The sequence below is a fragment of the Centruroides vittatus genome, unplaced genomic scaffold, assembly GCF_030686945.1.
Source record: "Centruroides vittatus isolate TY-2023 unplaced genomic scaffold, ASM3068694v2 contig_786, whole genome shotgun sequence".
Classification (NCBI taxonomy): domain Eukaryota; kingdom Metazoa; phylum Arthropoda; class Arachnida; order Scorpiones; family Buthidae; genus Centruroides; species Centruroides vittatus.
The window spans coordinates 628329-916686 of record NW_027122506.1 but is presented as its reverse complement, the minus strand read 5'-3'; the positions used below and the strand labels follow the sequence as shown (position 1 = coordinate 916686).

Here is a 288358-nt window from a genome sequence, read left to right as displayed (position 1 = left end):
TAAGCCATAAGATGTGGTGAATGCTGCTCACGGAGATTCCACTTTTCTAAGATTCCATCAAAGCGACTTCTTAGAACTAATCATGTCATACTGAAACTGGTTTCCTCATCCATAACAGTCTTCTGCGATCTGCTGCAGATCTCTTATTTATAAAGCCAATTTCTTTCAATTTTGGCTATCATCTTGCCAAATCGGTGGGCCATCTAAATGTATCTTGTTAAACTCTTCTTAGTAAAAAATTACTAAAATTTATGAATAAATTATTCTAGATTTCCCTGCGATTATCGAGCATCACTATTGAAATTCACTATAGTATATTCAGAATGATTACCGTATTTTATTATTTTCTTACCTAAGGTTGCTGTAATTATTTTTTACTATAAAAATAAAGAAGACGTAAACATTTCAGCATTTCTCTTTACACCAAACAAGGAAGATGCACTCAGAATCATTAAATTTCTTTGCAATTTTTATAGCGTGATACATTCTGTTTCAAGATAAAAATAATTTAAAACAGAATCCGAATTTCTAGGAAATGGTTTAATCTTTATCAAGATTTTTCTTTTTTTTTCTAGAAATATATTTTAAATTACCAACATTACGCATACAAAGTTAAGTTGGCTTGTATGCATTACAAGCATTGATTACACCGCTAAAACTTTCTAGTGATTTCCAATGTGTTTGCACAAGACTTTGTCAATACTAATTACATCGTCCAAATAGAGTGAACTCATTTACTTCATAGTAAAGAATTTAGAACTATCTCCACGAATTAGTCCACGTGCACGGATTTAAAGAAATGATTTTTCCTGTTTGCCAGAGGAGAACCGAGAAACATATTTTTCTAACCGCTACATAAAGATGAACTTTGACTTTTTGCATAAGAAAACTTCTTCGAAAAGTAAAATTTTATCTGTTTTTTTTTTATGTAAAACACTCCACTTTATTATAAATATTGAGATGTTTTATGCATTGTAACTCTTGCAGCGAGTATTTAGAATATTGTGATGTTTGTATGTTCGGTTTGAAGGTAAATTTACTAATTTTAATACTGTTTGTTAGATTCTACATTAAAAAATTACACAGTTAAACATAAATAAGATTTCTTATAGAAGAAGTAACCACTTAGGGAGGAAGATTGTACAATATTTGAGTCGTAGTCAAATATTTTTAAGTGTTTTTGCAAACAGACGAATTTTAAATCTTTTATCTACCGTTCAGCAATAAGTAAATCTGTATTACTAAGTGATAAGTATATTACTTTTGCTTGAGATCTTCTACATGTTCCCTATGAGAATCCCTTCCAGATTTGTACGAATGTTTAAACGTATCAGCAGACTGTTATACAGAATACTCGTAATTTATTTATAATTCTTTAATAGAAAACTAAAAAATTTACAGTTTTGAACTACTTTTACTCACAAAGAAGCGATTTAAAAAATAATAATAAACTTGGGAAAACAAGAATTTATTACAACTAGATTCTAGAAATAGTGTGGATGTGTATAATGAGGGTGATGTTGACACGAGTGACGACTTAAGCTCTGATGAGGACATCACCTACAGAGATTATCTTGTCATATATAAAATTCTTCTTTGCATTATCCGGTTTTTCGGTCGATGGCACCAATCTCTCTCTCTCCCTCCAGATAGTAGTTCAGAGCACGTAACTAAGAAACGGAAGTTTTATTCGATAATGGACTGCAGTCATGTATCAGAGCATCTGTATCACAAAGATATTAATACTACACTGTACGTGGCCATATTTTTAATCGCTTCTTAAATAAACCATTGCAAATGGGTAGATTTTTAACAATCCTCCACTGTTCTACGGCTATTTAAATGGATAAAACGGAGATTTATTTAAGTAAATTTACACTTAAACTTCTAAATCGTGATACAATTTTATAAAAAGAAAAACGTGGAATTATTTATTGTGACGATATAACCATAAATACGTCTTTTAATTTAAAAAAAATCACGTGATTTCCGTTCCAGACCGAAAGTTTTTATACAGTTAATGCGAGTCTTCGGCTCTGCTGACTCTCTTCTGTACATTATACTTCTCCTGATAGCATTCGTGTCATGCTGATCGTCTATATGACACCATACGCGAGAAAATTTTGAATTGAAATCACGTGACTTCCGGTCTATATTGTACGTTCCAATCCTGCCTTTGACCCCTAAACTTCTGATCTCAATTTGAATCTATTTAACTTACATTTCGACATTAACGAAGGACAGACAGCCAGTACGGATGTATAGATCTGTAATTTGAAAATTTAAGTCAAAAATTGGCATTTTAAATGACGTTCAATTAAATAAATATATATCTTTTTAACATACAGAAGAAATGTGATGTTTTTTTAATGTATAAATCACGCAAAAAAATGTCTTTATCGAAAGCTGTGCGTGTATAACGCGCACTTCGTCAGGCTAGTCGCCATTGTTTCCCTGCAGTTCTAGAAAGTTATAAATTCAATACAGTATAAACAGTACTATTATAAGAGAGTAATTATAAACAGCAGATTGCTGCACAAGAGACGCAATTTCTCAGCAAGATAACTGTTCTCAGATTTGAAACAATAGCTCGTCATTAAAGGCAAATTACAGCAGAGGAAATTTTAAGTGATAAATAGGGTTTCTCTATCTAGCGTGTTTGAACCTTAATGACTTTACCTCTCCATATAAGTTCCCAGTCATTGTTACTTTAAGCATTAATTAAACCTTACACACAGCATAAACAATCAAGTGGCTAGGTAAGTGGTCTTCAGGTATTCAACCACTTTCTCGTTTCTATATATTTTCAATTCAAACCTTTAGCTTTATAGAGGAATTTAATTCTTCTCTCGATAATTTTCTTCTAGTTTTAAGTGTTTTAAACGTCGATAAAAACTATTAAAAAATTTATTATTTATACAGGCTACATTTAAAATGGCTCCATTATTTTTGCTTATATTTGGCAATTTTCTATAAAATATATTATTTTACATTCGTTTAAGTTATACTTAATTTGTGTTATCGGCGTATAACTCACAGGAGATTATGTTATCAATAATACCATCGGGTAAGGAAGCATTAATGCTTAATTTTGGTGGAAATATTTAATATATTTAAAGTAAAATTTCAACTTTAATAAAATTTTTAATATAATATAAAATAAACAAAACAAGAAAAGCTTAATTTAAAATAAGGAAGACGTTATAATGGCTAATTAAAGATAAAAGAACAATTATTAATTGTGACATCGTCACAATGCCGGGCTGCAAATCTTAATTATCTTCTAATTTTAAAAAAAGGCACTTGACAAATGTCTTTTTTATTAAACCGGAAGTTTTTATACAGTTAATCGGGGTCCATTCTCTAAGCTTTCCATATATAGTCTGGATTTTAGTGATGGCTCGCCCCCTGTACATCATACTTCTCCTGATAATAGTCGGGTCATGCTGGTTATCTTTCTAACTCCGTTCTCGAGAAAATTTGGAGTTAAAATCACGTGATTTCCGCTTCAGGTGGATGTTCGTATAACGTTAAATCGGCTAAAATTTCCATATAAGGTTTCGATTTTCATTTATCTAACTACGTTCTCGAGATTAACAAAGAACAGACAGACAATGGAAATTTATAGACCTACAATTTAAAATTACAGCATGAAACTGAAGTTAATTACATTATAAATTTAGAAGAATAAGTAAATGATTCTTTACAGTAACAAAGTGAGAAAAACAGTAATCAGACAAACAGACGGACAATTCTGAATAGAAGTTTTCCGTGTAAATAAGTACTACGACATGTTTATTACATTTATCTTAATAACAATTGATTTTTATTTCGTTAGATATTATGATAATGGAGTAACATGTTATCAAGAGCCTAACATTTTCAGCCCAAATTATGCATATTTTAAAAGAAATGTATAACGTTCTGGATCATATATTTTATAAAATAAGCTTAATATATTATCTTTTATTACAAAAATATCACCTTCAATTAAAGGTAAAGCCTGTAAAGTGAAAGAGAAGTTCATTAACTTTACTCAATTTTCTCAGATTTTTTATTAAATAAATAAATAAAATGACAATAGAAAAACTATTTATATTAACATTTAATAAAGTAAATTAATTGTCAGATCATTATTTAGATTATATTAAAGCTTGAATTCTGAGAAATAATTGAAAATCTTTGTATATGTGATAAGATCTAAATGATGGATAAGTCACCCTTATTCTAAATTGACGAGGAGGAGAGAAGAAATTTATAATAATATTTAAATTTAAAAAAATATTGATTACAACTCTTAAAGTAAAGCGTAAAACTTTAACGAAAATATTTTAATTAATTTTTAAAAGTCAAACGGATAATACACATTATTATCGCATGTTTAAATTTAAGGATCGTGTCAAAACTCATCAGGGAATTCTCCATTTAATTCCGAAATTCTTTTTATCATATATGAAAAGGAAGAGATCGAGAAGAGACTTTTAAAATTCCTTTAAAGTAAGAATCATCGTTCATTCGACCAATCTCAATTGTTACCTTCATACTTTTCGTTACGCTCTTACAAACTTCCTTATGGGCAAACACGTGATCCTTAATGATTTTTCTCTCCCTCATCTATTGTCGAATCGAGTGATTTGTTGGATAATCGATAAAACCCTTCTTCTTCTAATTCTTCTTCCTTTTTTTTAATTATCAAATACGAATGGAAGGAAGATAATCACTCGAAGAGACTTCTCATTATATTCAGGATTCTTCGCTACTAATTAGAACAACTAATGATGACGTTTTGAAGATATTCACTAACAGGCAAACTTATGCTTTGCTTTACCATGTATAAAGGAATAAATGGTTGTTTATAAGATGAAAAGTCGGATGAAAATCTACCTTTTCTTTCCTTCCCCTTCCCCTTTATTTGTTAGTTATACAAAAATATCGACTGCTTCATTATTGTTTAAATTGAGAATTATTTCTTTTCTGATTCGTAATGATGCGGGTTATCTGACAAATTGAGCAATAAGTAATGTTTTCTAGCCTTTTAATGAGTGTAAAGAATGAAAATTTGAAAATCTTGTAGAATTCTTGAATAGGCAAGTAGATTTTATCTTATTATTTATAAAAATTAATGTTTTAAGTGCAGTGTAATTATCGAAATACACGTTAAATTACACAAAAAAAAGTTACTTTTCGTGAGAAAAATTACACAAAATCGAATGGAATACTTTTAAAAAATAGTTTACGTAATACTATAAATCAGCGAATTTTTAATATTTATTTCAATAAAAAATAAATAAACATAATAGTAATAGAAATTAAGAGCTACATAATAATATTTGTTTCATATTTTAACGATAAAATGGTGTTTAACATTAGTTTAAACGAATTAAAGTAAATGTATATCATTAAGACCATCTTTAAGTATAAGCGGTTCGTTGTTCACTATGTAAGATATAACATTTAAAAAATTTGACATTGATTCGTTGGAAATGTGATTACTTAACGATGATTGGTTAAGTAAATAAAAACAAAACATTTCTTTCTCCAATCGTTTACAAGAACCTAATTTTATCCTTAATTACTACTCAAACCGCGCGAATTATGAGAAAATTATGTGTTATATTTTTATATTTCACGTGGACTTGATATTACAATAATTCTCATATTTTAAATTTTTAATTTATAAATAATTATTTATTCATCTAAGCTTAAATGATTGTAACAAATGACTGTTACATATGTATTTAACATACAAAAAAAGTTATTAAATATTTATAGAATATTTTATATAAACATATAAAATTTATAGATTATAAGCTCATATAAATATTTATATAACGAATAAATACTTATTTATTTATTATGTATTTTTATGTAGCGTTATATCTAAGATGTAAACTTGATTTTTTTTTCCATAATATTTTAATTAGATTTTTACTGTAAAATTATTATTGGGCTGCAGTTTTCAAATTACAGACCTATACATTTCCACTATGGGCCGTTCAGCTGTCTGTTTGTCAATCCGTTAATCTCAAGATCGGAGTTAGCTAGATGATAATCTAGACCAGTTATGTAAGCTCAGGAGCAGGAAGCCCTGATTAACTATACTCGATCTCCGGTCGGAACCGGAAGTCACGTGATTTCAATTCAAAATCTTTTAACTTGCTGTATAAATTGATAAAAATGTTATTATTTAAATTAAATCATAATTAAGATTTGCAGCCCGATATTGTTGTAAATGATTTCTTTTATTAATTCATGTTATCTAATTTTTATTTACAAGTTTTTAATTCAATATTCCATTTACGTTATAAATAAATTATTGATGATGCATTAACAATATTTTTTTTTCTTTAATAAACTTAATAAATAGTTTAATATAACATTTAATTGCGTTTTAAATAAATAATGGGTATTTTATACATTTTTATATATTATATTATTTAGTTATATAGAATTAGTGTTGATAAATAAATGATTTTAGATTATACAAAAATTATTACAGCAAACCTCCACTTTGAATCCTCGTTTTTACGACCAGTATAAATTTTTTATTATAACTGCAGAAAATTCCACGTTTAATAAAACATTTTATTTGTTATTTCAATTAGTATTGATTAATTCAATTGTATTTTACAGAACAGGATCGCAATTTTTTGTCAGAATTTATGTAAAAAATTAGGAGTCGATTTGCGACGGCTCGCTTAACGACGTTTTTCCAAAAACCAATTAAATTGAAAAAGTGAATTTTATAAATTAAAATTTCAACTAAAATTTGCAATATTCTGCAATATATCTAAGATATAAATCACTTGATTTTTAATGAAAGCTGATTGGATACAGAAATAAAATATAACTCCTCCTACTCTTATTCTGCCAATACAAATTACGAATTTAGCTATATTTTAAAATCTTTCGTATATACGTCGCAGAGGACTGCCTATATTAAGGAAAACTTCTTTATTAATATTTTTTATTAAAATTTCTCAAATAATTTATATTTACACCTTCATCCGAATCTCTAAGAACTAGTTAACTGAGAACATAGGATTGATTTCTGATGCTTTGCATGCTTGCACAGCAATGCAGTTCTACACCAGTAAATTTCTAACAATCTCTTATCTTCAATATCTTTTGTAACCTTCAGAAAAAAACTTATTTTAAAACAGTGAACTTATTTTGGGCCACACTACATCTTAGGATAAATATGTTTTTTAATGTTTATTTATTCAAGTAAAGTAACGAATAGATGGAATTTGGAGCTTATCTAAGCATTTTAGAAACATATTTACAACAATAAACACACGATAAATCCCTTACAAACACTTTTTCAAGTGTTAACACGTGTTTGTTTGTTTATAATTATTAATTTAACAAATAGAAAACTGTAAACAAAATAAGAATTAATGCCGTTATCATTTTATAATTTCACTAAAAGTGTTTTTCAAGGAAAAACTTTAATTCTGTTAAGATTAAACAATAAAGTACTTTATTACTGTAAAGGATTTAATGACGTATAATTTTTTTATTCTTTATTTCCCTGTGTGATTATAAGAATTGCCTAGATTATTCGGGCGAAACCTGTTATGTTTTCTGCTTTTACAACGCTTGATGATAAAACTCAATAGTGCTATTCAATTCTGTAATCTCGAGTTCAGCAAACTGTGTATGGTCGTGTGTGTGTGTGTCTGTGTGTCTGTGTGTGTGTATCAGTTATCCAGCCGAGATTAACAAAAGAAAAGCATTGAGTTTTTGTAACTACTTAGAGACGATTTCTTTCTTTCCTCACAATTTTCTCATTTTATTTTCATCCTGATAGCAGCAGGCTTAATACCTCTCAACAACATTGCTTTGAAACCGGTACAGTTTCTAAGAATTTGATAGAATCCTTCAAAAGCGGCGAATATAGTAACGTTTAAAAGAGTTTCCTTATCGAAACAAAATATTTTCTTAATAAATAAACGAAAATAACTTATTTACTTTTTAAGTTGTTTCTTAGAAAGTGAAATTGGTATATATGTTACAGTCAAAACCCGTTTTTAGTTAGAACGCATTTTAACTAGTCGAAACTAGTTTATACTGGTACGGGTTTTAACAAAGACATCCAGTATAAACTAGTTTCGACTAGTTAAAATGCGTTCTAACTAAAAACGGGTTTTGACTGTAACATATATATAAAATCACAATGCCGGGCGGCAATTTTTAATCATATTTTTAATTTATTTAGTTTAAAATATATGTTCTCCATCTCAAATTAGTAGTGTCTTACCCCTGCATATAATACTTTTCCTGATAACAACAGAATCGGTTGCATGCGGTTCTGAAGAAAATCTTTAAATTGAAATCACGTCACTTCCGGACCACACTAGGAAGTTTTATCAGTTAGTCAGTGTCTCCTACTTCTAAGTTTTCCACATTTATACTCGTTTGCTTCTATCTAACATTATTCTCTAGATTAAGAAAGGACAGACAGACAGACAGACAGACAGACAGACAGACAGACATGCGAGTGGGAATTTATAAGTTTACAATTTTTTCAAATTGCCGCCAATAAAGCAAAAAGTTAGTATTTTATGTATACTTTCCCGACTGTTATATATAACGTAAAGATCGATCAAAAATGACTTTCTCCTAAGGTTTTTACATTTCTGGATTCGGGGAATCTTGAAACATCGAGAAATTAAACGATTTGGGTATTTTTTCTGTATATATTATTGTGGAGCATGATTTTGTTTACCCACTTTGAAACTTAATAACTCCTGTGTGTTTTGTTGAATGTTTCTGAAATTTTACAGGGAGGTTTGAATATTAGGGCCATTTATACTGTCAAATTTTGATGGTTAAAGGTCGAAAGGATGGAGAAATGGAGGGGTTCATGAGTCGTATTTTGTAGCTCCTCACACAACTGTAACTTTTTGCCGGGAGATAGGAAGCCCTTCGTTAAACTTTTTATTATGTCTGTCTGTTTGTTTGTCTCAAAGAATGTGTGCTAATAAATCGTAAGTTTCCGGATTTTATAAGATATATTCAGAAGTGAGTTAAAAGCGAGTTTAATGCTACTAACATACAGGTGTTTTTGTTACTTTAAGTTCTATGTAACTATATCACACTAGGTTTAACTGTTCGTAAAATAACGTTAAAAAATAACTGACTTTTGCACAACCCTGTATAATATTGTCAGCTAGTGTTGTTTAATTTAATTCTGTGCTATTAAATGTAATTTAAGCAGTTTCCATGCATAAATTTCTTAAAAATATAATTAAACAACTGTTATTTAGATAAATAAATTTTTTTGTAAGTTTCTGAATGTTAAAGTGATTTAAATATCAAAAATTTGAAGAAACAGGAACCATAAATAACTTGCTGAAATCAAGAACTTGGAGGAATCAATGTATTGGAATGCTGTAAATTTCTATTGAACACGAAAGATTGCATTTTGAATGATTTTTTAATAAACTTCGTTAGCAGAAACTGTATTAGTATTCAATTTAACGGTTCACTCTTTATATCAAGATACATTTTATTTTACTTAATGAATTTAAATTCTTAATTAAAATTGCAGAGATTTAAACTATTTATTGTTTAAGTTGTGCAGAAAATTAAAAAATCAAACCTGCTACATTATACAAAGTAAAAAATCATAATGTAGAAAGCATCAAGCACATTTATAATTAAAGATATCCTAGAAAATAATTGAAATGAACCAACTCTAATCCCCTATAATGCAAATTAATCCACCGAAAACAAGTAAATTTTACATGTTACAAACTAATCATACCAACTCTTCAAATCCGGATACCACGAGTTAGTCAAACCGAACATAATTCAAGTTCACATAGCACATAATACTCAACCAAACACGCTCCAATCTTAGATAATATAACAGAAATTAATCATATAGAGAATTCCAAACTTAACATCAAACAAATTGAATTAATTAGATTTACACTCCGTTGCATAGGGGAAAAAAGAAAATATGCACTTCAAATATTAAGATTATTTGCAATTATTTACAAGAAGATTTTTCGTTTCTTGTAGCATCGCAAAAAAAACCTACGATGCCACAAGAAATAAAACGTATTATTAGTCCTATTTTATTATAATATTAACTAGAATGAATTATGGTTGGTACAGCTTTTCCATGTTCACTTATGGGTCCACATCGTCCCTCACTTGTGAGATCCATTTTACCCACGCTGTAGGGCAAAGTGTAAATTTTTAATATAATTCTAGAAAACCTATTACGAAAATAATGCGAAAACATGCACATCTACAAGAATTTAGAATGTTTATCTGGAATGTAAATAAAGGAATGTAAATGCTGCAACTGAGGGTAAAACAATTATAAGCCCATTTACTTAACAAAAATTAATGCTTATAGCTAAAGGCACAATTTCAGTTACGAAAATGGAATTATTAATATATTTCAGTTCAAATAAATCGTATTTATATATTTACCTTTAGACTTTACTATATTATATAATAAGACGATAAACACAAATATAAACAAATAAACACGTAAAGGCAAGCTAATAATTAATTTTAATATATTTATTAGTGTAAATAATGGATAATCATATATAATATAAGCTTATATCATACAATAGAAGCAACATACAATATTAATTCCTTTGTTAATTCATGTATAATTTACACTTATACTCGAGTATAATACAATTGTAATTTAAAAGTTATATCTGTATTTTTAGCACAATTTTTTTGGATCATTTTGCTTTTTTTTATAATTCTTCCGCTTTTAATATTAAATTATTTATAAGCAAATTTATAAAGAATAAATTCTAAATTGGGCCTATACAAATATTATGATATAATGTCATTTTAAAAAGTAAGATCGAATGAATTAATTACGAATGTTAGCTGTCTTCCACGTAATTTAAAAAAAAAAATTTATTCCCATTAGAAAATTCAAAAAAAAAATTGTAAAAAAAAGGAGAATGATGAGGAATTTTACTTATTTTTATATTTCTAATCAATTTTTCCAACTTATATTTATAATTTTATACTATTTTTTACATATTTTTTCTTAAATATTCGAAGAAAACAGATAACTCAATTTTGATTTTGTAAAGATTTATTATATAATTTAATTTTTAAAAAATAATAATGACTTAATTAAATTAAATAATACAGAATAAAACTTTTATGAATATATTTTTACGTGAAAATGATATATTTATATAATTTAATTTGAATATTTTTCAAAAATAAAAAGCAAATTTATTCAATTAGAATTTCATCTTTGCTGTATCTCGGCGAATCGTGTCAATTATCTTAATAAAATTTTTCTTCGAACCTTCAACAACATTCCTAAATGGCATTTATTGACATTTTACAAGCAAATTAAAATTTCTGAAATTTTCAAAGCGATATTTTTCATTCAAGTATCAATAACCGGGTTTAGAAAGATCTGTTAAATTGTAGTAGACCATATTGAAATGTCATAATACCACACAAACATGTTAGAAAGTCTCGCAGAATTAACACTATTTTCAAAAATTTCTGTTTATCACGCTTTTGAAAGGGCGTGATGGACAGACATTTTTCAATGAAATAAATATTTACCGGTATTTTGTTTCTGCTTTTAATACTAATCGGTCTATAAGAATTGTTATGAATCACCAATCTGAAAATGAAAATTGTTTAAAGCCATGTTTGATAGATTCTATGCTAAAGGGATATAAAATAGCATAAAAAGTATATTAAAAATAAAGTTCAGAAGCATTTACTACCCTCCTCTTTTTTATATACTCCATAACAAAACAAATTGTTGTATAAGTATATATCGAAGATAAAATGTTTATATATTAAAAAGAAGAAAAAATTAATTAGGAAAATAAATATCGGTAGTACTTTGCGAAATATTTGAGATAAGAAACATGCGTAATCAATAATAATCACATTGATTGGCTAACGTTATTTTCGTCTTAACGATAATTGGTTGATTTCACGATATCTTTAACGAATGATTCAATCTTGATTTTATTAACAATAAAAAAAATCAATCATCTTTTAGACTGTGAGATCTGTAGCCAATAGGCGTGAGTATTTTATTCTAGGAGTGTTCAATGTAAAAAATTTTTCATAGGACTACCTATATTCATTTTTAAGTAATTTTTTTCGCTTTAACTTATATAAATAATGTCTTAATTTATGTATATCAATAAAATTTGTGAAAATTAAGTTTAAATTGTCTTCTCTCTTTCTTTCGTTTAGAAATTATTAAAAGAAGGTTAAAACTAAGCGAAAGACACAAATAATGTTTTTTTTTTTTTTATTTTAAAATATATATAAATCTATATTTCATGTCAACCAATTTTTGTAGGGATTTAAATAAATCAGTGAAAATGAGGTCAGAAAATTCAGAAGATTACTTCAAAACATAAAAATAGAAAAAAAATATATTTGAAAACAGATTGAAGTGATCAAACATTGAAGAGAAAGAGAATGAAAAGATGTTGAAAGAAAACAAAAGATTAAATGAATAAGTCATGGATGAAGGACATAAAAAGCAGAGAATATCTGGAACCGGACTTTTTAAAAATTGTACTAGACAAGTATTCACGAATTAAATAAATTGTTTGAAATCTGTCAAACATTATTCAAAACTCAATCTATAGACTGTTAAATAAATGATTTAAATATAAGAAATTCAAGAAAATTTGTATGAAATCATTTAAATATCGTCCTTCAGTAGTTCGACAAAGTTTTTCCCGAGTTTAAATCAATAAAAAATTCGGGAAATTGGTCCGAATTTGCTATAACTTCATTTACATCTTGATATTTTGTTTGAAAATCATTCGGATCATGGAATTATTTAAGATATTTCCTTAAATATTCGTGAGTTATAAGTCTAAAAATAGTTGAAACATAACCCGTGATCGTTAAGTAAAATTGTTAAAGCAGTAAATATAATTTTGAACTAAACTATTCAGAGCAAAATTCTGATTAAAATTTATATAAAAATAGCTAAAATATTAGCTAAATTTATGATATTATATAACGAACAAGTTATAAATTACTTTAAAAATTAAAAAAATAGCAAAAAACTCACGTTAGGATTTTAATCAACGAAGCTCTGGCTACAGACGGAGAGAACCATTGAGCTATTGTTTTTTTTTTCAAATAAATAAATAAAAATTGGATTAGAAAATTATTAAAGCTGTATTTTATTGGGTTAAACTGAAAATACTTAATGAAGAAAACCGCAAACAAAGCTAATTGATACATCTTTAAAGTATTATGCTATTTGCTAACGAGATCGCTAATTGCATTCTTGATTCGCACTCAGCAGATGGTGATTAAACAAAATCATTGTTCTTTCTGCCATCTGCAATCTATAGCATTATTAATAATAACTCCATCCTCTTCCCGAAAACTTATTTTTCAGACATAATTTAATTGCTTGCGTGATTTATAATTTAATCTTGAACGGCAATTCTTTACAAATTAATAGCTGTTTGTTCTTTCCAAATGAAGAAGTGTTAATTCTTTGACTTTGTCGATAATTCGATTTAGTTTTTCTAGTATATTTTCTTATTTTTGGGCTACAATTTGAAAAAAAACTGTTGACTTATAAATTCCCACTCTCTGTCTGTCCTTCTTTAATCTCGAGAACGGTGTTAGATAGATGAAATTCGAGACCATATGTAAAAAGATTTGGGGCTGGAGGACCCGATTTCTCTATAAGAACTTCTGGTATAGACACAAGTCACGTAATTTCAATTAAAACTTTTCCCTAAAACGGAGTGAGATAATAACCGGCAATGCTCTGTTGTTATCAGGAAATGTATGATGTATTATTATACAGGGCAAAACTAATTTGAGATCGCGAGCATATATTTTAAATTAAATAAATTAGAAATTGCAGCCCGGCATTGTTATGATGTCACAATTATTTTCGCTTGTTTTATTTGCTTTTTTTCTTTTCCTTTTACTGAAAGTAAACGTGCTATAAGCTACCTAAAATATGGCTTTTTTTCTGTTATATTAGAGAGTAATGCCCTCTTATAGTAACATCTTTAGTTATTATACATTGGCTAGATTCTTTAATGCATTGTTGTCTAACTCGACTACTACTTCAGGAATAACAATATCAACTGCAAAGTTCTTTTCTGAATATTTAACGCTAGGTAAGATTGATGATGCTTTAACAATAATTTATCATCTTAGAAGTTAAATATATTATTATAAACGAATTTTTCTGTTGTAGAACTTTACTTTGTAGCACTTTTAGTCATTTCTAACTGTTTAACTGTTTTTATAATGCTATTATAGGAATTATGATACAATCTTAAATGACGCAGAAACTTTCTATACTCTTTCTAGCGTACAGTAGCATAGATTTAATATATCTAAAGGTTAATTATTATGCAAATTTTATTATTATAATAGCATATTAAATTATGTATTAACGTAGATTCGACTATACTGTTTTAGTTTAACGTTTGGTAGGGATTTTTATGGTCTAGCATTTATGCTACTTAAAAATCTCTACCAAATATAAATTTACTTAATGTTAAAAATAAATTAACACCAAAAATATTATTTAAATTATTAGAATTTCTTCATTAAAATTACCTTCATTCGTTTTAAAATTTCTGTTTTGTGCTACTACATACAGTAATAAAATGACTTCTGATCTTAGTAAAACCATTTTTACTACGTTTTTTACTCAAAAGCAATTTTATTTTACTTAAAAGATCGTTACATTATACGAAAATTTAAGTTATAAGATTCCTATTCAGGATTAAATTTTAAATAAAGTATTAACAGCAATAAAGTTATAGCATGATAAAATAAATCAATATTTCATAGAAATTTCCCCCATTTAAGTACATCACTACATCGCAGAAGTATAGTTTATACCAAGATGTTACTATACTAACAACCCGTTCGTCGAAAAACAACGAGTAAGACACGTAAACTAAACCGAATATAGTCCTATCTTATACGAAACTTCTTTTGAGAGTACCACTACACTAATAACAATACTTGTTTCACCATACCACTTTTACGATAAGGGAATATACTACTTCAGTAACAATCCCAATTTTAACAAATATATATATAAACGTCCTAGAGGAGAGATTTTTTGTCGGTTAAAAGTTCAAGAGTATAGAAAATTTTTTGATGTATCCGTTTCAAGTTTGAAAAGTAGTAAGTGGAAGATGTTTTTATTTTAGTAGGCAAATATACTCGGTGACTAGTATATTCGCCAGGGACATCATCATCTTTCGACAGAATGAAAGTCGTTTTGCTCTCCTTCTACTTGTCAGAGTTCAAAAGTATGGTCGTAGATTTCCCTAAGGAAGAGGGGAAAACGTAAAAAGGGGGTGGAACATTAGAAATTTCGTTTTGTCGACGAGTAGACATAAGAACAATCTTTAAAAAAAAGGAGGGAAAAAACAGTGGTTATTCTCTTGTATGATAGATAGAGGTAACAGAATTGGTTTTGATGTTTTCTGCAAATTTTTGAAAAATAAATTTTCTATTTGCTTGTAAACATCGATAAATTTCTTTATATAAAAGATAAATGCATACGAATATTGCTCTTCTAGTATTACTATTACTATAAAGAAAGACTGCATTGCTAAAAGAAATTTGTATTTTAAATAATCGATAAAAATAGAAAATCAGTTATAAATAACTAAAATTCTCATTTTCGTCTTCTCATTATCATGAAAGAGGTAAAATATCTCACGTAGGCCTACGCTAGTTAATTAATTAAATAAAAATGAAAAAAAAATAATCGTAATTACTTATTGTCACAATGCCGAGCTGCAATTTCTGATCATATTTTAATTTATAAAAATCATTTCATATAGTTAATCTGAGTCTCCAGGCCCTGAGTATTTCATATCTGGTCTAAATCTTAGTGCTGGCTTGCCCCTGTAGATCATACTTCTCCTGATAACAGTCGAAACATGCTGATCATCTATCCGTTCAGAAAATTTTGGATTGAAATCACGTGACTTCCGGTCTATACCGGAAGTTCGTATACAGTTAATCAATGCCTCCGTCCCCTAAGCTTTCTATATCTAGTCTCGATTTTTATCTACCTAACTCCGTTCTGGAGATTACGAAGAGTAAACAGACAGTGAGGTCAGCAATTTGAAAATTGCAGCAAATAATAATAATAATAATAATTTCTATAAATTAATTATTAGAGTGGATAAATCTACATATTTTTAAATTAAAAGTGTAGAATTAATTTAAATGTATCTAACGATAAAGATTTAAAAATTTTTATATAGCTCACCGAAGGAGGAATTACAAGAAACAATAAAGAGAGAAAGGATTTTTTTTTACTTTTGGTATATAAAAAAAAAAAATCCTTTTTTCTATTCCTCGTCTTGAGAAAGTACAATATTTTCCCAGCAAGATCCACAATATTTTTCTCTTGACAACTTTGTAGACGAAGATTGATGGTTGAAGTAAAGCACATATGTTTGTTATCTTGATTGTCATCTGGAAACTGCTTCTACTTTCTTATGTGATGCAACAATTATTTAAAAACGTTTTCCGACTGCATTCCTCCCTCGCTCTTTCACTCAAAATTCTTGTAGCAAATGCTCAGTAGTGAGTTAAATGATCTTTTAGTTTGATAATAGTTCGAAAAAGAATTTTCTTTTTTTCCCCCTCCCCTTCTTCTGGAAACTAAATAAATTACATTTTATGTATCGGCTTCACTAATTTTCCGTCTAGAAAAGAAACTTTAAAAAGTTGCTTAGATGATAGATAAAAAGTTATCTACGCTGTGGAAAATAAAAAATAAAAAAATAAAATGAAAATGAGAAAATTTATCAGAAAAGAAACTTTCAAGTAAAAAAATAAAAAAAAGACATTTTCAATTTAAATTCTGATATATAGTTTCTGGTTATCTAGATTATCTAGATTCGTAGGCTATTCTAGATAATCAGGATAATTCTAGATAATCATAAAATATTTTAGCTAGTCACGTAAATTCTAGATAATCGTAGAATATTCTAGATAATCACGATAATTCTAGATAATCACTATAATTCTAGATAATTATAAAATATTTTAGCTAGTCACGTAAATTCTAGATAATCGGAGAATATTGTAGATAATTGCGTAAAATCCAGATAATCACTATAATTCTAGATAATCTCGTAATTTTAGGTAGATAAAAATATTATAGATAATCACAAATATTCTAGGTAAGCACAGTATATTCTAGTTTATCACGTAAATTCTAGATCAGTGATCTCCAAACTTTTTTGATCGCATACCTCTAAGACGAAAATAATTATAAGTAGTGATATTCTAGATAATAACGATAATTCTAGAAAATCATAAAATATTTTAGCTAGTCACGTAAATTCTACATAATCGGAGAATATTCTAGATAATCACGTAATTCTAGGTAGATGAAAATATTCTAGATAATAACGATAATTCTAGAAAATCATAAAATATTTTAGCTAGTCACGTAAATTCTACATAATCGGAGAATATTCTAGATAATCACGTAATTCTAGGTAGATGAAAATATTCTAGATAATAACGATAATTCTAGATAATCATAAAATATTTTAGCTAGTCACGTAAATTCTACATAATCGGAGAATATTCTAGATAATCACGTAATTCTAGGTAGATGAAAATATTCTAGATAATAACGATAATTCTAGAAAATCATAAAATATTTTAGCTAGTCACGTAAATTCTACATAATCGGAGAATATTCTAGATAATCACGTAATTCTAGGTAGATGAAAATATTCTAGATAATAACGATAATTCTAGATAATCATAAAATATTTTAGCTAGTCACGTGAATTCTAGATGATCACGTAATTCTAGGTGATAAAAATATTCTAGATAATGACAAAAATTCTAGATAAACATAGACAATTCTAGTTTATCACGTAACTTCTAGATAATCACCTAAGCAATATTACATTTGTGAATTTGCAAACTAATTAAATTTATAGATTATCATATATTCTAGATAACAGCACAGCTCCGACTATCTAGATAATTATAGTTTGAAACAATATCTCAAATTCCAAACAATCATTATAAATCAAGGAAAGTATGATTGTCCAGATGATAATAGATTATTGTAATTTCTACATAAACACACTATGTAGATAATAAGATTATTGTTTTATATTATTGGGATGCCTGTTATGAAATTGCAAGCCTCTACGTTCCCACTATCGTGCGTATGTCTGACTGTCCTTCGTTAATCTCGAGAACGAAGTTAGATGAAAATCGAGATCAGATAAGGAACTTCCGATCTGGACCGGAAGTCACGTGATTGCAGCTGAAAATTATTTCCAGAAAGGAATTAGACAACAATGGAGTCACGCCGGTCATCTATCAGGAAAAATATGACGTACAGGATGGCAAGACACCACTAAAATCCAGACCAGATATGGAAAGCTTAGTGGCCAGAGACTCCGATTAACTATAAATGGGCTTCCGGTCTAAACCGGAAGTTACGTAATTTTTTAAAATCAAAAGATGATTAAAAATTTCAGCTTGGCATTGTCTTATAGATGAATTTTCATAATTAAATTCATTTAAGATTTAATTAAAAATATATTTTATAAAATGCCAAAAAATTAAATTTTTTTTTTTATAGTAGAAAAGTTAGAAAGTTTCCTGTGTCCTAAAGAATAAAAAGTCTGTTAATTAAAGTGTTAATCTAGTCTTGTAGACTTATCTAAACTTTAGGAATTTATTTATCTTAAGACGTGTATATTTTTCTTTATCTTAATTGTTTTTTGTTTAATATTTAATTATCTTAACTTTAATTAATGGCATGACACATCATTTCTCTTTTAACATTCTTCAATTAAATATTACGCTTAATTATCTTTGTTATCTTGTAAGATAATTGTAAATAAAAATGTTAAAGTGAGTTAATTGCAAATTTAAAATGTAATTATATTATTTAATGCTAAACTAACTGTAAATTAAAATAATAATAATAATAATACCAAGTTTTTGAATAATTTCTCAACCTTTTATACTTGGCTGGTTTGCTACATTATCAAAGAATAGGGGCACTACCTTTTTGGGGGTCGCGAACCACCAGTTGAGGAGTACTAACAGAAAAATATTGACAAATAGATAAAAAATCTGTAAAAACTTATAAACAGATAAAAGAAACAAGAAAATGTTGACATATCACGACATTGTTGACGAATAAATAAAAATTTTTTTAAAAAAAAAACTTGTAAAAAGATGAAAGGGAATGCGGAAAAAATGAAAAATAAAATATAAAAATAAAGGGGAGGCATTGATAGATATTTTAAGAAGTAACAATTGGAAATGATCTTTTCTTTTCTGACTAATATTCCATGACTAATATTCTATTTTGTATATTATTCTTTAAGGAAAGAAGCAGTTATGTATGCCGAATGTACGATGTTTACTATAAACTATTGTAGAAAAATCTCTTAGGAGAGAGAGAGAAGGAGTAGGGTAAAGAATATTTAAAAAGTTGTGCAGTTTCTGTTGACTCTTAGAATTCGTGACTTGAAATTTTGATGAAAACTCCGAAGAATTATGAGAAATTTTTTCAGCCAAGTGTTTCAACTTGAATATCGATAAATCAATAGATACATTCCGACACATATAGCTTTGAAAAATGGATAGATCTTATGTAAAATACTAGAAAAGAAAAGAAGATAACTTACAAAAATATCCTTTATATAGGTATTTAAATGATAAATTAAATGACAAAATTAAAAAAATAAATAAATAATCTGCTTTGAATAATTAATTAGTTCAGCCAAACACAACAGTTATTGTTAATCGCATTTAAATTTACATCTTAATAATCATTTTAATGGAAACAAACAATAAAGCATTCATAATTAATATATATGAAATATTAATGAATTTGATATAAAATTTATTTTAAAAAATTTTAGAAACTTTAATGAATATATAATTAGTTTTAAAAGCCCCATTTTTATAATAAATAAATTAAACAAGTACTGTACTTCTTTCATTCTATTTTTTTCTCTTTAATTTATTTACTTATAATTTCTTTTTATTATTATAATTGTTTTTTCTTATACATTTTCTTTATTTATTCTATTGTGTTCCTTGTTTTCTCATCATTTTTGTCTGATTTTCTTCTTTAATCTTACTTTTTTTCCTTTCGTACCATTCTCTGTCTTCCTTTGATCATTCCTTTTTTCATTTTAATAATCTAAATATTTTCTCTATACTCTTATATTTTCTTTTCTTTATTTCTACTTAATGTACTTTCTATATATTCTGTTCCTTATTTTCTTTTCTAATTTCACTTTCTACTTTTTCAGTTGTCTTAATCTTTCTTTGTTCTCATTTTCTCTTATTTTGTCCCTAGTTTCACTTAATCCCAGTTTATCTTTCGGTTTTTCTTTTACTTTTCCCACTTTTTTTCCTCCCTTCTGTTAATCTTATTTCGTTCCTTATTTCACCCTTTCTTTCTTTCTTTTTTACTGTTAATTTTCAAAGTCCGGTGTTACTATAATTATTTTGTTTTCCCTTAATATACTTTTGTTTCATTTCCTATATTTCTTACAGGCCTGTTAATTTTATTTTCGTTTTTATTCCTTTATCCCTTTAATTTGTAGTGGCCATTCCTTATTTTATTTTACACAAATTTAATTCCCTATTTTACTGATTTTTCTCTCTCTTTTATTTTTTTTTTATATTCCTTAATTTAATCCATATTTTGTTTAATTTGTTTATTATCTTTTAGCTTATTTCTGTTAATTCGTTTTTTTTAAATCTTTGTTTGGGTGTTACAGTTTCATTTTCTTTAATTTCTTTTATTTGATTTACTTTATATTCTATTAATCTTATTTTATTCTAACTTTAATTTTTTTTGTATTTTTTTATTCAGAATTTTATTTTATATTTTCTTTAATTTTTGATTTTTTTTCTTTATTTTATTTTTTCTAATTTTTTCCTGTATTTTTTAAATCTCCTGTTTAGTATTATTTCTGGTATTTCTTATTTCATTTTTCCCTCGATAATTGTATTTTTTAATTTTTTTATTATTTTTTTCTACTCATTTTATTATTTTTATTTTTCTTCTTAATCTTTTCCTTTCTTATTACTATTTTTTCCAGTTAATCTTATTTTTCTTCCTTATTCCCTATTGCCTAACCGCCTAAAGATATACAAGCCACACGCTTCTATATTAATTTATCTTATCTTTGATAGAAAAAAAAAATCTATATAATTAACTAAGTACTTCAACTACCTTCTTAATCAATAAAACCGACTAAAATACCAATAAATCAAGCACTTAACTCCCAGAAAACACCCCTTACAACACGGCATACACGAGAAAAGGCATAAAATTCTCTAACTACACAGTGTATACTTAAATACAAAAATATTGAGGAAGAATTTTTAAAATGACAAAATTGCTTACTGGAGCAAAATTTAAGAATTTATATTTAAGGCGCCGTTTCTCATAAAATTTAAAACTTTTTAAGTCTTGACATGGAGAATTATCCATCAGACTAATTATCTGACAAAACTTCTCATAATTGGTCATCTTCGTCTTTTAGCTGACAGTATCTTTGTGACGTCATGCGCGTCCTTCCCTGTACAAAAGCGATGTAGTAGAAAATGTCATGTGACAGTTCCAGGTCACATCTAAAATTGTTTCTGTACGCTTGTCTGACTGACGTTGAAGGTGAAGCAATGACTCCACTGTCTATCTCTATCTTTTGATAAATATAACGTTTTTTATATTGCTACAGACAGCAATATTTCTTCGACTGGTTTCAGGCCATCCATTTACTTCGATAATTCGACAGAATCCTATAAAAACAAGAAAAGAATCTTCCTTTTTCTTTTTTTGTTATTAAAGTCTCAGTTTATGTTATTTTTATATAAGACGAAAGGAAAAATATTGTAAATTTTGTTATTATAATAATGAATTTTCTTTAAATTGTACAAAAAAAGTTTGTTTTTTTATTTAAAAATAAAATTTCCTTTCTATATGTATTCCCTTCTTTCCGTAGAATGAAGTCACGCTAAGATTTGCGACATGATTGGATATCTTTAGAATGGCAACCAATCGCGCAAACTTGCGTGACGTCATTTCTGCACCTTGGCGATTTAGTTATACAATAACCAATACCGTAACTTGCGATATGACGTAATTAGAAAAATAACCAATCGCAATTCTTTACATTTTATCGTTTTATTTCAATTTAACCAATCGTCGTTGTTAATGAAGTCATTTCAATAACAACACTGCTACACCAATCAACCTTATATTTCTTCGAGACGTCATGATAATATAACCAATAAACTACTTAAATTTATTTATTTATTTTTTTTAAATTTCGAATAAACCAATCGGCAGACGAATTCTCGATGTCGTCATATTAAAATTGATCGTTTCCGATTAAAAATCGCCAATTAGCAATCTTTTTCATTTGAAAAGCTCCAATCGAAGTTGCATATTTTCAAAACTTTTCTAGAAGAAAGCTAACGTTTTTAGAATATTTCTAAAAGCGATAAAAATTAATTTTATTTATATTTTAAAGCAAAATTTTCATTTATCTTTAACACCAGTTAGATAAATGGAAATCGAGACCAGCTTCTCGAGATTAAGGAAGAACAGACAGACATACGGACGACAGTGGAAATATATATTCTATAGGTCTACAATTTGAAAATTGCATTCCAACAACTTTTAAATGTAAATTAAAAAGAAGATAAATGTAATATTGTAACTGGATAACCGTACGAAATAATTTTCAATTTTAACTTGAATTTACAGTAAAATATACATTAAAATATGTATAAAATAAAGATCTGTAGCAAGAAAATTTCAATTACAGTTAAAAGGCAACAGTTTAATTTTATTTTCAGTAGCCCATTGTCATGTTATTGCTCTCACGAAAATTTATTTACCCTAAGCGCTTTATCAATCATCAATGTGAAAACTGCTGAGCGTTATAAAGTTATGTTGGTAAACAAAACCAGATAAGAATAGTTTCAAATTTATATTATCTACTTTCAAAATTCTCTAGTGAACGGAAGTGCGAAATTCCCCATATGATAATATATGCAATAGGGGTTAAATTTCATTAATTATTTCACAATACACAGATTCGATGTACTCTAAATAATATAGGAAAGTTAATAAATTGCTAAATTAATCCTTTAATTAAATATAATTAAAATTATTTATCATTATAATGCGTGGTCGCGCCTTTGGCGCAGCGAGCTCTACGCGCCGCATCTTAAAATGTGATATGATTAATTACTTTATTTAAAAAAATAAGACAAAAAGAGTAGAAAACATAAAGCAAATTAAATTAAGTAAATGAGTTTTTTTTGTTGATTAAAGTTGATTAAATTGTTTTAATTATAATTAATTTTGAAAAGTGCACGTCGTAGTTAGCGCGCCGTCGCGTCGCTTCGAATGACGCAGTGATTAAAAAAAATAAAGAATTAACAAAAATTTTTGCATAATGTATAAGGGTAATTATGTTATTTTATATTTATAAGTCTCGAAGTATGTTTTATGAATAAAATAACGTAAAAAACGAGGTAAATTTGTATTAATTCTTTTAAATTTCAAACGGTCGCGCCGCGCTGCAAAGTCAAACAGTCTGAAGCGAATCTCTTCCAATCGATACGTAGACACAAGAAAATATACGAAAAATCCGTATTGTAAATTATTAATTTAAACATTTCAAGAAACAAGATAAAAATAAAGCATTTAATATTTGAGTTATCGTTAATATTATAAATAAATAAATAGTTGGATGTGTCTGTTATCTCTTCTGTCAATCTGGTTAAGTTCCCTAAGGAGAATATCTAGTTCTCTGACATAATCTGTCTTACACAAGCCTCTCTAGCTCTTCTAAATGTCATAATACATTTTCAGAATATTAATAGGCCGATAACATAATGAATGATATGCCTATAGACATGGTTGATGACTGAAGCAACTTTACATCTCTTGCATAATAATCAGAAGCAAAGTAAATTAAATAATGTCGAAAACTAAATACTCAGAAACTAGATAATATTAATTAATTCTAGGATTAATTTAACCAATAGGAAATGTTAGTTCAATGATTAATTTCCATGTTAAAGTCGAATTAATTAATTATATTTGAAGGTAATACTAATTGTAGCTTTTGTATTCTAAGAAAACTTTTTTCTTTATCCTATTTTAGGAAGTTAAAGGATAATTTGAAGATAAATTTCCATTTTCTCCCTTTATTATTTTAGCTTTTAACTTTCTTTTTAATTATTTAGATCCGGTGGAGGATTTATCAAGAAGAAAACCAGCAACTGATTGGGGCCCCGCGCTGAGACAGGCCTCGTAAGTGGCGCGTTAACCTATGGATAAAAAAGGCAATTGCCTGAGGCCTACACCAAGAGGGGGTCCAAATCAATCTTTTATAAGAAAATATTCCCATAAAAATTCCCCCGTAGAAAAATGTGTGAAGTGAACACTGTGCATTGGTCCTCCTAAATCAAATTCGCCATGACCCCATGAAGACACCACTGTGGAATAACACTCTTTAATTTTTAAAATTTTCTCATACAGTTATGACAACTAATAATAAACTGTATATTAATAATAAATAAATTTAATTCCTTCTTCAACTGCTGCCTTTCTTCTAATATCCTTTATTTTTTAAAACTGCAAGAAACCCCAAAATTTAAATTTTGTACGACCTCTTGGAAATTAAATCTACCACTGTTTAGCTCATATTTTTTTTTTTTAATGATAAACTTAAGAATCTGGCCTCTATCTTTCTTCTGTGCATAAATAATAAATAAAAAGGTATAAAGATCTTTCTGTTTAAAAATTTGTTTTGCTTCAACAGAATAAAATGAACAGATAAAAATAAATTTAATCTCAGAAATTTTCTTTAAAAAAAACAAAACATAAAATTTCACTTCAATTCATAAAGGATAAGATCAAGAAAACTCATACATTTTCTATGTATGTCCCTATATATCATACTCTACATAGGCCGTACTAAATGTATTTTTCCTTAAATATATATATATGTTAAATATTTAACAATTTAAAAAATAAAAATTATTAGCCCCTATATACATATTTAAATAAGATTTAACCATATAATTTATATTAATTAATTAACAAAATATATAAACTTTATCTTAATTTAAGCTGATAAAACGTTTTAAATAAAAGGAAATTTCGATGTAAATTGGATAGGTTTATTTATTATTATTATTAATTAAAAAATAAATAAATAAATTTTAAAATAATCTTTTATTTTATGTTATTAGGAATAAAAATTCCGATAAAATTTTAGTTAAATTTTCTTTTTTCTTCTAATTTTATTTGATTTTATTAAACTAAAACGTCTTTATTTTTATTTCCTTTTATCATTATAGCTTGATTAAAGATAAATTGGATATTTTCTTTTAGTTTTTAGTAATTAAAATGATATAATTAAGTTATAAAAAACATAAATATGTATAAAATAAAATCTAATTAAGTATTTTATATCCTCAATACATCGTCTTTTATACTTGTAAGCGAGTTAAGAATATAAAATTTATTAAATTAAGCAAAAAATTTGTAACTTTAAACAGATTAAAAGCCATAAAAATCGAATTAATTATAATAAAATCATAATTATAATAAAATCGATCGTTAAATACAGGGGAGCGCAGTTTATTAAGGAAAAAACATTGATACTTATGCATAAATCACAATTAAGGAATACAAAATGATAAAAGAATTAAATAATAATCCCCTCCCCTAACGTAGCTCCGATAAGAAGAAATACTCCCGTTTAGACAGGTTTTTACAGTAATAACAATAGAACTCTTCACCTCAGAGTCTATACTTCACAGATTCAAAACTATCTACTATTGTTCCTCCCTTTGTACACATCTCAGTAAGAATAAAATAAAATGTAAGGAAGAGTTTAGTATGTTTTTTTAGAATTAAGCAAAAAATTACATTATTTTATTAAATTAAAATCAAAATATAATATACAAGTTTACGTTTTACTAGAATAATATAACTTTGGATAAAAATCACGTTAGTTTCTTATACAGAAAAGGTAAAATATTTTTGATCCTACGTTTTTATTCTTACAAGACAAGATTTTTTTACCTGCTTTCTTTTAGTAGTATCTTCGATACTGCGCCTTATATATAAAGAAATATTTATTTGAATTCCGCAACTGAAGAAAAAAGTAATAAGCATGCTTCACATCTTGCGAAGTTAAGGAAGAGCCAGGCTGTCCCTGAGATTGGAAGTGTGCTTCAGCATGCCAATGGTCCTATATACATAGATAGGTGTCAGATTGGGTTCCTTCGACGATTCCTTCCAAGATTTACTATCCCTGCAGATGTGTGGAAATCACTTAGAACCATCAGAAACGTTGCTGATAATACTTTCCTATGGATGCTAAGTGTTTGTGTATGATTCAATTTATTTTTATCTAATTAAAGAAAGTAATTTATTTTTATCTTTATTTTTTAAATGATTAAAGATGTATTTTTTGAAACTTATGTTTGATTAATTTAAATTATAAATTAAAAAAAATATATATTTAATATTTAAGTGTTATCCTTTAAGCAATTTTCATGTTTTCATCATTTAAAAGTGAATATTTTATTAACGTTTTCTTTTTTTTGTTTATTTAAGCTACTATTATTCCGTTTTCAAGTAAATATATGAAATGTTTATAATGTTATATAAATCTTTTCGGATGTTTATATAATGGAACCTCCAGTAATGGCTACCTCTTAACAACAGTTGTTTTTCAAGAAAAATACAAGCAAAATAACCTCTTAACAACGGCCATTTTTAAGTTCCTCTCGGTGTCCGTCGTTTACAGGTTTCACTGTGTTTATAAATTAAAAAATGAGTAATATATTCAACAGATACTTTTGAAAAATTCATGAAAATTAAAGCTATTATATTACATTTTTAATACAAGATTTAATTTTAATAAAATGATTAAAATTTAATTTATTATTTATTTTAAAATAATTGTTAAATTTCGTTATTATTTTACCTTTTTTTTTCTCTACTTTATTTTAAAGGTCCTATTAATCAATTTTCTTAGAAAAATTCAATTTCACTTTTTGTAATTGAATACTTTTTACGTTCTCTTTCACTTTCCACTTTCTTTTACTGGATAGCATTTAATTTCACTTTCACTCATTAAAAATTGTTCGCTTACGCTTTCATTCACTTAACATCGTTCAATTTTTCACATTACTTCTTAAAGGAATTTATTAACATTTACATCATTATTTTCTTTATCCCTGCGTGCGCTACATTTATTTTAACGCTTACATTTTACAAATCAAACAGGCTGGTGTTTTTTTTGTTTTGTTTGTTTTTACTAGAATTGAACAAATTCAACATGAAGGGACGAAAGTATTTAATACGAGGGAGAAAGTTTTCAAAATAGATGGGCATAAGTATTCTAAAAAAGGGCAAAAGTATTCAAAAAGAGAGGATGAAATATTCAAAAGTATTCAAAAAGAGGGGCGAAAGTATTCTAATAAGGGAGCAAAAGTATTTTAAAAAAGAATAAAATATTAAAAAAGTGGTCAAAGTGTTTCGAAAAGGGGTCAAAAGTATTCAAAAAGAGAGGATAAAATATTCAAAAGTATTCAAAAAGAGGGACGAAAGTATTCTAATAAGGGGGCGAAGATATTGAAAAGGAGAGTGCAAAAGTATTCCAAAAAAATAAAATATTCAAAAAAGTGGTCAAAAGTATTCCGAAAAGGGGGCAAAAGTATTCAAAAAAGAGGATAAAATATTCAAAAAGTATTTTGAAATGGGAGCGAAAATTCTTTAAAATGTTTTAAAAGGGGAAGCAAAAGTATTAAAAAAAGAGAGGATAAAATATTCAAAAAGTATTCAAAAAGGGGTGGGCGAAATTATTCCAAAAGGGGGACAAAAGTGTTGATATTTAAAAGGAAAATAAAAATTATTGAAGAGGGAATAACTATTTAAAAAAGGAGGATAAAAAAACTATTCGAAAAAGGAGGGAATAAAACTATTCAAAAAAGGGGGAATATAAAGTATTTTAAAAAAGGAAAAATAAAAAATTTATTCGAAAAATTCGTATAAAATTAAATTTAAAAAAGGGAAAAAATTTATGAACATTTCTAAAACAATAAAACTAAATAAATTTTTTTACAAATTCTTAAAATTTTTTATAATGCTATTAAATTCAATAAATGTTTAAGAAAAAAACAATAAAAGATTTTCCAGTTAGAAATATATACGAAAGAAAAGTAAATACATAAAATGTATTGAATAATTTTACCAAGATAGAAATTAATTTGATTTCCATGTTAAATCCCATTTGAGTTAGTAAATGAGAAAAGGCAATTTTTATTTTATTTGTGGAGATGTACGTACGTTACAATTGATTATTTTAATAATAATAAATTATTAATTCATGATTGCATCTTTCAGGTTTATCAAATAACAATAAATTATATGAAGTTCAACTATATTTATATATATTTTACTTTTGCTTACAAAAGAATTGGCGATAAAACGTTAATGCTTTGTGATAATTTGCTTTATTTAAATATAAATAATTAGTTTTATTCTATATTTGATTATTTTAATTTAATTTTACTCGTTATTCTATCTTCTTAATAATAATTAACTTCACTAGTTACTCAATTAAGTTACTTTATTCTGCGACAAAACTTCTAAATAAATAATTAAATAGTACAGTAAAACTTGTTCAAAACGAAAACCTGTCTAAATGGAAGGAATTCTTTGGAATGCAGCGATTTTTTTTATTTAAAAAAACCTGTTCAAAACGGAACCTGCCTAAACGGAAAGAATTCTTCAGAGAGCAGCAATTTTTTGTGTTAAAAACCTGTTCAAAACGAAACCTGCTTAAACGGGAAGAATTCTTCGGATCATAGAGATTTTCTATGTTAAAAAAAAACCTGTTTAAAACGGTTCCTTAAACCTGCATAAACGGAAAAGAGCGCAGTGATTTTCTGTGTTAAAAAAATCTATTCAGAACGGAAACCTACCAAACCAATATCGCGAGTCCGGCTTACACAGGTTTTACTGTATTAATTCTGAATGGTTCTGTTGAATGAAAAGTTAGTTTTAAGGTTCTTCTACAAGCAAAAATTTTTTGATATTATAAAACATTTACGAGTAGCTGAACTTATCTGGAATGAAGTCTTTATACTGTTTTTAATATTTACTTACGGAAAATAAACGAATTTTTGGTTATAAACAGGATTTAAACAATTTTTTCTGTATAATAACCAAGGAAATGATCTCCGGTTTATGATATCTTATCATTTTATGAGTATGGAAGAGGCATGCCAAAAAAAAGACATACCGTAAACATGCTCCTAATGGGATTTGTAACTTAGTTAAAACGAAATGTTTAGAATGAAATCCTGAATAAAACCGAATTAATTATTATTCAATTTTTTAAAAAAAGTAGAAACAAAAACTGGAGATTTATTTTATTGGAATTAAACCTTCAATTGTAAGAAGAATTAACCAAAAACAAATAAATAAAACAAAAAATTTATTTATCTCATAAGAAAAATCTCTCCAGTAATTCCCATATGATGTGAAACTTGGTAAATATTTTAATTAGATTTCTATTCTAACATACCTTTTTTTAAAAAAAAAACAATTTAAAAAATTGAATAGAAAGGAATATAGTTTAAGTGATTTATGCGAAGTAAAGAACATAAAATCCAACTTTATTTACATTTATAAGAATACTAATTACATTTCTCTTTGTTAAAATAAATAAAAATGATTCTATTCAATGATACATCCATCTAAGTATATGTTTAGCGTTGAAAAAAGTACGGAAAAAAGAAGAGAATTTTATAAAAATATGCGGAAAAATAAGAAAATATACAGAAAATAAGGACAGACTTTTATTAAAAAATATACATGGATAAAGACGTTTGAAAAATAGATCTATAAAAATAAAAACAAAATGAAGAGGGCCAAATGCAAATTTTGTTGAATTTTTAAGGATTATAATTAAAGAAAATGAGCTGTGTCTTAATAAAAAGATGAATTAAAAGAAACTGTGTGTGACGTGATACAGAAAATATCCACCGGTTTAATTAAGCAGTAAAATTATTAATATTTATAACACGTAAAAGAGAAAATGAATTTAAAAAAATTAAAATAATAATAATAATAATAATTAGAGAAAGATGAAGAATTTATCACTAATTACTTATCATGGAATTATGTGGCATAATAGTAAATTTCTTTAATAATAATAATAATAATAAGAGAGAGAGAAACATGATCTTCTGTAAATTAAACTTATGCAAATATTCTTCACATTGTCTTAATAGATATCAAGTTAATTAATTAAGTCGAGTCATAATAATTATTTTTTTAAATAATTGCTATAATATCTTCATTAAATTTCAAATTTAAACAATTTTTAAATCAAAAATTATGGTTAATAAAAATATAATTAGAAAAAGATGAGTAATGTAAATTTCACTAATTTACTGTAATTAAATGTCTTTTTTTAAAGATTATAATTAAGTTTAAGATCGTTAATTATAATTAATTGTAATTAATGAAGGGTAATATTACTTTACGGTTTTACAAATTTGTAATGGTTAAAATGTCATATAAATGATAATTATAATTTATTCAGTTTTCTCTTCGATTAAAACCGTTCATTTAAATTACTTAATTTTGTTTGTATTTTAAAGGTTTATTTATATATTTTTTTAAAAATAAATTTCATTCAATAAAAGCTTATAAAATAAGTTTTATTTTATGTATAATTTAAACACGAAAATCTTATAATAGACCACAATTTAATTAAATGGTTGAAAAAATTAGTGTGTTTATAACTAGAGGTGTGTTCAAAATTACGTCAAACTGACGTCATTATTACACTTTCTCCATAAGAAAACACAAGAAGAACGTCATACTGACGTAGAAATGTACACTATTCTAGCAGAACGAATATACTGTACAGTACCTTAATTTAGGTCATAATTAAATAATGAAAACTCCAGCTAACTATCAATAAAATCTATTGCAATTATTATATTATAATACGCAGAGAACCACTCATAATAAATTATAAGAAAGTCTATTCATATAAAGAATAGAACTACGCTTTGCAGTAAAGGTATTGTAGTACTTTAACATTCCAAAAATAAGAAAAAATCTTGAATTAAATTCAAAATTCTTAACTCATATCGTAGGGCTTAATGCTAAAGAAAGTAGTGGAGTGTATAAATCGAATTTGAAGTGGGGGAGAGTAACTTTATATATGTATATATAAATCAAACCATCAGCAGAAGTTATCAAAACAGAAAGAGTTGGTTTTCTTGTTAAACAACTATTGATAACTTAAATCGAGAAGTTTGAGAAGATAATGGATGATTAGCATATCTTTCATTTCCTTTTCTCAATCAATTAATGAAGAAGCCAAGTTGTAATGTTTTGGTAATGAGAGAAACGAAGAGGAACTACTTGAGGTTAAAATATATTCTGTTGCCTCAAGCGTATAATTATCGGTGAACAATTTCAATTAGTAAAAGCTTTGTTGTCATTTATTTTCTACAAACGTTGATGAATAAAAATTATTATTACCTTTTATCTTCTTTTAAAGAGGTCATTTTCATTTAAAATTCATTATTTGTGTATTGTTTACTTACAGTTATAATCAATTTAATCGTAAAATAAACTTTAATGGCTTAATTTCATTTAATTATGTTATCTTTTTTATAATATAAAACATTAAATAAGTGTAAACTTATTTATAGTTAACCATTATATAATAAGCGAAGATTATAAAATATTTTCTTTTTTTAAACATTTTATAATAATTTAAAATGGAAAAAATCTATTGTTCAATCTTGTAATTATGACGAAAATCGATAAAAATAAATTAAAAATTCTTGGAAGTTTAGGTAGTTCTCTGCGATATAAGTAAGATCTCTTAAACGAAGAGTTTAACGATTATTTGTTAATTTGAATCTTTCTTAACAGTGATTGGTTGAAAAAGTAAAACGTTTATAAATAGGCGTTGCTTTGATTACTTTAATTTCTCGCCTCCAACCAATCACCTTTAAACAATAAAATCTATAACCAATCATCGATAAAAGAAGATTATTTTTAAATTTATATTTAAAAATAAAGAGATTCCTAAACTTTTCGATAAGAGTTAAAACCCATAACAGCCAATTCCTTATAGACCATTGGTAGACTCAAATATTATATTATGTATGATCTTGAACAATGTATTAAAAAATAACTTAGTGTTAACAAAAATTAGCTCAATTCAAGCTCTGAATGAGACTGTTGGGACTTTAACAGAGTTGTAGAGCATACCCACGGGAATGAAAAAGTCAAAGGAACCACACTTCTACATGTGACCCTTCGCGAGATATAGCCCTCCCAAATTACTCTATGTGACATATAATCCTATGCTTTTTCTTCTATGTCCAAACCCTCCCAATGATGTGTGAGATTTTTTTTTTAGGTGTTGTAGGTGAGTGTTTTTTTAAACTGATGATATATAATTAAAATGTTTGTAATGGCACTTAAATTATATTAATTTAGGCCTGTTTATAATGTAATCCTCATAATGCACTGGGTTAAATCAGGTATGCTTTAAATTGTAGATTGTAATTGTTATCAGTTTTTCTGCAAATTTGTTTATACCACAGATATCAATATATTTTTATGTATGGCTGATGAGGGTCTTGTGTACTAGTAATAAAGTTGCATTCTGATAATAGAAGTACCATTTTGTTGTTACCAATAGCAGTGTGACAGGTCTCTGTTATCTCTATTGTAGTATGAGAGATTAGTTTCAACAATTTTCGAAACAAGAAGCTCTTTTATAACGTTATTATATATTTTGACACATTTTATACATTTTTAAAGTAAATTTAGGCACGCATTTGAATAATTTACAACTTACCTAAAGATATATTATATACTTTTTATAATTTAGAGAAGATAACTGAAGATAAAAATATGTTTTCAACGTATAAACAATATCATAAGTAGTATATTTATTTTAAAAAATAAAAAAATATTTTACATATAAATTATTTTAAAGCTAAAAAAAGTGTAAAATAAACATAAGGACAGCATACAAAAAATGTATTTTCCGCGTCGTTCAGAGCTATAATAACTTACAAAAACAAGTTTTAAATCCCATAAATATTATCAAACGAATGTTAAATTTATTATATCATTCAGAAAGGATAATAAAATTTAAAATAATAATATATATATTTCCACATAAAACATCCATGAGTTATCATTGGAGTAGTTGGCTGAATCGAAACTATTGTCAACTATGTTGAAAAATTCAGTAATGTTTTATTAGGTATGATGCCAAAAAAGATGCGAACCAACCACCTGGTTTTGGCAATAACTCTTGACACTTGGCTCAGTTCACGTCTACCATTAAACATTCAGGTGAAAGTATTCTTCCTTACTCTATATTTTTCTTTAGTTGAATGGTTTCTGGTAGCAATGGTGCAGAAAGGAACGCTTATCCATATAATATCTACACAAAAGTATGTACTCTCACGACTAGCCAAGTGAATAATCGATCGAGGACAACAAATATACCTTTTAAAAATAATAGTTAAGTTTTATTTTATTCTCAATAACTGTTGGATTTATGTTCCTCCGCGTGGTTCTTAGTCCAAGATATCTTCTTACATAATAAATTCTGCTAAGGAATTTATATATTTCTCTGCTAAAATTTTCGAAAAAAATAATTATATATAATTATAATATATATATATATATATTGTCAAATTTTAATGTTAATAACCAATATTTGTTAGTGATACATTAATATTCACGTCGATGATTAATGAATTTTCATGTCTTAGCATAAATTATAATTGAGAAGTTTTTACTTAATCAATCCGGTATAGGATATCAGGTGATGAATTTCGATATAAAATTGATGTAAAATTTGAAAAATTAAGATTAATTTAGAGTTATTTCCTTCCGGAATTATAAAATTTCATGTTAAAATCTAAGTAAAGGCCGTAAGTTTTTAAGACGTAACCTGTGTAACTCAATGAGTTAGCTGTTTGAATGAAATTTTTAAGTTGATAAATCGTTTAAAAATGTAAACAAAATTAAAGTGTAAATAAAATTATTAGTTGCAATAATATGTAAGGATTGATTTTAAATTATAATAATCGAAATTTTTATGATATTTTTACAAAGTTTCTTGTAACTTCTAATCTAATACCGATAAAAATTAGAGTGAAGACTTATGCAGAAGACCTTCGAAATTTCAAGTTTCCACCATAAAAATTCCCTAAATATTCTTCTAAAATATGTGGAGAAATCTAAAAATTAGTTAAAAATTATTATTTCCCTCATTTTACTACTAAATTACCTCAATATATATGCCAACTCGACACGATTCCACATAAAAACTTAGTATTATCTTACTCGACTTGATGCAACTTAACTTAATGTTAAATTAGATTAAATTATATTACATAGGATTATACATCTTAACATTTATAATCATATACTAATGCTGCTAAACTTTATACTTAACATAATTACATTTACTTAAACATAATTCTGCATACTAAAATAGAACGAAACTCCATAACTCTATAGAAAATGATGTAAATTCAAAAAATTAACTAAAAATTAATTATTTTAGCTTCCAAATATAATTCTACACAGTATTTTTGTTTTCATGACACAAATAATTAATTTTTATACCCTTTTTTCTAACGCGAAACAACAAATTTTATATGTAGATGACGTGGTTTTTGTATACAAGAATGAACTTTGTTGTATAAAAATTCACTTAAAAATTAATATTCTCGAATATAAATCCATTTTAATTTTTATAAAAAAAATTAATATATTTTAAAATTTTTAAATAAGATATTTAAAAAGTTCAATAATTATTATATATTCAAAAACATTAAAGAAAGAAAAAAAAGAAAATACTTTCTTAGAAATTCATTAATGTCGAATGCAATTATGAAGGGATTTTATTAATACCTACCAAAATCTCTATTGAATATTCATGAAGGAATATTTTATGAGATCATATTTGAATAAATTTCAATAAATTTACGCTTTTTGAATTTTATTTTTTATATAAAAATTTACTTTAAAAAATTAAGATTTATAGAAGCAATGCATGAATTCCCTTATAAATCTCAGTGCGTGATGTATTGTACTTTACATAAAAAAAATTATACTTAAAACTTTAAGTAAATTATTCTTTTTTTATATTAAAAAAACTTTTATAACAAAATAAAAGATTTTTTTATTGATATTAAAGTAAAAAAAGATATAAATTTTTGCGAATTTTTCCAAGCTTGGATGCTAATTTTTTGATCAAGTTAAAAATTCACTTTTAAACGTGAAGAAATTGCTAAAAATTAACATTTTTCTACTTTAATCTTGTAAAATAATGTAAAAAAAAAAAAAAGCTAATTTTCAACAATTTCTTAATGCTTAAATGCTTATTTAATGTTAAATTTGTAACAAGAAACTAAGAAATTTACTTTTAAACACACTAAAACTGTTAAAATTAATATTTTTTAAATCTTAACACCAAAAAAATCTTATAAAATAATGTAAAAAAATTTATTATTAGAATTTATCTAAAAAATACATTTAATTATTTACACAATAATCAATAATAATAATAATAATAATAATAATAATTCTGCTCCATTAAATCATCACCGGAAGCGATTCCATGAGAGATATTTACCTAATTTCCGGTAAAAATTAATCTAAATATCCCCGAAATAGGGATATTTCTTATAAGAATTAATTGAAGCAACAGGGAATTTATCTTTCCTTTAAGATAATTTTTTTTTTAATATTTACATCAATAAAACTAAAAATTTTACAGAAATTAAGACGTTAAATTAATTATTTATTATAATTTTTTAAAATATTTAATATATTCTATATAGAATTATTTATCCTACAGAGACATTTATATATATATAAGTTACTATATATACATCATTTTAATACAAGAGTCATTTATGGCAAGTTGCTAACATGATAGCAAATTCATATCTATTAACTGAAATTGGATAATAAATCATGTCACGTAACATGTGACCTCGTATTGCAATATGGATTTCATTTGCACTTAACATTGGTATACACAAATCGATAATTTTTGTAGTGTGCGTCACAGATGTATTCTTTCTTAACTGAACGAACCAAAAAAAAAAAAGAAAAGAAAAAACAAATTTCTGCTCACGTACAGAAAATATACAGAAATAAATCTGTCAACGATTTTCAATAGGACCTTCTTGACTTATTTGTAAGCCATGGACGTTGACACAAGTTAAACAATTGGTCCTGTTTAAACCTCATACGGATGAAAATGGCGAAGGAAATTACAGTTTTTTTCCCCTTTTTTCCGTCTTGCTATACTTCGAAAAACATATTTAGGATGCTTTTTTTACTTTCTGGATGGAAGGGCTACGTGATAAATTCGATCATCAGATGGATCAAAAAAGTGCTGTCATGACAATCTCCTTCAAAAAAGTTAAATTTTCTGGAATTGGACGCATCTAAATTGGATAAAAATCTAATTTTATGATTTGTAGGGAGTCATAAAAATAAATTAAATTTTTTTTATCTTATATGTATTTTACGTTATTTTATGTGAAATTTTTAAAACCAAACTGAAGAAATTGACTGGCGTGTCGAGCTAGAGTAATGTGGATTAAACTTTATAATTTTGCTTGTAATTAAAATGTTAGACCTTTAAATAAATTAAATAGCATTGGCCCACAATCTGTAGTATAACTTTCGACCCTTAGTGTCCAAGAAAAATGAAAAGATTCTCTATTAGGGTTGGAATCCTAATTCCTCGTGGAAAGAGCGCCAGATAAAATTGTCTAAACGTCTCGATTTGGCTTATTATTAATATAATCTAGCATTAATAAACAACGAGAAACGATTTCTCTACCCATATTGCGCATAAAAAAGCGAAAGCTCAAAATGGGATTCGAACCCTGATCCTTCATAACGTAGTGTCCATGGCGCGATCGATTTAAGAAGTGATCTTATATTTAAAAAAAGCAAGAAAAATACTTAAAAATACTTATAATTTCAATATTAAAACAACATCCAATGCAAATAAATGGAATTTATAAAGTTTCGATTATTAAATTTAATAAAAATATGTAAAATTCTCTTCAATCATGCCACGAATTAATACATTTAGTACATTCGATTGATGGACAAGACAACACAAGACATGGATTCATAATCTACCAAGGGGAATAAACCCTCAGGAGGACGTTTTAGAAGAAAATGGCTCCTGTTTAGGTGCTAAACAGGCAAAGAAAACCGGTAATCTCCACGCAGCCAACCCTTTAGCGAGGCGCGAACCCGCGACCAACTACCAGTGTTCGGCGGTTTTACCCATTCAGCCAATGTGGGCGCTACAGAATGAAAGCGAAAATTGACAAATTTTCACAAATAAAAATTGAAATAAATCACACCAATTAAAAAACATCCAGTTTAAATTATAGAGCATTTGACAGATAGATGTTGTATTCAATATTTACTCGTTTAAACCTTAACTTATATAAAATTAAAGTCGACAAATTTAATAATAAATGGTTGAAAAAGTAAATTTAACAACTTACACACGTATTTATCAACATAAACTTTAAAGAAGAACATAAATAGGTTAAGAGAGCCAAGGACCAACCTTAATCAGATTTTTTGAACCATAAAACGGAAATAAATCCAACTAAAATTTATTTACCTAGGAAACTTTTGACTCTTTTTCTAGCACTTTTTTTTATATTTTTTAAGCACCCAATAATTTCCAGGAAGTGTTATCGATCTTATATACATTTTATTTTTTATTTTATTAAAAAATAAAAAAAATACAATATCCTACTCTTGTGCGGTTAGTAACAGCTGCTTCACTTAAATTAATTTGCTTTTAATTACCGAATTTTATCGAAGCGCTAAAGATAATTTCTTTTTCTCATATTTTTTAAAATGTAATTTTTAATTCTAAGCATTCTTTAACTAAATATAACTTTTATTAACATAATTATAACAGAATTTTTTTGTTTTTAATGATTTTTGCCGCTTCAGTTTTAGTTCGCATTTTTAAACACTAGGGGGAGAAGTGTTCCATTTTAAATTTAAAAATAAATAAATAAAAAAATTAAAGTAATTAATACAAACAAACTTTTTGTGGCTCCATCTGTTAACGACTAAGAGAAATAATTCTCTAACTTTTTTTTTCTTCTTTAAAAATTTCTAATTTTTTTAAATTTAATTAAAATGATTAAAAAATGTAGAAGAGGATTTATAATCTTAACTAACGAGCTATTGTTAAAAGCCTATTCAAATAATTAAAATATAAAATCATTCGCTTCAATTTACGACAAAGGAAATGGAAAAAAATGCATTTTTTATATACATTTTAATCAAATAAAATTGAAAAAAAAAATTAAAATAGTAAAAAAAATATATTAATTTAAATTATTAAATCATATTTTTTTAAAATTTTTAATACAATTTTCTTACCTGAAAAACAAAAGAAAAAAAAATTTAAAGACCAACCCTATCATCTTACAACCTAAAAATGGCCAAGAGAACAGAAGAATCTAGTTCATTCTTTCAATCGCTGACATTTTCTATTTACGAGCACTTTCACCTTATTTTATTTTATTTTATTTTATTTTTTTAAGGTGCAGCAAATCGAACAAGACGTTATAAAATTTAGTGTCCTCACACTAATACCATCCATCAGTTATAAACAGTGTCTAGTCACTAAAAAAAATAATAATAATAAAAAAAATAGAAGAAAAAACTAAAATCGAGGGATGGAAAATCCAGAACTTTCTAGCATAATTGAATCAAACTTCGACAGCTGTGCTGCTTCGATAGAGTAACATCTTTCTAACTTACTACACTTTAAAGATAAGAAGGAGCAAGAGGACTGTAAGAGGAGAGGGATTTTCTTTACTAATTTTTGATATATATATATATATATACACTTTAATTCTTTATTTTTTTTCTTCCTTCTTCCTCCCTTTATATATATATATATATATTATTTTTATTTTTATTACATCTCTTCGCAAATCTCTCTCTTCGGTTGTGATTTTTATGAAGGGTTTTTCTTGCTTGAGGAATATAAAACTTTCTCATTCTCTGTCTGTTAGAAATTTTTATTACAGTAAATATTCGATGGTTGAAGTAGTATATAGTTAAACATTCTACGTCTATCCCTGTTTTTATAGTGAATTTTCTAGCGAAACTTAATAACCGTATTCTTACGTTGTATCTTCTCTTATATATATATATACATACTTACAAATTTCTCCCCTCCTTCTTGTGCTTCTCCTCATCTTCCTTCTTCTCCCCTCCTCCTCCACCTCCTCTTCCTTCTATTTTTTAAGGTGGTATATAATATTTATATATATCTTAAACGTCACACAAGTTTTTTAAAACTGTTTACGGTCTGTTTGATTTTGAGTATTTTAGGTAATTTCCACTGTTTTTATCTTCCTTTCAATCTGATATTTTCTTTTAAAAAATTGTGTATACAATTTTATATATTTCATTTTATTTTTTATTTTATTTTATTTTTTTTGAGTTTATTGGCGTCGTTTAAAATTGGATTTTCGTTGATGTAAATCTTTCTTGTTGCTGTTATATCGATTTTATATTTCCTGTAAAATTATTATCTGATATTTTTCTATTAAAGGGAGAGTGTTTTTATGTAATTTTATTACGTTTCGATGCAATTATGGTACGTTATATTAAAGGCGTTACGCTGTTGAAGGGTGTAAACGTGCATGCGGGGTGTACACCATGTTAAAGCTTTTTATATACTTAATTCTTTAATGATTTAAGATTAAATTTAGTTAATTATTAATTAAATTTTGTTTTTAAAAGTTGAGAAATTCATATATTTGTTTGTTTATTTGATACGTCGACCACATACGTGGGCGATCTGCTGAGGGGAGGACTTTCCCAAGGGAAACTGGCCCCTATTTAGGTGTTAAAAACGTGAATATAATCCGGAAATCTCCACGTGATTAGTCGTTGTTGAGATGCGAACCCACGACCAGTATTTATGCACTAGGTCAATGATGGGCTTCATCTCTTAGTAGTACTCGTAGTTGTGAAAGTTTTCCTTAAATAAATGAGAATTAAACAGAAATTTTAATAATATAAAATCAAGAAAACAAAGGAAAGAAATTAGATTAATATTATTTTATAATACGCACATAAATCATAAAGAGAAAATTTTAAATAATTAATTAACATCACTTTCAGCATCTTGCTCTTGATGCTCCTCGAATGGAGCAAAGACTTCTTTGTTAATTAAAATTATCTTTAAATTAATTCAGTTTGGAACAATTTAAAAATTTTTAAATTTAATCAAACTTAAAACACTTTCATTTCCACAAAATGGCGACGTAAGATTACTTTATTCAGGAGTGGAAATTGTATCAAGAGAATAGGAGAATGTATCCTCATTAATAAAGTGACAACCAATTTCAAGTTTACACATTTTGGAGTTTTAGCAATTCATATCTGAAACACCGTTTTGATTAATGGACATAAAACTACCATTTAGATGATATAAGAGACAGACTTAATGGAAACACAACAATCTACAATGTCTGCTTATTTGTTTACTGCTCTATATAGATGCAAGCGCAGTCAATCCCTTGATGACGGAATTGGTGACGAATGTTTACATTTCCTGCAGGCGTGTTTAACTTGCCTTCTACTCTTTGATATTTCCTGTTGTGTTTACTTAATGGAGCCTCTATATTTCCATTTTAGTGTTAATTTATATTAATTTCTTAAAGTAATATACATACATATATATATATATATTTTTTTATTTTAGAGCTAAGTATGCGTGGGGAAGAAAAAGAAGAAACGTGTTAAGAATACTAGAAAGTGCCATATAAAATGTAGAAAAAAATAATTTTAAAATAAAATAAACGTGTTTAATTTGTTTTAGAAATGTTCTGTATTATAAGAAAAGACGTGGGTTCGTATCCAAATCGAGGATCTGAACCCACGCCTTTTGGCTTACGCTTATTTTTCAAACGTTTAATTTATGTGCTTAATTAATGATAAAAGATGTTGAATGTACTGTACAGTTGGACCAACAGCCGCACAGACAAGTTATTTATCAAAAGAAATTTAATTTTAAAAATTTAGAAAACACTGTATGAAAATATATAAATAATTATGGCTGGGTCCTATCAAAGAGTGCAAACACAACCCCATGGTTGAGATCTTACATTAAGAAGCCTCAAAAACCTTTGCTATATATTATTACCATTTCATTTCTTTCTTTCTTTGTTTTATTAAATTTTGTTATTTTAAAATATAGTATCATGCTTTTAATTTTGTTTTATTATTTTTAATATAGGCCTTACTGGGAGCCTCAAAAAAGGTAACCGGTCGGGCCTCTCTCCGCCTCTAAGAATGCCTAATTCTAACATAAGTCGAAAGAACATGGACTGAAAAACTATATCGAAATTTCGAATAGAAACCTCTCAACAACGAACACTGAAGGAACATAAAAACTGACAGATACGTGTATTTTTGTTTTAAAATGTTCCTGAAAATAATGGGTTTGGTATAATGGAATAAGGCAACTCGACACATGGACGATCTGCAAGGAGAGGACTTTCTAAAAGAAACTGGTGCCAATTTAGGTGAAGAAACCCTAGAAAACTCCATAAAATCAACCATTTAGTGAGGTAAGAACCCACGACCAGTGTTCAATGACTTTTATCCACTCAACCATTGTTGGCCATTGTTGAGAGGTTTCTTTCCGGAAAGACTTTTGTGGGAACTGACTCCTATTCAGATGTTAGACACGTGAGGAAAGAACAGAAAACTTCACGAAGCCAATCCTTTAGTGAGGTAAAAACCCACGACCAGTGTTTAATGACTTTTATCCACTCGACCATTGTTGAGAGGTTTCTTTCCGGAAAGACTTTTGTGGGAACTGACTCCTATTCAGATGTTAGACACGTGAGGAAAGAACCAGGAAACTTTACGAAGCCAACCCTTTAGTGAGGTAAGAACCCACGACCAGTGTCAGTGGCTTTTATCCACTGATGGACTGGCCGTTGTTGAGAGGTTCTACTGTATTTTTATTTATTTTTTGATAATTAAAATACGATTTAAAACGATTAAATGGATTTTATGAACAAAATCTCTTTAATCACAGACGAATAAAAACGATTAATTACCAAAAAGTATTTTAAAAAACAAGGTTAAAAGTTTAAATAAATATCAATATACAAGAAAAAAGAAAAAAATCAATTCTCCATAATCCAAAAAGAACTTAAATGTAATTTTTTTAGAAGATATCCGCAACTCCCTCGAGAATTTAGAACTTTGTGTCCTTTAAAATATATCTTCAATACAAGAGAATTTTCTCGATAGAAACTGATCCGGTTGATCCTAATAAAAGAATTTCCACGAGGAAAAATATATTTAAAGTAATAATAATATTAATAATGTTTATGAAGGTACAAATGCTCAATCGAATTCTAATTGAAGCACGTCTGTTTGTTTATCCGATATTTTTAAATGAATTAGTTGTAGATTTAGTTTGGTTGTTTGTAATGGAAACTGAATATTAATATATTAAACATTGCAATATCATAAATTTACATTCCGTGAATTTTAAATATGTTGATATAATCGGAAGATTTAATAAATTTTCAAAATTGATTTAGCTTTGTGTCCGCTTGAATGAAATCTATTGTCAAGTTGTAAAAAATAAAATAATAATATTCTGTGTATTTAATTAAAATAATTCAAAATAAATGTTCTTTCTAGAAGTAAGACGTCGGTGCTCACCAGTGGCCAAGTGGGTGAAACCATTTTACACTGATCGTGGGTTCGTGCCTCACTAAATAGTTGTCTCGTGGAGTTCTCTTCACGTATCTAACACCTAAGTAGATGCCATTTTCTTATAGAGTACCCCCTCTCTATAGAGCACCCCCTCTCTGGAGCATCCCCTTGGTAATCGTCCACGTGTTGTGTTGCTTATACCGTTAATCTAGTCCAATTCTGGATTCTTATCTCAACTGGGGATCCGAACCCACGTCTTTTTATAATTTCATTTGAGCCTCTCTTTTGGGTTGTTTTCCATTTTTGACTGTATCCGCCCTGTGGGCATTAATGGGTTAGGGCAAGTCTACAATGAGGTAGATAAGTGTGCTGAGAGATGCTACTATGTATTCGGGACAGATCCCTAAAAAATTCCCGGGGTTATTTCCAAATTTTGGGTCTCTAGAGCCTTAATTGACCCTTCCATCCGACCGTCACGTGTTTGTCTATGTTAATTATTCTTTCTCTGTATGTTTATAAATATAAATAAGCTCATTTCTACTCTTTTTTTAAATTTAAATATGTATATGACCAGTGTGCGAGTTGTAAATTCAATTAGAGATGACATCATTATGGGATCTACTGTGTACAAAGTACATTGTTATACTTTCTTTTCGTATTTTATTACTAAACTTGGAAAGTTGAGATGCAAAGTTTTTTTTAAAAAAACGGGCTAAATAGTGATATTAAAAGGGGGTGTTTAAAAAATTCCCACTGCTTTTTAGTAGACCCACCTCCTTCCTTCAAGTTTAGAAACTTGTATGAATTAACAATAGAGTTCCTTTAACATGGCTTCTTGAATCCATGTGTCCTACCGGATATTTTGGGAGTGGAAAGCCAGTTGTCTATTTATATACGTGCAGATTCACGGGACATTTAATCAAAACCTTTTCCATTTCCAAAATGAAATCGTTGGCCAAGAAAATTCTTCTCCGATTACTTCACATACAGTGTTAAAGCAATGGACAAGAGAACCAATGGACTATTGCGAATGTTCAGCAAGTACAGTATCTACAGTAGTTCGCTACTATCTCTGTATTTTTGTTAAAAGTTGCCTCACGCATCTGCTCCTTAGCGAGCATTGGTAAGAGATTGAGTACTTGGTATACATGTTTAAGAGCAATCCCTGACTGCATTAAAGCTGTTTACATGAAAATTCATTCCTCCTGCTTTCATTATCCTTTGCAGAATTTACTGATGCCAAAATAAAATTCTTCTCCTGCTCTTCATTCTTCTTTCTATCCCTGAAAACGTGTTTTGCATATTTAATGTGTGCTTAACACTTGAAGGATGCTTTTCATTCAAATTTATAGTACCATCTCGAATCTCAAAATACTAACTTCAATACATACAGATTCAATTTTAGACTTATAGATAGAAAAATACATAAAATACCCAAGTGAAAATGGGTAAAGGATAAAATAATACCCCTCTAAACTATTGTAAACTTAATAATGATTGAATTCCTAGCCTCACAGTAAGTCTCTTATTATAAAATATAAAAGTTCAACAACACACGGTTAGAATAGTCGATATGTTTAGATAAGACGTGGGTTCTTATCCCAATGAGGAATATGAACCCACGTCTTGCGTAATGCGAATTTCAGTATATATTTTTGATGCCTGTCACTACTTCGAGTGCGTTTACAATCAAACCTCTAAATAGCGGCAAGTAAAAGGGACATAAACGTGACCGTTGTTAGGAGGTGGCCATAATTTGAAGGTTATTTTGTATGAATTTTTGTTCAAAAAGGAAAATAACCGCTCTTTAAAGGTGGTTGTTGTTGGAGGTTCGACTTTTATTATTTATCTTTAAAAGATTATTAATTTATAAGAGTATTAAATTAAATTCTTCGATAAATTAATAAATAATATGAGAAATTCTCATGCTCAATAAATTATTCGTGTAAAATATAAACATTTTTATTATTATTTAAAAATTTTATAATTTATTCAGCATTAATTATTATTAAAATTTGTTAATCTTGTGGAAGAGTAGACTCAATTATTAGCTGTTTCCATTTATAAATATAAGATAAACATCAAATTTTATCAATTACTTATTGAATTCGGTATGTTAAGAAGACTTTAGTTCGTATCCCGATCGAGGATTCGAACCCACGTCCTGTAAAAATAGTTATTTCTGTTGTCTACATTGCTTATTTCTTTTCCTATTTAGGAAGATGCTATCTCGAGACTTGACTCGAAATAGCATCTTCCTAAATAGTTCCACCCTCGTAAAGTGTCAACGAATGCACGTGAACGGATTTTCCTCATAAATTTTAGGGCCGAATTTGAACATAATCTAAACACGCTGCAGTTTAGTACCTGGAGTTACGAGGCCTCACATTTTTACGTGTATTATTATTTAGTTAAGGAGAAGTGCCTATTACATGTTATAGCATAGGACCGCAACGAGTCTAAGTTCAGGCCCGCGTAGATCTCATTGCTGTGTATAATTCTTAGCGTTTTAGGTATTTCAGTTTAGCGATAAACTCGATATAAACCCAATTTCAGAGACAAAAAAAAAAAAAAACGTAGCGCTAAATCGAAGTTTAATTCTATACATTATAGATACAAATATAACTATACGTTTACTTTCACGCATTTTTGTTATAAATACTGTATATATCTGACTTGTATACGAGTCATAAATTTACCTCCAGAACGGCGTTACATAGATGAACTGCATGACTCCATTGTTATCAGGAAAGGTATGATTTACAGGGGCAAGACACTACTAAAATCGAGAGCATATATTTTTAATTGTACAAATTTAAAAATATAATTAAAAATTGCAGCCTGGCATTGTTACGATGTTACAATGCCAAGTTGTTAAATAATTGCTCGTTAACATTACGTATCTGTTCAAAGAAAGAATACATGGGTTAGCCATAAACTGTACGAAAACAGAAGGTTTATTGAAAGGCGTGGGTTAGTACCATATATTGGGATACGAACCCACGTTTATTTATTCAAATAATCTACTTAGATTTCTCATTTCTATATTATAGACTATTTATTCAATATTATGACATTTATTCTGTTGTATTTTATATTAACCTACTCGACTAACAATATCATGAACACAGAAAATTCTTATTCCTTTTCTCATATTTCACATGATAATACACAGGGAACAATCAACCTGTTAACATTAAAATCAAACGAACTCTACCGAATGCAACACGATAGCCATATTTGTCTTGTAAAACTATTTTATCCAACTTGATCAAATAACTTATTCCATTTAATGGAAGTATTCTGTAAAATAAATGAATGCAAATTAGAATCGAATAACAAATATGTTTAACTTGATAATTCACTATTTAAAGCCTTAGGAAACATTGGAAAATCTGATTTTCGACTATTATAAAGCAACGGAGAAGATAATGCCTTTGAATTTACTTTAAATTCAACACCTCGAGTTGTATTTTATGTAAACGATCGATATATATATAGTTTTTCCCACACCAGGAAAAAAAATTACGTGTAAATTACACTACTGGCGACAGACAAACGTACGCACGTAAGTGTTAATAGAGTTATTTATAGAAAAGTACCGTTACGGCCGTTATAATTTTGTATTATTTGTGTAAATAGCACTTTAGAAAGTAGAAAAGAATGCCGCTAATGGAAAATAAAATAAAATAAAATACAGAAAAGAAATAGAAGAAGTCAAAAAGTTTAATTTTCGAACTACAAATGTTCTCGTTGGTTATTGTGTCAATACGGGATTTTGTGGAAGAAATTGTTATCGATCAGAACCTTAAAGTAATAAAGATGTTTCCGTTTTTTTTCTTTTGGAAAATAAAAAAAAGAACTTATAAACATTTATAACTTAAATTTTTTACCGTTTTTTCCTTTTATTGAAGGAGATGCCCATAAACTAAGTAACGCAATAGGTGCGTGTAAGCGTTACAATGCGTTATATGGGGGTATGAGTGTTTACGTTAACGCTACGTAATGTTAAATTGGCAACACTTGGAAACAGATTCGTTATTGTTTCTTAATTGTTGCGTTGAGAAACGTGCCGTTTATGCCACTGGTTTGTATGTCATACATGTAATAATTAAAAATAATGCAGTGTTGTGTATTATTCCTTACTACAATTAAGGAGACGATCGAAGATGTGTTACGTACATCTTCCATAAATTAAACGTTATGTAATTTATGGAAGATGATGAAAGCAGAAACATCTGTAGAAACGTATTGACTTTTATAGGAAACCAACAGTAGAAAACCTACACATAAACACTATTACAAGCCATCAAAGAGTGGAAATTACCTTTTACACTAAGATTCAGCTGTTATTGATTAACTCTTAATAACTTTTTTCTGAAATTAATCAATCAGTTTTACTGTTACTTCAATCTTTTTCTGGTAGAAAATTTTATATCCTACAATCCATCAGGATTAAAGTATCACAGGTAAGGAGTTTGTCTTGTTTCTATTCTGGCAAAACCTTTTATCCTTAGTGTAACCATCTTTAATCCTTTCTGTTCCTATCCTTCACCCAATAATTTGTAGCAGTTACCAACTTACAAGATTACAGAAGGTTACGATACATAAGTACATTACCTATTAAGATATTTAAAAAATGGCAGCAAGTAAAGGAGGAAAGAGAATTCGCGGAACGTATCCTTACAATGCCAAGAATTCAGTTTCCTCCTTTACTTGTCGCCATTTTTTTCAAACATCTTAATAGGTAATGTACTGTACTTATGTGTACATCTTCTGTAATCTTGTAAGTTGGTAACTGCTACAAATTATTGGGTGAGAGATAGGAACAGAAAGGATTAAACATAATCACACTAAAGATAAAACATTTATCCAATAATTTATAGTAATTAGCAATTTACAAGATTACAGAAGAAGGTATACAAAGGTACATTACGTATTAAGATATTTTATTTTAAAAAATGGCGGAAAGTAAAGAAGGGAAGAAAATTCTTGGCATCATAAGGATCCGTGCCAAGAAGAAATGGGTAGTTTGCTTAGTCTGAAAAATTATAAGACACCACGGCACAGTAAATAGTAATAAGTACCTATTTGGGTATCACCAACACAGTTTACTTGACAGCTTTGCGAAATGCGATGGCAAAAGAATTCTGAACATCACTTAACGTCCAGAAAGCTATTTCAGTGCAGCAGATGTGTCTGACATTCAGAGGTAAGATCATTTATCAACAGGACAGTGTCTTTGGTAGACGAGCAGACAATACTTCAATCTGACTGTGCCCGATTTTCTTCTGTAATCACCACTTCTTCATCGTTCCTACATTTCCATTTATATTAATGTGTACTTTGAGAATGCATTAGAATGCTGTTAATCTTTACTTTTGAATTCTACTGTAATTTAAGAAGTAATTTCGCTTGTAAGTGTATTTATGTGTGAGTTGGGAATATGTGTTATTATTACAATTGAGTCCGGTTATCCACGATTTATTATAATAATAGTTATAACTTTTTGTACCTGTCTGATGGCCGAATTTACTTTATTATAATATATAAAAAAGAATTTATATAAGGAATGGATAAGTCATTATTATTATTTTTCCTGTTTTATTTTCTCGTTCCTGTTTTATATCATGTAACAGAGGGAAAGTATGGCGATTGGTCAAAAAGTAACACCACGGATTTTTACATTTTTGAACTTGGGAACCTTGAAACGTGAAAAAATTGAGGGGTTTTTTCTGTATGTATGTGGGTGGGAGGATGCACGAGTTTCTTCATTCACTTTGTAGCTTAATAACTCCTGTACCTTTTGTCGAAAATTACTGAAATTTTGCAGGAGGATTTGAGTATTAGGGGGATTAATGGTATTAAATTTTGGTGGTTAAAGGTCGTTGGTGTGGGGAAATAATGGGCGAGGTCATGTGTCATACCTTGAGTAGGATCGTACTTAATAAAGATTTCACTCGTTATTGGGCTGAAATTTAAAAAAATTATAGACCTATAAATTTCCATTTTCTTTCCTTAACCTCAAGAATAGAGCTAGATAGATAAAAAACGGAACCAGATTTGAAAAGCTTAGGGACAGGAGGTTCCAATTAACTATACGCACACTTCTGATGTAAACCGAAAGTTACGTTATTTTAATTAATATATTTTTTCTTGAAAGCAGTTAATAGATGACTGGCATTACTCTACTGTTAAAGGAAAAGTATGATGTACAGGGGCAAGACACTACTAATTTGAGGTGGAGTGCATATTGTATTTTATAATATAATATTTACGTTTTAAGTCTTTATTGTTTGAATGCAATGTATAAAATTCTAATTTTAAATAATATACTACTGTTTATGATAAAGAATAATCAGGGAATGAGAAGATCAGATAGAACCCGAGCTAATTACAAGTACAGTGCTTCAACAGCCTCACAAAGGACATATCCTTCACTTAGATACCATATGAAGAGAACATAAAAACAGATGCTTTCACCCATTCACCTTTAATTTATATCAGTACTTTTTTACATTATAGGCTTCTCCCTATTTAGGTCACTTTTCCCTCTGGTCCTCCTCAAGGTTTAGATAAGGGGGTACCAGCAGGGTCACTTAACTTGTGACCTAAATATAGAGAAGACCCAGAATTTAATGTTAAAAAATGTACAATTTTAGGACTTCCCATATCTAGGTTACCCTCTCCTGACACCCTCTTAAAGTTTAGATAAAAGACCACACCTAGAAATGCAGAGAACTCAAAATTTAACGTTAAAGAACGTAAAATTTTGGCAATACGTTGGCTAATGACTTTTAACATTGAGATTTTCACCTGTCACGCAAACACTTCCGTGATTTTTCCTTCAAGAATAGATCCTAAGAAAGAAAAGAAAAATCTTACAACTTAATTTTTTACATTACGTTTACTACATAAAAAAATATAAAGTATGGATTTCATTCATTACAAGACTTCGTGACACATAAAAATGAAGCCAACTTTACCACAAAAATTGTTCGTAATTACACATTTTATTTTCTGTTTATATTCATAAAAGTTACCTTTAAAATATTGTAAACTGTAAATAAGTTGATAATAAACTTATAAAGAGAAAATTATATTTATAATAGTTTATATACTGTATTGAATAAATACATATATTTAGTGGTTTCATTCAATAACGTTATCTTTTCAAAAACAACTTTAAACTTTTTATTTTTCTTTCCATCCCCTGAGAATTTCCTTTATTCAATATCCAATGCAAATTATATATATATTTATATGTATATATATATATATATATATATATATATAATATCTTTTACTTTAAAGTTTACGTTAAGAGATGAAAGCCTTATTTTTTTCATTCAAAAAATTTTATTCAGATCTCAAAAGATTAAATTTTGAAAGTTTGTGATCTTTTATAAATATTTTCTTTAGAAATTGAATCAAAGAAATGTATAAACTTTCCCGAAACATGTTATGATATCTTATTGTTTACTTGTAAAATTAAGGGATTTTGTGTTTTTTTAATTCTCTTGTAAAATCAAAAGAATTTCATATTAAAGACAATTTGTTCTCTTATATAATTGTGAAGTCTAAGTTTAAAATAAAAAGATGTTTTAATCTTTTACAATTTATTTTAATTAGTTTTAAAGTTTCAATTTTCTCGTAAAACTGAATAAGAAACATTGTAATTAGAAATTTATTTTCTGCTGTAAAATTAAGTACAAAAAGTTCTGTAAACGTTTAAAATTTTTCTATAAGATTTCGTAAAATTTCTAAATTTTCCTGTAAAATCCTGTAAAATTTCTAAACTTCCCTGTAAAATCCTACAAATTTCTAAATTTCCCTGTAAAATCCTCTAAATTTTAAAATTTCCCTGTAAAATCCTGTAAAATTTCTAAACCTCCCTGTAAAATCCTGTAAAATTTCTAAACTTCCCTGTAAAATCCTCTAAATTTTAAAATTTCCCTGTAAAATTCTGTAACATTTTTAAACCTCCCTGTAAAATCCTGTAAAATTTCTAAACTTCCCTGTAAAATTCTACAAATTTCTAAATTTCCTTGTAAAATCCTGTAAAAAATTTCTAAATTTCCCTGTAAAATCCTGTAAAATTTCTAAATTTCCCTGTAAAATCCTGTAAAATTTTTAAATTTTTCCTGCAAAACAAAAAAAAATTAAACTTAACGGCAATATTTTCTCTTGTAAAATGAAGATAAATACTTTTTATTTTCTGATGTAAAAAGTGTGGAAACAATTTCAAATTTCTTCAAAAAAAAAGTAAATTAACAGTTTTTTTTAATTTTGTGAAAGAAATGCTTTTATGTTATAATAAATTGTAATTCATTGTTTAATGTTTTATGTTAAATTAATTACTATTTTGTATTCCTCTGAAGAAAAAATAATATTTTGATTACATAATAAAGTAAAATTCAAAAATAATTTTCAAATTTCTTGTAAAATTAGTAAAGACTAATGATATTTAATATAAATATCATGAATTAAAGAAGTTTAATAAATTTTATTTTTTGAAACACTAAACTTCTTTAATCCTTTATCTTGAAGAAGAAAAGGTAAAGATAACTTATCCAATTTAAAGATCTTAATCCAGTTTTATTATATGAAAGATAAGTCAATCAACTTATAGATAAAATCAGACAATGTTGAAAGTATTCTTATCTGATATAAGACAATCTAATTCCTGATAATTTCAGGTAAAGTCAGACTCTATTCATCTGAGATAATGCTTCTTCTCCTGAAGATATTTAAAATAAATAAATCAAATTTCCTTGATAGTGTAGAGCCTCTCTCAACGTGGGCCTAAGTCTGAGGCCTGAAAAATCGAAATGTGAGTAGGGCCTGAATATATACATACATACACAAAACTACTTTAAAGATAACTTTATAGGTAAGAAAGGTTTCAATATAACACGTTATATATATATATATATATACAGGGATCCTATATGTATATAAAACCTACAAATTTATAATTTTTTGCCTTACAGGCCTTAAAATTATGGCTAATTTTGCATATTTTATGCATTATTAGTGCATAAATTTTGTATAGATTAATTTTTATGTAGAATATATTATTAGATATGCCCAATTTATGGCTTACAAACATTGTAAGTTTATTCGTTAACATGTTTTAAATTTATAGATCATTAATTATTGCTGAGTTTATGGATTAACGAGTTATAATTTTGATATTTATTATGGCAGATTTATAACTTGTCAAATTTTAAATTTATAGAATATCAATATGTTAAAAGTGGAATATTGAGTTGTCATGTGATTATAAATTATTAAATTGGTTACAAAAAGTCTATGAATTATCATTGTTTATAATTATAAAAAAATAATGATTAAAATTCCTTTATAACTTTTAAATTTTGGCATTGTCTGCTAATTATATCAATCGATCGCGATCTACTGGTTGAGAGTTTAGATTAAAAACTAAATTATTTAATACTTTAAAAATCTTAATCATAATTAAATAATTACCGAATATAATTTTAAATTCTTATCTATTCTTTATTGGCTAAATAATAGTGTAATAGTTTTAACAGTGTAATGTTATTTTATTAATTTTCTAATATAAAATTTCTAATTTATACATAATGTATTCTCCAACCTTACTTAATAGATAGGTTTAGTTGTGTAAGAATAACAAGTAAAGTTATTGTTCTTACTCATTCTTACACAAGAATAACATGAAGAGAAATATGATAAATATATTTTAAAACAATATTTACCAGAAATAATGTTAACAATTAAATATTATCCTTGTCAATTTAATCAGATATTTGATATGATTCGCTTCTAACTTAGTATGTTATAGTAGAGAAGTAATAATTATTTATCCCTTATTCTAGCATTAAGGTATAAAATTACTTTAAATTGTCATCATTTGGTAACATTTCCTGTATTTCAAACTTGATATTTCTCATATAATTGTTTCCTTCAGTATAAGATTACTTTAAATTATCTTGAAGTGTATGTATAACATTACTTCTTCTTTAATTGCAATAATTTACTTTGTAATTCTTTATATTGTTACGTTACTGTTCAGTTGTTATATATAGTCAGACCTCGTTTTAGCGCTACTATTTATTCGATTCTGAAGTCGCTAAATTAAATATAGTATTTCAAACAATACGAATTAGCATATGTACTGTAGTAATGTGGTCTGCAGACAGTTAAGGAGTTTGGAATTACATAGTTTGAAGATCGTAGTGCTATTTAGGAGGGCGCTACATCGAAATTGCGTATATATGTTTTATAACTGGACGTTAAACAATATATAATGCATTTGAAATAAAAGTCATAAAAATCCTCACTGCAAACATACAAAATAATATAAAGTATAAGGTCATATCTCGATGTAGCGCCCTCCTCGATTGCAAACGGCATTGTTAACAAAAATCCACATGAATTTCAGGCTCATTTGAATGTATAATTCTCATTGTTCGAATCCTTTTCAGTTTAGCACCACGCTGGATTTAGCGACAATTTCATAAGTGAACAAACTGCTAAATCGAGAGCTGACTACATTAGAGTTAAAATATAACTGAAATACATTCAATTAGTTTAACACCAACATTTTATATTTATAATAAGAGCCGGATTTATATGCGTTTAAATCACAATATATGAAAATACATACGCACGTTAAAATGCCTGAAATGTGCATTATGCATGTTAAAAACACTAGTAACATACTTAAATTTGTAGGTCTAAAAGCATACGTCAAGCAAATCTATTACGGCACACTTTAAAAGCATAAGACAATTATAGGGGTTTGAGAGTTGTGGCGTCACAAAACACGTATTAAAATATTGTTTTATATAGAAAATGCTCAATCAAGTCATAACGAATAAAAGTACGTGTTTGATAACATTTTATCACTTTCTCAGCTAGATAATCGATCATTATTGAATTTACTTCTACATATACAATTGTTTACAAGATATTTTAAGATAACCAGGTTTAAAAAGTGTAATTTATACGATCAAATTTTAAAAAATTGAATTTTTCAAGCGCATCTGTAATTGGATGGCGGACTGATATCACAGGAACTATATGTGCGCAGTAAGCATTCACTGCGCAGACGGTAAAAACAAAATACAACCTTGAAAAAATAGCATTTGTGACACCTAAATAAGCTATAAAGTTATATAAAGCACTTGTGTAATACAGAAAATAGTCAAATCTGCAAAATATGCAGTAAAAATGAATATAAAACATTAGATCTGCTTCGACTCAAATCGTGTTTCTCTCGAAGTTTCGACATTTAAGAAGAAAAACATACAGATCAGGCCTTTAGTTATAACTTTCAAGTCGTGGTTCTTATTCTGCAATACAAGAATTTGTTGGTTGAGGTTCGTATCCATAATACTACAGTATAGAAAAGTTACCGTTCTGAAGTATGAGATACTGCTCGAATCTTCAAGCTGTACTACTTGAAAATTTAAGTAGTAACTCGTAATACAATACAAGAAACTTGAGTAGTGGCTCTTATTTGCAATATTAATGGGTATAAATGATTCGAACGTCTAACATTATGGTACAGAAAGCTCAAGTAATGATTCCTGAAAAAATACTAACAGGTAATAGCCTAATAGTTTTAAGTGGTTCATATTATAAAACCTGGGATAGTACCTTTAAACAGTAGCTTGTATCAGATATACTACAAGGCTTTAATTTTAATTATTACATTCAAACCTCGATTTAACGCCAGCATTGTTTGTCTCTAAAACTGGAACTTAATTGAAGTACCATATCTCAAATAATAGAAGTTTATATATAGTAATGACGTCTACATACAGCATTGATAGTTTGAAAAATGACAACTGTTTAGGGGTTGCCTTCAGTTAGAGGTTCGAGTGTATTAACTGTTAAACATTTTTTATTAATATTTTATAATGTAATTTATTAACTTTTTCTCTAACATTAATAATAAATGCTGATTAATAATTGTTGAAGATGAATAAGTGATCCCATTGTTCTTTATAGAAGATAAGATTTTCCATAAACAACAATGGTGAGTAATGGAATATGTAAGAAGAGAAAACTTCAAACAAATAAAAATTAAAGTTTAAATGTTTGAATTTTAAGAAATTAATTACATAATGTTTATTAATAATAATGTTATTTCTAATATAAGAACAATGTTAATTATTTTTCAAAACTTTTAAGCTATAATTGCATTCCAACTCTTACAGTTTTTAATATTTTTCTAACTTCTTATAGAAATTCTTATCTCAATTATTAATAAACTTTTCTATATTTTTAATTTTCTTAAACACTTCTTTACATTCTAACTCATTGTAATATTTTTCATTTTCTAAATATCTATAAACTTTTCTTAATTCTTTAAAACTGCTTGAAGAATTTCCATTCATTTACAGTTTTTATAATATTCTCTACATTTTAACTTTCTTGTGACATTCCACTAATTTTTTTTTAATAATTCTTTTTTATTTTCTAACATTTCAATAAATATGTATGTCTTTTACATCCCAACTTTCATTAATTCTTTTAGTTTTACGGTGAAAAATAATGTTAAACAAGAGAAAAATTCTAGACAATTTCCCTTATTTTATAGTTTTATTAGCCTGTTATATTATTAAATTAATGAAGATTTTAAAATATTTCCTTAAAGTAAGACCTCACTAATAGCCAAGTGGATAAAACCATTACACGCTGGTTAGTCGTGGGTTCGCACCCCACCAACGAGAAGTTTTTTTGGATTATCTTCACGAGCCTAACACCCAAACGACAAAATAGAAGCCAATTTTTCTTAGAAAGTCCATCCCTCTTCACGTGCTCAACATCCGAATATCTAAGTAGGACCAGTTTCCCATTGAAAGTCCATCCTTAATACATCACCTTTTACGTGCCTAACACATGAACAGGGATTAAGTTTCTTTCGTCAATACAATCCAAACGTTAAAATAAAGAGAATTTTAACAAATTTCCTTAATATTTAACATAAATACAAAAAGGTAAGAAAACTATAAATAACGAGATATTTAAAATGAAAAAAAAATAATAATAAATTCTTATCCATAATAAAACTTTTTAAAAATAAAGTAGGAAAAAAAAATTTAATTTTTTACATTCCAATTTTCTTTTATTTTCGAGACTCTCTTAAATGTTTTTTTCATTTTTTTCCCCTTCAGACTTTATTATATCTTGCAACCTCTTCCACATCCTTTCTCATATTATGCAGCTAGACCTTTAGAATTTTTTTCCCCTCTTATCCTTCCTCATCTTCTCTATAAGGTGAGTTGCAAACAGGTGAGTTGCAAAAATAACTAAACTTATAAACATAGGGAAAAAATAGCAAACCATAACCTATATACAAACATGCTGAAAAGAAGAAAAAAGGATCTAATTACAGCTTTCATTTTCAGGAGACTTGATGTAGAAATCTTATTTCCTGACATCTCTCCGTTGTACTAATATTCTTGGTTACAAAAAAAATAAAAATGAAGAGCAAGAATAATGATTTCTTTATGCTGTACAAGTAATAACACCAGCAATACCCCTTCTTTCTCTTTATGTCAATATATCAGGTTCAATCTTAAGGGTATTTTTCGGGAGACATACCATTAAACTACCTACGTATCTTGTGAAGTATTTTAATTATTAAAAGAACATATTTGGCATTATATTAGTCAATTGGAAAAGAATATATTTATAATTGTAAAACACGCGAATTTTCCGAAAAAAAGACATAAAAATTCCTTGTAAAAAAGTGGTTTAAAAAATGGCATTTTTGTGTAAGTAATAACCTCATAAATGCAGTAAAATATTCCACATGAAAACTTTAATGCCATGAATTATTAAAGTAAAATATGTAATTATAAATATAGTGCAATAATTATTACAATTTTAAATGTGTAGAAAATACTTTTTGAATTGTACATTGTAAAAAATATGCACGATTGTAATATAAGACAATGCAACACGTGGAAGATCTGGCAGGGGAGTGCCTCCGGGAAGACTTTAATGAGAAAATGACCCCTATTCGACACGTGAAGAAAACCAGGGGGACCAGGCGATTTTTAATTAAGGGGGCCCCATGTACAGTATATTATTTTTCGAGGGAATTTTCGGGAAATGTTTTTTTTTATAAAAGATTGGTTTGGGGTCCCCTATTGGTGGGAGGCCCTTTATGCCTACCTTCTAATTCGGTCCCCTCTAATATCGGTTCTAGTTACGATACAGAAAATATAAATTGAAAGCAAAATACTGAAACCAAAAATTAAAAAAAATATATATATATTACCAATACACCAGAAACAAGCAAAGAATTCATTAAACTTTCACTATTTTATCCACAAAGAAGAAAAAGAGAAGATGGAGAAAAAATAAAAAATAAATAGAAAAAAATGGCACGGAAAACATTTTAAATTTTTAAAATTCATTCATATCCAATCTCATCACGTAAAATCGATTTAATAGCAAAGGAGAAAAAAGTAAAGAAGACAAGCAAAGAACAATACAGTTAACAGGTAAAAGTTATAATAAGCTAAATTGTAACAATAAAATAGTCACAAGAGTGTATTGTAAACGACATCTTATGGGTGAATAGAGGCATTAAACATTTTAAACTGCTTATATACTCAATAATGATCGTAGTAAATGCGATAAGCCTTGTAGTGTCTCACTTTAGTAATGTGCAGTTAGTGAATGTAACACACGGGACTCATTTACTCGACTCTTATACAAAGTACGTCGAAACGATTAAAAACCACATAAAAATAGTTACTAAATATGCAAAGCATAAACAAGTTATCTTAAGTGTTATGCAGATACCTTATTTTTATCGATGCATTTACAATAATGTAATGCAATATCACTTAAACGAAGTGTTATTATTATTGTTATTGCTATAGTAGTTGAGATAAATGTAACCCTTTTCTAACATTTGTAGAAAGATTTAATTGAAGAGAAATGTTATTATTATTTTATGTGATTTTGCATATTTTACTTATATTAAATATTGTTTTAAACTGTACCGTTTTCTGTTCACAATGCAAACAAATTATTGTTAATGGGGAGATTGTAATCGGGGTGTACTGAGCTCTGCGTAGAGAGAACTATTGGGAGAATCTTAACCAAATTTTGTGTGCGTGCTGTCATCTGTATGCGATTTTTATTTTCGGAAAAAAAATTTAGTTTAGAATTCAACCGCTAGGGCAAAGTTCGGCGCTGCTGTGACGTTAATATGCATATTACATACGTTTTCTAATGATTTTCGAACATCAGAGTCGAGTCGCAAAATGTTCCTTTTGCCTGATCGTGTACCTCCATAACGTGCAACATTAAAGAGACACCAGCGCCAAATTTGACCCTAGCGGTTGAATTATGAAGAGAACTACAGAGAACTGAAAACACCTACTTTTTTAATTATGGATCAACTTGTAGAAAGTTTTAATTAAATAAAAATATCAATTTTATTATTTTATTTATATCAATATTATTATTATATTGATAGCACAACTGCACACTTCTCTATCTACAAACGCAAGTAAATGACTTTATTAACATATATATAGGTTTATATATTTATATATTATTGACATAAACTCTATTGCAGAATAATATTATTGTATATTATAATAATATATTATAAAATTATGTAAATACAATACTTTACCCTTCAAACTGATAATTTAAGTATCTACGAATGGTGATGTTATTGATAAGTTTAAAGAAGAATTTTTAAAATGCATTTTTAAAAATTTGCATAAATTATTTAAATAAACAAAAATTTCATATTATGTATTTTATTTTAGTTTATTTTTTCAGGTTTTTTTTTTTTTTTTGTTTTAGTTTTCAGTCACGCAAAAATAGTAGAAATTCTGCAGAGGAACGATAAAATGTTTTGTTTATGCAAGATTTAGAAGATCCAAAAATCAATTCTTCTCTATAACTCGACCGATATTCCTCTTTTATTTTACTATATATTTTTTTTTTATTTCTTTCCTTACTTTCTTCTAATATCCTATAATAAAGAACCAAATCGCATGCAATTTTTCATTCAAAAATCCTTTAAATTATCTGAAAAAAATCTTTAAAAATAAAATAAAAATGAAATATTTGCTTGTAAAACGGATTAAATGTTATAGCGATATCTATATATATTATACAGAGTATATATATATTTCTATTTATCAGCTAAATACAATTGCGTAGTCGTCTCCACCCCTTCTCACGTGTCCAAATTATATCTCGTGTCCTATAAAAACTACAGGCACAGTTTAAAGTACAAAGTCGTAGATCATGTCGAAATTAGTACAAAATACATTTTATCCAATTAAAATACTGAAGGAGAAGAAGCTAGACACCCTCCAAAAATGGAAAGGAAACTGTGAGGCTTCTCTGCAAGGCAGCGCTCAAGCTATGCAGAGAAGCCTCACAGTTTATAAGTTATAATAACTTAACACAGCTTCCTTTGCCAGAAAACTATAGTTTTAGTTGAAGTAATGGAAAAAAGTTATAAAAAATAATAATAACAAAAAAATAAACTGATAGTTTCCGAATGAAATTCTCCATTTATCTGAAAACTGTCTTAGTTATATATATATATATAATACTTTTCAGTAGAAAGTAAATTACTTTATAAATCTTTAAAGTAAAAAGTTGATAGTGAAAGTATTACTTATATTATATATATATATATAGGCCTTATTGTCAAATTAAATTAACAACTAAGGTATAAAAATATCCACTATTCTAAATGTCAGAGTACATGAAAGGGAAGAGATTTATGACGACTTTTACAGAAACACCTTACCTATTTTAAGAAAGAAGAACTTTATATATATATATATATAAGAAAAAAGAACACTCAAAACTCTAAACTTTAGAATTTCGGATCTTGACAACCGTTACTTTCATTTAGTGGGATATGGAAGAAAAGTTTCTTCGACGAAGTCACTTGCATAAAAGAAGAAAACGTTTGCAATGATTGATTTCCTGTCCCACTAGAATACGTTTTGTTAAAGAATTCCTAGTTTTACATATCTTTCATTTTATTTACAAGTCGTCTTTGCAATTAGTTGAGAAAGTTTTTTTTTTCGTTAGAAAATTTTCGAATTTTAAAATGTCACTTGTAAAAATTCTCCTCCCTTCTCTTTCTGCGTGAGTTTGATTGAAATTTCTCTTTGATTGGAAAATGATTGTATATTTAAATCTCTTCAAATTTTCTGAGATAATTTATGTTTCCTGGAAAATTTCTTTTTCTTTCTTTCTTGTTTTAATGCGTGAATTTTTATGTTTTCAGTTGAACTTGATTCTAGTAATTAATTGAATTATTTTTACGATTTTAAGTTTATCTCATTCTGTAGTTTTTCCTGTGAGGTTTTGCTCTTGTTTTCAATAGTTTTATATGAAAACTCCCACTCGTTTACCAATAATTTTGCATGAAAATGTGAGCACTTCTCCCAATAGTTTTGCATTAAAATTTGGTTTTAATTTAGTTTTAATCGCAAATTTAAGCATAAAAGTGCCTATATTAAGCTTTTTTTAATGATTATATTTATTAACACGCACGCACGTTCGCTCAACCTTTTCGTTCTCTTTACAAGTTAGTATAGATTTGAACTATCGCGAACTACTTGTTGGGAGTTGATCTTTAAAGAACGTTCTACACCGAATATACATGTTTTATATGGAAAAAAAGACCTAAATCTTTATAGGAAGGATTTTGTAGAAAAGTAAGAAAAGGAGAGAAAAAGAAGATTTTTGCCATAAATGGAAGATGTGTTGAATAAAATGAAGAGTAGATAAAAAAAAAGTTCAATTATGTAAAAATAGGACAATTTTATTGACAAAAACGAAGATTTATATAAAAAAGATGGAAGAATTTTATAGAAATATGGAAATTTAGTTGCAAAGAAAAGGAAGATGCAGTAAGAAAAGAAGACTATAAAGAGGAAAAGAATAACTTGCATGAAAAAAGTCTGTAGAGAAGCAAAGTTTGTAAGAAAAATCTTCCATACAAAAAAAGTAAGAAGTCCTTAAAGGAAAAAAAAACACGTAAAAGAGAAAAAAATTTCATAAAAAAATTATATTTTCTTTTATTTCCTACATAAGTTAAGTATAGAAAATTATGCAACTAAATTAATAAATTTCCAACAGCCATCAAGCAAATAATAATAATTTATTTATTTATAAAATATACAAAAATCTATATTTTTGAATACTTTTTAAATTTATTTTCAAAACAAAAAAATAAATAATTAATTAAATTAATAAATGACTCTTTTAACTGGAGAAAATTGAATTGAATTTTTTTATTTTTTAAATACATTTTAAAACAGAATTAATATATTAATTTTCTAACAAAAAAAATTTTTTAAATTATATGAAAATTTCATATTGAAGTTGACGATCGATAAATCACTATTTTTTTATTTAAAGAAAGATTTTTTAATGTATAAATTCTCGCTTAACTTCAATATCTAACAATTCTTGTGACGACTGAACTTCCTAAAAATCTACTTTCAAATCTACTTTTTTTCTGTACTTTTATATCCTTTCAACAAGAGAAAAGTAAAAGAAGAAGAAGGGGGAAAAAAAAATATATATATATATATATATTCTATTCATCACTTGATTCATATAGATCAAAAAAAGAAAAGAATGAAAGCATTTTTCAATTCGTTATCAGATAATAAATCAGTTAGAAACCCACCAACTTCTGTTATTAAATTCAGATAACATAGGGGGAATGTCATTGATTTATAAATGGAAGAGGATCTTATTGAAGTAAAATTTATTAAAAAATATTTTCTACAGATAATTATAGTTTAAATGAAATTTTATAAATATTCAAGAATAATAAAAAAAATAATAATAATAATAAATATTCTTTCGTATTTTTTTAAATCTGGACTCTTATTGAATGTTATCTTCGTATGACTAAATTTACTTTTTTTTCTTAAAATATTCACGTTTTTTTTAATTTTATAAAAGCTTTTCTACGCGAATTTTTTGGGCTGCAATTTGAAAACATTGTAGACCTGTAAATTCTCACTGTCTGTTCTTCTTTAATTTTAACGGTGTTAGATAGATGAACGTCGAGAGTAGATATGAAAATCTTAGTGGGTAGGAGGTCTTGGTTAAGTATGCATGATCTTTCTGTATATACCAGAAGTCACATGATTTTGATTCAAACATTTTCCCCTGTCAGAGTTACATAGATGTCCAGCACGACTCTGTTGTTAACAGGAAAAGTATGATGTACAGGGGCAAAGCACTACTAATTCGAAATCGAAAGCATATATTTTAAATTAAATAAATTAAAAATTACAGCCCAGCATTTTACGATAATTTTTAATCGTTTTTATAAATATTTAATATTTTATATGGAAATTCAAGAAAATTTATAAGAAACTACAAAAAATAAACGTAAAAAGAGTAGCTTCCAGAAATATAACAAGCCCTTTTTTAGCTTTCTTTATGTAAAATCTAACAAGTTGTGTAACGTTACTGACAAAATAGTTAAAATTGTGTGTGGCTCCATCTGTTATACAGATTTTTTAAAATAAAATATCGCATTATTAATTAATATAAAATAGAAAAAAGTTTAATTTTGAGTGTAGAAACGAGTTTTATAAAAAAAAAGAGTTATAAAAGCTAATAACGAGTAAAATCTTTAAGTTCGACCCCTCTCGAGATATGACACACGATCCCTTCTATCTCCCGACCCCTCGACCATTAACCACCAAAATTTAACAGCACCAATACCCCTAATATCCAAACTTCCCTGCAAAATTTCAGAAAATTTCGACAAACGGTACAGGACTTATTAAGCTTCAAATTGGTTGAACATAATCGCGCCCCTACAAAGACATATTAACATTCATATATGTAGAAAAAAAACCAAATTTATATAACAACCAGAAAATTAATGTAGTAAATAATACTTTTTATGGTTTAATTTATGTTTCAAGAATATTTTTTGCTGTTATAACTCAAAATTTTTTTAAAACATGCCTGCAACATACTGTATTGTTAACGATAATGAGTATGTTCTGGACATAATGAACCTAATAATATAATGATTTCTTTGCAGTTATGATTTAGAAATGATAATATTAGTAACACTTACTTCTTTTTTCACATTATTATTATTGTTCTCGCCATTATTATAAATTATTATTAGCTAAATTAGCAAGGAAAAGACGTGCCCCTTGACTCTCTCTGGATGAGAGATTCAAAGAATTTAAAAATTAAAAATAAAAATAAAGAAATTTAACAAAATGGAAAAATAATTAAAGGATTAAAAGTTTTAATAAAATAATTATAAAAAAAGTTAAATAATAATAATAGAAAGAGACTTACAAAAGAAATGAAGTTAGAAAATAAAAATGAAAATCTCGTAACAGACAGAGCAAGAAATGTTCAAGTTGAAAAAAAAATTAAATATTAGATGGAAATTATTTTAAAAAAAAATATTTAAAGGGAAAAAAATTAAAATAAATTATCCTTTTTAAATCTTCATTTTCTTAACTTTTATTCGTATTTTATTTCATTTTCTTCGTTCTATTTTTGAATTATTTCTCTCTTTATAATTTTGTGAAAATTTCTTAATTTTTCTTATTTTATTTTACTTTATTTTTCATTTTAGACAAGCTTATAAAGTTTATTTTTTATCATTTATCATATAAAAAATGAGTTATAAACCATAACTGTCAGCAATTTCTTTTTCCTTTAACAATATTAATGTAATATAATATGTTAAATTAAGTCTTAAATTAAGAAAATTCCAATAAAACACTATATTTAAATTAAATTAATTGATAAAAATATTAATACAGTCAAACCTCTGAACGACGGCCACTGACAGGGAACATAGAAATGACCGCCGTTGGGAGATTTGACTTTATATAAAACTTGTTATTAGAAGAAAATTTCTTAAAATAAAACTTTAAAAATTCTATTAAAGTTTTCAAGAACTATTATTCAAAATTTAATCTAATCATTTCGAAATTTATAATTTTCCTCTAAGGTAAGCATAAAACTTAATAAAACTTTCTAAATTAAAATAATATTTAAATGAAGATGTCTAACGACATCAGCTAAAGGCAATTAACTGTCAAGTTAAATACAGGATTATAAATTGTTACTAAAATATTTAACTAAGAAGCTTTATGAATAAAACTTTTTAAAGTATAAACAAAATAAAATTTTAATTTAATAAATTTTTTAAAATTATATTAAAGTAGTTTTAGAAATTTTAATAAATCAACTGTTTAATTAAAGTAGTTCACGAAAAAATATTAAATACATTTTTTATTATTATTATATCAGTAAAACCTGTATAAATTGGATATTTTTCTGGCATGTAAGGTCTTCTCCACAGTTCTTCACCACATTCTTGTGGCTGATGATTCTAAATTAAGTCTTTTTCAAATAAGTTATTTTCATAACCAGTTCTTGTAATCAACAGGTCCTATAAGGTTATTTTTGTAAAAGGAATAAGGTGGTGAAGAACTTTATGATTATTATAGCTGATGATGCTACAAGAACAAGTGAAGTCATCTTGAAAATGGTTCTGTTGTAGCGGGTTTCTCACAAGAACCGGCTACAACAAGAGCATTTTCAAGAGCTACTATGGTAAAGAATTTTAGGATTCTTCACCACATTGAATTTTTCACTGTTCTCTAACACAAAAATCACTTTGTAAAACGATTTCTTATATACTACGCGTCAACTAAACCTCTTATTTTTCATTGATTTCTCCATTGATTAAGGTTTTTTATACTTCCGATAATTCCTCCGCGTCATTTCTGTTTACCATTTTATTATTTAATCTTGCGCGTAATTCCTAAGGAAATTGATGAAGAACGTTAAAACTAAGACGTGATTTAAAAAATTTAATGATGTTTTTAAGAAAAAAATGTAATTTTTCCATTTAAAGATGTTCAAAATAAATTGCTCTAATTGGAACGTTTCTTGTCGCTGATGACGAGAAGTTACATCTTGAAAACGTTTCCACACTTGAAAGCAAGTGGCTCCTTGATGTAAGGTTTGGTGTATATCAATAGGTATTAAGTCATAGGTAAAATTCTTTTTTAAAAAAATGTTTTTAAATAGCACAAATAATTTTTATTAATTTATAAATGTTAAAATTAAGAAAAGTATTAAAGAAGGTGTTCAGAGCTCTATGTAGAAAAACCTATTGAGAAATTCTCAACAAAATTTCTTATAAATTCTACTGTGAGTATGTAGTTTCGATTTTCAAAAATAATTTTTACTAAAAAATTCAGTCGCTAGGGCGAAATTAGCGCTGTTCCTCCGTTAATTATGCGCATTACCTATGTTTTGTAAAGAATTTAAAAAAATCGTAAAACTTTTCCCACAGGTAAACAGTCGTTTCGCTCAATTTGCGTTGATCATAAATTTCACATTAGTTATTGACATCAGCGCCAAAGTTTACTCTAGCGGCTGAATTTTGAAATACGTATCTTCTTCGGAAATCGAAAACTGTATACTCCGGACAGAGTGTACCGCAAATATGATTGAGATTTCTCCAATAGTAATTTAAAATATCTAATTCAATTTTTACATTTTTCCTCTTAAAATAATTCTTTTTAATTTAAATATCCAATGTTATATATAATATAATATTAAAATATTTATTAATAAAAATATAAAAATTTCAAATAACAAAATATATATATTAGTAAATAAATTATTTTAAAAAAAATGTATAAATTAATAATAAAATTATTATTATTAATTAAAATTTGTATAAATTAATAGTTTAAAAAATTTTAAAGAAATAATATAAAGTGAATTAACTTCAGACACGAAAAATAATATTAAAAAAATAAATAAAAATATTTTTATATTCTTTATAAAATTTGTAAACAAATCAATAAAATGTTTCGACTTTTTAAATATAATTTTTGTTTATTTATTTTTTTTTAATTATTAACTTTAAAATGAGTTTTGAAATTTTTTGTTTTTGTATTTGTTAAACTTCTTTAATTTTGAATATTTTTAATTAAAAATCATTTTTTTAAATAAATTAAAAAAACACAAGAAAATTATTTAAACAAAAGTAATTATATCAATTTAGCTATATTTTTTTAAAATATATTTTATTAAGTAATTGTACAAATAATTTTTTTTTTAAATTAAATTTCTTTACAATAGTCATTTTTAGTTATAATTAAAGTAATTTGTATCTATCAATTTAGAATTTAACTTTCTTTTTTTATTTTATGTTAATTATAATAAATTTATCTGAATTGCTAAGTTTTTGTGTGGGATAGATTTTATTAAGAACTGAGAAATTAGGAACTAGAACCAAGAACTGAGAAATTAGGAACTAGAACCAAGAACTGAGAAATTAGGAACTAGAACCAAGAACTGAGAAATTAGGAACTAGAACCAAGAACTGAGAAATTAGGAACTAGAACCAAGAACTGAGAAATTAGGAACTAGAACCAAGAACTGAGAAATTAGGAACTAGAACCAAGAACTGAGAAATTAGGAACTAGAACCAAGAACTGAGAAATTAGGAACTAGAACCAAGAACTGAGAAATTAGGAACTAGAATCAAGAACTGAGAAATTAGGAACTACAATCAAGAACTGAGAAATTAGAAACTACAATCAAGAACTGAGAAATTAGGAACTACAATCAAGAACTGAGAAATTAGGAACTAGAATCAAGAACTGAAAAATTAGGAACTGAGAACTAATTGCTGAGAAACTAAGAAGAATACTAAGAATTTGGAACTAGGACTAAGTACTGAGAAGTAAGAAATTCCCAAGATCTTGTTGCTCTAGACACTTAATAGCCATAGCCCCAGACAGCGCTGAACAATTAAAACAATTTTGACAAATATTATTATTATTAAAGGTTCGACTTGTGTACTGGTGCAATCGAAAAATTCACACTCAACAACCTTTTAAAAAACCAGTAATAGTAATTGAAAACAAACGTAGATAAAAGAATGGCACCCGGGGTATACTCTGTTTCATTATGGGATGGCAGATTCCAAAGAGAGCTTGTTTACATCGGTTCAACGAAACGGTCGCTGGACAAGCGTCTACGCGAGCATAAGTATGATATTGACCGCAACAGAGACACCACTGCCCTCTCCGCGTATGCCTCGACCCCGGGCATAAGTGCTGATCTGCAAAACGCGGAATTGATTAAACTCTCCCACCGATTGGATCATCTGCGATCCCTGGAAACTCTGGAAATATACAAAGCTGGACTGCGCACAACCTGCATCAATTCTAAAAATGCGTGTAACATTTCTCAAGCTTGGAAGTTTTGTTACGAAGGGGATGTTCCCCATAGCTCTATTTAATGTACTGTACAGTACATCCCTATCCCTTCGTTTATATATGGAATGTAATTACACTGTGTTTTGCGCCACACGTATTACGTATGTCAGCAACACGAACGCGCAACGGTTCTATTCGAAAATTTGAATACGTTCTGAAAGAATTTTGAACTTGTAACGAATCTCAATATTTAGAACCTGAGGAAGATCGAGTTAACGGTCGAAAACGTTTGTTTTCAATTACTATTACTGGTTTTTTAAAAGGTTGTTGAGTGTGAATTCTATTATTATTATTATTATTATCATATAAAACAATGGCAGAAGCTTTAAATATATATTACTATCATTTAACATATAAAACAATCATGATTTAAAAGTCACCCTGAAGACAGACAGCACAGTTATTGTGTCAATTAGAATTGCTTATACGCTGTAGACAGATACTTGTAGAGGAGAAGGAGAGCGTGTCAAAATTATCAATATTGACATTATTAAGAATAAGATGAGTTTGAGATCTTGAATTTGTTTTCATAATACAATTAAATTCTGTAACTATAACGCCATAGATATGCAATTTATATTATGTAATTTATTCTTATATCAGTATTATTATAGATTATTAAGGGGTAGAGTTCACACAGGGAGTAGGATGAAGAAAGGAAGAGAGTGAAGAAGTGAGAAAGAGGATAATAAAGAAGTGAGAAGGATATAGTGAGACTGTACACTAAAAGGCAAAATAAATCCTAAATACAGTAAAATCTGTGTAAACCGGAATCGCACCATAACGAATATTTTTTTTCCGGTTTGGCAGCTTTCCGTTTTAAACAGGTTTTTTAAATTCCGAAAATCATTCCGTTCCAAAGAATTTTTTACGCTTCGGGCAAGTTTCCATTTTATTCGGGTTCCGTTCTGAACAGGTTTCACTGCAGTATATACCATTCTTAGCTCCAAAAATTTGTCAGAAAACGAACATTAACGGAAGATCAGCGCCAAATTTCGCTCTAGCGGCTGATTTTGAACTGCTGCTGATTAAAATATTTAATTCATTAAAATAACATATTTTTAATTAGGGTACACAGTTAGGGTACGCTATGAGAATGCACAATAAGAAGGATTTTTGGAAATTTTCCCCCACCGGGGAGAGGGAAAGGATTAATCTTCGCTATCGTTCCTTTTTGCCTTAGCAACGCCGGGGGCCCAAATACCAAGATTATATAAATAAAATTGTTTTTATAATAGCAAAAATTACAAGTCGAAGTGTTTTCTACTAATATTTTTACTTATTTTTTTCTTATATATATGTACATTTTTACTTAACTTCTTCCATCGTTTCCTATCTTTCAGCATAACATTTAAATGCTATCATAACAATATATAATCCGGATAGCACTGTCATATTAGCATTTTTATTAAAACTTTACTTCAATCCTCTATAATATATTTAAAATTTTTGAATTTTTCTCCAGTGGATCGTACAGAAAGGATTTGGCAAGTAAACAAACATACATTCAACTCACACACACGCGCACGCACACACAGACAGACCCCTTCCCTCAAAAAAAAGTGTACAACTTAGAGGACTCCAACACTTTTTCTTTCTCCCACAATGCTTATTGGTAAATCCAAACACAGATTTGTATTTACAATCTCTTTAGATTTATGCTTGGCCACAATTCTTTTGATGGAAAACATAGACGAAACTTTGGTTGTTCAATGGTTGTAGTCAATCCCAAGACACTTCATAAATCCTCCAAGGGTAATATCAACCTAAGATAGAGTAATGTGAGGTGACAACGCTGGCGTGCAAAACTGAATGGAACATCATTCTTCTCCAGATGAAAATCAACAACTGTTAAAGATGATTTGGTCGGCGATTTCAGACATTCCACTAACTCTTTTCTTTTTTTCTAGAAAATGTAAAAGATTCTTTTATGTTTTCTCTACAAAACTTTATACGTGAATAAATATTATTGGGGGTTTTTTTTTCTAGAAAATATAAAACGCTTTATTTGTAAAGTATCTTGAAGTGTGGTGTCGTTTATTACAATATGGTTTAGTTCCCATATCAGTTTCTATCTTTAAAAAAAGAAGGAATTTCTTATATTTTTTGTGTAGAATGTTTGACCTAATCTAATCTTATTCACCTTTAACACATCAAATTTTATCATTTCAGGCTCTAAACTTCGAATTTTGCCGTTAGAGTTTGTCAGAATTGAATTTTACCATCCTTGGCACTGCACAATTCGATTTTATATCGTATTTTCTGCATCAAGGTGAAAAAATATCTTTTCCTGTTTTTGATACAAGCTTCCCTATATTAATTTTAAGTTATTTAAATAATTTATATTTAATTTTCGAACGTACCGTCATTAAAAAATAAAAAATAGAATCGTTACAACGACCGCTAAATATTAGATTTAGATAAGCTCCTGAAGTGTAATTTATATTGACTGTTGATTTACAGCATTACAAACTGGGAGATTTCTTATACATTCAATTATTTATCTACTTTTAACAGTATGAATTAATCTTCAGACTTTTCTCAACTTGAAAAATAATTTATCACAGCAGCGTAACAAGCTTAAACTACTATCACGTAACACCATTTCTAACTCTTTAAACCCATATAAAACTGTCGTTTTTATTCTTTTTTCTTCTAAAAATTTCTTAACAGAATCTTAAGAGGATGAAGAAAAAGTCCATTTTAGATATCCGAAAACGGCTTTTAACCCTCTATTTTCTCACGAAATTGAGAAGATAGTGGGCTAAAATTACAAAACGTCCTACAGGTCTTATACTTTTATAAAGGAATCTAGCTTGATGGATCGTGACAATTCAGTCCATACCGAAAGGATTTATGATCTTGAGAGTTTGGATATTGGCTAGTGTTTTCTCGCTTTACTAATTTTCACAACTAATCGATTAGAAACGCATCGTTAGATCCTTTAACACTTCGCCTAACGTCTATGCAATGGTCCATTACTCTTCTGGTTTTGCTGTCGATGCTTATGGATCTCGATCCAAGGTAAGGCATCCTTCAGTTAATCATGCATGTTCAGTCAAACACGTTACTTCACCCATTGTCTTCTAATTATAGTGTGATTTAGCAAACATAACAACTCAACTGTGCACAATTTCCACCAACAGTAAAAATTTAAAAAATGCCAAAAAATTATTTTCCAAGTATACAGTTTATGTAATAACTTAAGATAACACCAAAAAGTTCCTTTTATTAAAATTGTTCTCTTGGGTTTAATAAGTATTTTTTTTTTTCCTTTAATTTTTCTTTGAAAATATTTATTAAAAATTCTGTTTAAGATATTTGTACGCTTCAATTGATTGAAGATTAATTATGAGTAGATATTTAATATATATTCGTGAGGAAATGGGTGATATTTTTCTTTTAAATTCGTTAAAAGTAATGCGTATCCTATTAATTTTTTTATTAATCTTTAAGTTATATAGTCGTGGTTTCGCTTCTCAACTGGTAGCTCGCGATTCTCTTGGATCCCTAAGATAACCTGCAACTTGTACGTTCTTTTGTGGATTTAAAATAGATTTTAATAACAAAAAAGGGATTAAAAAACACTAATTTCGACCATATAAACTTTGATACATCTTAATAATCTACCTTATTTTAGAGTAAGGAATGTTCAAACTGCGATTAAGAGTTAAAATGGATGTGAAGATCATTAACAAATTTCCTCTAAACTATTTAAGTTCAAGAAGCTCATAAGATCATCATCATTAGAGAAGCAGGAATAGTAGATGTTAACAAAATAGTCTAAAATCATCAATAGAATTTAAAATAATTTAAATTGTTACATTCATTAAAATAACAATTCCAATCATTAAATAAGGAAAATGTTGTAAAGATGGCTACAAAAACCTGTTTAAACATACAAAAAATAAATAAATTCTTCAACTAAAAACTACGTAAGGACCTTAATGTACAAGGAAACTCAATACAGTAAAACCTGTTTAAAACGGAAACTTGCCTAAGCGGGAAAATTCTTTGGAACGAAGCGATTTTCTTATGATTAATAATAATAATAATAATAATAATAATAATAACCTATTTAAGACGGAAAAATATTTAAATAAAATATCTTATTTGAATTTCTTAAATTTGTATACAAATATTTTTAAGATTAACTTATAGAAATTAAATTAAAGAATGACTTTATTTAGAATTACAAACCTCCGATAACGGAGACCTTTTAACAATGGTCACCTTTTAACGACGGCCACTTTTTTCCAATAAAATTGAATACAAAGTAACCTCCAAACAACGGCCACCTCTAAACGACGTCCATTTTTATGCTCCCGTCATTGTCCGTTCTTCAGAGGTTCGACTATGTTTTAAAATAAATTTCTTCAGAAATGTTTATCAAAATGACCGATTTCTTTGCAAGTTCGATGGGTTTTTCTCATCTTTTATCTTAAAAATTTCTTTATATACTGTATATATTAAATTAAAACTAATTATAATCATAATCTTTTATAAAATAAATGAAATAAAAAAAAACTAAATTATACAGTACGTATATCATTGTATTTTTATATTAAGAATCTTCATAATTCTTAAATAAACAGATGCTAAAATGAAATTATAAAAATATTTAAAGGATTTCAACGGGAAATTGTAAAGAAAAAAAAAATTTGTAAACAATTTTAATGGGATTCTCTTTAAATTATTCTAAAAAGGGAAGAGGGAGGGAAGAAGAAAAAGAGGAGAAGAAATATATATATTAAAATCGTGTAAAAGTTTTGAAAAAACTTTCATATATTTTCCAATTTATTTCTTAACAATCTTTTAAAATTACTTTTTACACAATCAATTTATTCCTGCAAAGTTCTGCAAAGATAGAAAAATCATTAATGTCTTTCTATGGACAGAACATGTGTTAATAGAGATGGTATTTTACTTTGTACACACGAAATTTCTGATTGCATAATTTTTGTTTGGAAAAACAAACTTTTCGTTTTCTTTATTCTAAATCTCATCTTATTGATCGACTTTTTCGTTTCGTAAACAAAATTATAAGTAATTTTTCCTTTAATAATAACGTATTTGTTTATTTTTTTTTTCTTTCTATACGTACATAAAAGTATTAAAATTAGTTCCACGTAAATAACTCTTCGGTATATTAAAAACAGAGTATCCGAATCAGTGTGTTCGAATTGGAATGTTTACACGGATAACTCTCCGTTATCCGTGAAGATCGGGTTAAGAATGGAACGGATAATCGAGAATCGATAGAACACTAAAAGGAGCCGGGGTTAAGGCGGTTTTTTAATCGTTATAAATACGTATAAACCTGCAATTCTATCTAGATTTTCCCCTAAATAAATTCGAATTTTCAAGCTAAAGGGTGGCTTAAAAATCAGAAATTAAGTATTAAATAAAAATAATTTTTTTTTTAAATTAAAATAAAATTACGCGTTATTATGTTATATAAATGGAACTTCAATAGAAATATTGTTGTAAATGGTGATAGATTTCTTTATGTTGCTAAATAAATAAAGATAAATTATTAACAATTGAAAAGGTAGATTTTTATTTTAAATTTTTATTAATATTTTTTTCAATAGAAAAGGAAACATATTGTGAGAAAACTCATAAATTTCTTTACAGTTTTAAAATTTATTAATGCACTTTATCTTACAAATAGACATTCCTCGCTATAAAGAGCAAGTATTCTTTTTTTTTTTATTTTAAAAATTTATTATTAAATTTCTATAGAAGTAGACATAAACTATTGTAGAATATCTCAAATATTTCTTTTATATCTGACAAAAAAATAAAATAAAATATCGTCAGAAGCTTAACTCCATTTACTAACTTTTAAAAAGTATTCTTGAACTAATTAGGTGCAGGAGGCCTTTACTTTTATTATAATTAAGGTCTAGTTAATTAAGTAGTCCGAAAGAAAAAAAAATCGAAGGAAGTAGGGCCTTTGCCTTGTTTCGTTCGAAGGTGCTTCAAGTCCTTCAAGTTATAATCCCTATTTTCAAATATGAGGCCTTCAGCCTACAGCTGAAGGCCTCATATTTTTAGACATATCATTATTTGTTTCAGGAGAAGGGCCCCTGTTTTATAGCTTAGGGCCACAATAATCTAAGTAAATGCCGTATTAATGGGAGAATCACTTTATTATTTTTTAGTGTATAAATCTGGTATATAAAGGAGTAAAAGGAAACTTATATAAGTCCTATTTTCTTCCTAATTAGATTTTCATACTAAAAATAAAGGGAGCATTTATATTATCAATGCAAGTTTTACTGAGAAAGATAGAGTCAGGAAGATATATCATTTTTTAATACGAAGAAATTAGGTAGCAAATGAAATAAATTAGAAAGTTAGGATTTATATTATGAATATAAAAAAGTATAATAAATTTGTCAGGTGGGATTACAAAATGTCTGCAAAACTTTCTCATCTTTTTTTTATGTTTAAAAGAAGATTATTTTACACCCTTCTTTCATATAGATGAGACAAGATATTCAAGCTGACAAAACATTCTTTCCAATGATTTAGTGAACACTAATAAAAATGTAGCCTCATACTCTAAATGCAAAATTATCCATTGCAATAGAATCCAATGTGCTCAACCATGAGGAACCAATCACATTATAGGATCTATAAAACTTTGACAGAAGAAGAGAAAGAGTGGATAGAGGCAAACATTACAGTACACACTATTGAGCATAGTTTATTGACCGTTCAAAGTACGTTTAAGTCTGTCATAAAGTACGAACCAGTGAATTCGCTTAGCATTGTCTGGTTAAATTCAAGGATGGCTAACATCTGACTTTTGGAGTGACAGGGTTTTTTTTTCCTTTCCAAGCTTCTTCCTGTCCATTCCTCGTGTGAACGGACGTGTTTTAATGTCTACGCCTTTTAGTGAAGGGCCACTGAACAACACAATCCCTGAAGATATAAATATTCACACAGATTTATATACTTTAAACTGTTATAAAATTTATATAGATTTTTATATATAAAAACTTTTCTGTTTACAGTGTTGTATATTTTAATTTACTTCCTGTGCCCTTCTTACGTGTAAATTTTGTTTATACTGCGATGCTGTGTACAGTTTAACACCCTAGAAAACTGTTAAATTACTTTAAAAAAACGGAGAAAATTTAGATAACAAGTAAATTGATGATAAGTAATTCCATTCATGTGCTGTCTTTCTCTGTTTGTTTTATTACATTTTAACGCTTTCTCCCTTCTTATCGCTCCTGATAATTATCTGTTTAACGCTTATTTCTTGTAAAAAACAAAAGGAAAAAAACAATTTGGATTTTACTTTTGCAACCGGCAAACAATTGAATTGCCATTATCTTGTCATTTAAATTTTATTATTTATTTTAAATGTTTGTGTGTTCTAAATCTTTCAAATAGCACACGCGCCCTTGTAGCTTGTGTAATATTTAAGCTTAATTTTCGTGTTAAAATTTTATTATTTTGAGAGATAATAATGTATATTTTACTAAATTATCTACACTTATTGAGCTGCAATTTCAAAATTTTCTCCAGAATAGAGTAAGCTAGATGACCGGCATAACTCTGTTGTTATCAGGAGAAGTATGATTTACAGGGGTAAGAAACTACTAAAATCGAGAGCATATAATATAAATTAATTTATTAATAAAATAAAAGATAATTAAAAATTACAGCAGAAAAACTTTATCGATTTTTAAATATATATCTATATAGATATTACGTTAAAATTGAATACACACTACATATTTGTTTAGCTTATATAATTATTGTTATACATTGTATAATATGTTCGATTTATAATTATATAAAGTAAACTGTTATTATTATATTGTAAATAATGAATAATATATCTTATTATATATATACACACGCATCATATGGTGTTTATATACATGTATATAAACAATGCATGGTGTATAAAACTATCTAAATATAAATATACTATATACTACTGTATATAATATACTTGTTTGTACAGCTATTTTATATAAATACGTTCAGTTAATAATATAAATCAACATAATATGCACACAGATTAGACGATGTTGAATATATAATAATGATTTAGCAAATGAATACAATAATAAATCAGTTAATTAGAGCATGGGCCAATAGGGATACTTGTTTAAGGGGACAAAGGAGGTTGATTTGTCCGAAATTTTACACAATAAAAACATAAAGTATCAAGTTTTAATCCGTTATCAGTAATAATTTACTAGCCTTTTCGCTTTTCCCGTCTAATTTTTATTTTAATCGTTCTTTGATGAAATTTGGGAGAAAGTTCCTCTTGCTCCACCTATTCCAAAGCTCATAAAATAAAAATACTTTTTAATATTATCTGAGAATTTTCTATAAGTTTTACACTTTCAAAAATGATTTTTTAAATATAAAATTGGTAAAATGATCAATATCGGATACAGAAACTCGTATAAAATCTGTTAAATTCTCAGGAAGAGATTGTCATGGGTGTGTGTGTTTACTTGAATTTGCTTATTCTGAAAATATATAACTATAATTTATCAGTAGATATAATTCACAAATACATTTTTATTAAAATTGGTTGATTAATAATAATAATCATCATCATCATCGTCGTCGTCCTACTGTTTTATTGCTTTTCCACACGCGACATTGTCAAATTTCTCTAATTAAAATGGTTATTTTTAAGATTTTCTTCAAGAAAAATAATTAAAAACCATTTAAGGAAGGATAATTAATTAATTAAAAAGATAATTAATCATTAAAGTGAATTAAAAAAGAATTCTTGCTTCCTCTCTGTTATCTTACATTAAAAAGCATTTAAAAAATGAAAGTAAATAAAAATAATAAACAACTAAATCCTTTTTCTTTAACGATCTTTCCTTTATTTGTACTCATTTGTACAAATTTGCCAGAACGAAGAACAAAGAAAGAGAGGAGGAGGGAGAGAAAAAAAAAATAGTCTTTTATTCGACTTTTTGGCTCTATCCAACTGCAGTCATTTTCTGGAGTTGGTAATGTGTCCAGTTTGAAAATGTCCAGTTTCTATTCCCCACAGGACCCTATCACTGAATGGGAATGGCTATTTTTTGTCTCTTTCGTCAGCCATTGGGCTACAAGGCCTGGCGTTTATAGCTTGCAATGCACGCTTCTCTACAAACACGGGGATTTATGGGTAGTAAGTCAAGAGAAAGCCATACTCTCTTCTTATACTCCTCACAAAGGGTCGATAGCCGGATACAACAATGCTGCTGTATACAGAAATTGGCCACTTCCTAAGTATTACTCTTCGTTTCGCATGGAAATTATCATCCTGTATTTAAATTGGCAATCCCTCCCTCCCTCAGTCGATGGGGATGAACTTTAACTTTAAGTAAATGTAAACAAATTATCGAATGAATAAATTTAGATGATGATACGGTTCGAAAATTACATTTATGATCGATTTCTTAAGTGTAACGAACGAATTTATCTTCATTGAGTATGGATGATGATGGATTTCAAAGAGCGGGTCTTTCAGAACAGCATGAAATATGATTATTGTTTGGACGCGTAGAGAAATTTATATTTTACAATACGTTATATTTACTTATAAATTTATATGCTTATATTTATATAAAATACAAATTTGTATATGTTTCCGATCGAACTTTCTATGAGAAATTTACAATTTAATTGATATATTTATCATATTATGCAAATTTTAATTTGGATTATATGAATCAACTCATTGAATAATTACATTATGTTCTGATTTTAATGATTTATATTACTTAAAGTTCAAATTTATATAAACACATTTTAGAAAAGATTAATGATATTGTAGATAAATGAAGATTGCTTAGTTTAATTCTAATTTCTTTCAATTTAATTTTAATGAAGAGAATTTATATTAAGCCGAGATGTAAATTCAGTTTTAAAGATGGTTAATATGTTTTAGAATTTAATTTAATTAATTAATTAATTAATTCTTAACAAACTACAGTAAATTTTATTGATTCCAGCTTGTAAACAAACATAAATTAAATATTTTAAAAGCAATTTAATATATATAATTTTTAATATTTATAGTCTAAAATATCAACTAGAAAATTTTATAGAAAATTAATAAAAATTTGTAGTTTTAATTTCAATTTTAACTTTTAAATAATTTTTACTTTGTAAAATAAAAAATAAAAAATATATATCTTTTTAAATAAAAGTTATTATTGTATTTAATTAATAATTTTAATTATTTAATTTTATTTTTTTAATTTGTATTATTCGAAAATGATTTGTAATATTATTTTTTAAAATTTACTAATTATTTTCGAATTATATTTGTATTTTTTTTAAAAAGAAAATATATATTTACATAATTAAGTATTTTTCTAAATTAATTAAAATTATATTGGATTTTATTTTAAAAAACACTAAAAGATTTTTTAATTTAAAAATATTCAATTTTGGTTTTTACAAAATTATGAATTAAAATCCAAAGACAATTTTTAATATTTTTAAAATAATAATTTTATATTTCACAAAATTATAAATTATATTAGACTCACACCTCTGAATGACGGCCACTGACGAAAACATAAAAATATCCAGTTGTTTTGTTTGCAATTTAGTCCATAGATATAACTGCAGGAGATTATGCAAATTAGAAGAATAAAAACTCTAATATTTGTTTAAATAATGAACATCTGAACCTTGACTTTTGCCCCCGGAACGATTTTTTGGTGTTTTGTTACTTTTAGACAGTTAGAGACAGGTTCCCGCGTTCTAAGGGGATTTGTCCCCGCAAAAATATGCAAATTAGGTGTCTGGGAAACCTGGTTATTTCCATTGTATTCTGTGATCCACCTTTGACCTTTTATGCGATTTGGACAGTTTTAGATAAAGTTTAGACCCTTGCAGACACGCCTAGGTTGTAAGGGGCTCGATCCCCGCGAGATTATGCAAATTAGGTGTTGTAGAAACCTTTCTTTTCCCCTCGCATTCCGGCTTTCACCTTTGATATTTTTGTCGATTTGGGCAGTTTCTTAATAGAATCTAAACACCCGCAGACACAAAGCAGCTCCTAAGCGCGCCGTTTATAAGTGGCCGTTGTTGGGAGGTGGCCGTTATTAGAAGTTCGACTTTTTTCTATAGACCTATCAATTCCAATGCCATCTGACTCTCCCCCTTAATCGGAGTTAGATACATGAAAGCCGAGACCGTATGGAAATATTAGCGGAAGGAGGCCCCAATTAACTATATACGAACTTCCGGTATGGACCGGAAGTCACGTGGTTTCAATTCAAATATTTTCTCCGGAATGCAGTTTGATAGATGACTGGCATGACTCTATCGTTATCAAAAAAGTATGATTTACAGGGGCAAAATACTACTAATTTGAGATCGAAAGCATATATTTTAAATTAAATAAATTAAAAATATGACTAAACATTGCATCCTGGCATTGTAACGATGTGACAATAAATAACTGCTGTTAATTTTATAAAATATTCACGAATTTAAATTTATATTTCTAAGTTTTAAAAATGCAAATTTCTTATTTCTGAATGCATTTTATAGCACTTAATATTAAATTTATTAAATAAACGTTTATATTAAAAATCTTATTTCTAGTAGTAACAACTTTAAATCATTTAAAGCAGGGAAATAAATAAATAAATAAATAATTTTGGAATAAAAATTTCGAACTTTTCACTTTAAATAATATACAATTTAACATAATTTTTAAGTACATTTTTTAATTTTTTAATTTTTAGAAAGAAAAAACAATAATTTTTATGCTGAATAATTATTTAATACATGAATATAAAATAAATTTATATCAAATTGGTATTAAATATATTAAAGTCATAAATAATATTAAAATTTATATAAAAACTTGTAATAAAAATTTAAATATTTAAAAGATTTAAAGTAGATTTTCATTTATTTGATCAAAAACTTGAATTAAATTTTGATAAAAAGTACAGTTATAATAAAATCATTAAGATAATTCAAAAATTTAATTTAAAACCTTTAAATATTTGAATTATATATTATAATTTTATAAAAATTTTAATAATAATAATAATAATAATAATTTATATATAATAATTATTACCTGAATATATTTAATATTTATTTTACTATTTTATTTTATTATGATACTTTTAGTGTAAAAAAAAATATGAATTAATGGAGAAAAATTAATAAATTTTATTTTAATCATAATTCAATTTAAATTGTGATTTAAAAATTTTAAAGTTTAAATTTCATTATGATAAAAAGAATAAATTATAGTAAAATCAGTAAAAAAATTTGAAATATTTAAAGCATTTGAACTGACTTTTTTTGAATTTTTTTAAAATGTCCACATGATAATATGAACGTACCATACATTAGTTTCAATTATTGAACAGAGTTAAACAACAATTGCAAAAATTCCAATGGACTTGTTTATCCTCAAGAGAGATTTTCTTAATTGATCGGTTCTATGAAGTTCTTTTAGTAGGGAAAAAAATCAAACTGTACAATAGTAATTTATTTTCTTCTCTTATAATTAAATTAAATTTCTTAAAACTCGAATTTTCTAATTAATTTTTACTTTTCCGGCTGTTTTAAAAGAGGTAAAGTTACGGCTGTTTTAAAAGAGGGAAAGTATGTATGGGTGTTAGTGTGTGTATGTGAAGAATGCGATTATATTTACCCTATTTAAAGCTTAATTTCTCCTGTGCTTTTGTTCGTATATTTCTGAAATTAATCAGGAAGGTTTGTTTAATAGGGTGATCGATGCTATTAAATTTTGGCGGTTAAAAGTCAAGGGGATTCGGAGATAATACAGGTTGCGTGTGTCTCCAGTAGGATCAAAATTAATGACGATTTTACTCATTATTAGCATTTACAAATTCTTTATAAAACTCATCCCTACCCCGATAATTAAGATATTTGCATTTTATAACAGTTAAAAATATTTTTTAAAATTGTTTAATAAAATATGATAACAGACAACAATATCAAGCCAACTAGCAATGAGTTGCTGAACTTTCCCGGCAATGTTTAAAGCCGGGAAAGTTCAGCAACTCATTGCTGGTTTATTTCATATATAAATTTGGTTTTATAATTTTATGTACAAAAATTTATTACTTTTGTTAGTTTAAATTGAATTTATGTTGCTAAATGTAGTATAAAGTAGCTAAAATTATACTATTTATTTAGCAATTTTGCATTGTTTTTAAATAGAAAAAAAAAGCATATAAATTTTGAGTGAATTTATTATTTTAAGATAAAAAGAAGTATTTAAAATCTGTAAAATGAATGTTTAAAAATTTTTTAAATTAGTTCAAAAAATAAAGTGAAAAAGTGTAAGATTTTACTTTTACTTTTTTCACTTTATTTTTGTCAATTATTTTTAAAAATTTATTTTTATTTATAAATTAAAAAGTTAAATGAAAAAAATAAAAAGAATTTTGGATATTTTTATGATGGAATTAAGTGCTAAAGTTGTTGTAAGTGTAAGATGTTAAAAAAACTAAAAATAAATATATACATAAAATTTCTAAAATTTAAAAAGTCTTTGGAAAAATATATAAGTATTTAAAAATTTTAATATATTTAACTTTTTTTTTAAAAAAAAGAAAGAAAGAAAAGTACATTTTAACAAGTTTTAAAGCTAAAAATCTTCATTAGGAAACTTTTTTCGTTTGGGTCGACGTCTACACTCCATTAAATAGAAATCAGCTTGTATACTAAAAATGCAAGATTTATTATAAGAAATATTAAAGAAAAACATATTTTTCAATTTTTAAAAAATTTCTTTTTTTTTAAGGAATTAATAGAAAAAAAAACAGAAAATAATTTAATTCTTTATCCTATTTTGTAAAGTATTAGTTGTCAAATCTTGTCAGCTGTTCTTAACAAGCAGGAGGATACGTATATATACAGTTAATCTGGTATATGAAACAAATCTTTCTATTTTAGTTAACAAGATGATTTTATCTATAAAGTCAACAAATATGGAGAAAATATATACCAAACTACAAAAGTTTCGTCAAAGTCTGTGTTGAAGAGAATTAGAAGATATCAAATATTCTGTTGTATTTAAGAGTGGTGTTAGAAGTGGGGTTTCAATTTTCAAAACTCTTGTGTCAACAATACTTTGTGTTTTGACAAAAGGAAGGAGAATTTTTCGAATAGAAAAATTACATTTTTGATTTAGAAATTAATAAAATTCTTTTGTCTTTTATAATCTTTAAAGATTTCTATGTAATTTCTATATGTGTGTGAGACTACATAGGAAGTTTGATATGGTGAAAGATTTGTTTGTTATTCAAATAAGTTGGTAAAACGTATTTGCATATCTGGAATTATTAAATTAAAGATAAGAGGTTATTTTAAAGATTTGATGTGTGAGAAGTTTTAAAACAAACTTTTGATATTTATGTTGTCAGATGTTGATGAAAATGAATGAGTACTTAATTAAAATTTTCCTTTGGTGATTTGGAGAGATTGTTTGGTTTATAATTCTATAGTTTTAGTTGTTTGAGATAATTCTTTTGAAATCTATTGATTTGTATTAATACTTTATAAAAATTCTAAAGTGTAAAATTCGATATTAAGTAAGTGTTTAACTGTTAAAACAAGCGATAAATGAGTTAATGTTTGGTAAATGGAGCAGAATGATGTACAGTTAAAGCTTAATTTGAACGACTTAGAGATGATTTAAAATTTAAAAAGTAATGAAAATATTATAATTTTCTTCTAAAAATTATTTTATAAAAAGCAATTACAGTAGAGCGTCAATAAGTGGAACGTCGGTAAGTGGAATAACCGGAAAGTGGAACGATTTTTAGTCGGACTGTGTCGTGCTGAATCGAATGGTTTTGATACTAAATTTACTTCTAAAGTATAATTTTCGTGTTTTTTATATTCTTTAATATATTTATTTTGTTTGTACAAAATGAAGAAATAATTTTTAACGATACGATAGCCTCAATGATTATTATAAAAATTTTCGTTAGGCTTAAAATCGACAAAAATTCAACACGAAGCGACACGCAACGGAGAAAAATTCAACAGGAAGCGATACGCAACGGAGAAAAATTTGAACATCGGACAGGTTAATGTATTTTTTCGTACAAAGTCGGAAACTGGAACAAATCATTAACTGGAAGGACCCCAGTACCCAATTGGTTCCACTTATCGACGCTCTACTGTAAATGATTTATCTAAATTTACTACTATAAAAGTAGAGTCTACTCAAGAATTTAGGCTGAACAAATACAAACTGTAAGGGGGTGAGAAAAAAGAGAAGAAAAGAAGGTCCACCAAAGGGGTTACCAAACTTTTTCGCAGTGGGCCAGATAACTGAAAGAATGACAAGCATAGGCTGCATAACCATTTTGTTCAATATAATATACTGAATACACAAAAAATAAAGACAACCAATACATTTATTTACCAATACACAAAAACGATTGCTGCAGTACGTTTGTAATCGCTTCTTTTGGAAACTTCGTTGCAGGTACTTACAGAAAAAGCACTCTGATATCCAAAGTTGCAAAAAGTTGCCAAATTTTTTATTTCGCTGATTTTCTTAAACATTATATTACTGTCAGATGCAAAATTTCAGATTGGACCAATTTTAGCATTTTTACTTACACTTATTTTAATTTTTTCTACGTAGTAAGTTTATCTACAATCTATGAAATTTCCACATAAATAATTAAATTTTAGCTCGTTTCTGGCACAATGCAGCGGCGGCCCGGATGAACCGACCTCGAGGGCCATAATTTGATGACCCCTGTACTACAGTACTAAGTAGATAGGGTAATTTTTTGGTTTTTATCCTTATATGAAAACATGAAAGATGTCACCAAGGAGGTGTTTGTGAGAAACTGACCCCCATTTAGGTGTTATTAACATGAATAAAACCTGAAAAACTCTACGTGCCTGCCCGTCAGCCAGGAGCGAACCCACGATAACTAACTACCAGTGTTCAGTGGTTGTATTGTATACTGTATATTGTATACAATACAACAATAAAACAAATATACAGGATAAGAAGCTTTTATATTTGAAATATTTTTTACGTATACAGTACAATTACTTTCACAGGAAATATAATAGTTTTAGAAAAGGATTTTTCTAAATTGCCTTTTTTGTTACAGTATATTTTTTAAATGTGCAAACTTTAATCTTTCTTAAAATTATTATATTTCTTGAAGAAATCCTAATTAAAAATGATGTAAAGTACTCGAAGAACTTTCTTTACATCTTATTAATAAAATATATATTTCATAATTAAAAATACGCATAAAATTTATAGTCACGTATCACGTTATAAAATGTTAAATTAATTTTAAAATGTAGAAGTTATAAATGTTTAAAATATTGAAACACCTTAAACGCACCATAAATTAAGCTAAAGGTTAAATGGAGATATTAACCTCAACTTTAAAACTCTAGAAAAATTCTCAGGAAAAATTTCTCATCAATTTTATTAAACTTTTAAAGCAACTAAATAATTATAGATTATTCTAAATACATAATTAATGTTATTAAATTGAAAGCAATTAGATAAATATCATCTTAAAAATGATACGTGAAGGCAGTCTGAAAATAATACAATGAAAATAATGGGATAAAATGACCTTAAAAGGTCAATTAATGTTCAGCCAGGATGGTTTAGGAGATCAATTAATGGGGGTAAAAATGATCTTAAAGGATTAATTAAGGGGTAAAGACCAATAAATGGGATATATTCATCCATTACAACTGCAATTAACGATATAAGAAACTTAAATAATTAAATTATTTTACCTTTATTATAAAGGTAATCGATATAAATTTATACTATTTTTTTAGGTAAGAAGGATCCTATTAAAGGATCAGCAAGAATGTTTAGTCGAGGACCTCGAATTGTGTCTTATGTATTAAAAAAAAATATTCCTACCGTATTTAAGAAATATGGAACAATATTTTTAACGCTAATTTATTATATTGGAAACCTTCATATGATTTTTGACGCCTTCCAGACTATATATCCAGAACCTTTCTCTTTGACATCCAGGGTCTTTCAATCGTACTTGCAATAAGAGAGGCCGAGTGATGAGGGTTGAGGCCCGAAATTTCCGGAACAGACCATCCCAAAACATTTCTAGGGCTTTCTACCTGGATTCGAACCCGGATCTTCAGAAAGGTAGATATCAGCCTAGACATTTATCTTTTCTTGCGACTCCCCCAGCAAAAGGCTCCTTTTGAGACCTGGATAAAAACACAGAAAATAAGTAAACAGATGAATACACAAGCCGATAACGATAATTAATTCAGTTATAAACTCATAAAAATCTTTAAAATTCTAAGATATTTTATCGTAAATTAATTTTATAGGATCTCGAAGTAGAGTTATTTAAAAGAAAATCTTATCAGAAAGTACGAAAGTTATGATGAAAACGGTTTTAAACTGTCATAAGGTTTCTTATCCGAGAGGCTCAAAAATTGAAACTTTCTTTTCAATACCGCAGCATTACAGTACTAATACAGATATATAGTTACATAACGACAACTGCAGTCGTAAAATTTGCTCAAAAATATCTCCACTTGGCACTCGCCATCTCTGGATTAATGCCTCTAAGCTATTCAATGATACCAATAAAAGTCACATATCCCGACAATAAATTCACTGCAATCACATTCTTTCTGTTGCAACTATGTTTGCTGATGATTCTATTATGAGAGACCAAGACTTTGACGTACTTATGTCAGCTTACATCAAAAAATAAAATAAAAAGGAATTTTTGTATACTTGTAGTTTATTTTTAAGAATATTACAGTAAAAAATAAGTTGTTTAAGCTCCTTTGCAGAAGTGTAAGAATATAACAGAAAATGGCATCTAAAAAGTCACCTTAACGTGAGAAAACTTAACATTTTCTATGGGCAAACGATAAAAAATTATTGTGAATCATCACAATTTTTATTTACTTAATTCAAAATATATGCTCTCGATTTCAAATTAGTAGTTTCCTTTTCCTGATAACAACAGCGTCACGCCAGTCATCTCCATTCTGGGGAAGTACAGTAATTAAATTGAAATCACGTGACTTCCGTTATAGCCCGGAAGTTCGCATATAGTTAATCGGAGTTTGTTGTCACTAAGCTTTCTACACCTAGTCTCCAATTTTATCTATCTAATACAGTTCTCGAGATTAAGGAAGAACAGACAGACAATTCAGCCCAATATGCTTCGAATAACGGAATTTGAATGAGGAATATACAATAAAATTATAAAACTGTACATAAATAAGTAGGTTTAGTTGACGTTATTGCAGAAATATTTGCATAATTCTAGTATATATGATTACGTATCGTTATCGTTATTATATATCTCAGAAGAATTAAAGTATTGTTATAATTACGGATATACGTCTGAGTTACGTTGATAGAATTCGAATATATATATATAGAATTATATACGCATATTACTGAAAATATAATAAATTAATATATATATATATTATAGGATATACCTAAGTCTGGAACTATAGAGATTACGTTGATCTTGATTATTTTTTACAGGTGAAGCATGGTGCTGAGTAAGGAGGAATTAAATCGTTACTAGGAGGTTGGGTATCCACAGTCAGCATGAAGTTAATAGGCTGCACACGGCGTTCTGGATCAATAGGTATGCACTGTACATAAAGTTCTTATACACGTATAAAATATAAATATGTATACTTAATACTAATATCAACGAGCAAAAATTATTGTGATGCCGGGCTGCAATTTTTAATCATATTCTTAATTTATTTAATATATGCTATCGATCTCAAATTAGCTATGTCTTTCCCCATACATCATACTATATCTATAGCCTTAACTTACAGGCGTGTGAGTGTAACTGTTCCATTCTCTAAATTATAGCTCTACAATAGTAATTTATACATAATCATAACATATATACGCTTCTCACACATCTAAACACTAAAAATTATCAATAAGAGTCATTCATTTAAGAAAAACCAGCTAACATAACCGACTTATCGAACACAGCAAACAAATTTCGAAAGATAAATAAATTGGACTATTGTTTAGTATATGAATGTCAAAAGTTCCTTCTTACAAAATTTTAAGCCCGCTTTTATAATATTGAATTATTTAAAATAAAGAAGTTGCTATCATGTGAATAAAACATCTTCTAAAGGAGTAAGTTGAGAAAGTAAAAATTTAACTTTAGAATATTCCCTCTTGTAAAAAAAAAAAAAAAAAAAAAAATATTCAAATAAAAATGTTCGTCTCTTTGTTTTACCGCCTACTTTCAACATGAGGGATTACTTTTATAAATAATATAATAATAAAATTTATAAATCTATTTAAAAACTACGAAGTTTTCTCTATTCTGGAGTATGCAAAAGAGAGAAAAATGCTCTCTTGTGGTTGAACCATGAGAGATATCTTAACCAAAATTTGCACTGTATAAGAACTTAACTTCTATAACTTACATATAAAATTTTATAAGAATTGGTATATCCAATTTTGAGTTATAAATAATTCTTTCGAGTAGACAAAGCCAATCGCTTCCACACGCTTCGTGATAAATAACTTAAACACGAGTAGGTTACCATCTATGAAAATTGATAAGATTAATCTATAAATTCTTACAGATTTTCGTGAAAATCAATTAGTAAATAACGATTTATATCGTTTAGATACGTATCAAGTTTACTTCTCTACAAGCCATTGATGAATTACGCCTCAAGAAGGTGATTAGGCCTCATATATCATCCGAGAAAAGCCTCATAATGGCGATCAAACAATGATCTGTATCGAGTTTAATGCTTTTATTAGTCAATGGATCTTAATAAACGTGTTTAATTGAGCACTTGACATTAAAAAATATATATATAGCAAAACCTCTGTAAGCCGGATAGAACAGTACAGAATGTCGTCCCCCTTAGACAGGTTTTAATGTATGTATTAGTTATACAGAGCTTAATTTACTTTAAAATTTTATTAAAAATTAAAAATCATTTTCTTTTATTATTTCGAGATAAAATTTAATTGTTTTTTATTGAATTATTTAAGAAAATTTATAATTAAAAAAAAAATTAATTTATCGAGAAAATAATCTGAATTGATAAATAAATAATTTACTAATTAATTAATAATTTTTTAGTTAAAAATCGAATATATTCTAACTTTAAAACTTGATTTATATTCGCTTAGCATTTTTAATTCTTTAGAATATTAATGATTCATAATTTCCATTGACGTCATAAAAATCTGTTTTCTCCATTAAAACCCGTGTCCGATCACTTATTATCATTTATCTTCTTTCGTGTTACTTATTAAGATGTTAGTAACAGTTTAAAATGAATATTTAAAAACATTTTTATAATATATTTTTATAGTTAACATGGCCAAGGAGGAGCTCAAATAACCTTTTTCTTAAAATCCAATTCCATTTTTTATGGGTTTTGTGTCTTGTTATTTGATTTACTACTTAAAGAATATGTGTAGGCCTCCCGGATGTATCGGGCCCTACATCAAGACGCCCTGTTCTAATGGAAAGAAGTCCCTTTTAAGTGCCCACAGAGTCCAGTATGAAGAAATAATAATACACAGGTCGATATTATATTATTTAATTGCAAATAATTATAGAAAATTGGGCCTAAATTACTGCTTTGTTGGTTCTCTAAATGTAGAAGGGCTCCAAGATATAAAGACATAAAAAATTTGTTTTTAATTTACTTCGCTAACGTAATTTTATAACATACAGGAAGGACCTCTCATTTATGATTGGTCTGGAACCTATTTTATGTTTCTATGGGTGAGTTAATTTAGAAATGTCGACCCCCGTCTCCCATTTGTAATAGTACCGCCCAATAGTGTAACCAGGAGATCTAGGGACCCATTCCCTTATCTGTGTAAATAAATAAATAAATGAATAATGTGACAAATGCCCCTATACACTTATACTGTATATACAAAGTTCACACTTCATCCATAGCTCTAGTGGCTAGCCAGGAGCGAATTCGCACCTTCTATTTCAGGCCACCTAATATCAGTTTCAATTAAGAGCCACTCTATAATGCGCCAGGTTCTATGTAGCGAACACTCACAAAGGATTGAATGGGTATAAAATGTGTATGGGGTTTCTGCTCTCTTGATGCCCCCATAATAAATAAAACAATAATAGCCACAATAATAACAAAAAAATTCAACGTGCAATACAAATAAGACACTGTACAACAGTCAATAATTCAACAAAGAAATTCGATCCCACCAAAACAAGATATTAATTTCCTTCTATAAATTTCTCTCTTATATAAGAATATACTTTCTTTTTAACTTTGATCAACTCACTATATTTAATTACACGTAAACGATCAACTTACAAAACTTTCCTGTCAGATTAACTACCGAAAAAAACTTCACAAACACACACATAAATCTAATTACAGCATTTAAAAAAAAATCAACTCTACAAACATTTATTTTATTAAAAAGTTTCTATAATCATATATTAATACATATTAAAAATTTAAAAAAAAATAAATTTAAGAAGAAAACTATTCGGGTTTTCAAGAGAAATATTTGTTTTGAAACTTTTTTAAATATTATTTAATTTTTAAAAATTGTTTTAGGAGGAATTATCACATAAAATCGATCGATATGAAGTTTACTTCGTGTATTAATCCGAAAATTTAAATACCTTTTTAAATAAATATAAAAATATTCTTTATCTATTATTTATACTTCACATATCTGTATATATACAGGGTATATATATATAATTTTTTTACTGTATTTTTAATATTTACTTCTTACCACTACTTACATCTCACGTTTCGGTTCGATCAAATTCAATTTCAACTTCAGTTCGCATCAAATTACTTGCAGTACGAAAGAGGAAAGGAAAAGAAGAGGAGGAGGAGAAGGAAGAGGAGGAGGAGGGGGAAAAAGGGAAGAAAAAATTGAACACAGTTCCTGATTTAGCGCCTAAAGTGTAAGCCACAGCTGTTGCTATCTTCACTTTACTTGCTATAGGATTAAAGAACGGGCAAAACTAGGATTTAGTTGGTTAAAGGGAAAGACTTAAGCAGCAAATACGTCCATCACCTAAGAGTTTGACCCCGTAAGAAGTACTTTTCTACTTTGGAGTTAGTTAGTAGTTAATCCGGAATTGTCCCAGATCTGTGGTTTGGGAGTCACACCTCGGGGGTTAATTTTGCGGTTTAGTTAAAAGCGAGTGCCACTTCTTTTACCTCCTTTTAACGCAAAAATTACTCGTTATATTCATTACTTTTTGTCTTTAAATAAGTGAATGCCAAAGTAATTAAACATGCAAATAGATTCTCTTACTTATGTTTAAACTTTAATGAAATTGGATTTATGTAAACTGACTGAAAGAAGCATTTTCAATCTCTTGAGGGATGTTTCGTTTTGTAAATCACTAAATTATACTTTCCGGATTCACCAACCGTATCGAAATTTTAATTTATTTATTTATATATTTTCTTTACTTCTCCCTCTTTTCTTCAACAACTCTACAAGACTTTGTACATTTTTTTTTTCTATCATATTTTATGAATTTGGACTGGTGTGTAAATGCCAATTAATAATCTTTATTTATTTATTTTTTTTTAAAGTTAAATTTTGTAAAAGTTTACAGTTTATGAATAAGTTATCGTTGTAAACTTCAGGGATTTCCCGCAAAGTCTACGAATTTTTGAAATTTGCAAAGCAAAACTCTTACTTTCAAATTTCAAAATTCTGTGAAACTTGGCATATTTGCAAACTCAATTTTATTTATTTACATTGAACCGTCGAAAATCCAGACTAATTGGGGATGGACCCTCCATTCGGATTTTCGAGTATACGCGTAAATTAGCATTTTGATTGCTGTAAAATCCAGATACACTGTAGTAATTTTAGTTTAGATGTTCTAAATTCAAGACGGTATTTCACAATGAAGGAATATTTACACAAAGATTCAAAAAATACACTAAAAATTAACGAAAGTTACCCTTTAAAATATCCCTTTCAACAGTAACTTCATGGTCGTACGGATCTTGACGTTCGGATATTCCATGCTTCACACTATATTTGATTTTTTTATAGCTGTCTATACTGTTATTTATTTATTTTTCTATATAAAAATCCTCATTCACTAAGGACCCATCTGTGGCCGAGTGGTTAAACCATTGAATACTGTAGTTAGTGCGGATTCGCGCCTCACCAACAGGCTGGCCACGTGGAGTTTTCCGGGTTTTCTTCACGTGTCTAATGCCTACGTAGGGGCCGGTTTTCTATAAAACATCCTCTCGGGAGGCATTTTCCCTTGGCATATAGCCCGCGTATTGCGTTACCGTATCCCATCAAACCAATTTTCTATTAAAAAATCATGTCTTTTACTTCAATTTCTTCACCTTTATTCAAGTGTTACTGTTATTTCTTTCGTAATTCCTCTTTAAGAATTTATTCATTTCTTCTAATATTTTATATCATCTGCATATTTATATATTTTCAAACTTAAATATGTATTATTTTTTAAATTTTACAAAATTGCAAATTTTATTCTCCACTTTCTTATATTTTTTATATAAATATATTCATATTTTTCACCAAGGCAATTTTCTTTAAATATTCATCGTAAACGTCGCACTTCATTAAACTCTTGTTTCCATCCTGTTACATTTTTTTCCATTCTTAAGTCTAATTCTCCGTTTATATACTAAAAGGACCTTTTAATCATATTTACTGAATAGATGAGCGGTTAAAGTGGAAGCCTACGGCTCTGGAGACCCGGGAAACACCTCAGGAATTTTTCGTGGAGCCTTGTTCGACTGGCCAAACCCGTAATGGGCTTGCTAAAATGATTATCTTAGTGACCACAGAGCGGAAAGAGTTAAAAATCTTATTATTGGTTTGGCCAGGCCCACGATGTGGTATGAGATCATTCCCCGATAAATTCGTCTTTAAATGTTTTATATATTTAATAAAAATAAAATATGTATCGTTATCATCTTTATAATTTCCATTATCTAAATCCCCCTTATAAATTTTTTATATTGTTTTTAATTCTATCCATTCCAAATTAGAATTAATCCTAATATATTAAATAATCTTATATCACTCTCAATTTAAAAAAAAAAAAATTCTATTCAGGTTCCAAAGGTTCCAAACTCCACTTTGATGGAATTTACAACACGTGGAATGCTTGTAAGGTGTGGAAAAAAATCATCACAAATACACACGCATTTTAAACTTATAACATACAACCTTACAAAAATGCTTTTAAATCTTCCGGCACAAACAAAAGTTTGAATAAAAATGACCAGCCTATCCCCATTTAACCTTTATCCTGGAATACCATACAAAAATAGCACACGTATGATACACAAGGCTTCAAACTGTACAAAAGAAGAGCTGCCACTAACGTGCATTATGTCAAATCTTTCTCTTTTGTATAGGATGTTGTCCTATAAAATAAAAAAATAAAATAAAAAGTTTTTTGTAAATACTGACGTATCTAACAGGAAGGTAAGAATATGTCGTGTATTGCTATTACTTTGAAGATGTCTGTCACTCAACAAGCTACATTTCCTCCTGTTCTTTTCTTCTCAAATAACTTATTATATATTCAAAGGATCCTCATAAGTAAACAAGATTCTTCTCTACCCTTTTTCTTCTAACCTCTTTTATATCGGGTTTTTGTGATTTTTGGTATGTAATGGAAGGGAGTAAGTCGTAAAAATACTCATAATGTTTTCCTATCGTCATTCAATTTATATGAAGAAGGGAAATGGTGATGAAGATATATTTATTTCTTCTGTATCCAATGATGTCGTTACCGCATCGGTCTTCTTTCTTCTTTTTTTTCGGATAATGATTATTTTTGACATCTAAAGAGATGAAAAAATGTATGAAAGAATATAAATTTTCTTTAATATCCAATCTTGTTTTGAAGCATTGCAGGAAAAAACTAATGTGAGAATTTTTAAAAGTATAATTAAATGATAAAATTGATTAATGGTCATAACTGATGAATGGTAATATTGACTTTAAAATATTATTATATATTTTTATTTTATTTTTAATTTAATAATCAATGATAGATTTTAATCTATTTTCTTAGATATGAGAGAGAATAAAATATAACTGAAAGCCTAAAACCGTTAAATAATCACGATAATGTTCTTCGTTTAAATTTCCTTTTAAAATTTTCCTTAGATGTTGAAGTTTTTAGGTGGCGCTACAAGCGACTAAAGCGTCCGTAGCGCCACCTAAAAATAACAATTACAGCGCCATCTACAAAAGTATTGTTTTTTGCAAGCAATAGTTTACTCAAAAAGAATTTTTCTTAGATTCTTTATGAGTAAACTATATAAAAAATTTTCTATTTTCTTATCTTTTCATATTTATATGTTATAAAACACACACACACATATATATAGATAGCTAGATATGCAACCTCTCATATATAAATACCTTTCTCTCCAATCACAACATGGATTCGGCCAGATTTACAATGGAGCAGTGGGTGGTAAAAGGATCAACACAGCCCGACATTTCCGGGTCAAATGTTATATTGTGAATGCGACCCAGACTTGAACCCGGATTCCTATAGAGGCGGTCTGATGTATTTAGCATCTGTTAACAAATAATACGCAATCTACTATATGAAATCCGTGATAGGCAGGTCGCTATTATTAATTATTTTTCCTACTTAATTTTAGAAGTGATAATAATACAAAAATACATTCGTATGAAAACATATCCGTTGCCAGCATTCTTCGAAGGTTACGAAAGTTATAAACAATAAACAACAATAGCAATTAATACATTGTTTCTTTTAAATTTTCTATTGTCATAACTAGAGAATTTATACCAATTTTTATCACTTATATTATTAAGAGTTTACAAACTCCTTATTGTCAGCTCCTTGTTATCAGTTAAAAAATGCGCCAATGGATTATATTTATTACTAAACAAATACTTTCTATTATAATTCTCTACAATCTTCGAGTTTATATAACAAAAACGTTTAAGTAAATAACCCTCAGTAAACAGAAGGGTGGGGAAAAAAAATTAAGGGACGTGTTACGTCGTGCAAATATAATTATTGGTGTTACGTTACGACGAAGGCTACATGCATAAAGAATAAATAAAGAATTATCGAATTCTTATATAATGTATAATGAAATTTGAAACAGATGTTACAAGCGATGATGATGGAGACAATGCAGTGCAAGACTTCCACCAGATTGTACCCCAGTCTAGTAGATTGTGTTCCACTATAATCGTGTCACGAATTAAAGACATGTTTAGCGATCGTTGTTAACTCATATTATCCGAATAGGAAAATTGGATTAATAGAAGAATCACAAACTACAGAGATGATGGCGCTTACGCGATTACGTTGATTACTGGAGCACTCTGAATTAGAAATGAGATTATCACAGGAGACTCGAAAGTTGTTGAAATTTTATAAAAATTTCAGGAATTGAATGAAATTAAATACATTAAAGTAGAGATACATTACGAAGTGTATCGTATAAATTCTATAGATTAAGAGTTAATAGTAACAGAGTAGTAAGAAAAATAAATTGATGCATTCAAAGAGGATAAACAGCAGCGTTGGATGAAGGATGTAAGTTATTACAGGAACAGATGGAGAACTATTTCAAAAAGAAAAAACTCCTAATATTTATAGATAAGTTTTCCATCTTTACACGTTATTCAATTACATAAATAAATAAATTTCATTTCATTTAATACAATTTATATTTTATTTAATGTAACTAGTACAGTATATAGAAGGGAGGCATTTGAATTCCTAAATTAGTTGAATTTCACATGTTAAAAAATACAGGCCATTGCATACATAACTAGCAGTGCCATTTGGCACAGGTATCCAATTTACCAGGATCTCGGAAAGAGTGGTTAAGAAGTTAAGAAGTATTCATCATTCTATTTGCATTTGGGAGAATTTTATTATTTCACTATAACAAAGGCCTACTGTTCTGGGATATCCATAATCGAATCCGAGTTTGCAAAGAACACCAGAAAATTTTCATGGGCGACGTGTCTTGAATGTATCGGGTCCCTTCCCTCACCACCCCGATTCATTGTGAGCCTGGCCAAACCTGTAATGGGCCTGGAAAAAAGGCCTTCTTAGCGCCTGCGGGCGATAAGAAACGAATCACTAAAATAAAAGTTAAAAATTTTTAAATAATAAATTATTTAAGTACAATTAAATAAATAAGTTTTTAGTTGTTGTAATATATTTATTTAAATAAATCAGGCATTGTATCGTAGTGCTTGAGGCACTTTATTGCTTGTTTTATTTTAATAAAATCAAAAATAAAAATTTTTTTATTAAATAAGTAATATATTAAAAGATATTATTTACTTATTTATTATTTTTAAAAATTTGAATTATAAGAATAATAAACTTTTAATTATTTTTTAAAACACATTTTCGTTAACGATTTATTTAAATTTTAATAAACTGTTATTATAAAAAACGATGGAAATACTAAAATTGAATATAAATTTTATAAAATATTTATTAAAATTTTAAAATTAATATTTATTTTAATGCCAAGAACATAAAAACACCCGCAACATTAATTCAATTTCACAGAAGCTTATATATATTAATGAGTCTCGTGTATACTTTTATAAACATTTTTTTTAATTCGTTATTTTGATAAATAAGCAATGGTAAACGTGGTATTAATATGGATAATATATATATACAGTTCTTGAGAAATCCGCATTCATTTTGGCACAGTGGCCATCGAAGCGTAATTGAATAAAATTAGGTTAGAACATACTGCAATGGATTCAACTGATCGCTTCTTTCTTCTTTATCAAGAGTTATTCCCCTTCCGTGGAAAATACTCTAGAGGATAATGGATGGTTGAGTGGACCGTATCTTCTATAAAGATGGTGAACTGAGAGCCACTATTGGGATGTTTTTCTGACTGAAATGGCAGCTATTCTCATTTTCTGTTCCTCTTCCTGCGACTTCAAAATAAAGACTATCATTCCAAACACTATTCTACACACGTTTCTGACAGACATGTTTCTCATTCGGTGTTTGTAACAAGAAATTTCCGATTGGGAACCTCTTCTATTTTAGATGGTGATATATAACGCTCGGACTGGTTTTTAAGTAAGGTCCCCCCTTATCAAAAAAAAAAAAAAAAACAGAGAGAAATATAAAAGAAGAGAGAGAAAAGAAAAAAAGAAGCAAATAACTTTAAAACTGAGGTTATAAAAAAAGCATTACCGCAGATGCCATCAAGTTTTCCACTTTTATACACCGAGGGGAGGGGGAAGTGTATTGTTAAGGAGTGTTAAGTTTTTGGTGATGCCACAATTAGTTCTCCTTCCGCGCGCTAGATGGCGGCACTTCGTACGGCGTTTAATAGAGTTAAAATCGGTAAAATGTTTTATGGCAATAATTGAATTTTTATTTATTATTTATTTAAAAAAAAAATTTAAGGGGAAATCTATTGTAAGTTTAAATTTAATTTTATAAACTTTATCGAAAATTTGTGCTTTAAATAGGGAGATTTTTCATGAAAATTGAAGTGGGGAGAACGAGCAGGGATCTATCTCCATTTCAAGAATTTTTTTTTTTTTTTTTAATTTTATTTAATTCAAGTAATTGTTTTTATAAATGTAGAAAATTATTTTTCGAATTTATAAAAATTATCATTATTTTAAAATTTTAAGAAACATCAAATCCTCTGAACTAGCAATAATCGATTATCCGTAGTGATTTTCAATTATTCGTTTCGTTGTTCTTTCTTCATTATCCACAACTTTTGTTTTCAATTTACCACATTTACTTGTTCACCTACAGTATTATTTCAATTATTCGTAATTTCTAAATGTGGGGGGAGAGAGAGAAAAGCGAGAGGAGAGAGGAAGATAGCGAGAAAGAGAAAGAGGAGAGAGAGGGGGAGAGAGAGAAGAAGAGCGAGAGGAGAGAGATAGAGAAGAACGAGAGAAAAGCGAGAGAAAAGCGAGAGGAGAGAGGAAGATAGCGAGAAAGAGAAAGAGGAGAGAGAGGGGGAGAGAGAGAAGAAGAGCGAGAGGAGAGAGATAGAGAAGAACGAGAGAAAAGCGAGAGAAAAGCGAGAGGAGAAAAGGAGGAAGAACGAGAGGAAAGGCGAGAGAGAAGAGCAAGAGGAAAGAGAGAGAGAGAAGAGAAAGAGGAAAGAAAGAGAGAAGAGCTAAAGAGTTAGAAGAGCGAGAAGAAAGAGAGAAAAAAGCAAGAGGAGAAAATGAGGAAGAACGAGAGGAAAGGCGAGAGAGAAGAGCAAGAGGAGAGAGAGAGATGAGCGAAAGAGTTAGCAGAGCGAGAGGAAAGAGAGAGAAAAGCGAGAGAGAAGAGGGAGAGCAAACTTAGCATAAGAAAGCACGCTTAATTGATAAATAAAGTAATTAAATACAAATAACAACAGCTACAACAACTAAATACTGTACAACAGCAAATAAAACAAGTGAAATCAAGGAATTACATCTTCCTCCTATTTTTTCTTTTTTTTTTTAATTTAAAAATAGGAAAAGAAGAAAGTCAATAAAATTTCAAATCGAATTACGCATCTATCGAATCTTTAGAAACAAAAATACACCATAAATTTAATTTCGAATTCTTTAAAGATCCTTCAACCGTTATTAATTCATAACCTTATAAAGTAATTATATTCAATCATTAAAATTTATATATTCGGACAAACAAAAGAGGAAAGGTATCATTAAAAGTACAGTCTATAAGGGGAATCTAAATATAGGAAAGATATTAAAATATCAGAAGAAAGATATTATCAGTAGAGAAATATCAGATTAGAATAGCCGTATTATATTTAAATTACGTAAACGGACGTTGCACTGTCATTATTTAACTTGAATGGTTTCTACAACGAGGTAATTTTGTTTATGTACAAGGGACAAAAACAAAACTTTTCCCTTCACACTGCTACATATAAATCACATTGAAAACAGTTTAGGAGCATGTTACAAACAGTAGAAAAATTCAAGCTAAAGGTAAAACCATTCTACTAAAGCACATTTACTTGCTTAACTCACTCTTAATGTCGCATTAATAAAACATATTTAAAGGCCTATACTACCTTTAACGCAATGTTAATAATTACTGACGATGATAATTTTTATAAAGTAATTTTATTTAATATAATTACATTTCTGTTGAATTTTTCTCGTACGAAATAATTGCTTATTATCACATCTACGTAGATAATTTAATAATTAACAATTTGAATACGATTTAAGGCGTCGTAAATTGTTTTAAAGATGAGCTTCTCAACCTTTTACGCAGACGGCTCATTTCTAGTAAAAATATACAGCGCGTGGGGGACGCGATCTACCGGTTGAGTTAAATAGAATTTTATACTCGGTAAATTTACGATTAAATTGGAGAAATCCGAGACGTATAAACAAAATTTTTTAAATAATCATATTTATTTGTATATAAATATAATATAATTCGTAGGCGATATAAATTATCTTGACATACGTTTCAACAATAAAATAAATATACATATATAAATATAACCTATAACATTTAAGTTATTCTGTTGTAGGTTTTGTGAAGAATGAAATGTACCATAAATCAAAATAATTTGTTTGTATTGCAGACATGAAACGTATTAAAAAAATAATAAGATTGATATATATTTCAGATGCATAAAGTAAACAATTTTGATAAGTGTGAGGAGGGATAAAAGCATTTGGTCTATTATGAAAGATATATTGTGAGTTTTTCTTTAGAAAAATCATCCCTTTTATAACTGACCACGCCTATGAAAAATGATTTTTATGTTACGTATGAATATTCATCTTATGTACAGTACACACACATATATATATATATAAATAAATTCATCCTTTAACTGATAATATTATAAATAAATATAAAGGTGATAAAGTATTTTAAAAATTAACTAAAATAAATGGCATTTTTACACATAATCAGGTACAAAATCATATGTACTGTACAATTACAAATACAGAAAAACGTTTTGTTAATTTCAGCATTAATTTAATATTTAATTGAAATTTTATAAAGGGAATTATTTCTCTTTTATTAATTTAAAATAATAATAATAATAATAAAGACTTTTTGGTTATTTAACTTTATTTATTTTCGTTTTTCTTATCTTTCTTTCTTACCAAATCCAAAAATTTGATGTGTATTTTTAAAAATGTCGAGTGGAAAAATGCTTTAAATCGATTCCGGAATATATTTCAATCCATTCTAAGGCTTTTGTGAGAATATAGTGTAAGTCTGATTCTAAAATTGCATCTCAGCTGAAAGGTGTTGCTACTGATGCACCATTCAACTTTTCGAGTCCTAGTCAATACAATGTAACTCTATATAAAAGTGTCATTCAATCTTCTTCTTTTATTTATTTATTTATTTTTTACATATATATATATATATTTTTTTGAAGGATAACTTTCTAAAATTCTTTTCTGTAAAGTCACATCATTAACGTAAAATACAATAAATTTTATTAAGATTTTTTGTTGTTAATGTTACCTTAGGTGCCAAGATGGCGACTCGTCTCTGATTCCAGCAAGGAAACAGTGGGACGCAAATAATTTGGTTGCTAATAATTATGGTAATTTATTAGAATAGGTTAGGTTAGGTTAGGTTAGAACGTGCGTCCCACTGTTTCCTTGATGGAATCAGAGACGAGCCGCCATCTTGGCACCTAGGGTAACATTAACCTTTTTTTTTTTTTAAAGAATTTTCTTCATATTACCAATGTAAGAGTGTGTTGTTTACTACACAGATAACACGCAAAAAGTATTGTATACGTGTGTTATAACATATTTATTAAGGGAAAACAATATTCTTACATGTTTTACATCATATTTTTATAAGAAAAATTCAAAAGCTCGCCATCTTTAAAGCGGGTGATCAATTGACTTCACTGGATTTATTTTTTATTTTTTTCGTCATCAAACTCTGAACGTAACACATTGGTATTCTCATTAGTTACAATCAGAAAGAAAAATTAGCTCTTGTTTTAGATTTTTTCCACTGTTTTAATCAATATGGCTTCATATTTTTTGCCGTTTCACTATTATCTATTAGTCTAGTGATTATCAATAAGTAACTTGTTAGTCAGTTCTATCGATATATCACTGACTGGATGATGTATGATGTGTGTAGATGACGTTTACAAATAAACGATGAACTTTTCTATGGTAAAACAAGATTGAGTAAGCTAGAAGTTAGTGGCCTGACAATATTTCTTAAGTAATGATGGCGGAAAGTCAAGAAATGAGATTTTTATATGCAATAAAAGTAATCGTAAAAAATACTAATATAATTAAAAGAATATCATTAAATTAATAACTGCCGCAAAGAATTAAGTATTAAAATGCTAAAAGACTTTTAAAATCTTTTATTTTTCCCCTACCTTCTTGTAAAATAAAAAAAAAAAAATACTGTAGTCATGTGACAAGCGTTTCAAATATTCAAATTTGAATTTATATTATGACGTGAGAAGTGACGTCTTTCAACAAACGTGATTTAAATGTAAATTTATTGTCCGATGTTAAAATTACTGAAGAGAATAAAATATTAATAAGTTAAAATTCCTATAATATTATCTCTATTCTTTATTATTATTATTATTATTATTTTAAAATAAAATTTTACACCGAACCGATGACGTGAACGAAATATAAATATTTGAATTTAAATTTTTATCGGTTGTGACGAGATTATAATTTAAAAACTGTTTATTAGTAATATATATATATTATTTTTGTTACTATTATTTACTAAAATATAAAAATGTTCTAATTATTTCGTTGAAATATTTTATTAACTAAATTAAATACGTCATAATGACGTCTTTTAAAAAATATAATATCGTCTGGCTCACATCTATAATCTGCATACCAGAATTATAATTAAAACTTTAAAATTTGAAATACGTTATTAGAGTTTTATTCATTTATAATTTAAAATTATTTTAAATTAACAGATAATAATTTATAACGAACAAAGCGATAACTCTTAAACAGAAAGAAAATTTATATCTGCAAACAAATGACGTCACTTCGAAAATTTAAATATGAAATACGTAACGATAATTAAAACATCTGATAAATTACTATAAACAATTTAAATTACTTTAATAATTTATACTAAATATTAATTGAAATTTTAAAGTGATATAAATGCAATTTTGAAATGTCGTCTGCAATTTAAAATCATTATTAAATCTTTAATTATTGTTTTTCGCATATAATTAGTATATAATTTTATTTTATTTATTTTTTTTTAATAATTAGAATTTAATTGTTAACAATATAAACCGAAAAAATACGAAAATATTTTAATTCTATATTATTAATAATTTGCATTATTTATGTTTATACAACATTATTATTAATTAAAATAAATAATAAATAATTATTAATTAATAAATTAGTATATAAATAATAAAAATAGTTAAATTATTTCAAATTAAAAAACAAAATTAGTTATGACGTCTTCAAAATACCGTCACGTAATCGAACGTCACATATTTAAAATACGTCATAAGTCATAGATATCGTTAAATACGTCGCCCATTAATTGTTTTATTATAACGTATTATATTAATTTACCGATATAATTTTTAAAAAACTATCGTATGAATATTGAAAAACATTAATTTAAGTTATTTTTTTCGTTTCTGTCTACTAGAAAAAGAAAATTTATTATTTTACATAAGAAAAGTTGTAATATTTACAACATCCTTTATTTCCCAATACGATTATAAGTTATAAGAAAGAATAAAACACAAAAGAAAGAGGGAAAAAATCTGCAAATAAAAGATGCAATATCACTCTTTTCCGTCCTGGTGACATTTTAGTTTCATCTTAGTATCGGCGACGCTCCCTAGGGGGTGTCTGGCAGTTTAATGCTTCTCCGCCATTTTAGAAGTCGTTTAGATGTCAGAAATTGTTATGATTTATGAGGAAAATATTGATATAAAAGTTAGGGCGAAAAAAAAGTATGTGGAGACTTACATATTACACGTAGATAAGTCTAATTGTCGTTTTTGCATAGAAGATTTTCTTGCAAACTCCACTCCACTGGCGTTAATTACATCCAGAAGATAAAAGTTTGCTTTTACTCGTGTTATTGCTCAGTTGTTATTACTACATAAAAAAATAATAAAATAAAAAATAAAGAATTCATTCAGATACTAGAAAATTTTTCGTTATAAAAAAAATAATAATAATACCTGTACCTATCGGAAAATTAGTTATTTTACACCCTCTGTGGATAGACATATACACACATTTGTGTGTGTATGTGTTTTTTTTTAATTTTTTATCTTTTGGGATTTGCTGTAATTATTTCTTTCTGGTAGTAATTTGTTCAATTTATATATTCATCAGTAACACAGAAAAACAGCACAATTTTCTGGAGAAAATACTTATTTATTTATTTATTTATTTTTTGTAGGGTTATAAACACAGGAAGTGAAATAAATCATTAAATAACTAATCTTTTATAATTATCCTATCCAACGCTGACTGGAGGCTTTGCGGGCCTCTGAAAAAAGTTAAAAATGGAAATATATTGGGCCCACTTATATCAAATTTTCTTGGAAATTTGAAAGTGAGCGCGTGGTCTAGGCCTGAGGCCCGAAAAAATGACGTATGAACACCGAAAATCCGGCCCCGATACTATCATAATGCATATTATTTGTTTTATTAATGTAAATAATAAAGTGAATTTTAAAAGCTTCCTAATAGTTATGAATACTCAATAAGTCCAAAGCAATTATAAATGTACACAACTGAACACAATAAGTTATTATCGAATAGCGATCCTGAACAAGCCGCTTCTTTTTTAATTAAGTTAATTAATATTAATCAACTACAAGCATTTTAATTCCTTTTATTAAAATTTTAACTTTATTTAGTTTAAATTAGCATTTTAATTTTCAGAAAACTGTTTAAAAAATTCAAAATACTTACCATCCAATCAGATAAAAGCGTTTTATGTCATTTGAATTTTATTGGTTGGAACGTTGTCCAAATTTCAAATGAACCAATTTATATATTATTTAATCTAATTTAACATTTTTAAACTGTAAAGCATATAATTAAAGTATTATCATTATTAAACAAATTTAATTACATAAATGGTCGTAATAATTACACAATAAATATTTTAATATATTATTATTTATTATCGTTATCAAATATTTAGTACATATTACGCTGTTTTAATATCAAATTATTAATTATAATGTCGGTAAATTCATTTATAATAATGTCTCGTTACATGCCAAATTTTAAAAATAAATCTTTTATAAATCGCCCACGGGGTGGTGTTACGACAAAGTAATCGAGTCGCCATCTGGCGAACAAAATTCAAACTAGAATTATTTACTATTTTATTTTAATTATTTAAAATGTGGGGGGGAATGTTTAAAATGCCAAATAAAATATACTTAAATAAATAAAATATTTAAATTTGTAAGAGTAAATGTAGAAAATAATAAAAATCACAATATAGAAAGTTTTCACCTTAGGGTCTTAATGTGCTGATGGATTTATCAGTTAGATGTCATAAGTCTTGAAGACAAAAGGTTCCTTCTTCTGCTATAAATATATATATATAAAGAAAACATAAAAAGTTGACAGAAGAAAGCATCAAATTGCTTCTATGTTAGTCAAACTGTCAAAGAGGAACATCTTATAATGAATTGGATGCAGGCAATAAGTACACATTTTCTGTATAACTTATACAGAAATCAATAAAAACAAAGCATTATTTTCTATAAAACACATTAAAATATTTAAATTTTTGAATAAAAAGTGTTAAAGTTATGCATTTATTCTTATTTCTTGAGGGGAGATTCTTTTTTTTTCCCTCCTTCATTTTTTCACTTTGTCATAGAGAATTTTCATGTTTATAAGAATCTTGTTTAAGTTTAAGAATTAAAATTTCAGAAGAAATGATGTGTTGTAGATGGTAAACATCAGAAAGATCAATATAAAAGTCCTCCAAGTTAGAATTTCTGAATAATGAAATTCTGATACAGATCTGTAAAGCTGAGGAATTTTTGTCTTTAGATAATAAACAAGATTTCTACTATTATTTGACTTTTATTTTTATTTTAGATGGTAAAAAATACAAGTTTTATGAAGAAAAAAATTAAAAAAAGGCATTTTTTCTCAAGTACATAAAAGATGTGTCTGTACTATTTTCCTTGTGTCAAACACTAAAATAATTATAAATCAATACTCTATCTTTAGGAGTGGACAACATACTTTTTTTATATATAATTAAGAATATTTTATCTACAAAATTTATATTTTAAGTATTAACAAAAACATTTTTATAAATAAGCTACTTCCATGTGTTTTTAAACAATAGAGTTGTATTTATATATATATATATGTATATATAATTTAATGCTTTATAAACAAAGAAAATATCTCAGTTTTAATTAGAAGAGTCTTTTTTTCAAATTTTCTTCTATTAAAAATAACAAACATAAAAAGCTGAAGATAATAGAATTGTATCTTAAGTTTTAAAAAACTACGATCTTGTTATTTTTATAAAGAAGAGAGGAAGAAGAATTGGAGAAGATAACAAAAAAGTATATAATAATAATAATAATAAACTAGAAAAATTCTTGTATTTAAAACTATAAAAGCTCTTCATTTTTTAAATTTTTTTTCGTATATAAAATATTATTTATATAACGAAAATAATTACAGTATATATACAGGGTGGTTCGAAAATGTGGGGACAAACTTTAGGAATGGATTCCTGGCAACAAAAGGAATAAAAATGGTTCTATTAACATGCACCTAGAAGTACACCAGGACTGAAATGAGTCCAATTGTGTTCCCGTTTGCCAATATTGGAAGACAGAAGTGTAGACGTGGGAATTGGTGGGCTTCTACTCCATTTAATTTTGCTTGTGAGGAATCTGAAAAATACTTCACAATGTGCAATCTTTGAGAAAACATGTGGAATGCTGTTCAGATACAGGCTAGAACATGTGTGTCAATCCGTAATGCATGTGCCCACTTTCATTGAAGACCATGGAAGACACTTCGAACATCTACTGTCATTCTGTTTGAAGTACAGTACATACGCCATACCATTGTGCAACATTACATCTTGTGTTTGCAGTTCATAATAGTGACATCTATCTTGGTATTAAACCTATTAACCTATATTAATAGAACCATTTTTGTTCTTTGTCTCGCTTGGAATCCATTTCCGAAATTTGTCCCCATAGTTTAGAACCACCCTGAATAACCTGTATAAAGATAAATTAAATTGTTTAAATAATCAAAGATGAAGAAAATATATTAATAAATTGAATAACCACTTTATATATATATATTTTTTTATTATTATTCTCCAAACAATGTCTATACAATATGAACACATGAAGCCCACCAGAAGTTCATACATGTTTATACACAAAACACAAGTACAGATTGTGTACATGATATTATTTTATTAACTGTTTATTTCTGTATATTCTAAATATATTTTTTTATATAATTGACAATTAACTATGTTAATAATAAACATAAATTTAAAAATATAACCAGTTTAAGGGTGCTTGATAATGTATCACTCATCCTACAGCAGTTAATCACTTCAAAATGAATCCTCAAATGATTCAAATTAAAATATTTATTTAATTATTTTATACAAAAATCTAAGCACAGTTAATTTTCTTAGCAATTACTTTATAAAATAATTTATTATCACAATTTAATATCTATATATATATATATGTGTGTGTGTATATATATATATATAATTTTCTTTATTATAAAATTAACATTAAGCGCTACAGCTTAATATCTTAACAGAAACTTTAATAAAATTATTTTGAGCAATGTTGTTATTATTTTAAAAAATTTAATTTGGCAATAATATAATTTAATTCTTATTTTTATTATTAAAAAATAATATATTTTTCCCTCCCTCTCTTTTAATTATTTTTTGCATATTCACAATCCATCAAACTTTACTCGATGATGGGTGCTCTTGTATGTTTCATGGACAGATCAGATATCATAAAAGACGTCACAGCTTGTTTTTTAAATATACAAATGATAATTTGAACATAGTTTTTTTCCCCCATCTAAAGAATAAATACGCAACGATTTAAATCAATTTTATTCAAATAAAGTAGAGTTCTGTGATCCCAGTTCGATGATTCCACTAACGTTCCACGGCCATGTTGTAGACACGTGAGCAAAATCTGTGACGTTCAGAGAAGATAAAGTTGAAGTCAGCTGCGTTATGGACGGCGTTGTCGAGGAGCATGGATTCTTCAATGGAGGCCCCAGAATATAATCGATTAAATAGGCAACGCCAGAACCTGTTGTAAGTCCTAATGTGTAAGACAGTGTCATTATGTTTCCTAAAGGAAATAGGAAAAAAACACATGAAATTCATTTTTAAAAATCTTCATATAATAGGAGTGACGTAGAAAACATAGCGTAGAATGTTGCAAACATTTTTCTAATAAGCACATTATGAAAAAAGGTTTTATTGAATTTCATGTTTTGTTTATATGTTTGTATGTCAGGAATTCGAAAGTTCTAATGGCTACAAATGTTTAAGAGCAGCCAAAATGTTTCCATAAAAACCAAACAAGCTTTTAAAATGATAACAATAAAATAAATGAAGATCTATCTCAAAACACTTCAATGTTTATTGATTTTCGATATCGAGACAGAAGGCCTGAATGAAAAAAAAATTGTAATTTACTTTATATTTAGAATCGCCGTTAAAATTTATTTTTAAAAAACGCAGAAACTATCATTTATTGTATTTGTTTTGATAGAAGAGTCGAATAGAAAAACAAGTAAATCGATATAATGCATCGATTGTTCGTATCCAAAATTCATGTCCTTGAATTTATATTTCGGTCTTCAATCAGTCCACAGTACTGAATTTTCTATTTTTAAATGTTATATTCAGATTTTTGTACATTCTGAATATAAAACATTATGCAAACTTTCATAGAAAACTGCTCATTATTAAAAAATTATGTATGTGAAATATACTCGTTCGTGGCACAATTTCTACCTTCCAGAGTATATTCTTAAAAAGACAAAAATATACTCTGGAAGGTAGAAAATATTACACATACTATGTATAAGTTACGTGTGTGAATAGGAAATTCAATCCTGGATCTCGAGAGACATTCATTCCTCTTGGCATATCTCGCACGAGTGTTATACAAACAAACTACAGCTGCCATTTTCTAATTTTTGGAAAAAAAACAAAATTAAATTATTTATCGATATGTATAATATTTTTAATGGCATTATAGTAATATTAAGTGGTTCTATTCAGCGCCGTAACTAGCCTTTTATGCGCCCGGTGCGAGCATCTGTAACTACGCCCCAAAATTATGACCCAAAACTTGGTCCAGGTCATTTCTGCGCCCCCTCCAGGGTCTACGTTGGCACCACCCTAGTTACGGCACTGGTTCTGTTGTGTTATAGCAATACTATGTAACCTCCAACCATAGCTACAACTATTTAGAAATGGTCATATCAAGTAGTTTACATTTGTGTTTTGTGTTTCTCCTCTTTACCTCACAAATGATTAATATATTACAAAACTACGTTTGTATTTAGATAGAAGAATTATAATCTCTTACCTGTTAATTCTTTTTGTTCGTCAGGCACCATCGAAGGCGCAACAATCATAGGTACAGAACCGAAAACTCCATTAGAAAGACCTAAAAAGAGTGACAGAACCATGGCCCATTCTTCGTTTTTCAATAAAGGATCACCTCTCGGAGCCGCACACATGGCTAAGAGTGGAACAAGAACAATTCTGACGGATGAAAATAATACCAATTTGGCTTTTGTCCAATCGTATGGTATGGAAGCTAAAATCTTTTTTTAAAAAAAAGTAAACAATTAGTTCCAGAATATACTTATTTAGAAACATATTCAATAACCAAATTTTAAAAAAATTAAAGCAATCAAGTTTACGCTTCATAACTTTACAAAAAGGTATCTAGAAAGTACAGTTCCTCTATCAGTGATTGATAGAGGAACTGTACTTGACTATTATACATTATAAAATAATGCCACTAAGTGTTTTCAATTCTGGTGTATGCACGCCAATTAAAAAGCAGAACACTTTCTTTTAATACACACCATTTTAAAGATATAAGCAGATGTCATGCTGTATGACACGCCTTTCATAATGGCTGCCATTTTGCTTGAAAATGGACTAAAATAAGCTGTAAGTAAATTGATTTTAAAGCTTTGAATTCTCTATCTAAAAATGGATAAAAATCTGTAAAATATTGATATCTTAGTCTACAAATTTCACCGATTTGAGTATGGAAGATTGCGCGCTTGGTGATAAGTGTGATTAAAGAATAGGTAAAGAAATACGAGAAATCTTACAGTTTATGACACGAAAAATAATATTCCAATGTCTCAGAAACCAAAGAACGGATGAATATTGAAAAACAGAAGGAGAAGCGGTGGACTGATTCAATAGTGTCAACTGAAATAAATCCATAAAAGAAAATAAATAAAAAAATATAGATAAAAATAGATGAAAGGTGACATGTCAAAAGTCGAATGGAGTCGGAAAAATGCTCCCGAAATCAAAAAAGTATGAAGAAGTGAAACATTAAAGTCGTTGAACGGTTCATCTAATATTCTTTTTATTTTGTATGTTGACTAGAAATCTACTTGCTTCATGTTATTTGTGAGGAATTTAATATAAAAATATATAATACATTACGTAGAAATACTTCAACGTGTTACTACTTGTCGAGATAAAGGAAAAAATGAGGGAAAATAAGAAATAAATAGTAAAGTTATTTATTTTCCCACATAAATTGTAAAATAAATATAAAATTTCAGAGAAAAAGTAAAATTTACATAAGTACATTTTGTTCTTTCTTTACATATTTAATTATTTTTAATTTAATTAAATAGTATATCACGTTGTTTTCTACCTGTTTTTGAAGCTGGTACCCCACTGGCTCACTTTGCAATGTGACACACCCGATACCCAATCGTTTATTTCAAATTTAAACAAATTATTGGGTATTGGAGATCATTGAAACATCCCTAGAAGCTGGAAATCCGCAAAGTGCTGTGAAGACTAGGTTAAAGCTTCCTTTCTGAATATTTTTGTGTAGTTTATACATGTCTCACTCTAGTCAATATGCCACTCACAATAGGAAGATGCAAGGCGATTCATGCGCAATAAGAGCGTACTCTTAACCTTACAGTATATATGCACACTAAGAATAGAATAATATGTTTAAATTTCTTCTGTAATATCTTAAACCTTTTATTAGAATGAAGGTATTTTAAAGGCGTTATCAGTCCTATAGGGAAAGGAGCCAAAAAAAGAAAATTGATATAACTCTAAGCAATGTTTTCATCTGTTCAAATAACCCAATCAAATATTTTAAATGTCAGAAACTTCCTGGAAACTAATTTAAAATATGTCAAAAGTGTCCTCCTTTTTATGACATTTGATATATGAAGACAGTAATAAAAATTATGTTCTTGATGACGTTTATTTTTATAACATATACACTTCTTTAACTGCAGCTGTGGTTCGAAAATTAAAAAAATAACATTTTAGTAAGCCCATTATAGGTTATTAGGCCCACAATGGGGCGACTGGGTGGTGAGAAACGAAGCCAAATGTATCCAGGACGGACTAACCCACCCAAAAAATTCGGGGTATCATCAAGATTCGATCCCGGTCCTCCAGAGCAGTAGGCTGCCACATTAATCACTCGATCATCCAGTCTTCATAATAATGGAACGTTATTAAATATTATTATTAATATAGAATACATTTACTATCAAAAATACAGAATGGTCAAGGTGACAGTCTACTGCTCTGGGGGACGCATCCGGACGGGTTGAAAAATACCCAGGAATTTTTCGTAGGTGATCCGTCCGAATATGTCCGGCCCTGTCACTCAACAGGCAGACGCCTTATTGTGGGCCTGGCCGAACCCATAATGGACTTGCTAAAAGAGGCCCTCTTAGTGCCCACAGGCAGAAAGAGTTAAGCCATTCTTCTAGCCTATCGCAAAATTCGCGAATTGTATTCACGTAATACTAATGTGGGATGCCAAGGATTTCATTGAGGATACTCTCTTTCAGAATTTACGTGTTAACATCTCCCCGTAGATATACACTGCGGTCCAAGCAAAATTCATCATCATGAAACAAGCTTCCATTGTTTCAATGTCTATAGTCCATCAGGGTGTTACTTGGCCAGTAATGTAAATTTGGTGGGGTCATGTCGAGTGACCTTAGCGCCCATTCCATAACTGCTTCAGGTAGTCGGTATATCGATATCTTTCAGATGAAATGAATGATGTGAATTTTGTATGCATTATAATGCGATATTTTACGTAATGTAGTTTAAGAATTTCAAGTTCGAAAATTGTACTTCGCTAGGATTTTTTTGGACTCTTGTTGAACCCTTTACGAATCCTATCCATGATTTCATTTGAAATCCTAGGATTGTCAGGGCTGAAGTATTTAAGAACTAATCCTGTTTTACCGGAAATTTTCAAACAATTCAGCAATGTTTTTCTTGTAAGTGGTTCTTGTCGGTACATCTTCCGAAATTTTCCATGAACTTTATTTCATTTCAAGTGACCGTTTATATTCAGTAGGCCCTATGGCACTATTTTGGTGTACGGTACATCTGTAGACGTATGCATTACTCATGCTAGTTAACGATGATGCCAAAAGATAAAAATTTAATACTTTAGGAATACTTTAAGTTGCATTTCATGTAATAAAATTAAGTAATGAAAAAGTTACAGGCAATTAGAATCGTTTTCGTCTTTCGAGTTTGCCCTGTACTCATATAGTGAGGTTATGTATGAGTTTTATGTATTGCTACGGCCCATATATTTTGATTTGTTATGGAAGCTCCATTAAGGGTCCAAGACAACTGTTCTTCTCCATAGAGGGCAGGAAGCTATGTATATGTATACATACAATTAAGTAATATCTATGTACAGATATCATTTCGAATGAAAACTGTTGAATTAATTAACGTTATCGGGAACACGAAGATGCGTGTATAGTCTTGATAATTGCTTAAGCATAATCAATAATTTATTACATTTTGCTAACCGTGTTTGCATGCAAGCCAACAATATTTCATTTTATAGCTTATCAGAATTGATTAATCTATCAAACTTACTTGTTACATCAAAAATTTCCGTGTTAATATTACTTACTGAATTTTCTAGTATCCAGTCCCTTTAACATTATAATAAATCTCGTATCGATTTGGGTGATATAAACACTGCATCACATTTCTTTATACTAATATCAGGTCATAAATATACGATACAGATCAATCGATTCGATATATAAAATTTTTCTTAAATCCAAGAAAACTTTTATATAAATCTTAAAACCTGTCTTCCAGGGACATAAAAAAATTCGAAACAGTGATAATTGCTTAAGTAAATGAGTAGATATTCATTACAGGTTTGAACAATACAAAGAAAATCTGATAAATTTGAAATTAAGAATAGATTGCATGCAACACGCAAAAATTGCATGAGTTCTATTATTATAATCTTAATATCCTTACTGACAATTAAGTGTTCGATTAGGGTTACCAAGTATTTGGGGATAAAATCCGGGACAAAATGAGTTCTTCCCGAAAGACACTGGGACACTTCAATTCCAGGTCACGCAGTAGATGTGCATTTTTACTCTACTAGTGACAAGTATATTTAAAATGTGGTAAAACAAAAAGATACTTCATTGTAGGAACAATTTTTAGAATAGTCCTCCTGTCGCTAAATGGTCACGGAAAAAATAAAGGACAATCCCCGAAAATCGGGAAATCTGGCAACTCTGTTTGATTTATGTTAATATCTGAAATAAATGGATTTTAACTGTAGATTTACTTATTAAAATATAAAGAAACGTTCATCCAAGGAAGCCTCGGAAAACTGAAATTAAAAAATTAACAATAATAATAAGCAAAGAAATTATTACAAGAATCCTTCATGTATGCAAGAAGGAATTTTTTCTTGTAATGTTTATAATGTATAATTTATTGTACAGTATTTTCCTTCTAACAAAATTAATATAAAAATTTTTCGTGGTCATCCTAAACTAATCTATATATATATAGTTTTTACTTCTGTAACTACTTACATCTCTCATTTTTCATGTTACTATTATTAAATATGCAATCGCTCAAGATGGTCTCTACAGTTGAAATTATGGACAATTATAAACTATACCCGTGAAATTATGTTGATGATCGTCCAACATTTTTAAATTTTTTAAAAAATTTGCATATTAAGCTAGTTTTTACAACGTAATTTACTTTAATGCTTAGAATTCAATATGGCGTCCAAGAATCGTAATGGCGTCGCTTAATTCCCCCCCCGGTGTAAATTACTTATGTATAATTTTTATAAATAAAAATAATTTATGAGAAAAATAATTGCTTTAATTTCATTCGTTCATTTTATTTTTATATTTCAGTGTTAATCACTTAAGATCCAAAAAAAATTTTATAATATAAAAAACAAGAAATAGACGCTGAAAATTAAATGATGATAATGTAATTATTAAAGTGTTTTTCTTTTTTGTTGTTTTTTTAAATTAAAAGTCGATCGTTTTCGAAGTTTTCACAAATTTCAAAATGGCGTAATAACATAGCGTTACTATGGCAACACTGGCGTGTATTAACAATTTATTAAAAAAGTAATTGCTTTTAATAAAAAATTTAATCAGTTTACTATTTATTAATATTTTTCTAATGAAATTAATAAATAATTTAATAATTTAAACAAAAAACTCACCTTTCCTATACAGTCGAAAAAATTAAATATAGCCATTAGTATAACGGGCATCCATGATCGAAGGCGGCAACTGACAATTTCGCTTTCGATACCGGGAAATAAACATAATGTGACAAAGTATGCTAATGCTATACAGAGCATATAAGGCCAGATACATTTGGCAACTTGCCATCGTACAATTACTCCTCCTGTTTAGAAAAAAAAAATTTTTTTACTTAAGACTTACATCAATAAATTTTCTACTAAAAGATTCGCAAAAAATTAATTATACTTTTATGGATTAATTGTTACGTAACAGTTAATTAGTTTTTGAAATTTCAAACGCTACGTTCTGATTGGCTAATTGATTCAAATTCATTCTTTCTTCTGGAAAGAATGTATCTGAAACGCTTTTAATTAAAAATGTACAAAGTTTTAATTAAAAAAAAAGAATAAATTAAATGATTTTTATACTCTTAATTCCGCTCCACATCTGTATATTTTTTGTATAATTAATTCCTCTCATTCTAACGACTACGTCTTGCACTCGATAAGTTTTACTGTTCGCTGCGAACGAATTGAAAACTGATTCTGTAGACATTCTCCACAAATCTGCTTCTTCATTTACATCTTGATCGAGTTTTTCTGTCGATTCAAATGCAGAATCAGCTGGAGGAGAAGATGGCGGGGTTCTCAGAGACAGAACCCCGTATTTACCGCTTTTTGATTCTACTGGATCTAGCATATCAACCTTTAAAAGATGTTTAAAAAACAAAGAAAAATTTACTTTATATACAAGTAAATTCAATAAATATAAAGCAATATTTTTTTTAAATCGTAAAATAAATACTAAATCAAATACAGAAATTAGTTGGGCTACATTTGGGCTATTGAAAATCAGTAGCCCAAATGTTATAGAGTAAATTAAATATTAACTGTATAATTTTGTATTAATAATTAGAAATTAAATTAAAAATTAAAATTATTATTGTTATTAAAATTTAAATTAAGTAATTTGGAATAATATGGGAAAAAATCTTAAATTTAAATAAAAATTCTGGATTTCTAATTATTAACACAAGACGGCGACCCAGTCGTCACTTTAAAATTATATACTTAATTAAATTAGTAGCCCAAACGTAGCCTAACAAATCGCTTCGTTTCGCGTCGCGTTGCATCACGCAAAAGTATTTTTATCAACAGAAAATTATTGTAAAGAATATTTATTATTAAATTACTTAATTAATCTTTATTAATATGAAAAATTGCTTTACTCGATAATATAAAAATATTTCTTGCATAAAAATCAATATTTAATGACGCTGCAACAGTTAGCGACGCGCTTCTTTCTAATATGATAAATTGATAACTTACAATGTACTGAATAATTCACACATAAATAAGGAAAAATAATAATACTATAATTAATCATATTTTAATAAAAATTATTATTAATTCAACAAGCTAAATATATATTTTTTTTAAATTATAAAACAATAAATAATTAATGAATCGCATCGTAAGCGCTCGGCGAAACGATATTTTATTTTATTACTTTTTAAATCGATATTTTATAATTAAAATTAATAGAATGGCTTATTAAATGCCAATTAAATAATGCATTCTTTTAATGTGAGCTTATAAATATTTTTATAAAGGCGAAATATTAAAAAGAAAAGACCTGACGCGTCGCCTAGCGCGACTTGTCGCGACGCGCCAAGGTGAAAATTTCGTATATATACTTACGAGCCCGACATCTTCAGTTGGTTCTAGTGATATACGCTTGCTGAGATCGTCGGATAAGCTGGGATTCGAACATAAACTGATATAAAACCTTACAAATTTTGTTTTCTGGAGGACAAAGTGGATAATAAAACACAATATAACAATCCCTATAGATATGCAGAAGAACAAAACTGTGTTGACCTTCTCATCGTCAAGAAGCGCTTTGGTTAATATTCTATTGGTTGATATCAATAAACCCGCGGCACCTAGAAAAAATCAATAAGAAAGGTATCGATATTACTTACTAAATCCGCATCCCTCAACCGGTAGCTCGCGTCTCCCCGAATAATGAATAAAGTATGATCGCTCGAAGGAGGTTGGAAAACAACTCACTTTCTCCTGTCATTACAGATTGCGTATAACGTGATGGCAGCATGCTGGTGTAACCATAAAAACTCGATTGCTGTACTATAAAAAGAAAAGCCATATTATGTATATCAATGTCATTTTACCTCATAAACAGAGCTGGCCTTCTACTTTTGGGTTAGTTCCAAATATTGAGATGGATCCAGTCGAATTTTATGAGGATTTATGTGCCACAGTTCACATTTTTCAACCGTCATTTTGTAAAGAAAAATTGTGCAGTGAAAAGAGTTAACGTATGAAATATTAGAACGGTTTTAATTTTCCTGGAAAAGGCCTCAGACAGTGGCGAAGCTGCTATAGATGCAGACACTGGGCAATTACATAGGGGCCCGAGTCGACTGGAGGCCCATTTTGTCAAGGGGCGACAAAAGGCTAGGGAATAAGAAGGGGGAAAGGGTTGGAAAACAAAGTATACAATGGAAAGGATAATATCGATATTAAGAAGGGCCCCGGAAAGACCAGAAGTTCACGGGAAGGCCTTTATTGTCGCGTCTTACATGGTGGACCAAAGTTTAACCTGCTGGCCTCAGACTCTTTCTCTGGAGTGCGTGTCCCCGAGACCCTGGTAAAGCCACCCCACAATTTGCTAGAGCACCCCTTTAGTAGGGGTGATCGAGCAAATTAGAATGCCCACATGCTTATAATTTAGACTATGCTTCTAATTAAATTAATATAATTTAATTGATTAGTTTAAATGTAATTTCTGTAATTTAAAAAGCTGTAAATTAAATCCTTCGCCTACCTTATGAACTAGTTTTCTTATAATTTTCAAACAGGCCCCTCTAAAGAAGGGCCCGAGTTAATCATAAATGTGAATACCCCATATTAGAAAGTGATGTAAAAATCTAATTGTGTACATTTAAATATCACAGCATTAATTTTGTATTATGTATTTTTACATAAGACTAAATTTTGGAAAGCTAATTATGCCTAGGGCCCTGACCAAGTGACTTTTCTAGCCTAGTTCAGTTTCTAATCTTTCAAAAGTATATTTTTGAAAGATTAATGTCAACCCATTGATAAATTAGGGCTTAGAACTTGATGACAGGTTAGAGTTTTAATTTTGTCGAGGTGAGTCTATACATTACAGTATTCGGAAGGGCCCTAAAGAGGAAGGCCTTTATTAACACGTCATTAAAACAATTTCAAAAATCAATGCAACGCGCAGAATCTATAGAAGGCCAGCTTGATATAAACAAGACGATTAAACAAACAGACTTACCTGTACAACCGAAAGCAACTACAGCAACACCGAGTAAATTAATATAATATCCAGTATCCAAAGTAAATATTTCGAACCAGATTTCGAATACAGCTATAAATAGTAGAGTAACAAAAGAGAGAATGTATCCAAAAGTGATTCTGACTTGCAAAGTCAAAGTCTCCACAAACAAATTGTTAATAATCACAGCAGCAAAAGCTACCAGGATATATACGAGACTCATATCAAAAACAATGGTGGTGCCAGGGTATCTGGCTTGAAAATAATCCACGGCAATTATAAAACTGTTATAGGGCAAGAGGAATCCCACACCTGCAAGAAGCAATGCAAAATATATGCAATGACACCTGTCTTCGGGTGGATGAGAATGTTCGTACGATAAACCTCTTGTAATTCTATCGGCTCTGGAACCCTGTCCGAGTTGTATATAACCCCTGCTTAAATTTTCATCCATGTTTTTTTTTAAACTCCTTTCGGCGTACGGGAGATGAGGGGGATTAATTATCTAATTATCTCGGATAACGTGATATTTGACATAACAGTTTCGATTCTATTGTTAATAAATACCTGGCGACAGATTCTTGGACATGTTAACCAATCGAAGAAACGTTTAGGAACTGGATAAATATCGGTTTTTAGCTGGAAAATTTGTTTTGGACGAGACCAGTCGGACATTACTGGAGACATGGATCGATATTGCTCACGTGATAATGCGTCACATCTGTTTTTCCTCTTCTCTCCTAGTGTGATACTTCGTGCTGCGACTTGCGGCATTGAAAAATTGTTTTAATGATTTTTTAAACGAAATAACTTCGATCCAACTCATTTTATTACCAAAAAAAATATTGGGTTAATGTTACCTATGGTTCCAAAATGGCGGCTCGTCTCCGATTCCAGCAAATAGAAGAAAGGAAACAGTGGGGACGCACGTTCTATCCTAACCTAACCTAATCTAATAATTCTGTTAGTAATAATTATGGTAATTTATTAGAATAGGTTAGGTTAGAACGTGCGTCCCCACTGTTTCCTTTCTTCTATTTGCTGGAATCAGAGACGAGCCGCCATTTTGGAACCATAGGTAACATTAACCAAATATTGTTTTAATTAATTTAAATGCTTATTTGATAGATTTATAATTCATTTTTTTTAATTACTGGTTCCAAGTCATATAAACATGCTTAATTACTCTTAATTTTTGTTAAGAGTGTGTATGTATATATATATATATATATTATATATACTCTTAACCTATATAAATTTTATATATATATAAAATTTATACAGGTTTTTACAGCATTTAAAAAGTATTTCAGATGTATTTTAAACAAAAATATGAATTTTTTATTAGAACAATTACTACTACAAGACAACAGTAAATTACTAATTTACATCAAAATAAATTACTTTACATAATTCCATCCTTAAAAAATACTGTGTAAAATACTTTACAGACTTGATTTAATCTTTTTTCGACAGTGGCACTGGCGAACTTGGCAAATTTTCTTCTTGCAGCACCCCTATTTCTGTATCAAATGTAGTTATTGCACCTTTGTGTGTATTACTAGAAGTGTTACAGTGCTGTTAGGCACTATTTTGCAGCACCCCTGAATTGTCATTGCAGCATACTAATGTGCCACACTGTCCCAATTGAAAACATCATATTTAAATCTTCTAATAAAAAAATTTGTTACATTTATACAGAAATTTAAGCATTTTAGTTGTAAACATTAATTGCACGGTGCATACTTAATGCTGTTACACTTTAAAACATTGCACAATTCTGCATATCGGTGATAAAATCTGTGTTCGTGTGATCATACCGACGACACGCCTGTCCGGGTAACAGATTTAAAATGTACTTTCGGCCGTTTATAATTTCAAACAAATTCTACGCTCTATTGTAATTTGTATAATAATATCTACAGATTTAAAGTTGTCGGCATGTATATTGAAAAGTATATAGCACATGCATAATATATATGTATTATGGTCAATTTTTGGAGTAGAAAACTGCCTACAACAAGTAAAATAATCTCGTATTACTTTACTTGTGAAGCTGTTAATAAAGAACAATGCCAATGGGGTGAGGTGCACTTTGAGATTTAAACAATACAGAGAGATTTTTCAAATGCTATATTAAACTTTCATAAATAATAACAAACTTTGATCATAAGCTAATTTAACTTATTTGTGCAATAATTGTTAAAAGAAAGATATGTAATAATTGAAAATTTCCTTTATTAGGAGTTATTTGAGTCCAAGAGATACTCCAGAGTGTCTTGGTCCAATTTTCCATCCGGCTCTTGACGGTTTATGGAGACCGGAAGATCCCGAACCCATTCCGCATTACGGTTTAAATAACCTGTAAGGGAAGAACGTGTAATTACAGATATCCAATTTTTTCGACAACTTTAAAATTTTCTATTAAATTTCGCCTACCTTAAATGAATAGAAAGCGCTAGAAACTAAAGAGAAATAAATAAAGAATGAATGGCAGGTAGAGAAAGCAGACATTTACACTAAAATCAACATCCTAAAAGTATAAGAATACGTTTTTAAGGGGACAGGAATTAAAACAATGCATAAGCTATATGTACAAATTACATAATGCTTACTTTGAAATAATTCTTCAATATGAGATTCAGACGGACAGTAATGGAAAACGATAGGATTTGCACCTTTTATAGTATCAATAACATGTTGCTGTAATTAAAAAAAGTTTATTATATTAAAGTAAAAATATATTTAAAGTTGATATGACTAGGGAGTATCATACAATTCAAAAACTGCAATTGAGTAATAGCGTGATTTTCCTTAAGCCAATTTAAATTGCTTTTCTCGGAGTGAATACTTTCCCCCTCTTGTTAATTTTAATGGTTTGCATAAGCCTTAAAGCTAATTCTGAACCTAAATAGGAGGCTGGATATGGCCTATTAACACTTCATATCTGGCCTGTGCCCTTGATTTCGTTTCTAAATATCAATATTTCTAATATTTTGAAGGGATTAAAACAAAAATTCAAACATCTACCTATTTACATAAGTTAAAGGCCTGGCAACAAAAGGGCCATTGTTAGAGACATTTTTTAATTACAGTATATTTCTGTATGCCAAATAATGTTGAATACAGCCTGATATACATCTATTTGATTGGCTCTTTGCAGTGTTTGAGACCTCTGATCTAGACAGTATCAAGCTAGTTTGTCACCACCTAGTTTCTCTTCCCACTGCAGGTCTGGCTAAACCTGTAATGTGGAAGAAAACAGGCCTTTCCTAAGAGTAAATCTGAATCATTTCGAATAAACTAGACCCGCTTTTCACAGTTTATCAGAATTATTTGCTCCAAGAAAAGCAATTTGAGTTGGATTTATGTTTGAGATGCTTCCTTAAGAAGTAAAAATTTTTTAAAAATCATATAAAAAAATACAATATGTAGCAAATGTATTATAGACTTATCATGCTTACTGAGGACATCAAAATCACACTTCCATCATTAGAATGCAACTTTATTTCTAATGTGCATTTCAGTCCTTAAGACCCTCTTCAGCCATACATGAACTAATTAAGTATGTAATAATTAACTATGTCTTTAGAAAAATACTGTAAATGTTTTTAATGAATAAGTATTATGCTAATGTGAGATAAGCAGGGGGCCAGGGGTTAATCCACTTCTGACCACTTAATCTGCACGGGATGGTAAAACCCAATCTCTGCGTCGGTGGATGGCTTAAGAGGGCAAAAAGTAAGTGGGGAGTGCGTCGGTACGTGAACGGGCGTCTTTCCAGAAAAAGAGAAAGACAGATTGACGGGTTAACAAGCATTTATGTTAAAACATTTATTTGATTAGCTAAGGTTAACATACAAGACCATTACAAGTCTACTCGATTAAATGCAAGTTAAATGCAAATTATACAAAGGGAAGATTTTAGCTACGTCTAATCCCGTTTCTGGGAAGAGAGAGTTCACAGAGTGCTAACAAACAATACCTCTATGCGAGAATGGACGGTATACCCCAAAGTATGGCGGATGCCAACAGTATGGAAGAGTCTGCAACCGTTGAAATGTCTTCTCCGATGGGATCCCAAGTCCTTTGCATGGAGATCGACTGGCACAAGTACAGAAATAACTTCCACGTGCAGACACGCCCTGAGCTTCTGGTAGCTTGCGCTTTTATAGCATTAGTGTGGGAAAGCAATCTGCTGTTGACAATGACTTCCAATTCTTGACAACTAAGTGTCAACTTTCCTACCTAACTGTTGACAGTTGGAGGAGACCTCTGCTCCAATACTCCGTGAGGAGTTTTTCTAAGGAGATGTTTACAACGATTTTGAACAACGAAAAAAAAAGGAAAGCTTCCTTTCATTTAAAAAATTTCCTCTCTAAAATCCGCAGTCTCACACTAACATATAGATCTAATGCAGGTATCCATTTATTTGTGTATGGCTGAAGAGGGTCTTATGACCAAAATGCATACCAGAAATAATGTTGCATTCTAATGATACAAGTGTCATTTTGATGTCCTCGGTAACAGTGTGATATGTCTCTGATATCTCCACTACACAATGTATGAGATACTTTTAAATAAAATTGAGACAAGAAGCTTTAATACATTATAAAAAACACAATACAGGGTGTCCACAATGAACCTGACATTTGTTTCGACTGCCATATCTGAGTGCAAGACAGTAATCAGATGTCGCTCATTCCATTAGGCAGAGAAATTGTGGAAGTTATATAGGTCATTTTGAAAACCCACCAAAGTGACCGTAGGTGGCGTGGCAGTAGTCAAACGCAAAATGGCTTCTCCGCAAGAGCGGACGCAAGTTGTGTGGTGGTACGCTGAAACAAATTCCGTGATTCGAGTGCAACGGATCTTTCGTCGCGTGTTTGGCGAGGAGTCACCCTCGAGGAACACTCTCAAGTTATGGAAACAACACGTCTTGACGAAGGGAACAGTGTTAAAATCACACGGCAGTGGCAATCCGAGAATGCTCGATGAAAGCGTGGAAACAGAGAAACGTACAACAAAAGAAGTTCGTGTAGAGGTTCACTGATTTTTTAAATAAAACTTCTTGAGTTTTCATCATAAACTGTGCATTACTTTACATCCTTCCTAAGCGGTAGATTTTTTACAACAGTTTCAAACGTGTCAGGTTGGTGGTGGACACCCTGTATATTTAGACACGTATATGTAAATTAATACATTTCACTTACTTTCAAATTAACAAAAACAGTAATTATATTCATTTTACTGAAGTTTTCAATCATATTCTTCATTGCCTAAAAATAAATTAATATTTATTATGTAATTTTTTAAACTAATTTTATCAAGATGGGAAGATAATGTATCTTTTCAACATATAAAATTATAAATGCAACATAGTTATGATCTTTGAATGTTAAAAAGTAACATCTATATCATTGTTCGGTTCATTTTGTCTTTGTAGAAACTTTAACTTTCAAATTTTATTTTACAAAAAAGGAAAAAATTATAAATAATTTATGTAAAAAGTTCATTCAGGATTTTATGAAAAATAAATTATTCTTACAATAAAGAAAAATTAAATAGTATGATGTATCAGAGCTGTGAATTATACAAGGTACAGTACATCTGAAAACTTTGGTGAATGGTCCCATAGTTAAATAACCATGCCGGTTAGAATGTTGTGCTCACGCAGACGTAGTGAGATACTTGCCAACTAATGCCCTCAGCATAAAAATCACGACAGTTAAACAGAAGTGCGTGCAGCAAACAATGCAACGCAGTCAGTGTGAGAAGGAGTGTCACTGCGAAATGGAGCAATGCGTGAACATTACAGCACTTCCTCGCTACATACCAGGTGACAGTTCTTCAACACTTTCCACATTCTCCAGATCTGGAACCTGCAGATTTCTTCTTGTTCCCCGCCTGAAGGAGTGTGACATTGCGCAGATCCAACGAGTGACAACGGTGCTTCGTGCAATACCGAAAGAAGTGTTTGCTCACAGCTTCCAGCAGCTGTACAACCGATGTCAAATGTGTGTTGTTGCTAATTATGATTACTTTGAATGCCAGTCAAAGTATTTTGTTTGTATCTCTTGTTTCCTTTATTTTATGAGACCATTCATTGAACTTTTCAGACACACCTTGTATTTTACAAGTAGCAATACTTGTAAAATTCAAAAAAAAAATACACAAAAAAATTAGTAACAGTTAATCAGTGGCGTAGCGAACATAACTGGCACCCGGGGCACAACACTTTATTGGCACTCCCTCCAGAAACACATATAGTTTGTCTTAGAGACCATTTGGGCACCCCTCTGGGAATGGCGCCCGGTGCATGATACACCCTCTTGCTACACCACTGCAGTTAATATGAATTTAATAAGATGTTAAAACACCACTTACAACAGCCATTGTGTAATCGCAACTTATGATATATTCACCATTGATCACTACGAAATAGTTTTGAAAATCTTTATTATCTAAATAAGAAAAGATAAAACAGTGATTTAAATACGTTAAAACAAAGGTAGAAAACAAACATTTTACTCCATTAAAGTAACTAACCCGGGAGTTTCTGTGTAATTTTGCTGGTAAGATAATCAGTAGCAGGAAATAATACTGTTCTATCAGGTTGGACAAATAAATAGTTTTGTCCCTGCGAGGTCTGAAATTATTTCTTAATTATATTTTTGCTAAAGACTCGTTTAGTGTATCGCAGAGAATTTCTTACCAGTTTATCTTTAAATGTTATTTTTGGTCTGGCTTGTTGAAATAGGATTATCATCAATGCAAAAGACATACCAATAATAATTCCATACTGAAATATTTTATAATTATAATGCATACATAAACATTAGCATACAAATTAAGACGACGTACTCACTTCCAACCCGATTACAAACGAACAAATAAAAGTAGCAAGAAAAGGTAACAGATCGAGTTCTGTAATATTGCATTTTATTATTACTATTATTATAAATAATATATCCGTAAATTTTTACGATGTTTGGATAAGCTCACTGTTTGTCTTCCACATAACTGGAATGTCTTTGTAATGAACCATATTAAGAACGGCAACAATTATGATGGCACTTAAAGATGGCTTGGGAATGTAACGAAAGTACGGAGACAAGACACACAATGCAAGAATTACTGTAGTTCCTGTAATAAAAGAATATACTTATTAATTAAAACCGCTACCTCCGTCTCGTGTAACGTGCGTACGATAAACTCGTACCCGTAAATACTCCGCCAAACTGAGTTTTCACACCGCTGCTATAATTTATTGCAGTCCTGTAAACAAATTATTTATTATTAGTCTTTAACCTTACAATGTTATAGTTTAATAACATTATGCATAATGATTTATTCTGTTATTCAGTAGAGATAAAATTATAACTATACAATTAAAAATACAGCTAAACATTTTATATTTTGGATAATTAGATATTTTCAAATATCCTGAATGTTGAATTCACTTGACTTTTCATTCCAACTGTATAGTAGAGTGAAGAGTAAGGCTTGGAGATGATAATACTAGGTTCTCAGATGTTCAGTAAGCCAGCTGAAGTCAGAGAGAAAGAAAGAGAGAGAGAGAGAGAGATTATATACTACTTCTTTGGGAAAGACATTCAGGTATGGGTGAGGTCTTAGATCAGATAAAGGGTGCAGAGGGAGCCAATTTACAATCTAGAGATTCTTAAAAAGCCATGCAATCCCCAAAGGTCATCCTAGAACATTAATGCATTTAGCTCACCACACATTACATGCTGTAATGTGCTAAATGCTGGGCATTCTGTATAAATTGTAGTGGTGTATCTGCAATGAACCTGCATATGAACATCAAACTCTGCTTAGTCAAGCTTGAGGAAACAAAAGTTAGCTTTCACTCTGACCATCTAACGAATATACAGTGCCGCCTTGTACTTTGAATTTAATTTATTCCAGGAAGCCATTCAAAGTCCAAATCAGTTTTTCACATTAGAAATAATGGAGTGAATTAATCTATTACCAGACCTTAATTATTGTTTTGTTAAGTATTGTTTAAGTTTTTTTTAAATGACTATTCCGTTTTGGTAGAACAGCAAACGCACATAATTTAAGGTAAAAATAGCGCAATTAAATACCCAAATAAATAATAAATAAAACACATAAATATTGTATAATAAAATGAAAATTGCATTAACTGGTCACACATTGTCAACTTCATCATCTTAAAATGGTCGCCAGATCTGCCACAAGTGTACAGCTTTCGTGCTTTGCAATAAGTTCCTTTTTTCGCCTCAATTGTCGATATTATAATCTTCCTCTTAGACTGTTGCCTCCACACACTTCTCAGATACCATAGTAAATAAATAAAGGTAACAGCGAATTGAACAGGCAGTTTTTGCATGCTAAGTAAGGATGGCTGTCACAAAGCTGTCCTTACTTAACATAGATGTGTAATTTATAACATTTCAGAAATTTAACACATTATTGCTAATGTGAGATTGTATTATTTGTTTAGAACCTTATTTTAAACATTTTTCTTCACATTTTGTTTGAATAAAATCAAGTTGTAATGTCCTGGGATAAAAGGTATATCAGACATATGCTTTATGAGTGTCAGAGAGGGTATAATGCCTTACATACAAACAGTAAAAAAAACTGTAACGTGTATGATGAATATGCTCCAAAACTTTAAACATGTCAAATGTGGATTATAAAGTTTTGTTTGGAAAATTTTGAACTAAAGCATAGAAAGCATGAGGTGCTCAAAAGTTGTCGACAAAGAAAAACTGTAAGAAGAAATTAAATCAATAAATAACACACGGTACAGTGTACGTAATCAAACACATCAAACATAAAGCGTAAAAAAAAACTGAAAACATACGAGTATAATGTGAGAGTGAGAGCTACACAAATTGTATTTATGCTGCAAGTGCATTTTCCCACTGTACACACATTGACAATTTATAGCCCTTGTTTGAACTCAGATGCAAATGTTTTAAGAATTTAGCATTCAAACTCAAAATCTTTCAAAGTACAAGGTACCACTGTACATTTTAACTTTGTTTTAAAATGCAATTACTATGAAACACTCTTACTCTCGGTATTCTTACTCTATGATACCTCTTAATGTCACCAAGAGATATCAGAATTGCAAATCCAACTAATATTTAAAATATAATTTCAATAACATCATACTTATTTGCACAATATGGCAATTGATAAATCTTGCGTGTTTTCATACGAATACAACCCGCATGAAAGATTTCATGTGGCGCAACTAAAACATATTAGGAGGAGGATGCAAACCTACATTCTCTCTTGTAACAGTGTGGATCATTCTATATACTTACGTATCAGTGTATTTGTTACACGCAATTCTTTCCCCCGTATTTGAATTTTCCTTCATTGTATGTCTATTTGTAAATTGTCTCGCAAAGAATAAAAAGCAATGTGAATAATGAAATTTATTGTTCTTATGTAATAAATAATGCAATAAAGTATTATGTTTCTTTACCTTGAAAAACTTCCAGTAGCAGGAAATGAAGAAACAAATGAACCCATTATGTTACCAATTCCTAAAATAAATAAATAATTAAAAACTCAAATGATTTTTAGATTAGTGTATTAATATAAAATGCATTTTAATAGATCTAATTGTAAAATTTTAAACAAAATATGTTGATAACACACTATAATAGGAACAATTAATGATGGTTTCTGGAAGATGCCATAAATTGTCGAAACTTTTAGTCCTTTACAAATGCATTTAGACCGGATGGTCAATAAGACCACAGGATTAAAGCTTACCATATTTGCCAAGTGCCGAGCAAACATTTGGCCAATGCCGAGCAGTGTGGATTATTTACTCTTGACTAATATTTGGAATTTGCCATTTCCTACTCCTTGTCACTATATTATGCCAAATCAAAGTAGACAAATAGGCAATTATATGGTAATCAGCAAATACAGAATGCATGGAGCCTGCTTAATACAGTTTAATAAGTATTTACACTATCAGAATTGACTCAGAGCAGGACTTGAATCTGCAATTCCATGCAGAGCAATGCTTCCGCACGGTAAGAAAATTAATTAATTAATTAATTAAAATCACAAAAAAGTATCCAGACATAATCTGTTGGTTGTTTGGCTTTACAAATTTGTTGGGTTTTGCGAGGTTTGTTTATGTATAAACTATATTATTACTTGTATCTAATTTATTAAAAGTTTTGCAATGAAAAGTCTACGTAAAATGTGTAATACGACTATTTTCCATATTATAACTTTTAGAATACAAAATTTGAATATATTTCTAGACTAATACATAATAGCATAACTAGTGCCAATATTAGGGGGACCCAAATTAAAATGCACAAACTTACATTCATTCCAGTAATCATTATGGATGTAGCTGCTAACACTGTGGAAGAAGATTAAACTCAGATATTGTATACATGTTATATACATGATTACAATACCTGAGCAGTGTATACGTCACAATACTACTAACTCATATACAAGTATCTCCTGCTTTATGAAAGTTGGCTTTATGCAACTTTGCTTTTACAAAAGACTTACATTAGTATCTGTTTTCTCTAAGTTTTGTGGATTATATGCAGTGGTTTCCAATAAAAATGAAGACATGTTGATATAAAATAGTTTATTTCATTTTCCTCATCATCTAGTCCTTGGTCTCTACATATAAATGTAGAGTAAGTGCTACTGACAGAGAAGAAACTCAAAGTATCTTTGCAAAAGGTCTGGAAAGATAATATAAAGTTGGCAATTACAACCTTGAGATTCAATAAACTAACAGTCTCAATGAGAAATGGAACTATAATGAAATTAAATTCATGGAGTTTTTAAAATTGTTCACTTTAAAGCAGTAAATGATTTTAAAAACTTTGAACCAACAATAATAAACACAGCAATATTGGTTTCGGCTAAGGAGGCTTGGAGGAGGGTGGAAGTTGATAAAGATGACGTTGAAGAGATTTTGGAATTCCGTGATTAAGAACCGACAGAAAGAGCCAATTCAATTGCAAGAGGAACGAATATGAATTGTAACCAACAGTAGTAGCGAACAACCTAAAGTTAGTCAACCAGGAATTGAACTGAATGTGAAGCAATTGTGTGAGATTATCACTAAAATTGGCAGTGTACAATGATTGCAGAAAAGTACGGCTTTAATTTTGAATGTGTGTAGGTTTAGGGCAAGTTTGCAGGATGTTTAAAAAAAAACCATATGATAGAAAAAATACATGAAGCTAAGCAGTCAAGCATACTGTCATATTTCAATACTACATCAGCCATAGCAGATGACAAACTTCAACTTTTGATAGAGAAGCAAGCAGACAAAGCATAGACGTTAGTCCTGATGGATTCATAGATGATCCACTTCCTTTCTTTCCTACAACTCGGTGCTCTGCATCTCCCACAAATCAGCCTAACACTACCACCACTACTTCTCAGACTTTCCAATGCACTTGTGGTCTTCCTAATTCTGATGGTAAATAAAACTACACTATACTGTACATACACCTACATTATATCTACCTTATACAGACTGCATATTATATTTCTGCTTTTACTGTGTATTAGTGCTATTTATTATATTCTGGGTCTGTAAAATGCTAAAAAAATTTTCATTAATGGTAATTGTTTCTTTGCTTTACGCCATTTTGACTTATGAAAAGTTTCGTGGTTACTTGTATTGTTTATAAAAATTAATGAATTAATTTTAATCCTATATTTTATATAAAATTTCCTATTTTAATACAAATATTAAACTATCTCTTGTTGAATAAATAAATAACTTTTAAAATATGAATCACTTACCCAAAGCTATCATTTCTTGTGATGCATCAAGTTTTTTCCCTTTAGCTAAAGAGGAAACAAATATCAATGTATTTCTGAAGCAATTTAATAATATATATTATAAAACAAATGCATTTCAAGAAATTTTGTAAAAGATATTTTATATTGCAGTGCCTAGCTTAGGTCTTCTCTCTTGTTTTGTGTCTTATTTTGTATACTTACACACTGTCCATTTCTTGTTATTTGTTTCATTGGATGTATACTTTTTATTGAATTTATTACTTTTATTTATTATTTACCAATTTATTACCAGCCAAAAATTTATGTGGTCTTATTCAGTGCAGTGTCATCTATTAGGAAAAGTTATTTTTTGTTAGAGTTTCAAGGTACTCTAAAGGGTTCAAGCTTCCATTTCTTTTGCAACATTATTCTGAGCTTTTACTTTTGTGCTTGTGTCCTCAAATATTGACGATATAAATCTCAAAATTGTGGAATTGCAAACTAAAAAACAGACAACGTCAGACAAGCTAAGCAAAGATTCTGAGCCTTTAAATCAAATACAAGTTTTGATTTAAAGGCTCGGAATCAATTTCCTTCTCAAGAGATACACCTTAGTGTCTTCCTCACTGATGAGCCTCCACGATATAGTAATCCGGACTAGGTGATCCCAGTGACACTAACCATTTCAAAACCCACTGGAGGTTACGTGTGGCTCACCAGTAAGGAGGCCACTAAGGCGTACCTCTTGAGAAGAAAATTGGTTATGTCGATCAATTCAATTACATCTACATATAATGTCGGCGTCGTGTCGAATGAATGATTCCAGGACAGACGACGGAGTCTGATGGTCATTGTCAAGAATTTATTTTACAGAACTATATACAAGAGTTACAATTACATTGACCGTGGAAACAGTGGTCGGAGCGGGCGGTGAGGTAAGTGACCGGATAGAAGCACGTCCGCCTAAAAAAAAATGGAGTTAACCACGGTCTGACGTCACGTAGGTCGGAGACGATGGTCAAATGCCGAAATCTAATCTTCCATATAACATTTATTTGAGTTTATTCCTTATTCTACTTTGAAAATGTAATATCGTCATCTTCCTCCACAATCCTTTCACTTTTAAAAATTTGCATATTTGTGTTAAACTAATATAAAATAGTATGACATTTGATTGCTATTAACTCTGATTAACACTTTATATTAAATTTGTAATATTCACTAAGAGTATGTATACTTTTAACGTGATTATTAACAAAAGACACTCCCACAATTCACTCGTTAGTATTCACTGGATAGCAAAGCTTTGAACTCTCATATGAAATTTTGTACAAAATTAGTTGTATTTCCTTATAACCAAGTACAGTAGACCCCCCTGTAACATGGTAGATACGTTCCATGTTATATGAATCCGTGTTGTACGAGTCACATAAATACACGAGCCAATCACAGCCCAGCACGTGTGCAGTTTAGGGGCTATGGCTGTTTGAAAGGTTTTCTTCCAATTCTAGACTAATTTGACTCAACATTTCCAAAACACGTATAATTTTTTGGGAATAATCCATATAAACTATGCTATAAACAAAAAATTGTAGGATTACTTACCGACTGTGCACCGTTTGATGACGCCATTGCTTAAGCTTGCTTTCATGGCGGAGTGGCTCATCGAACGGTGGGTGCGTGTTTCCTGATAAGTTATTTTTTGCAGAAAAATTCGCTGAACTTTGGAGACATCATTAATATAAATATAATTTTTGTGGCCGTTAAATAATAAATTTTTTTTAGTAGGTCCGCTGCTCGTTTAAACTCAACGGTTTGTACAATATCCACTATTGGTCCAGATTCGACCAATCCTGTCGCGACACGAGTCGGCGATGATGTTTTACGGTGTTATACAAGTCTCTTTTAGCATGTTATACAAACATGATCGCAATTTTTTCGCCGTGTTATGCGAATCCATGTTATACGAACCCACGTTATAGGGGGGTCTACTGTAATGACAAAAAGCAAAAAACCAAACAATAATATTTGGTTGTTTGGTTATTTTGTTTTTGTCATTACTTCCAGTTTATAGTATTTCAAAAACACTCCATCTATTCATTAACAGATGACATTGTTAAGTAAGCAGTCTCACATAAATGACTTGTTTCAGTTAAAACATAGTTGAGATATAAGATACTCTGTACGCGCATTTTCTATAATAAAACTAAAATTTACCAAAAGCCTTCGCAATAGCAATTGCTTCCAAGATGCTAATCACGGGAATCATAATTACACCAATTCTCAAATCCTGAAAGTTTTTTAAAATGAACAAAAATCAAACATTTAAATTAAAGAAATATAAAAAGACTTTTTTAACAAAAAAATAAAATCTTGTCAGTTTATATTTGTAAAATTTTTGAATATATGTTAAATATACATTTGTTAACTTAAATTTAGAAGGAGTTAATAGCGAGGTCGAGGCCGAAGTTTTAAATGTGTAAACGTGTATGTCGGACGTTCGGCGCCACTTTCCCGTAAGCCTAGAAGTTTGACAATGGTGTTTGGAATGTCGAGCGTGATTCCACCGACTTTCCAAACGCCATTGTCAAACTTCTAGGCTTACGGGAAAGCGGCGCCGAACATCCGACGTACACGTTTTCGCATTTAAAACTTCGGCCTCAACATCGCTACTATCAAAAGTTAACCGATAACTCTACCGAAAGAGTAGAGTTTCTAAAAAAATTATTCAGTGAATAATTTTGCGATAAAACGAAAACCCAACACAAATGACAAACCTGAACTATTCTAATAAAATCTTTGTGCTCAGTTTTATTAGTCGAATTATCGTAGACATCGACAGAAAACGGCGGTGGTTCAAACGGTGGCAAACCAGCTTTGATAACCTGAGTAAGCGTAAATGGAGATATGTTATAAATTAAAAGGATGGATGCTAAACCGCCGCAGATAAGAACAATCAAAGCATTTTTTCCTGCAATAAAAAAATATATTTATTAGAATAATTATTATGCTGCATAATAATTTTAATCTTATTGCAATTAAACTGTTGTTTGCAAATAGAGCATCTCGCAAACCGTACGAAAATATATTCCCCGAAAAATTTACGACAGTAAATAACGTAAAGATTCACCCAATCGGAAATGTTTTTGGAGATTTTAAACATATATGCAATGTACCAATCGAAAACTACTATGGGCAGAATTAGAGTGAATGTAATTTGTTGACGAAGCTCGCCTGTAGATGCATTGAGATGTTGACTTGGCTAAAGACATTTTGTTTCTTGAGACGAACTATATATTATTTTAATTAAACAAAAAATTTAGATAGAAATATTAAATTACTTATATAATCCGAGCTAATTAAAATATAAATGTTACTTCGTGTTTTTTTACTCTTTCTACCCTGTGGGAACAACTTTTTCCATGGTCATCATGAGTTCAGCCACATGGGCCCACAAGAGTTGGCTGATGAGGAATAGTGCCCAATATTTCAGCGAGACTACCCTCAAAATATTTCTGGGGTTGTTCAACCAAATTGATTCTACGTCCACTAGAGTAACAAATTTAAAAAATAAAATTCTATTTAAAATATTGTAAAAAGCACAAAAATAGTTAATGCTTTAACGTTTTGTTCTCCCGTTTACTTTAGTAATTTATATATATTTTAAAAAATTAAGCACTTTTATGGCCATTTTTTTCAGGTTTGGGGTGACAGATGATGAGTTTCCATATACACCAACCCATTGCATTTATACACACAGAAACAAATGTAGAATTTAATCATGTTGAGTTTATCCAGTGGAATGGTGATAGTAATTGGATTGGGAGTGAAATGAGCGAGTCGGTCTGGACCACTCCCTAAAACATTTAAGACTTAGAGTGCATTCTTTTATTCCTCTGCGTAACTCCACATGAGCGACATCCGTTTAAAAATTCCTAACGCGTTCCTAAATTCGAAACGCGTTACTAAATTCTGGTGGGAGTGCGCGCGGTCAAACGGCCAACGTGCTTTCCATCATAAACTACTGCTACGATGGAAAGCAAAATGGCGTCCTCCAGATGGCTCAGATAGTTTCGTTTCCAGGTCCATTATGTGGTTTTATGAATGAAAATTTAGAAGTCGCGAAAGCACAAGTTAGTGCACGCGATGATGTAAGTGTCTTTTCAAATTTTTTTCAAATGATAGCTGGCATTCTAATTTTTTTCGTGGCTATTTTGAATGCTCTTTCAACAAATAATCTATTTTATGGTTAAATTTTACAATTGGAACCCTTCTTTTGACTTTAAAAGCTCATGTTTTAGAATTATAGATTCCTCCATCACCATACTATCGATAGTGTGGGCGCCGCCATCTTTCTTTCTTTCACTGTCGTTCCTAAATGCCTACAAACAGCAGCGCACTCCCGTAGTAGCGGCGATACGGAATGACCGCTATTAAAGAACGCACCCTTACACAATAACGCCTTCTATCTTAATTAGAAGTGAACGAAATTTGAGTTAAAAGATTTGAGAATACAGTAAAGTCGTTTATCCGTATCAATTGGGGACTGGGGTTGTTCGGATAACCGATTATGTACGAAAAAGTATATTAACCTGTCCGACGTTGAAATTTTTCTCCGTTGCGTGTCGCTTCGTGTTGAATTTTCATCGATTTTAAGCCTAACGAAAATTTTTATAATAATAATCGAGGCTATTGTATCGTTAAAAATCATTTCTTCATTTTGTACAAACAAAATAAATATATTGAAAAATATAAAAACAAAAATTATACTTTAGAAGTAAATCTAGTATCAAAAAAGTTCAATTCGGCACAACACAGTCCGACTGGAAAGCATTCGGATAACCGACGTTTCGGATAACTGGTGTACGGATAAACGACTCTCTACTGTATTATACAAAGAAAGTTAAATAAAAGCATTTAAAAAAAATCAAATCTCACAATTCTTTTTACTTTTTTTATTAAAAGCACTAACAATACAAGGAAGCTATATTAATTAATATATTATAGAAGCCTAAAATGATTTAAGAAAGGTAAAACAGGATTACTTTTAATAGAGAAATAAGATTATATTACAATTCGTGTGTATGAGAGAATGAGTGAACGTATGTACAGAGAAATTGACATTTGGTGAGAAATTCTTAATAATATTTCTCAATTGAATTTTCACGTAGGAACAAATCATTTCTAAATAAAATCGGTTAATATTGCAATAATTACCTGTCGTAATCATCCACCAAACTGTAGATAGAACTTTTTTCAATTTCGGAGTAATTGTCGAATTTTCTCTAAATTTTAATTCTCTAAAATACTATTAAAATTATATTGGAAATTAGGAACATAATTAAAATTATAATTTATAAAGAATAAGCTTACCCTAAGCAATAACAGAATTATTACGCACGAAATTCCCATAATAGTATCCCAATAACTGAAAAATTTCAATACTTAAATTTATATAATCTTAAATTTATGACGTATTACGTGAGGATATATTGCACTTACTTCGCTGTATGTATCTTTGAAAAGATTTCGTAAATTGAGGTAAAAAATTCTTGAGATTTCACTTTTACTCCTAGAAGACCCTACAATATGAATTTTATTGTTATTCAAATGAACTAAATGCAATATTTAGGGGCTTTTAATGGTCGACAATTGCTTTTAACAGTCATAAAATTAAGTTATAACCTTAAATAATTCAGCTGTTCACTAGATTCATTTGTATATAATATGAATTAAAATTTATATATATTTTTAATAATTATTAATATATTGGTAAATACCAGTTTTGAAAATTGATGAGTAATACCATTATTGAAACATCAATACTGGTTTTTATAAATTTTCCTGAGTTATTCTTAAAGATAATTTTCTTTTTGCCATTTTCTATTGTTATCTTCATCAACCTATTGACACTTACAGGACAAAACAATAGAAGAGTTAGAAAGATACAGGGGGGAAAAAGTCACGGCAGTGACTCTGCACCAAGTGAAAAAGTCACTGACTGAAGTATATACAGGAATTGAGTTGTCTGCCCTCAAACACCTGTAGTAAATCTGAATATCTCATTTCAAAAAAGGACTTGTTTTCTTAGGCAATGTACAAAATTTCAGGATTTTCTATATGGGGTTGCTGAAATATAAGCAATCGAAAAGTGCAAAAATTGCCAAAAACACTGTATTTTGTTCTTTTCTTCATCCAATAATTGGAACACAACTAGAAAAAAAAATTACAAAGTCTTGAAATCTCAAATTTTAAACCTAATCCTCTCATTATCAGTGAGATGCTAGCAAAGTTTCCAGGTTAATAGGTCAAAATTCATGGGGGGAGTTTCTTACAGAGCTATTTTACTTTTATGGCTTAATTTCACGCTTATAAGGATAAATATGAACGGAGACAAATAACTTTCATTCAAAATGCTATCCAGAATAACAAAAGATCAAATTTATGCAAATTAAAACTTTTTGTAACGATTTTACCGATGACATATCGAAAGCATTTGGTTGGTGGCCGTCACGTCGCCGAGTGCCAACCGAACTGTATGATATGTCATCGTAATAACACAATCATTAACCGAAAAACAGTTCGTATCCAACAAACACATCCGAAATGTAAAAATATTGTAGGCTGATTTCATGTATATTTTTGTGAAGATATGTCTGAAGAGGAGGCAGCGAATAATATGGTGTGAGGGAAGAGTCAAGAAAAGATGTAAAAAAACTGATTATTAATTCTAAAAAATATTTAAAACTCTCGTTGATACTTACAGCTAACTGAGTGGAAGCTATTGTAATAGCAGCTGCAGACGTGAATCCACTTATAACAGATGCAGATATAAAGTTCACAAGAAATCCTAATAAAGAGAAATAAAGTTAACAGATAACGTTTAAAAAATTTAATTTTATTGAAAGAAAAAAAATTAGCAAAGACAATAAATAACTTATCCAATGTTGGATGGATGAAGTGGTAAATCATGGACAAAAATTCAAATTAAAATCACACGTGTAATTAAATAGGCCTGATAAATTAACTAAATTGATAAATTAATGTCAAATTTTTTAAACTAAGAGCACTTTAAGAATGTGTCACCATCATAGGATAGTGCATACAATTATACAAAACAATATTTTAATACTTAACATGGTAACTTCTAAACTGCATACTGATAAATATCCTGAAGCATAGGGTAAGTAAAGGGGCAGATTATATTAAGATTTGACTTTCATTCCAGTATTTTTCTGAGAGGTACACATTGTCATGAGTTATCTACATACAATTACGGCAACCAAAGTGACTTTGTTGAAATGATTTTGAAAATTCATATCAAACTCTTATGATTACAAAAAACTGTATTAATTACAGTAGACCCCCCCTGTAACACAGTAGATACATTCCGTGTTATATGAATCTGTGTTGTACAAGTCACTTAAATACATGAGCCAATCACAGCCCAGCACGTGTCCAGTTTAGGGTCTACGGCTGTTTGAAAGGTTTTCTTCCATAAAATTAACCGATTCTGAACTAATTTGACTAAACATTTCCAAATCAAGTATAATTTTTTGGGAATAATCCATATAAACTATACTAGAAACAAAAAATTGTAGGATTACTTACCGAGTGTGCACCGTTCGACGACGCCATTGTTTAAGCTTGTTTTCGTCGTGGAGTGGCTCGTCGAACGGCGGGTGCATGTTTCCTGATCGGCGAATTTTTCGCATAAAAATAACTTAACTTTGGAGACATTAATGAAAATATAATTTTTACAGCTGTTGAATAATAAATGTTTTTTAGTATGTCCAGTGCTCGTTTAAACTCAACTGTTTGTACAATATCCGCTATTGGTCCAGATTAGACCAATCCAGTCGTGACACAAGTCGGCGATGACGTTTTACAGTGTTATATGAGTCTCCTTTAGCGTGTTATACGAACACAATTGCAATTTTTTCGCCGTGTTATATGAATCCATGTTATATGCATCCGTGTTATAGGGGAGGGTCTACTGTATCTATATATATAATCGAGACGAGTTGATGATGATGATGATGATGATGATGATGATGATGATGATGATGATGATTAAGTAGCAAATATAATACACCAAGAGCTTGCACAGAAACACAAATTAGTAGACATCCACGAACCATACTACAAATACATTCCACAGACAGTATTGGAAAACAACACGCACAAAATGTACTACAACAGAGCCATAATCACAGATAAAACAATTTACCACAACAGACCAGACATCACACTCATTGACAAACACAATAAAATCACATACATTATAGACATATCCATTCCAAACACTCACAATATACAAAACGCATGAACTGAAAAAATTAGAAAGTACACAGAACTCGCCCAAGAAATAAGGCATCTGTGGAGGATGGATAGGGTGCTTATTGTACCTGTTGTTCTCTCCTCTACAGTTGTCATACCACACACACTACACAAAAGCCTGGGCACATTACAATTGAATAGAAACACATACATCACACTACAGAAGGCCACTATATTGAATACATGTCATATTACAAACTACTTCAAAAAACCTTTACTCTGCAGTAAAATTAATTCTTTAATCTAACGTTTTCGGTTAGCTTTACTAACCCTCTTCAGGATTGCCAAAAAAATCGTTATTTCGAAAATTACGTTCGAAAAACTCTTTACAATTTAGAATGTTTTTAAACTTTCCGACTGCGCAATCTCAGATCATTCTTTCACAGCTGCATACCGGCCGCTCTCCAAGCTGAAGGGATTCGATATGATTCTTTAAAATTAATGCTTTGTTCTTTTTCATTATACTTGTTAATGAAACATGCCTCCGTATATTTAAGTTGCCTTATATTTGCCACTTTCTGTACAATTTTCGCATTGTCCCAGTTGATAGACACCTCGTCCAGATCCGCTATCGCATAGTTGGCTAACGCCGTAACTGGTTGCCTGCATCTTACATTTCTTTTATGCTCCTCTAACCTTACTGTCAGCGATCTCTTCGTGGCCCCTATATAATACAGCTCCGTACTCCTCCTTTTATCCTGCACTGGTATTCTGTAAACCCCTGGAATTTTCATTCTGTCCATGGGCGCTTTGTCGTTCCGTAGCAACTGAAATATAGTAGGGTTCCTCCTGTATGCTACTTTTTTATTCTTCTCTATTCCTATTCTTCTATATATGTTGCTTAATTGAGCTCTATACTCCATTATGGTAAATTCTCCCTTTTCTTTACTCTCGTTATTACCTTTCTCTATTTCCTGCACCAACCGTTTTATTTTGCTACTCTTTACTCCTACATTTTCTGCTATTTTCTTGATGTATTCTACCTCCCTTCTTGTGTCTTGCATCCTGCTACAATGCGTGTACGCTCTTCTAAGCAGTGCTCTGAAGGCTGCCAACTTGTAGTTCGTCGGGTCATGGGAAGCCCATGGTATCATCTCTGGAATGTACGATGGTTTACGATACACTTTAGTAGTTATTTTTCCTTCTTCCTCCACTTCTACATCTATGTCCAGGAAATGTATTTTTCTATGGCTCTGCTGTTCTATTTCTAGTTCTAGCCCGAAGATATTGTTATTCATATCTCGACTGAATTTTTCCACGTCTGGCTTCTCATTCCATATAATACATACATCATCTACATATCATCATTTGATCAGTAGAGGTAATACAGAAGTTAAAGCAATTGAAATTAAACGAAAAAAGCTACATGACAGTATTCGATTTTAAGGCAATGTACCCATGTAAAGTTGGAGCCGTGTTTTGGGCACTTGAGAGATTTTTTGTTAGAAAAAGTAGAAAGTGCAGCAAAAGTAAGAAGGCAAGTACTAGAATTGGCGCACTTAGCCACTTTTTCGTCGTTCTTCGAGTTTGAAGATACTACATACAAGCAACATAGGGACGTGCCAATGGGTAGCCCCGTGTCAGGGTTATTATGCAAATTAGTAGTAAGATCTCTGGAAAGTAGCAAATTGCATAAATATAAAGGAAAAATAGTGCTGTATGCAAGATATGTAGATGATGTATGTATTATATGGAACGAGAAGCCAGACGTGGAAAAATTCAGTCGAGATATGAATAACAATATCTTCGGGCTAGAACTAGAAATAGAACAGCAGAGCCATAGAAAAATACATTTCCTGGACATAGATGTAAAAGTGGAGGAAGAAGGAAAAATAACTACTAAAGTGTATCGTAAACCATCGTACATTCCAGAGATGATACCATGGGCTTCCCATGACCCGACGAACTACAAGTTGGCAGCCTTCAGAGCACTGCTTAGAAGAGCGTACACGCATTGTAGCAGGATGCAAGACACAAGAAGGGAGGTAGAATACATCAAGAAAATAGCAGAAAATGTAGGAGTAAAGAGTAGCAAAATAAAACGGTTGGTGCAGGAAATAGAGAAAGGTAATAACGAGAGTAAAGAAAAGGGAGAATTTACCATAATGGAGTATAGAGCTCAATTAAGCAACATATATAGAAGAATAGAAATAGAGAAGAATAAAAAAGTAGCATACAGGAGGAACCCTACTATATTTCAGTTGCTACGGAACGACACAGCGCCCATAGACAGAATGAAAATTCCAGGAGTTTACAGAATACCAGTGCAGGATAAAAGGAGGAGTACGGAACTGTATTATATAGGGGCCACGAAGAGATCGCTGGCAGTAAGGTTAGAGGAGCATAAAAGAAATGTAAGATGCAGGCAACCAGTTACGGCGTTAGCCAACTATGCGATAGCGGATCCGGACGAGGTGTCTATCAACTGGGACAATGCGAAAATTGTACAGAAAGTGGCAAATATAAGGCAACTTAAATATACGGAGGCATGGTGTATTAACAAGTATAATGAAAAAGAACAAAGCATTAATTTTAAAGAATCATATCGAATCCCTTCAGCTTGGAGAGCGGCCGGTATGCATCTGTGAAAGAATGATCTGAGATTGCGCAGCCGGAAAGTTTAAAAACATTCTAAATTGTAAAGAGTTTTTCGAACGTAATTTTCGAAATAACGATTTTTTTGGCAATCTGAAGAGGGTTAGTAAAGCTAACTGAAAACGTTAGATTAAAGAATTAATTTTACTGCATAGTAAAGGTTGTTTGAAGTAGTTTGTTTGTAGTAATGCAGTGTACAGTACATAGTAACATGTCATATTGTGAGAAAATTCCTGAATACAGACACACACACTGATACACTTCTTTAATTTCTGTTTTGGTTACTATTCCTTGACTTTGGTCCGGCATAGTACACAGCCACCGGTGTCAACTGAGTATATCTCACTTAACCCAACATAATAATAATCAGTGCAGAGCCCAAACGGTTAGGAGTTGAAAGTTGAAATTTGGTACACAGTTAGGGTACGTCACGAGGATGCACACTAAGAAGGGATTTTTCGAAATTCCTCCCCACGAGGAAAAGGGACTGGATTAATTCTTAAGACTTCCATCAACAATGGAAGTGTTAAGTAACAATCGAAGTGTTAAGAGAAAGCGACGTGCAAGACGCAGATGCAGTTTTTTTTCGTTTTTGCGGGAAATCAAACATATTTTTAGACCCATCTAAAAATTCTCTACTTAGTCCGGAAACAGAGGGACCCAATTCTTGCATTCTGTGGAAACAAGTAAGGTTGACTATAACATAATAATCTTAATCTTCACTATCGTTACTTTTGCCCGAGCAACACTGGGCCTACATGCTAGTATATTGAATATTCCAGTTACAGTAGAGAGTTGTTTATCCAAACCCCAGTTATCCAAATCATCAGTTATCCGAACGCTTTCCAGTCGGACTGTGTCGTGCTGAATTGAACTTTTTTGATACTAAATTTACTTCTAAACTATAATTTTTATGTTTTTATATTTTTCAATATATTTATTTTGTTTGTACAAAATAAAGAAATAATTTTTAACGTTACAATAGCCTCGATTATTATTATAAAAATTTTCGTTAAGCTTAAAAATCGACGAAAATTCAACACGAAGTGACACGTAACTGAGAAAAATTTCAACGTCGGACAGGTTAATATATTTTTTTGTACATAATCAGTTTTCCGAAAAATCACTTATCTGAACAACCCCATTCTCCAATTGATTCGAATAAACGACTCTCTACTGTATTGATTATTTTTATGATCATCATATAGTAAAAATAACTGAAGCTGTACTGTACATGCCAAGCAAATTCTTCAGTTATATTATTAGGCATTCATATTTAGGAAATGCATGCCATAAGTTTGCCGTGTATTTATAATTTTTTTGTATGAACAACACTCCCTGAAACAAGGAATTTATACAAGAACTTGTTACATTTTCCTTGTTAGGCAATTATAATTATATGATTGACATTAATATTTTTGTAACTGAATAAAGAAAAGCTCGTTGTCATATTTTAGTCAAAGATGAATACTACAAACATTTATAATTTTATCATTTCAAATAATAAAAAAAATTCCCTAAAATTAATTTCTTTTGTTTCCCTTACAATTCAGTGCATTGATAACACATTACATTTCAGATAAAACTGAAAACAATTTGTCAGCAATTACTTGTTGAAGCAGGAATATGGTGAAGAAACAGGTTCTTGCATCACTAAATGCCACCATTGCTTCTTTGAAGTGGTACTGCCAATCAAACACAGTAATGCAAGTAAAGAAGTGATACTGGTCAAAACAATGATTTCAGAGAAGGAAGAAATGATGTGGGTAGTCGCCTGGAAGCAAGACAAAGTCGTACCTCTTTTTGTCAGCAACAGGTTGGTGAAACCTGCCCACTTGTCAGAGGATGGAGGGTTTACGTTCTGTGATCCCATGGGATCAGAATTCTTTTTGTCAGGTCAAGTGGAGGAGGAGAGGGGGTCGTCGGTAAGGCTCAGGTGATAAACGAGTAAATGCCACCATTTAACAATGAAACAAAAATTTATTAAATAACAAACAGACGATTACAATATCTAACATCGAGAATCTATCGACTTTGTTCTCTAGCTTTCTAATACATGTAGGGGTGCCGAAAGAGCGTGTACATTAACTGTTATCATACCTCTTTGATGATTCCATGGACATTTGATTTCGTCCCTGCTTAATTATTCGCACAAAGTTATAAAAATCATGACTGAGACACACACATCGCTCTTAGTGAAATGGTGCTCGGAGATACGGCCTTTTGGTAGATTCCCCCGAAAGTTCCTGGATGTCGTTGGGCTGGTGGTTGATGAGTGACTCCCCTGAAGAGGGGGAAGAAATGGGCTTTTATAGATTTGTCCTGGGAATCTACCTCATGTGACTAATTGTTATTGGAGATAAAGGTTATTGTAGCAAGTGTGGTGGTTAAAGGTGTCCCCGAGACCAAAATAAAGTGATGAAATCGGACGTTAATTGTAAACTTTAAGTCTTGCAGTACGAGAATGAGGACCCCGATGGGTGAATTCTTCCTCATCCAGCAGGAATTAGCTAAATGATGATATATTATTACTTCAGTTTTTATATAAAGATTTTTATTTACGTCTTAAGAATAGTGCTTCATAGTTGTTTTAATAGAGCAGAAGAGATAACTGTAGCTGTGAGATAGTTCTATAGTTAATGGTATTTTATCTCAGTTACAGCTGAGAATACTTTAAAGAGAAAGTCACATGAAGATTGCAATACCTTTCATCTCTGCTGCGAGTGATTTCAGGTGAGAAAATTTTAGTCAGATTCAAAGTGTTGTAATGCTTTGTAATGTAAAATAACAAAAATACTTGCCATCTGTTAAAGTGCTAAAATATCAATGCATTAATCTAAAATTTAAACTACAAAAATTATCATTATTTATACTCAAAACTATTCTATCAAACATTCACTATACGTATAAATAAATACATACCAAGATGTAAAATTCCCATAAGAAGCTGCAAACAACCAGAAAGAAAAGTCATTATCAAAACATATGGAATTCCTCCAGCACCAACATATTCTGCAGTCATTAATGACATAATTGCAGTTGGTCCAATTGTCAAGTCTTTACAGCTTCCAAATATTGTATACATAAAACATCCCATAAATGCTGTATAAAGACCATACTAAAAAAATAAAAAAAATGCTTAGTTTTGCTTGTAGCAATATATTTAAAAGATAAAATATTAATTTTTTTTAAGTACTACTACATCATCATTTATCATCAAATATGCATAAATATTAAAAGAATATTTTATATATAAAATAGGCTTTCTGACAAAAGGCTTAATTTTGAGGGTAGGGATGGGTTTTATAAAAAATTGTAAATGCTAATAACCAGTAAAATCGTCGTTAAATCCGACCCTATTCGAGACAGGACACACGACCCCCCTTTATCTCCCCACCCCGTCAACCTTTAACCTCCAGAACTTAATAGTATCAATCTCTCTAATACACAAACTACCCTGCAAAATTTCAGAAATTTTCATCTAAAAGCACAGGAGTTAGATAAAACAGAAAGGTAACGAGGACATTGCAACGTCCTTTTGTCCAATGCAATTTGTTGTAGATATTTGTTAATTATAAAAACATTAAGTAGACGATAAGTAGGATTTTAAAAACTCAATGTTGGAATTATTACCAATTATTGTCACCCTAATCGAGTCCTTATATTTCATTTGCTGTCCAACTCAGATTGATAGTAATCTCTTATCCCAGTGAGTGATAAATATGAAGCTATTATTTTAGAATAAGAAAGTAAAATATCGGATCGTCCTATGCCGATAATATTTCGGAGACGATAAAGTAAAATTAAGAACAACTAAAACTGTACTCAAAAGAAAAACGTTATTGATAAGACGAGGATAATACTGTTTAACGGAAGACGGTTAACCACCTTATATAAATATGCAAGATATCTTAAATACACAAACTGTTGAATAAATACGAACTAAGGTTACAAAATGTGTTAATAAAATAAATACAGTTATATACAAATTCGTGTATTCATGTTATTTAGGAATTAAAAATATACCTGAGGAGGCAGATGAGCAATTTGAGCGAGTGCTAATCCTTGAGGAATCACTGTTAAAGCAACTGTCAAACCGGCTACCGCATCGCCTTTCAAATATGCTAAAGAATAATTTGGTAACCAACCAATTATTGGTATTCTTTTTTTGAGAGTTTTCATAGAGCAGCAATCTCTACAAAATGATTTAACCATTTTTCTGAAATGATGACTATAGCTGTTTTCATCTTGTAAAGGAACTTCTTCATTACAATCTATAGAAAAAAACTTAAATATTAAAATATATTTTAAAAAATAATATTCAGAATAAGGGCCACCTGTTAATTACATATATAGTTTAAGAGAGAAGGGGGTTTGTCAGTGGCGTAGTGAACATAACTGGTGCCTGGGGCACGACACTTTATTGGCACCCCCTTCCCCCTCCAGAAACGCATATAGTTTGTCTTGGAGACCATTTGGGCACCCCTCTGCGAGTAGAGCCCTGTGCATGATAGACCCCCTTGCACCTCCCTCGCTACGCCACTGGGGTTTGTAAGTAAAAAGGGGATGGGAAAGAAATCGAGACATTTTTAGACATTTTTATTGGCATTAATAGTAAATGAGTTTTTTTCTTATAAACATTCTTACTAGACATGTAAATAAATTGAAGAACTTTCTTAAATCTGATAAATATTTTTTCACTTCTTCAATATTGGGGGTCCATGAACTATTGTACACCATAATTAAAAGGAAGAGAATTTGCTAAAAATACAACACTGTATATAACAAGGGAGGGAGAGAGGGAGGGAGTGGCTCAAAAACTGCATAAGTAATTAATGGATGTTTCTAAATGTGAAGTCTAAACTAATGAAATCTTATCTGTACTCAAAACCTGTACGATTAACTTATGATTTGTTTTTCTTTTGCTTATAAATATCTCTTATAACACTGTAATAAAAATAGTGCTATATTTTTTGCTGATCTGAATAAGATATGTCAAGATACGCTGCTGATAATGTCAAATAGTGGAAACAACGTTAGTCAATAAAACAAAAATTTCTACTGATTAATATTAAAAGGCCATGTCAAAGCAATTTATAATTAATAATAATTACAGTATTTCCACAATTAAACCATGTTTTTAAAAATAATTTTAAAAACAAAATCCCGTAGAGTTGGTTTGAAAAATTGGGTATTTGAGGCTGGGATTTATTTTGTAATAGGAGATTTGTGGGTAAAAATTAAAATATATATCTTAATTATGTTAATTTACAGGTTATAATTACTGTTTTCATAGTTAATTTAATTTGGCATTTTCCAATTCAATTGTTATACTGTCATTTGTGTCTATTTCATTATTGTTGTTGGAATCAGAATCTTGAACACCATCTTATAGTTCAAAATCATCATCTTAGCTGGATTGCCAGGTAATTTAGATGTCAATCTCTTGCTCTAGGAGTCCAGATCAAATTCAGAAAGGTTGGAAAAACCCAGGTTTGTCTTATACATCAAGTTCTGTTTCTCACTTTTTGGCTAAATCTGAAATGGGCTCTTTTTTATTCTATCCATCCTGTGAACTATTGCTTACAGAATGGATAGAATAAAAAAAGAAATCTGGTCAATCCGAACTGCATTATACTATACAGTCCTTCACACATTTTCCAGTGTTTGCTTTCCAATCCTGGAGATAAATTCAGGAAATACAATAATTCAGTGTTGTTTTGCAGTATCATATTCAAAAACAGCTATTATATTAGTATTATTATTTCAATTATAATTTAAACTATTTTCTTGTACACAAATAACAAATGTTCAAAGCACCGGTTAAGACTAATGGTAATTGATAACTATTGTTAATTATTAGACCACTTGTCTCAACATTTGGCCTAATAATGTGCCAAATTGATTGATAATGGCTGATAACAGTTTAAAAAAAAAACCATTACTATCTTTACCTAAATAGCATAAAAACAAACTCTTCAATAAACAAGATTTATAGGTATTTTAATTTTACTATTATCAGAATTACTGTCCCCCAAAACCTGACAAGTGATAACGATGTATATGCTTGATTATTCTATACGTAGTAGATTCATATTGTTTTATATTATAAACAGACTATTATATTTCAATACAAAATAGGTAAATTAAACTGACATTTTAAATAATTAACAAGGAGCTAAACAACTACATATAATAGTTTACATATCATATGTAAAAACACTAAGAAATTTCTCTGTAATCATAAAAAAAATACAGCTTATACTTCAAAATATGGGTTTGGCCAGGCCCACAATGGGGCAGCCGGACGGTAAGGGACGGGGCCCAACGTATCCGGACAAACCACCCCCCCCAAAATTCTCGGATTTATAGACCCGTCCAGATTCGAACCCAGGTCCCCCAGAGCGGTAGGCTGCCACCTGAAACGCTCATCCGTCTAGACTTTTTTTTAAACTGTTTACAATGAATGGGTAAATTTCATGATGATAAAGCAGATATGAGATATGACACATCCCATGATAGAAACTTATACATACATTTCTAATACCAAGCAATATATAAAATGAGGTATGTGTTTTCTGTATAAATCAGGAAATATGTAGCATGTAATTGGCATTATATGCAAATAAAAATATAAATATTGAAAGGTATGCACTCACCAACATAATTGTCATCCATAGTGTTACCTGGATGTTAACTTTACTTAAAATACAATTCAAATGATTAAAAAGTAATATTTATCATTGAGTTAGATAATGAAAGTAAAAAATAGATTATATATAATGGAGACTTCTATCTAATCAGGATAAATAGAAGAAAATAAGAGGCCTCTGACATACATAGTTAAGTTGGTGTTAAATATTTGAGGGATTCCAAAGTGCAAAATAAATATTTGTTTATTTGATTTGTATCTACCATAATAATTAACAGATGACTTCTAAGATTTACAGATAAAACACAGCTAATTCATGAAGAATCCTTATCAGAAATGGATTATTTTTACTCCCTATTTCACGTGGTCAACTTAAGCTTGAATTTTTGAAATCGATTACGTAATTTACGTCACTGATAGATTAACTAATTAAAAACCAGAATTTCTATAAGAACACGTTTTATAAATTTACAAAAAATACTTTACTTTTATATAATAAAATAATAAGACTGAAAAATTATATATTTTAAAGCTCAGAAATTGATTATAACTTATAAATATTTGATATTTAAATCAAATATTCTCTTTCACGTGCGAATTGACAATTTGGTCACACTGTGGCGCTTCTCGTTAATTTCTCAGAAACGACGAAATAAATTTTTTTTTTTTTTCGAAATTCAATACGTTAATTACATTATAAGTCATTAAATTATATGTTTATTATTACTACAAGTTTTTTTATGTTGTTATATCTTGTACTAATAAATATATTTTTCTGAGCGTGCATCTTTTCAAAGACGTTTACAGTGGAGTACCTTCATCCCGTTCAATAATAATACCAATTATATACTTAATTTACGGTTTTATAATTGAAATTTTCAATAATAAAGCCCACAATAGGAAAATAGGTGTTAAGAACAACAGGTCGTCGTGTTGCTCTCGTTGTTTTGATAAGGAAGGCACAATGGAGCGCGTATACGTTATACACTTTTCCATTCATTGGGTATTATAAATATACAACGGCTGTCCATATTATAAAGAAATTAAGACGAATTTCTAAATCGAAATGAGTTGTAATTACTTTAAATCCACGTTTAAATCTTTCGAAGCGAGAAATAATGGCGGCGCTTACTGTTTTCTGGAACGCGATATTTGATTGGATGACCTATGAGGCCATCCATTAATTACGTTTATATTATATTTATGGGATGGCGAAAAGTACTGTACTGTACATTGGGATAGGGAGGCGTGTCGTGTCATTGTTTACGTGGACTTTATGATGATGGTGGCTAGCGAATTTATTCTTATAAGCCTTCATATTTGTATTGTAACTAAACTATCATAAAATATTTGCAGAACTTTTTAGTCATTTCTTCACTGTCACAGAATACGTGAACTATTGTACTGTACTTTGTACGTGTAATTAAAGGAGGTTTGCCAAAAGGGTTAATGTTACCTTAGGTAGCCAAGATGGCGGCTCGTATCTGATTCCAGCAAGGAAACAGTGGGGCGCACGTTCTAACCTAACCTAACCTATTCTAATAGTTTGGTTGCTAATAATTATGGTAATTTATTAGAATAGGTTAGGTTAGGTTAGAACGTGCGCCCCACTGTTTCCTTGCTGGAATCAGATACGAGCCGCCATCTTGGCTACCTAAGGTAACATTTAACCGCCAAAAGTATATCACTACACAACATGAACACTGTATACATAATTAATGACCAGTTGCTTTATAATTCCCGCTTTTAAGATCGGTATAAAATTCATAAGTAGTTACAAATTTCGTAAGTATACTAATTAAATTATATTCTACAAAGAATTAAAATAATATTTTATAAAACATTAATTTTACAATATAAATTTACTTCACAAAGGAAAGAATGGGCGATAACATTTTACAATACGTTATATAATTATACAGGGTAAAGTTTTATTCATTACTGACGAACCGCATTAAAATTAAGAAATAAAAACAATATTAATTAATTATTCACGAAAATAAATTATAAAGAAAAGATAATAATTTCGAATGCTGAATTGCATATTTCTCGATTAATCAACAAAGAATTTAAATAAATAATATATGAAATCAAATTCATTATACCTGTATTTCATAAAAATATATTGCATATAAATCGGGTACATGTGTATAAATATTTATAATAATATATTAGCAACAATCGGGGGATCTCAAGAGGGAACACGAGGATTAAGCATAAATATTATACTAAAATTACTTTACAAAAAATTATATATATATATATATATATAAAAATACATATTTATATTTCTTTGTGTTGCGTAAGGCCATTAGAAAAGCGAAGTCAGTAACTAAATTATTAATATAAAAATATTATATTATTTAAATCAATTTAACAATTCAGAAGACAGAAGTAGAACTTATTCTATTATTAAGTCCTTTATTTATTTTTAGAAACAAAATTTAATACACTTTTACAAATAAAATAAAAAAAAAAAACCTTCAGCAACGAGTTGCGTAACTTTCCCGGTAACAATGATCGAAAAAGCGCGTGGCGCCATCTGTTCAGATATTTTATTAATAAATTATTATAAAACGATAAGGGTTTAGGCGAGTTTTATACAAAATTATAAATGCTAATAACCAATAAAAATCTTCGTTAGGTCCGACACCACTCGAGATATGACACGTGACTCCTATATCTCACCAATACCTCGACCTTTAACCATCAAAATTTAACAGAATCAATACCCATAATACCCGAACTTCCTTGCAAAATTTCAGAAATTTTCGACAAAAGGCACAGGAGTTATTTAGCTTTAAAGTGAGCGAACGAAATCGTGCCTCCACGTGCACACACCCATATTAGGGTTTTTCCCCATACATTTATATATATATATAGGGAGAAAAACCCTAATGTTTTGCATTTCTCGACGTTTTAAGATCCCCCCAAGGTCCAAAAATGTGAAAATCTTAGGAAAGGTCATTTTTTTTACATTTGTATTTATTCTTTATATAAATAAATTAATAAATAATACTTATAAGCGGTGTAATTGTTAAGTAACGTTCTCCTCGACTGAACGTTGAAATTTTAATGTAAATAAACGTAGAAAATTAAATAAATAACTTAAAATAACATACGTACGCTCATTCTCTCCCTTATTTTCTCCTCTCATTTCTATATTCACATTCGCTGATTTCTTCATCCTCACTTCAAACACTTTATCAACAATTCAACAACACTTCTCCACTTATTACCTATTACATTTATTACCTATTCATAACTGTTGCTGCCATCTACTGGGTTTATCATCGGTGTTATTTGTTAACTTCTTAATTATATTTATTAATCTTCATTATCATTAATTAATTAATCGAATGAGTTTAAAATAAAGTAGCTGTAGTATCTATCCAATGTCATAAAATTTAAATATAGATTAACTACTTATAATATTTAAAAAAATAATACAGTATACTAATATAATGTGTTATTAGTTTATAAAGTGAATTTAAAAAACTGTAAAAATTCAAAATAATTAAATATGTTATTAATTTTCTTCTTAAATTAATTCTTTATTTAGCTTCTTGTTTGGATTTGTATCAAGTTATTATTTTAGCAACCCAATAGTACAGTTTGTTTTTTTCTTTTTCCTGTTGTGATAAGTTTGGAAAAAAAAAAAACAGCACTATTGGGTTGCTGAAATAGTAATTTGATTCTTAAATTAAATTTATAATAATTTATCATCTTCTCATATAGTCTAGTAGTTGTTATACAGTGGTTATTAAGGGTAACTATGTCTCTCCTCCCCTCTTTTTCTTTTTTTCTTTCCTCCTCTTTCTCCTCTCTCTCTCTCTTCTTACTCCCTCCTTCTCTCTCTTCCTCTCTCTCTCCCTCTTTCTCCTGTTTCTCTCCCCTTCCTTTCTCTTTCTCTCTCCTTCTCCCCCTCGTTCTCTCTTTCTCCTCTTTTTCTCTTCCTCCCTCATCTCTCCCTCCCTCCCTCATCTTTCCCTCATCTCTCCTTCCCTCATCTCTCCCTCCCTCATCTCTCTCTCCCTCTTCTCTTCCCCACTTTCTTCTCTTTCCCTCCCTCTTCTCTTCCCCTCCCTCTTCTCTCTATAATAGTAATTACTTTTAATTTTTTAGTGATTATGTAATATCATATACGTAAAATTGCTATTTTTACGTGTAATTCTGTTAATTTACAGTTTCTACTGTTATAAAACACGATAAGCAATCAGTGTTTGAGACAGATGAGATGATCCTCAGATGCAAACGTGGGCCTGACGTGCCTTCGAAATCAATGGTCCTGCTGGCTTCATCACTATCTGTTCTTCCTAGTTATAATTTCTTATATTTTTTCTTTCGGTTATACACTAAATTCAGACAGACAAACAGGACGTATCAGTATTACATATACATTATTGACACGGAATGTTTCATTTAAACATATAACGAGTCGACGTGAAAATATTGTGTCGAAGCGTGTCTGTGAATAATTAATCTGTTCGTTTTTTGTTAAAAAAATATTTATTTTATATTCATTTTCAATAAATAAAACAATGCTTATGAAGCTAAAAATTATTTAAATGAATTAGTCCCGTATGTTAAAGAACCACTTCCCAGCTTTACCTAGTTACTGTACTCCATCAATTGGAGTTTATCACGTTTTGGAGACCGCGATCTATTGGTTGGGTAAATTAAATAAACACAAAATATACTTGTATGAAGTAATTATGTATACAGGAAGATTGTTTGCTGTAGTGGCACTGTGACAGTACTACGAACAATTACGTGAAAACAATAGATTACTGTCATTATCAAAGCTTTAATTATTTTATTTTTATGTATAATCTTGCATTTATATGACAAACACACCTGCCCATGACATATGCTTGCTACGTCACGTAGCTACTGTTAATCCTAGTACAGAAAAACAATTAAACTTTATATTTTTTAACTGAACACTGGTATTGGATCGCGGGTGAAACGAGCCGGCAGCTCGGATTTTTCCAGGTTTTATTCACTTGTTTTAAAGTCTAAATAAGGGTCAGTTCACAAAGAAAATCCTACACCGTGTGTTGCGTTACTTTATTCAGGTGGTTTCGAAAATTTGAAAGGTCGCGACCTTTTATAAAACATATATTTCGGCGTATCCCTATTTTTAGCTTAATAGCGTAATAACTTCTGTGCTCTTTATCGATAATTGCTGAAATTTTACAGGGAGGGTTGGGCCCCCTAGTACTATTACCCCCTACAGTACTATTACTTTTAATTTGTCTTAGTGCTAATTAATTAATAATATATATATATAACCGTTCAGACAAAAGTTGGCTTAGTGTGTAAGCCACGTTTACACAGGCGAATTGATGGATCGTAGTGAAAGAAATATCGATTTTGTACACGTTAACTTATTAACGTGGCTGGTATTAGAAGTAATTTAAAGACGGGTGGTGCTGTGCCACCATAGCTCAGTGGTTAGAGCACTGGTCTTGTAAATCAGGGGTCGTGAGTTCGAGTCTCATTGGTGGCTTCTTCCATTTTTAATTTAATTTTTCCACTTAAAATTACAGAAAAATATTTCAATGGTTACTTAATATCGCATCCGTGTTAAATAAATACTTTTATTTTTATTCCACTGTGTTATTTTAATTCCAAAATTGAAGGAAGTTAATAATAACGAACAATGGATAAATGGTTGTTTTTTTTAACGATTTCATTGTATTTAGTTTAAATACAATAAAATTGTCTTGTAAATACGTTTAAGTGCAGATAGATTGATTTATTTTATCATGGATAATTTATGGATAATGGCAATGATTAATTTTCTGTGATATAAAACTTTATAAAGGGGGGTTGATATATTGAAAATCATTAATATTCCGTACCTTTTGAAAAATATTGATTTATAATTACTTTATCTTCTTCCAAAGAAGATATTTAACATACAGATTAATAACTTTGGGTCAGACAGATAAAGATCTTGGCCTCAGAACTACAAAATCCCCGCTGAGAAAGGACATAAATCACAGATGAAATTAGTGACACTTCAATCCTTGTTAGGTTTGTCAAAGAGGTGAACACCCAAGGTTGGAGAAATCATCATAAATTTTCTTTACAGTAAATGGTGTATTATACGTTACAAAATTGAATTCTTTTAAAAATAATATACAAAATTTGTTTTTTTTCTTTAAAAAAAATAGTGACATTTAATGGCTTGATCAAAATTATAAACCTCTACAATTGAACCTCAAATAACGACCACAGCTAAACAGCGGCCATTTTTTTCAGGATTTCTTTTCTTTTTGGTATTGCATTTTTAAATATAATAATATAAATGGCTTCATTCCTCCGCAAACCGTTTATTCGTGGGTGGAACAGCAAATTTCAGACTAAACCCTAAACACCTGAGTGAACAAATCTGTGATAAAGAAAAACCACCCAAGGAGATACACACCAGGATTTGACAAGTACAAATTTACAAACCTTGATTGCCTCATTGTCAGTATATATCGACAGTACACACATACTCGTATATAGATAGATCTGTATACAGTGTTTGTGTGTATATATATATAGAAGATTCTTTGGTGTAATAACTGTAGTAGATTCAAAAAATGGCAACTGCTTACAAGCCATTTCGCCCGTGGGATGATCACAGAACTAAGCTACAATCTCGTACAAATTTAAAAGAATCTTATCGTTGGCTAAAAAGTATTCCCGTTAACTTTAAAGTGAAACGTTATGTCTGTTATTTCTGTAATAAAAGCTTCTACAACAAAGGGCAATTGAAAGGGCACTTCAGGATTCATACAGGTATGTAAATACTTTCAATTTAGATTTATATATGTGTGTATGTGTGTGTGTAAGAAAGGTGAATTAAGGACCGGGCCAACCATAAATAAATGTTTCCAAGCATTGTTTTTAATAAAAGACTAAATTTTGGTGCCTCCTCCGTGTTTGGAACCGGGTCTGAGCCTGATATTATTAGGCCTATATTATTTACCACAATTAGAATTGAGGATACTTCATAGGAATAAAAATTTATTGCAGAAAAGAGGCTACCCAAATTAATTACAATTAGTAACATTAACTTGTCTATTTTGCAATGAATTAGGTTCATTTCTAACTGTTCATTAAACAAAATTTATATACTGTAAATATACACAAGGCCGGACAAAACCTAAACAAGAAGCAGCATAGAGTTTTGCGTTATGAGTGTATAGCTTAGAGCCTGACATTTATACGTGTATCATTATTTGGTGGAGGGAAAGGGCCTCTTATATGTTATAGCTTATATAATATCTAATATATCTGTCATACAGTATGTACTGTACTGATACGTGAAGATAACTGTTAAAGGATTATACCCGATGAGTTATGCCTATCTTTCCTCGAAACTTTTGCTTGTCTGATTAAGGAAAAGGATTAAGCATGATAGTTTTCCGTTGTGTTTTAAGTTTTATCTGAGTCTACTTTAGTCATTTTTGGTGTTCCAGGCCTAGTCATGCTTCCTCATTCTCGTAGTTTTTCCGATTCTCTTCACTTGAGTGATACCTAAATAAAGGCTAATTTCTCGTAGAAAGTCCTCCCGGAAGATACCCTTGACATCTCTGTGTATGTGTGTTGGCATCTATTTCATTTAATATCTCAGGATGGGGGTAATGATGTAGAAACGAAATTTGGCATGGTAGCTCGTGCATAAGGAACATTAATGCTATTAAATTTTGGTAATTAAAACTCGTAGTGTGTCATATCTCGATAGGGGTTTAGACATAATGATGTTATTAGCATTTACAATTTTTTATGAAACTCATTAATACCCTCAAAACTAAGTGTTTTGCCATTTTATAATAATTAAAAATATAAATAGATTTTTATAACAAAATTTCATAACAGATGGCGCTACACGAGATTTTATTTATTATAATTAAAAATATACTGTAAAAGTTATTTTTTAACAGCGGGGAAAGTTACGCAACTCGTTGCTGGATTTTGAAATAGTAACTTAAATGTCAGCAATTTTTACGTTTCACTTGATGTCGTATAATAATTTTGTGTCACGGATGAAGCTTATTTTAATAATAAAAATATTTTTTCATTATTTAACATTACAATAATAAAAATTTTATTCACATACTCATTACAATTTCAATTCAATATAGTTTATTAGTAATTGTTATAAATATTACTAAATTATTCTATAAGTAATTATACAAAATCATCTTATTTACATATAATAAAAATAATAATTATTTTTTCTACCTTCTTTATATTACTAAAACGCAATTCAATCAATAAAAATGAAAGAAAAATGGCTGAAGAAGAGTAATAAATACAAGTAGAACATATACATGTACAGTACATCTGTGTATTATTATTCTGATATAAATCAATTTGCAAATTAAATTTTTCTAAGTATAATATTATATAATATAAATATTGTCATACTATAAGCATAATTTGCATAAAATCCGTTCCATTCTTCTGATGCCAAGGGCTAGTAAGTTAAACCTCTCTTCGAACATGAATTAACATAGAAGCATCACATGTTTTCGTGTTTCTTCAAGCTACACTCTAATACAAATCGACAAATTTTGTAATAGTTACGATAGAAAGTTTCGATGACATTGCATTTATAAAATCTATTATGCAAAAACGAAACGAAGCATTGCATCGACGTCACTTTAAACACTTAAAAAGTATTTTATTTTTAACGACAAGCAGTACGCTAAAAAAAACCCCCGTTAATCAACTTGTTTATTTTCAGGCGAGAGACCGTACAGATGTGACCATAAAGATTGTAATAAATCATTTACAAGAAGAGAAGAGCTCATACGTCATAAAAGGACACACACGGGACTTCGGCCTTATCCTTGTAACATTTGCAATAAGAAATTCGGACGAAAGGATCACCTGAAGAAACATACAAAGATTCACTATAAGAAAGGAAATTACGAGACATGCAGAGATGGCAGTTGCTGTTCCTATTAAATCTAATGCAATCTAATAGAATACTAAGTTTCTATGGAGGAACCAAGATGGAGGTCTCTATAGATACATGATGGATTCCGCCATCTTGGATCCAAGATGGCGGAATCCATCGTGGTTTCTTCATCTTGGATCCTTAGGAAAGGCAATTGAAAATTAACTATTTGTTTAGATTCGTGGAATGAATAATTCAACTCTAATTTGTATTTTTATATAATATACTCTACGCAAATTATTAATTAAAACACTTATGTGATAGGAATTACTAACCTGTTTTTGTTCTTAGAGGCTATAATTTGTTTTTAAATCAAATATATATTATAAAATTAAAATATAAAATAAAATACATTTAAAAATATAAAATAACATTTATAAAATTCGTAAATTTAACGCTTATAACTTGAAACAATAATTAAAAATACTGTATTATATTAATAAAGTGCTATTCATCATTAGAGTTTTATTAATATTATTTGTTTTGAATATTACAGAGGAATATTCAAATATATATTTTAAAATTTTAATAAATGAAAATGGACATTTTCTAAACTCTAAATGTTTTGTATTAAATTAATTTTTTTAAATAATTGTTTTAAAAAATAGTATGTTTTCATACCGTAAGATGGCAGCACGTCGAATAAAATGGCTTCACTTCCGCAAAATATACTCCTAACTTTTGTAACCTAAATATTTTTTTTTAATGTAAAATATTTTTTAAAAAGTCAATCCAATTTTTATATTAAGTAAAATTTAAATTTTTGGATTTTCTATATATGTAGATAGGAAGGTATTTTGTACAGTATCTATGTACGAAAATCTTTCTATATATTACACATTTACAGTATATAACTCGCACGTATACATGGATAATTATCCGTAAATTGGCAAACTGCGGAAATTACACCACCAGAGCCTGATATTGTTTGCATCCGCCATAGCTTAATGTTATACAGATGATACTTGTAACCGTTTTTTACTCTACTGGTTGGGAAAATTCGCTACTCCGGCACCTCCTGCCTTGATTCAAGCTTGCCGGATTAGTGAAGTTCAACTTCACTAATCCGGTTCAAAGGCCAATTGGGGATACGGGGCTTAATAAATCCCTGCTGTATCTTCATTTGAATACCTGTACCCGTAATACAATCGTCGTGTACATATTAATTTCTTTGGGTATTTCTGGATTCGCCACTGATGCAATTACATTAATACTGAAAAGTTTTCTAAAGAATTAACAGCTAACTTAATCAAATTTAGAGAATATATATTGTACTAAACAAAATAAATTTAAAAACTCGAGTGTAGTATACAGAATGTCGTGTACACGTGCAAGTAAAGTTCATTATATTGGAGAAATTGGAAGAATATATGATGCGTATCTACGGATATTTACAAAACATACAGCGATTAAAAATTAATTAATTTCAATAGTGGAATGTTAATAGATGACGTATGGAACGACGTTATATATAAGAATAAAAGTACAATGTTACGTGACCGCCATTGATATAGGAGAGACTCAAAAAATTGGTGTAAACTCTGTCCCAGATTGTACCTTTGTAAGCTATTTTAAGAAAGAAACGATACGTTTTTAAGAAATAATAAACGTGAAAAATTGTTAATAAATGCCAAAGGTCAACAATGGATAACTTTATGCTTGTTGCTTGCCTGCAATCTATATAATACAACAGGCATCCGAGCCCTTTGCTCGGCGGGGGGTTCCCCGGGACAAGTTGGGCGTATCCGGCGCCCTGCGCTGAACCCGCAGTTGGTCGATTACATCCGGATTAAGATACGGATTCCGGTTCCACCCTGCAGACCCCTTTTGTAGCTGGGCCTCTTTCAGGGCCCTCTTTGAGATTTTCACTTTATCGGCGGCCCTGGGGCCCATTGTCCCGTTGGAAGAACCCCTTCGACTCACAAATAAACCAAAAATAGAAATAATATAAACATGAACGATGCACAGGACTGTGTTGTAGTCCCTGACACGTGTGTCGTTTCATTGGATGAAATTTCGTTATGTGGAATATTTTGATTTTAAAGTTAATTATTAATGTAACATGGCAGAATCCAGTGACAATTTTAGGGTTCTTTGCTTTGGTTTTGATGGGGGATACGGCAACGCATGGGCGATCTGCTAAAGTGGGTGCTTTCCGGGGAATTTTCTATGGGAAATTAGCCCCTATGTAGGTATTGACATGAAGAAAACTAGGAAAATTCGTGTGGCCAGCCAGTTGATCCGGCGAGAACTCGCGACCAACTACAGTGTTCGGCGGTTTTATCTATCTTTTGCCTAAGATCTTACATTTTTAGGAGCCTTAGATAACTAATTATTGTAGCCCCCACTAAGAGAAGAGCTTACCTCTTTTATACCCCCTGTGGGTGTTGTTAAATGGAGCCAGACATATTTATATGTCTGGCTTCGTTATATATTTATTTTATATTATATATATTTATACACAAACTACCCCATGAAAGTTTCCGGGGTTCGTCGGCAGCCAGGATTCACATAATAAGAAGTATAAATGTTATAAATGTAATTAAAAATTATAGTTTTAAATAAAATATTACAAAAATAAAATGAAAATTAAGTAAATAATTTAATAAAGAGGAAGATTGTATACCGGTAATTTATGTATTTTTCATTCATTTTCAAGACTCTTCTGCAACATCACCAGTAGAAAATATAAATAAAATATGAAAATTCAGTCAAAAAGTGACGATTTTTAAAAAATAAAGTACATTAAACATCATTATTTATAAGTAGCCAAGGGTGGTTGTATGAAAGAGTGTTTGCTTTCCACTAAGAAGTCACAAATTCTGTTCCCATTTGGGGTTAGCCTCACCGCTCTCAGAGGCAATTTGTCTTAACAAATAAGACACAGATTGTTTTACAAGGTGTCCGAATGAATCATCGACTTAAAAAACGCATTAATATAAAGAAATGAATACACGAAAAAAGGCAAGATCAGGAAAAATAAACAGTAGAGGTGCTAAAAATGCAAAAAGTTTATTCGAATAGTCGCTTACCTGATCGGTTTTAAGTTGAAAATGTGAACTTTTATACGTTTGCATTATGTAAACTACACATCACGGGATCTGTACAATTTCTAGGACTTATCTAGTATTAAATTACCAGTACTGGATAGTAATTAGTATATATTTATGCTATCTAAGGCTCTTAAAAATGTAAGATCTTAAGCAAAAGGTGGATAAAACCGCCGAACACTAGTTGGTCGCGGGTTCTTGCCTGACCACGTGGATTTTCTAAGTTTCCTTCACATCAATACCTACATAGGGGCTAGTTTCCCATAGAAAATTCCCCCGGGAAGCACTCACCTTAGCAGATCGCCCATATCCCATCAAAACCGAGGAAAAAACCCTAAAATAGTCACTGGATTCTGCCACGTTACATTAATAATTAACTTTAAAATGAAAACATTCCACATAAAAACGAAATTTTATTTAATTTATATAGAGAAACCCATTAGAATTTGTAAGAAAAAAAAATTATTTTACCTTTTAATGTTGTTTTCTTAGGGAAAAAAATAGTAGTAAAAATAGGTTATAATAATTAGTTGAAAGTGTTATAAATTTATTCAATAAAGATTTATTTTACTTTTTTCTTGACGTTTCTAGTCTTGGGAAGGATGCAATTCAATCCGATCTTTGTTCTGATTTCCTTACTGTAACAACAAAACGAAATTCTACACTTGACAACACATCTCTAGAGGTTTGGTAAGACGAGGAACTACAAATGTCAACAAATCCTCTTTTATCTGCTAGTGACGGGGGGAGGGTGAAGATGAAGGAAAAAGTTGATTTCTTTCCATTTCAATATTTTTAATAGATGTAAAAAAATTTTTTTAAAAATCGAAAATAGCTAATCTGTAACGTTAAATTATTTACTATAATTTATAAACTGTCTGGTGTCTGCACGGAGTTTTGCAGAGTTACTTACGATGAGTGACTCCTAATCCTATATCTAGATTCATTCACAGTTGGGGCCTTTGTACTGGTCTCATTTCATCTCCATACAAAAGCTTATTGATACAAAGGCCCCATTGTGGACGAATATAGTTACAAAGGCTCCATCTGCGGTAGAATGTATAGAAACAAAAGCCCCCATGTGTGGATGAATCTGTAAATGAAGTGTTTTTCTCTACATATAAACGAAATTTCGAGCTCTTTTTTATATTTGAGGGGCAATCTGCATCCTCCTGTAATTGGTCCTTCGTAAGAGTTTCTACTCAAAATATCTTAAACGTTATGAGACTCAAAATGGCGTACATATCAATTTCTCTTGTCATAAATACAACGTAAACAACTAGGCCTACATCTTTAGGGCCCGGGCTAGGTTTAGACTCGCGGCCATAAGCTATAACAAGTCTAGGCCCTTTATTTTGATACAACTAAGAATGAGGGGCCCTAAGTTACAGCATGTTTAGGTTATTTAAGAGCCCCGCCATGTTTTTTTTTTAAATTGATTACTATTATAAGGGCCACTTTTATATTATGGCTTAGGGCCGTAGCAAGTTTATGTAAGGCCTTGATCGTAAATAATAAAAATATTAAATGAATTAATTAGTTGTTTTCCTCTCAAATGATAAAGTGTCATTGATTACGTCAAGATGTTTTCTGTTTTATCACAATTAAACAAAACTACAAACGATTTAATTTAAATTAAATGTAATTAAGCCGATTAATATAGAATTATTTATAATTAAGTTAAATTTTATGTCCTTTTAATTAATTTCAGAAAAACATTAATATTTAAATAAAGTGTTTATTGAATTTCACTTTAATCTTTATTTTGATGAATTTATTAAAAGGATTTATTCATTTTATTTTTCAGAGTTAATCCACTCGTTAATTAAATTACTAATTAATAATATAAGAAGCAAATTTATTAATTTTCCTATTAAATAATAAATTTATCATTTTAATTATATTTTCTCTCCTTATTAAATTGTGTTTGCTCTGCGCGACGCGACGCGACACGACGCGTATCCTTCCCAATTGCTGTTTATTGTGAAACAGAAAGACAGTTTATACCCTTTATTGTTTTAAAATAAAGAATAAAAATCTAAAAAGTAAATTATAAAACATTGCTTAAGATATTGGTATCGTTTTAAAGCAATGGATATGGTGTTACGGTCGCTTTCGCCTAGTCGCGAGTGTCGGCGCGACGCGTTAAAATTCAGTTATATCTTAAAAAAAAAAATTTAAGCAATTTCCGAATATTTCTTTCAAATTAATATATTTTATATCGAAAAGTATTGAAATATTTTAAAGAAATTTTACAAATCGGCTTCACTTTGCTATAGATGTATCGTAAGCGAGAGGGCTACGCGAAGCCGCGTCGCGTCGCGCAGCCTTTTCGTTTAAACTCCTTTCTTCCATTATTTTGTTTCAAAATTCTTACGACATTTTAAAATTATATTCTATATAATATATTATTTGTGTTTTTTAAAATAAACGCTTGAAAAAAAATTTATTTAATTAATTATACATGATTTATCTTTATTAACAGAAAGAGGAAGAGAAGATTCTCATGAGAATCTTCATTCTCTTCTCCCCCCTCTCTGGTCAATGATTAGTCGAAAATATAGTGTCTTATCCTTCTCTAAAAGCCACCAAAATGTATGAATAAAATCAATAAAGCAAATAAAACAAAATTTTCACCACGTATATCATGTTTTTTATATATATAAAAAAAAAAACCATAAATTTTGGGGCCTTCCGCTATGTCCCGGTATCTATATCCTGATCCAAATATAAAGGGAGGCCCCAAAATTTAAGTTCTTTTATGCAAGATGTAGATATTTTGAATACAGTTAATAAATCAATTTAAACGTTCCGTTAGTTAAATATTTTTTCCAGAATTTCGTCACTTCACTGCGAAAATTCTATGTCTAGTGTGAAGAATTTACAATATTTTACAAGAATTTACGCTTTTACAATTAGGTATCCACACGTTTTCTTCGGGTATATTTATTTCTACAGTGAGAAGTATCGATTACGACAGTAAATAGCGCGTAAAAGAGGGAATGTATAACAAAATAACATGTTTATCTTTTCCTTAAATGATCCTTTCGTACACAATTAAGAACCATTACTCACAACCATTACCATTTAATCATTTTAATGAATTAAATAAAGAAAACTTAAATCCACTCATTTACTTATCTGTTCAAACAAGGTTTTCGGATATAAATTTTCCAGATAAGATCAAAAGTAATCAAGAATCTTACTTCAAAAGACAGCATTTCTTTAATGAAAACACCTCTCTCCCCCCTCTGTCCACGGTCCGATACACTCTACAGAATTTGATTTTAAAAATATATACTGTATTTTTATTTTTTAAATTTAATTTAATTTAATTTTTTATATATATATAACCAATACACGTGAAGTATGTTTGATCTCTTATTAGCGTAAAATTCTCGAGGGAGGTTGATAGAAACGAGATAAATTTATTCAACCGATGGGAATTGCATTCAAGCTTACATATTGACATAGGATAGACGACCAAGTTCCTATTGGTAGATGATGTGAAAAGATTTGCTATGCTTTGTATCAATAATAGCACACCATTTGAGTTTAAAGCGCGATTTGTATGATACAATGTTTTTTAAAAAATGGATATTTAATATTTTTATAAACTTTAAACTGTTTACTCGATTTATTAAAGTGAAAATTCTGTTTTAAATTAATTCATTCTTTTAATAATAAGAGATTTGTAATTGAATGTTATGCTTTTATATCATCACCCTTCTTGCTTAATGTACCCGCCGAGTCTTCTTCGCTCGACGAATTGCAAGAGAATATCATTTGATTATACATTTAATTTTATACGGATTTAATTCAAATATATATTAACTACAAGCCCAAATTCCTCGTGTAGTTCAGTAGAGTTATCAATATTTTATCTACCCTAAAACGGTTATAAGAATAACAATAGATAATAGCGTAGAACGTCGTGTAAACTGAAAAGTATGTCATTAAAACTTCGCTAATATGCCAAAATCTTTATTGTTATATCGATGAATTTATTAAAAAAACAGTAAATAAAACATTATTTAATCTCGCTTCCTTATTTTAAGTGATGCTTACGACACAATTCTCTTCCTATTAACATATTTTAAGCTACCTTACGTCCAGGCTAAATAAGTTACAGCCTCGAGCCATCAAAAGCCTCTCTCCATCTTCAATAAGATGAATTAATATGTATAATTCATTATTATTTGATAGAGAATGGGCCTCTTATACGTCGTAGCTTAAAGCTACCATATGTTTAAATCCAGTGCTTCTTAGGAAACGGATGCCTAACTTAACTCTGTATAGATTAAAAATCGTAAGGAAAAATTATCATGTTAATATTTTTATTTGATAGTGATCAAGTAGTGTTTTTTTATGTGTACTATACGTTCAACCATTCTTTATGGCTTGAGAAGTGCGATGAGACCTAGGCTAGTCATAAATGTGAGACCGCACCCTTCACTAAAAAGCCACAAAATACACAAATAAAATCAATAAAAAATAATATAAACATATTTTGCATCACTTTCATTTATACTATTTTTTATATAAAACCTAAACTTTGGGGGTCCTTTTGTGTCGTAGGCCCGAGAAAATAATCCTCTTCTGAATGAAATTCACAAACGTTTTAATGGTATACATTACACATCATTCAAGTCGATTTATTTAACAGATATCTGCCGCCTCCACCTTTAATGCGAAAGGTAATTAAGCAATTTTCAAGTAATTTATTAGTATATTTTTATTTTTTATCCTAAGAGGGCCTTCTTAAGCATACCTATTATAGATTTTTCAGGCGGCGATGGGACGGGGGCCCCGACATATCCAGGACTGAGCGCCCATGATAAAATCCGACTCTCCAGAGCGGTAGGCTAACGCCTTAATTCCTCCAAATATAATAACATTTTGTCAATCATTCTTCAGCAACATAATACAACTTTAAAATCTAGTATTTTAAATAAACATTTATTTATAAACTGATTATAATCGATATCTATCGAATGTATTATAAATGTATAATAGACGGAATCATTACAGAGTTTATATATTAATATATGAATTTTAAAACAGTATATAAATAAAAGAATTCAAAAATTAATTTTAATATATTCGAATAAATAAAGTTTTAATGAACCGTTAAATCAAAATTTAAAATTCAATTATTTTCAGTACTGCCAACTCTCTCCGAATATAATATAAATAATTTTATATAATATTCAATACTAAATGTTTGTTAAATTTAATGAATATTAACAAAAATTTAATTCTAAAATAAATAAATAAATAAGTAATATCGAATTTAATTTAAAATTTTAAAAATACAGTATTTAAAATTTAAAATATTTCCAAAAATAGCGCCATCTACTGAATAAATTACATTTACAAAAAAAAAAAAAAATAATAATAATGATATAAATATAATATTCGAATACGAATTCAAAGAGAAATTTAAAAATAATATTTAAGCGGCATATTTAAAAATTAATCTAACGTAATCTATCTAAGAAAATGCCGCCTATTCTTAAAAGCTAAAACGTCGTTATCTCGTACGAACCATGAGATTTCTTTAAACAAATATTTGTATTAACGATCGAGTGTTAAATAAATAATATAAAAAGGAAAACATAATATTAAATTATTACAAAAATATTTAGTTAAGGATTTAAAACGAAATTTTACATTATATTTTTACTATTTATTCTTCTCTTCTTCGCATATTAAGTACCTAATTCTTATAACGTTTTCACTCGAAGCACTTAGAAATTCAAACAGAAAAATAAAAAAAACTAAAGATAATTATACATAATCTGAAGATTTTTAAATTCCTGTAGCAAATTACCGATCCCATGACAAATTTTTATTACTTATTTTTTTTTTTTGAATTTAACAGAAGGAAAGTGCAGAAGAAGCGGGGAAGAAAGAGAAGGATAAAAAATAAAATAAAATAAAATAAAGACGAAGAGACTATTAGAAAGCGGCATCAGCATTAGCGAGATTTGTAAATAAGATTTAAATAGAAGGAAGAAAATTATATGTTGGAGTAAAAACAAGATGCTTTAAAGATTTATTTTTCTCTTGTCGACTTTTATCTCTGTTTTCGGTAGAAGAATCCTCTCTTGTAATGTTTGCTTCGGTAAAAGAAGTAACCAAAGACGATAACAAACCACTGATTACCTGTCAAGTCTCAACGATTTTGGAATGCTCCTGTTTAGAAGTGGAATTACTGTCAGATATCACAAGTACTTAGATCAACAGTGAGCTAGACTCTGTTGGTTTTGTCGTAAGCTCTACCGTATAAGACATACTTACTGATTAGATAAATATTGTTTAAGTTGAAAAATGTACTCTCTTTATATCTATTTCATATTATTCGGGAATATATTCTAATGTTAATACCTTTCTCCTCCTTTTTTTTAAAAAAAAAAAATATTTTTCCTAAATGGCTTTCTGCTTTGGACTTCGAGTCGCCGTTATCGTATGAAACTGGTCTTGCTGATTTGACATTGATAAATTATAATAATGTCATCGAGTTTTGTCACGAAATAATTCTTCGAATAAATGAAATTACGGGCCAATAACTAAATAACGTTAAGCGTATTATTGTTTAGGGTTTTAATTATATTTTTTATTTATTATTTTTCTACTTCGCGCGCCGTGACGTATAGTCCCTTCAAAGGCACTTTTACACCTTAAAAAAAAAATGATTTTAAATGCTTAAATTTAATTTATAAAATTAAATTTAAGCATTGTTTTGCTTTGTTTAATTAAGATTTAAAAATTTAATTAGCAATTTAATAAATTATTCAATGTATTTATTAGAAAATAAAATAAATATTTTATTATTTTTTAAAATTAAAATATAACATTATCAATTTTTAAATTGATAATCTTATTGTATAATCTAACACATATCTTTGATTGAAGCGATGCGATTGTCGCAAATCATAAAAGTCAATTCATATAATGAATTTGATTTAATATAAATTTAATTAATGCTTCCGTCGAATAAATATAATTAAGTTTAATTTAAAAGGTATACATTATATATATAAAATTTTAATTATAAAAAAAAATAAGCAAAAATTCGAACCTCAACAGTACAGTTTGTATCTTTAACAGAAGCCACAGGGGATTGAATAAGTAGAAATTTTAATACATTTATTAAAAAATAAATGTTTTTTTTTTATTTACTTAAACCTCAACTAATCAATAATAATATTTATATACGAGAGAGAGAGAGAGAGAGAAAAAAAAACAACAAAAAAACACAGGTTTAAATATTTAAGTGCAGCAACCCACTCAAATTTTTTCGATACTCGTATGCGTTATCGATGGAAAAAATCTCTTAAAGCTGAATTGAAAGGATATATTGATATAGGAGCATTAAATTTTTGATAATCTTCCCTTCCGACGTTTTATCGTAGAATGGCGCGAGCGAAAGCGCATCCCTTATTTAAATCACGTGATTAAGAAATGCTAAAAATCTCTAGATTCGCCTCAAATCAAACCATTAAATAACCGCTTAATGTCAAAGCCATCACGCCTATCGGCGATACGTCACCTAATCCTGTCATGTTACGCCCTGACAGGATATTTATCAAGAGAATATATCGTAAAAATCTTCCATAACCTGTCCTATGAGAGGTCGTTTACCAATTGGAACAATTCTTTAGCATGCTGAGATTCTTTTTTTTTCGCTTCTCTCTCTCTCTCTCCCTGTTCCTTTTTTCCTACCAGCGATATGAAGACGTGATGTTCGAGATGACGTTTATTTACAGGATACGCCATTGGTTGCTTCTTAGCGAATCCTGGGATACTACACGAATGATTGTAGGAGTTTTTAGTCGACAAATAGTTCATAAATCTATCAAGTGTGAGACAGGTAAGATTTATATGTCTAGGTTTTTAAAAACCTAAAAGAGATATTGTCGCTGCCATTAACTAATTGTCACCTTTACGACTAACTTTGTCGACTTACATAGTTTTATATTATCTAAAATCTTTAAAAATTTATCAATTATTTATTTAATTTTTGACCTATTTGATTCGTATCAATGTTTAGAAATGCTACGACAGTTTTATTGTGTTACAAAACTAGTGTTTTCTCCTATTCTTCTGACCGAACCCACCTGTTCAAACTTAACCCGGATTATCTCTTAAGTATCGGTTAATCTTATACTCTTAAACTTATAAAAGATGTAAAGCTATAAAAGTATAATATAAATATAGCAGAAGCTCTAATATATATATATTTATACATAAATATATATTACAATGTTCTGTATAAACTGTAAATCTTGGTTAGTATGACACGTTATGTGTTAAGCTCCGTAAAGCCAAAAAAGTACTTTAGAACGATCCCATTTTACGATTAGGACCATTACAGTGCTTTGTAGTAGCGATTATGGAACGTTATTTTTATATCTTCAATATCTTAGTATTAGAATTTCGGTAGTATCCTGTATAATGTAAAAAATTATGATCTAAATAATGTTGTTTGATCAAGTAAACGAAATTACATTTGTCACAGTAATACACAAGAGTTGATGTTATGGCTATAAATATAAATAATTATAAGAAAATTGTACTTATTATTATAGTAGTAATGCTTAAGAATGCCTTCTATAACTATAATAAACTATTACAGCTATAGCAAAATTATAATTGTGATAATAATGCGTAAGAGTTGCTCCTACATCTAAATTATATTGTCATACTAGCAACTTCCATGCTTTGCTACTGCACGATATACTTTATAAGTAGTATACTGTACAGTACAGTAAGAACACTATACAGTAACACTTCTTCAGTATACAATAAGAATAGTATATAGTAACACTACAGAACACTAGTACAGTAAGTATACAATAAGAATAGTATATACTCAGTGAGAACACTACACAGTAAGTATACAATAAGAATAGTATATACCAGGGGTGGCCAACTTTTGTGCACATAAGATCTACTTTTTATCGTAAAAATGTGTCGCGATCGACTTGTTGTCATAGGCATAGTCTAAGTGAGGAGGGGAAAGTGTGAAATACATACTATGTTTATACACTGTTTCAGTACGAAGTGCACTCATTGCTTATGAGTCGAGTCATAACTGCAGGCATACAGTTGCGTTCGGTTACAAATATAATACATTAAGTCAAGACATCGCTAGCGATCGACCAAAATTGGCATGGCGATCGACCGGTCGATCGCGATCGACTTGTTGGCCACCACTGGTATATACTATATACTATTCTTATTGTATACTTACTGTATAGTGTTCTTACTGTACTAGTGTTCTGTAGTGTTACTATATAGTATATAGTAACACTACAGAACACTTGTACAGTAAGAACACTATAAACAGTAAAACTTCTGTTATTTATGCATAAATCAGTTCCCAACGCCTTTTTATTATATAAGAAATTAATTTAGAAATTAAATATTTATAACAATTATAAAGTTTGGAGAATGTACTCTTATTTTAAAAAGTAGCATTCTATTCATTGTATACAAGGAGATTCCGGAAAGAAATTTAAATGGATCTTAATTAAAAATTAGAATAGTTCATTACTTTAAAAATAATTAAAAATGAAAAAGTTTTAAGTCACCCTTTCACTTATTTAATGTCCACCAAGCAACAACAACAAATCCGTATAATCTCTTTAATTAGGACTTGATAGTTAATTTTTAATAAATTAAAAGCGAATTACAGGAAGAAAGATTCTTTAAACATCGAATGTTGGATAAGCAAAAAGACAGGGGGAAAAAAACCACCCGCTTCATTAATTTGTAATTCATAGAATTTAATTATTCAACAAAAAGAATTTATGCTTACAGTTTGAATAATTAATAAGTTAGTTTTAAAGAACGGAATTAAGTCTGATCAGTTAATTGAGTAGAATTGTGTTAATAAGATTAATTGAGTATTTCCTACTTGATAATGATTATAGTAGTCAGTGGCATTCGAAGTAAATGCTATTGTATTATAATGGAATGTTAAATGCTGCTCTATACCTTTATAAATCTATTAAATTTGCAAGTTTTACCCTGCCAAAAATGATAATAATTGAATGTAAACAAGTTATGACTTTATATTTAAACGTTATTGCTTTATAGATTAAATCCCTCAGCAATATAAAAGCGATAACACTAAGCTTAATTCGCTTTAATTATGAGTTACACAAGTACAAAATTTCAGAAATTTAATTGAAAAAGCGAATTAAAATTCTATTTCCACGATATTTTGTTAATTAATACTATTTTATTTATATATTTTTATGACTTTCAGAGAAAGGAAGGCTCTGGGGCCTTATATCTCACTTCTCTCAGATGCTGCTCACAATAGAAATTAATATTGATCAGGAAGGATTGTTTAACGATTCAATATAGAAGAACCAAATGGATACTTTCTTATATAAATAGAGGAGAATGGAACAAATCTAGGTTATTGCCGACATTTTCCTAATGAAAATTCTTTTTGGTAATAGTTAATAATGCTTTTATACGACCCATTCTCCTCGTATTTATAGAAATTGGAGTTGATCCGAGGCGCTTAGTAACGATATTTTACGAGCTTATTCTCAAGTAATTTACGTCAGATGGAGCGCATAAACATCTTTACATTTATGCAAATTTGTAAGAAAAATCTGTCGAAACGCTTTATAAGTTATTTGCTTTTATATGGGCCTATATAAATGTATAGCTAGAGGATAGACGTGAGAACACTCAGAACATGTTTACAGGCAAGTCATCAGTTTAAAAATGTATAAGTTGGATCGTGCGATGAAAATATATCAATTTTGTTTTGTTTGACTTTCTTTTCCTGTTTGATTCTTACAGATTTATGAGGCGATCAACAAGAAAAATATACAATAGTAATAACAATAATAATATTTCGTGTAGAAAACAAGCCAGTATAATTAATTCTTTAGTTATTTTTTCTTAATTAAAAGCTAAATTACATTATTTATTTAAAGTAACAAACCAGTTTCATCGTACGTTACAATTCAAGACGCTGAAATGACGTTTTTTAAATTTCGCTGACGTCATTAACGGTTGCTTAATTTTTAAATGAAATATTATAAAATAGTATTATTAATTTAATACTAATACTAATACTAATACTACTAATAATAATAATTAAAAATATATTTTAATCATTTTTAAATTAATATTTTTCGAATTTAATACTTTTAATTAAATTTCAAACGATAATTTATTTATTACGTCAGATAATGAGGTATGATTACGTAACGAACTGATTTTAAACTTTTAAAACTTCGTTTTCTACTTAATTGAAATTTAATAAATTTACAATTAAGATATTTAATTCAATAGTAATTAAAACTGTATTAAACGTCTATTAAAACTTCTTTAAAACGTCCGGCTGTCGTGACGTAACGGATTTTTAATTAAAAATTTTAAACGGCAGAAGGTAATTTATTATAAAATGAATTATGGACTGGTCGAAAGCTTTTTCCTATTGATATATATTGTCTTTGCTTGATTCTAGAGTTGAAAGGTCGTAAACTTTATAGTAACTTGGGTGTTTTGACAGGTGGAAAATGCGAAAGTTCGGTTACAAAATTTGACACGTTGTTTGTAAATTCTCATCGCTAGGTGGCGACAATGTTTGATGGGGGCTAGTGATTTATTTCGATACGATAAACACGCTTGAAGACGAAAGAAGCGAAAGATTTTGCGTGTTTTTTTTTTTTTTAGGTTTAATTTTAATATAATTTCACTCTTTAGATTCATATTCCTTTAATTATTGATGAGGCTTCGTTAATTAATTTTTCAAACTTTTATCATCGCTTTTATTTACGCAACACGCTAAAGGGGGAACGGATTTCTATAGAAAATTGCCCCCTATTTAGGTGTTATATACGTGAAAAAAAAACAAAACTCAACATAGTCGTGGGTTCGAACGTTCACTAATAAGCTGAAATTAGAAAATGAGTTTAAAGCAGGAAAAACGACCTTTACGATAACTTTCTCTAATTTTAAGCGATTTATTTTATATTTTTCTGTTTTTCCCTGATATAATTTGGGAGTTTTAAGATAAAATTTCATTAGTAAATTGAAAATTATTTAGAAATGTCTTATAAAAAGAGAAAATTTAAGAGGAATAAGTTATTTTTAATCGATTTTAAAATAGCTTAATACTTAACAAACGATATAATTTATGTATATTTTGAATATTTTAAGTTAAAACGATCGATTAAAACTTTATCAGTAAATGTTAAAATAATTTATCGTTGCCGATGAAGAGTTTGCGTTTGTTTCTAAAGACAAACACTTTAAATTGAATTTAAATAAATAAACGTATCATTAAACGTTTTCGAACGACTTTCGTCAATCTCAAACGATACATTTTTAACTGTAAATTTCAATTTTATACAAAATACAGCAAAGAATTTCTAGCAGATGTGTGTATACTGAAATAGCCCAACGTTTCTTGTATAAAAATACAAAAGGAATGATTATTCTAGGCGTCAAAAGAGTTTTCCAGGGCCCCCTTTACTTTAAGGAGCTCATCTTTTCACGTGTGACATCCTTAAGTAAAGTATACTGGGAAAGTGGACCGGAGTGCTATTGACTAAATTCACTCTGACAGGTGAAAGCATAATTCACCTGTCTACAGGAAACAATTAGAGGACCCGAGATGCGCCCCCGCATTCACGAAAACTTCTATTCAGACGTGTCCAAGCTATGCCCCGGGCTGGTAAACCTTTTGTTTGTTTTTGGTCAAACTGCATTCTGCCCTTTTGTATTGAAAAATAACCAAATAATGACCTTCACCGGCCATATATCACGTGCAAGGACTACCGATTCTACCTATAGATATACTGTAGTGTACGTTAAAAATTGTCAAAGGGAAATAATATATAAGAGAAAAACTTTTAGTTTCAGAATTTAGCCGCTAGGTGGTATCACATAGTGTTGCATTGATGAAGTAGAGAAGACGCTCCGAAGAAAGTTTTCAATTATTTTCCATTTTAAAGAAGAAATTTGATGGTAAGCTCGCATTATTAAAATCGTTTCAATTATATTTCTTATTTAAAGTTAATCGCAGCATTATATTTTTATATTTCCGCGTATATACAAAAGTTCTATTATTTCTAACTGCACGAGCTGTAAGAGTCACGTGACGTAATTTTTTAAATTTAAATTTTTGAATTATACACGTGTTACATTAATGATGTTTTAATTAATACTAAACGTTGTATAATCTAATATAACGTGTTTACCAATTTGTTTTCCTGTTATTAAATGTACATAATTTTCATAATTCAATAGCACGTGACTATACAGGCAAAATAAATAAACATACTGAATAATATATATATAATATACCATAATTCCGTTATAATATACCGTTATAATACACCAAGAATAATTATATTTATTTGCTAATTAATAAGAATTTATTGAATTAGATTCTACAATTAAACTTATATATGCAGGAAACACGATGATGAATTTATATTATGCAGTATATTAATTATGTGTTTTAATAATTTAAAAACACGTTAAAATTATTTTATAATTTCCTATAAATATATAACTTAATTAATATAATTTAAATGACAAACTTAATAAATAACATCAATTTTAATTAATTAAACTGATTTGTTTCCTTTCAGATAACAAAAATATGAAAGAATTTTTTGTTTGGTTGATAACGGCGTATTTGTTTAACGATATAACAATAGCTGGTAGTAAGTAGGTTATAAATTTATATTTTAATTATAAGATGAAATAATTAATTTATATATTATAGACGTAACGATTTGCTCGATGCAAAATTAAATATTGTCTTTGAACATTGCTGTTTTGAAGGTTAAACACATAAATGCTTTTGTCTGTAGGAGCGTGAGTCAGCGTAACTTTAGAATATTATGGAATTTAGCAAGTCAGGCCACGTTGATACACCCCAAAAAAAGTTTGTAGAATATGAAATACAAGAAAACATTTTTGTTTTTTTCTTCTTTTTCTAAAAATCTACCTACATTATTTTCTGCTTTACATTTTTTTTCAATCAGTACACCACTTTAAATTTTCACACCTTTAACTCTGTGTTCATCGCATCACACGTAAATATCAATTAGTTATCATGAAAAGATTATTTTTTATAATATAATACAATATTTATGTAAATTTAAAGTGTAAAATGGTTAATGTTACCTTAGGTAGCCAAGATGGCGGCTCGTCTCTGATTCCAGCAAGGAAACAGTGGGACGCACGTTCTAACCTAACCTATTCTAATAAATTACCATAATTATTAGCAACCAAATTATTAGAATAGGTTAGAACGTGCGTCCCACTGTTTCCTTGCTGGAATCAGATACGAACCGCCATCTTGGCTACCTAAGAACATTAACCTGTAAAATAGATCAATCACTTCAATCTACAGACTCCATGTTTACTTTTTTGAATGTTCTATTTAAAACATTCAGTATTAGGTCCATATACTGTATGTGACTTTATTATATCCGTGTGTACGTTGTTTTCGCGGTTTTGAAACACACCCTTCTCAATTTATAATAGTATACCTCGCGTATAAGTGCCTGTTCTTATGCGTGCCGGCTTGTTGTGGCTTATAAGAGCATTGCACTGCTGTGCCCAGTATAAATTAAATGTAAATGTACTAATACAGTAACTATTCAGCGACCCATGCCCATGTATAAGAGTAAGCTCGAAAATATAGTACGTTTGACATAATGCCCATTAAATTACACAAGAAGCATTTCAATAGTAAATAGCGTCGCATAAAAACAATTTTATTTCAACGTTAAACGATTAAAATAATTCCAGATCCTCCCCGAATTCGCCTAAAAAGTATACTGATATACGGCGTCAAAGGAAAAGAAGTGCAGTTAAGGTGCCCCGTTGATGCTGATGGAGTTGATTATTTTTACGAGTGGCAGAAGGATAAAGAAACATACGATGCTATCGAGCGGGATTCAAATTATAAAGTAACTCGAAAAGGTGTGTTGAAAATTAAACAAGCGGAGAAACAAGATGGCGGCGAATGGACGTGTAGAGTTACGAACGGATTTGGTAGCGTAGAAGCCATTGTTTATTTAGAAATTATCGGTAAGTTTAAGGTTCTAAATTGGTATTATTCGTAAGTTCATTATGAATAATCAGATTAAATTCTTATATATCAAGAGGAAAAAGAATTACCTATGTTTTCGCAAAATAGCCAGATAGAAAATGACTATCCTGAAGTCCATCATAAGAAATATCACTTTGGAAGTAAGTATATCAATATTATTACTAGGTTAATGTTACCCTTGGTGCCAAGATGGCGGCTCGTCTCTGATTCCAGCAAGAAAACAGTGGGACGCACGTTCTAACCTAACCTAACCTATTCTAATAAATTACCATAATTATTAGAATAGGTTAGAACGTGCGTCCCACTGTTTCCTTGCTGGAATCAGAGACGAGCCGCCATCTTGGCACCAAGGGTAACATTAACTTATTATTATTATTATTATTATTATAGAAAAAATAAAGTTTGTATTAATTTGCAAATAATTACAATAATAGTAAATTGCATTCGATTTTAAAAAGTATTATATGAATATTTTTAAAACATGAACGCATTAACTCGAGTATGTGATGAATGACAATGCAAACACATTAAACTAGAATGAAATTATAAGGGTTATTTTCAGTTTTAAACTGATGCCAAAATAAAATTAATTTTTCGAAAATATTCAAAAAACATTTACGTCGTTAATCAGCATAAAACTGTGTTAGTTAATTATAATAACAGTTATTTAAACTGATATCGACGAATCCCCGGAGCAATCTACTAAAATATGACCCCCACTTAAAAAAGTTAGAAAATAAATAACCGACATTAAATTCGAGAGACACCGTTTCATTCATATTTAAGCATTGATATCAAATGCAAATTTGCTACAGTATCGAAGACCGCGGCTTGATTAACTTGCCAAGGATATAATATATTTTCTTCCCCTTTTACATATTTAATAAAATATTCGGAGTTACATTTTTTTTCCCTTTCTTTTTCCTTTTTCATAACGCCTAATTTTATTTAAACGACATATTGATTTAGTCGGCGAGAACAAATCCGATTTCAAGAAAAAAAACTCGATATGTCTAGACTCTATATTGACAACAGAAATAATATTCATAAAGTTTATCACATAAACACTGGAGTGAAAGGAGAGCTTAATAAGTAATTGCAAGTTATTTAATAAATGCTTTCTAGATAAAATAATGGCAGCGTAAGGGATTCTTTATCGAGTTTTATAAGGAATATCACGAAAAATTATCATAATATCTCTCCGTATTGTGACAATGCATTTTAACGAATAAAATTTAAGAAACTGTAACCTTTATATATATATATTGCATTACAATTTAAAATACTTCCTATTGATTTGCCAGCAAATAAAAATTGTCTAACGACCAAAAAAACACTTTTAAAATATTTAGAGTTTCAGAACATTATAAAAAATTTAAAGCCATACTATAGAAAATGAATTGTTTGAAAAGCTACCTTACATAGTACACATCAGTGAAAAGCCTATTGAATTTTCCATACTGGATTGCATTAAAGAATTAATTTGATGTCATAGAACGGCGTGCAATTAAAAAGGTGTATAAAATTTTATTATTTTAAAATATATTGCTGTTTTTTTATTATTATTATAAAGCATGTGCCAATCGGACTTTACCATCGCGTATCAGTAACTGTTACGGGTATTTAAAGCGCAAAATCTGGCAGCGCTGATAAAAAATCAAAATGGCGGTGAAGCGGTGTGTCATTATTTAAAACTGAAACTGTCTGGAGCGCGCGTGTTATCTAAGGTAACAATTTTGGCTAATTTTAAAATATTTAACACTGTTGGAATGGTTCAAAATCAGTGTTGTAAAAATATTTACAGTTGTCTGTAACAGTTACTGATGTACTGTGATAAATAAAACAGTTATTAACGTTTCAAAAGGTAAACATCCTTCTGGCACTCCCGGTATTTAAATATTATGTACGATGATGATGACAGGTAAGAATTGTCAAAGAAATTAAATATAATTCGAATTAACGAACAAATTACACATTTAAATAATAATAATGAGTATTCGTACGACTCGAGTATGATTAAACATTTTCTGTAGCAGAATTGTAGTGTTTTAATTAAATTAATGTCCTATAAATATAATAAAATATTTTAAACTTGTCTCTTTGTAAGATCCATTTTGCGCTCTTTAATTGTTATCTAAACAAATCTTTTGTACTTTCTATGTAGATTTTTTTTTAGTAGTACTACACTTGTGTAATTCTACACGCATATTCTGCTCTAGTATATTGTTGACAAAATGCTTATTTCATAATAAATCGTATTAGCTTGATTTTAATAGTTTGTCTCTTCAAAATACATACTGTTCTGAGTTATACATGAGAATTTAGTCGCTGAGGCGAAATTTGGCGCTGCTGTCCTCGTACGTTTTGTAACGAATTTCGCAGCTAAACACGGCTTATAAATAAGAATAACTTATGTCAGTATCTTTTAACGTATACATGTTATACTGGCGGCCATATTTTATCGTAGTAACAAGTGACGTAATATCGCGACTCCAGGAGGTCGACACTAAGAGTTATATGTAAAAAGTATAAATGCATGCATTTGGATATTGTTACTCCTTATATCTATAGAGACGTGATATACAACTATACTCAGAATTATATAGGCGTATTTAAATTTATGTCTACATGCTGTAAATACGTTCGCAATCATATAAAAATTATATAAACTGATTAAATGAAGCGGTTTTTACATGCAAATTTTTCGATTTCTCTCCGATTTTGGTAGCGATTGTTACTTTTTACATGCAAAATATACTGTTTTCATGCAGAAAACAGTACAGTATATTAACCCCATACTTATTATTATTGTATAAATTATAAAATTCTGAAGGTATATACATCATTCAAAATAAAATGACTACTAGAACACATCCAAGTGTTTCTATTTATTTATTTTTTAAAAATAATACGAGTTAAAAACTAAACATATTTGCTATCTTACTTTCCAATCACAATTAATACTGGCAGTGTTTTAAGTTTGAGGCTCTCTCTTTCCTGTCTACGATTATGTAAATTTATTACATATGTTATATTCTCTTATATAATATGTATATAGTGTAATACTACACCCACACATACACACAATTATAATTACTTTTATGTAAATGTTTTTAAATTGAAACTACTAATAAACGAGTGTGTGTGTGTGTGTACTGTGTTCTTTAGCATAATGAGATTCTGTAACAGATCATTAATTAGGAGTTAATATTCCAGATCTTTCATATGAGATCTTTATCCCCGCACCTACAAACTCGTGTAATTTAATTAAAAAAGTATTAAAATTATAAACAAAATTTCTTAATTATAATGCATTAAAATATTTAAACAACAGTAAAAATTAAAAGTTATAAGGATAGATAACAAAGTATAAATTTAATTTAATTTAAAAGATAAATAATAATAATAATTATTATTATTTCTATTATTGTTGTTGGTTTATTGAAATTCGAGATGTAAATATTTTTAAAGTATACTAAATAAATAATTTCCATTTTTAAATATTTAATTTTATTATTATTATTTATCATATATATAAATTAAGGCTTTATAAAAAGTGGAAGTAAAGAAGAAATTGATAAAAAAAATCATCACATTAATCATGGCACGTCGACTTACTTTATCTTAATATAGATTAATGATTTTTTCAACCAAATAAAATTTAGAAAATGGCGAAAGAAGCTTCGGCTTCTAGCAATATTTTAATATTTCTGAACCCAGAACTGAGTGATTATTATTTGACTTATCTTATTTAATGGTAGAGTATGGTAAATTCTAAGAAATTTTCTAAAAAACTGATTATATTAACTTTTATAGTGTTAATTCTATAAAATTATCAAGTTGAAGATGCTTATTTACAGTGTGATCATAATTAAGTAGTAGTAGTTGTAGAAAAAACTGGGCAAATTTCGATTTTCGGATAAAAATTTTTACTTCGAAATTTAGTCGCTAGGGCGAATTTGGCGCTGCGGTTCTACTGATGCGCTTATTACATTTTTTAAATATGTACTACTACTTAACTCTCGAATTATTTTATTTCAATTACAGACGTGTAATGTGGAATTGAGGATCGAATCAAAGATGTCCTCCATCTCCGTGCTGTAAAAACCTGAACTGTACAGTACAGCACACTCGACGGTTGAACCCAAGCAATCTGCGTACAGTCGTAATGTGTGAAACTTTTATACAGGCAGATTGGGAACATGCGGGGGTGGTAATGTCATGCCTACACGGCATTATTTATACGTATAAAATTGCCTCGATAAACGAGGCTCCTTGGGTAGCTCCATAAGAAAAAGTCACGGGTTCAGACCTGATGTTAAAAACGATCCACTATTGGCGAAGTGCGAACCCACGACAAAATTACCAGTATTGTTTGCACCAGCAGCACCTAAGTTTAACTTTATTGAGGGCCCCAGACTGGCATCTCGTGCCTGTTTAAGTAGGCCCTAATTAAAAATCACTCATTGACATATTTTTTTTTTACATCGTTTAGGTAAACCAAGGTGGTTGGGTTTATACAAATTCAATTCTACTGACAAACCGGCAGGCAGTACGGCCATTTTGAAATGTAAAGCGGCAGCAAAACCGGAACCTAGCATCACGTGGTATAAAAATGGTAAAATTTTAGAGCACGAGCCTAGAATAAAAATACACGGATATAAACTTGTAATAGAAAGTCTAAGAGAAACGGATAGTGGCGTTTATACTTGTATTGTTTTCAATCTTCACGGATCCATTCAGAGAAATTTTACGTTAGACGTCATAGGTATGCATTTTTTTTTTTTTACATTTTTTAATGTATGTACATATATTTTTTACATATTTATTTACGTATGCAGGTATAGTCAACGAAGAGCCCGTAATAACAGGAAATCATCTAGTCAACACAACGGTATTTTTTAACGAAACGGCAACTTTTCGGTGCAACGTAAAGAGCAAAGTCCGTCCAATAATAAAGGTAATTACGTCTTTGCACCTAAAAAATAATCGAGTGTACTTAAATTCTAAGCGTAACGTTTACGTAACAGTGGCTGAAACAAGTAACACCTAACGGTAACAAAAACGGGCAGCCAACTTTTAAAGTGAACAACGAATCGTACATAGTCCTGAAGTCCTCGGAACACGTTAAACAGGAGAACGACTCCTACTTAAACAAATTAATTATAAGGAATGTCAACATGAAGCATGCCGGAAAGTATGTCTGCTGGGCAGCCAACATTCAGGGATATAACTTTAAAAGTGCCTCTCTGTCTGTCATAGGTGAGTAGGTGTTTTTTTTTATTGTTATTTGATTGGAGATGTAACGTCACGGGAATTAACTATTGTTTCTTTTGTTAGAACCACCTAGTCAAATGGAGCCCAAAAGTGAAAGGTTAACCAGCGATATAGTTATTGTTATTATTGTTGTTGCTATAGTAGTTACGGTGTTTAACGTAGTTCTTTTTGCTCTCTACGGAATATCCCGTTGCAGAACAAATCGCAATTCATCTTACAAGCGTTAACATTGTTTTAAAGTCATTTTATTCTCGCTCATCCATTTGTAATTATGGCATTTTTTTAAAAAATTATTATTGGAATTCTGTTTTAGAGTGAAAGCAAAGTTTGCCATTCTGTCAGATTTTTTATTATTATTTATTGATGTTTTGTCATGGAGAAAAAAAAATGTTTTTATATTAAAAATATTTCTTATATATATATATAAAACTTCTGATGATTTCTAATAGCATTAACAAATCTAAAATTATCAGAAGACATATTTTTATTATCAAATACAATTATCTGAAGTACAAAGTTTGTTATTTTCAAAACTCTCCTGTTTTTTTTTTGTTTTTCCAAGCTTATTTTTGAATTTTCACATAAATATAAAAGCACTTAAACTTTTTCCTTTTTTAATTTAAATGTACATTAAGCAACAGCAACAATTTTTTTTTATATGTACAAATAAACATGATAAAAAATATTTACAGCACCTTCGTTTGTTAACCTCTTCATAAAATAGAATGCTGCGGATATTAGAAGATATGGTCGAAAGGACACGCACGTATATGTATAATGTGTATATATATATATCTATTAAAAATATATCACTTCTTTTAAACGTTGGCCACCGCGCCGAAGCCAGTCCGATGGGTCGAATATGTACAATGCAAGAGTGATTTGGATTTTAGTTATTGCTTTACAAGTTTAACAAGCTTTGATGTAGAAAGAATTTGTAAAAAATGTTTTTGTTTTTGTTTTTTTTGTACAAAAAGTTTGAGTTTGCATACTTATTTTATAAGTTAAGTATTAAGGGGGAGAAAACGAGAAAAAATATGACACATTGATATGTAACGAAGATGAGATTCCAGACGCGTTACGAGTTGCAGTCTAAACAACTTTGAGTTATCGTCCAACTTACTTTACCTTTTAAAACTTGTTCTTGTAATTTCTGAAAAGAAAAGAGAGTTAAATGAGTATATGTTTGTATATGATATTATTATACTAATAGCTGGCGTTATAAACATTCGTGGATAAACTACGCTTCTTCAAAATCACTTTAGAGATTAACTCGTGTTTTCTAAACCGTAAAATTTAGTTAAAAGCACTCGCTACGTTAATGAAGTCGGAGACGTGCACTTAAATTACGATGCAAATGCAATAAAATATAAAAATACATCTACTAAACGTGCATTATATTTTTTAATTAATAAATCAAATATTTAAGTTCATCAACTAATGTAATGGCAGGCCACAATATTGATTTTATTATAATGGTCTTATATATATATATTACCATCTAAAATTATAATTGTTGTATTGAATAACAGGACAAGTTTTTTAATGAATAATTAAAATATTTGAAAGTGAAAAATTAAATTACTAAAATTAAGTCTTTTCATAATTCTATATAATAGATTTGATTCCATGGAATATATTTTTTTTTATAGTAGCATTTGCATAAAGCATTAATTATTAATAGGAGAAGAATCATAAAAATTGTGTCTTATATTTTTTATACCAAATTTTTACATTAAATCAAGGATTTAATTTAGAAACCTGAATAAATCTGATTTTACAATGCTCAAGTTCAAACTATAATTCAAACTGTAAAAAACAATTGTATAAAATTCTAAAATATTATATTAAATGGAGAAAATAAAACTACGAATGTAAATAATTATATTTAAAACGAACGCAATAATTTAATATTTACCGACTCCGACTTTCTGCCCGCAAGCATTCGAATGGCCTTTTATTCAGGCTGGGGGCCCCAACTGAAAAACTATGGGGTCCCGCAGAGTTGTAAGCCTGACACCTTATGATCTCACCCAACTAATTGGTCATTCATTTAAGTTTGGAAAACTACCAGTAAAATTTTATGGATTACATAAAAAAATTATTTTCTTAAATGTTTAAAATTCTAAAAGCATCTGAAATGTTTTAGAGAATGAATTTTGAATTAAGTTGTTAAGTACAGAGAAACTAAGAAATAAAATCAAGTTTACAAAGTTATAAATATGAAATTATATTTACTTTTATAAAAATAAAATTATTGTTCACAGTACAAGCGTGATATAGTAAAATTTTGCCTTCTATTTTCAGTTGTATTCGTCAAAAGCCTGTATGAATAATTTTTCGCGCTACTTTCGGGTCAAAATTATGTTATTATTTTACATACTGAAATAATATAAAATTTGCATTTAGATACCGCAAATAAATTGTTTTTAGAAAAAACTAGCAGCTTATTAGAAATTTATGTGTTTATTCTGGTGTTTGTTTATCAAATACTTCGTTCCTACTTAAGGGAATTGACGTCGGAATATCGAAACTAGAAAGAATAAAAGTTTAACAATTTATAAACGACGATTTTCTAAATCGAACAAACTTGCTATAAAAACTAACCCTTTTTGTAAAGATGAAATAAACAAGTCTGCTTAAAATTTTACAAACAAAAATGGGAGAAAGTTTTTTAAGAAGGGCCAAAGAAAAAGATTAATAAACATATATTTAGGAAAATATTTTATTTTATTTTAATAACAGTTTTTATCTTCTACACTGTCGTGTATATGCAAACAATCAGTAGAAGAAATTGAAATTAAATACTTTAGATATTTAAAAAAATGAATAAATAATCAGAATATAAATATTAAAACAATAATTTTGTAAATTTAATTCACTAAAGAGCTTGAATGAAGAAAGCAATTGCAATCTGAGCAAAGAGCAATGAAGCCAACAATTAGCATTTTCAAAGTACCTTGCCTCTGAAAACAAACTATACAACATGTCTATCATTATTTATTAGCATACAATGTCAAAGGCAACCTTTATTTTGTGGACTGAAAGATTTACGAAGTATTAACTTGCACTTTATAATAATCATATTGGAAATAAATAGTAATGAATAAGTAGAATTGTCTAAACATGAAATGTATCTAAATTTCCTCATAATATCACTAAATTTAGTGATTTGAAAAGCATATACCAGGGGTGGCCAACGAGTCGATCACTTGCGATGTCTTTACATTATGTGTTACACTTGTAACCGAACACAACGCCTGAATGTAACATGCAAATGCATGCAGTTATGACTCGACTCATAGAAAAACACAGCCATTTAGCTTGAATATTTGGTACTGTCATACAGTATCTTCTTTTCTTTAGTACAGATATTAACATTATTATTATTTCTCCCATTATTATTAAGGTAATAAAATAAATTCCAAATCTGTCTTTATCTGTAGGTAATTTGAATTAATAAATATCGTTAACTCATGTTGTTTTAATTCCTCTGGATGTGAGTTTTTTGGCCCGTTAAACAATTGTTGTTTTTTATGTAGGTATCTGTACAGGGTGTTTCAGTATGAGGTACACTCCCGCGTTGATAGATTAATAAAGAATAAGTCTAAAAATCTTATATCATTCCTCCATGATAAATTTTCCTGGTCCACAAAAAAATTGCAAAAGAAATCTTAAAATCAAATTATCAGCCATACTGTGCATTTTTATAACAACTTTTTCATATTTAGGAATGCATAATACCACAGTTTATACACTGCAATTGATAAAAAAATTAAATTATATTTTAAGTTACTAAAAATCTATCTGAAAGATTTTTTAGGTACCGCCTGTACGGAATGAACTTGTACCTGCAAATATCAAAAGTTGGGTCTGAAAATTTATTTTTTTATGAGCCTTATATCTCGAAAACTTCATAAGCGATTTAAAACATAAAAAAATAGTTTTGAATATATTTTGCTTATCAACCCATAGCTTGCAGGAGTGCACCTCGCACTGAAACAGTGTATAAACATAGTATGTGGTTCACACCTCCCCCTCTCCACTTAGACTATGACTATGACGACAAGTCGATCGCAACACACTTTTAAGATAAAAAGTAGATCTTATGTACACAAAAGTTGGTACCCCTGCTGTATACTATGGTGTGAGTAAATAATATTAGAAATACTTGCGCTGTTAATTTAATTTAGTCACTGCAAGTCCAGACGATTGAAATTCAGAATAGAATTGCTTATACTCTGAATCCCAATAAAATAATTAATATATCTATGTAGTTAATTCATCTAATATAGCCAGCTTATAATGAAAACACTCCACACTTTTAAAGATAAGAAATTAGTGTAGAATAATCCTTCCTACAGTCATGTGTAGGTGTGAGAGCTAAGCCCTAACAAAACAATTAGAAAGTAAAAACTACAGTTAAAAATAAAGTTCTAAGTAAAAAAATAGTCCAAAACAAGACAAAGATATGGATCGGAAACCATCTTGTAATTCTCTATAAAAATGACAATATAATTCAAACAAAGAAAATTAAGGCCTTGAAACCTGCACAGAGCCCAGGAGATATCTTCCAATATTAACTGAAACTTCTAAGAAAAGACTACGACACAAGACCCAAACTTAAATGGAAAGTCTCGATCGAGAGGAACAATAGACAAATCCATGGAGATGGTAGTATGGATTTGTTCATGGTATCAACTCCACGGATTTGAAGAGAGAGCTAAATCTTAATGCAGAAGAATGAAGAGTATTTGTCAAAGCAGTCATGAACCTTTATGGCCCTGGCAATAATAATAATAATAAATTAGAATGATTTTTTAATATATAAAATTATAAATATATCCTTAATAAGTATAAATAAGAAATAAAATGAATATTTTTATCACTTTCAGTTAGATGTGAAAGCTTTTATTTATTCAATTAAATAAATGCATAAAATTTAATGAATGCATGACAATTTAATAACGACTATATCTTCATATACAGTAAACCCTGTCCAACACCGAACCTGCCTAAAATGGAATAAAATGTTCGGTACCATATGATTATGGTTTACATAGGTTTTACTACATAATTTACAAACTTTCTTACACCATATACATCCATTCTATTTGAAACAAGGTTGGTCAAGCCGATCTGATAGCACACTCCACAAAAGTGAATCAAATATTAATTTTGTTTAAAATAAATTTTATAAATTCTTGGAATCAAGTAGTTATTCAGTAGAATTTTCACTGAATATACTGTAAGGGATGTTGTTTATAGATTCCAGAGGAGCCAAGTAGTTTTTATTATAGCTTAGTGATTGTAAAGGAAAATGTTCAGTTCCTTTTTGCGCACATGCGTGGAAATACATAATGAATAGATTGAACAGATCATAATGGAATGTGCACATGCAACCCTCCTCGGGCAGAGGAACCCAAGCCACGGGTAGTGGCACCTTCTCCCCTTCAAAGGGGACCCCGGCCTCAGGTAGTCGCAAACCCTCCTCAGGCAGAGGTGGGGTGGCATCAAATGATCTCCTGGCAAAACTAATAAATATATTTGCTGTCAATTGCTGTCTTGAATATATAATGCTGTTTAATATATATGTAAACATATATATTAAGCAGTGAATAACTTTAATTAAATAGAAAATAATATTTATCATCAGAGGTTGTATTTGTCTTTGTTTTTATAACATTCTAGTTTTAGTTTCAGTTACAGCAGTGGCTACATATAAGGTATATTTTTGTGTGCCAATCAGTTTTTGTTTAGCCAAAAAATTTCTGTTATATCATTTTTATGTTCTCTCATTTTCTAACTTTACGTTAACAGAAACAACTTGCCAAATCGTTTGACATTTTTCTGAAAGAAAGTAATAGTAAATGGTATTATTGACAATCTAACAAATAAACAATGTTTTTTGTGAAACATTATAAAACAAAAGTGATGACATAATGCATATATAACAATATATAATTGAACAACCACCACTTCATTAGCTACATGAAAACACGCATCTATTGTAAAATTCTGACTTAACTAATTGATATATATATATATTTTTTGCAATGTGAATATTTTAAAGTGTTTTTGAAATCAACATTAATAGGACAGTCATTTTTTATATACATTCAAAATAAAAACAAACTGTTAAGATCTGAAACAATTTTACCCTTTATAATTTTTATATTTTTATACAGTTCCTGAGCATGTCTACCTTCTATAGATGAATTTACTTTATATATTACTAGCAGAGATACCCAGCTTTGCTCGACAAAATTATATATTAAGTAAAGATAATATACTCAAATTCTCTGCATACACATTTTTATGTATATGCAGAGAAAGAATATATACTTATAATGAAATAATAATAATATATCTGGCCAAAAAACAATTTTACATCAAAAGAAAATATAGAGATTTGCTGATAATATGACACAGGTGAAAATGGTAATAGTAAATGTTTAATATTGCATAAATTTTCCTAAAAGAACAGGCTTTCACTTTTGCCCATTAATTTCTGCAACATTAGCCTGTTGTATTTGAATTTTGCAGTTGACTTCACTCCAACTGGTCTCTGGATGAAACTTTCTACTTGGTGAAGACCTGATAGCAATCAGATATGAACTAACTTACTCTTGCAAACATTATTATAATTCTATCAAAGCTTATAAAACCAAATTTTTGGAAATGGAAAGTAATCTATATCCTTCCTAATACTATCCTGTAAAAAGTTTCATAAAAATTGGTCCAGCTGTTCTCAAATGATACCTGGACAGACACACGAATTCAATAAAAATTTTATATATATAGAATGATTTTCATGATGTGCAAAAATCAATTTAAATTTATTAATTGAGACAGAGCATTAGCAAAGTTATAGTTCCTACATTAACAATTCTATGATATTCAAAAAACAATTACGTAGAATTTTATATTAATCTATATAAAGTCAACATTGGTTCAATGAATACTTTTCTACTGTTAATTGATTGCTTGTAACAAACATATTAAATTAAAATTGGAATAATAGAATAATTATCTAGTAAATTTGGTCTTTTATCAAATTTCAATAAAAATTCAAATCATTGTCTTAGAAGTATAAGCATAACAAATCAAAACTTACTTTATTGTATATCTGTGCCATCAACCTATTTGTTTTATACTGTTGATCTCTCTTCTTCTTTTCTTTCTTTTCCACAACTTCTGGTAATTTCCTGTATACCCTAACATAATATACATGATATTTAAAATTCTCGTAATAAGTTTAAAAGTTTCAATCAATTCAATCATCCTTGTAAGGAAGCTCTCGAAATATAAATACAATTCAATATGCTTTTCTCAGAAAGAAAATTCAAGCAGTTTCAAATTAATACTAACATCATCCTACACTGAAATAAACAAACAAGTATTTTCTTTTTTTGTTACTATTAACTGTATGAATATGATCCATACATAACACCAGATAAAGTTATCACAGGCCTTGTCTTTCATATTTAAAAGTTTTCATGTATGAATGTATTTCATGAACAAAATTCTCTCCTTGGCATACATCTTAGGTCTTTATGGCAGATTCATAATATTATAAATCCTCTCCAATTCCTCTTAATACTTGGAAATAAAGATTTTTTAGCAAGTTTATCTGCTATTATATATGAATTACTTCTGTATGGTTAACATTAATAATAAAATAATGTTTTAATGATGATAGTAAATTAAAGTTCTTTTACTTTAAAAAAAGCAATTTGAATGGAATTTAAATTACATGTCAAAGAATAGTGATCTGCTTGCGTAAATATTAAAAATTCATATTTTAACTTACACAAACATTACTGTGTACAAATAAATTTTATAACACAAGCACTATAATTTATGTAACCTTATTGATTAATGTTTAATTAAGTGTATTTATATTTTGTATCTTCTCCATGAACTATATACATAATATTAAGTTATTCCATTATGGGTATATTATACTAACCACTGCATTTAGGTGTATGACAGATCACAATTAAACCCACTATAGAAGTAGGAGAGTCTGACCTGCAATGGTGTTGTGAATATGATTGCAAGAGGAGAGAACAATACTCCAACCCATTATCCATAATAATTATAAAGATCTGCATTGGGCTTGAACCTAGCTCTCCCATGGCAATATGCCAATGTCTCCAATACCTTACAGCTTTGTAATCTAGCAAAAATACTTTGTGTATGTTAATTATAAAATAGCCTTTGGAATATATATACAGTCAACCCTTGTTAGTATGCTCCTTCGTTAGGGTACCACCCTCATTTACTGCTATATATTTATGAAGAACAAATCTTCCCTATGGAATATATATATTAAAACGTTATTATGCCAACTCACTTAATGCCAGTAAAAATTTTTAGAATCCCTTTCCTCTAAATAGTTTTGTAATGAATTATTCTGGTGGAATGTTGCATGTGTTTCACCCACAGCATATACCAATGAGTCTTGCTTTGAAATCCAGTGCTCTTTTATAGTGTTCTACCCTACTGTATTGTTAACTTGCTGTAATCTGCTGTTGTGAGTGTTCTCAATATCAGTAAATGAGCAGTCATTTCAATTAAAGAAAAATATGAAATTTGTTTGTACAAAGAGAAATTTCCAAATGCTAGCAAGAAAAAAGAATAGCAGACAGAACACTTTCTTTTTGTGGAAGAAAACAATCAATTGCAGATGTATTGGACTCAACTTGGAAGAAAAACAAAGTGGCTGCAAGAGCCTTCCTCTAAGGCATTGTGTCTTAAATCTGTTAAACATGAAAATTTGAAGATGCCCTAGTAATGTGGATTAGCCAAGTTAATACCAAGCATGGAATTGTAAACAGAAGCTGTAATTATAGAAAAAGCAAAAGAATTTGATAGACAGACAAGAATTAGACTTCCAATATAGCAAGGTTGGTTGGCATGATTCAAACAGCCATGAAATTTCACAGCATATCAAGCAAGGTAAAACAGCTGAAGTGGATGACCAAGTTGTATCAGATGCTTGTGAAACATTGACATGATTGCAAAATGTTTACAATATGGATGAAAGTGGATTGTATTACCGCATGCAGCTAGACAAGGCAATTTCATGTAACACCTGAAACAATCTGAATTTGCTGGAGCCACCTACACATGGTTAATTCCATCAGTTTGTAGTCCATCACAGCAAAATCATGTAGTAGAAGAGCTGACAGATGTTTTGAACCAGTTTCAAGCAACAGTATCATTGGTAAATCCCTTAATTTACCAATGATACTGTTGCTTGAAACTGGTTCAAAACATCTGTCGGCTCTTCAGAGGAATGTTTAAACCTTGATGACAATTCACCAACTTTTGAAGAAATGAACATAGAAGAGATCCTGTGAACTGCAAATCACACTAAAATTTCCGATTCAGATGATGAAATTCAAAAAGTGCAACATCCACCTTCTAGTAAGAGCCTTCCTAGAAGCATACTCATTGATTCTGATGTAATATCCCATGTTTATGCCATAAATGATATTACTGATGAAATCAGTGAGCATAAAAAAAGCAACCATTTCTAACAGATTTCTTTGACTCAAAACAAATATGTTTTGTATTTACTTGTAGTGTGTGTATATTTTACTCATTTACTTCAACTCTTATTTCTGCTGTACAGGTGTATTTACATGTTATACCAGGGGTCCCCAACCTTTTTGTACCTAAGAGCACATTCTAGAATACCGGCTAAACGACGGGCACCATTTATTTTTTCAAGGTGAATTTATACTTGGACATAGTTAACAGCGCTGGATTAAGCCTCTAGCGGGCCCTAGACAAAATTTAAATTGGGGCCCCATTTAAATAAGTTGCTTCTAAACAAATCTTATATAATGTGACATTAGCATGGCTGACACCCGGTGCGAATATCATGGTGTCACCCAGGAATATTTCTAGATGGTGCGAGAGATATCGTGGCGGAGATTACTTCTGACACACGGATGGCCGTTGACCTTTTTTTTTTTTTTTTAGTTAACGACTGCTGAAATTTCTAGGTCACTCCAAGTTACGGGCCCTACACGATTTCCCTACTTTGATTTTATGGTATTCAGAACAAACCGATTTACTTCATTTCAGGTATGGGAAATTGAATTGGTGCAGATTTGGCGGAGGAAAAAAAGAGATCGGTCGCATTTTGCTTTGTGCTTTCATCTGTGTTGGACGCCATTTCTACTTTTGAATGGTTAATCATTCAAAGTGAAAAAACTTTTACATAGCATTTTATCGAAAACCGAAATATTTTTATTTTTATCGTGGTCGCATAGTGGCGGGCACACGTAAAACGATTGGCGGGCGTAGGGTTGGGGACCACTGTGTTATACTGAATTTTCTCTTCTTTAGCAGTACATATTTTTCTAATTTCAAAATAGTGCCACCCTTGTATAGTGCCAAAAATGAGGGAAGAACAGACAGTTGCATACTAACAAAGGTTAACTGTATATAATTTTTTCCCCATTCAAATTATAACCTTATACAATTATAATACACATAATGATTGTATTAGGTTATAATTTGAATTTAATAAGTTTAATTAAAAAAAAAAAAAAAAACTCAATAAAATCTGATATATAAGAAAGTTTGAAGTTATTTTCAGAAATTAAATTTTGGAACATTTTTATATTAATCTAAAGCTTATTTTATGATAAAAGAAACATGATACAAACATAGGTTGAAACAAAAATTGATACACACTTTTCTGTTTGTTCTCTCATTTCTTCATGAGTGAAAGGTTTAATTTTCTCCTCTTCGATTTCTATAAAAATAAATGTAAAATGAACAAAATTTACATAATATTATGTCAATTTTATAACATATCAATACATTACTCAGCAAGAAATAAACTGTGCTTACTAAGTTTATGTTCTGTTTTGTGATTATTTAATTCAGATGTCAGTTTTGCTTTTTCTAGATTAAGTGCAGTTTGTTTCTGTCTAATGTCAGCAAGTTTAGCTATTTTGATTAATCTGGACTGAGAATGCCTGATTACATGTCCGCAATTCGAGTGAAATGCTTCCTAAAAATAATAAATCTTATTAGCGAAAACTGTGGTTAAATATTTACTTAATTATAAAATTAATAAAGTCATACTTGAAGGCTGACCCCAGGAAAATTTCTTCCCAGCGATAGTAATTGTTTTTTTCTTTCGGCACTCGAAAGAGGCACAAACCACGCTATATTTCGCTGTACGTATTTCGGGGCTGTTTGACTAGATCCTTTCCTTTTTCTAACGTAAGCCTTTTCTTTATACCTGTATGATTTTTTATCCTGCTTTCTGTTTCTATTAGCAGTGGTATCTAAAGTTATAAAGCATCTGTCGGAAAGTCCTGAAGTGACTACATTCTTTCCAATAGGTTTTACATCTATCGTTTGAATACCGATACTTGTCATTCTCTCCTTTAAAAGTTCCTTTGAAGACTGAGGAGTAGGAAAATTTTGACTGAAATCCTGTTTTGTCTGATGATCTTGCTCTAATATTTGACTAGTATTTACAGATGTATTTACAAGTTTTTTTGTAAAGACTTTTCTAGTTTTAGTCTTTGGAACAGTCAAATCTTTGTTATTACTTGAACTCAAAACAGAATCTGTAGTAATGCTATAACTAGAATCGTGAACGGAATAACCATTTCTCAAATTAATACCATTTCTTTTTGTTATTTTATCTAACTTTTCTAGACTAGTTCCATTTGTTGTTGATGTATGAGATGATGTCGATAAATGCTTTAAAGATTCTGATAGAAACACCTCTTCAAATTTTTCTAACCTCTGCACTTCTCGTTGGAGACGTCGGATATAACTCCGTTTCTGTTTATTTACAAGATGCCTTAATTTTTCAAGCTCTCTCTTTGCCAGTTGGGATGGTTTGAGTCTAGATATGCCAAAATCTGCACTGGTAATTCGAGTAACCAAATTTGTGTCATTTATTTCAGAGGATTCGGTTTTAGATATTTCCTCATTTGATTTCTTTTGGCTACTCAATGAAGAATTCTCTAATGAGAAATTCACATTGGTAGATGAAGACTGATCTTGAGTTGAAGAAGTTTGTCCTTGAATTGACGACGATGATGTTTCTTGCCCGACTCCTTGAATTCTGTGATTTTCGTGATTCAGTATATTAGCAGGATCTTCAGTTCTCCAAAACTGTTTTTCTCGAACACTCGTCACACACTGAGAACTGTTACTTGTGTCCGATGTATCATGATTTAAATTAAAAGCTGGCTGTTTGTTGCTGTCTGCACGATAACTAACATCTGAATCTTTTTTTACTTTTTCAACACTTTCTCTTTCTAAAAGATTAGGTTTTTCATGCTTTGCTGTCCTATCAGAAATGCAGACTTTACCATATTTCTCTAAATATTTTCTAGATCCATATATTCCTGGAGAGAGAACTTCAACATTTAAACGAGATCCATAAGCATGTGGAGGGAAATGGGGTGGTTCTGCATCATCAGATCCTAAAAATTGAAATATAAAATCATTCATTATAAAAAACAAAACCAATATTATTTGAATTTTTTCTTTAAAATAACTTATATGGCTTTATGAATACTGTTTTACAACTCTCTGGTATACTGTAAGCAATGTCATATTTAGTTACTATTTGCCGAAACTCTATTGGGCTAGTTTAAGGCTAATTACTAAATGAATTACGTACCAATTTGGCTCTAGAGGTAAGCGTTAGGCGCCATCTTGTATTAACATTAATAAGGCTTACCTCTAGAGCCAAATTGGTACGTAATTCATTTAGTAATTAGCCTTAAACTAGCTTGATAGAGTTTTGGCATTTGGTTGGTGTCTAGTCTTATAATATATTGGGTTTGGCGATGTTGTTTATGGTTACTATTTATTATATTGTTGACTAGCTCATTATAGTATTACGTAATCCAAGCTGCACTTCCAGGAACATAACCTGAATTTATGACACAACCTATGGGATATACTACAGCTCACTTATTGATAGTTTTCTAAGAACCAATTAGGTCATAATGCATAATCTATTATACTGTAGTATAATTATTATAAGTTAACTATACAAAATATGTTCTCAAAACAGTAGGAAATAGATAATTGTTTATCGGATATCCATAAACTATACAAAAATGAAATTTATCCTATTTAAAACATAATTATCTTTCAATGTAAAAAGGCAAGACAGAAATTAGTGTAATTTGGTTCTAGTGTGATGAAATGTAGAATTAATATTGTCATTTGGATATTTGTCTCACAAAATGTACTTTTCTGAATAATGATCTGAATCTGAATATTAATGAATAAGAAGCTCAAAGACAATTTTTATTAGAATCAGGATATGTTAAAGCCATATTATTAGCATAAAAATTTAAAGATAAAATTCTTGATAAGAATACAGTACAGAATTTTTTTTAAAACCTAAAATTTGTGGCTTTTTTTAGTAACTTATGACACTAGGAACTCCTATTAATATAATCTTTATTAATGGAAAAAGGAAAATCAAGAGAATGTCTCATTTTTAAAAATGCATTTTGGGTCTTAATGACCCTTCTTTGGTCCTTATGTTTTTGTACAGATCTTAGTAAAAGAAATATTTATAAATTACATCATACATACATGTTTACAGATATTATGAAATGTTCTCTTCATTTTCCCTTTTCCATTAATGAAGCCTATATCAGTAAGAGTTCCTTGTGTAATAAGTTACTGAAAAAAAAGCCAAAAACTATGTTTTTTTTAAAAAAAAAATCCATAGAAATCAGTAATGGAACAATCAATTACAGTATAGAATGATTGAGTGTTTATATTTTCATTACATTCATCTAAAAAATTTGTCAGTTTTAGTATTGTAATACAATACAAACATTCATATTATAAAATCTTTTCCACCATGTGGACACTGAGACTTTTTCCCAGGCTCATCGTAGGTTTGACCCGGCTCACAATGGGCAGCCAGCAGGCAAGGGACAGATCACTCCATAAAAAAATTCCTGGCATTTTTGACTGTCTGAGTCAATTCTGAGTTCTTTGGAGCAGCAGGCTGTGCCTTAACTACCTTGGCCATTTGGCTATGTAGTCATTTTGTTTTCAAATATTCAAGTATAGAACAGGTTCAAAATATATTTCATTAATGATGCTTCAGTTTTATTGTATTTAAAAACAATACATTTAGATTTTTTTTAATTTAACAAATTGTAAATTTTCTATTGTTTCCTAACTTAAAAAAATAACACTAAAAACAATGTCTTATAACTGTTTTGTGAGTATTAAGAATATCTTTCTTTATGCTTGTTGTAATTTCAGCTTTGTCTGCAATAGACACATTAGCTGTGTCTTGAAAATACAAAGTCTAAAATATTTGAGTCAAATAAGCCATTAAAATTTGAGGATTCAAGCAGAATCAAATCATTGCCTTCGCAGTGGTAGTGTGATACACCTTTACTATCATGCAGCTGTCCCACTGCTAGCAACAGCAGTCAGCACTACTTATAAAATAATAAGTGAAAAGCTGTATAGTAATTTCAGAGTTAAAGCAGTGCACTTATTTACTAGCCTAGCCTTATTTATAAATTACAAAAATTTATATATAAATCTACGCAGTCTTGTGAAAACTATTCGGACTAGTCACATAATAAAGTTTATAATTTGTTTTAACATGTAAATATGTATTTGAATAAATCAAACAATTTTTTAAATAAATAATTAACATACCTGTATGAGTACTTTCCATTGTCGTTTCACTATGAATGGATGGCATTGTATGATGATGAACTTCTAAAGTTTTGTTCATATCATCATTAGGAATGGCATATTTTTGTACTATATTACTGGAAATATTTCTTTTTGACAAGATATTCTTAATTTCTACCATTAAAGATTTTGTTTTTGGTCTAGCCTGATGTTCGTCAAGTGATAATAATTCTGATGTTCTTCTTAAACCAAAATTATTTACCGACTTTTCTTCTGAAGTTAAGGCAGAAATGGTTCCGAAATGCTCGGAATTTGATGTCGACGGAGTAGACAATTCATTTATATGTGAATTACTATTTTCTGTCACCACCTTCCAATAACTGGAATATTCTGTTGAACTGAAAATAAATTGTTATATTAATTTTTAAAATGTAAATTTTTAAAAAAGTATCAATACGATATTTACCTTGCTGGTTGTGCAGAAGTGTCGCCACTCGTAACTCTTGTAGGTTTTGTAGAAGTGGAACTTGCCGCTCTTTTATAACTCTCATATTTAACAAGTTTGCATTGCATATGTTCATTTTCTTTTAAATCTTCATTAGATTTTTCTTTCTTATAATTTGTGTGTGTATTTATAGGCATAACTATAGATTTTGTTGCTGGTGTTACCTTTGTAAATATACTTTTCTTTTGAATGATGTTATCGTTGAGTTCGTGTATTTTTGTCGAATCAACATGATTAAGATGTGTCCTTTTATCTAATTTCGGAAAACTATTAGGCACTGACGACTGATATTCAGTAGCAGAAGGTAATTTTGTACCAATAATTAATATAGAATTTGCATCAGATGCATTTTTAAGATTTGAAGAGTTATTTCCAGAAACTGTCACTGCTTGATGAGGAATTATAATTTTATCTGCATTAGCTTTAGACAGAGGTGGAAGGTGAAGGGGAATTGTGTATGTCTTCGATGATTTAATGCTCTTATTTTCACACATCTCACTGTCAGAATGACTTGTGTTGCCTTTGTTTTTAGATTTTATATCTTCGGACTGTGTAAAGGTATCTTGATTAGATCTTCTTCCTTCTATAATACTCTTCCCTATATCAGGTATGTATTGAGATGATGCTTCTTTATATTCAGTTTTTCCATACAGAGCATCATTAGAAAGATTATAATGCTGAGTTGGAATGTGTTTCAAATTTTTTATGTGAATTTCCTCTGTATTTACATCTCCATTTTTTAGTAAATACAATTTTTCACTTATGTCACTCTTATTTAATAACTGAGATTTATTACTTATAATTTGTTTTTGATTAGTAGCAATAGAATCTATAAAATTTCCATTTAAAGAACTAGGGATTGTTATTGGTCTTTTAGATAATAATTCACTTGATAACATGGTATAATTAATGCTGCCTACATCAATAGATCCATTTCTTACAGTTTGATGTGTGGCATGTTGTGTGAGATATGATACAGCAGTTTGAGTGGCAGCATCACGAATATCTTGAGGCAGTTCTGATCCAGTTACCGGATACCATCTAATTCTTGGTCCATCTGCTACTAAGCTTCCATTTAGATCACCTTCTTCATAATTTTCATCGAGTAATAAGATGTTTTCATCTCGGGAAGCACTGGAGATCTGATCTTTTGATGTTTTGTTTTGATACCTTTCTTCGAGATACATGCGAAGGGAAGACATGTCTGTTATATTAGGTGGCAGGATGGTTTCTGGAAGTAACATCGGTAAGGATGATGACATTTCTTTTGTGTTAGTGCATAAATCAGATAAACTTTTGCTTAAGTTGGTATTTGGAGAAAATTCTCTATTATCTGAAAATTTTATACCTCTAAGCAGTAACGAACCTGGTAATTCATGTCCAAAATGCCCGTTTGTTTTCAATAACACCTGAGGTAATTCAGATTTATTTTGTTCATTCAAATCTTCACTATCTTCAGTACTGCTGTATTCGGCTTCTGGTGATAATATATCTGTAACTGGTTGATTTTCATATTCTTTCGCATTAGCATGATTAGAATTTTCAATATAGTCCACACTCGAACATTGACTTCTTTGTAAACAGAAAGTGACTGATGATATATCTAACGTGGAAGAATCCGATTTAGATTTTAAAAGAGATTTGTCTAAATGCATTAAACCAGAATAAGATGGTACAATTGGTTCACTTAAAGGAGACGAGAGTGATGATCTTCTGTCTGTATCGTCTCCAATTCCGACTTTATTTACCAGTTTTACCGTACTACTTGACGATAAACTATCTGGAGATGACTGACTTCCTACACTTCTTGCTGACAATTGCGCCTGAACTTCTGCATCCCTTGTAATATCTCCCAAATCTGTCTGAATGGCAGCTGAATGACTCAACCTATCAGACATCAATCTCTTTTTACTAATTTGCTCTTTTTGCAAATGATTCATGCATACCTCTTCGTCATTTGATTGAAGAGATACATTTTTCTTTGATTCTAACATATCTGAATTTAATGGGATAGGTTTCGTACTATCTGAATTTATTTTTACGTCTCTCTTGTAGAAATATTTCTTGTATGTATCTTTTATAAAAGTTGATTGCGAAGAAGTTGTTACAGTTTTTAAATTATCTTTGAATGTTGGTATTCCTTCAGGTTCACTCCTATATGTATTTACAAGTTCGTTCTTTTCAGCATTTATTACCGCATTATAACCAATATCTGCACCATTATCCCATTCTAATTTTCTGTTCGATGATATGCTAGAAATTGATGTTGGCGATATTATTCTGTTATCACTCTGATATCCGGATCTTTCGGAATCTAAGTCATTCGAATCTGTAGACTGGTGACGGTTTTTATATTCAAGACTATTGATAGTTGATAGTTGTTCTGACTGTGCAGATGATAGAAAATAATGATTTTTTAAAGGTAAATATTTGTCGTCGTCTCTTGTATTAGTGTGTGAAAAATTTTTTTGATATGTCACTTCTTGAAAACATTCTAATGATGATGGCTCTGAAATGGCTGGACTGGTTACAACATTGTCTTTATAATCACCAGGAGCATTTTCTTCATTCTCGATAGAATTTCCATTTTTAGGCACAACATTGGCATTTAATTTGATATAATTCGAAACATTATGTACATTTTGCAGCTGATTATAAGATTTATTACAATTGTGTAAAAGTTTCTCTCTTTGATTCTTTGCTACAACTGAATTATTCGTACTATTATCTCTTCTAATAGGTTTTGTCTGTTTATGGAGAGATTCATCATCACTCAAAGGACTTGTATTGGACGAACTGCTTGTGCTGTCACTATTCGACGAGTAATGCTGCTTATTAATTGTATCTCTTGATAACACATTATTGGAGCAGATATCTGATGACTGCCCCACCAAAGGTGGACGTATTAATCTAAAATCAGTGTTGGCTGTATCAGAATCGCTAAAGACATTTGCAGATGTTGCAGGTGATACTGTTTCATCCACAACACTACCAGATTGATCCTGATCATTTTTTTTAGTTCTATCTGCAAAATTATTTGATGTATTAACCATTAAAGCTGCCTTATTATACACGGTATTCTCAGTATTTTCACTACCCATAGGTTCTCTCCTTTGCTGAGTGACTTTCCAATAAAACTGTGGCGCTTTATTAGCTGACTTAGACAGATCAGATATTGGAGATGAACGATTGAAATTTTTATTAACAAAACTCTCTTCATTTCGGTTTAAAGAAACTTTACTCAAATTTTCCAAAAGTAATTCTTGATCATATTGAGTATTTTCAAAACATTCATTTAAATTTTGATCCGTTTCAGATAAAACATCATCTTGCTCTAACAAAACATAATACTGGCAGTCTTCATTTGGTACATCATCTTTTGCTGTAACTAAAAAATATTTTTCAGGAAGACCACTTTCAACAGTCGTCTGTCCATTATCTGGATTGATTTCGGTATCTAAATCTGAAAGTGGATATTGAGAAGGTGGCGATATTTCAGTACAAGTTCTATTTATCGATTCGTAAGCAGTCGAAGAGAGAATATCTTTTTCTTGGTTTGTATTTTCAAAAGAATTAATGCGACCTTCCGAATATTCAATACTTTCAGAATCTAGATGCAGATTGTATCTTCCACCAGTTGTGGGTTCGGAGCTTCTTTCACATTGCAAATTATCTTGCTTATTGGCTTCTGTATTTTGAGTTGGAAACTATAATAATATAATTAAATAAACCTTTAAGTTCATAAATTTTTTATATAAATAACCATTTAATTCTTTTATATTAAGTTATATGAAGTATTATCACTAGTTACAATAACTGATCAATGACATTTTCTATAAAAAAATTCATTTCTAATTCATGTACAATTGTGTACATAATTGATTATATCTTAAAATTACTAATAAACTAACAAATTAACTAATAATCTATACATATAAAAATAAAATAATAATTATAATAAAGAATTAAATTATTATTGTAATTTTTTAAACTCAAATATACCTAGAGAATTAATTCCGCATTGAGCATGCAACCACACGCACAGAGATTTCTGTAATACCATCTGCTCCCATCCCTTTCCAGGAATGGGCACCGATTCCGAAAACAATATACGTGCAGGTTGGCAGATTTTATTATCTGATGGATCAATAAATCTCTTAGAGTTAAGAGTTCACTGGTAAGCTTGTCACTCATTTTACAGAATACTTTTTACTTAAAGAATATATTGAATATTTTAAACAAATAATAAGTGTGTGTTTAACCTCACAATACAATATAGTTTTTATTTTGATTTTTATTCTGTAGCACGATTTATTATTGTTTTTTAGAACACGTATTCAAAATTATTATTAGTTAGAATAATAAATCCCATTTTTATATGAATATTTATATTATATTAAACAATTATATTGATTAAAATATGCATTTTGCATGTTCTACGTGATTGCAGTTTTTCTTGTGTATTATCAGATATTGCATGTTCCTTGTCGCGGTCTTAACCATATCTCGTCTATCAACCGTGGCACGAACAACATTGCGAAACACATCTCTGCTATATTTTCTTTGTTCTTCTAAAGAATCTTTATTCATAAGTCTTTCAATGTTCGTGGAGTACGAACGAAATTCAATTTCGTTCGGTAAACATTATTATATTTGTGGATTAATGACAAACAGAACAGTCAGAAGCGAAACTTAAATTATAAAGCCATTAATATAATATAGAATTTCAAACTAATCTATTCATAAAGTATTAATAAATATTTAACCCATATAATTTTAATACATCAATGCAGATAAATTCCGCTGACACATCACCACTCAAAAAGCATATCAATCATGTATTAAACTTGGCCTTTGCATTTTCTAACATTGATGTAATACCAAGAATTTTCTGGATATTTTTAGTTAATATAATACATAATTTTCTATAATTAGTAATATATATTATTTTAAAATAGTTCAAAGTGAGATACTAAACATTCATATAGAAATAATTCAAATGTTAGACACACACCTTTCCGCAACTGAAGTGTTTAATGAATTAATTTCCTAACCTAAATCAATTTTTGAAAGTCATTTTTCTAATTTTATATACATGTAAGTAATAAACACTATTTGGAAAGTTTTTATATCAGAATTTATGACTATACATTAAAAAAGTCATTTAACACTCACAAGTTACAGTAAGTTTAATGACTTCATCGAGCACTTCTACTCATAAAATTGAAAAAAAGAATACCAATGCCAAAATTTTAAAAGAATAATAAAAAAAAAAAACTATATTATCGCCCACCCGAGTGCAGCATTATGTACCTTTTCGGGAAGCAAACTATGCTAAAAGAAAGCATCGATTAAAATCGATTATATGTCCGCCATCTGGTATGCGCACAAAAACAAAATTAAGATAAATTTAAACTGACGTAACCTTGAAAGAACGACTCGAGCTTACATTATAAATCAAAACCATATCACGACTCCTTTAAGCCACGGTGAACTTTAGAGCGTTGCTAACTAAAATGATTTCTAAGCTGAGGTATTTTTATAGAATATTTAAAATTTGACATTTAAAAGAGTATAATGCATTTATTATTATGAATAAAAAAAAAACTATAAAATTAACTTTTTGTTAGTCTGTAACTAATGAAAGAAAGAAGTTCATGAATAATTTATAGACGAGGAAAGTTTTATCAGATTATCTGCTAATAGCCGAATACAGAAAATGATACATGAACAATCAATTGGAAAAAAAAAAGTTATATACATATTTAAGGAAAGTTTGACAGTGAAAAAAGAATATTATGCATTTTTTTTTAACATCATTTAATTATTTTAAAACTTAAGTTCATTAATTGTCAATTAACTAAATATAAATTAAAATATGTCCACTCGCAGTTCTAGTTTTAAGTGCACTCGATTTGTTAATTAAATTACAAATTCCGAATTTATCTGCATACATTTTAGAATTTATAATTATTGCAAATTATCATGTTTCTTAAATGAATTAATTAACATTTTATAGCTTTTAAGTTAACTTCAATAATATAATAATACGTTAAAAAATTCTTAATATCTTACCCCATTTTCATTGCCCGTCTCTTTCTCTTCCTTACGTTCCATGCTTTTTCATTTCAAATACTTTTTTCCCTAAATTAAGAAATAATAATGATCATCTCCATTTTATGACATACATTATTATTATTCTTGCACACACAAATCATAAGTAATGTAAATAAATGAGAGATTTCAAACTGAAGAACGAAAAATTGATAATATTCTTTTTCGAAATTTTGATAAGTTTAGTTTCCTTGGACTAAAATCACCCGACCCGAAAATTGATTAATACACGTTAATAGTAGATTTTGTAAAATGACTTAAAGTTTTCTTTCTAAAAGCTAACGGGCTGAGAAATCTACCAGAAAAATCAATATCTGTCAGTCAATTCAAAATAGTTTTGTCAGAAATTTCCGATTATTTGCGTGATTGATGAGCCGATGAGAATAGTAGACTTAGTTATGGAAATCAATAGAGTTTCAAATACATATTTCCTTATATCCTACCAGAAACGATAACAATTTATTTTGGAAGAAGTCCAGTAAATATACGAGAGAATTTTCACAAATTATAAAAATAATTCTATTCAAAGTTTATCTTTCTATATAATTAAATAAATAAGTCGGTATTAATGAATAATTTCAATTACAATCTATTTTTTATATAATTTTCTTTCCTTGTTAAATGTACAGGAATAAAATTTTGAAATGTCATTTTACACTATAAGTGTACATAAATGTAATTTAAATAAACTTTAATATATTTATAATAAATTGATAGTTAAGTATCACTGTTGCAGAAGCCGACGTAATGACATTAACTAGAAAATAAACTTAAATGAGCATAAAAGAAATATTGTAATGCAAAAAACTTGGCACTGTAATCGTGAAATAAAATTATTTTTATTAATGAGTTATTTAAACTATACTAATATACCTATAAAGAGTTTGATGGCCAGATGGCTGAGGCAGTCAGATCAAACTCATTTTTTAGGGGTTGGTCTACCCTGAATATGTAGGTCCATCTCTGATCACTCGTACGCTCCCACTGTGTACCAGATAAATCTCATTTAAAAAGCTACTCTTTTGCACAGTAAGGCGAAAGTAAAAAAGAAAAACCATAAAAGAATACTAAAATTTTATCCGAAAATCCAATTAAACATGCTCGTAGAGTAAAAACTAAATATATCTGAATGATACATCCATCCATAGAGTGAACGAAGGCATTAATGATTAAAAGAAGTTTCTGAATTCTTTTTCGCTCCTAAATCTTTACTGCATAAATCATGGATGGATAGAGTTCTGTACGTTCTAAGAAATACGGTATTGTTCCACAATGATTCATCTTTGCCTTTAGCTTACGAACATTTCTATTACATAACTGTGATAAATTAAATATAGTGTGAAAATAAATCACTAATTATAATATTCTGTAACATTCAAATACAAATTTCAAAAATCTTTCTTAATTAATACAATAATATATCCAGAATTAAATCTAGGTTGGACTACAGATTATTTGCATAATCGGAGTTTTATTCATCATTCGTACTCAATTTGCATCAGACTAGACTTAGGTAAACAACAGAATTGAGACCAAATAACTTTCTTATATTAAGAGATTTGGGGGAAAAAAAATCCATAATAATCCATCCTACTTTAAAAAAAGCCAATCTTATAATACTACTAAATCAAAAGATACAGAAATCTCAAAAGAAAAATTTATGAAATTTTCAAATATTTAAAAATAAAAAAAGTCCTTTGTGGCACTTAAAACCCCAAACCACTTAATTATACTCTATATTCGATTAGACAAGCCAAATTTATATATAACAAAGCCAACAATGCTTATTATTTTTAACAGTTTAATTCGACATTTGTTAAATTCTTTAACAAAAGTTAGATTCAGGCTTCCGACAGCCAACATTTTTCGTAACTTGAAGTGAAATCCACTCTTAAAATAATATTAAAATGCCACTCTAAGCAGAAAAGCTTAAAGCGAATACAAAGCACCAATTATTCCGTAACACACGACAATGTCTCGTCAACGAAACTTTCTTTTAAACGTAATAAGACAATCGAATTTGGTGGCGGATTAAGACCTTCCGAAACGGCCCGGCAACCTCTCTACGTGATTTTATGACAGTGTAAACCAATGACGTCCGATTAATTATTCATAAATTACGATAAAACAATTTTATTGCGGTGGGGGTATATTCTTTTCTAATCTCTTCTACATTCCTCGAAGACCCGGGACGGTCTGCGAGACCCCGACACCGTCAGCGGTCACCGAACCTATAAGCGAAAGTCGGATTTAAATCTCTGAACGGACCGCTGGGGCGTCGAATCTGAGTTTCGACGGTGCCGAACTCTCCAGGACTCTGAACCGAAGAGTAAACGGAATTAGCCACTCGTCGGCTGTGTAAAACGACGAAGCACCCATCTATAAACAGAAAAACAATTAAAAAAAAACTTAATTTATAAAGCATAAAAAAACATTACCCAAACATTAGTTAAGTGCAAATGCAATAACCATAGAGAAAAAAAGGTAATTTCGGTAGCCCATTATCGGTACTTAACCAATTTATTTAACTGCAGACTTGCAAATGCTGAAATTATCGACCGTGTTCCATGTTTATATACCAAAGAATTATAATGTACTCGATTGAAGGTCACTGCTCCCTTCCAAGCGTCGTACTTGTCTCGAAATGATTAAATATCGCAATTACCGTTAAATAAATCAATAACAGTTCCACGTCCAAAACTCCCGACTGGTCAACTAACCTAACGGTTTTTTCGTTAGGCCTTTGAAGACTTTATCGCAATTACACGGCTCTTTAAACCGTTCTAAAACGTAAATTAGTCTCACCTTTAACGAAAACAACTAAAATTTGACGAAGACATCACTTCTGATTGTTTTCCCGAGAGGAAAAAAAGAAAACAACCGTTCGGCGAGTGCTAAATCGCCATCGCCGTTCTTCGCTTCTATTTTTCCAAAACAACCGACGCGCGCCGCCTGCCGGGCGAAGTTGGCAACTTGAAAAAAAATAAAATATATATATATATATATATATATATATAAGTAAATTGTTACGGACGAAATCGTCTGGCACCGTCGCGCGCCGCCTCTCGGTAGGAATTATACGAGATCGACACAAATTTTTGTAAATATTTATCGTCATCGATCTATTTATGAGTGAGAAGTTCGTGCCGCGTGCGCCCGAACTCGATAGATATTAATATAGTAAATAATTTGTAAAAATTTACATAAAAAAAAATTTTTTGTGGAATCCAGGTTTGCATTTTGTGGAATCGGATGCATTTTTAAACCGTTAAAAATCTGTTATCGATTAAATCATTGGTAATCGAACGATTCGGTTTTGAAATGAACCAATCGGCATCCTCATTCCTATTTATTCAAATTTTGAAATTATTTCCCGATCGCGTTTTACGAAAGTATAAAAACGTTTTAATTATTAAAATTTAATTACAAAAATGTGTTTTTATGTCTATACGTTTTAATACGCGTAAAAAAAAATCACGCTAATATGAACTTTTCTCAACTTTCGCGTGATATTTTTGTGATAAAACGTGCAAATAAATGAATACCAGTAAAAAAGGAAAGGGAAAAAAATATTTTCCAACTTTATTATTCACTACATACAAATCATTCAATAAACCTAAGCACGTCCTATTGAATACATGTGTAGGAAAGCAGAATATATTTTTTTGTTTTAACAATTCCATTGCAGAGTTTGATGGTCCAGAAGACTCGAAGGTGTAACTCTACTATGCGCGAGCTACCAAGTACCCCTGAAAACAACTGATCTGTTTATATGTATATGTATATATATATATATATATAATTATATAAATGGTAAATTCACAATCTGTAATAATATAAGTGTGTTTGTGTGTATACAGGGGTGCCTGAAACCTACCAACCAAGTTTAATGCTTTATTACAACAGAATGAGGGCTACAAACCTGCTTCTGAGACTCATAATACATTCATTGTTTCCCTCTTAACCCTCGGAAACAGAAGAAAGGTGGCGTTTGCGTTGCGGTGCATTCTGCAGATTTGCAAATTCGAGATACTTTGTGAATATCTTAAAGATGGCATACGCCAAACCGTCGCAAAGACTTAGGACGAGCTTAATTTGTCTACCGTATTAGTGCTTTGCAGCTCGTCTTTCAAAATATTTATTACTCCGGAGACGTTCTTTGAAGCCCGACGTCGAAGTTCGGGATGGGATTAAGGAAGATCGAGATGGAGTCAAGGGCAGTCGTAGTTTTAAATGACATTCGAGCGAGACTTCTACGCCTCGTTGTTCGGTTGTAATGAACCGTTAAACTTGGTACGTTCATCTCGGGTCACCCTGTATGTGTGTATGTTTGCATGTATATATTTATATATATTACAATAACAAAAATTTTATGAAACAATCTTTCCAGTGGGCTTTAGAAAAGAACCACTTTTTCAACAGAGATTTAAAAAATTGAGATCAAGTTATTATTAAAAAGTATATATATATTTTTTTTATTTCTCTGGTTGAAATAGTGGATGACATAAAATGAAATTCATTTATATAATTAGCCCATTTTTCATGTTAAAGTACTGTATTATAAATTACAAGATTTAAAAAAAACTTTTTTTTTTTTAATATGCTGTTCACAAAAGTTTATGTATATGTAAATGTATATGTAAATATACATCAATCTGGTTTTTTTTCCTCAAAATTCTGAAAAAGATAAAAGTGGCCGGTAAAAATCTTGGTACTGTACCATCGTTTTTTTTGTTTACCTAAGGAACTTGCTGAAAACAACAGAAATCGTTATGTATCTATATAAATAAATTAGAGATGGGACTTTCGGGAGAAAGAAAAACCGATCAGCTTGCCTCATGCTGACAGACGGGTCATTTTCGATCGAGTACAATATATACAGAGACAGTTTAATATAAGTTAAGAGCATGCCTAACATTTAGTCATGGAGTTGGAGCACTTCGTATTTTCGCTTGCTGACTCGAGAAGTTATGCCGATAAGAGACGACTTTGTAACTTTTTATGTGACGAGAGTACATTTTCTTTTAAAAGACAACTTTTACGGACACAAATATACTATATTTATACAAGTAATGCAAAGTTTAAACTACACTTTGATGTTAGGGATGTTATGTGGTACCCTAACCTGCATTTCGTGCACGTCATTACTTGTTTTTACTTTATATCTACCTTTACATATCTTAATACCAAAACAATTTATCTTCATCACAAATAAAGCTAATTGCCAACGATATTCTTCATCCTCGTTTTTATTTAGTATTCTTCTTTAATGTAAGTAGTATGTGAGACATTCTGCAGTTTACTTCTCTCATTAGGAAATCCAATATCTGCTGATGTTGTTGATTGTGATTAACGGCCAGCTGAAATGTTTTAAATTGAATAAGAATTCGTGAGTTAAAGGAATAAAAAACGTTTTTAAGAGCTTTACCACATGTAGCGGCTGTTTGAGAAGTCGTTCCCCCGGCAGCGGCCGAAGACGCCGCCTTTTGTTTCAGCATCGTCCAATCGAACGTATAGTCGTACTGATGATTCAGAGTGCGGAATAGAATTCTGAACAGCTGGCGCAAGTACATGTAGTCTGGTGCTTCCTCAAATCGTAAACCTCGACAGTAGTTAAGATACATGGCAAATTCAGCAGGGAAGCCCTGTAGAGAAAATTCGTAATGTTACAAACAGCAATTTAAATATTAAACTAGTGTTTTTATTCATTAGAGTAATGAAAAACACTAATTAAAAAAAGCAACATAAAAATAAGAAAGAAAAAAAAAACTTCCATTCAAGGTTGTTTTCATATTTACAAATGAGATTATTATTATTATTATTATTTTAAAATAATTTAACAACTTTGTGATCAAAGTGAACAACATAAGTAGAAGATATAATAACACAACCTTGAATTTAAGCTTAAAAAAATGCAAAGCAATAAAATATACATTAAAGTAACTATATGTGACCTTTTAAAGTAAGATAATGACCTTATTATACATAATTTAACAAAATAAAATTTTGCAATATATAAATGCATTTTGAATTTCTTTTTTACTACTCTAAAATATAAAAAAATTTGGTACAAGCTTCGTAAATTACCCAGTTATAGGAACAAAAATGGATCGATTGTTTGAATTTGTACTCATTTTAAAAAACTCTCTCCGAGTTTTCGTTTTCTCTGAATGAAAAAAGGCAGCAAAAACTTACCACTCGCAAACATAATAAATTCAAAGTGGCTCAATATTTCCACATTTCTCGGCATTTAAAAAAATTCCAAGTCTTGTAAGAGATTCTTTTGTTTTAATATATGTGAATGAAGAGTCAAACGTCAGAAAAATTCCCATTAATGATCCCAGTTTCTAATTTTTTGGAAATGCCCTCCATCAAAAATAAGCACACTTTTCAGATCGAGTCGTTCAAGAAAATTCTTCGTAAACAACACCAAATGACTACTATATTTCATCAAGAGATGTCATGTAAGAAAACTATATAAATTCCCTGTTTAAATAGAAGTCTGCTAAAAAAAACTAATTTATGTAAAGATCTTTTAAGTTATACAGAAATCTGATCGCAACAATAGCAATGACTCACCTTGCAGAGAACTTCGACAGGAGTGGACATTTTTTTCTCGCTAATTTTTTCGTATTTTTGTTTTTTTGTTGCCGCTTTGAGTCCTTGCCAGGGAAGACTTCCACGATTAAAATACATGAGAACGTATCCGAGCGATTCCATGTCGTCTCGTCGACTATAAAGAAAAAGGACAAACTAGTTTAAGGAAAAACACTTAAAACATTTCACAATTAACCAATAAATCGGAGAGTCAATTAAATACAATTTGTATTAGCATTGCTTAAGGGATAAAAAATATAAAAGTATACCTTTGTTCTATGCCGAGATGAGCATTAATGCTGGCGTATCTAGCAGTGCCCGTTAAATTTTTATCTTCACGATATGGAATGTGTTGTCTTGTGCGACTATCTCTGTATTTTTTAGCTAAGCCAAAATCAATCAGAAATAACTGAAATGAAAAATTTAAATATTAATTTAATCGACAATTTCTGTATTAATGACTTGTTCAAATAATTGAACAGCTTATATTAACGAAAGAAACAAATTTTTAATGCTGTTTACTTTTAAACATGAGTGTAAGTGGCAATGGGGACGCAGAAAAGTATTAGCGTGAGAAACATCACCCCTTGCGGTAACGTCCTTGATAAATTCAAATTCCACTCGGCTAATTCTTTGTCAAATGAAAGTGTATGACCATTTATGACTAGGCAATAAGATATAATACATAAAAGAAACCTGTCTGATCACACAAATAAGAAATAAGTCCGTTCTTAAATTTCAAATACATTTTATAAAAATTAGCCAGGACAAATTTGAGAAAAATTTTTGAGTAGGTAATACATACAAATGTGTCTTTTAACTTAGTCCTTTCATATGCACGTGAGGAAAATAACAATTCTACGGGAAGAGTTGACCTTTTATTTGAGGCTACTCGTCCACCTCCATACGTAAAAAGGTTAAACATAATTATGAAATCAACAGAAATAGAATAATTATGAAATGTAATGAGTCATTTATATAATTTCAAGTGTATAAAAGAAGAAAAAAAATGTGATAAACAGTGATGTCAGAAGATGTAGAGTAACTGAGAAGGTCCCAGTCCAGGGCATTTGATTGCTATTCACAGTTCTGAAAACATTTTTCACTTGGTTCTGATATAGATTGGCTTGTTAGGAGAATCCTAGAGTGACATTATACTGAAAGCTGTAACTAAAAGTGACAAAGGAACAGGAATGTAATGGTAAATCTATCTTTGTGATCGCAGAGAACACAAAACAATGGTACAGCCAAGTTTGTGACAAAAACTCTGTTTTAGAGATACTAAAGTAACAGATAAGAAGACCTTTCTGTGCATGTAATAATGGATGACAAAATACTCCCAACTACCATATTTTAAGGCATAAAAGATGCATCCCCATTTCTGCACAGAGTATTTAGGAAAAATATCTAAGCCAAATTTGGAACTGTGTCTTTGGTAGTTAGCCCCAAATTTGTTTTACTGTATTCTGCTTTATTTTTTTTAGTCTTTTGTCCCTGTGGGTACTAAGAAAGTCATTTTTAGCAAGCCCATTATAAGTTCAGCCAGACCCAAAATGGGGCAGCTGGTAAGGAACTGGGCCAGACATATTTCGGATGGGCCATCTCTAAAAAATTCCTGGGGGTTTTCGACCAGTCCAGATTTGATTCCAGGACCCCAGAGCAGTAGACTACCGCCTTAACTGTTCAGTCACCTGGCCTTCTGTAGTATAGGTTAAAAAAACTATAATTAGAAAATGCACACTTTTATTTATCAGGGAAAAGAGGAGTTTAAATGAGATCATTTATAATTAAAATATTCTACATTAATAGAAGAAAAAGCTGCAATATATGGCAAAATCTTTTACAATTAAATACCCGGTAACCATGAATACCAGTGCATGCAATTTGGAGAATCCATAAGCCTAAGAGAAATTGCAACTTCGCATATAAGAAGCAGAGTGATTTTTGAGCCTTTATTTTGGACAAAAGTTGCATCATATATGCAATAAAGTACAACAGCTTCAATGAAATGACACAATAAAAAGAATAATACAGGTATACCTCGAGTTACGTCGTTCTCGATTATACGTCGTTTGTCATAAAAATATATGGAAAAATAAAAATCGAGTTTGTCATTTTATTTGACTTTACATCCGTCTTCCACAAATATCGAAGTCGTAATATCACTAGAAAAGCGTTAAAAGCACATAAAATCATATTAAAATATGTACATTTACAGTAAATGTTAATATAATCATCATAAATCCTAGAGAACGAAACATGAAAACATCTGTGTTTCTGTGTTGTTGTCTTATTTAGTGATCTTTACTGGCGTTTTACGTTGTAACTACACAAGTAAATTCGACTTACGTCGCCTCTCCTAGAACCAATTACCGAAGTAAGGCGAGGTATACCTGTACAGTAATTCGTTTTGATAGATCATATCTTTCTAAGACTATTATGATCTAGAAATGAAAAATTAAATCTTTATTATAATTCATCAACCTGAAATATAATGCTAAAAGAACTTAATCACCACCCTTGATATATTTTAAAACAAGATCAGCATTTTCTTAAATAAACAAAATACTACGTAAAATTTTTATTTCACTATTTACAATTTTATGTCATCATATAAATATATCACATTTAATAATTCTATCCATCTTTATTTTATACATTAATTGAATTTCCAAAATTTCAAAAAACTGTTACTAGATAGCCAGATGGACAAGACGATCAAGATATCAGCCTACTGCCCTGGGAATCCAGGATCAAATCTGGGAAGCCGTCCCAGGAATTTCTCATAGACAGTAAGTCATTGATATGTTAGGGCCCACCCATCATCACTCAGTTGTCCTCCATTGTGGGCCATACCAAACCCAAAATGGGTATGGAAAAACACCCTTTTAATGTCCACAGGATGAAGAGAGGAAAAAAAAATTTTTTTTGTTAGCTCAATTTCTCAATTCTGGAACTTCCTATGTGATTAACTAGTACAAAATCAAAACTACAGGTACTCCTCACTTTACAACCTATCTGCTTAACGACCACTCACACTTACAACCAGTCGAGTTTCGATCTGCAATTCGGGGCATCCCCTTTCTCAGATTGAGTGTCAGTCAGTGGCAGATGGTGACATGTGCACTAAGCATACTATAATAGTCTTATAGTACTATAATAGACTAATAGCGTACTATAATAGTCTTTTTATGAATAAATTTGAAGTTTGTTGCATAATTTTTATAATTTTACAACGATCCTATATTCCCGATGCAAGCTCCTCGCTTATCAACCAATTTGCTTAACGACGTAGTCATCGGAACGGAACTCGGTCGTAAAGTAAGGAGTATCTGTATAAAAAAAAAAGTAGAAATCTAAAAAATTATTGTAAGATGTAAATTAAATAATTCAGTGTTAACATGTCTACGACAATGATAAAACAAATAAAAATAGAAAAGACGCGCTCAACGAGGTTTGAGTCCAGATTGGATCCGTAAGAACTTTATGTGAATGATCTGGTACCAATGTGTCGAGCCCTGCTCAAATGGCTGTCCTATTACGGGAATAACTTCTGATGGTATTTTAAAAATGCAAAAGATCCAATTAAGATAAAGAACCTCATGAAAGACAAACCCAGCCAACTTCTCAAAAACTTATACATAAGATCCAAACACTAATCGTTGCCGATCAGAACAGATCAGTTAGACAGACTTACTTTGTTAACACTTTCACTGCTGTCGTTGAAAAAAGATTCATGATTTGTCTTTTTTTACAAGGTATGTTATACACAGATCGAGAATAAGAATTTTTTCATTTTGAGCAATATTTATGGGATTACGTGTGACGACGCAAAAGTGAATCACCAACACCTACACAAAGTGACGAAAAATCACTATAATTAAATATGTCCCAAGAAAGTATGAAATCAAGCAATAAAATATAATCTCTAAAATGTTTCTTACACTTCCAGGTAGTAATAAGTAATATAAAAAGACAGCGAACATGCAATTTACCATAAACTTCCAGCATCTAAATGATGCAGTGAATCAGCAGAAGTGTCAATCATATCTTGTATTACATAAAATGTTACAAATAATAAAAATTTTACAAGCATTATTATAATCATTTCTATTATTATTGAATTTTTTAATTTAAATAATTTTTTAAGATAATTTTTAATTACCGTATTTTACGGACTATAAGACGCTACAGACTATAAGACGCACCTGAATTTTAGAGGCAATTTTTCGAAGAAAAAAGTGCGTCTTACAGTCCATAAAATACGGTAATCATCAGTTATAATTTCATTAGTGTGCAGAAATGTAATTCCTACTTGACATCTAATTGACACTAATTAAGATGAAACATATTAAGAACGCAGCCGAGAGTTAATCAATTAGCCCCATAATTTAAACAACAGAAATAAAAATTAAATAATTAATTAGTTAAGTATAATGATAAGCAAAATATTTTATTGCTATTTTCAAGCACAAGGATTATGGTATGAGATTAATTTAATTAATCCTAATTCCTATATATTCTAGAAAAACCATATAATTAATTTTTATTTCTCTTTTGGCTCTGTAAACACTAAGAAAGCTTTTCAATTATGCTCATTGCAGATTTGGCAAGGCCCACAACAAAGGTGGCTGGGTGGTAAGGGGTCCAATATAGTCGAGACAGACCATTCCCTAAAAATTTCCGAGGGTTTTTGATCCGTGGTCCACCGGTGCGATAGGCCAATGTCTTAACTGTCTTGGCTATCCGGCTGTCTAAATAAATAATTTCTGAGCATTCTAACAAATTAGAAATTGTTGAAACAAATCTGACACCAAATTTATTTTATAATTTACTAATTTGCTTTGTTTTCATCACTTATTTAATGTAAAATTTAAAATCGAACAAAACATTTGGCTTAATTTTCTTTTCAAAATTTTAATGTCTGCGTTGAGATTTCAGACTGCGCAAGTGACTTACATCGAGAAAATCAAATAAAAAACAATCACTTATCATTTACTCGTATCGGATTATTCGGAAATTCTTGCGCATTAGACACAGTATCCTAGTGTTCAAAGCACAATTAATGCTACGTAATTAAAAGTCGCATTTTTACATTTTCGTGTCAGATGAAACAAACTTATTTATACAAATTATAAAGTAGCAGTACAAAAATTTCAAATTACTCGAGTTTAAAATGTACTTAAATCAATCGTAAAACTACTCTCCAATTTTTCAAATATAGTTTTATTGGAGAGAATCATACCATACGGTGTGACAAAGTAATATGTTAATTATGATAAAAGGTTTAGAATCAAGTTAAATAATCTATTTGATAAACTTGAAAAATTCACAAACCAAAAATTTAATAAAGAACAAAAGACTATTCTTAGAATCAGGACATTTGCTTTTAAAATTTCTTTGACATAGTTAAACTATATTTTGAAATAACAGCGCCTTTCTACACTGAAATATAATAGACACGAGTCTGATTATAAAACGTAACATTACGAACATTCAATTACGTTAAACATTCGCAGATAAAACAGAATGAAGTTATCGTGTAAGACTATCAGAAATACAACTCACTAAGTTTATAATGTGTTAGATTTTCTAACAAAAAACCATTTGAATATACAGCAGACTCCCACTTTCGTGACTAGTAAAAAATGTTTTCTATTATAACTGTATGAAATTTTGTATTTAAGTGTTGTATCTTTGTTGGTCATCTCTACATAATATTATACAGTTAGAACTACATTTCCACCAGTGGCGTGCCGTCATTGGAAGCGATGGAAGCGCCGATTCCACCTTCCAATGACCTTCCCTTGTATTTTATAAAATATAAATTTTCATATTTTAACGTACTTTGAATTAATTAAAATAAATATTTTATTATAACTGCATTATGTATCTTTTACAAATTTCTATACTACATGTGAAAAAAAAACAATAAGATTGCTATTGTATATTCGAATAATTCGGTGGCGGAAGGAATGTCGAAACCGGGTCAGTTTCTAATCAGCCAGATTATATAGGCATTAGCACATGCAGTTTACAGAGCACCAACCTCACCCAGTTTAGCTGGTAGAAGCGACACACGCGTACGGAGTCCAACTTTATAACCCGGACCGGTTCTGAGCTGTTAGCCGCCTGCCTGTCAACTTCCAAGCAGCCAGATTATAGGCATTGGCTCATGCGCTTTACAGAGCACCAACGTCACGGTTTAGCTGGTAGAAGCGACACACGCGTAAAGAGTATGCGACTTTATATCCCAGAGCGATTGTGGGCTGTTAGCCGCCTGCTAGATATTCGGCCACCCTCGTTCGATTATGTGAATCACGAGCAGACTAGATCAACGGCGGGCAACCCGCGGGCCAGCTACGGCTGGCGAAAAGTTTCTATCCGGCCCGCGAGATCTTTAATAGATTATTAAATTGGAAAAATAACTATTAATTAGTTATTTTTCCAATTCTTTGTAATTTTCAAAAACGATAAAAAAAGTAAATGTAGTAATTAACTTTTTATTTATTTATTTCATATTTGCAGACTAAAAAAATTACGAGTCACAAGAAGGCGTCAATTAACTACTACGGCGCGGAAAAAAAACGTAAAATTTATTCTGGCCCATGTTATAAAAAGGGTTGCCCACCCTAGACTAGATTTATAACAACCCAACCGATAGGAGTTTACTGGCACGTTTTTATGATAGTTCTGTATAGTTGACAGGAGTTTAAAAAAACTCCATTAAAATATTTGATATATTTATTCTGCATTTATTCCGCTCTCCCATCTTATATTACTTACGGATTTCAATGTTAAACCGGTGATATTATGATTTAGTATGTCCCATCTGTAAGGGGATGCAGAAAAAACATGTACAATTCTAGTACAGTGTTAAAAATTAACTATTACTTTGGCAGCATCATTTACAACCAAATTTAATGAATGAGACGTACAGTACATACAATGGTACAAAAAAAAGTGCTAGAATTCATTTTCCTTAAATTTACGTTTTATATATCCGTTGTCATAAAAATTTGTCTTTCCACTGTTTTCCCAAGACTACAGATATTCAGGTACAAAGTAACTGGTTTCGACTTATTTCTACTTAAGAAGTGATTAAATAATTAAGAGATTAGGGAATGGGGACATAAATAAAATCCTGTTGAAAGAGCCAGAATTTTACTTCAACAAAAGCTTAACAGAACCAATCACTCGCTCAGTACAGTGGGAAACTAATTTCCGTGTACACCTGGTATTAAAACGAATTAGTTAGAAAACGAATGACTATTAAGTTTAACATAGTTAGATTTTTACAGCTACGGTGAGAAACGTTTAAAATTTACAACAGCCCTGTGGCGTCCTTTGAGATATACTAGTGATGCGACAAAAGAGGCACTTGACATTGACCGGTATCGGCACCCTCGGGATTTGGCACGCACACACTCACTACACACCTACCTGGACCGTCACTAGTTCCATCCATTAGCTACTCGTATCAAGATATTTGACTAAGTGGATTGTTTTAAAATTTAAAAAGTAAAGAATATTTTATGTTATTTTTATGTACATTTCTTTACAAAGCTATATTTTAATTATAATTTTCTTTAAAAGTATATTAATACAATCAAACAATACATTGTACCAGGTATGTATATCCATCGCACATTTTATTTCACCGAGTAAGTTTTTATAATTTATTTTTAATTTTAGCCCTTATATCGTGGCTAGCGATTCAGAATGTAATTGTGATATTAAAAATACATTTAGAGAAGTCTACAGTGGTTACTCGCTTATCGAACAAATGAATACGAATGGACCCTAGACCAGTGATTCTTAACAGGGGGCCTCGGCCCCTGGGGGTCCATAAGAAGTTTGCCGGGGGCCGCCAAATTATGCAAAATTTCCTTCAGAATATAATAAAAAGAAAATTGATGTATAATCCGAATATCGTATTGAAAAGTGAAATAAGAAAGATAAAGTTTTCCTATTTAGTTTATATTTATTTATTTTGTATTTCTTCCTACATACAACTTTGTTAGTACAGAAGAAATAAATGTAAATATGCTACTTACACCGCAGTATTTACTTCTTTTATTCCAAAGCAATTTTAAGAAACTATTAATGCTTGGAATTTTAAAAATAATTAGGAAAAATAGTAGGCTTTGAAAATTTAAATATTTTTGCAAAAGTTATGCAAAATCCTTACGACAAGTGGGCGTTTTAGTTTTAGTTTAGTTTTAGCATCGACATTGGATCGATTTATCGACATGTTTCTTATTTTATTTTCTGTTAAAAATTAATGAGTTTTCATGTTTAATTGTGAAGTTTGAATGTTATTTAAATAGATAATGAAATAATAAAGTTATGATTTACATTTATTATATAAAAAATAAAGCAATAATAAAAAAATCAATTTATTATAGATAAATTATCAAATTATCAAATATAATTATTATTAAAAAATGGGGGTCACAAAAAAATTATGAAATATTTGGTGGGCGGCGAGTATAAAAAGGTTAAGAACCACTGCCCTAGACCGATCACTGACGCGCAATTAACTGATTGCCCCTGGAAGTCGGCTTCTTACAGAAACACAGCTTCCCTGTCATCAAATGTCACGGCGACGCCACTGATTTCCACAAATGTAATCTTAACTGAGTTTAAGGGAAAGCAAATTGGTTTGCACTATGACATTTTTCCAGAAATGAATTACAGTAGAGAGTCGTTTATCCAAATCAACTGGGGACTGGGGTTGTTCGGATAACCGATTATGTACGAAAAAGTATATTAACCTGTCCGACGTTGAAATTTTTCTCTGTTGTGTGTCGTTTCGTGTTGAATTTTCGTCGATTTTCAGCCTAACGAAAATTTTTATAATAATAATCGAGGCTATTGTACCGGTTAAAAATTATTTCTTTATTTTGTACAAATAAAATAAATATATTGAAAAATATAAAAACATAAAAATTATACTTTAGAAGTAAATCTAGAACCAAAAAAGTTCAATTCGGCATGACACAGTCCGACTGGAAAGCGTTCGGATAAACGACTCTCTACTGTAATTCACAAAGTTTTGTAAGTGGAGAACCTTCTTGTAGTTAATAAATTTTTGTTTACAACTTTTCAAATGCATTAGAAGCATCATTTGTAGATAATTTTGTGTTACATGACATGTCTACAGGTACTTGGAAATGTTTATATGTTTTGTACACGATGACCTGGTAAACCGTAGTCAAATAAGCAAAATTAACAAACTTTGATGCTTTTAGAAGTAATTAAATGTCAATGTTTTATTATTTACAACTAGCAAAGTCATTTATTTTATATTATCTATTACTAAAGACGGTTATGTGGATCTCTACAGAAAATGTATTAGTACGTATTCTGATATCGAATATATTTTAACAGACTTGGAGTATGCTTGAACAAATCGTCAAGATAATTTTTATCAAACATTTGTAAAGATTTATACAAAAATAAATTAAACTTCTGACATAAATTGAAAACCATTACTCAAACTTTATATATTTTAACAAAGATCAATTGTTATTGATTGGATTCTTGTGTACTCATGACTCATCTAAATTTGTTTATATTGTAAAGTGATAAACAACTTATCAGTCTTCACAGTATGACTAAAAAAAAATAATGATGTGTATTAATCTGTTAGTTTATAGTCTAGTAAAATTTTCATTCTTCTATAAGTTCGAAATACGAATTTAATTATTTAAATTTGTATTTTGAATGCATAAAAAACAAATACTTTTGACTCTTTATTGTTTGTAGATGATAATTGAGTTTAATTGTAAAGAAGTTTTATTTGGTTTTTGACATTTTAAATACGTAATAAAAGTGCGTTTAAAGTAGCGGTAATAATAGTAATTATGCTTACCTTGTTACAGTGACGACCGATTCCCATGAGAAAATTATCTGGCTTAATATCTCTATGAATGAAATTTTTTGTATGGACATATTCTATGCGACCGATCATCTACGAGCAGAAAGAAAAAATAAGAAAAATTGCACGTTTAAAAGCTCGGACGGGATTAATTACACTAAAATGCCTTTAAAAAACGTACGACTTACTTGATCGGCTAGCATTAAGACGGTTTTCATAGTAAAACGTCTGGAACAAAAGTTAAATAAATCTTCTAAACTAGGTCCTAGAAGATCCATAACAAGTACATTATATTCCCTTTCTTGTCCATACCATCTGTTTGAATAAAAAATAAGAAATTATATTAGTTAAATTATAATAAAAACAAACTAACATAAAAGTCTATAAAAATCTTTATACAATTCTCATCATCAATAAACAGGCTATTTCAGACAGAATATAAATAAAACTACTATAAACAGGAAAGTTTTATGCAGTTTACATTCATAAACCAAGTAATGATAGCATGACCTTCTACCGAAACAGGTTCACTGATCTTGTCGGAGATCTCCAAAAATACGATAAGTAATCATCTTTCTTAAAATATATGTAAATTGTGTGGAACGTGAGCAATGGACATTCGAGATGCCATTACTAGAATGCTTCTAATGTCTTTTCTTATGGGTAAACCATTACAAAAGTTTCGAAATTTTAAACCGCGAACAAATACGAGTTACGACGATGGAAATTCTGTTTCTTTAACAGTAGCAAAGACTATGAAAAAAATACATTAAATTCTTTAAATAAATTAAGCAGTCCACAAAGCCCTCGAGACGTACGACAATGTAACAGAATTTTACAATCAAAAACATCTTTGTATCGTTCTCATATTAGAGAATAATTATTTAAAAGCATTCGACTGAAGAGTAATTGAATTGATACCGAGCCTTTGTATATATTATACAGAATATTTTTAGCATCAATTATGTTATATAATTAACAGAAGCAAAAAAGTCAGTTAGGAAATGAGATCCTGCCTATGAATAAAATATGGCTGCTGTTAAACTGGTCCAATTTCTAGTTTGTAAAACACACACAGTAGAACATCAATAAATTAACATTAATTATGAAAAAAAAGAAGCACAATTAAGAGGTGAAAAAACACATTAAAATATACATCTGCCTGTTTTGCCGGTCAAACTTATGAAAATTTATTTGTTTGTTTCCACGAATAATTGTATAAATATATATATTTTATACTAAATATCATCTCGTATTTTACCGAATAAAACTTATAAATATAATTTTTCGGAGTTTGCCGACCTGTTTGACTCGAGAACCAGTCGAGAGACGACGAAGCACATTTTGATTATTGTTTATCAACAAAGACCGCTTGTATTTTAGACATTATTATCGAATTTTAATTTATTATCAGCTCTAACTAACTGAAAAATTAGTAATAAAACTTTATAATTTCATTAATGAAAAACTGACAACCTTGAGAAAGTGTTACTATTTATTTTTGGCAGGTTACACTAACCTGTTTGAAACAATTATGCTTTCTCAAGGCTAAATTTGATGATATTTATAATTTAATATATAATTTCTGCAAAATAAATTAATAGTTTACTCTTGAAACTAGAATTTTTGGCCGTTTAGAAGCCACCTTTGGGTATAAAATTCGTTAAAGATGGCATTTAAAATGGAAATTAAGTTAGTTTAATCAACTTCCTCCGTTGGAACGTATAGCTTTGAACATTTATTAAATAGATTCAGTGTAAAATAAATGTAATTTACAAAAACTAAAAGAAATTTACTACTAAAACCAATAAGTAAAATGTACTAAGATGCGATGCGATTACCTTTATCTTTTCGCTTCTCTTCCAAGTCATTGCCCGTCGCAATTGCTTTGTGTTTGTGTCTTAAACTGTAAAGATACGAACATCTCGACTGCATCATTTTTTAAATAGGTATTCAGAAGAAACAGTAACGAGTGCGAGCGAGCAATCTTTGTTCTGATTTTATGCATCTCCACCCAAAGAAAGAATGAAATGTTATCTTCTTTACAGTTATCTCAAGAAAAGAATTACCAGTTATAACTATTCTTTTGTCAAGAAAAGAGAAAAGTAGACATTTAAATACAGAATTGGGTTGATTTTTTGATATAGACGATCCAGTAATAAGCTAATTAACTGGTAAAACAATCTGTGAAACAACCGAAGCTTGATTTCTCTGAATTTTTTCTCCCCCGTAAAAGTGTACGAGAACTGGTAACAGGTCACCAGTTTCAATTCTACGATCGTCGATCGCCAGTGGCTATTTGTTGATTATAGCCATTACGTTCCGAGAACCGTACTGGCAATTAAGACGTTTCTACGAGATCTGTAAGGATTTTAAATGCTGTATACTCAGAATCTACGAGATGGGTGGGGATTGTTCGGCAAAGGGATGCCGAACTGACGGATTGTCAAAAGTGTATAAAGTTGCAACAGAAACAGCTCTTAAGCTAGGAAACAGTCGCTTTTGGCATTCAATTTATCTGAAGGTAATGCAAACGAAACGGGTTAAATCCAGCAAACTCAACAAGCATTCATTCATTCAGAAAATTGGGACAAAAACACTACACAAACTCACTTAAATCTGTCTTTATTTATAGAATTAAGTAAACCAAATATGTTGATTTATGGACAAAACACACTAAAAAAAAGCAAAGAAAAAAAAAATAATAAAAACCATTTAAACAGCTTGGCTCAAGTGAATGCCTTCAATGAAAAAGAAGTTTTTATAAAAGAAACAAATGAATCTCTACATAATCTCTTAGCGTATGACATATTCAAGCTGTAAAAGATCAACAAACGTAGTTAGAAGGTAATATTTAATCCAGTCTGCTTATCTTTATCTACAGACAAAACGCATTTAACGAGAAGATCGTGACTTTAAGAAGCGGAAATGATTAGTATCGAAATTAGAAGAGCTGTTTAGAGCGGTTATTATCTAGAAAACATTTAAAAACGAGGGCACAGGGAAAGTGCGCTGTCCCGAAAAACGACTCAAGTATAAATAATATCCCCCCCCTTACTGCATCACTGAATTAAAAGCTGTATACAATCCCCCATTTCGGTTTTTTTTTCTTCCCTTCTCTACTTCCACTTTAATTCTGATATTCAATAATGCGTTAAATAAAGAAAAAAACAAAAGGAAGAACTTATATATAACCTAGATTTTTAAGTTGTGGAAGGAATAAAACAATAGGGTATATAAAATTTCCCTTTAAAAAACCCCTGGATGAGGGTTGAATGGGATGTTTTCTGTAGCAATTTCTACCATATTTTATGTTAAAATTAGCTATTTTCGATAGGATATGGGAGGAATTTCATGCCGGTTTGCTTAGGAAGATTCCGAGAAAATTTCCCTTCAACAGGATATATAAAAAAACGTACGTGATGTTGTCTAAGTACGGAGCTTATCAGTGAAACTTTCGGAACTGGCAATGGATGCGTGAAGTAAGTCATGGCTTGATGAACATTAAAACTTATTTATTTTATTCTTTTTTGTATAGTTACAGCAAAGAGAAAGGGGGAGGAAAAAGAAGACTAGAATGAAGTTCAACGTCTTTAATTACGAAATTCAATGCAAAACGTAAGCAACGATCAATTTATCAGACATTGTTATTATGCAGTTGTGCGAGTTGTTTGTATAAAAAACAGAGGGGTAAACCTTCGTGACGTGTTCGTGACGTGACTAAATCGCACGAGAAGGTTAACTATTTCAAAATCTATAAACACATCGAAGAGAAAATTAAGAGGAAAGGTTGGTTTCAGGGGTTTATGCTTGGATGTACAACTGGTTCACGAGAAAGGAGTACGTTTTCCAAGTTAAAAATACTACATTTTAGCACGATTTTCGTATTAAAAACTAAGTTTAAGCCGTCTCGAATTAAAATTCGAGCTCCGAAGCTTCGAATGAACTAAAACATCTTCCAATTTTAAGGCTTTTATCTCGATTACACGACGAAATATTGCTTCGAATTATACAGCACGCATCACAACTATCAAATCTCTAAAGCTGTATTAAAGTTCCCTATCAGTAAGGACCCCTTTTTTAATGTTTGTCCGTATCGCTTTCGTCGTAAGTGCAGGGACAAAATAATTAAATAATAATGGTAAGTCACGGCTGGGCAAACACGTCATTTTGCCGACATTAAGTGCATGTATAATAATGCAAAGCGAAAGATAATGTACGTTCGACACGCAAATTCGAATTTCCGACAAGTTACGAGTGTTGAATTTCAGCGGTTGATGACATTTGTCGACTGTAAAAATTATTAATCTCACTTTCTGACCTTAAACTAGAACGTTATCCATCCTTAAAGAGGAGGAGAGATCCTCTTATTTTTCCCGAGGTGAATCATTAGTAAATAATGAGGACGTACGACGAGAAAAAAAAAAAAAAAAAAAAAAATACAGCCGTTCCTCGGCTTCTGAGACGTTGCGGGCGAAGAAATCCTTTAAAAAGTCAAGAAAAAATTAATTATCTTAATGGCATTTTATAAAATCCAGTGTTATTTATGTTTGTTTTGTGTGACGAGCGAGCGCTTCGACGTATGCAAAACACTCTCTTGTCACTTTTCTAACTGTGAATAGGCGCGTAAACGGAGAAATAAGATCAATTTAATGAAGAGTAAAGGCCGAAATGAAAGTATTAAAGCTAATTAACAAGACGAAATGGGTGATACGTTCCGTTCTTCACGCAATCGATACAAGTTAAAAAAGAAAAAAAAAGAGGGGTAGTGTTTGCTACTGTTTACAACACAGGGCGAACCCACACACATCTGTGACCCGTACGTGCCATTTCCGAACAGTTTAGATTAACAAATACATCAATCTAACCGATCCACCCGACACGATCGATGTTCCGCAGCGATACACCTTATAAACACAGTTCTTTTTGTGTGTAATTAAAGAAGGAAAAAAAAAATTAATACAATTTCGGTCTTACTTTCGATCAAAAGGAGAAGAAAAAAATCGTTACGAGACACACAGACAAATACACCGTGGGGTTTTTCGTGACTCAATTTCTGTCTCACTTTAATAAGATCCCCCAAAACAGCGTGCGGATCTAGCAAAATAATCCATTGTTTTCGATACCTGTTAAACCAGATTTGGACTGTTTAGGAAGCAGAATTTAACTCAATTAAAGTTAGAAACAAGAGAAAATGATATTTTCGGAGGGGATGGAGAAACAGAGCATAGGTTGAAGTGCACAAAACAACTAAATCGTGTCTATAAAGCGCTTGGAGGTCACCGTACACAATGCGTTGCGTAAAGGACACCAAGTAAAGGAGATAATACAGGTTTCAGTTGACCTGTCTTTATTGCGATGCACGTATAAACATGTTCAATCTGACGAAAAAGTAGTATTGAAGTGGCTTTAAAAAAATAAATAAAGAGAGAAGAAAAAAAGTGATCGGCACCGTTTCCACCCCTCGGACGTAACAACTGTTTAGTTATTGTTGTCGGGCAGTGGACGGATATAATGATCTGTTTTCGAGAATCATGAACTCCTGCAACGTTCCAGCACCACTTACTATAATTAGAAGAGGTGGTAAACAAGGTAGAAAAACTGTTCATAAATTAGTCATACGCATTCACCGCGGGATGACACGGAACTGACCTTAAAACCCTCCCAACAAAGACAAGACAAGCGCAACGAGGAATGGACCCTGAGAAATTCTCTCTCAGGGGTCCTTTTCGGGGAGAAACAGGGTGTGACATGCAGCAAGAGGTCAGAGGTTGTTTTGGACATGATTCCATTGTTCGTGCATTCTACTTAAAGATATCTCAACAGCCTCTTTAATGATAAAACTACTTATATAGGTCTACGAGGGAGAATAGAGAAAATGAGATGGAGGGGGGGAACACCTCGCTCTTGTTTTTTTTTCTTTCTTTCTTTCTTCTTCTTTCATTCTTTTATTTTTATTAAGTGGTCATCAAACTTTTATCTGGAAGGATAAACGAGAGGAGGTTGATAAAAATCTAAATTGCTTGGTAAATCTGCTGTACCAAAGAAAGAAATCGCCTATTTTCAAAGGCAAAGTTCGGTGTCAACAAAATGTGATTGAACGCAATAGCGCTGGCAGTGATCCGAGACTGCAACACACACACACACACACACAATCGATCAGTAGTTAAAGATTTTAGGAGGCCAAGGGCAAAAATTGAGCTCACCCTCCTCTAACTACAAACCTACATCGGGGAGGGTATGCAGAACACAACAACTACGTTCGGAAATGGTTAATAACAATAAAAAAAAATATATAGTGTCATTAACGGGGGTCATTCTAGTTTTTATCCACTAACAACCGACCTAGATTTACAAATCTAGTTGAAACCCGTGTAAATACTTTATTCCTACACCAGAACATTAGGTGAAATTTTAAAATATATTAAGAAAAATGTAGTAAAACAACCCACTTTTTAATGGATTATTTTACTGTCCACTCGCAAGACGGATTAAGATACAGGCGATGAACCTTGATACGTTTTGACCTTTGACTTTAACAAGTAGTTTTTCTCCCACCAAATGACAAGCGGTGCTTTGGGGACGAGTATGTGTGTCAAGGGTGGAGACAGGAGACCAGATTAACGCCTCCTTTAAATTTGTGTCACATCTCTCTCTCTCTTCTCTGTATTTTTTTCCCCTAAGTTACAAATTAAAAGAAGAAAAAATCTGGCAGAGAAATGAAACATTTAAAAATAAAAGCGGCAGAGTTTAACGAGTGGCACAGCTGTTTTTGATCAAATGTTTTAAGTTTCCAGCTTAAACAGATGGAGGAAACAGTTTTCTAATTTCTATAATTCTACTATGACGTAAGACAAGGGAAGGATAATATTTTAAGAGGAGAGTTACCCGCTCCCGAATTCTTAGAAGAAATTGGAGTGTCTAAAATAGAAGACATCAAAATCTAGATCTCGAGTAAAATAGGGGAGGACCTCGACCAAATTCGAGCCCTGTGTAGCCCTTGACCGAATTAACCTTAACTGAAATTAATCGTTTTAATTTAAACAATATTATCTGTGAGTATTATTACTAGTGGAAAGAATTACTGGAAGTGGCAATTTTTCTACTCTTTTTTTTTTATTTTCGTCTGTGTGGTTCTCGCCCACAAAATTGATATTTCTAATACTGTTCATTAGCCGTACAGACACAACAGGGGATTTTCCCACGCACAGACAAAAGGTGGGAGTGAGAGAAAGTTGCCCAGACTGGACTTGCCCTGGAGGTGGAATATCTTAACGTCTTCCCACACAAATGTTGATGTTGGATGGACATATATTCTGGTTTAAACAGGAAAAGTTGAATAACCTATAGAGAAAAAAAAGTGTAAAAATCTGAAGGAATTCTTTTTCTAGTCTTAAAATCGAAGTTTTGACCTTGCTGATAGCTATCCTTTGGTTAACAACACAGTTTTTCCTTAAAGGTAGGGAAGTGCCAGTTTATGACACATAAACCAAAATGCAGAGAACAAGGATGGGAAGAGACTTATCGTTCTTTTATATACATCAAAGGTGCCTCGAGTTTATTGCCTCGCTCTTTCCAGAATAATGCCTCAGTGGTTATCTTGGCGGATCGAGATGAGCCGCTTTTATCACTTAAGGTTTTAATGTGATTTATTAAAAGATCTGGAAGAGCTTAGTTTTTCTAAACTAGAGATAAGTCTGTTAATTTGAATCACCTCTATACTCTCTAAGTAAGTAATGGTTATCCTATAGGAGAAAAAACAAATGCAATTTTGAATGGATAAGTGAAATGTTAAATTACAATGACACACTTATGCAGGATCTGCAATTTACCAGCTATTTTGGCAAGAATTGTGGCAACTCGTCGGTTAAAAACTTATCATCCCCGATACGAATGTGAAGTCGAGTTGTACTAAATGTACCGTACAGAGGAAACCATCGAGCGGCTTGCGGCATTTTTTATATACAGTGAAAGTTCTCGTAAGTTAAAAAGAATATTAACGTGAAGTAAATTAATAATAAATTTATGGTTTAAAAAAAACTTGGAGCGAGATAAAAACTTGTACGGCTTAAAAAAGGGCAACGAATTCTCATGTGATAATCACCGAAGCATTTCTTTATATCAATTTTAATTAAAAAGGAAATTTGTTTTATGAATTTTTTAAACTTACATCCATAAAAAACAGATGTGAGGTGACAATTTAAAAAGAATATTTTATATTTATAAACTGATAAATACTCCTTGTCTACAAAAATATTAAAATTCAATATAAGAGTTACTTAAAATTAAGATAATTTTGAAAAGTAAACAACCTTTCAATTATAAAAAGAATTAAACTTCAAAATACGTCTATAATTAAGTATACATTTCTATATATATCTTAGAAATTTATATAATAGAAGGAAAAAAAGAAAACTGTAGCCAAATTGGATTAGGCCACGTTCTTTATATTCGTTAAAATAAATAAACTGAAATAAGCAGCTTGCTAGTCGTCATTGGCAGTTAATTTCCCATTGATTCTCATAAATCACCTGGAGCACTTTAAAGAAAACCGTTACAAAAATACTTTTACAAGATACTTAACAAGTAATTTATACCTCAAACAAACTTTAATAGCAAATATTCTTTTCCCCAACTGTCCTATGTAAAAATTGATTTAAAAACTTGCTGTGTTAGAAGAAAAAACAATTCATTAGCTAGATTTTATAGCCTAATATTTAAATAAACGAACTAAACAATCAGTCAACAAGCTAGCTTCGGTGTTTATTTATAGCTGCATCCACAAAAAAAAACAGAACTTGAAGCAACCGCATTCTTGTATTTATCACATTTATTTACTTCCTATCTTCCTAAAAGCTTGAGTAGTAATTTATAAATACATTTCCATTAAATTTTCCTCTATAACAAATATATAATCTCCCTTAAGTGGCGAGCATATACACTTTTAGCCCCAATGTTAAGTCTATAGACATAGTAGTAGATTCCTTTGGAATAAGAGCTTAAACTCTCCAACCCGTGTTAAGAACCTGTAGGGACGGGTGGACCTCAGACCACTTGAAAAAGCTATTAATCTTCTTTCTACGGTCCAAAACAGTAGAAACAACAATTATTCAACCTAATTACGGTAAAAGGTTACGAAAAAATAATTTATCTTCGAGAGAAATGATCTTTTAAACTTGTATGGCAAAAAGAAATAAAATTTTATATATTTTTATTGAAGTTTTGCAAGTATTTTGGTCTTTTCTCTTCAATGCCAATGAAAGGAGCAACGATAAATGAACAAATTTAATGTTTAAAATTTGTTTGATTGTTCGTCAAGTAATTGATAATCTCCTACATTTATAATTGCCCAGAAGGTGGGAGAATATTTGATGTGTAACTAGAAACTATAAACAGGTTTTTTTAATTTTACGAGTTTTGTAAAATAAAAAACATAAGATAAAATTATCGGTCATAAGCATATAACAGATTTTTGACATTATATTCTTTTACTTAGACATTAGCAAAGCCCTAGGCAATGATCTGTGCAAGCCGAAGTTGAACTTGTCCTACTGATGTTACATTTCGAGTTAAAAAAACTTGTTTTCTTCTGTTGTTTGTTTCATTAAATAATACTCGAACCACAGGTATATTTTTTTTTGTTGTTTTAAATTAAAAAAACACATCCAAATTTTTAAATTTAAGATAGAATTTTTACACCGGTCTAGAAAAATTGAGCAGTTATATACAATAACGTATCAATAAATTCTAAATTATTCATTGTTTTGACAATACTTGTAAAATTATAGTGAAAATATCTCAACGTTGAATTATTCGGTGAACTAAATTGCTTTATTTATTATATGATACTCAGTACTGTGAAATAAGTTCCTATAATATAATGCTGATTTTGCAGAAATGATTAATGTTATATACAGTGGACCTTCGTTATAGCGCTGCTCACTATACTGCGCACTCAGTTATAGCGCGAGCGGTGTTTGCGACGCGACAAGCTCAAACACGGTTATACACGTCCGTGCGGCGTTAGTGAGTAGTGCATTTTATTGTTACTGCGTATTGAGTAATTGTGTATCTATTGAGTTACTGCATGTATTTTGAATAGTGTTTAATTATTGTATGCATGATGAGTAAAAGAAAAGCTTGACATTATTGCTAAAGAGGTGAACCGCGTTACACCGCGCCGCTCGGTGTAACGCGGTTGTTGTTTTCCACCCGACATGTGCGTTATATTGGGGGCCCACTGTATTTAGAACAATTTCTAATTTTCACACAATATAAATTTCATCTGATGCATTCACAGCACATTTATATGTAGAAGTGAATGTAAAATTTACATTTTAAACAAAAATAAACATAAGAAAATACAAAGAACATTGTTGTTTTGAGAAATAAAATTTATAATACATTCAGCATCTAGGCATTATGGATCACGAGGACCTTACGCTAAATAAATCTTTGTTGCTCGTCCCATCAAACAAACATTTAAATGCAGTGTTTAATAAATTAAATATAAATAATGATTATTTTACTTTAAAAGTATTCTTAGTCATAGTTAGTATAAACTTTTTTTTTCTCAATTACAATTTAAATAGATAAAAATTCAGTTTGAGAACACAGATACGTGGTTTATTGGCTGTGATATAATAATGTATTGTAGCACATAACACCTTTGTATACTAGAAATGATATAATCCACATGGATAATCATAACGTCAACAACAGTACACACTTTAACACATTAAAAAGTCTTATTTATTTGACATTAATGTTTTCAAATTCAAATGATCTGATTGTAAACTGATACAAAATATTCTGTTGTATATAGAATATGTAAAAATTCTGTTCAAATTTGCAAGCTAAAAGTATCCGAAGAAGCTTCTTGGTTCATAAGACTTCTTAATATGTTGGTTAATGCTAATGCTATCGTCGAAGAGTCGCTTTTTGAAATTCATTTTGAATATTTTATTTTTTCATATTCAAAATATTGAAGCGTAATCTGAAATTTAATATTTGAACGAGATCATTCATATATTCTTTGATCAACTCTGTTTACGAGACCATTTGTATTCAGTTGAACTGACGGAATACTCATTTACTAACTCAGGAACTCGTTCACGTATTTTCATTTTTACGTTTGAATTTATCTATATTTTAACAATAACCGTGTCACTATAAATGAATCATTGTGAAATACTAAAGAAATCGTAAAAAACTTTTGTTACCGATATAAAAGTTTCATCGCGTAACAATTTTAAAAACTTTCTTAAAGAATTTCTAAAGTCTCTTTGTTCAGTTGATCCTTATCATTGCTGCAGCAAAGAGGATAAAATAATGCGCTACTGTCTGTGCTTCTTAAAAATATACTAGTATGACCTTTCTCCAAATGTAAAAAGCTGGAGATCTGATGGAATTTATGATGTCTGCATTCAGTTTGTATAGCTTAGACGATATTACCGAAAGGAAAACGTCGACAAATTAACACCTAACGATAAATTTAAAAACCGCACTTACCTTATATAAGGTATTCCTACTCCACCTAGTAAAAATTTATACAATTTACTTTCATACAGAAGTTGAGGATGCCTTGCTCTTGTTGATTCTAACTTAACGGCGACTTCCTAAAATAAAAAGTGCATTGGATTATAAAAACAACGAAATAATTTTATTTGATTTATAAAAATAAAATTCGAGCCATACACATAATTTACCTTCTCTTCGGTACAAAGAATTTATTCTATTGTAGAAAATATACGACTACGACTTCTGAGTTACTATCGGTAAATTTTGAGAGAAAAATTTCGACCAGAGATCGAAACAATGATTTCGTATGGTCAATAACCGAGGAAAATTTTTAATCAAGTATACGTAAAACTGGATTATCACTGTAAAGAACGACGGCTCAGAGTTGTAGCCGAGACAATCGACAGTTCGAGAGGGTCAAAATTCTACTAGGTTGATTGTGCCAGAAGAATAAAATAAGAAACAAATATATCTGTTTGGCAAGCTTCGAGCTTTCAAATTCTTATTAAAACAAAGAGAAAACTTTTTACTCCATCCGGATTAAAACTGGGACAATCCGAATAGGAAGATATCGGCAAAAAACTCATTTAAAAATTAACCTAAATAAATTATCATCATTCCCAGAACAAGATTTAATCAACTTAAAAGTTTCTTTTTCTTTTTTTTATTAAAGTGCTTCTACACGAAACATATTTTCAAAGAGAATTTACTATGAGATCTTTTTTATTCTTAATGTTTATTGCTCAAGTGAGGATAGAAGTATGCTAAATATAGACAGGAATTCACAACTCATATTTAGACAACTGATTTAAAGCCAGGTGGCCAACTCCAAAAGCCGTAAACAGAATGGAGCAAACGTGTTTTAATACGTAACGTTTCTTATTTATATAAAAGAAGAACGTTATTAATCTTCGATTATCATTAGAGTAATCAGATTTAGAAAAAAAAACAAAAAAATACATTTAAATATAAAAACTTCTAGTCTATATTTAGTTACATCGACCGAAACTGTTTCAATTATAATTAAAAAAAAAAAAAAAAAACAAATCCGAATTGTAATTTTCGTCTCGTCTAATTAATAATAAATATGACATGTATAGGTTATAAAAGGGAATGAACTTTTCTTTTATATTCTATTGGAACGAATCTCTTTAGAAGACAAATTAGGTTTCTTTGATTATTATCGAGATAAACTTTATTATAATTCCCGGCGTCGGTCTCATTCGAATTTTATCAATCCATTTACAACTTTTTCCCCCAATGTCAAACTGTAAAAACTAGAATTCGTTTGAATGCAATTAATTAAACTATGACAATTAAGTTGCTGAAATTGCAATAATTTACTTTGATTTATTTGTGTTTATATATTTATAAATCAAAGTTAATTATTATAAATTTAAAACAAGTTGTCTCTTTGATTCATTTAAAGAGATATGATAAGAATGACGCAACGTTTATAAAAAAGAACGTATCGAAAGAGCAATGATAACTTCATCATAAAGTTATACAGTTTAATCTACTGTATGTAAAACATAATGGATAATTTAGTTATACAGAATTGAAATGTGCTATGGCTGTGATTAAAAAATTAAATTATACATATGCGATTTTGTATTATTTTAGCTTTTAAGTAAAAAAAAAAAAAAAAAAAAAAACAGATGCCAATTTAAATCAGCACCATTAACATTGTGAGTATTGACTTTATAATACGCTGATGTAGAAAACAACTTTCTAGTAATGACGTCAAAAGCTAGAGAGAGCTTATCATTAAATCAGAAACAAATATTTGCTAAGGCACGAATCATCTTAAACAAGCTATTTTGAAGGAAATTGTCATAGAATTAACTTTGTCAAACATTATAATAAACCTATTTAACTTCTGATCTCTAGTATTATACCGAGAAACTTGAAATTTTAACATTGTTAACAGATATCTTACACTGGCCGAATGGCCAAAGAGATAAAGGTATTGGCCAGCCGTTCTGGAAGACCCGAGATTCAGTCTGGGTAGAGAACCCCAGGAAATTTTAATGGTCAGTCTGTCCTATGTATCTTAAGCCCTGTCCCCTCACCACGCTATTTTGAGGCCAGCAAAAAAAAACCCTCTTAGTGCCCATTGTACAAAGAAGGGAAAAGCTCTCTTATTTACTTTTGCATTTTGCCCTATTTATAATAGAAATACGGAAATAATAATTCACTGTATAAAGCAATTATTAACAGAACGTAATATAATTAACATACTTCATTCAAAAAATGAGCAAATTTAATAAGAAAATACAGCAATTACAATTAAGAATGACGACCCGTGAACCGATTAAGCAATTTTAAAAAATAAAAATCCATTTAACTTATGAATAATTTATATATTTACGTCTTCGAATAGCAACTATCGAGTTATCTTTCATTTACATCCCATTTAGCAGATAGTTATTAAAGTTTAAAGTTTACCAAAAGATGATAGATTTTTTTTTTATGAAAATAAGTTTTAAACACCACTCATAATATGTAGCCGGGGAAAAACCATCGAAATATCTATGTTTCGAAATTTCCGATAAGATTACGATCAAGATTACCTGCATATAAACAGCAATGCTATCTTATCTTACAGTCATTAAATATTTTGGTTATTGACAAAGTTCAAATAGATTTCAATATTTCGGAGGTGAATGTAATACTTATCCTTTGATATTTTAAAGTTTATAAGGTCAGAATAAAAAATATCGTATAGACATAAAGCGAACGAGTCTTCAAACATTTTTTTAATATAAAAAATGGTATTTAGATAGCTTTTAATTAAAATATATCACTTGATAGAGATGATCTACTCGAATCTTTAAATTACAAGAAAATTAAGATTTACCCGAGTGAATTATTTTAAATAATTAAAAATTCACTCCGATAAAGTATAATTTTCTTATAACCCATTTCTCGAAACACCATTTCGAGCGCGGGAAACAGTGAATGAACACACTTAATTTATTCAAAGTTTCAATAACACACATCATTATTAGATACATTTCATTAATTAGATACTAATATACTTTTATTTCCTTCAAGAAATACTTGATATGAATATATAAATGAAAAGAATAAGTTTGGGGATATCACATCAGCAAAATATTATTGTATATTGTCTATTATGAGTTCTCTTCATGACTTCCTCCTGCAATTTCATCATTGTTTGTTCAGTATTAACATCTACTCTAACCGAATAAAAATGATGCAATTTGGTCAATTTTCCTCCTACAAATACAAACAACAATAATACAATTTTTTTTAAAACTTATTTTTATAGATCCATAAATACAATACATACATATATATATATACTTATATTTTTATAAACGTCAATGCCATTTTCTTGGGTCAAGTTCGAAATTCTTGTATTTTTATTAAATTTAGTAAGAGACGGCACCTAACGCCTACCTCTACTTCCAAATTACTTTGTATTTAATAATTATCGATAGCAGTAATATAGACCAGTCTGGTAGTTGTTTGGCTTTAACTGCGCACTTAATAAATAACTATAAATATGTTTTCAGGTTTTATATACATTGGTAAATAAAAAAAAGAAGGTCGTAATTTGCTTTAAAGCAATATTCATTTTACGGCTTTATTACAGCGTTATAGCGTTAATATTAATTATTTTATAACAAGTATCTATGAAAGAAAGCGATATAAAATAATTTTGGTTAATGTTACCTATGGTAGCGAACGTGGCGGCTCGTCTCTGAAACAGTGGGGACGCACGTTCTAACCTGACCTATTCTAATAATTTGGTTGGCAATAATTATGGTAATGTAATTAGAATAGGTTAGGTTAGGTTAGAACGTGCGTCCCCACTGTTCCAGAGACGAGCCGCCATGTTCGCTACCATAGGTAACATTAACCATAATTTTTTTTAAAGTGCTTATTGCAAAAATATTTTCTGAAAAATATCTGTAACTAAAAATATTTTAGAAATTAAATGATCAATTTTTGTTATCTTTACTTTTCAAATACAGTAATTTGATTTCGTTATTTCTTGGCATCGCATTGATCCTACAAGACCGCTTGGCATCTGTATTTATAGTAGTATCTATTGTTTGTAATTCTCTCCATACCAAGCACTGTTACATAGTTTAATTGCGAAGACATTTGGTTAATGCTTTATATTTCTAATTTATTTAATTATTTTTCGGAAAAAGCCATTATCCAGTATCCATTAAGAAAATACAGCAAACAAGTATTAATGTTATAAGTATCTTTAAAGAATTGTCACAGTTTAAAATCATCAAAGTGTAATTTAAGTTGATGCTAAGAAAAAAAAAATTTTTTATATATCCTAATTACAACAATAGCGAGGCTGAGGCCGATGTTTCAAACGCAAAAACGTGTACGTCGGACGTTCGGCGCCGCTTTCCCGTAAGCCTAGAAGTTTGACAATGGCGTTTGGAATGTCAAGCACGATTCTGAACACCATTGTCGAACTTCTAGGCTTACGGAAAAGCGGCGTCGAACGTCCGATGTACACGTTTTTGCGTTTAAAACTCCGGCCTCAACCTCGCTATTATGTTGATTTTTGTTTATTCTTTTGCAGGTAAAGTATGATATTGAGTAAGGAGGAACAATTTCGCAGGAACATCAAGATAACTTGAAATTGATCTTCCTCACTTCCGCACCAAGCTTTGTCTGCATACAAATAAAGATCAACATTGTTCATTGATGGTTTTAGACTTACGAGACATACTAATTATTATTATATACAGTCTTGTATAAATCAGATAATGCAAAATGATTTAACTTTTATTGTAGACAGGACTATTTTTCATCTGGAACACACTGATACATCATACCATAAGATAGCATTAAAAAGTATCAGTAAGCATGGTAGTTGGTCAGTAAAAATAAGTTTTTATGTTCATTTGCAATATATGCATACAGGCAGAAATGTTTTTAGAAAAAGAGCACAGATTATACACATTCAATAAGAAAAATAATTAAAATCATATACACAGTAAAAGAATTGATTATCTAAAAGAAAACAATAGCTAATAAATGCATACACTGAAGAATAATATTACATAAAAATTATTAAAAACTAATGACAAGAGCATTGTTTTAACTAAATATCAAAATTTTGTTTAAAAAAAAAAAAAAAAAAAAACACAACAGAGCTCATTTATAACAACTTCAGATACGTTACAATGATAAGATGGATTTAATGAGACATTATATTCTGTCCCAATCTGCGTGTAAAAGAGAACATGCTGTAACATAATACATGGATAAACATCATTAACACTTGATTATTACAATAAACTTTTCCTTGAATAGTATTAGAGAGCAATACCTTTATAGATCAAAATTTAATATTTTGGTCCTTAACACTGCAATTTTATAGCTCGCACTAAAAAATTTAAATTTAAATACGAAGAATTTCGAATGAATTTGTAAAAAAGAAAAATAATAATCATTTACTTGTATGAAAATTTACTTGAAGTCAAGCAATTTCTCTTTTGGCAAATAAAAGCGTAATCCGAAAGACGTCTACTATCATTTATAACCCCACACACTTTTAGAACAGAGTAATTAAAAAGTTCAAGGGCTAAGACTAGATCAAATTATATAGGTTGATGTCTTCTTGGATTGTTGCCATTGATTTTGCAAGTCTTTGAAGAAATCGTGTTTTATTGTTTCAATTCATAAAACACCTTGAAACAATACATTTCGTATGATTTAAGAGTTTAAATAAGCGGATATTACTTCATTCGAAATAAAATTTTATGTTCCTTTGTAGATAACCTTACAGAATAATAATAATAATAAACAAACAAACATTATAAATATTTAATTCTGAATTTACTTTTATCTATGCATTTTATATAACGCATAAACTAAATATATAATTAAAATTAATTTTATTATTTAGAAAATTACGTTCTGAAGTATAATATAAAATTTCTTTACGTAAGACCAGTTTCGAACAATAAAAGATTTAAGGTCATTGCTCTAAATAACGATAAATCAATAAATTTAAAGATCAGTTTGATAATCTTGCTATTAATTTGTTGAAAAAGTAACTTATAATCATTTTAACAACCCACAAAACTGTTCGGTATTATATATTGCTTTAAGACCCAATTTATTTCGTTAAAGTAAACCAAAATATAAAAATTCATATAAGTTTTCTTTGTTTAGCTGCTTACAAAGTTTACTATAACTTAAAGAACATAACTAAAAAAAAAAACTATACATTAATTTACACTTACTCTAAGTAAATTAATAACTTTAATCCTAAAGAAAACATAAATTCCATCATTTATGTCCCTATTGGATTCTTATAATGATGTACAGTACGATACGAAACAACAAATAATGCTAGATGGAAAAATACTACAGTAATTATGAAAGCTTATTACTTTAATGTACTACTTAAATATTCATCAGTGATTCATATAATGCAGAACGAGTTATTTAACTCGTTTGTATGCCAACTCGTCTCGTATAAAGAAAATTAAAAGATAAATAGATAAATACGTAGTAATTAAGAATGCAAATTATCACATTTTTTTCCCTATAAAACACGAAAATTTAGATAGAAATTTAATAAGCGCCGAAATCAATAATCTATCGGACGAAATTTTTATAACGCCGCCATCTGCTTTCATTTCTTAAAAAACAATAGACCTAATAAAAGAAAACTATTTTCAATTAGGGAATTGGCCTTTCCATAACAAATAAATTCAGAAAATAAGTCGGATTGTGAAATTTCAATCTATAAAAAAAATGTAGAGATTCTTAATTTTAAATCTTTAGATCGTACTAATTCAATTATTATTATTATTATTATAAAACATTAATTATAGGAAAGATATATGTTTTTGTCTTCATAAGAGACAGATTACTGCTTAACATAATTAACATGAACTATAGTCGTATAGCTAACAAGGCAATAGATGTCCTAACAAGAGTTGAGAGACTGACTACTTAAGAATAATCTGTTTTTTTTCTTCTTGAAAGCTTGTTCTTAAGTCTTGAATCTCTCAAGTTTTTTTTTTTTTTTTTTGAATAAAGTAGTTGTGAGGCCCACCTAATTCCCTTCCTGATAGGTAGCCAGTCTTTCCAGAGGTTAAAGGTAGTTGGAGCGTGGCACTCGACACATCCTTCCAGAACTAGTGTTTGATTACCAGGGTCACATTACATATCCTTGTCCCATAAGGAACACGTTCTACACTAAAACTGAATCACACTACTTCTACAGTAAACAATCAATGAGACATTAATCAGAAACTGAATGATATATCACTTTCTGAAAAATGCCATTTTGCAATTTAAATTACATACAATTCTGGTACGTTATTTTATTTATTTCCTTATTAATATTTTACCAGGAAATGCGGAATACGAAAAACACCGAAAACTTTCATTTTTACGTCTAAATTAATTACTAACTTGGATAATAAATTAGTGTATAATAAGCAATTTTTGAGGAAAATTTGCTAGACAGTCTACAGAGTTTATTAAATCATAAAATTATCAAAGTTCGCTTGTTGCTCGCTAGAAACAAGACTAAATTTATAATTATATTAAATGTTGAATGTAAAGCCAAAGTACATTTAACAGAACTTGGAATCTTCATAAAAATATTTACATAGGGGCATTCAGTTCATTATCTAAATATAAACAATAAACTTTCATTTCCATTTAGGCTTAACATACTGTTATGAGTCATATGACAGGATTATCTATAAAATGATAAAATATATATATATACTATATATTTAATTTAATTTAAAATATATATATATATATATATATATAATAAGGCTATTTTCTGTATAGTAAAATATTGATTTAAACTATTTAGTTTACAGCAAACTACATTCATCCTAAACCTAATTACTACTACACAATTAAAACAATAGAAAATCAGTCTGGCAAATTCCGAAAAGAACTTTCAATGACACTGTATACAAAAAAAATATAAGAAACGTATCAAATACGTGGAAGCCGTAAATACAAATACTAGTAAACTTTTTGTAGAAATACGACACTTCAAATCTAAGTGTAAATTGATATACAGAAATATTTTATATAAATATTTTTATCATTGCTCAAACAAAGTAGATAATAATTGATATTATGTATTTAATTACTCTAACATAACAATTTATATTGTACTAAACTCTGAAAGGTATCATATAACAGAATATCATATTGTATTCAATTCCAATAAAAGAAAAGGGTTTAATATATTATAAATGTACCAATAATCCAGATTTTTTCTCTTTCATAATTTTGTCACAAGATTTACAACAAATATATTTAAAGCGTAGTAACGCAAACTGGAAATTGTTTATTTTAACGGTTGGCTTATGTATTTATATCTCGTGCCTTTTTAGTAGATTTAAAACTCAAAAAATCATTAGAATTTCAAATAAATTCAATAAATAACGAAGAGACAAATAAAACTTTACGACCATTACGTCTTTTTATATCGGTGGCACATTATAGCTTTACGGGGCCCAGGCACATTTGAATTTGGGGCCCGCACCGTGTTTTCTTCGTGGGAATTCTCTTATAAAATATTGATTTGGGGCCCTGTCATCGGGGGCCAGTCAATTGCCATAGGATAACACAGTGGTGTTTTATATATAATTTTATAATTTAGTAAGGAGAAAAACAAAAGGAGGATGAATGAACACATCATACACACTAACTTCTTATGCTTAACAATAAATGAGAATGAAGCTATGTTCAAATCCAGTACACTTGAGCATTAAACACAATATAATATTAAAAAGATAAATGAAAATATTATTATTATATTATAAACAATGATAGAAAATGTAAATATTTGATAGTATATAGAAAAACTGTGTACAGGTTAAACATTAAAGAGAATTTTAACGTGTAAATCGAGGCAGGAAGACGTATTATGGTGAAACAAAGGTCTGAAGGAGCCATCAGCTGCTTACCTCGCCATTGGCTGTGTTGATACCAAGGTAGATATCCCCGAACGATCCGCTACCTATTTTCCTAACTAAACGATATTTTCCACCGACAATAAATTCTGATCTCGACGAATTATTCGCCGTTGCCATTATTGCTTCACTGCATCCAGTTTTGCTCTAACGATACAGATTCTTTCTCACAACAAATACCTCTCCCGTACTCCAACACACACACAACGGTTCAACACTTAAGGTTGCCGACCTAGCCTAGCAAGAACATTGTGACGTCAGGAAACAGGAATATAAATAAGTGCGACATCTACCAGAGAATAAATTAATAAAACGATTTATTTAATTCAAGTTAAAAAAAAAGAAAACTAAAGTATTATTTTTTACATTTGTTTCAGTTTTGGTTTTTAATATTACGTTGTATTAATAATTTTATTTAATGTTAATAGATAAGTTTTATTGTTCGGTAGATAAGAATTAATAGTCGGCGCTTATTCTCACCGCATTTTGTGGTGGCGCTAGTGAAATGTAAACAATATGGCTACTTATTGAGGATGACACGTGTGGATATAACAATGGGTCGATATTGCTCTTTGACCGGGTGCAAATATAAACAGGGAGATTATTATAATGAACGGAAAATACTGTTTTACAAGTTTCGGTAGAGAGCAAATTAACAAAAGTAGATTCCGAAGTTCCCCCCTCTTTCCGATCTTTGGGCACTTAGAGGACCTTTTATAGCAAGCACATTATGGGTTCGGCCAGGCCCGCAATGGGGCAACCGGGTGGTGACGGACGGGGACTGATATATCCGATCACACCAAGTATTGTACTTAATAGCAAACCATGCCTTTAGATTAATAAGAGACCACAAATAAAAATTGATAAACCATTTATCTAAGCATTCAAATGTAGGTTATCTAGGGGAGAAAATGTGTAATTCAATTCCCTATTGTAGTTTCAGTAAATGTGTTAAATTTCTTTCCTGTCATTACCTGTGCGTGTAGCAATGATTTGTATTATGTAACCTTTGTATTATTTTTTCTTATATAAATAAACGGCCATGATGTGGCGCCTCTATGGAGCCCGCCACTGTTCGGTTTGGTATAACTTTGCAACGGACCAACGTAGTCGTGTACGATTTTTTAAACTTATTTGTAAGGTATCCTGCTCACTATCTGCGAACACATAACTTGCAACAGTGATAAATTTAACAGGTTATGGGCCCAGACACAGGTATTTACTGAGTGAATAGTGAGACAGAGTTTTATTTTACGTAACGGGTTTATTTAGCGTACGTGTACAAGAACAAAGACAAGATGGCCGACAGTGTGAAAACGGTTATCACGAAGTTGAACAGGAGTAATTATCCGGCTTGGAGGTTTAAAATGGAGCTGCTACTTATTGACAGTGACTTATGGGATGTTGTATGCAATCCACCACCTGAGCCACAGACGAATGAATGGAAACTAAAAGATGGAAAAGCAAGAAGTAAAATCGGACTCATGGTAGAAGATTCGCAATTACAGCTCATCAAAAAGGCAAAAACTTCAAAGGAAATGTGGGAATCGTTAGAAAAACATCATCGAAGATCAACACTTACACAAAAAGTAAGTCTGTATAAGAAATTATTTCACTTAAAGTATGAAGAGGGGCAGGATATGGAAAGACATTTAAATAGTATAGAGGATTTAGTAGATGAGTTAACCGCTTCGGGAGAACAAATGAGTGACAGACTCATGGGAATTCTTATGTTGGGAAGTTTGCCTGATAGTTATAATACATTAACGACTGCTCTTGAGGCAAGAGCAGATACGGACCTCACTCTTGGATTCGTAAAGATTAAGATCATGGAAGAGTATGAGAAGCAATCAAGAGGATCGATTGGACATACCATGAATACGGATGAAGCCACGGCTTTGAAAACAATGGTCCGTAAACAGAAAACCGGATGTTACTATTGTGGGGGTCCCCATTTGAAAAGAGATTGTCCTGAATTGGGCAGAGGAAAGAAAAAGAAAGAATACAAAGTAAAATTAACTGAAGTCCAGGAAGAGTATGATCCGTTGGACAATGATGAAACATACGAATGCCACTCTGCATGTGTGAGCGCACAAAATATGCCATTAAGTATGAAACAATGTCTTGCTGTGAAGACTACAAGGGATTGGTATGTTGATTCAGCAGCAACAGCTGACATGACAAACAACAGGAACTTCTTCAGAAAGTTGAACAACAACAACCGTGAAATTGTTCGTGTGGCTGATGGAAGAGAAGTGCCTGCAAGCGGAGTTGGACATGGTGAACTAATTTGTAATGAAGATAGTTCAAATGGCAAGTTAAAATTAGATAATGTGTTATATGTACCACAATTAAATGGGAATTTATTGTCGGTCTTAAAAATGATGCAAAGAGGTTATGATGTGTATTTCGACAGCAAAACAATGCAGTGCTACATAAAACGAGATGGCAAGACACATGCAAAGGCTGAGCTTCGGGGATCACTATTTGTGTTGAGCCAACACAATGCTTTACAAGTATTATCCATGCCCAAGAAACAGTGCGTACATCTGTGGCACTTGAGGTGTGGCCACCGTGATCCATCTGTAATGCGTTATATGGCTGCCGAAAGTGTCGAGGGTATGAAAATTAATGAGTGCGGGTGCACTGTGGGATGCGAAAGTTGCATGAAAAATAAAACGCCGCGGAAACCATTTCCAAAAGAATCGATGAATAGAAGTAGTACAAAGCTTGAGCTCTTGCACAGTGACTTGTGTGGACCCATGCAAGTGAGAACCCCTGGTGGAAATAGATATTACATAACGATTATAGATGATTATACTGGTTATACCAAAGTTTATCTGTTGAAGCACAAGACCGAGGCTAATGTAAAAATAAAGGAATATGTAAATTATGTTGAAACACAAATGGGATGCAAGGTGAAAAAGTTCCGATCTGATAGAGGAACTGAGTACATGAATGAAGACCTGCGTAAATTTTTCAAAGAACATGGTATTAAAATTCAGACCACAGCACCAGATTGCCCTCAACAGAATGGCAAGGCAGAACGGAAAAATCGCTCTCTTTGTGAGATGGTAAGAACAATGCTGCATGATGCAGAATTAGGAAAATGCTACTGGGGTGAGGCATTAATGACGGCAAATCATATCCAGAACAGATTACCATCAAAAAAGGATCCAATCACACCATATGAGAAATGGCAAGGTAAGAAGCCAAATATTGAGTACTTCCGCCGTTTTGGATGTATTGCTTACACAAGAGTTCCTTTTGGAGTAAGAAAGAAACTGGATGTAAAGGCAACTGAAACAAGATTTGTGGGATATGAAAGTGGCAGCAAAGCTTATCGATTGCTGGATATCGTAACCAAGAAAATTAAGATAAGTCGTGACGTTGTCTTCATAGAAGGAGATCCACATGACAACATGGGCTCGACCAACAATTCATCCCTCCCACATTACCACAGTGAAGATGACAGCAAAAGCGAAGTGGAAGTTAACCTAAATGAAAAAGCCATCTTTAACAAGCAATCTGAGGACAATCTGCCACTCCGTCGCTCTACGAGAAACAACAAAGGTCGTCACCCAGACAGATTGATTGAAGCAATGCCAAGTACGGTTGTTTCTGAACCGAAAACCTACGATGAAGCCGTCAACGGAAAAGATGCGAATGAGTGGATAAAGGCAATGGATGCGGAAATTTGTGCACTCGAGAAAAATGGAACATGGTTGTTGGCCAATCCACCACCAGAAGCAAATGTTGTTGGAAGCAAATGGATATATAAAATTAAACGTGATCCACATGGTAAACCGACAAGATACAAAGCCCGTCTGGTGGCACAAGGCTTCAGTCAAAAATACGGGGAAGATTATGACCAGGTATTTGCTCCAGTGGCAAAGCCAACAACCCTTAGGATCTTGCTCACTTTAGCAGCTAAACGTAAAATGCATGTGAATCACTATGACATTGAGACAGCTTTCTTGAATGGCGACCTACACCATACAGTATACATGCAGCAACCTAAAGGCTATGACACAGAGGAACCGAGCAAAGTTTGCAAGCTTGTGAAAAACCTTTATGGATTGAAACAGGGAGCTACTGAGTGGAACAGAAAATTGCATGAAGTACTGACTGAATGCGGTTTTGCGCAGAGCATAAATGACCCCTGTCTGTACACCGGAAAAAGATGCTATGCAACAATGTACATCATTGTACATGTTGATGATGTAATTGCAGCATCAACCTCCAAAGAAGCGTTAGATTGGCTTGAAGTGGAAACTAACAAATATTTCCACATGAAAAACCTCGGAAATATCGATCATTACCTCGGAATCAAATTTGATCGAGATGGTGATGGAATATTCCATCTAAATCAAAAACATTTTATAACTGACAAACTAGTAGAATTTGGACTCCAAGATGCAAAAACCAGCAAGATTCCCCTTGATCCTGGATATTTCAAAATTAAAGAGAGGGGACCAAGGATGGAAAGTAACAAACTGTACCTCAAGGGTATAGGTAGTTTACTGTACCTTGCAACTAACACACGCCCAGATATATTGGCAGCAGTTTCCATCCTCGCCCAGTGTACTAAGGAACCAAGAGCAGCTGACTGGAATGAGGTGAAGAGGGTGTTTCGATATCTGAAGGGAACAGCTGATTGGAAACTGAAATTGGGTGAGAAGAGCAACACTAGAACCACACTAGAATGTTTCGTCGACTCAGACTGGGCAGGTGATAACACAGATCGAAAGTCGCATACAGGGTATGTCTTTAAATATCAAGACAGTCCTGTATCCTGGTACAGTAAAAAGCAAAGTAATGTGACACTGTCCTCGACTGAAGCTGAGTATGTTGCACTTTGTGAAGCCGCTCAGGAGGCTACTTGGCTGAAGCGAGTGTTTCTGGACCTTGGGGAAGCCGTCGATAAGAAAGTAACTATGTACGAGGATAACCAAAGTTGTATGAAAGTGGCAGAGAATGATCGTGTGAGTCAACGTACGAAGCATATTGATGTCAAATATCATTTTGTAAGAAATGAAGTGAAGAATGGGAATGTATGTATTATGTACTGCCCTACCAAGGAAATGGTAGCAGACATTTTAACAAAACCAGTGTGTACTGGAAAACACGTTAAATGTGCTAGACAACTTGGACTCGATGACTGTAAGCAAAATGGGACAAATCATTGAGAGGGAGTGTTAAATTTCTTTCCTGTCATTACCTGTGCGTGTAGCAATGATTTGTATTATGTAACCTTTGTATTATTTTTTCTTATATAAATAAACGGCCATGATGTGGCGCCTCTATGGAGCCCGCCACTGTTCGGTTTGGTATAACTTTGCAACGGACCAACGTAGTCGTGTACGATTTTTTAAACTTATTTGTAAGGTATCTTGCTCACTATCTGCGAACACATAACTTGCAACAGTGATAAATTTAACAAAATGAAAGACTGACAAACAGATTACTAGATTGGCTGCCCGATAAGATTCACATGCATCAGGCAGCAATCGATTATTCGTTACTTAAGATAAATAAAAATTATTATGAATATTATTTATCAAACAGCAATATGCAAATTCGTGGTGAGAAGCTTAGTGCTAATAGTGCTTCCTGTCGGTGAATATTTATTTCAGATTTCGATAGACGCCATTTGACTGGTAATAAATAATTAAGTGTTTGATCAACTTTGCACTTGCCGTCACAAGAGGATATCCTCGGACCTGTAGGCCACGGGAGACACGATCCTTGAGCTGGCCAGGATTAGGCAGACAATAGTAGGAATTTATAGGCGTACAAACTTTTCAAATTGCAGCCCAATTCTATATTTCTGTACTTTTAATATATTTGTCTCCTCTGTTTTCAACGCTTAAAACGTGTATACATATATCAATGTATGTAATATACTGTATATTATTTAGTTCAACGATGTACATATAATCGAACCCCGTTTATACTTTTTTCGAGGAAATGAAGAAAATATCGTGTAAGTTAGAAAACGGTACAAATAAAACAGCTCCTCAAGTAGGGAGAAACACTAATTAATATTGTATAATATACGTAAACGAAAAAGTGAAACAGCAAAATGAAATCACGTTGTTTCACAAATTTGATCAACCGATCGGCAAACTTTCTCTTTGTTATACGTAACCAACCGGAAAGTAAAAATAATTCTCTAGAGTGTCGAAAAATATGAGTTGTCTAAGCGATTGCCCCACTCGAATCCTATTAACGTAACAAAATGTAGAGTTTAATCATGATTTGTGTGCACGTAAATACACTGTAACGACATGTTTGGTGAGGGTGAAATCATTTCACTATTCTCCACAACAATTTCAAAAATATAACCAAAATAACCGTGTTTATTGGTCATATTTTTGACACTGAGATACCTCAGAACGTATAGATTATAATGTCATTTTAAATCAAATTAATTACTTCGTTCTTTATCTTTATTGCGTATTGAGGAAAATGTAAAATTAATTTTACTAAATTTATTTTGGTTTTCTTTTCAATCTTCTTCAGGGATCAAACATTCATCAAGCTTAAAAAATGTGTATACTTCAATTGTTTATATATTAATTCAGATGTTCAGTCTTTATAATGTAATCGATTAATAAATAATTTGTCTCTTTGTCGTATACATTTGTGAAGATTTTAATTTCTATGTTTTAAAATTACAGTAGAGAGTCGGAAATCGGAATCAATTAGGGACTGGGGTTGTTCCGATTACCGATTATGTACGAAAAAATACATTAACCTGTCCGATGTTCAAATTTTTCTCCATTGCGTGTCGCTTCGTGTTGAATTTTCGTCGATTTTAAGCCTAACGAAAATTTTTATAATAATAATCGAGGCTATCGTATCGTTAAAAATTATTTCTTTATTTTGTACAAACAAAATAAATATATTGAAAAATATAAAAACATGAAAATTATATTTTAGAAGTAAATCTAGTATCAAAAACGTTCGATTCAGCATGACACAGTCCGACTGAAAATCGTTCCGATTACCGGCCATTCCGATTACCGGCGTTCCGATTAACGACTCTCTACTGTAGTTTAAAAATTTTAATTTTTATTCAAAATACAATACCAACCAACGGGCAGATCATTGAAATTATAATATCACAAACGGTTTTGGTCTATTTATAAAAGTTTGCACTCGTCTTAAACACAAAATAAATATTAATTACAGGTGAACATAAAAAAACAAAATAATAACTTCCTCGTGAAGAAGGTGGCCATAACCTTACTAATATAGTTAATCCGCATTACAAACAAATCATGGGAAATGGTTTCCGATTCAGTTTTTACTAATGTTAAGAAATCCCGAAAAGCGCACGTGACCAACCCGTTGACTCACGACCAAATAACCGCGTTTCGTTGTTTTATTCACTCGCAACTGTTGAATACGTGTTTAAAAGAAATACATTTTAAAAATATTTCTGATTCCTTCTGCCGGGTGAAGTAAGTGACAGAAAATAAATTCCCTTTCAAGCCACGGAACCATCGTCAAAGTCTCAGCCTCCTCCGTGCGTTTTTTGTTCGTCCAGAAACCCCGTAATGTCCAGGCAGCATCCACATTACGGAAAAAACCGGAATCGCGCCATTTCCATGAGACAAATGTTAATATTGAATTCGAAACTTTATCTAAAATTATTATTACACATTGGAATGATGCTTTATACGAGCATCCTACTACCGAAATTTGTACCTGAAATAAAAGTAAAATCGTAAGTAATCGATCAACAAAACGCTAATTATAGACAGACACTTTCCTTTTGGACTACTTACCTGAAAACGAAAATATTTCACATTAATAACAACTCTTGCAATCTTTTAGTTATGAAGGCATCGCTTATCTCAAAGTTTAAATATTTAAAGCAGGAAACACGTAAAAGGAAACTATCCTAGCAAACGTTAAACTTGAATGTGGATTTTTCAAAATAAAACAACTCTAACAAATAGAATTTATTGTTGTTTCATACTATTTTTTGAAGCATTGTTTCAGTTCAATTGTGTTTCTAATTACTTTTTTTTTTTAATAATAAAATTACTTAAATGTAACATTGACGTGAATAAATTAAAATGAATATAATATAAAATATTGAATCATAATTTTATTTTTCGAAACATTACATTGTTTCTGTGTAAGCTATAAAAAAGAATTTAAAAATTATAAAGATTTTCTTTTAAAGCATGTATAAATCTGTATATTGTTCGTGTAATCGACAGGTAGAAAAGATTGGCGCGATAAAGCCTCAATTTACAAATAAGACACTCGTGTCTCGAACGTACAGTACCTGTAAAAGAATAATGTGATTCAATATATAGAAAATTTATGAGTAATACAATAATATATGAAAAATTTAAAAAGTACTCTGAGATTCGCAAGTATGGCGAAATACTTATTTTTCTGATTCGGGACACGAGAGAGCTCGCGTACAACTTAAATGTTTTTCGCTAAATGCACAAATTTTAACTTTAAACGGTCATACTTTTAAACGGACGACCACTTCTCAAGTTTTTGATCCATGTTTCTAAATATATAAAGAATCTGAAGCCGGGTTAATCGGGGTCGATGCTACACGGGATCGCTGGTGCGACGGTAATCACAGGAGTAAAAATGTCTATAATTTCCGAAACGGTAGTAGGCGTTCCGAGTACTTAACTTTTTTTAACTTAACTTAAATGGAGCAGTCCATCCTTCCTGACAGTTCGTCAGGAGGTTGGTACTCCAACTTTATTCACGACCTTGCTTCTCATCTTGCTTTGCAAGGGTTTAAATACATACATGCGGACGTAGCCGCTATATTATTATCCCGACATTGTTATCTAATTTATAATTTATTTGTATCCGGGTAATGTTGATGAGTTCGAAAGTTCACTCATGTTAGAATGTTTGTTAAGTTTTTGAGTAGTGACAGTTTGTCTTTTCCTTGTCTAAGCTCCTATGAACTCCCCTAACATATTGTGCACAATACTCACTTCGGTATTAAGAGGATCCTTATGTCTTATTGTGTTGTTCAATGGTATTAGTGTGTATTTCTTCTTCCTCCCCGTTGTGTTTTATCGCTGTTTTCCTGTCCTCCGTTTCGTTGTATTCCATCCTTTCTCATCGTACTATTCTGTCGTTCCCATTGACATATTCTGTCGCACGTTCTCGATACTTACTTTGGTGAGGATAGGGGTTTCCCGTCTTTATCGTTGTGTGCTATCATAGTATTCTGTGATTATTCCTCCTAGTTGTTGTGTTATATCTTTCTGCTGACATTGTATTCTATCATGGAGTTTTATTGGTATTTTCCCTTCGTTGTTAATCTTGTAAATGTGTTTGCAGTTAGTATTTCATATGAAACCATTTCTTGTTTCAGCGCGTTTTCTCAGAACGCACTGGTTGAGTTCTTACATGTATTCCATTATATATTAGTTGTCGGTTATTATGGTTATAGAAACAATAATAATATTAATTGCTTTATAATACAGTGGAGGGTGTATCACTATAATCTATGGTCGGCTACGAAAGTTTATTTCACAAACTATTCCAATAGTTGATAGGAATATGTTAGATAAGGCACCTATATGGTGCAGGTGGTTTTGATGATTTAATTTACTTAAGTGAGCAGTGCAGAGTATATCACTATAGTCTAAAGTCTGCTATGAAATATATTAGCACCGTCTCATACTGTTGATGTTGAAGAGGTGAACAATTTGGCATTTATGTCGTTCAAATGATTTAGTTATGTACATTTGCGGAAAGTATCCTAGGCAATTTGAATTAGTGTAGAAATCACCTATGTGTTACGGTAGAGAGGTGAAAGTCCCATTGCAGATTTTATGTATTTCACCGAACTTTTGGACCTATTTCATATATAGAGTTCAGCAATCCCAAGGAAAGCACTGAGAATTAACTTATAAAGAGGATGGAGGTGAAATGGAATGTCCTAAACTCAGCATTGAATGTAAACACTAAAGACCTGTTACCAATTTGTACTACCCTAACTGCTACAACAGAAACATTCACAGACTGTATTCATCCCTTAGGAAGAGCTAGTTTTTATCGAGATAATTTCGATTATAGAGGTTTCCCAGCATAAATTAGCTAACTGTTATTTACTTATGTGAATATATTTTTTTTCTATATTTTTTTTCTATATTCTATTTTTATAGCTTATTTTAATAAATTCATTAAAATGATAGTAGATATGCTCATTATTGATCAAGATTCGTTTTCGTACTGGCCATTGATATCCTTCTTTATTGCATATCAGCATTAAATTATGTCTTGGTAATTCATATCTGATACAGTCCATTAGTATGTGTGTTGGGGTTTCCTCAGTTCCGCAGTTTTCGCAAAGACCGTCACTCCCATGATTAAATCTTCTGTGGTAGTCTGCAAAATCTCCGTGTCCTGTCAGAAATCTTGTATTTTTATGGTGTATAATAAAGTAACTATTCGTAACTCTTTGGTTTATATCCGGTAGATATTCAAATAGTTCTCTGCCTGTTCTTGACTCTTCCCATCTTCTTTGCCAAATGATTAAATATTTATTTTTTATTTCTCTTTTTATATATTGCTCTGACAGCTTACTGTATATTTCCTTTAGTGTTAAATCACTGGCCTCGTTTGCCAAGTTATCCGCCTTCTCGTTGCCAATGTTTCCCATATGGGCTTTAACCCAACTAAGTTGTATCTTATTTATTCCAATTATGATGTTTTGTCTAATACTGTTTATAAGTTCATGCGTATTGTTTGGATCATTAAGTGCCTTTAGTATTGATTCACTATCCGTGCATACTAGTATTTGTAGATTCTTCTTGTTTGTATTGATCCACTTTATTGCCTGGTGGATTGCAACCAACTCTGCTTGGTAATTATTACATCTGTTATCTAGTTTAAATTTTTTGTGATACTGCTCACGTGTTCTTGTAAAATAGATGAAGGCGGCACCCACTCCCGTTGAACTTCTTGAACCGTCCGTATATACTCTGTGAGGGTGTGATTCATTGTATTGTGTGATTTTGATATGTTTCCATTCGAATCTTTTCAGATGTTGATGCACTTTTAGTTTCTGTTCTATTATGTCTCCGTTTCTGAGGATATCATGGGAATTTATATTCTGTTTAATTATATTTCTGGTGTCTCTTCTTTTATTCACTTCCAGATCCAACGGTAGCAGTCCGGCCATTACACATAAAGCGTCGTTAGATGTAGTGCTATATGCACCTGTAATTCTTAGTAAAATTTTTCTTTGGAGACTAATTATTTTTCTTTTTGTGTGTATTAGATTTACTCTTTTCCCCCATACTTGTGCACCATACGTGACAATTGGTATGATGACACCTTTATAAATTTGTATTAATGCTTTCCCACTCCTGCCCCATTCTCTTTTCGCTACCTTGGCAATCTCTTGGAATAAGTTACCTACTTTATTCTTTATTTGTTCTATCTGTGGTGTCCAGAGGAGTTTATTATCTATTGTTATTCCAAGATATTTTATTTGAGTTGTGCATCTGATTACCTTTCCATTCATTTTTATGGTTGGTTGTCTACGTTCAATTTGACATTTTGTAAAGGCAATGGCGTTTGTTTTGTCCGGGTTGAATTTTAATTTGTTCCTTTTCCCCCAATTAACTATTTTTTCTAAGGTCCTATTGCATTTCTCCTCTACTCTTAATCTGCTACCTGCCGAACAAACTACCATTATATCGTCTGCGAAGGCTGTAATTTTGTTATCTTTTAGAGAATTATCATTTAAGAGATCGTTTAATATTATAGACCAGAATAGCGGGCCCGAACACGAACCCTGCGGGCATCCCATAGTCATGTTTTTTCTATTATAATATTTGAGTATTCTATGAAGGCCTTCCTGTTTGTTAAGTAGTCACATATGAGTGCGTAGAGATTACGTGGGCAATTTAGTTCTTCTAGTTTTGTATGGAGGAGAGGCCACCACGCATTATCAAATGCGCCCTCTATATCTAAGCTTAAAGCTATGACCCATTTGTATTTTTGTTTGTCTGTTTCAATTTCGTCTATAACTTTTGATATGGCGTCTTCGGCTGAACAGCCTTCTCGAAACCCGTATTGATTTTTATTTATCCATTTCATTGAACCTAGCCATGCTGTAAGACGATAGACTATCATTTTGTCTAGAATTTTTCCCATTACCGGTAGAAGGGAAATTGGTCGATAACTTCTCGGAACCCGTTTGTCTTTGTTTTTCTGTTTATATATTGGTATGATTTTTGCTTGTTTCCATTCTGATGGAAATATTGCGTATTGTAGGCATTTATTATATAGAGTGTGTAATAACGATGGAATCTTATTATTTATGATATTCACCATTTCTATTGTTATTAAATTACTATGGCAATAGGAGCGTTCCGTTCTATACGCGTTCCGAGTACTATGGCAATAGGAGCAGACAGGTTGAACGAAGGACCAATCATCAAAGACAATATTCAGAGAGTCTACGTAGGGGGTACGGCTCCAGCGGCTTTGGATTTCGTGATTATCGTCAGTTCGGCCGTGGTCGAGGTCGTACAAATCGAATCGCAGTTTCAAGTAAATATTCGTCTTCTGCTGTTGGTTACCGAAGAAATAACTACGATCCTCAATATAAAAACGACTACGGTGGAAATTACAGAACCACATACGACTAATAGGGTAATTGAGAACTGTTCATAACACATCAACGATGGAGGCGGCAGTGAACTATTTTGGTGTAATTTACGATGCTTCCTGTTTAACAGTGTGTTTGTGACAATAACAGTAACTTCTATTTCGAAGCGTACTGATAGAATTTGTGAGCATGATTTCTGTAGAAGGAAAATAGTGATGAGTTATGTATTGCTTATATGAACATTATGTTTTCGCGAGAAGCTCCACTCTATTGTTCTCTTATTCTTTGGAAGTTTAGTTTAGATCCGTGTGTGTGTTACCATCCTAACACTTATCTTGCGGCGGGGGTGTAGTGATATCGGACCTCCTGTTCCTCCCTCAACTGCGGTTTTGTCGGTCCATGTGTAATCCATTTGCATGTAGTCGTAAAGGATAATAAGAAATGTAGAAAAAGGGCCATAAAAAAGGAGGACGTAAAAGCGGGAAAAAAACAATAATAGTGGGTAGGAGGATGGTAGAGAAAGGACGCTGGTGAAGTGATGAAGTCCGAAAGTGGGATTAGGGATTAGTTTTTTGTGTTACGATATTTGGTTGTTCGGGTTTCTGTGTAGCGAACCGGCGGGACGGAATCCGTAATTCAGATCGGATTCTATACAATACCTAACAACGGTCGATTACGTATCGATTTTTTGACCTATGTTTGGAATCGCATTTTTCAGAACAGTGTTAACAAGAAGACATGTTTTATTATAAAACCGGCAAAGCGCTATTAAAAGTTGGGAGGACGAGAAATAAAATATCGGTTCTACCGGAATTTTGACGAAAACCGATCGACATCGTTTGGCACATGTTGGTACATTAAGACAACGACAACGTGCGTTGCGCAAACACAGATGATAGAATAGAGTTCTGTGATTGTAAAAACAGTTAAAGTTTCGTAAGATTTTTCGTAAGATTCACTGAGCTTCAGTCTTACACCTGTGTAAAATTTATGTTGTCGTTGCTTGTGCCTGCTGTGTACCTGCTTGTGCTAAAGGAAGTTTATCGATTTATTTGACAAATCTGACAACACTATACTGCTCTTGCTTCGTGTACTGCTGAAAGTTGTCGTCATTTTATCGGTCCGGTGTCTTATGTTTTCGAAAATCAACACTATTGCCAGTCGTATTTACTGTTGCGTCTGACATGGAAGCTTACTCTGTGAAGACTGCTACTCTATTGTTCATTGTCCCACTTTTAAAAGTGGCCTTAGACCATATGGGATGCGTGAAGCTTGATGGGTTCGATAGCTCCCAGATGATGCGGCGGGCCGACTTATCATATGTTCCGAGAGATGCTAGGGGAGATATTTGCCATTTGGGTAGCTCTGGCAGAGACAGGGTTTAAGTGTTTTTTCAAAGCGAGTGTTTCATGCAAGATTACACGTAGGTAGATTGTACGTTAATTTTTGGTATTTTCGGGTTGTTGATGGTGATGCGTGGAGTTTTCTGCAGAGGTATCTTTTAGAGAATATTTTATATTTGCATTTGTCGAAGTCAATTGATAATTCAGGAAAAGATGTGGTGAAACAGCTGATTACACGTCACTGGAAGATAGTCGCAACTTTGGTCACTAATTAGTTCGATCTCATCGACCGCTTAACCTTGTATTAAATAGTCACTACTTGTGTTTAATGATGCAATAAGTTATTGTATAAGGCTATCCAATTACCCGGCCACACTATGAAACACTGAGGACAGCCCTTCGAAACAGAAGGTTAGTGTTTTAGTCATTACAATAAACCTGCATCTCATGTATGACGCTGATCATCAGGTTGAAAAGGCTACGCGGACATTCATAGTTTCGTAGCTGCTGTAAAATTTCCGGTCATCAGAGATTGTCTGTACTCAGTACTGATCAGAAATAAATGTTCTCGTGTTCATTTTTTCCTTCTCGGCATGATCAAGTACCGTGGATATAGTATACTGTACTTGCTAGGGTAAACCCATGTTGATTAGGGCTAAGGAACTTGTTCTTATAGAGAAGTGCTCCAAGATCATGCGAATTAGAAACGCGCCAAATATTTTACAAATGACAGGCAGAAGACAAATGGGACGGAATTCGTTAGGATCAGCAGGGCAATTATTAGACGTTTTTGGTATGAATTTTACCGAGGTCGAGTCTAAATGCTAAATTTACGTATTTGGATAGAAAATTGTTGATCTATCCTGTGACCGCTTATTGCCCGAACCGGAGACATCAACTGCATTTAATCCGGGTTCAGATCTTTATATATTTAGAAACATGGATCAAAAACTTGAGAAATAATCGTCCGTTTAAAAGTATGACCGTTTAAAGTTAAAATTTGTGCATTTAGCGAGAAACATTTAAGTTGTACGCGAGCTCTCTCTCGTGTCCCGAACCAGAAAAATAAGTATTTCGCCATACTTGCGAATCTCAGAGTACTTTTTAAAATTCTCCTATATTATTGTATAACTCTTAAATTTTCCTTACATTGAATCACATTATCCTTTAAAAGGTACGACTGTGACACGAGTGTCTTAATTGTAAATTGAGGTTTTATCGCGCCAATTTTTTCTACCTGTCGATTACACGAACAATATACAGACTTATACATGCTTTAAAAGAAAATCTTTATAATTTTTAAATTTTTTTTTATAGCTTACACAGAAACAATGTAATGTTTCGAAAAATAAAATTATAATTCAATATTTTATATTATATTCATTTTAATTTATTCACGTCAATGTTACATTTAAGTAATTTTATTATAGAAAAAGAGTAATTAGTAAAACAATTGAACTGAAACAATGCTTCAAAAAATAGTATGAAATAACAATAAATTCTATTTGTTAGAGTTGTTTTATTGTGAAAATTCCACATTCAAGTTTGACGTTTTCTAAGATATTTTCTTTTTACGTGTTTCCTGCTTTAAATATTTAAACTTTGAGATAACGATGCCTTCATAACTAAAAGATAAGTGTAAATCCAATTTTCGATGATTGCAAGAGTTGTCATTAATGTGAAATATTTTCGTTTTCAGGTTAGAAGTAGTCCAAAAAAAAGTGTCTGTCTATAATTAGCGAATTGTTGATCGATTACTTACGATTTTACTTTTATTTCAGGTACAAATTTCGGTAGTAGGTTGCTCGTTTGAAGCACCATTCCAATGTGTAATAATAATTTTAGACAAAGTTTCGAATTCAATATTAACATTTGTCTCATGGAAATGACCCGATTCCGGTTTTTCCCGTAATGTGGATGCTGCCTGGACATTACGGGGTTTCTGGACGAACAAAAAACGCACGGAGGAGGCTGAGACTTTGACGATGGTTCCGTGGCTTGAAAGGGAATTTATTTTCTGTCACTTACTTCACCCAGCAGAAGGAATCAGAAATATTTTTAAAATGTATTTTTTTTAAACACGTATTCAACACCGCACAATTTTACAATGTCAACTCAGGATATTATTTCTTCAAAAATTAGTTTAAAACTATTTACGAAAATTTTTACATTTTCAATCTTTTAATCCTTTACACTACTCCAGAAGTAACAGTCACCATGGTTTTACAAAAGGCAAAAATAGGTAAAAATTCACAAAGTAAAAGTAAGTGCGATTATGCAAATTAATGTGAAAAACTCGTATCTACCACCAGAGGGCTTGAAGCAGTTAAATTGGAAAAGGATACTATGGTGAGAAGAATTCTTTGTAATTTTAGTAAAAGGTGTCAGAACCTCTAAGAAAAGGCTGACACTGGATCGTTTTTACTTTGTGAATTTTTACCTATTTTTGCCTTTTGTAAAACCATGGTGACTGTTACTTCTGGAGTAGTGTAAAGGATTAAAAGATTGAAAATGTAAAAATTTTCGTAAATAGTTTTAAACTAATTTTTGACGTATTCAACAGTTGCAATGAATAAAAGAACGAAACGCAGTTATTTGGTCGTGGGTCAACGGGTTGGCCACGTGCGTTTTTCGGGATTTCTTAACATCAGTAAAAACTGAATAGGAAACCATTTCCTATAATTTGTTTGTAATGCGGATTAACTATATTAGTAAGGTTGTGGCCACCTTCAGACGAAAACCGTTTGTAATATTATAATTTCAATGATCTGTCCGTTGGTTGGTATTGTATTTTGAATAAAAATTAAAATTTTTAAACATATTTTAAAATAAAGAAATTAAAATCTTCACAAATCTATAAGACAAAGAGACAAATTATTTATTAATCGATTACATTATAAAGACTGAACATCTGGATTAATATATAAACAATTGAAATATACACATTTTTTAAGCTTGATGAATATTTGAGCCCTCAAGAAAATTGAAAAGAAAACCAAAATTAATTTAGTAAAATTAATTTTAAATTTTACTCAATATGCAATTAAGATAAAGAACGAAGTAATTAGTTTAATTTAAAATGACATTATAATTTACGCGTTCTCAGTGTCGAAAATATGACCAATAAACACGGTTATTCTGGCTATACTTTTGAAATTGTTGGGGAGAGTAGTGAAATGATTTCATTCTCACTAAACACATCGTGAGAGTGTGCACACAAATCGCGATTAAACTGTACATTTTGTTACGTTAACAGGATCCGAGTGGGGCAATCGCTTAGACAACTCATATTTTTCGACACTCTAGAGAATTATTTTTACTTTCCGGTTGGTTACGTATAACAAAGAGAAAGTTTGCCGATCGGTTGATCAAATTGGTGAAACCACGTAATTTCATTTTGCTGTTTCACTTTTCCGTGTACGTGTATTATACAATATTAATTAGTGTTTCTCCCTACTTGAGGAGCAGTTTTATTTGTACCGTTGTATTTTCACTTACACGATATTTTCTTCATTTCCTCGAAAAAAGTATAAACGGGGTTCGATTAGATATGTACATCGTTGAACTAAACAATATACAGTATATTACATACATGTATACACGTTTTAAGCGTTGAAAACAGAGGAGACAAATATATTAAATGTACAGAAATATAGAATTGGGCTGCAATTTGAAAAGTTTGTACGCCCCTATAAATCTCTACTATCGTCTGCCTGATCCTGGCCAGCTCAAGGATCGTGTCTCCCGTGGCCTACAGGTACGAGGATAGCCTCTTGTGGCGGTAAGTGCAAAGTTGATCAGGTGCTCAACAAGAATCGTGTGTTCTGTGCCTAACAGGTGCACGGATGGCTTCTTTCCTTCCGGCTCCGCTTTAATTCTTTACTTCATCAGAACATTAATACACTATAAATAAATAACGACTAACCCGTTACAAAGCTATACATCCACAAGAGCCGAATTATCGGGCTAGAGTTGGCTATAATAAATAAATAATTAATAAGACAATTTGGCACTAGAGCTTGGCGTTAGGCGCCATCTCTTACTAAACTTAATAATTATAATTAAATTAAATAAATAATTTTAATAATTTGGAACTGGAGGAAAAGAAATCGGCCCGAAGCGGGACTCGAACCCGCAACTTCTGCTATCCGTGCAGACACGTTACCAGTTACGCTACCCGGACCTTCAGTAAGTGATGGCGCCTAACGCCAAGCTCTAGTGCCAAATTGTCTTATTAATTATTTATTTATTATAGCCAACTCTAGCCCGATAATTCGGCTCTTGTGGATTAATACACTAATTATTGTTTTACTGTTTTAGCTTTATTGTATCGCCAAAGACCTTTCATGATCTTCTACTAGCCTACTATGTTCTTTTGTGTTGGTTGCTGCACAAATCTGCGCTGTGCCCTCATTCTGGCCTACGTTCTACGGGCGATTTCATCTGTTTTATCTGAGCTCAGGAGCTCCTATATACTTACTGTGAGTAAGTTGCTGCATAAGATCTGTTCAGTGTTTGTCACCTGGTCCTCTGTTTACACGCGGATTCTGTTTAGGCTGTTTTACGGTCATTATAATTGTCAAAAACATTGACTCATTTACTGAGATGTTTTCTAGTTAATGTATATTTTCGCGTTTTTGTTTTCTTGTGTTTTTATTTTTATTTTTTATTTCATTATCATTCACATTGTCGGTTCTATTGCTCAGAATGTAACACCACTGTATTCCACGTCTTTCTACCCCGGCTGTGCCTAGCGGTGTCGGGAGAAATAAAGTTTATTTTGTCTGTCCGCTTTAATTCTTTCGCGACGTCCTAGTATTTTGTTCTAGATGCGAACCTGTTTAATGATTTATCCTCTCGGCCACTGTTGGGTTCTATAAAATTTATAAGTATTGAAGTTCGGTACGCTGATCGTGCGATTTTTGAGACAGACCAATCACAGTATACTCATGCTAAATGTCGAAATATGATTCACAGTTTCATATTCGTCATGACGACCTTCTGAAATAATCTAATATACATAATTAAAATGGCAGCTTTCAGAAAGAAACGAAACACATTTAACACGTTAATTTTATATCACAAAAATTATTAATTTTGATTATTGATTAAGTCACATTTCGCATACAAGTTTACCAGGGAACGTTTGTGCAGAAATATGTGACTATTCCTCACAATTAAATACGATAACTGTATATTGAGCATCAATTTATAAACGTCGCCAAATTACGATAATATATTTTAGTTCGCAACTTGAAACAATTTGTTCGACAGTTTTTCTTAAACACCTTATTTCATAAATATTTTTTATTTATATGTTTTTAAATATAAAATCTGTGCTATACTCATTAACTGTTAATCATATTTTAAGAGCGAATACACAAATTTTTCAGAGTAATTTCGTGTAACGGAAAAACGAACAAACAACGAATAGACGAGCATCATTTAACGATTTTAGTATTTTCGGAAAGGCCAACATTAAAACGTTTTTCAAAATTAATTCACACGTTTGGGAAATCTTTCGATGATTTTATTTATATAATCTCTTGATACAATTTTAAAAAGTCCAGGAGGAAATATATTTAAAACATTATAAATTGAAGTAAATATACAAATAAAAATTTCGTGTCTGCCCACATTTTTCCCAATCACAAGAACACAGTTTACATGAAAAGAGTCGACCATTCCTTTTGTGGTTCTTCTCCGCTCACGAATACGTAAATTGATTAATCGATTATTCGAATCTCTTTTGCTACGATCTTTCCACTCGTTCGGACATTAATTTTAACAAATTTTTTTTATTGTTTTGAAGTGTTTTTGAGTTAACACTATAACAATGAACTACAGTAGAGCGTCGATAAGTGGAACGTCGGTAAGTGGAATGGCCGGAAAGTGGAACGATTTTCAGTCGGACTGTGTCGTGCTGAATCGAATGTTTTTGATACTAAATTTACTTCTAAAGTATAATTTTCATGTTTTTTATATTCTTTAATATATTTATTTTGTTTGTACAAAATGCAGAAATAATTTTTAACGATACGATAGCCTCAATTATTATTATAAAAATTTTCGTTAGGTTTAAAATCGACGAAAATTCAACACGAAGCGACACGCAACGGAGAAAAACTCAACAGGAAGCGATACGCAACGGAGAAAAATTTGAACATCGGACAGGTTAATGTATTTTTTCGTACAAAGTCGGAAACTGGAACAAATCATTAACTGGAAGGACCCCAGTCCCCAATTGGTTCCACTTTTCAACGCTCTACTGTACTATAAAGTCTTTGTAATCCGTCACTCGCGATCCTATCCAGTAATCCTACATGGACGGTCCGATTTATGCCGGATTACAGAGACTCTGCTGTATTTTATTTTGTCATGTTTGATAAAAACCATGGGACATACCTATATTATATATTAATATGACAACACCAAAAAAGTAACTGTTTCGCAATTCTTGCAAATATGACAGTACTTTTCAGATTTTCCGGATAATTCTATAACATTTAAATTTCCTTTAGATTAAATCACATTAAGATTGTTCTTTCGAGACACCATAGTTTTTCCTTTGTAACTTGGCGCCGGCCTAGACCAAATTTTTTTACACGTGAATCTTTTCTGCCTGTCTATTATGTAGTGTATAAGCACGTGCATTCTGAAACGCAAAAACAATGTAATATTTTGAAAAATAAATTCATATCTTAAGATTTTCAATTACATTTATTTTAATTTATTTATGTTTGTGTTACATTTAAGTAATTTTAGTTTCAAAACCGCGTAATTAGAAAAACAATCGAATTGAAACAATGCCTCTGAAATGATTACGAAGTAACAATCAATTACGTTTGTTAAAATGTGTTTATTGTGAAAAGTTCGTTTTTAGATTTAATGTCCACCACGAACTTTTCCTGTGTCTTGCTTTAACTATTTAAAGTTTCAGATACGCGATGCTTTCACAACTAAAAGATAACTGTAAATCCAATTTTTGATAATTGGAAGAGTTATTATTAATGTGAAATCTTCTTATTTTCAGGTATCAAGTTGTGCAAAAGGGAATGATCTGTATCAACGTTTTTACTGTTATTTAAGATACGGACTTTCATGTAGTTACTCGCTCCTCTGATGCATCATCTAATTGTGTAATAATAGTTTTAAACAAAGTTTCGAATCCATTATCGACATTTGTGTTATGGAAATGGCGCGATTCAAGTTTTCTCGTAATGTGGATGCTGCCTAGACATTACGGGGTTTTGGACAAACAAAAAACCCACGGAGAAGAGTGAGACATTGACGATGGTTCCGTGGTTGAAATGGAATTTATTTTGTGTGACTAACTTCACCTGGCAGGAGGAATCAGAGATATTTCTAAAATATTATTTATTCACATCTATTTTTTGAGCCCAGCAATTGTGAAGTAAATAAAACAACTAAACGCTGTGGGTTCGCTTTGGGTCAACGGGCTGGCCACATGAGTTTTCCGGGTTTTTCTAACGTTAGTAAAGCCTAAATAGGGGACCATTTTTCAGAATTTGTTTGTAATGCAGATTAGTTATATTAGTACGGCCACGGCCACCTTCTTTACGAAGAAGTTGTTACTATTATTTAGATATTATTTTCTCGTGTAATTTATATTTATTTATTTATTTTTTATAACGAGTACAAATCCTTATGAATAGATCGAAAACGGTTGGGTTATTATAAATTTAATGATCTATCGGTTGGTTGGTATTGTGTTTTGCTATTGTATATTGGGTATTGTAAATTGCTTAAACTAATTTTAAAATAAAAAGATTAAAATCATCAGAAATATAAGACAGATCATTTATTCATCGATTACATTATCAAAAAAGAAAAAAAAAAAACAGAACTTTTCATTAACATCCTCATTAACATCTGCAATTAAAGATTAAAGTATACATATTTTCCACATGTTAATCTCGATGAATTATTGATCCCTAAAGACAATTGAAAAAACACTTAATTCAGTAAAATTAATTAATTTCACAATTTACTCAACGTATAGTAAAGATAAAGAATAAAGTGTTTATAATGACTTAAGATTACATTGTAATCTACAATATGCCGGTGTAAAAAATATGACCAAAACACGCTGTTATTTTGGTTATATATCTGACATTGGGGTGAGTGATGGTGAAATGACCACACCCTCATCATACACATCGCTTCAGTGTATTTACGGACACACAAATCACAATTGAACTCTACATTTCGTTATGTATACAGGTTTTGTTTTTTAATTGTCTGCCCTGGATGACTAAGAGAGCCTTTTATAGCAAGCACATTATGGGTTTGGCCAGGTTTACAATGTGGGTAGTGACGGGTAGTGAGGGACGAGAGTCAACATATCCGGACGGACATTTTTTACATAATGTTGTTAGATTCTAATAATTTACAGTCTTTATTTACTTTATTTATTTAATTTTAATTATACAGTGAAATGTTTAATTGTAAAACGAGAAATATCCAGTTATACTCGGGATTGGAATATGTATTTACAGTAAGTTTTAAAATTGTATTTTATTGCTAAGAAATTTTAAGTTATAGGCTACAGTAACTTATTTGTTTTGTTATTGTTACTTGTTAGTGTTTAGTAATAATACTGCTGATGAGGGGCATGCTAGCCCGAAACACGTATAATATGTGTACAGAGATTATTACTACAGGCGATATAATAAACAAATTTTGTTATTTCCTGAACTAACTCTCATTACTGTGCCAATCTTTAAACACCAGTATAAAGTCCTATTAATAAGTAAAGTCCAAGTAGACAATTAACAATAATTTTAGAATTTAAGGACAGTAAGGCTTTTACAATGAAAATAAGTGGTTTAAACTACAAGTTCCAAACTTTTGATTTCACGACAGGTATTTCTGTTTTTGCTTGTGGAGATAAATTCGGTTTTACTATAATTTACACTATTCAATATCTATATAAACACGCTGCTACTATTGGAAATCAAAGTGGAAAACAAGGGAATGAATACAATGATTCGAGTGAATCGAGTAAAAAATTACTTCATAATACATAAATATTTATTCACAACTCCGATTTGGAACGAAAGACACGTTATTTCAATTTAACCCCCCCCTCCCTGAAAGGTGTTAAATAGATGATTGGCACGACTCTATTGTTAGAGGGAAAGTGTGATGTACAGGGAAAAGCTACTACTAATTTCAGGTGGAGAGCATGTATTTTAAAGTAAATAATTATAAATATGATTAAAAATTGCAACCGGCATTGTGACGTCACAATAAATAGCTCTTTATCTTTTAACTCTTCTACAGGAATCTTATATTCATTGAAGCTGTAAAATGAAAGATCTGAATACTTTAAACTTTTAATTATTTATGTTAATCAAGATGTTAATTTTTGAAAATGTAATCAATTAGGAAAAAATAAAACAAATTATTTATTATATTTTCGAGTTTTTCAATTTGTTTACATTAATTTTAATAATTTAATTATTTACAAGAAGATTAAAAAAGAGTATCCTAACACAATAATGAATAGCAGGAAATTTTTAATATTTTATATGAAAATTTTAATTATGAAATGAAAAAGTTATAGGAATTTTTATGTTTCAAAGACCAAACTTTTAAATGTTTTAAAGACTGACTGATAGTTTGAACCCGTTTAAATATCATATGCCACGTTCGATTTAATGATTTTGGTTTTCAGTTGGTTAGTTAAAGACATTCTACGAGGCTGATTAGCCAACGGGTGAGAGCCTACCTTTTTGGAAAACTTTCTCTGGGAAACCGGCCCTTACCGGGTTTCTTACACACGTGTAAGAAACCCGGAAAACTATACTCTGGTATTTCGTCCGACTCGCATGACATGTGGTTCAGTGGAAGTGGAAAACACCACTAAACAGATTCGCATGTGTTTAGTGGTGTTTTCCACTGTTGGAAGTTTCTAAAATTTAATAGAATCATCACAGTTTGGTAATTACAAAATACATAATTTTGTAATTAATTAATAATAAATACATAATTTTCCATTATTTTTAAAATCCGCACGAGTTTCTGCTTTTCCATTTTACACAGATCGTGCTGTTTGTCAAAAACATCAATCACAGTCACATCATGTTTAATACCAAAATGTAATTTATAGTTTCATAATCTCATGACGACTTTCTGAACAATTTTATATCCATAATTAATGCCTTAGTTTTCAGTAATAAATAAAACACATTTAAAGAATTTATTGCAATAAGAAAACATACACAGAAATCTTCATATAAATAAACATTTAAAATCAAAAATATTTGCATATTTTTAACAGGATGTTCAGATGTGGCGTGGAAAGATTTGTATGAATTAAATTTACACTTATATTTCGGACCCCTACATTTCATATTTGTACGTCGAAAGAAAGAATGCACCCAAAATTTCCTTCAGCAATTTCTTGTGTAATTATATAATATAATATACATAAACTAAAAATATGCTTTACGGCACAAACGTATAATTTTGACGAGTTTGAAATTTAAATATAGGAAACGTGATGAAAATTCGGTAGCCTGCCCGTTGTTTCGGCACCAACCCACAACCAAATAATAGATTTAAGTTGTTTTATTCACTTGACCGAAAAGAAATGTGTAAAAAGAATGAGAAATTTAAAAAATTTTCTCTCATTCCTTCTGCCGGGTCAATTTAGTGACACAAAATAAATTTCATTTCAACCACGGAACCATCGTCAAGGTCTCACTCTTCTCCGTGGGTTTTTTGTTTGTCCAAAAACCCCGTAATGTCCAGGCAGCATCCACATTACGGGAAAACTTGAATCGCGCCATTTCCATAACACAAATGTCGATAATGGATTCGAAACTTTGTCTAAAACTATTATTAGACAATTAGATGATGCCTCAGAGGAGCGAGTGACTACATGAAAGTCCGTATCTTAAATAACAATAAAAACGTTGATACAGATCATTCCCTTTTGCACAACTTGATACCTGAAAATGAGAAATTTCACATTAATAATAACTCTTCCAATTATCAAAAATTGGATTTACAGTTATCTTTTAGTTGTGAAAGCATCGCGTATCTGAAACTTTAAATAGTTAAAGCAAGACACAGGAAAAGTTCGTGGTGGACATTAAATCTAAAAACGAATTTTTCACAATAAACACATTTTAACAAACGTAATTGATTGTTACTTCGTAATCATTTCTGAGGCATTGTTTCAATTCGATTGTTTTTCTAATTACGTGGTTTTGAAACTAAAATTACTTAAATGTAACACAAACATAAATAAATTAAAATAAATGTAATTGAAAATCTTAAGATATGAATTTATTTTTCAAAATATTACATTGTTTTTGCGTTTCAGAATGCACGTGCTTATACACTACATAATAGACAGGCAGAAAAGATTCACGTGTAAAAAAATTTGGTCCAGGCCGGCTCAAGTTACAAAAGAAAAACTATGGTGTCTGGAAAGAGCAATCTTAATGTAATTTAATCTAAAGGAAATTTAAATGTTATAGAATTATCCGGAAAATCTGAAAAGTACTGTCATATTTGCAAGAATTGCGAAACAGTTACTTTTTTGGTGTTGTCATATTAATATATAATACAGGTATGTCCCTTGGTTTTTATGAAACATGACAAAATAAAATACAGCAGAGTCTCTGTAATCCGGCATAAATCGGACCGTCCGTGTAGGATTACTGGATAGGATCACGAGTGACGGATTACAAAGACTTTATAGTAGTTCATTGTTATAGTGTTAACTCAAAAACACTTCAAAACAATAAATAAAATTTGTTAAAATTAATGTCCGAACGAGTGGAAAGATCGTAGCAAAAGAGATTCGAATAATCGATTAATCAATTTACGTATTCGTGAGCGGAGAAGAACCACAAAAGGAATGGTCGACTCTTTTCATGTGAACTGTGTTCTTGTGATTGGGAAAAATGTGGGCAGACATGAAATTTTTATTTGTATATTGTCTTCAATTTATAATGTTTTAAATATATTTCCTCCTGGACTTTTTAAAATTGTATCAAGAAATTATTTAAATAAAATCATCGAAAGATTTCCCAAACGTGTGAATTAATTTTGAAAAACGTTTTAATGTTGGCCTTTCTGAAAATACTAAAACCGTTAGATGATGCTGGTCTATTCGTTTATTCGTTGTTTGTTCGTTTTTCCGTTACACGAAATTAGTCTGTAATTTTGTGTATTCGCTCTTAAAATATGATTAACAGTTAATGAGTATAGCACAGATTTTATATTTAAAAACAAAAATAAAAAACATTTATGAAATAAGGTGTTTAAGACAAACTGTCGAACAAATTGTTTCAAGTTGCGAACTAAAATATATTATCGTAATTTGGCGACGTTTATAAATTGATGCTCAATATACAGTTATCGTATTTAATTGTGAGGAATAGTCACATATTTCTGCACAAACGTTCGCTGGTAAACTTGTATGCGAAATGTGACTTAATCAATAATCAAAATTAATAATTTTTGTGATGTAAAATTAACGTGTTAAATGTGTTTCGTTTCTTTCCGAAAGCTGCCATTTTAATTATGTATATTAGATTATTTCAGAAAGTCGTCATGACGAATATGAAACTGAATCATATTTCGACATTAAGCATGAGTTGAGTGTGATTGGTCTGTCTCAAAAATCGCACGATCAGCGTACCGAACTTCAATACTTATAAATTTTATAGAACCCAACAGTGGCCGAGAGGATAAATCATTAAACAGGTTCGCATCTAGAACAAAATACTAGGAATTCGCGAGAGAATTAAAGCGGAGCCGTAAGGAAAGAAGTCTTCCGTGCACCTGTTAGGCACAGAACACACGATTCTTGTTGAGCACCTGATCAACTTTGCACTTACCGCCACAAGAAGCTATCCTCGTACCTGTAGGCCACGGGAGACACGATCCTTGAGCTGGCCAGGATCAGGCAGACGATAGTAGAGATTTATCGGGGCGTACAAACTTTTCAAATTGCAGCCCAATTCTATATTTCTGTACATTTAATATATTTGTCTCCTCTGTTTTCAACGCTTAAAACGTGTACAGTCAAACCTGTTTTTATGCGGTCTTTTTTGTGCGATTTTTTATTTGTGCGTTTTTTTATGCGATTTTTTTTGTGCGGTATAGTCGGCGACTAGTCTCGTGCGATTTTTCATGTCTCTCGTTGACTTATTATAGCTAAATAAACTTATTATAGTAATTATTATTGCATGAATATGCGAAAAATGAAATAATTTATTTTTTAAGTCAACAAAACACCACCTGGACAAAAATATGTAAAACAGACGATAGACGAGACGATGTAGTCAAGTGCTGACATCTGTTGTCAATAAATTCTATTTCGTACGGTTTTGAGTTATTTTCTATGTGAGACTTTTTTATGCGGTCTCTGTTGACCGCATAAAAAAATATTTTTTTAATCGTGTTGCGAAAACTATTTTTTTACAGCCACTCGTGAAGTTTCGTGCGATTTTTTTATGCGTTTTTTTATGCGGTCCCTATCCACCGCATAAAAACAGGTTTGACTGTATACATATATCATTGTATGTAATATACTGTATATTATTTAGTTCAACGATGTACTACATATTTCGCATAAAATTAATAATTAGGTATATTGTTGCTTACACTTACCTGTTTTTTTTTTCAATGTCCCTTTAGCCTCTTTAAATATCTATAAACACAATATTTTTTACATAAAAATTTCTAGTATGCATTTCTCATTTACCGAATTACCGGTAAATTTTAAAAATTTACCGATAAGTTTACCGAACTTTTTTTGTCAATTTATCGGTTAACCGGGAAATTGGTAAACCGGTATACAATTCCTATTCTGTTATCACAAACAATAGCTAAATAGCTATTTGGTAAAATTATATATATATATATATATATATACATTACATATGAATTGTGCTTCACTTTGGTCTTCCTTTTATGCAATACAACTTACTGAAAAAATTACACATTACACTAAAAATTATATTCTTTATTTTCATTAATTTTTTCTTTGATATTCTTCCATCAATTAATTGTTTATTAATACGATATGACTACTCATAAATAAAGTTATAATTGTTTTAAATTTGAAAAATGAAACTTGCACTATTCGAAAAAATCGCAATTTCCGACTGGGGTCCTCTTAAACCGTAAGTACCCAAAAAACCAATGTTTGAAAATAATTAATGAAGAAATTGATTATTTCAGTAAACAGAATGATTGTAAAAACTGTCCACTTCTTAAAGGAAGAAGGAATGTTCTTGGTCTAATAATTGATTTAAAAAATATAGAACAAATAGCAAAGCAATATGTTTAGAGTCGTTATTAAATTATTTTTTAACGAAAAAATTCAGCCAAGATCACATTAATTTTTTCTGCAATCAGAGATAGAGGTCGTAACAACAATAATTTCACAGCTTTGCAGTTTAGATCAGCATATAGGAAGTGTTTGTTTGCCAGTGTTTCTCCGTCTCCAAAGGTGAATAGTGAATTGAACTGTATAGATATCCTTCCATTTAGCATTTCTAATCAAAAATATATAGGAAGCAAGATTTACATAATAATAAAGATACAATAAATCATCTGCAAAATATTTTAAAATTTGATCATTCTTATATTCCACAATATGAACCACTAACGTATTATTCTGAACAAGTAATAGAATATATCGTGAAATCATATTGTAAAGCTGCTAAATGTTTTTCCTACGTGAAGTTTCTGTTTGGAAATAAAAGAAATTTAACAAAGGATAGCTTAATATTTATAAAAGATTAAGGTGGTTTGTTCTATATATTCCCTCAGATGATGTCATTAAATTGTGTTTTATTGCTAAAAAAAGTTCTCAGAAGAACCTTTCCTGAAAGAATAAAACCAGGAAAAAATTGGATTATGAAGTTGCAATATGATAAAATGGATTTAATTCAACTACTACCATCTTTTGTAAGAGTGAGTATCTTTTCACTGCAACTGAGTTTAGTAAAGATTCTCATTACTTACTTCTTGTAAAAGCATTATTGTAACAATTTTTTATGGTTTGTATTAACTATACGTTTCAAATAAAAAGTATTAATGTTAGAGGTGCACAGGTAAGACAAATGTTTACAAAAATGATTATATTAAAAAGACAGTGATACACATAAGTGTTTTTTAAATATGACATACAGTATGTGTAATATACAGTATTTTTCATTCCACTGTAAAACTTCTGTACGTAATGTAATGCCGATATGTGTATATTAACCGCTTTAACACTATATGTTGTTCTATATCGTTATTTCTGGGGATCTTTCGTACAGCATTTTCAATTTCGGCACAATTGATTTTGAAGGTTCATATTATAACCACAACACAGCAATCGTAAATAATCATGTGGTATCTCAACATTTCTTAGATTAACTATTAATTTATCCACTCCTACATTTGAAGGATAATCAAATTTTTGGTTAATCTAATACTTTTCTTTTAACTATATTGGTCTATAACATTTTTAACATTACTGTTACTTCCATTAAGTCACTTCATTTGTTTGAGTTTTTTTTACGTAATAATAATAATTTTTATCTTTTTTTTAGTGTTTATTTTATAATTGACTTTTTTATTCTCCTTATATCTCCAAGCCGGATAATTATTTTTATAGATGCTGACAAACAATACGTGATTGGTATTTGTTCTTTACGGAAAAAGCATTAGAAGTAGTCAATCTGCTTATCTGCCATTTTAAATCCTCTATCCCCATTTTTCGATTCATAAAAATATTGTGGGATCGGTTATAAACTTCTTAATATTATAAAATCTAAAAATAAAATATTTTCAGACTATTAATTTATTAAATGTAGATAATGTAATTCGATAATGTAAAACATTATGCAGTGAATCGATCGATTGACATCAATGAATATTCAAACGAGTGATAAGAGAATATGTTGCCTGGAAACATGACATAATAAAAGAAATTGTAAAAGCAATATAATTTTAAAGGATTATACTTTACAACTTTTCTTAAATAAAATTAACAAGTTGCATAAAATTAATATCAATATCCTGTCGGACCATAATTCAAAGATAATTTTAAATGGATATTCAATGTTATCTAACTTAGTATTAATTTATGCACTTTTTTTTAAAGAATATAAACCCAAAAAACAATTTTTACGAAAGCATTAAAATTTAGATTTTAAGTTTTCGTTCGTGACTCAAATTTTCTGTATATTAATAAATATATTCAGTTTTCTGAAGGAAGAGATAAAACTTTTACTGTCTCATAATTTAAACGATTAGACGACGTACAGTACGTGCCTTGCTGTTTGCATAAAAATTTTTCATTGCATGACGCATTATTACAGAAGCAACGTCTTCCATTTTCATATGCAATTAGTTGCAATCCTATCCGACTTAGTACAAGGCTTGTTTATTACATGCTTAATGTGATCAATATTTGTCCATTAGTTAGAATTATGATGACAGACAATAAGTTAGCCGTATAAGGAATATGTATAATTTCTGATTTATTACACAAACCTTTTAAGAATATACAGTAGTAAAGATATTTAAGTAACCTGGTTATGAAAGATTGCCTACTTCTACATAACGTACTACGTCAATACGTTAGAAATATATGCGTATGCAGCGAAGTAAAACAGCAAACTGCTGAACACAAAGAGCGACTTAAGCTGCGTAAAGTGTTAAATAGAAGTGTCATTATAAAATCTGCATCTTAAATTGTTTTCGTTTTTAATTTCAAATCATGGATTCTTCTTCACAAACATCAATTCAAATTTCAAAAGAAACGTCATCAATTCATCCCCTTTGCTATTTGCATCCATTGCTTATAGTCGGATCTCTATTTGGTATGAACCCAATACAGCATTGCAGTTGCTGCAGTTGTAAAAGTCAATACATTATACAACGTAACAAAAAAAGGTATTCTCTGTACCAATTATACGAAATAGGAATAGAAATCTTTTTATGGTTTTACCGCGTTTAGAGTGTTCATAAATATCTTCAACGACAGAATCTTATGTGGAGGATGGACTTCAGTTTTTTATTCCAATTACGTATTCAAATTATTGATGTGTTTCTTCTGCAGTTACGTTAGCATTCAGTATTCTGCTGTTAAAAATTCGCAATTCTGTTGGGTGAGCAACAGAAATGAATTCTACGGTGAAGTGAAAATATGGAAAAGATTGGATAAGTTCGTGCTTTGTGTTTTCATTATTTTTATCGTAGTTCTGTTATCTATATGCATTTGTTCTGATATTTTGTTGTATCCTGGTATACTTAACCAGACAAATTCGCATATCACAGCTACCTTATGTGTAATTTACTTTAGAGTTCATTTCCTGTATAGTGTGGCTCAAATACTATTTGTTATATCTATTGTTACATTTGTATTGTATATTGTATATCACAGATTAATTAATATCGGAAACGAGATGAAAGAAATCGACAAACAAATGCCTAATCTGAAACGAATAATAAATGCTTTAATTGAAAAACACACGGAAATATGGGAAATGTTTCAGCAGATTAATCAATTGTGGGAATTTTTCACGCCTTATATTTATATTTTCTTCACTCATTTTACTTGTTTCTTGATATATGTAGTATTATTCATGAACCTTCGGATTCTTTTAATGCTAGTGTTTATGATTTTATCAATTATGTTGATAGCGGGATGTCTGATTTCAGCGTATTTTCTGTCAAAAGTCTCATCAAAAGTAAGTGACAAAAAGCTGTTTAAGTACATTTTATTAATAGTTTAACATTTGTTCATATGAGATATTCTAAACATGAATATTTCATGGGAACATATAAAAATATCCTATAGAAGAAAGTTTTAAATTTTTCGTTAAATCCAAATTATAAATGGGTATGATAGCTAATAATATATGCCATTAATCGCGTGTTTGTGTATCTGTAATATGTAACGGATTGTGTGAAATGGCCACTAGGGGTGTTTCAAGCTATTATTTAATCAGTATATTATTATTAAATGAGTTTTTTCTGCGTTTTTGACTGTGTTTTAGTAGGGTATGCCATGAAAATACACATTAACAAGGAATTTTTAAGAATTCTCTCCACCGGGGAGTGGGTTAAGGATTACCCTGGAGAACTCGGCTTTTACTGTACTACTTTAGATGCGGATTTTTGCGTTTTTGACTGTGTTTTAGTAGGGTACGCCATGAGAAATTCAGTATATTATTATTTTTATTTGTAATAGGAATTTATTATTGATATGAATTTATTGTTTATACCACGGAATGACACCACTGCTGTTAGAACCCCACTACGTAGCATCCCGGGCTACTAGTTTTAGCCTATATGAAATACCAGAAATTACGTATTGTCATTTGTTTTAATATACACGATATGATATAGAGATAGATAAGAGAATTCCGTTGTTTAAGTGTAATAATATCAAATGATCTGAGAGGGGAAACACGTTTGTCTTAGTTAAACCGAATGTGTTCTAAAGAAAATTTTGACATAGAAAATTTGTTCGATTGAAATTTATTTCAAAAGCTATATTTCAAGTTAAAAAGTAACTTAAATTATTAACGCGGTACTCGAGCATAAATAATTGAAAATACTCGGTCGTATGATTTTGTTAGAAAATTCAATGAGATATTAAATAATTAATGTATTTATATAAAAATATTATTTGATCATTTATTATTTGAATAAGAATTATTTACAAGTTACTTCTTTCAGTTATACAGTGACTTTAATACAATCGGAAGGATTTCTTCTGCCGAACTTCAGCTTCAGTTCAAGCTAAAAGTTTGCTGTTTATTATTTTCTTAAAGCATTTTCATGTATTTTGCATTAATTTTTTACAAAATATTAATTAATTGATTAAATTTCTTTTTTATTTCAGATATTGGATTTTATGAAACGCTTTGGAAAGATGCCACTCGGAATTTCTGTCGCCGGATACTTTTTCGTAAAAAAGACATTTTTCATCAAGGTATGGTAAATTTTACCACTAAAATGATAAAGTAATGAAGCTTTTTAACTGAAATTAATAGATATGCTCTTCACAATTAATTATTTTACATTTAATTACAGGTAGTCAAACTTTTATATTCCATATTCTCTTCGTTACTGCAATTAAGAGGTGCTACCAAAGCCAGAAATTGCGCTGCTGATTTAAAAATTGCCACCACTGTAATGAATGCTACATTAAATTACGGAAAAAACTTTACTTTATATGAATTTAATCAAACTACCATTTAACTTTCTGTAAAACTGGTTACAACATTCTGAATTTCACATGCTTATTATATATTTTGCATAAATTTTAATTATTTATCTTACTAATATTTTACTAATCAAGAAAATAGTAAGTCTTTGTGAACACGTAGTAGTTTAAAATGGGAAAAACTAATAATAATAGTAATAATACGTATACTGTCATTGATAAAAATAAAATTTTCAGTTAATTAAATAATTTATCCAATTATCACCATTTAGGAATGTTTCGTTTACATATATTTAAGAATCAGATCAATTTTTAAAGATGTTTTAATTGAATATAATATAATTTATAATAATTTAATATTTGTATGACCAATATGGCGCTCATCAATGGCCAATTGTATAAAAACTAATGTGGCATATCGAATTTTACTATTGGTAAAATGTGAAGTGCGAGAAATACTTTTTTTATATCTAGATACCTGAAATTTCAGCTTAATTTCTTCGAACTTATAAAACGATGGTGTTAAAAATCGTGTTTGTAACATTAAATATATTTTAATTAATATAAAGTTTGCCGAATATAAAAATTCTTAATTAATGTTTTAATAATGAATTGATTAATTTACATATTACAGTGAAAAAAATGGTTACATTCATTATTACATTGACTGAATTTAGTAACACAGTATCAGAAACAATACACACATTGCACAAAACTTGAAATGTTTTCATCATAGAGCAAAAGTAAAGAACATGTCATCTCTATTGTATTGGAGGACGGCTTATAATTACTTGCTTTGAATAGCTTAAACTATTACCTTCAAAGCAATCCTCTTAGTCGATGACCAGCGCTGGTACAGCTTTACTGTAAGCCACCTTTACAACTACATGTTTCCTGTCACCTCATTTGATAACTGAGGTCGTTTCCATATCTTCGAGTCATCATGTCGTTCATATTTTGCATTTTTTCACATCACTAATTAATGAATCATTTGTTACTAAGTAGAGGAAGCATTATTTAACACGAATATTCTTAGTACTTTTATGTACAAATTGCTTTTTGTAATTGTTTTTTTTTTTTGTGGATTTTTAAAATGTAATCGCTTACCTCGGTTTAATGTAATTTTATTTTTCATGCGATTGTTTGACTACAAACTTGCAACTTTTTAAATACCGTAACGTGACTTTCGGTTTGCATCGGAAGTTTGTACATAGTTGGGGTCTCCTGCTACCCCTATATTTCCATATCTAGTCTCGTCTTTCATCTATCTAACTCCGTTCTGGAGTTAAGGAAAAGAGAGGCAAAATTTTTTTAATTGCAGCCAAATAAGCGTCTTGTTTTCTTGTCCTATTATGATTACGTAGCTTAACAGTAAAGTAGAGGGTGTCCATGAAAGGTTGAGAAATTCTTGAAGGAGTCGATTGTCGAAAAAGTTTGCAGACGACTGAAACCCTAAAATTTTCAAAGAAGTTTTTCAGCCACAGTCGTGATTTTTACCAGGTAAAACCCATACATGACTCAGTGAGTTGGCCTGCACCGTTGAACGAACAGAACTAGTTTTGTTAATGTCAGGCGTTCATTTTGCCTTTCATTTCTATTTTCTACGTGAACGTCTATTTTCTATTTTTGGTGAAAAATGGTTGAAAAGCAGTCTTGAACCAAAGAAAATATTAGTGCAATCAATTCCCAAGTGATTACATCTATGATAAGTGTAACAGGCATGCACACTAAATACTACTACTACTACTACTACTACTACTACTACTACTACTACTACTACAGGTAAAGATAGTTGGCTGTTTCTATGGGACTTAGCCAGTGTGTTAAAAGAAAGAAGGGGGAAGGTAGGGTACGGGTAGGGGGAAGGAGTGGAGTGAAGGTGGTGGAATGGGTATGGAAAGAGAGGAAGGAAAGGAGTAGTTTGGGATCCCAAATCTGACAAGTATCGTAATTAGTTACAAATAACAGCTGTACAAGGTATTAAATACAGTGTGCCTTTTCGGCAAGATGAGTACAATCGATGATTCAAAACATTACGCGCCAGTGGTATATAACTACAGACTGACAATGACACTACACAATTTGCAGCAACCCTTAAGCATTAATACAGCGACATACATTGGCCTGTTTACGGTAGGTATTCCCGATGAAACCAGTCCTCCAATACCGACACATTTCTCACTATCAACTATGGGAAGCAGATCACAAACCATGTCTTGGCTTTCCCTGGAAGTCATACTAAATACTAGTAACATTTTTTGAAGGTTTCTGTTCTAGCAGTTTCCTATGATGTATATGCATGAAATTATGGTGTTTATATTAGATTCTCTTCTGTTTCTGTTTATTTCCATAAGTATTAACATAGTTACTAATTTCGCTTTTGATTTTATTACCTAATTTTTGAATTGTTACTGCCGTCTATTCTTTTAAATATAATCTAAAATTAAGAGAATATGTATTTACTAAACAAAACAAATGAAAAAAGTCCGGGGTAAAGTACAAAATGTCGTGTACACATACAGACTAAGTTCATTATATTGCAGAAACTGGAAAAACATTGGAAAAAAGATAAAAGGAACACGAGACATTATTCAAAAATATTCGATCACCTTGGTTTATACATTGTAGTAAAAATAATTGTACAATTCATAAAGATAATGTTAATATTTTATTTCTACAACGTCATGTATATCTACGGAAATGTACAGAACGTATAACAATAAAAAATAATTATTTGTTAATTAATTTAAGTAGTGGAATGTTAATAGATGACGTATAAAACTATATCAAATATAAGAATAAAAGTACAATGTTACGCGACCGTCATTCATGTCCGAGAGGCCGAAAATATTGGTTTAAATTCTGTCGCAGATTGAATCTTTGTAAGTTATTTTGATATTTCACATCTTTGTTAAATAATTATTAACTACTACAAAACAATTTTATTGTTTATACCCTGAAGAGGGATCGGGGAAAACTGCAAACTGCAGGGCTGCAATTTTAAATTTATTTATTTTAAATTATATGTTATCTGTCCGAAATTAGCAGTGGTTTCTCCCTCTACATCAAACTTTTCCTTTAACAATAGAGTCGTGCAGGTCATCTATCTTACTATAAGAGTCCGTCACTGCCCTGTGGGCACTAAGACGGACTCTTATAGCAAGCCCATTATGGGTTCGGCCAGGCCCACAATGGGGCGGCCGGGTGGTGAGGGACGGGGACCGACCATCCCCGAAAAATTCCTGGTGATTTTTCGACCTGTCCGGATTCGATCCCGGGTCCAAGGTCATCTATCTAACAACTTTCAAGAAGAATTTTTCGAATTGAAATAGCATGACTTCCGGTTTGCATCGGAAGCTCTTATATAGTTAATCAGGGCCCAGCAGCGCCGCTAGCTGTTTGAGCGCTCGTGTGCAATACCGATTATGCCACCCTTGTTTAACTACGACTACCCACGCTGAGCTTGCCAACAATACTATTTTGCCGCCCCCTGGACCCGCGCCCGCGTGCGATGCACGCCTTGCACGCCTGTTTACGGCGGGCCTGTCAGGGCCTGCTACCACTAAGGTTTCTGTATCTGTTCTTGCCTGTCATCTATCTTACTCCGTTCTCTCTCTCTCCGATGTTAGCTAGATATGGATTACATAGTGCGATCGTAAAGTCCTTCAACAGTGGGCCACCCTTAAGTGGTTAAGCTGATTTGCCGACGTTTGATTTACATACATTAGTACACCCGATGACATCAAAGTCCCCGTTCATTTTTTCGCCGCTGTACTGTTATCTCTTTACGCTGGCATGAAGCAACCGCAATCTACACATCGTTTTTCTTTCTTTCTTTCTTGGTTAACGTGGAGAGTGCAGATACACATCGTTTTCTGGCGTAAAAGTGCTGAATTATGGAGATTAGCGACTAGTTATGCCACCAGGCCGGTTTTTAAATTCATGGTCCGGATTAATTATTAATTTGTTTAGTTTTCGTAGAAATTATGAAATTATGATCAAACAAAATAAATTTATGAAATTATTTGGAAGTATTTTATTTTAACGATTAACGACTTTAACTTCACACCTCCCACCCAAACTCATCCCCATCTTATCCCTAGGATAAACTCGTATTCACTAACACGAGTTAGAATTATAGTTAGGGTTAACTCTCGAGTTGTTGGTAACTTGGTATTCAACTTCTCGATTCAAACACTAACTTGTAACTCTAACTCTAGAGATTTTGTTAGCGTTTGAAACGTGATTTGGAGTTGGTGAATACGAAGGTAATAGCGACAGAAAATGTACTTTTAAAATTCTAACTTGCAAATATTTCTGACAAATATTAGGTTTGTTCCACACAAATCCCTAACTAGTTTAACTGGTCCCTAACTGGCATGAGCATTGTTCAGTTCCTGGCTGTAAAATGACATTGCACATGCCTCGTACGGTTTCAAATTCAAACCAGTCAGGGAATTGTGTTGGAAAAAAACCTATTGTCCGGGTCAGAAATTTTATAAAGGTGGCAAAACTCCCTTCCTGCAATTTGGCAGCAAGATGACCAAGCAGTCAAGGTAGCAGCCTGCGAGACCCGGAATCGGATCCCAACGAGTCGAAAAATCCTAAGGAGTTTTTCGGGGGGTCGTCCTTTCAGATGTGTCGGGCCCCGTTTTTCAGCACCCAGCCGTCCCATTGTAGGGCTGGTCGAACCCGTAATGGGCTTGCTAAGTGAGTGCCCTCTTAGTGCCCACAGGGCAGAAAGAGCGAAGAAAACATTTTCCCCTAGTCATTTTTTTGACAAAGTAGCGTGTCTTTATAATTCCACGTTGATAAAACAAAGCTTGTGTGAAATCCCATTTATTCTTCTTGTAATAGTCCACATGACTTGGATTTCACAGATGTGGATTGGCTACAAAACAAAGATTTTATTATAATCAGTCAGTTTACGTTCCGAACTTGGAAAAACATGCCCACTAGTTATGCCTAACTATCCGAAAATATTTATATATAACGATTATATAGTTTTGTTTTCAATACTGAATGTATTAATCATGTAATTTACTTACATCGATAAAATTCTATTTCTGTGTCGACACTTGACAACATGTTCATGAGGCATTTATTTTACCCGCTCTCTCTTGCTATCATGACTGCCCTGTCTGTTGAATTCTGTCAACAGCGTGCAAAGGAATACCCGCGTGGGCTTGACGAAATCGGCGGGGCCTTTGACGTCATCGGTTGTGCTAGCGCACGTTTGCTAGCGTTTAGCTCTCGCAAAGCGCTAGCTTGCGGATGCTCCTGAACCATGAGGTTTATGCTGATTTCTTTATAGGTACTGTACAGTACATAACGGTTCTGAATACAGCCACTTTCTCATTTGTGGAATTTGGAGAAAGTTTTTTCCGTGTCACAAAACTATTGTAGGAAATCGTGTCGATCAACTTTTAACTTTACCTTTGTAGAATATTGGAAAAATCTTTTATGCATCAATATCATTTAAGTAGAGATATACATCATTACCACGCATGGTCTCGCCTGAAGAATAAAGAGTTTCGAATGAATATAGAATTTCAAGTCAAACGGAAATCGGGATTTTATGGAATCGTCGATAAAAGAGAATTAAAAAATATTCTCATCCATTGACACACAGACACGCCAACTAAATGCTACATTTGCGTTTGCCTCTGTCTTGACCGTATGAGCTGTGAGATCATCACAATGATATCATTTATCCGATTCCTTAAATTCTTTTTCGGATTTGCGAGGACCCGATGTACCGGTATATTTCGGACGGAACCACTATAAAATTACTTTTCTGTATTCTTTTTCCTCATTACTTTTCCATAGTGATTTTTCTTGTGTGAGAGCGGTCTTAAGGAGAAACGAATTGAAATTATTTTAATCGTAAACACCAGAAATCAGCGAGTAGGTGAATTAATGCGATTTATGCATACTTTATCGTTTGCGTATCTTTCTTACTTATACCGATTCTGCAATTTTCACGTGGTTACGACCACTCCTTTGTAGTGCTGAGATTTTTTTTTTTTTTTTAAAGTGCATGACAGTGCCAGAAAAGTAAAATTTTGTGGGTACCGCTTCGCGGTACCAACTTTATATTTCACTGTCGTCCTCGCATCTAGACGTTTTCGTTTGGATAATTAATATTCGAGTTTAACGATTACGTATTTAGAACAACTTAATTCATTGGAATTATAAATGACGGTTACTAAAAAAGAACTAAAATCGATTTAAATATTCGAACGAAAACATTCTAAAATTCTGCTCTGATAATTCGAACGTTTAACTGGAAAATCTTGGATAGAAAAATGCATTGGCTTAACTTATTACTAAAAATAGGACTAATAATCTGTATTATATTTTTAAATTGTGTCTTAAATGAAGATTCCTACTGGATACGTGGGATCTCTTGGATAAATATACAAAATATTTCATATGATACGGATATTCTTTACTTCTTTTTTATGCTGAGATTAGGATATGTGAAATTTCGACTTTATAAAATACCTTCTGTTTTTTCTGCTGCAACGAAAGTTTACTTGTGCACAGGAGACAAAATATACAAATATCATCTGAAAAATCTACGACGATTATTCTTTGTTGAAGGAAACACAATCTTTGGATACTCCTACAATAATATACTTACCGCACGATTAGAATTAGGCAAACATATTTATTATGTTGAACCAATTGGTGATTATCGTTTCATGAATTTCAAAGATACGAATATTATTTATGACGTAAAAAACGTTAAATATAAATTTGAACGAAATAATATAAATCTCATTTGTGATGACGAACTAACGAATGAAACTGAATCGGTGGAAACAGACTGCGATTATGCAAAGTCCAGCAAAAATAAATTCAATATTCACAATAGGAAAAGGTAAGGATTTGCATTTTTTTTTAATATTTATTAAGGTTTAACACGCGTGTGTAAAATTTATTATAGGCCCTATATTTTATTCTGTAGGAATCGAAAAAGTTGCTCGTTAGAACTGTTGGCAGACTACACGTACTTTCGAACAATGAATTTCGACATTGAGAAAACAGTAGGACAAATGATGTTCTATGCTATGCATGTAGATTATATTTTTAAAAATTTAGATTTAGACGAAGATGGAATTCCTGATAGAATAAGGTTTAATGTGGAGAAGGTTACGATTTTTCGAGACGAAACAAGTCCCGAATCTCCTTTTCGGAAAAATTTTAACTACAATTATACAACGTTTTTAGATCATTTAGCTCAATATTCTCATCCCTATTGCATGCTGATCTGTTTTTGTCATAGAGATTTCGGGTCTAAATCGACGTATTCAGTTGGAAAAGCAAAAAAGCGAGGGGGAGTATGTTCCCATCAAACACTTAACGATGTTAAGATAATGAATAATGTAGCGTTCGTTACGGATATAGAAAACGGACTGCAATTACCAATACTTGAAGTAGCCGCAAATGTACTGCATCAATTGGGACATGCATTTGGTTGTTTACACGATCCCGAAAATTGTAAACGAAATGATTCTAGCGGATATTACATCATGCATCCTAACATTCGTCTTTGGGCTTCCGGTACTTTTAATTTTTCTTTGTACTGCAAGAAGAAAATCAGACAATTCATAGAAAGAAAAGGTAAGGACGATTGAACAATGTCTGGTTTAATATGTCATATTTCGAAAGTATTAATTTTAACCAGAATAATCCATAATGATACGATACGTGCCAACTTGCTACAATGAAGGATCGCCATTTTCTATGTCTTAATTTAAGTGTTTTCAGACAATTTCAGTTCCTTGCACATAGATTCGGCTTACTACAGCATTTTCGTAAAACTACATGCGACCTTAACTTATTCGACTCCCAAAGCACTCATCTTGTCATATTTTGTTAGCATTTGCCGGTTATGTTGCTCTGCATTTATTGCGAACTTTATATGATGTATATGGCAACCGTTAATGTTAGTAAATTACAAAGTAATTTACTAATATTAACGGTTAATACTAGAATTTTCATTGTAATTTCTGTAACTTTGTATTTATTTTTTAGAAATAGATTTCTGTCTGAAGTCACTCCAAAGATCTGTGTGTGGAAATGGAATTGTCGAGGATGGCGAATCGTGCGATTGTGATTATTCCACCAGTAAATGTAATATACAGAAAACTTGCTGCACAGATAAAAACTCTCCGTTACCATGCACGATACAAAGAATAAAAGATTGCTCACCTATTACAGACGAGTGTTGCAATTCAAATTGCAAACTGAATACACGCAATAATATAAAATGTATAAGCAACATACTATGTCATAACAATACTGACGTATGTGCTACTAATTCGTCATTTTGTCCAATGAAACGAGAGCCAGACCAATCACCGTGTATAGGTACATCGAAAACTTGTCGTTCTGGGAAATGCATCAGCAACGTTTGTAAAGACAATGGGTTAAAAAGTTGCAGTTGTTTGCCTCTGAAATGGGAATGCCATATTTGTTGCGAAAGCAAACCTAAAATCTGTCAAAGCGCCGAATCACTCGGTCACGTTCCATCGAATCATCAAGTCTATATAAAAGTAGAAGGATCATATTGCGATAAAAATTTTGGAATATGCATGAGGTAAGTGACTTTCATTACTTACATAATATTTTACAATATAAGTTTATTAATACGTAAATATTTTCTAGTGACGGGAGCTGCTTATCAAAGAAAAGTTACAGTGTCTGGTATTATATGTCCCCGTTGCCTTTCGTTATTTTAATTATTGTAGGTTTAACATATCTTCCCGGAAGATCTAAACCAAATTACAACGAAGATATTCTAACGACAATACGAAAGAAAAAGGTGATGAAATCACAACAGAAAGCTGAAGAAGAGAAACAATCGCCAATTAGAAAGATCAAAGAGGGAGTTTATTCGTTAAGGATAAAATCCAAGAAGGATGTAAAATTACCAACACAAGAAGAACAAGAAGCTCAATTATCTACACAAAATGAACAAGAAGCTCAATTACCTATTCAAGTCAAGAAAGAAATTCAATTGCCTATTCGATTAAAAGAAAAGAAAAAGCAGATCCCAACGAGGACCACCAAGAAACAAATGCAAAGTGAACTATCTCCAGTCCAAACACAAGTCGAGCAAAGAGATCAGTCGACTAGTCCAGCAAATCCAGTCAAAAAAGTAAAAGTATTCGTCAAGAAAAAGTTAAAATCGAAGACATTAAAAGATGAAAATTGAAATATCATCACTTGCAACCAATCTTATTTTAGCCTTGCCATAAATTTCAATTCCAACGACTAGAAATAAATTTCACTTGTCTTGGAAATTTCTCGTGCTTTTCTACTTACAAAATAAATATAAATTGTTGTGTAAACATATGTAATAAATTCTAAATTATTTAAAAGCTAATTTCTTCAACAGATATTCAACTTAAAATGTTTCTATAAAATACATAAAATCGATTGCGTAAACTTACATTTCAGATAAGTATAGTAGTAGTGAAGATCTCCAATGATACTCCTGTAGACTACCGCGTCAGTGAAGATCTTTACGATAATCCGTCTTGAGTTGGTTTCTACGACTCGAGAATGTTCTTATGTTGGTTCGTAGAAAAGTACTGTACATCTCCACACTCAAATTATACACTATTTACAATTTATTTACAATAGGTAAAATATACAAGTTTGAAAATACAATATTTACTAGATAACAACAGGTGTTGTCTCACGTGTTAGCTTAACCTTCGGGAACTATTATACTCTGGAGAAAACTCCGGTCCGTTTGTGGAGTTGGCTCAACTATACGGCCGGTCCAGTCTCCGCACGTACCCGTTCCTGAGATCGTTATCAGAGGAGAACACTCTCTCTACGTTCAGCGGGCTGCCCAAGTGCCTGAAACTACCGTATTTTCAGTCTCTTGCCCTTCTTCCTCTTTCTCTCGCCACTCTTACTATTTAAAGAGTTTTTGGACGACAACTTCCGACCGATCAGGATTCTTCCTTCCATCGGAAGCTTTCCAAAAGTCGGCCCTTTCCCTACGAAATAGCTTACCGTAACGTCCGTCACTTGTTTACATTTTTTTTCTAGTAAGCTAACATGTGACAAACACATTGCCCGCCCACAGACAAGTCCAGTAAACAAAGACGATACTCCCTTTGTTTCCCCGACTGTTTACAAATACAACACCAGGTGGGACCAATTTACAAGGTCGTGTCACTCTTGTCCTTACTCTGTTAAAAGCGATCCTTTACAGTAGTATTGTCTGTTAACACTCGTATAATGCGAATTCTCTATAAGGCGCTTCTCGATACTCTCCGGTCACTGTGATTAATCCGTATGTTGAAGGAGACATATAGCGATGAATATTTGATTCAGTTAAGAAAAATAACTTTAATCTTTTTTAGACAACTAACCACTTCTGCTGACCATGCAATCTAGCAAAACATTTTTGACGTCTTTCCAAATTAAGTAATAAATCATTTTATTAAAGGATTAAATATTATTTTAAAGAAAAACGAATGAAAGTATTAATGATTAGCGTTATTTCATTAAATTGCATAATATAAACTGATCGCAAATATTAGAGCGTAATTTTTACTTTATTCTTCTATATAAAACGAAAGACTACAAACTATTTTGAAGATATACCACAATAGGTGACATCAGTTGTGTGCTATCAGGCATAAAAGACACAAGTAGAGGTGAAGTGACAGAGTTCAACGATAAGCAATTAAGCGGTACGCGTTAAAATAAAAACTTTATTGTTTTCTTTATAATACAGATCAACTTTCTGAACTCAATGCATTAAAAATGAAACTTCTAGAAGAGAAGAAAAGATACGAGAGGGAAGATTATATAATAATTAAACAGACAGTCTTTTTGGCACTCTCAAATAAAAATAAAGGCAAAGATCAACTTAAGCATAAGAAAAAGAAGCAATTCTCTGTCATGAGTTATATCTGCGGCAAACAAGGGCACAAATCCTCTGAATTGGTGAAACAAAACGAAAAAAACACAACACAACAGTAGATACATTTGAGTCTTGTGAATATTTATCTCAAACGCTAAGAAAGGGGGAATAGTGTTTGGGTAGTGGGGCAACAGCACAAATGTGGATATGAGAAGCAATTCATAGAAATAATAAAAATTATTTCACAAAAGATGCAATTGGCCAATAATAAAACAACTCAAGCTGCTGAAAGGGTCTAGATTCTGTTAAAAACTTTCATTAGAAAACTTAGAAAGATTTTGGCAAAAGGCATAAAAAGGAATAGGCTTTTTGTATTAAGACAACCTATAGAAAATTCTGCTTTAACTACTATAGCCTAGAAGAGTCATTCTTAAGATATTAATCCAAAAGTGAAAAATATCCAGATATAGGATAAGAGGCTTGGACATCTAAACCAGTGTTCCGCAACCGGTGTGCCACGGCACACTGGTGGGCCTTTACTAAGTAAAAGGTGTGACGTGAACTTTTACATATTCTATCAATTTCAAGTTTTATTTATATATTTTTATCACAGTTGTTGTGTTTCTTATGCTTGTATTTGTATTGAATAAACAAATATAAGTGTTATTTCATAAGTGCCGCGGCACTTATGAAATAACACTTATATTTGTTTATTCTTTATTACAAGCCACGCGTTTTTATATATTTTTAGAAATTAAATGTAAAATAAATTTGCTCATATATGTTGATGTCTGTTTAATAATAATAATAACAGGTTATGGCATTACGTAATTCTATTAATAGTATCATGTCATACGTTTTTCAGGGGAATAACATTTTGGTGTGTCGTGTTGAGACATGTCGAGTCATGAGTGTGCCGCAAGAGAGAAAGTTGCGAAACACTGATCTAAACTACAGTGATCTAAAACATTGCAAACAAAAGAAATAATCCATGGCTTGCAATTTGATAACTTTCTTCAAGAATCTCGCGTATCTGGAAAACACAACACGCGAAATATGCATAAAACTGTAGTGACAAATGGCCTTTATAGATGAATAGAATTTTAATATGTAAATTTATCGAAATGTCCGTTTTCAATGAAATTTCCTCCACTACTAATTAAGAAGTATTTCTCATACTTCACATTTTACCAATAGTAAAATTCCAGATGCCACAACATTGGTTTTTATCCAATCAGCCACTGATGAGCGCCATATTTATCACACAAATATTAAATTATAATAAATTCAATTTTAATTCAGTGAAAACATATTTAAAATTGATCTGATTCTTAAATATATGTAAACGAAACATTCCTAAATGGTGATAATTGGATAAATTATTTAATTAACTGAAAATTTTATTTTTATCAATGACAGTATACGTATTATTACTATTATTATTAGTTTTTCCCATTTTAAACTACTACGTGTTCACAAAGACTTACTATTTTCTTGATTAGTAAAATATTAGTAAGATAAATAATTAAAATTTATGCAAAATATATAATAAGCATGTGAAATTCAGAATGTTGTAACCAGTTTTACAGAAAGTTAAATGGTAGTTTGATTAAATTCATATAAAGTAAAGTTTTTTCCGTAATTTAATGTAGCATTCATTACAGTGGTGGCAATTTTTAAATCAGCAGCGCAATTTCTGGCTTTGGTAGCACCTCTTAATTGCAGTAACGAAGAGAATATGGAATATAAAAGTTTGACTACCTGTAATTAAATGTAAAATAATTAATTGTGAAGAGCATATCTATTAATTTCAGTTAAAAAGCTTCATCACTTTATCATTTTAGTGGTAAAATTTACCATACCTTGATGAAAAATGTCTTTTTTACGAAAAAGTATCCGGCGACAGAAATTCCGAGTGGCATCTTTCCAAAGCGTTTCATAAAATCCAATATCTGAAATAAAAAAGAAATTTAATCAATTAATTAATATTTTGTAAAAAATTAATGCAAAATACATGAAAATGCTTTAAGAAAATAATAAACAGCAAACTTTTAGCTTGAACCGAAGCTGAAGTTCGGCAGAAGAAATCCTTTCGATTGTATTAAAGTCACTGTATAACTGAAAGAAGTAACTTGTAAATAATTCTTATTCAAATAATAAATGATCAAATTATATTTTTATATAAATACATTAATTATTTAATATCTCATTGAATTTTCTAACAAAATAATACGACCGAGTATTTTCAATTATTTATGCTCGAGTACCGCGTAAATAATTTAAATTACTTTATAACTTGAAATATAACTTTTGAAATAAATTTCAATCGAACAAATTTTCTATGTCAAAATTTTGTTTACAACACATTCGGTTTAACTAAGACAAACGTGTTTCCCCTCTCAGATCATTTGATATTATTACACTTAAACAACGGAATTCTCTTATCTATCTCTATATCACATTGTGTATATTAAAATAAATAACAATACTTAATTTCTGGTATTTCATATAGGCTAAAACTAGTATCCCAGGATGCTACGTAGTGGGGTTCTAGCAGCAGTGGTGTCATTCCGTGGTATAAATAATAAATTCATATCAATAATAAATTCCTATTACAAGTAAAAATAATAATATACTGAATTTCTCATGATGTACCCTACTAAAATGCAGTCAAAAATTCAGAAAAAAACACATCTAATAATAATAAACTGAATTTATTGTAAATTTAAATAATAGATAGGGATGCTCCTAGTGTTCGTTCCAGACATTTCGTTACATATTACAGATATACAAACACGCGATCAATGGCTTATATTATTAGATATCATATTCAATTATAATTTGGCTTTAATGAAAAATTTGAAACTTTCTTCTATAGGATATTTCTATATGTTCCCATGAAATATTCATGTTTAGAATATCTCATATGAACAAATGTTAAACTATTAATAAAATGTACTTAAACAGCTTTTTGTCACTTACTTTTGATGAGACTTTTGACAGAAAATACGCTGAAATCAGACATCCCGCTATCAACATAATTGATAAAATCATAAACACTAGCATTAAAAGAATCCGAAGGTTCATGAATAATACTACATATATCAAGAAACAAGTAAAATGAGTAAAGAAAATATAAATATAAGGCGTGAAAAATTCCCACAATTGATTAATCTGCTGAAACATTTCCCATATTTCCGTGTGTTTTTCAATTAATGCATTTATCATTCGTTTCAGATTACACATTTGTTTGTCGATTTCTTTCATCTCGTTTCCGATATTAATTAATCTGTGATATACAATATACAATACAGATGTAACAATAGATATAACAAATAGTATTTGAGCCACACTATACAGGAAATGAACTCTGAAGTAAATTACACATAAGACAGCAGTGGTATGCGAATTTGTCTGGTTAAGTATACTAGGATACAACAAAATATCGGAACAAATGCATATAGATAACAGAATTACGATAAAAATAATGAAAACACAAAGCACGAACTTATCCAATCTTTTCCATATTTTCACTTCACCGTAGAATTCATTTCTGTTGCTCACCCAACAGAATTGCGAATTTTTAACAGCAGAATACTGAATGCTAACGTAACTGCAGAAGAAACACATCAATAATTTGAATACGTAATTGGAATAAAAAACTGAAGTCCATCCTCCACATAAGATTCTGTCGTTGAAGATATTTATGAACACTCTAAACGCGGTAAACCATAAAAAGATTTCTATTCCCATTTGGTATAATTGGTACAGAGAATACCTTTTTTTGTTACGTTGTATAATGTATTGACTTTTACAATCGCAGCAACTGCAATGCTGTATTGGGTTCATACCAAATAGAGATCCGACTATAAGCAATGAATGCAAATAGCAAAGGGGATGAATTGATGACGTTTCTTTTGAAATTTGAATTGATGTTTGTGAAGAAGAATCCATGATTTGAAATTATAAACGAAAACAATTTAAGATGCAGATTTTATAATGACACTTCTATTTAACACTATATGCAGCTTAAGTCGCTTTTTGTGTTCGGCAGTTTGCTGTTTTATTTCGCTGCATACACATATATTTCTAACGTGTTGACGTAGTACGTTATGCAATCTTTCATAACCAGGGTACTTAAATATCTTTAATATACTCTTAAAAGGATTGTGTGATGAATCAGAAATTACACATATTCATTATACGGCTAACTTATTATGTCTGTCAACATAATTATAACTAATGGACAAATATTGATCGCATAAAGAATGTAATGGACAAGACTGATATTAAGTAGCATGGGATTGCAACTAATTAGATATGAAAATGCTTCTGTAGACGTTGCTTCTGTAATAACGCATCATGCAAAGAAAAATTTTTATGCAAACAGCAAGGCATGTACGTCGTCTAATCGTTTAAATTATGAGACAGTAAAAGTTTTATCTGTTCCCTCAGAAAATTGAATATATTTATTAATATACAGAAAATTTGAGTCACGAACGACAACTTAGAATTTCAATTTTAATGCTTTCGAAAAGTTTAAGCCACTTCGATCCATTTTAAATTATTTTTGACTTACGATGATCTAAGAGGATATTGGTATTAATTTTATGCAACTTGTCAATTTTATTTAATAAGTGGAAGAAATCCAAAAGGTATGAAAATTTCATTCACCCTAATTTTACGTCTATATATCAAATAATCAATAAATACCCTGTATTAATCGCTTGTATTTTATAATCGATGATACTTTCAATAATTTATGGTAGGTTATAAAAGCAAACAAATGAATTAAATATTGAAAAAGAAATTATTCAAATTGTATACATTCAATTTACACTTAAACAGGACATTCACTAACGTGTAAAGCCAAGTGAACCGGACGAGAAAATATCCATAAGAGAATAAATTGTATATTGTACATGGAAGACTCCTTTCTTTTCTATTGGAGTTTTACTAGTAATAATTATTAAGTTTATATGATAATGGAATGAATGTTTTTCTATTTGTATTGATACTTTTGTTCAATTCTATAATTGAACGTTGAAAATATATTTACTGCGGCTCTAAATGCATTTACAGATTAAAAAGTAGTGAATTGATTCGGGTTAACACCTCACTAATAACGGCTGATCACGTTCAATTTGGTGGGTTTTCATCGTGTGTGTAACACCTCAATACAAGCCAGTTTCTCACGAAAAGCTCTCCCTACAGGAATGGCTTAGTACATACCAAAGTTTTCGTTACCCTATCCATACATTTCCACATTTAGTCCGTATACATAAGGATTATTTTTCCATAGAACTCGTATATCGTTAGTAATAACGCCGATATCGTTTAGCACTACAGACGAGTTATATTAGTGAATTTATTACACACTTTTCAAGAAGTTAGTTTCTTTATACTTTAGTTATTTCTGTATTGTTGAATAATAAATGAAACATTGTATTTTTTAATCATCTAAATTATTTACTTTTATATTTATACTAGCAGATAGGCCCGGCGTTGCTCGGGCAAAAGTAATGATAGCGAAGATTAAGATTATTACGTTATAGTCACAGAAGAAAAAGAGTAATTTAATTGATTGATTTTTGTGAAACCGTGTTGTATTATTCTTCGAAGTATCAAACACAAATCCGTGTTAATAACAACCACTTGGCTTTTTTCCACCTTTATTTAGTTGATACGGTACACGTTTCGGGCCTTATGCCCCTCATCAGTCAACTAAAAAATATAAAATAATGTATACAGCGTTTACGTTTATAAAAACGTCGTTTACGAAATACCATGTATTTGCAAAGACCCACATACCTACATCGGAGAAACAAAACGGAAACTAAAAATAAGAATAAAAGAACATATAGCTGATATGAAGCACCAAAGGATGCAATCCGTTTTCCACGACCACTGCTTAATAAATAATTGTAATATTGATAAGGATAACACCAAAGTTTTGTATAAAGAAAAAGACATATATAATAGAAAGTTTAAAGAAAGTTTTGCTATAATTAAATCAAAAAATTGTATAAACAAAAATACAAGTATAAATATTAATAAAAACTGGTTAAATATATTATAAATTTTAATATTAGTTAAAAATACAATAAATCTCAATATCTTACCAAAAATACCGCTAGGAGGCTCACTTCGTTTCAACCCATGTAATTATGCAAATTTTAAATGTCGCAAAACCTAAACAACGTTCAACAGGGGAAAGTTCAGACTAAAACTTATACCCAAAGTTGGTCTACAAATTTGTCTTTTAAAAAAATTTTTCTGGATTCTGTCTCAACATAAACGAGCCAAAAGTGCTCGAACGACCTTTGAAAATGTACTGTGTATTAACCATCTACTAAGAAGTACAAGAGAACAACAAAGTAAGAACTTGTCCCAGTTTTATTCACAGTTAATGTAAATTTATTGTTATACTAAATAGTTGTACTTTTTAACTCAAAACAGATGTAAAAGAATTTTATAACTTTTATCCTCGAGTTTGTAATGTCCAAACTTACCGTGTACAAGTGCCATACTGGGGGAAGAACTGGTATGTTATATACGTTTAAATATTTATATAACTTGTCGGTAAAAACGCTGTTATATACGTTTAAATATTTATATATCTTGTCGGTAAAAACGCTGTATACATTATTTTATATTTTTTAGTTGACTGATGAGGGGCATAAGGCCCGAAACGTGTACCGTATCAACTAAATAAAGGTGGAAAAAAGCCAAGTGGTTGTTATTAACACGGATTTGTGTTTGATACTTCGAAGAGTAATTTAATCAACAAACTAAATATTTCTAATGAAAGGTCGAATTTGAAAATCGAATATTGTAATATTGTTCGATTTTCACGACGTGTTCTGATTATATCGTTCGATTTTCATCGAATGTTCTAAAGAAGAAAAGTCGAGAAAAACCGAATTAATCTGTTTAAATTTGAAAATCAAATATGTTCTAACATATTACTTTTTTTTTTTTCCTCCAGCGTCCGTAAATCTTGCACGTCGCCTTCTCTTGTTCTCCATTGTTACTTAACACTTCTATTGATACTTAACATTTCCATTGTTGATGGAAGTGTTAAGCCTTAATTCTGTCCCTCTCCCCGTGGAGAGAAATTTCGAAAAATCCCTTCTTAGTGTGCGTTTTTATGACGTACCGTAACTATATACCAAATTTCAACTTTCTGCTCTTAACCGTTTGGGCTCTTAACATTTCCATTGTTACGTAACACTTTCATTGTTAACACTTCCATTGTTGACACTTCCATTATTACTTCATACTTCCATTGTTGCTTCACACTTCCATTGTTACTTAACACTTCCATTGTTGATGGAAGTGTTAAGACTTAATCCTGTTTCTCTCCCCGTGGGGAGGAATTTCGAAAAATCCCTTCTTAGTGTGCGTTTTCGTGACGTACAGGTACCCTAACTGTGTACCAAATTTCAACTTTCAACTCCTAACCGTTTGGGCTCTGCGCTGATTATTATTATTATATTATTATCAACTCGTCTCGCATTATATATATAGATAGATTAATTTGATGCCACAAAAACCGATAATTGCTGATTACTGATCTTTTTTTTATTTTTTCAGTTAATTCGAAACAATTAACTTGAATCTTTATAGATTGTTACTTGCCAATCCGACACTTCGCACGACAGCGCGCAAGAAGTTTTCGTGTTATCGCTTGTCGATGTACTTATAAAACAGAGACTAATATACTGTACTTTATGCGTATACTGTCGGTCGCTAGTCATTTATTGCAAGTCCGCAGAACATTAACAATCGTGATTAATATGATATTCAAATATGTGTTTTTACTGTACAGAACGTACAATACATTCATGTAAAATTCAGTAATCCGAAACCGCCGGTCCGATATATGTAGGATTAAAAACTTGTAAAAGCTCGGTGATACTATAAATTACCACCTATGGAATTTCGGGTCTTTGAGTATACATCTGAACTCAGGAGACCGAGACGAGTTCAACGATACCCTACTTTTTGACCGGAGACGAAAAATAATAAAGTTATCATACTTTTTTCCGGCTATCGCGCAATGATAGGGAGTGGCGTCGCTCTCTCTGCTAAGTCGGCCTCGCTATCGCAATCGGGAGTCGCGTCGATTGCCGTTAAAATTGCCTTTAGTAGACGTTTTCCCCTTTTTTTTACTTTGTTCAAGAACTACCGTGAATCAATAACTAGTGACGTTTAGCACATGGCGGCCTGCCGGCGGATCTCCTCCGAAAGGTCAGTTGGGAGCACGAACAGTGGGAACGGCCGCCATAAGTAAAATTAACCGAAATGGTAATCGCGCGATGATCGGAAGTCGCGTTGCTCTCTCCGCTCTCGTATCGCGTGTTTAACCCTACCGGAGATGACCGTAGTCCGACGTCACGGTTTGCAGACTTTACCGCAAGATGGCAGTACAAGCAATTACGGTGCCGTCTGCATGAGAACATTAATAAAGTATGGTAACTTAAAAAGTATGATAACTTTTTTTATTTTTCGTCTCCGGTCCAAAAATAGGGTACCGTTGAACTCGTCTCGGTCCCCTGAGTTCAAATACATATTCAAAGTCCTGAAATTCCATAGGTGGTGATCTATAGTACACCCAAAGGGCTACTGTAAATTGTTAAAATGACTACACCGAAAAGCAATTATTTTTCAATCGTTGCGTATCTGACAGTACTGTTCAAATTTTTCAGATGTAATTGTGTAACACTTTAATGTAAGTTAATGTAAAAGAAATTAAACTTATTCTTTTGTTACA

At 30.3% G+C, this 288358-nt stretch overlaps 7 protein-coding genes, 2 long non-coding RNA genes and 1 other non-coding gene across 14 annotated transcripts; 5 read left to right on the top strand and 5 right to left on the bottom strand.

Annotated features, from left to right (window-relative positions):
- Positions 1 to 104598: 104598 nt before the first annotated feature.
- On the bottom strand, positions 104599 to 116229 carry Ent3 (equilibrative nucleoside transporter 3). 2 transcript variants are annotated; one of them, XM_067278005.1, is made up of 8 exons: positions 115445 to 116229; positions 114190 to 114264; positions 113998 to 114062; positions 113818 to 113922; positions 112546 to 112822; positions 112093 to 112280; positions 106903 to 107143; positions 104599 to 105651 (listed from the first exon to the last, which is right to left on the bottom strand). In XM_067278005.1, exons 1-8 carry the CDS (start codon positions 115896 to 115898, stop codon positions 105404 to 105406), a joined length of 1653 nt encoding a protein of 550 aa, XP_067134106.1. In that variant the 5' UTR covers positions 115899 to 116229; the 3' UTR covers positions 104599 to 105403. The 2 variants fall into 2 exon arrangements, with proteins under 2 accessions (XP_067134106.1, XP_067134105.1); XM_067278004.1 differs by having other exon boundaries at positions 113818 to 114062; positions 115445 to 116228.
- Positions 116230 to 116760: 531 nt separating this feature from the next.
- Positions 116761 to 148017, bottom strand: LOC136981663 (sodium-independent sulfate anion transporter-like). Of its 4 annotated transcripts, XR_010881755.1 has the most exons (21): positions 147948 to 148017; positions 142196 to 142443; positions 141092 to 141287; positions 133999 to 134084; positions 132737 to 132816; positions 132608 to 132662; positions 132452 to 132542; positions 130012 to 130205; positions 129452 to 129524; positions 127256 to 127300; positions 124935 to 124995; positions 122667 to 122722; positions 122450 to 122590; positions 122313 to 122371; positions 122160 to 122246; positions 121994 to 122093; positions 121832 to 121908; positions 120658 to 120723; positions 118060 to 118147; positions 117884 to 117977; positions 117686 to 117806 (listed from the first exon to the last, which is right to left on the bottom strand). XR_010881755.1 is itself a non-coding variant. In XM_067278001.1 (20 exons), exons 1-20 carry the CDS (start codon positions 148006 to 148008, stop codon positions 117685 to 117687), a joined length of 1986 nt encoding a protein of 661 aa, XP_067134102.1. In that variant the 5' UTR covers positions 148009 to 148017; the 3' UTR covers positions 116761 to 117684. The 4 variants fall into 4 exon arrangements, 3 of the variants coding, with proteins under 3 accessions (XP_067134102.1, XP_067134103.1, XP_067134104.1); XM_067278001.1 differs by lacking the exon at positions 117884 to 117977 and having other exon boundaries at positions 116761 to 117806; XM_067278002.1 differs by lacking the exon at positions 117884 to 117977 and having other exon boundaries at positions 116761 to 117806; positions 121832 to 121878.
- Positions 148018 to 150260: 2243 nt separating this feature from the next.
- Positions 150261 to 150333, top strand: TRNAT-UGU (transfer RNA threonine (anticodon UGU)). Its single transcript has one exon. It is a non-coding gene; the product is annotated as a tRNA-Thr (tRNA).
- A 14267-nt stretch (positions 150334 to 164600) lies between these two features.
- On the top strand, positions 164601 to 178349 carry LOC136981662 (fibroblast growth factor receptor-like 1). Its single transcript, XM_067278000.1, has 9 exons — positions 164601 to 164712; positions 169734 to 169844; positions 170474 to 170548; positions 171645 to 171926; positions 172002 to 172088; positions 176444 to 176716; positions 176790 to 176908; positions 176979 to 177210; positions 177289 to 178349. The coding sequence occupies exons 3-9, from the start codon at positions 170485 to 170487 to the stop codon at positions 177450 to 177452; spliced, it is 1221 nt and encodes a 406-aa protein (XP_067134101.1). The 5' UTR covers positions 164601 to 164712; positions 169734 to 169844; positions 170474 to 170484; the 3' UTR covers positions 177453 to 178349.
- Positions 177692 to 201479, bottom strand: LOC136981661 (serine-rich adhesin for platelets-like). Its single transcript, XM_067277999.1, has 9 exons — positions 201332 to 201479; positions 198488 to 198556; positions 192374 to 196119; positions 191929 to 192305; positions 188338 to 189701; positions 188101 to 188263; positions 187942 to 188002; positions 184343 to 184442; positions 177692 to 178378 (listed from the first exon to the last, which is right to left on the bottom strand). Exons 2-9 carry the CDS (start codon positions 198527 to 198529, stop codon positions 178304 to 178306), a joined length of 5928 nt encoding a protein of 1975 aa, XP_067134100.1. The 5' UTR covers positions 198530 to 198556; positions 201332 to 201479; the 3' UTR covers positions 177692 to 178303.
- A 595-nt stretch (positions 201480 to 202074) lies between these two features.
- LOC136981659 (casein kinase I-like) lies at positions 202075 to 235742 on the bottom strand. Its single transcript, XM_067277995.1, has 8 exons — positions 235487 to 235742; positions 226518 to 226624; positions 215195 to 215321; positions 215001 to 215099; positions 205393 to 205532; positions 205106 to 205259; positions 203955 to 204171; positions 202075 to 203886 (listed from the first exon to the last, which is right to left on the bottom strand). Exons 1-8 carry the CDS (start codon positions 235610 to 235612, stop codon positions 203876 to 203878), a joined length of 981 nt encoding a protein of 326 aa, XP_067134096.1. The 5' UTR covers positions 235613 to 235742; the 3' UTR covers positions 202075 to 203875.
- A 9903-nt stretch (positions 235743 to 245645) lies between these two features.
- Positions 245646 to 247322, bottom strand: LOC136981670 (uncharacterized). Its single transcript, XM_067278011.1, has one exon. It carries the CDS (start codon positions 247320 to 247322, stop codon positions 245646 to 245648), a length of 1677 nt encoding a protein of 558 aa, XP_067134112.1.
- A 20872-nt stretch (positions 247323 to 268194) lies between these two features.
- Positions 268195 to 268679, top strand: LOC136981648 (uncharacterized). The gene is made up of 3 exons (XR_010881754.1): positions 268195 to 268264; positions 268362 to 268451; positions 268553 to 268679. It is a non-coding gene; the product is annotated as an uncharacterized lncRNA (long non-coding RNA).
- Positions 268680 to 274914: 6235 nt separating this feature from the next.
- On the top strand, positions 274915 to 277934 carry LOC136981646 (disintegrin and metalloproteinase domain-containing protein 10-like). The gene is made up of 4 exons (XM_067277977.1): positions 274915 to 275571; positions 275659 to 276314; positions 276729 to 277293; positions 277362 to 277934. Exons 1-4 carry the CDS (start codon positions 274994 to 274996, stop codon positions 277909 to 277911), a joined length of 2349 nt encoding a protein of 782 aa, XP_067134078.1. The 5' UTR covers positions 274915 to 274993; the 3' UTR covers positions 277912 to 277934.
- Positions 277935 to 285966: 8032 nt separating this feature from the next.
- LOC136981647 (uncharacterized) lies at positions 285967 to 286314 on the top strand. Its single transcript, XR_010881753.1, has 2 exons — positions 285967 to 286126; positions 286246 to 286314. It is a non-coding gene; the product is annotated as an uncharacterized lncRNA (long non-coding RNA).
- The last annotated feature ends 2044 nt before the right edge of the window (positions 286315 to 288358 follow it).

Excerpts from the sequence above, each read along its gene's own strand:
- Ent3 (XM_067278004.1), bottom strand. The coding sequence starts at position 115,898 with ATGGATGAAAATTTAAGCAGGGGTTATATACAACTCGGACAGGGTTCC. Across the intron at positions 114,265-115,444 it reads AGTTGCTTTCGGTTGTACAG|TACAGCAATCGAGTTTTTAT; the intron begins GTAAGTCTGTTT and ends TTCTTTTTATAG. Across the intron at positions 112,823-113,817 it reads CAACTGAAGATGTCGGGCTC|GTTGATATGCTAGATCCAGT; the intron begins GTAAGTATATAT and ends CATCTTTTAAAG.
- LOC136981663 (XM_067278001.1), bottom strand. The coding sequence starts at position 148,008 with ATGAAGAAATCAGCGAATGTGAATATAGAAATGAGAGGAGAAAATAAG. Across the intron at positions 134,085-141,091 it reads TATGGGAATTTTACATCTTG|GATTTCTTGTGAACTTTATA; the intron begins GTATGTATTTAT and ends TCTCTTTATTAG. Across the intron at positions 129,525-130,011 it reads ATTTTATTAGAATAGTTCAG|GATTTGAGAATTGGTGTAAT; the intron begins GTTTGTCATTTG and ends AAAAACTTTCAG.
- LOC136981662 (XM_067278000.1), top strand. The coding sequence starts at position 170,485 with ATGAAAGAATTTTTTGTTTGGTTGATAACGGCGTATTTGTTTAACGAT. Across the intron at positions 176,717-176,789 it reads TTTTACGTTAGACGTCATAG|GTATAGTCAACGAAGAGCCC; the intron begins GTATGCATTTTT and ends TTACGTATGCAG. Across the intron at positions 177,211-177,288 it reads TGCCTCTCTGTCTGTCATAG|AACCACCTAGTCAAATGGAG; the intron begins GTGAGTAGGTGT and ends TTCTTTTGTTAG.
- LOC136981661 (XM_067277999.1), bottom strand. The coding sequence starts at position 198,529 with ATGGAACGTAAGGAAGAGAAAGAGACGGGCAATGAAAATGGG. Across the intron at positions 196,120-198,487 it reads AGACGGGCAATGAAAATGGG|TTTCCAACTCAAAATACAGA; the intron begins GTAAGATATTAA and ends ATATTATTATAG. Across the intron at positions 184,443-187,941 it reads ATGAGAGAACAAACAGAAAA|GGTATACAGGAAATTACCAG; the intron begins GTGTGTATCAAT and ends ATATTATGTTAG.
- LOC136981659 (XM_067277995.1), bottom strand. The coding sequence starts at position 235,612 with ATGGCAACGGCGAATAATTCGTCGAGATCAGAATTTATTGTCGGTGGA. Across the intron at positions 226,625-235,486 it reads TCAACACAGCCAATGGCGAG|GAAGTCGCCGTTAAGTTAGA; the intron begins GTAAGCAGCTGA and ends TTTTTATTTTAG. Across the intron at positions 215,100-215,194 it reads TCTTAATGCTAGCCGATCAA|ATGATCGGTCGCATAGAATA; the intron begins GTAAGTCGTACG and ends TTCTGCTCGTAG.
- LOC136981670 (XM_067278011.1), bottom strand. The coding sequence starts at position 247,322 with ATGACTATGGGATGCCCGCAGGGTTCGTGTTCGGGCCCGCTATTCTGG.
- LOC136981646 (XM_067277977.1), top strand. The coding sequence starts at position 274,994 with ATGCATTGGCTTAACTTATTACTAAAAATAGGACTAATAATCTGTATT. Across the intron at positions 276,315-276,728 it reads ACAATTCATAGAAAGAAAAG|AAATAGATTTCTGTCTGAAG; the intron begins GTAAGGACGATT and ends TTTATTTTTTAG. Across the intron at positions 277,294-277,361 it reads AATTTTGGAATATGCATGAG|TGACGGGAGCTGCTTATCAA; the intron begins GTAAGTGACTTT and ends AATATTTTCTAG.